General features: G+C 38.0%; 4 protein-coding genes and 1 long non-coding RNA gene across 6 annotated transcripts in view; 2 read left to right on the top strand and 3 right to left on the bottom strand.

Annotated features, from left to right (window-relative positions):
- si:ch73-60h1.1 overlaps positions 1 to 19,879 on the bottom strand; it is a 78,233-nt gene extending 58,354 nt beyond the window's left edge. The window contains exon 1 of the mRNA XM_021479767.2: positions 19,216 to 19,879. Within this exon, the coding sequence (XP_021335442.1) occupies positions 19,216 to 19,322 (107 nt within the window). The 5' untranslated portion in view covers positions 19,323 to 19,879. The remainder of the gene's footprint in view (positions 1 to 19,215) is intronic.
- Positions 3,129 to 8,181, top strand: LOC141376572 (uncharacterized). The gene is made up of 2 exons (XM_073916571.1): positions 3,129 to 6,657; positions 8,076 to 8,181. The coding sequence occupies exon 1, from the start codon at positions 5,021 to 5,023 to the stop codon at positions 6,287 to 6,289; it is 1,269 nt and encodes a 422-aa protein (XP_073772672.1). The 5' UTR covers positions 3,129 to 5,020; the 3' UTR covers positions 6,290 to 6,657; positions 8,076 to 8,181.
- A 6,802-nt stretch (positions 19,880 to 26,681) lies between the features above and the next one.
- Positions 26,682 to 33,291, top strand: LOC100007535 (adenosine receptor A1-like). Its single transcript, XM_021479766.3, has 2 exons — positions 26,682 to 27,385; positions 28,654 to 33,291. The coding sequence occupies exons 1-2, from the start codon at positions 27,057 to 27,059 to the stop codon at positions 29,261 to 29,263; spliced, it is 939 nt and encodes a 312-aa protein (XP_021335441.1). The 5' UTR covers positions 26,682 to 27,056; the 3' UTR covers positions 29,264 to 33,291.
- A 22,857-nt stretch (positions 33,292 to 56,148) lies between these two features.
- On the bottom strand, positions 56,149 to 266,480 carry efna2b (ephrin-A2b). 2 transcript variants are annotated; one of them, XM_073916575.1, is made up of 5 exons: positions 265,700 to 266,480; positions 257,612 to 257,804; positions 73,481 to 73,773; positions 61,214 to 61,279; positions 56,149 to 57,210 (listed from the first exon to the last, which is right to left on the bottom strand). In XM_073916575.1, exons 3-5 carry the CDS (start codon positions 73,677 to 73,679, stop codon positions 57,092 to 57,094), a joined length of 384 nt encoding a protein of 127 aa, XP_073772676.1. In that variant the 5' UTR covers positions 73,680 to 73,773; positions 257,612 to 257,804; positions 265,700 to 266,480; the 3' UTR covers positions 56,149 to 57,091. The 2 variants fall into 2 exon arrangements, with proteins under 2 accessions (XP_073772676.1, XP_068080404.1); XM_068224303.2 differs by lacking the exon at positions 257,612 to 257,804.
- On the bottom strand, positions 149,671 to 153,575 carry LOC141376576 (uncharacterized). Its single transcript, XR_012387100.1, has 3 exons — positions 152,466 to 153,575; positions 150,378 to 152,329; positions 149,671 to 150,210 (listed from the first exon to the last, which is right to left on the bottom strand). It is a non-coding gene; the product is annotated as an uncharacterized lncRNA (long non-coding RNA).
- Positions 266,481 to 288,358: the final 21,878 nt, after the last annotated feature.

Below are 288,358 nucleotides of genomic sequence, written 5' to 3'. Positions count from 1 at the left end.
AGTTTATTTTCTTAATGAGTTATAGGTGTGTTTTGAGAATAAACCAATTAGAGTCTCACCTCCCATTCCCTTTAAGAGCCAGCTGCGTCGCGCCATAAGCGCATTCGCTATTTACAGTACAAAAAGTAAGTCTAAGTGGAAAAACTGAGCATTTCACTAGCAAACAGTTAACAGTTAACAGTTTTTTTTTTACAGAAAACTGTTAAACAGAGCATCTACTGCGTGAGAATGAGACATAATGGATCACTTTCACTTTCGCTCTTGGATAGGGAAACCTTTACACACAGACATCAATGGGCTATATGCACGCATTACTTCCGCGTTTTGTCTAAGGCCGCGGTCCAGTTTCCGGTCCGGGTGATTTTAAGCAGAGGTAAACAGTATTATGGCAGAGTCGTCAATATTTACCTGATATTTACTCGCTGTTTGCGAGTAAATTATGGTCAACGATGTGCAAATGATTTTCCGGATGTGCACTACAACACCGCAGAGCAAACTTGAGAAAGGTTTCAAGTTTTATGCGTCTTCCTACCTGTGCAATTATGAAGGTAAGTTCAGCTAGCCTGTAGGCTAACGTCAATACTATTCTAACGATCTGTCCATCTGCAGCTTTATCATGTTAGTAACAATGATCATATGTGTACGTAATTCTGTCTCAAAGTGTCAGGTAAAAACAGGGCAGGAATAAGATCTCAGTGAGAGCTCATTACTACCGATCGATCTATGAAGAAATCGGAGTCTCCTCACCAGCTGAGAGTAGGACAGCATACATATGAAGTTCTGTCCTGTTCATACTTTTACTGTTCTAAAGTGACCACCACTGTTCAGTTCGGATAATTACAGAAACACAGATGCTGTCTAAGCTTGTAAGCATGATTATTGAGCAAGATATATTAGGAATAAAATAATACAATGCCTTTCCATCCACAACAGACAAATAGCACTGTGTCAATGCTGAGATTTATTGCTGAAACAGTGGAGATGACAGATGCAGTGTAACAGTGTAGATGACATGTTTTCTATTTAGTCTTTAACATTGCAATTAAATGGGAGGGTGACCCAAAACAATGTGTCATTAGTTAATTTCACATCAACAATTTGTCTATTGAAATATTTATTAGTTTTTTTATGTTAATGAACAAATGCTTATTTATTGTGCTTGTTAACTCACAATGTACTAGCTAATGTTAACAAGCATGACTTTGGATTTTTATTCATTAGTAAATTAGTTTAACAATGCTAACTATTAAATATTAAATAGTTCTTTTAATAGTAAGCAAATACATTAACTAATGAAACCTTATTTTAAAGTGTGACCAAAGGGAGATACTTTTAAATGATTTAAAATGATGATTAACAGTGTAGTTTAATCTGATGATATTGCTGCAGATGCCTTTCAAAAGAAGATATTTTGAAGAAAGCTGAAAACCTGTAACCATCGACTTCCATAGTAGGAAAAAGAACTACTATGACTCAGTGGTTGCAAGTTTCCAGCTTCCTTCAAAGTATTTTTGTTTGTGTTAAACATCAGAAACAAACTCGAACAGGTTTGGAACAAGTGAAGCATGAGGAAATAGAATTTTCAGTTTTGGGTGAACTGCCTTTAATGACTCTCTTTAAAAACCTATTAATATTCTTGTTTCTGTTTTCTAGGTAACATTATGAGATTCAGAGCTAGAAAAGTTTGTGTGTTACTCTATCCTGGAGCGGACATCTGTCAGAAAATCCATGCCATCGTCTGCTAGTTAATAGCTTCTGCTCTTGTGTGGCTGAGAGTGGGATATGCAAACATTTGGTTGCTTTGCTTTTCCAGACAGCCCATTACTCTGAAATGTGTAATTGGTGTTGTCACATGAACAATTGTTTGGCATGGATCAATTATGTGTTAAGTTCCATGAAACAGAGGGGTGATTTATTTATTTATTTAATACATAACAGCCCAAATACCTCTCTATGCACAAGTTAAAGAAGCACCTGATTCAAGAAAACAACTGATTCAATGTTATTGTTTCTGTTCATCTGAATAAAATATTTTTTCACAATTGTACTTTTTTTGACAATTTTTATTTCAAATTATATACAGTGATTTATATTTTATATGTACAGTGAATAAAATAAAGGTCTTTATTCTGAATTAAAAAATAGCACTTAGAAAGTAGCTTAAGAAATGGTAATGTATATTAATGTTCAGTTTTTTTTTTACTTCAAAGGCAATGAAAACAAACTATTATTTGCCATAAAAGCTCCTTTCTTTAAATGTCTGCATCCGGTTGGCACTCGAGCCTCGATCAGTTTGCTAGACTGAAAATGTCAGCTACACTTTTGTCTTTTTCTGTTTCTGTAAAATTCTCACGTTTAATATCAACAACCCACCTCTTCTGTACGACTTTGTCTTTTGGAAACGTGTGGAAACTAAGGTAAGAGTTCAATTTCTGACGCTGTGTGTTGCTGAACACAGCAGTGGTAGCTATATTTGTCATATTTATGTAGCTGACATAAACGTATATAAGTGGGCTATAATGGCATAAAACATTAAGACAACTGTCCAAAACATTACTTGTTTTTATCAGTAGCGCTCCTGTTGTAGCACTGTAATGTACGATCGGCGGAAGTTGGCTCGGGGTCTTAAATTTTACCGGAAATGCGTCACGCGCCGCCGTGCATAGAGCCCAGTAGTCTATAAATAATTTATTGCGTTTGTTAAGCGCAAATATTCGTTTCAAAACTATTTTTAAATTCAGTTCTAATTTCCACCAAACAAATAAATGAACAATAACAAAGTGTGTTCAAAAACCTGAAAACCTATATTCAAAAATATCCCAAAACAAATGCAGTGCCCCATATGGTCTAAAACCTGACAGGTGGGCAAATCTAAGCTTGTTTTTAATAAAACAAATATAAATATGAATATAATAAATAATACTGCTAATAATAATAACATTATACAAACGCTATTGTTATGAATGAACTGAAAAAGCCTCCCGAGATGAAGAAGACATAAAAGCAGTGATTTTTCATATTTATATAGGCTAGAAAATAATATGTTTTGTAATATTTTAATCCTTTATATTTATATCCTATATCTATTCTTATTATATCCTATATATATCCTTAATATTTTTTTTTTTCATATGTAAAGATATTTGCCTATTGCTCTCGTGCGTATTAAGCAGTGTGTAAGCGAGTGTGTAAGCGAGGCGCAACCGGGTTAACCGGGTTTGTTTTGGTCTAATGAAAAATCTATTTTAGTTTCTCAAAATAGCAACGCGCCAGCCGTGCGCCTTCCTTTTTAGACCAGAACGCGAGTACGGTTTGTATAAATACGCAAAGCGCAAACAGGACACAGCAATAAAGGGGCTGGGTCTGCCTCCTTCATGGGCAGCGCTTGCAGGTTCACTACATAGTTTAAATGAGCACCATAGGAACCTAGGGTACCTAGGTGGGCAGGGGTCTCAGGAAAATATTAGAGTGAGCAAAATGCTGGCACATTTCGCTGATTGAAAATGCCTCCAGAGACCCGCCCATTTAACCGATGCAGCAGAGCTGACTACCTTGACAGAACTCATAAAGATACTGAGTTGAATGATCGAGCAGACCTCTTCTAATAGAGATATTCAAATTTTTATGAGAGGGGAACAGGATATAATAATATCCACGTCTCGCACCTCTGGGAGCTGGATGATGAGGCGATGCTCTCCCAGTGCGCCACCATCGCCGCATCCTCAGAGCAGGGATAATCGTAATGCCAACCCCTCAGTGCGGAGGAGAGAGCCTTAGTTCCATTCAACTAAAGTAGGATAGCATGTTTGGGGTTTCCTTCTCAAGAAGCTTGAGGTTCCACAGATCTGGGCGCCGGTGCCAAACGGTGCCTGTCCCAGAGAAGAAGCTTCTTCTAGGGGACGTGCAAGGGAGCAGCCATTATCAGAAGAGAGTTGAAATACAGGTCCAATTAAGCCAGAGAGGCACAACACATAGACCTGTTCCTCATACTCCCTGACTTTACACAGTATCTGTGCTAGCACAGTATCTGTGCTTCTTCGAAGCCTCTCGTCCTCTTCTTCCCGGAGGTGCACAGTAGGCTCACGCAGTCTTGAAGGGCACCTTTTTCTGCCCGCGCTACGTCTGCCTTCGCCCTCACCACCCTTGATGGTGGAGCTGCCAGGGGGTATGAGGCGATCCCGCTGGTGGAGCGCGCCATCACGGTCAATCTTTGTCCGCATGGCACCCCTGCTTGGCGCGGTCCGCCCCGTCTCCCGTCCAAAGCACCGTGACCGACTATGCTCTCCGGACTACTAAGTCTGCCGCGTGTGCGCTGGGGAAGATGATGTCCACACTTGTGGTACAGGAACGCCACCTCTGGCTAAACCTGGCTGATATGCGCGAAGTTGACAAAGTTCGCTTTCTTGACTCGCCCATATCCCAGGCTGGCCTGTTCGGCGACACCGTAAGTGAATTCACCCAGGAATTTAAGGTGGTGAAGGAGCAGTCGGATGCGATAGGCAATGTAATCTATCGGCGGGACCATAAGCCCTCTCCGTCCGCTGAGCCATCCACCTCCGCTGCTCCTTGCCCGTCGAAAGCCGGCAGCCCCTCCTGCCCTGGGCGCCGCTAAGTCCGGTAAACGGACAGCGAAGCATCCCTGAGACAGGCCATCCGGAGAGAGGGAAACTTGCTCTTTCCCCGCTGGAGGGCGGGGCCAATATTTCAACGGTACTTTTCAGTGCCACCAAAAATTCAATGAAAGAGCACTTTTCCCCTTCCCCTGGATGTGACAGCTCAAGCCCTGCCAGTCTGGGACGTGCTGCTTCTCAGCTCGCAGGGTCTACATGCTCCGCCAGCGGCTTACAGGCTCTGGGGGGACGGTCTCCTTTCTCCCAGCCCTCGAGCCCCCTCTCCGGAGTAAGGGTGCGGAGCCAGAGCGAATCGCTCTCCTCCAGCTTTTCCGCAGGACCCTCGCGCTCCCCGAATCAGCACACCCGCTCCGCGCTGCCCCACCACTGCTACGTCAGCGGTTGTAGCGATGACGCCATTAGCGAGGGCTCTGCCTGCCTGGTTAGCACGGGCCAGCCCCTCGCGGTGGCTCATACACACAATCAGACTCGGCTACGCGATTCAGTTCGAGAAACGGCCCCCCAAGTTCACGGGCGTGTATTTCACCAGGGTCAACCCCCTGTCCGCTCCTGTCTTGCGAGAGGAGATTGCTGCCCTCCTGGCGAAGGGTGTAATCGAGCCGGTTCCTCCAGCCGAGATAGAGAGCGGGTTCTACAGCCCGTACTTCATCGTAAGCGCTTTCCACCGCTTTTTTCCGGTGTTGGAGCAGCAACACGTGCTGGTCAGGACGGACAGTATGGCGGCGGCAGCGCATATCAACCGCATGGGGGGTACGCGCTCTCGCCGCATGTCTGCTCCTCTGGAGTCATCCGCGGCTGAAATCGCTGCGCGCCATTCATATCTCAGATATGCTCAACCGTGCAGCCGATGCGCTCTCACGGCAGCAAATTCACTTTGGAGAATGGAGACTCCACCCCAGGTCTGTCCAGCTTATATGGGCGCGATTCAGGGAGGCCCAGATCGATCTGTTTGCTTCCCCCGAGAACGCTTATTGCCAGTTGATCTTTTCCCTGACCGAGGGCACTCTCGGCACGGATACACTGACCCACAGCTGGCCTCGGGGCACACGCAAGTATGTGTTTCTCCCAGTGAGCCTGCTCGCGCAGCTATTGTGCAAGGTCAGGGAGGACGAGGAGCAGGTTCTGCTAGTTGCACCCCTCTGGCCCAACTGGACCTGGATATCAGAGCTCTTCCTTCTCGCGACGGCCCTTCCCTGGCAGATCCCTTTGAGAGAGGACCTACTCTCTCAGGGACAGGGCACCATCTGGCACCCTTGCCCCGATCTCTGGAACCTCCACGTGTGGTCCCTAGACGCGAGGAAGACGTAGGTAACCTACCAACTGCGGAGGTTGACACCATCACTCAGGCTAGAGCCCCCTCCACGAGGTGCGCCTACGCCCTGAAGTGGAGTCTATTCACTGAATGGTGTGTCTCTCGCAGAGAAGACCCCCGAACTTGCCAGATCAGTGTTGTGCTCTCTTTCCTTCAAGAGAAGCTGGAGAGCAGGCTGTCGCCCTCCACTCTCAAGGTTTACATGGCCGCCATCTCTGCTTATCATGACGCGGTAGCTGGCTGCACCGTGGGAAAGCATAACCTCATCATCCGGTTCCTCAGAGGCGCCAGCCTTCCCTATCCGCTAACCACCTTCCTATGTGCACTCCCACCTTCTTTGGGCTAGTCCATATGTATTACCATTTTGTCTGCCCCATTGGATGCGGATGGTCTCCGCAGCATCCTCCCTAACGGGAGTGCACGCTTACCAACGTACTGTTGTATTTCCTGGAATTATCTAGACGCTAGCGACTCCCAAAAATATACCTATTCCGTAAAACTTCCTTTGAAGTGGGGATAAGTTAGGGCCAAGGGCACGTTGGAGGACCGCGCTTTCCATGATTTGGGTACGTCACGCTTGCTTGACTGCCCTCTCATCGGAGGCGTTGGTAAGGTGCAGTCATTATGGCGTTTTCCATAGTCTCCCATACCTGGATTTCTACATCAAATCCACCTAAAGCACTGGAATTCCCCAACCGAAGGGGAACGTTTGAGGTTACAGAAGTAACCCTTCGTTCCCCGAGGAGGGGAACGGAAGTGCTATATTCCATCGCCATGATGACTGTACCTTAGCTGTTTAAAAGTCACTTCAGCTTAAAAGGATGGCGTTTGCTCGCACCAGATGTGCTTATATGCTGGGATAATTGGCAATAAAGCACACCGGCGCAAGCTTACGCTGCCAATTCATTGCTTTCATTGGCCCGTTCAATACTCTTTCAGACAAGCGGCTTCTGAACCGAAACCTCCCATACGTGGATTTCTACATCAAATCCACTCCTCGGGGAACGAAGGGTTACTTCTGTAACCTCGAACGTTATCTGCCTTCCACAAGCAAGTGTTCCTATCATGGTCATTAACATATAAGCATGATTTCTCCCCACATCGCTATTTCATTTGGAATAATAGATACATTTTATACAAATGCAAATCTCTTTTTTTAGTGGTTTGACAACAAAATTAATTTGGTTAGTTAGTTGTATAATGGTATGCTCTTTTCTTACAATGAATTCCTTTCTCATTACAAAATTTCAATAACTCAGCTGGAGTTTTCAACTATTATTGGTTCAGTTCCTTCAGGAGCGAATATGTTATTTAGAGGTATTAATCAAGACCATCCTTCTGATACCTTGTCTCTTACTAAATCTTTTGTTGGCAAAATTTGTTTTACAGTGAATACCAAGAGAAATAATAGAGCTATTCATACTCTTTTCTAAAAAGAAATCATTACTGTTAGAAAGTCATTCCATCATTCCCCGTTCATATTAGTCTAAAAGGTGATGATAAAAATGAAAACAAGGCCGTTTGTTCACGTTTGCCGAAGAAATAACGTGCTCCTTGGCTTTCCATTTTTTTCCACGCTCCACTCTCGCGTTTTCTTTCTGAATGTGCCATTCTCGCATTTGTCAGCTTCTCACAGGTTCGGGTTTCCAAAGCTTGTCAATAATCAAGCGCACGTTATAATTATCAGCTCAAGAAGTTTGTTATTTCAAATTTAGATGCGTGGCGAGCGCAAGTAATCTCTCGCTGTGTATTTCAAACATGGTGGCTCCTTTGTTTACATTCTGGCTTGTTGCTTAAGCGAATGACGTATCTCTGTAAACCAATAGCGTTCAGCTGCGCTTCTAGCTCCGCCTTTTGGTACCCTTTCTTGTGTTTGGGACAATTTCAAAATGGTGCCGAAAAAGTGGTACAGTACGGTTTGGTTCGGTACGCCTTTTGACAGTGAAAACGGCCACAAAAGCGTACCAAACCGAACCATACTGTACCACTCAGTGGAAATGGGCCATTATTGAGTTATTAACGCACAGCAATGCCACAAGAAGAAAGGACAGACTTTGAAGAAATAAACAGGGTGTGGAGAGATCCATTAAAGTGCACTGAACATGTTCTTCCCACGCGTGCGCGACAGGCAGGTCTGTACAATTACGTAATTTATCGGCTTAAAGATATCGGCCTAATTTAGACATCAGATCGATAACGATAATCTTAAAAATAGCATTTATTGGCCGATAATGATATGAGCGCCGATATATCGTGCATCCCTAAAATATACTTTTTGGCTTTGCTGGCTATCCTAATTAAGAGGAAAATTTGTTTTTATTTAATTATTTACTTGTATTGTCAACAAAAAATTTTACAACCATAAATGTAAATTTACTAATAAGAAACCACATTTTAAGATATTGGTGACTGAAATATTCTTGTATATTACCAGTATCAGACTCTCTAAACAAAAACATTGAGGGAAGTTTTCCAACACTAAACAAGAAAGCCCTATGCACTTTAAAACTGTAACTAAATATATATAAAGTATTTATTTATTTATTACTTATGTACAGTTTGTATATTTGTATTTTATTTATAATTACCCCCTGGTAGGTATATATTTTGTATTGTAAAATGGTATTTGCTGTTCTTTAAAAAAAATAATAATAAAATAAAACTTCAAAGCGGAGGATAAGAACATGAACTAACTTAAACCTGAAGATTCAGAAATGCACTCTATTCGCTACAGATTGACTGTTTTGTAGATATTTGCAACTTTAAAATCTGAAAATTAAGTGGTTAGTGGAAAACTAAAATGCGATAAAAGTAATTTATAGGGAGAAGGAGGCACACCCAGCCCTGTCATTGCTGTGTCTGTGCACTGCGATTAATGTGACCGCACTTAGAGCATACGCCTCCAATCAGCTCTTTTTCTGTTTAATCGGAAGAAGGGAAGTGCCGTATTAAAGCAGAGGTAGAGCTAGAGCTGCACAATTAATAGTAAAAAGATTGTGATCTCGATTCGACCCCCTACATGATCTTATTACAGCATTTCTACGATTCTGTCAATCATATTTTCAAGTTCAGGAGAGAAGCAAAGGCTGCACGAGTATTTTCGTTGTTTCACACACGTTGCTCAGCGACATGGACACCTCCAAATGATGTTAAAAGAGTCACATACTGTATTTATAAGGTATAATTCACCAAAAAATGTCATTTTTGTCTTCATATAATGCTGTAATCGCGACCAGGAAATCACACGAGACGTGAGCTGCTGAATGATCAGGCGTGCACCCTAATGATAGACGTGCGTGCGTCTCCTTTAGTGAACAGAACCTGCATATCTTGTGAGTAACAGGTTAAAGAGTTGTAAATAATATTCAGTTTGTATGCAGAGAGTGATCGTTTGAGAGCCGCACACGAAGTATGAAAAGCACTTAGATGTAAAAATGAAACCGAAAGCGTGCACATCATTTGAATAATCATATTGCATTTTAGAGTTATGACTGCGACAAGCATTTTATGTTTTTTCTTTCATAGCGAATACAAAGTTGTGCATGAGAATAAATGTTTACAGTGTCAGTATAACTACTCTAGTCTATATAATGTTTATTTTACTAGTTAATCAAATGGTCTAATAATGTTCTCAATGACAGATTGCAAGCATAGGCCTATATCTCAAACATAACTTAACATCAGAATTATCATAAGTAGAATAGAATTATTTATAGAAATCAGAAGACCTACACATAATATTATTTTGTTGTTTTACCATGTTTGAGAAAAAAAAAAAATTGCTAACTCATATTAAGCTTTATTTTACATCTACAGAATCGTGAGAAAATCATGATCTTTATTTTAAGCAAAAAAATCGCAATTCTCATTTTAGCCAGAATCGTGCAGCTCTAGGTTGGCCCACTGCATAGCTGATGCCATCGCCTTTGCTTATCAGTACCAGGGTAAGCCGGTTCCCCTTGGAGTGAGAGCTCAATTAACTAGTGGTGCCTCCTTTTGGGCGCAAGTACGAGACACCTCTGTAACAAATTTAGTAGAGCTGAGGGTTGGGTGATTCCTAACACATGCGTGAGATTCTATATCTTAGGGTGGATTCAGTTTCCTCCTATTTAGGGATAATTCTGTTTAATCGGGAGAAAGTGAGCTCTGTGTAAAAAATACATTTGCTACAATTTTTTTTCCTTCAGGAGATACATGCGCTTATTCTGCTTAGCGAGCTCCCCATCTGGCAAACCCTAGTTTAACCAAAGCCCACAGCAGGCCAGCACCTGACTCAGTGGAGGAGCCAGGTGCCTGGCTCAGTACAATGTAGGTATCCCTGCTCAGTCTGCCTGTGTGCTGAGAATTGGTGCCATCTATGCATGATCCTCATTGGCTATCCATTATGTGTCATTCAGCCACAGAGCGTTCTTCTTTCTCAGACAAAGATAGGATTAGGGTTAGCCCATTTGCCCAATTTGTCACCGGGTCTCCTTTCAGGTAACCTGAGGCCTCCACAGCTTCCTTCCCCTTTGCAACTGGCCTCCTTTCCCAACATATACTGTCATATTTTTTTTTAAATCCCTAGCATTCATTTAGCTAGGTAAAAAGGTATTATACAACACCGAATTATAAATTATTCCCATACTCTGGTAATTTAAAAGGCCTGGGGAAGTTGGATGGTTGCACGTTTGGTGTCCTCACGCTTTGTGCTTACCTACTGCAACACTGCGTTGCCATCGCTGGGATAATTAGGTAAAAATAAATGCATATTATAAGACAATAAAAGTTTTTTTTTACCTTGCATGCATATCAGCCGGTTGTTGGAGAGCCTTAACCAAAATATGATCCTTTTTTAATGTATAATAGGGGCTCTTTAATATTAAGCTAAAAAATATTTTAAAAACCTGAGAAAATTACAGATTTATGCCAAACTTCCTTCTGTCAGCAAGTGGCGCTATGACTGTAACTCAATAGTGGCATGAAGATGTATTTAGGAGTGGAATGTCATTGAACGATGCAGTGGCACAGTGCTGTCGCCTCACAGCAAGAAGGTCACTGGTTCAAGCCTCATCTGGGTCAGTTGGCATTTCTGTGTGGAGTTTGCATGTTCTCCCTGCGTTCGCCTGGGTTTCCTCCGGGTGCTCTGGTTTCCCCCACAGTCCAAAGACATGGTATAGGTGAATTGGGTAAGCTAAATTGTCCGTAGTGTATGAGTGTGTGTGAATGAGTGTGTTTGGATGTTTCCCATAGATTGGTTTGTGGCTGAACAGGCATCCGCTGTGTAAAAACCTGCTGGATAAGTTAGTGGTTCATTCCACTGTGGCGACCTCAGATAAATAAAGGGACTGAGCCGAAAAGAAAATGAATGAATGAATGAATGTCATTAAACGTGAATTTTCAAGCAGATTGGACATGGCAAATTAAACATTCCTCTTCAATGGCGAAAAACAGAACTTTGTCAGTCTGCCATGGACACATCCTTAAACGAAAAATCTAGATCTTCACAATTTAACATCACACAGGCCTTTAGATCAGACTGATGGAACTTAGATTCAATCTGATAAATTTTCTAGGAGGAGTTTGTTAGTGTAAAACATTTCATTTCTTGTTGCCTGTAGGTGGCTATATGACTGTAACTGGATTTTGGCATGTAAACGTGTTAAGGTAAAGATCCTTATTAAAGGTGTGGATTTTGAGGCAGATCAAACAAATCATGTCTGAATTATAACAACTCCCTGTTTTGTGAAGAAACATCAAAGTTTGTGAGGCTGCCAAGGGCACACCCTTTGACGAAAAATGTAGATCTTCACAATTTAACATCGCCAAGGCCTTTAGATAACAATACCCAATTTTGGTGATATGAAAAATTCCTTAGGAAGAGTTTTTTTCAACTGCTTACACACGTTTTCAAAACAGTGTCACCTTTATTCAAAACAACACAATTCTCAAAACTGCACACACAAAGTGCAAAATACCTAATTTTCCTTCAAAATGTAACACTGCATTCAAAATACCATAAACACGTGTCCGAATGAAGCATTTGCATCAGATGGCAAACACGTCATTCATAATACTAAATGTGTGGATAGAGCATGTCAACACTGTTGTTCTAAATTTAAAGCTCTTTGCTCTTTCGTAGGCTTATATCTACAGTCCCATAACATGTTCTACAGTGAAAATAATCTGCTAAGTGGAGTAATAGGTAAACTGTGACATAAAGAAACAGAAAATATTCATTAGGCCAAACATTACTGTTGTATACAGTAGCATAAAACAAAACTATAAACACACAGCCAGGCCGAGGAGAACTCTATTCTTTTCTAGAGGAATTTAGGATTAGGGTGAATATGCAGTAGGTACAAAACTACAAATTGTGGACCAGTTTTTAGTTTTTCTTTTTGGCCCAGAATGATTGGTTGTGTTTGGAAATGGAAAGCAGTGGCTTCCTGTTACATTTTTGTGTTTTAAGAGGAGAATTGGGTGTAGTGTTTTGAAAAAAGTTTTATGCAATTTAAAACTGAGCTCAAGGCTGAGAAATAGCATCTGGTTTTGGAGATTTGCTGTATAGTTTTGCATTTTGAGTGAGAGGTTTCAAAAATTGTGTGACAAGAATATTTTGTTAAAACAGTTGGAAAAAACTGTAAAATACACCTGGAATTTGCAAAAACTGCACCTTTTTTTGGCAGAGGAACTAAAAACTTTCAGATTTCCTTTTGGGTTTTGGATTTTACTCCAAGATACTTTTTGTCAAGAGCTACTTTGTCAAAAGTGTATATGTGGCACTGTCCAGCCATTTTGCCACACCATTTTGCTATCTCTCTACACGGCTACCAGTGTGCAGCATCTACTTGGATGATGCAACAGCAGCCACTGGACAATGACACAAGTGCTCTCACCACACCCTACTGTGTAGCTATTGGTGGAGTGTACAGTATATAGCCAATTCAGTGGATGAGGATGATTAGGAGCCCATAATGGGTAATGGCTGATTTATACTTTGTGTGATTGGCATGACCCACGGAGCCTGCCTTGCACATAGTTGTGCACTTATACTTTTGCGTGCTGTTTGTGTTGCTCTGCAATAACACTTTAGAAATGCTAACTGCCAGTAGGTTTTTATGTTCCGAGTTTTCTCATGGGTGTTATGTTTTTTTCTGAATGCTTCCTTAATGTACAAGAAGCTAAAACTCATGAACCGGCGGTCGTGCAACAACTTTAATCATAAGGTTAACACAAAACACCAGTTTCCATCTGGAGCTCCTTCACATGACTCGACACTTGTACACACTTGCTCCAACGGGTTCGTGCTGCTCTCACCTCCGCCCGCCCACACTTGTCAGCGCTACCAAGCTGACCAATCACAGGGCTTGCGCTATGCGTTGTTGCGACATGTAGTTAAGCACAAGTGTAAATCATGGAGAGGTTGAATAATCATTGTACACAGATAATGGCAATTGTACTGATGGGTAGAAAACAAGCGCCAACCTCCCGCTCTCCCTCGTGTTGCCAATACGAAAGTAACTAAAACTACAATTCATCGACTCGCCCTTGGGGTTGGCTCCATAAACTCCAGGTGTTCACTGACTGCAATGCTAAATTGGCCAATTTTACAGCTGATAAAAACATGTTTACAGCCTGGTTCAAAATATGGTTTTGGTGCATTTAACTAATTTTACCGTTCATGACAACTGTGAGGAAGGTGGATTTTTTTTTTATAACTCATCTGTTTCATTTTTATTAAGTTATATTAAGGCCGTGCCCACTTGAGTGACAGCTAGGTCTCACTGGTCGCCATCTCATCACTTCAGTTGATTCCAGCTGATTAGCCACTGAACTTGGCATATTTTTGTTTTGTTTTATGTACTGTAGCTTTACACATCAATTGCCTTTTGAAATTATTTCCTACAATTATCAAAATTTCTTATAATATTAAACAAAAAGAACATTTTTACACTTTTATCACCAGCAGGGTGAATTTCTGTAAAGGATTTCTCACCATTCTTTCCTATAGACAAACAGTTGCAGCTCACCCAGCTGACCAGAGCCAAAAACCAGAGCACAACACATCTGTCCTCAACTCTTTACACTTGCTCCCAGTTACATTTAGAATAGATTTAAGGCCCATTTACACTAATACGTTTTAATTTGAAAACGCATATGTTTTGCTACGGCTACGCCATCCGTTCACACTACGCTGGAGTTATAATAAAAATTTTTAATTGTGTTTTGAACTGAACCTAATGGCACACTCGGAAGAACCATAATATTAATAATAAATCTTAAAAAAGGGGTAAGCTAGGTGCCCTTTAAAACTAGAGATGTAACGATTCACCATGAGTCGTCGAAAAATCGTGGAAATCAAAAACTGAATCGTGGAAATCGATTTAAACCAGTGCAAATGTTAAAGGAATTGCAATACATGTTTTAAACAGAGGGGCACTGTGTTTACAAGCCCAAACTCGCTTTGTCTGCACATCAGCAGCATGCAAGAGCTGGAGCGGCAGACTAACCATACGTTCACATCGAAAGCGGCGAGGGCTTCAAAGTAGCCAGAAGTCATTCATTTCAATGAGAGCCAGCGGCGATAAGCGGCGAGGAGCTACTTGAGAGTTACTGATGTGCATTAATGATATATTTATCTTTAAAAAAAAAGGAATCTCATGCGACAGTACAGAACACTATTGCTACTTCAGGATATTTCAGACATATGGACACATTGGATAATTAAGTGGAGCAAAGCCACACCACATGCAACTTGATCTTTCATTTTTAAATGAATTTGATTGTGTGCAACATTTTCATGCTACCGTGTGCCCTTCCAGCTGCAACCCATCACTGGGAAACATCCATACACTCTCATTCACACACATACTTTATGGACAATTTAGCCTACCCAATGCACCTTTACCACATGTCTTTGGAATTGTGGAGGAAAGCGGAGCACCCGAATGAAAACCCACGCGAACACGGGGAGACCATGCAAACTCCACACTGAAACGCCAACTGACCCAGCAGAGGCTCGAACTAGCAACCTTCTTGCTGTGAGACAACAGCATAAAACATAAAACTGTGCGCAAATATTGCAAAAAGATGTTTACTTACACTAACAGAACAACGAATATGATGCAGCATAGTAAAAAACTACTGTCCCAGATGAAACGTCTTTATGCAAAAAGCTATTAATAGAGGACTAAGAGGACTAAACTAAGAGGACTGGAGAATTGGCAGCTCCACTTGATCTGATGAATGCTAACATTATGGAGATCACACGTGCATCAGTGTTTTTATAGAGAAAATGTGAAGATGTTTTTTTCAGACTGAAAGAGAAAGTTGTGCTGTTACAAAACCAGGTGTTACATTTTTCCCTTTTTACCCTCTCTTTTCAATTAAGTTTATGCATATTTTAACAATTTGTTTATTTTATCATATATTATATACAGTATTTTATGCCATTGGCCTGGCCCCTCTGTACACACTGCTCTCTGGTTTAGGAAAACATAGATATTTTGATATTTCTTTAAAAAAAAAAATCAAATTCCAGCAGAGTCCAAGTTTTAGTTTTTTTGTATTAAAGACCCTTCTTTCATTTGTATTTTTGGGGGTAGCACGGTGGCGCAGTGAGTAGTGTCACATCCATCAGTGACCACCTGAGGGCGCTGTAGTGCATCAGGACTCAGCACTACAGCGTCCCAGAAGAACTACATTCTTATACATGCCCCGCGCACACACCGGAACACCTACACTGACCTGTCATCACATCTGTTTTGTGTTACTGTTGATTATCTGGACTATTTATACTACCATTTCACCACAGTTTGTTATCGCGTCGTTTGTCTTCCTTGTCGTTCGTGTCCCCAGTTCTAGTAAGTCTTGTTACCGAGTTTCTTGATCTTGTTCTTGTATTTTTTGCTGAAGTCTAGTTTGTAAAGTTATTGTTTCTGAGCCTTGTCTCTGTTTTAGTTTCTAGTTTGGTCATTTGTTTGTTACTTTATATTTTGATCACCTTGTTTGTTGCACTGTAAATAAATAATCTGCACTTGGATCCGCACCTTTTTGTTTCTTGTTTTGATCACGCTAAAACGTGACAGAACGACGCGATCACACAATGGATCCAGCGGATGATATTATAGTGCGCCTTAAACAAGGTGATCGCTCTATTGAGCGATATATAAAGGAGTTTTTGCAATTAGATGCGAAGAGCTCTCACAGTGACCTCTTGCTAATGATGTTTTTTCGGGGAGGACTTTTGGAACCAGTCCGGTCACGCATGCCGCCATACGAGGATGACTGGAACCTGTATCGGTTTGTGGAGGAGGCTTTGCTAATCGCTGGCACCCCCCTCTCTGTTGCCTTGAAGGAGGAGAACCCTCAGGAGGGAGGCCTGAGTAGATGGCAACAGAGAGGGATATTTCCGGGGCCAGCTGATTTAACTAGAGCCCCTGGAGAGTCTTCTGGAGCTGTGTGAAACTTCAGCCTCTGCTCTATGCCCACAATGCCCGCCAGTGTCAGCTCCAGTTCCAGAGCAAGCTCCTTCTCCAGATGTCACTGCTCTCACGTCTCAAACCTCCAGCCCCAGAGCGCCCGCCAGTGTCGGCTCCAGCCCCAGAGCGCCCGCCAGTGTCGGCTCCAGCCCCAGAGCGCCCGCCAGTGTCGGCTCCAGCCCCAGAGCGCCCGCCAGTGTCGGCTCCAGCCCCAGAGCGCCCGCCAGTGTCGGCTCCAGCCCCAGAGCGCCCGCCAGTGTCGGCTCCAGCCCCAGAGCGCCCGCCAGTGTCGGCTCCAGCCCCAGAGCGCAGTACAATGCCAGTTCCAGTCCGGCTCCTGGCCTTACCGGCGCCACTCAAGCTCCTCGCCCTGCCGGCCCCAGCCCGGCTCCTCGCCCTGCCGGTCCCAGCCCGGCTCCTGACATTACCAACGCCATTCAGACGTCTTGCCCTGCCGGCACCTTCCAGACATCTTGCCCTGCCGGCCCCAGTCAGGCTCCATGCCCTGCCGGTTCCAGCTCAGCTCCTTGATCTGCCGACCTCGTTCGGGCTCCTTGCTCTGCCGACTCCAGTCCAGCTGCCTCCAGTCCCGCCGGCTCCAGCCCAGCTGCCTCGAGTCCCGCCGGCTCCAGCCCAGCTGCCTCCAGTCCCGCCGGCTCCAGCCCAGCTGCCTCCAGTCCCGCCGGCTCCAGCCCAGCTGCCTCCAGTCCCGCCGGCTCCAGCCCAGCTGCCTCCAGTCCCGCCGGCTCCAGCCCAGCTGCCTCCATTCCCGCCGGCTCCAGCCCAGCTGCCTCCAGTCCCGCCGGTTCCTGTCCAGCTGCCTCCAGTTCCGCGGGCTCCTGTCCAGTTGCCTCTCCAGCTGGCTTTCTTGGGGTTCCCTTCCTTTTGTTTTCTGCAGGATCATCCTTGGGTCATCCCTCCCGCCCCTCCCTGGTGGTCCTTTCCATTATTTGGGATGGATTCCCCGGCTGCACCCTGGCTTCCTGCCGGGGTGCCTGACCCACAGACTGACCCTGATCTGGCCCTCCCATCCCTCCCTTTGTTCCTGCTCCGCTCCCCCCCCCCCCCCCTCTTGGAACCAGTCTGGGAGCGTCTGGAAGCCGCTCTTTAGAGGGGGGGGGGTAATGTCACATCCATCAGTGACCACCTGAGGGCGCTGTAGTGCATCAGGACTCAGTTAGCACTACAGCGTCCCAGAAGAACTACAGCTTTTTGTTTCTTGTTTTGATCACGCTAAAACGTGACAGAGTAGTACAATCGCCTCACAGCAATAAAGTCGCTGGTTCAAGCCCCAGATGGGTCAGTTGGCATTTCTGTGAGGAGTTTGCATGTTTTTCCCCGTGTTGAATTGGTGAATTGAAAAAGATAAATTGGATGTAATGTATGTGCGTGTGTGCAAGAGTGTGTGGGTGTTTCCCAGTGTTGGTTTGTGGCTGGAAGGACATCTGCAGCATAAAACATATGCTGGGTTAGTTGGCGGTTCATTCTGCTGTGGCAACCCCTGATTAATAAAGGGACTAAGCTGAAAAGAAAAGTAATTTAGCTGCACAGTCAATTCAATTCAATTCAGCTTTGTTTGTATAGCGCTTTTACAATGTAGATTGTGTCAAAGCAGCTTCACATAAATGGTCATAGTAACTGGAACAGGGTAGTTCAGTTTTTAGGGTTTTAGTTCAGTTCAGGTAGTTATGTTCAGTATGGCTTAAAATCATTACTGAGAGTCCAAACACTGAAGAGCAAATTTATCGATGCGTAGCTCTACCGATCCTGAACCATGCAAGCCAGTGGCGACAGCGGAGAGGGAAAAAAAAAACTTCACCGATAGGAGAGTGAAGAAAAAAAACCTTGAGAGAAACCAGACTCAGTTCGGCACAACCATTTAAATTTCTCCGCTGGCCAAAGTTTTAGTTTGTTCATATTAAAAAGTATTCTTTAGTTTGTATTATCCACTTTTTTATTGGAATTTGGTTTAAAATTTCAATTTAGTTATTGCAGAAAAAATTGTAAGACAATTGTGCAGCATTTGAGAAAAATGACAGGGTTCACCTTAAATTTGTCTCAAATAATTTTGTTAAAAAACTTGACTAAATTGTGAATTATGTGATTATCTTAAATCATATCGTGAATCGGGTAAATCATTATATCCCTACTTAAACACATCTGTTTAGCTGTCCATTTACTGAATGAAGCAGAGAAAAGCTGTTCCTATTAAACATACTTCACTGAGTCAGTTTAACAATGAAGGGATTGATTGAATAAGTCTTATGAAGGAAGGTTTTGCAGAACAATTTCATGCTCCCTTGTAAAAGTATTTTGTAGTATTTTTAAAAGAAAAAATACAGTATTTTATTTTGATACATGTTGTGGCTGCTTTATTTTGTAGTTTATTTTGATGCACTTAAAATTGAGGCTTTTATGTTTAAAATTGGGTTTTCATGTTCGAAATACATTTCAACGCTGTACATGCAAACGTTTAACCAATTTTCAAAGTTATAACTTTTTTTCTGGCTACACTAGTGGCACAAACATAGATGTAATTTGAAACATTTATTTACTTTATAATAAAACCATACATGTAAACTTAAATTACTTTAAATTATATGAATGCATCTACACTAAACCTACCTTTAATCTCACTAAACCTACTAGCCTCTTGAACACACTTAGTCTATATATACACACATCATAAATCATAAGTCGTAAAATCAATGATTTCGAGCTGTAATAAAACATTACGTGCATGCATGGTTTGAACACATAGCCCACAAATAGCTCAAAATCCGTGTACACTGAAACCGCTATTTCTTACCTGCCTAATTCTGGGCCCATGTTATAGAAATCCTCCACCGTCGCATCTCGGCGCGAGCCATCGACCCAATATTCCACTGGGCGCGCGTCGGATCGAGAGGTGGGCATGATGGACCCTCGGATGACAGTTCCAATAGCCTACAAATCCCTTTGATCAGGGATGCCAGGAAACCGTATTATTTTTAACATCTGGGTGTCAGTTTAAACGATACGGTTTTGTTTTAGTCCTCAAATCTTTTCCTGATCTAAAATATCCAGGTTTACATGTATGTATTCGTGCGCGTAGCTACTCACAAATCCCAGAATATTTTCTAAACCCAGAAAAATGTATTTATCTTTTCTACGTCATCAATATGCTATATTACGATTTGTACGCGGTTTTCGGAAATAATCTTGACCATGGGTCTTTAGATGTTAAAGGCCCTCGCACATCGCACATCGCACGTCAAACCTCCCCATGACATAAAATTAAGGAAACATCATAATCCTGCGTTTCCCGATGCCAAGCGACAGAATGATCCTTGCATTTGTCTCCGCTGGAAGAAAAAAATATATACCGTCTTATTTGATGCTTCTCAAAAACCCAATGATTACTGTAAAAAGCGTTAAGATGAGGGAAACGTCGTTACAGGTAAATATCACACTGATGTTTGTGCTGGTAGCCTAAGGGGCGGGGACAGAGAGGTTATCTGTCTCACACACACACACACAGAGAGAGAGAGAGAGAGAGAGAGAGAGAGAGAGAGAGAGAGAGAGAGAGAGAGAGAGAGAGAGAGAGAGACGTCTCGTCTCATAATCCATGGCGCGTTGCATTGGTTGCAACCCTTAAGCTGAATACTCAGTCTAAATGAATAGACACACACTTTTTTATTTCATATTTGACGAATGAGAATTTTACCTAAGCTTAGGTAAATTAATTAAGCTATTGTAGCCTAGATTCAAATAAGGACTATACAGAGCGTTTTTTTTTTTTGTCACTTGCGAGGTTAGGTTACGATTACGACATTGCCGTCGAACCATGTTTGCTGAGATAGTGAACAATGTAGTGGTGGTTTTTAAATATGTTTTCAGGAGGGAAAAATCTGTACCACTGGCCCAGGATTAAATGCAAATATTAATTATTTAATGGGTCATTCTACAGAAACGAAACGTGCGTTTTTTTCTCCCTGCCTTTGCCGCAATATTTCTAGGTTTCTGTGCAATATTGCCAAAAAAGTGCCAGGAGTAAAAATGTTAATATTTACCCCACCTATGGGGCAAGTTGTAACAGACAGGGGGTTATAACACATGTATTTAAAGGCAGATTTCCCACAATTAATTTAAATTCAATTTAGCCATATTTCCTCAGTAACTGGTTCATTTCTTTTTTATTCTACATAGCACAGTATGCTAATGTATTTATTTGTTTATTGGATAAACACATTTGAATCTATTTGCATTATTATCCATTTATCCATTATTATACAATGCATTTATTTGCATTATTAGCAATAAAATATTTTTATCTATTAAAACAATATTTTCTATAAAAAAAAAAAAAACATTCAAAACAGTCCAACAGTTTGTTGCTTAATTGTAACACCCTGTTACAACTAACCCTGCTGTGTCATGATTTCCTCAAAACTGGCAAGCAAAGTCACTGTGTGTTTCTTATATCTTTCAAAATGGTTTCATTTTTTAGCCTAGAAGACGGTAATCACTACAATAAAAGACTTTAAGTTCATACCTTCACAGATTTTTTAAAAACAAAAAATATTGAGTACAATAAAAAATACTTTTATGCTGCAAAAGCGGTTTATCCTGTGTTTTTCTTCCAAATTTTGCGCAAAATATTTCGATAATTGGCAGGAAGACGTCAGCTGACACTGTGGTGAAAACCTCGGAAGCATGCCATGATTAACTCTGAGCAAATACTTTAAAACTCCGTGTTACATTAAACTTTGCATTACTTTGAGCTCTGCACTCCCCTACACTTGAATATAAAAAAATAAAACTAATTAAACAAAATGTTATTTAAACAGTTACACAATTTTGAGTCAACAAAGTGGCAATAATTGTTTATTTAAATTTTAAATACTTCTGTAAAATTACAATCATCATAAAACTGCATGTTTTGTACAGAAGTAAGGGGATTCATTTTTTTAAGGTCAAAAACATATAAAAAATTTAAAATACCAAAAACAATATGTATAACATCACATATAATGTAAATGACTTAACCCTTCGATGCACTTCTTATATCTTATATTGTTTTTAACTTAAGGAAATCCTTATGTTTGTTTTTCCGGCCTTATTTTACAAACAAACACAGTTTTTGTATTTTATTAAAATTACCCATATAGGAACCTTTGCTGTTGCAAAAGCATTAATTGCTGAACACTTTGTTACCTGGCACACGTTTTACAACTCAACATGTCTGATTTCATCTATTTAATGCTTGCAAGTGTAAAAAAATTATGTCACACACACACACACACACACACACACACACACACACACACACACACACACACACACACACACATATATATATATATATATATATATATATATATATATATATATATATATATATATATATATATATATATATATATATAATGTAATATATATATAAGGGGGTATGGGAGTTAGATTGTTTACTGTGGTTTTCCGTTTTGTATTTTCTTTTCTTTTTTTCTCTTTTTCTTTCTTACTTTTATTGATTTATTATTATTATGTTTACACTGCTCTATTACTCCGATTCACACACTAAAATGTGGATACATATGATTTCTAATGGCTATTACGTTTTTTTTTTTTCAAATGTTTTGCCACAAATTTCAGAATCCCAATGTCAATTTTCAAAACTCTAGACACAAAACTCTAAACACTTTTAACACAAGCTCTCCAGTGTTCAAAACTCTGCATGCTGTGTTCATTTCCTTAAAGAAGTCTTGCATTTGCAGGATCATTGGTTCACATAATATTTTTTATCACACACATACTACAGGAACATTACTTTAAATCACTAGCACACAAGATGCACATCGTTTCAATAAACAATCTTTAACAATCATTACATATTGTTCTTTAAAATATATAAGGTTTCATTATATAGGTTTATACATAAGTGTAGAGGAAACAGTACAGAAAAACTTATTCAATTATACTATAGTGTCAGTTTACTGTAATTTTTTCCTAACGTCCCCATATAGAAAGCTGATACATGGCATAATATATGGCAACATATGTAAATTACAATTGGATTTCACAAACAGTATATAAAATGTCATAGTCAATAAATTGTCAAAACAGTGCAAAAACACTGTTTACATTTTTTCAATCATATATTTATTTATACAACAGTTCTGTCTGGTTCTCGAATCTGATTGGCTGATAGCCGTGATATATTTAAGTAATATCAGCACTCCGCCCACATACAGCCAGCAAAAAGCAGACACTACAGATCTAAAGTTTAAAAGATGCTTGCTCAGCTGTTTAACTGTCAGCTTATGATTTGAATCCAATGCGGAAGAAAGTAGTTCCTCATACAAAAGGGTTTTTAAGACTTTCCTTGTTTGATTTTGTTTTTTATATACACGATTATGCCGTCAAACTGTTGTATAAACGCAATATTAAACTCGTAGCAGTGCAATATGGCTGTATATCGGCACTGTTGGAAGCACTAATGCACGCCTCCCACCAGTGCTAATGTACACTTAAAAATTGTCCCGTTAAAAAAACAGTAAAATACTGGCAGCTGCAGTTGCCAGCAATGTACTGTTATTTTACAGTATGTTGCTGTAAAAATACATGGACTACATTGATTTACACAATACTCAAGTGAACTCATTTTGCTCACTGAAAGCAACTGCCTCAACTTGGTCAACTGCTGAATGAGTTTATGAAGTAATGTGCTATATATGCTTAGAAGCATACTTATAATGATAACTTATTTTAGTTAATTAGAAAAGTTCGGTTTAACTCTAATGTCTTAATTTTCACAACAGCACACATACATGTAAATCTGGAACTACCAGAGAGATTCTGACTGCATCAGCCACTAAATTATCTTTAAATAGAGAAACATGCAGAATAACATCAGCAGTTCACTGTTCATCTTTAACTCATACACTGGCTCTACTCTCCTCCACAACGGTGACATACAGAAGAAATTAGCTTCAGGTTTTACAGTAAAATACTGTTTTTTCCTTGATTTAACGGTAATCTACTGGCAGCTGTGGTTGCCAGCAATCTACTGTTTTTTTACATTCTATTTCCGTAGTGTAAATTAACAGTATATTACTGTTAAAATACATTTTTACACTGTGTTTTTACCTCTCACACCTTTAACCCTTTAAACCCCAGAGCATATACTTCAGTTTTTATTGAAGTGTCCACACTACTGAGTGTTCAAGAAACATGTAGCAAAGCTGAAGTAAATTCATTAATTAACTAACTAATTAAATGATAATTGAGGATTAACAATGAACAAATGAAGAAATAGTGAAGGGAAAAAACAAGAACAGAACATACAAAACTTTAGTCACAGCTTTATAATGAAATAACCTGTAGAACAACAAATGATTAAATCATTTAAATGATCAGCGGATGATTAAACAACTCTACAAACATCATCACCAGCTACGCTTATTACTTAATACATGTATTTTTGTATAACATCTACTAAAGTTCTTCTTGAGAAAAAGTCAAAGTTTTACGTCACCATCATGGAGAACAGAGTTTGCTTTAGTTGGGCTCTTAGCCCTGTCATTTTTAACATTATTATATATATTGGCTGCTGCAATTGTTAAGAACTTTGTTTAAAAAGCTCCTTTGTTGTGGCAAGCCAGCCAAAAACCTAAGTCTGTTCTCATTTAGTATAATAAAAATTACTGCTCCTATTCAATGTTAAATCTATTGTTTTACATTATATGTCTATATATGGCAATGGTTTCTGGTAATTTTTAAGAATATCTTGGACAATAACACTGCTCTACGGTGTATATCGCACTCAAAGAGACACCAATAATCAGCATATGAACCTCAATAATGGTGGCAACTAACAAAATTAACAGTTTAACTCACAAACAGGCAACTGAAAGTCTAAACATAAACAACAGCAGAATAAAACACAAATAAAGAAAACTGTAAGACCATTATACAACATTTATTTATACCGCAATGCATGCTGGGATATTTGTACCGTGCCACTCCCAGCATGCATTGCAGCATGAAACATTTGAGATGTTACCATTGTTGAGATACAAGGTCAGATTCATGAGGTCTGAGTGTGTATTTGTCATAACTGAACTGTTTTTGTATGTTATTTCTTAACTGTTAAGTAATTACAGAGGTATCTTTTCTGTTTCCACTTCTCATTAATTAAATTAATACCTGCAACTAAGCATAAAATCTATTGCATGAGGCCCTTCTTCCAGATTTATAACAAAACATATACCAGAACTAATTTCAGACAAATAGATTTCTCTATTTAGTGACTTTCCAACTTGATTGCTATAATACAAGCATTTTAATAATTCTTTAATATAGTAATTGGAGAGTCTGAATTAATAAGTTCAAGGGTGAAGAGTCCAACTAAACCAGCCCTTCACTCCATTACGGTGACACAAAAAACAACTTAATTTCTGTTGGATCTCAATGAGAATAGTATGGAAGTCAAATCAGTCAGTAATAAGTGTGTGTCTGCTGTTGTTTGTGGAGTTGTTTAATGATCCTCTGCTGAGAGTGAAGCTGTTTTATTTTATTAGATTTTATTTAATGTTGTAACTCAAGTCACTGTTTGTGTTTCTTGTTTATTTTCTTCAGTAATTGTAATTATTAACAGCAGGTGTTCATCAGTGTCTGAATTCACCCATTAGGGTTCATTAACACTGTCAGGTGAACTATATTAGTTAACTAGTGTATGAAATAGTGAACAAGGACACAAAGCATGATTTCAAACACAGACTTCAAAACATCGAATCTGAACTCTGTTAGCTCACAGTTTTCTGCTGTTGGTTACTTTCTCGAAAACAAAAATATTACCCAGAAAGCACTGTTTTTAATAAAATATTACTGTTTTAGTGAAAAAACACTATTTTACCGTAGAATCTGACCGTTTTTTAACAGCAATTTTTTACAGTGTACAGCCATATCGCACTGCTACTGGTTATTATCAGGTTTCTATTTTGGGATCTGTGTTTCCATCAGTCTGGGTCTGTGGATTTAGTCACAAGTTTTCTGTACATCACAGTGGTGTTTTCATTAGTCAAAATCTTGGACAGAACCTTTTGTCAATGTGAATCCAGCCTGACATTGGTCTGCTGTGATTGGGCTTTCTTACATACCGTACAGTAATGTCAAATATGAAAACATTGTCTGTAAAAGTGGTACATGGAACAAAAAAAAAAAAAAAACATAAATATGGAATAAGGATGAATAAGGATGAAATCTATAAATAATGTAGTCCAGTTGGGTTATTTGTCATTTTGAGCGCTTGTATCAGTTGATAATAGACATCATGTTAAGTAAATGAATATGCTTTTTTTTTTTTCAAACGTAATGTTTGAGTTGCATTTTGAAATGGGATCAATTTGATGTTTAATTGTATTATATTGAAAAGGTTATCTTAGTTCAGTGAACAAATTATCTTTGACTTGTGTGTATTGTATCCAATCATTTGAAAAAGAAGTTAAGAGTTTAGCAAAACCGTACAATTTTGGCAATGGTTGTTATCTTTGTTTCTAGAGTTTTGAAAATTGACAACAGAGTTCTAAAATTTGTGTCAAAATGATTGTAAATTTTTTTTTATTTAATTAATATAATGTTGTTTAATATAAGATTAAATGTAAAAGAATCCTTACATTTTTAAAAAGAGAAAAGCTGATGTTGCTCTATAACAGGAAACACAAATGTTCAGTGAAGAGCACACAAAACTTAAAAGAGACTGGGTAAGACAGATATATTCACTAGACGTTTGCTGAAACGAAGCTGAAACATCATCAGCTCTTTTAATTTATGCTTGATGTTAAAAAAATTTCTCAATTAGAAGTTTAAAAAAATAAAACAAAAAAGCAGATTTTGGATAATGTATGCTGAAGCATACTTACTGTTCAAAACATATATCTCTTGCAGATGTCCTTTTCTTTGTTTTGTGTGAACAAAAAATATTTTTCCAGATTTCTAAAACAAAGTTTTGTGTTCTGAGTGAACCCTTAGAAATGTAGCAGCCTAATAATGCACAGGATTGTATCATAGTCAAAGTCTCAAGAACAATACCTGTTTAATTTTAAATCAAAAATTTTTTCTTTGCAGTTCATACATGTTTTATTATTATTATTATTATATACTACATGGTTCAGACCCTAAAAAACGATTTATTTTGGAGAAGAAGAAGAAGAATTAATATTACTAATAAATAATTCACGCACAGCCTGCACGGATCCTTATAACAACTTAAGTGGCGGACCCCACGTCTCCTGCGCCCCTGGCGCTCCCGAAGCACAGTGTGATTGGATAAAAGTCGGTCGTGCGGAGCCGTTGTCTCCAATAGTATCTGGATGCATTGTATGCCTTGTTAAAAATTAAGGGTTCCCATCAAATTTCACGTATAGGCTATTGCTCACAGAATGTGCTGGTGGAGGGTCAAAGTGACTTGTATTGCTTCACTGTGCAGTCTGATCTGTACCGGACGCGATGAACATGGTGCCTTGGACGCATTTCAGAGTTGGAACCCAACTTGTTTTCATCCCGCGCCATGTAACTGGCACCAACGTGTCGTAACAAGCTAGAGTAAAACGTCAGATTTAATTCAAGGAAAAAGTTTTTTAAACAGGAGCACTTATCTACCTCGCAAGGATGCCGGATGTTCTGGATCTGTACATTGGAATGGAGCTGCTCATTGCCCTTTTCTCTGTCATTGGGAATGTTATGGTGGTCTGGGCTGTGAGAATCAACCGAACTCTCCGTGACACGACCATTTATTTCATCGTCAGTTTAGCTCTGGCGGACATCGCAGTTGGGGCACTTGTCATTCCTCTGGCCATTACCATAAGCATCGGGCTTAAGACAAACTTTTACAGCTGTCTGCTGGTTGCATGTACTGTACTGGTACTAACGCAAAGTTCAATTCTTGCCCTTCTGGCTATTGCTATTGACCGCTATCTGAGAGTCAAGATACCAATGAGGTAATAAGATTTTAATTTCAAATAGGCAGTTTAATAGTCAACTTTTAAGGCTTAACAACTGTGATAACCTGTCAGTTTAGGCAATCAATTAATTGCCTAAAAGTGTAAAAACAAAATCTTGATCCGTAATTAATTTCAAACCCATATTGATGTATTAATGAAACGGAACTGAAAAAAAGAGGCTAAAATATTTTCAGGGAAAACGAATTTTATGCTACGTTTTTTTTAACAAAACAAAAACAAATGTAAAGTAGATAGAGTGAAAAGGATGACAGCATTTTAAATTTTGGATTTATTTTTTTGCAAAAAAAAAAAAAAAAAAGGCACCTAAAAGCAAACTAAGAAGGGTTATAAATTACGAATAATTTTACGCTGACAATCGTTAATGGAATGATTACTTAACTAAAATTATTATTGTGTAAGGGTTTAATGCTACAATAATTATTTAGGAAATGCAAAGCTGAAGCCAAAATGCAACAGCTTTGAGTCTTCATGAACACATAATTTACACCAGTTCTGCAAATGTAGTGTGTGCAAATTGTAATCTTAAAATCATGAATCCTTTATTCCTCCTGTTTCTGTCATTGAATGCTTCTGATTGTTTAGACATTGTCAAACTTTATTCTAATAGTTAAATAGTATTGTGCTCTGGTCTAAGTTTTGGTAAGGTAATTACACTGGACAAGTTCATAGTTTAACAAAGCAACTAGAGCCTATTTGCCAGCTGAGTGGATGGCATGCTTCACTAGCCTCATTTGCGTTGTCTGAAAAGAGCTCCTCTTCACAGAGAAGGGATTGTGTAAAAATTAAAAAAAAAAAAAAAATGTAATGCTTGCTTCCCAACAGAAATTCTGTAGTTAATCACCAATTTTAAATTCTGATATCCACAGCATCTAACACATATATTTCAGCAATTTATTGCAGATGTACACCACATGATGTTCTAAAACAGATTATGAAGTTGCTTCAATAACTTTAACATAAAAAATAAGATACAGATTTATAGATGGTTTTCACTTAAGAGTCACAGCACATCACTGAAACAGAGTTTTAATATTACACAGAACAAAATTGAACTGATATTGACATGAGCTGATTGTAATTATTTTTTGCAGTTTCAATGCTTTTTGGATTATAAAGTTTTCCCTTTCTGAAGCTGTTATTTGACTTTGTATTTTGGTCTAATTTTACAACTTTGACATTCCCTCATAGCTGGTGGGCTTTATGATTCCTATGAATTTTTATTTTTATTTTTTTCCTCATCACAGCTATAAAAGAGTGGTGACTCCAAATCGTGCCGGTGCTGCAGTGGTGGTGTGTTGGATGGTGGCCATCGTAGTTGGCCTGATGCCTATGTTGGGCTGGAACAATCTGGACAAGCTACAACAGACAAACGGCACAGTGGGTGTTGACCTTCTCATAACCTGTGAGTTTGAAAATGTCATCAGCATGGAGTACATGGTCTATTTCAATTTCTTTGGCTGGGTGTTGCCACCACTCATCCTCATGTTGCTTATCTACATTGAAATTTTCTTCATAATCCACAAGCAGCTCAACAAGAAGGTCATCACCAACCAAACAGACCCCACTCGATATTATGGGAAGGAGCTGAAGCTGGCGAAATCTCTTGCACTGGTGCTACTTTTGTTTGCTGTTAGCTGGCTACCCCTACATATCCTAAATTGCATAACTCTCTTCTGTCCTAATTGTGACAACTCCATGTGCCTTCTTTATGTGGCTATCTTGCTCAGTCATGGTAATTCTGTTGTCAATCCCATTGTTTATGCATTCCGCATTAAGAAATTCCAGAATGCTTTTCTTAGGATTTGGAAACAATATGTGTGCTGCACAGACAGTCCATGTCTTTCACATAGATAGCACAGATGATATCTGTTGGTATTCTAAACAGGTCACTGTGAGAATCACTTTTTAAAAATGTACCTACACATGTTTGTATATTTAAATATCCCTGAAAACAACCCAATCCGAACCAGCCATAGAAAAAAAGGCAAATCATCATATTCTTAATCATCTTGATAAATTACATAATATTAAAATGTATGTATTTGGTGTTTTCATGGATTTATACTATTTGCCAATATTAGACAATATTGTATTGTCTGAAGGAACAGTGGACTCAAAAATATATATGTGGAGGCCTGAAGTGTAAAGATAGGGCAATTGCTGGATCCACTTATTCCATACTCACTATCTTTCAGCTTAGTCCCTGTTTTATTAAGGGGTTGCCACAGCAGAATGAACTGCCGATTACTCTTGTATTAGCTGTATCCAGCAGAAGCCCATCCAACCACAACGCAGCATTGGAAAACACCCATACACTGTCATTCACACACACTCATACAATACTGCCAATTAAGTTTATTCACCTATACTGCATTTGTTCGGAATTTAAAGGAAAGCAGTGCACACAGAGGAAACCCACGTGAACAAATGGGAAATATTTCAACTCTGCATAGAAATGTCTCCTGGTCCATCCAGGACGCGAACAAGCGACCTTCTTGCCGTGAGGTAACAGCACTAACCACTGAGCCCTGTCGGCCCTGTCTTTTGTCATGGTCATCAAAACGTATAACGTGGAAAAAAAGCTTAGAATCTCTTTATTGACATGGTGGCTGGAAATATTGACATTTTTTTTTGAGGAACTACCAGTGGTAATCGCAATATTATTGTAATGGTTATTCATTCATTCATTCATTTTCTTTTCGGCTTAGTCCCTTTTTTAATCTGGGGTCACCACAGCAGAATAAACCGCCAACTAATCCAATATATGTCAGGATCAGTTGCACAGAGAGCTGTGTAGACCCAGAGCCTGGAGCTTTGGTGTTGAATGCTGAGCTGTAGTCTACAAACAGCATTCTCACATATGTGTTTTTGCTTTCCAGGTGAGACAGCAGTGTTGAAGGTGAAAGCAATTGCATCATCAGTGGAGTGATTATTCCTTTATGCAAATTGCAGAGGGTCAGCGTGAGCGGGCAGTACAGAGCATATGTGCTTTTTAATCAGCTTCTCATAGCACTTGCTGACCAGTCATTCAAGCATGTGGTTTTAGCTAATTTCGGAATGGGCACAATAGTAGCTGTCTTAAAGCATGTGGGAACCACTGACAGAGAGAGCGAGAGGTTAAAGATGTCCATGAAACTCCCTCTAGCTGGTGTGCGCATGCTTTAAGTACACGTCCAGGGATGCCATCTGGGCCCATAGCTTTCCAGATGCTCACGTGACGGAAAGATCTTGTTACGTCCGCTACATAAACAGAGAGTGTGCTGGCGGTTTCGGTATCTCTGTCTCTGTATTGACATTTTGCTGCTTTGATGGTTTTCCTGAGGTAGTAATTTGCTTGTTTTTGTTCCTCAGCATTTCTGGATACATAGGCGGAAGCTCGCACTGATAGGGTTGTTCGAATTTTGCCATTAATCCATGGTTTTTGGCTGGGGTAGATACAGACAGTTTTTTTGGGGACCACATCTTCTATAGACTTTCTGATGAAGCATGTAACTGTGTCTGAGTACACTTCAATGTCTTCATCAGAAGCTGCCCGGAACATATCCCAGTCCACGTGATCAAAACAGTCTTAAAGTATGGAATCTGATTGGTCCGTCCAGCTCTGAAACGCATAGATATATACACTAGATGTCGCCTGGCCTATTGTTGTCTATTGGACGGAATGCGTCAATAGCGCCGCCATCTTGCTACAGGGTAGCGCTCCTTTGAAATGAATGCGGGACCAAGGTACAGTGGAGGACTGTGGCCATGCAAAGCCAGAGATATACGCATATACACATATATCTGTGATCGGGAGTTTTCCTGGAAGTTAGTATGTAATTTTTTTTTCTAATTACGAAAATTATAATTTTACATAACTTTTCTACATTGATGGATCAGTGACCGCACGGGCATTCCTGACAAAAAGCTTGTGTTTGTGTGTACAGAAATGTACTATTTACCCTCCCTGTTAAATTTGATCTAATCATGTCCTGAAACACAGCTCCTCTCCTGCTTTCACTTCTCATACTGACTGAGGGAGTGATTCGTTTGTGAATGAATCCCCCGAACGACTCTTTCACTAACGTTAGCCGACAATAATACAAGTTTCTGGCAGCGCAGAATCTCGTTGTCATATTCCTTTTGCATTGTTTGCTGATTTTATTTAACAAAACTAGCATAAGCCGAGTGTTTAGTGCGAGTTGGAGCTGCTTTGCCATATGGTGAATGCAGTAAGTGACTGTTATCATCAATAACGTTACCTGTTTAGCACAAAAGTTCAGAACTTACAAAAACAGAAAAAACATAATATTACCTATGAAATGTTCTGCCTTTGTCCTTTATTTTTTTTGTTTGCTCGTTACTACACCCGTAGACAGCGCTAAAGTCCCGCATCTTCATGTAATAACACTGTCTTGACTAGTGCGGTTGAATGACGTTTGTCCTGGGAGCACTGTACCAATGTGGCGGCGCTATTGACACATGCCCAGGGTCCCTATGCGATATCTAGTGTATATATCTATGTCTGAAACGTCCTGAGGGTGGGTGGTTTCCGTTTAAGTTTCTGCCTGTAAGCAGGCAGGAGCAGAACAGAAGAGTGATTTGATTTGCCAAACGGTGGGCGGGGGAGGGATTTGTAGGCATCCCAGATTGGGGAATAGCAGTGGTCCAGAATACAATCACCACGCGCAGACACCACAGTATGGACAATTTAGCTTACCCGATTCACCTGTACCGCATGTCTTTGGACTTGTGGGGAAAACCGGAGCACTCGGAGGAAACCCAAGCGAACACAGGGAGAACATACAAACTCCACACAGAAATGCCAACTGACCCAGCCAAGGCTCGAACCAGCGATCTTTTTGCTGTGTGGCGAACGTGCTACCCACTGTGCCTACGTGCAGCCCGTAATGGTTATTATTATTATTATACTAAATATCAAATATATAAACATTATAGTGAATGTTATAAAATATAGCATGTTTTAGTGACCTCAATATAACCCCAAACGAATGTGTGAAAAGGTTTTAAGCTCCTATGCCATGATTTATACAGCTAAAATAGCTTGGGGTGAAATCAAGCCCTAGGATCACTCTGGTTACAAAATGAGTACAGGACATTGATATTTCTATTTATTTATTTATTTTTGCCATGTTAGTTTTTTTTTACAGAGTTGATCACAACAAATAAGGAAAAGTCATTCAATTTGAAGCAAAAAATATCTTAAGCGTGTATTTACTGATGTTAAACATGGAATCAAATTGACCCCTAAGGTTATAGGAGGGCTAATTCTCTCCATGCCATTGATTAGATGACATGTCAATTAAGACACTACGCTTCTTACAGAAATCTGTGTTTTATGAATATTATGGTAGAAAAAGCCCTGAATGAGATACATGTCACATGTTCTAGTGAAATTTGAGAAAAAGGAAGTAAGATTGCTGGGTGAAAATGAATTATACAACCTTGCTTTGGCTTAATCCCTAGTAGGGCTCGCCACAATAAAATGTTCTCCCCTTGCCAATCTGCATGAGGTTAGAGAGCAAAACTACAGACAATAGGCACAGTCACACTGCAGTTTTTGCCCCTTCGATTTCCATTCATATGCAATCTGAATGCTCCAAAAACGCAAGCTCATGTGACAAGTTTCGTATATCACAGCATTCCAGGGTTCAAGCTTGGTGAATTCTAACCTGCAAATTTGTATCACGTGAATACATGAGATCACAACATGACCTCTTTGTACAGAAATATAAAAAAGGAGAAATTTTTCATCTCTTTATTATTTTTGTCTCATTATTTTTGTTTTAGTTGACTTAAGTTCATTAAGTTGTTATTTTTAGTTGTACAATTGTTAATGTGCTCATGTGTTGAATGAGTGAATAAATTGATTTGTAACACTTACAGTGCTTGCCCATCCTTTTAGTTACATAAACTCGACTACTAACATTTGCTCATCTAAAATGACTGGCATTTGTGGTATTTATTATTTAAAGCCCAAAAAGCTACATTTATTTCGAATGCTGCTTTTAACAGGATGTTCTTTTACAGTTTTTTTTTCCAACTGCTTAACCACAAAATCATTTCTTGTCATATGATTTCTGAAACATCTCACTCAAACTGACAACTACACCCCAAATCCAGAAGTTATTTCATGGTCTTGGATTTGAATAAAACACTTTTTTTCAAAACACTACACACAACTCTCTAACCCTAACCTAACAAACTGTAGGGATAGTTTACAGTTTAACCCAAAGAATGACCAGTCTGGTAGATGAAGAAGAGCCGGAGTAATTAAAATCAATTCACAGTTAAATACTGAGAAACAGGATAATGAAAAGGATAAACGTTGGTCCATGATGAGATGGATTGGAAAGCCGAAATCAGAATCCTTCAACACACTCACACACACTCCTCACATGTGGAAACACTAATTTCCTAACTGATCACTAACCAATCACTGCTTTACTCTAGTATAGGCCAAAGGTGATGAGACACCGGGCTGTTCTGGTCCAAAAAACAAATGGTTTGCCACCCATCCACAATTTGTAGTTTTGTGCTTATCCCATGTTCACTGTTTCTCAATCTAAAATTCTAAATTCCACGGAAAAAAAAATAGAGGAATTCTTAAGAGTCTGGTGCTGTAAAGTGTTTGGCCAACCCTATGCCATCATGATGCTTCTCCAGGCAATGGACATTATGTTTTTTATGCTTTATACAACAGTAATGTTTGGCCTATATAAAAATTTTTTTCATTTTTTTCATTGCATTGGTGTTTACAGTGTATCTATACTCCTCTTAGCAGATTATTGTCACTGTAGACATTTTATTGAACTGTAGATTATGAAAAAGCAAAGAGATTTAGAACAACAATGAAAGAAAGGCGGAAGAAAGTCCAGTGCACACAGGATGCACAGCAATATGCACATATCTTTACAAATTAAAAATAATTAAAGGATTGAAACATTACAAAAATTATTACTTTCTACATATATATAAAAACCACTGCCTCCATGTCTTTTTCTCGGGGGGCTTTTTCAGTTCATTCATGATAATTTGTTTTTTTTACAATGTTATTAGTGGTAGTATTTAGTATATGTATATTTATATTTGTTTCATTAAAAGCAAGCTTAGATTTGTCCACCTGTCAGGTTTTGGACCATATGGGGCATAGGACATGTACTTGGATAAAACTGAATTTAGAAATAGTTTTAAAACAAATCTTTGCGCTTAAATGAAATTAAATATGTAGGCTAATGGATGTCTTCAGCTGAGTGCGTACAATACAGTTTCCTTATCTACGAAAAACAAAGAGGCCGAATTAGGAGGTTCATTCTTTTATCCTGGAGCTGCAGATGGTCTGTTTAACTGTTTTCTCACTAGTGAAGTGTTCGGTTTTTTCCACTTACAAAGACCGCCATGTAAATAGCAAATGCAACGCAACTTACTCTCAAACGAAATGTGAGATGAGACTCTGATTAGTTTATGCTCAAAACACACCCATAACTCATTACACGAATAAGCACAACCCTGTTAGACCATGCGCCGCAGTGTAAACTGTATTTTTCCATCCCTAAAATAGCAAAAGTAGATTAGGACACCCTTAATGCTTTTGCGCCATGCACTTTAGACTTTGCACCTATATCCTTAAAACAGAGCCCTTTGTGTTTGAATGAGTTCTCTTATGCTGCTAAGTCTTTTCTCAGCAACTAACTTTGTGGACTTCAGTGCGTCAGCAAGTAAGTGATTGTCTGTGAAGCAAATTATTGGTATTGCATTTTCAATGTTACCAGTAGTCGGCTAAGAGAGCAGCGAGCCAGAAATATTGCATTTTTAATTCCGTCTGGGAGTTACTCATTTTGATTACCCGGAACAGAGAGAGAACTTTCCATTTTTCCCATGAGAAAAATTAGATCCTTAGTCCTCCTTGACTTCCTCCATCTAAATGATTTCCAAATGAGGCATCACTATATAAAATCATCTTGAGTTCACTGTCTTTTCGCTGAGGTATTGGAAGTTCAGCAGTACCCTTTTGGACGTTCAGACGCAATTCTATTTGCTTCATGAATAGTTTGTACAGAGAAATGTTTTATTTCGGAATCTACACTGAAAAAAAGATTTAAAGATGATTGCTTGGAATTACTTTTTTTTAAGTTAAGTGGTTGTAAACAATTTATTTGGGCTGAATTTAAACAAACAAACTAAGTTGAACATTACTCAATTTAATTTTTTAAATTAAACACAAATAAATTGTTTGCAACAATTTTGCTGACATTTTTTTCCTCAGTGTAGGCTGCTGGCATCAAACATGACATAAGGCCTCCTTTGTCTTGTGGCCCAAATTATTTAGCTGATCCTTTTCCTTCTCATTAAGTAGGGAGTCCTGTTCCACTGCACGTGCAGGACCCAATTTTATAGTCTTTATATTTTTGATGTAGTTTACATGATTAACCTGCACTTTATTGTCAATAGTTATTTTCCTCACGCCCAACTTGAAACATCGATCTTAGGTGAGGTATTACCGTTGGGGAGAAACTTTGTATGCCTCCCCATAAGTCATCCACATGACAAGCGAATACACCAGTCACAGTGCAGTCCTGATCCAACCAGTAGAACACAGCTGGATCGAGTTTTGACACTGTTCGTCCTGACATCGTAGATTCAAACACACAGCATCTCTTCTCTTCGGTGGATACTGTGAATGGATGTTTGGGCCCCTTTAACCAATGCCTCCACTTTTTGTGGGCAAGCTTGATAGCTAGAAACTCACAGTTAGCCATTTCATAATTGTACTCCGCCAGGCTGAACTTTCGGGAAAAGAAGGCACATGGAGTCAGGAAGGTACCCCCTGCCAATGGGATAGGATGGTCCCCAATCCGGGGTGGATGTGTCCATCTCAGCTGTAAAGGGGAGTTCAGGACTGTGGTGAACAAGGAGGTGGGCCTGGGTAAATGCCTTCTTGAAGGTTTCGTGACAGCTAAATAAGGGGTTGCGTGACAGCTAAATAACCTACACATATTATTTTAATATCTCAAAAACTGAAACTACTCAAACAAATATCTTTGCAGCACAAACAGAGGAAAAATGGATGAGACTATTTTGCAGACATTTTGCTTTGGGTGGGGGCCATGTTCACACAGGTAAAGTTGACTGCTGTATTTTTGTCAACTCGTTCAACTTTTGATTGATTTTTCTTTGATTTCTATCAGGTCATTTCTGATGTCATCCATTATTTTTTGATAAAATTCAGCAATGCGGTCTTTGAGATCAGAGTGTTTTTTTTTCAAAATTGCCATTCACTGTAGTTTCTTATGTTTGCCCCCCTCTGCCATATTGTTTATAGTGATTTTGTCATCTTTTTTTATTAAGCTAAAGCAAAAAGACAGATTAGCAGAATTCATGCTCTCAGTAGCAATAGAGCAAAAGAAAGAACAAATAAAATTAACCTAAGCAAAGAGATGGAAGAGAAAACACAAGTGGTACATATACATGTATGGATATGGTACTTTGAAGTGGGTACAGGTAAGTCAAGAGACAATAATAATAATAATAATAATAATAATAATAATAATAATATAGGGCAGTGTTTTGTTTTTCCACAAGATGTCGCTATGACACTTCTATTATGGCATTTAGAAGTTACTAACGACGTTTGAGACTTGTGACATACCATAGTGCTGATATATGGTTTTGTGCGCCATATACTCCTCATTTGTGTTATCAACAATGAGGTATATTTGTTGTTCAAAGTTCTGTTTACTGAGATATTCTGTCCTAAACTGCTAAAGACCCAAATGTAGAATAATATGACAAATTTAAATGTTGTTCTTGTTCTTTTTTTTTTTTTTTTTTGTAAAGTGATTCAAGAGGAGTATGATTCATGCAAAGCCATTGTGTTATAATATAAGTAACAGCTAATTAATAAAATTGAATGTTTTTGAGATCTCATTTATTGTGTTGAAACCTAAATGAGTTTGTGTTATCAACACAGATAGATGCCCTGCTGACAAATAATGGTGGAGTCATGATCACAAACTTCTCTCTGCCTGCATCTCCTGCTTACCACCTCACAAACACATACAATACAATGTGGCAGCGAGCATGCAGAGAGTGATTGGGGTACAACAATAATAATGTAGGAGAGAGCAGGAGTAATATACTACTGCTAACAATTATAAAAATTCTAATATTAGTAATGGTAATAATACTTAGTGGGTTACGAAATGGAATTATATATCCCTCCAGATTCCACCATTTTTACATACAGACATCTCCAACATCTTTCTGCACAGATAACCAACAAGAAACAGATTCATCACTTCTATCCCTCCCCTCGTCAGGTCATACTTGTGCACTAGTGTCATAGTGTCATCACCTCACCACTCACCTGTATTTCCCCACTGGAATTCTGGCCATAGTAGCAGGCACCTCCAGACCATACTGCAGTCTGGATGTGACCCACTAGACTAGGCAATCCAATGGATTGCTTTATTTAGGGCCTGGAAGTGTTACACACCAGCTAGCTTAACAGTTAGAGATCCTGCACTAGCCTAGATCACCTACTTGTTGCATTTGACTGAGCAGGAGAGGGGAGTTCAGTCGGTGGTAGAAAAATAAAAATAAAATAAATTCAAATAAATAAAAAAAATCATTTGTCCACTAGGGGCAGTTCAAAGCAAGTGGAGCAGCACCAAAAGTAAAATTGTTACAATTTAAGTGTGTTACTTTTGGAACTTAAAAGCAAAATAGCATTAGGCACAAAAGTAGCTCTCTTCTTTGAGTACAACAAAGCCGTCAGGGAGCCACTCAAATGCTTAATGGAAAATATGTGAGTGCTTCTAAATAATCTTGCTTGCTAACCTGAGAGTGTTGATCATGAAAGAGTTTTAATTAGGCTATACAATAATAGTAAACACTGTAACAGCACTTTGTAGCTGGTTTATATTCTGTAAAATTATAGAATGAAACCAACAAGAAAATGTGAAATGTGGGAAATGTGACAATACTCATGTGACAACAGAATGAACTGAGAACAGAACTGAGTTTCCTAAGGAGATACTGCAGCAGCTGGCACCTCAAAGGCCCCATTTACACTAATACATTTTAGTTTTAAAACAGCGTTTTAGAATGAAATCGATCCACACTGGCGTTTTACCCAGCATTTCTGAACAACTCTCCGTTCACACTATATTGCTGAAAACGCACATCACGTGACCCCACACTGCAGCGATGAGAGCTGTGCACTTCGGACTGCTCATCTAGGATCTACTGCTGGATCTAATCTCACTATATTTGTTAAATGTGATATTTAATTCATCATGTTGTTTTTATCTAACAACATATTCGCTGACTTTGTTCTTTTGAATCTAATATTGTTCTCAGGTAACATGTTTTGGCTGAGCTTAAAGATAAGTATAATTAATGTAACCATGTACACTGATTCTGCACATTTGACTGATTGCTTGCATTTATTTCCTAAAATGAATAAACTTATTGTACGTTATACTTTTATAATGGCCATTATTGATTATTAAAACTAATATTCAGCAAAAGAAAGGGTATATTTAATATTTTTTATGAAAATGAAAGGAGGCAATTTTGTTATCCTTCATTTTGTTAGAAATATGCATGCAGTAAAGATGACAATGATATAAATGTGTAGATACAAGATGCCTCAACATTTTTGGTGTCTGTTAAGTTGCTAACATCAAAATAAAAATAGGCAGTTCCTTACATCATGTTTTAATTTAATTGTTAAGAAAGTGAAACAATGTATCCAGGATGATGTCAATGAGGTTATAAGGTACACTGTTCCCTTTAAAGATTTACCCGATGTGTCCTCGGGAGTTTTTTTTCCATATCAAACTTAAGAAGTCTGAAATTACAAGGAGAGGAAGACTGAACTTCGTGTAGACTACTTAATATTGAGGAAAAAGCCAATCACATAGGCTTATGTTTGCAGCCCTTTTTCAGATGTCTCAGTTTTCCCCCCATCCACACTAACACGGAGCAGCAGCTTTTTCCAAATGAAAACGGCCTCTTCAGCGTTTTTAAAACGCTCCGTTTTCACTCTCGAAAACTCCGGCATAGTGTGGACGGAAGGCGTAAGCGTAGCAAAACTTATGCATTTTAAAACTAATACGTTTTAGTGTAAACAGGGCCAAAGATAGTCCCCAAATATGTATACTCCTCAATTAGCTCCACAGGGGTCCCACTGTGTGTAGGTGGTAACTGCTGTAGCCAGGTCCCTCCGCTTACTAAAAAAAGTCACCACCATCTCTTTGATTTTAACTATGTCCAATACAAGCTGTCAGCAAACACACCATGCCACAAACTCCTGTAAATTTGGTCCATGACTTTTAAGGTGCACTCATTTTAGGTACAGTTACCTTGAACCGTGCCAAAGCATGATTGTCCTCCATTCCCTCTCCCGATCTGCCTGGACTCACATTGCATTTTTAACGTACCGGACCTGAGCACGCTTTTATCATCGATGATGCGACTGTTTAGTTTAATAGGAAAAGAAGTGCTCTCACTCAACACAGTGGAGACTGCTTTAGTTTTTGTATCATTATATAATTTTGTATCATGTTTAGTCATTTGGCATGCAGTGACACACAGTCCAACCCGAACAGATCCACCACTTTTGACGCTCATAAATTATCATAAAATTCCTCGTACTGCAGGAATTATAAGGTATGCTAAAGGTGCAGCTGACATGCAGTGAGGGGTTTGCGTCTTTAATAAACTATGACTGTCTTCATTAAACAGTAAGAATAATTAATAAATCCATATGAAACAGTCCCCTAAAAGTGATGTCGCGTCTTCAGTTTCGAGCTCAGGCATGCTTTGCACTCACACTACAGTCTACAAGTCTACAGTATCCACATAAATGGCTGGTTGTGTAAATGAAAATGAGAGGATAGTTTAGTGGCCAAAACATGAGGCTGGTATTCAATTCTGAAGAAACGTGTTCAAATAGATGTCTGACTAAAGTGCCAGAGTGCTCCAAGTGTTTGTGAATACTGTTTATAATAAATTTTTTTGCATCATCATCACCTCCACCTGCACGATTAGCAAACTGAAGTGGATCCATCAAAGAGTCAGTTGCTTTGATAATATGATGTTTAACAATCTTTTTCAATGTTTTCATCACTAAGAACAGTCACAGGCTGTAAATCAACCAGTTTTTTGATCTTACTTTTTTAGGCATCTGAATAAATGTTGAATGTTTTCATAGTTAGGGCATTGTGCTGCTCTGGAACAAAATTTAAAAACATCCCAAGCGGCTCAGCACAATATCTCAACACGACCGCTAATATTGTCTGGGCCGGGTGAACTCCTCTTTCTGGTTCTCCTGAAGGCTCCCACTATCCTGTAAGCTAAAAGTAAATGCAGAGTTATCAGTCTTGAATCTGGATCTTATCAAGTTGAGAGGAATCATCTGACTTGAATCTGAACTGAAGTAAAAGGAATTAAGATCATCAGAAAGAGAAGAACTTCTACCCTCCACCTGGATGGTTATAGGGTAGTGTAGCGAGTACACCGGTGCCACGTCGCCATGGTCAAGGATTCACCCCAGCTGGATCCACATCAGCACCGGATCGTTCACAGCTGGACGTCATCAAGCGGAGAGGCATATAAGCCAAGCCCACGCAAGAGGAAGATGAGCTTCATTCAACTAATGACTCCCTGCGCTAATGCTTGTCTCTCTGTCTCTCCTCCACAGCAGACTCCAGCTCGTGACGATCCTACACCCGACTACTCACTGTCCTTCACCTACTTCCCGGAGCACCAGAGCACCTCACCTCGAAGAAGAGCACCGTTTGCACTTATTTAAAGAGTGCTATTACGGGATCATTGTTTGCTGATTGTTGCCTGAGTGTCAGCATGGGAAATTAAGGATCTTAGAGGGATGCACGGTTGCCGTTTACTTTAGACTTACAATAATATTTTTGTTATTGAACCTTTGTTGTTGACTTTTGTTGTATGCGAATTTGGGTTGTTTATGATTTTGCTAGGTTGACAACAATTTGTATTTTTCCTTTGTTAAACTTTTCTTTCTTTTGTAGGTTCTGTTTTGGATTTGCTTTACCATCAGTGGCCACTGGGTTCCCTGCACTGTGTGGATGGCGGTGGAGAAAAGGTGGTTGGGATTGTGTGGTGATTTAGTCACTGTTGATTTTTGTGTTTTTTAGGTTGCAGTGTGATTGCTGTGAGCTGAGTGTGGTGAAAACACTGCTGCTTGGGTACCTCATCTGTCCTCACTTTCTGGGTAACCGGTGGCCATTAGTGGTTTGTTTTTTTCTTTTCTTTTATTTAGTTTATTTACTTTTTTTCCTCCTTATTTGCAATAAAGATGGAGACAATTTGTATATTACAACTTGTGGAATAAAATATAATTGTCCTCCTAATTGTAAGTCACTTCATTTACCCTCTGCTAAATCATTAACACTGACAAAAGTCATCTGGTCACAATTGGCGTAGTCGGCAGGACATTTAAAATTGATTTAATTTAGCAGAGGCTGTTGTGAAGTGTCTTACTCTATTGATTGTGCAACTTTAAATGTTTTTGCATAAGTTCAGTGTAAGTAAACGGTGACTGTGCATAAAGGATTTCGCAGACTCTGCTTTGTGGACCCTGGATGTCATTGTGCTGATTGAACTGTCTTCCAGAATTCACCAACAGATATGGAGCAAGAACTAATGGACTTGAGGGAGCGGGTTCAAAGCTTACAAGCACAGAATGAGGAGTTGATGAGACTGCGTTCCCCATCTAGCAGTGATGCCCCTAGCCAACCTCACCCTTCTGTTTCTAATGACCCATCTTCAGTGTCTTTTAACAGAATGCTTTATGTGCCCCGAGAGAGGAAGTGCCCACGTTTTTATGGGAAGTTGGACTCTAACTTGAGTATTGAGGACTGGACTGACGAGTCTAAGGTGTGTATTGAGGGTAGAGGTTGGGCTGATAAAGAAAAGGTGGTCTTTCTGTTGGATCATCTTGGGGAAGAAACTAGAATGGAGGTAAAACTTCATCCACCTGTTACTAGACAAACTCCAGAGTCTGTTTTTGAAGTTTTAAAAGATTTGTATGGGGGAAAACAGACATTTGTACAATTACAGCAGAGGTTTTATGAGCGAAAACAGAAAGAAGGTGAATCAATGACTGAATTTTCTCATGCTTTAATGTCATTGATGGACTTGATTCTTAATAGTAATCCAGGTAGTGTTCCCAATTCCAATAGAGTGCTTCGCGATCAGTTTGTTGAATATGTCCAAGATGTAACGCTAAAACGTGAGTTGAAATGACTTGTGAGGGAGAAGCCTTCTCTTACGTTGCTCGAGGTTCGACGTGAGGCTCTTAGATGGGTAGAATAGGGGAGCAGGGAAGCAACTCTTTCATATTCCCAGCCATGGTGTAATGCCACTCAAACCAGGGTAGTTGACCAGGAACCTAAGGTTAGATTCCAGGAATCAACAGAGTTAAAAGAAATGAAAGAAATGTTGAGACAGCAACAAGCACAATTAAATGATCTTACCCAGCGTCTTGATAGACTTATGCCTACAAAGAATGATCCCCCTGCTGTTGCTTTACCAAGGCAAAATACATCGCGGTGATGCCTACGTTGTAACAAAATGGGGCAGATTTTGTCGTTCACCTTGGCCTACAGAGTCAAACTCCGGATCACCTCAGGCAAATGTAAATGAGATTTCAGTTGGGGAATCCGATACTGTAGCCCCTACTGCAATTTTAAGCCAGATTGTTGAAGGGACTAGGGAAGCTTCAAAGTCACCTGTTTGCCCTACTATTTTACAGCGACTCGTGGGCAAATGCCCTGTTGTAAATGCACAGATTGGGATGGGAGTAGATATTTCTTGTTTGTTGGATACAGGATCCATGGTAAACACGATAACAGAGTCATTTTTTGAGAAACATTTCCATCAATTAGGGGTGAATGGTCTTAAGAAATGTAACTGGCTTCAATTAAAAGCAGCTAATGGCCTTGAGATCCCCTATGTGGGTTATTTTGAAACCGACATGAAAGTGTTGGGACAAACCCTTCGAGGACAGGGCATTTTGGTTGTGAAAGATCCAGTTGATGTTTTTTTTCATCAAAAGAAAGAATTTACTCCTGGCCTCTTGGGCATGAACATTATAGGACAATGTTATAATGATTTGTTTGAAAAACATGGCCCAGCACTATTTTCAGTTCCACAGGTTAGGCAGGCAGAACAAGGTTGGAAAGACGCCCTATCCCAGTGTCACGGGGTGGAGGATGCCCCTGTTCCTGGCTTTGTTGGGTATGCCAGAGTGCAGTCCTGCCAACCTGTTCAGATTCCAGCTGGAACTATGAGGTTAGTGCCTGCTTTGTGCCCAAAGAATATACACAGTGGGACAGTAGTGGTTTTAGAACCCCAAAACCCAGAGAACGGGGGGTTACCTGCTGGAGTGCTAATCTCATCTGCTATGCTGCAGTGTGTACAAGGTATAGTTCATGTACCTATAGTTAATGTCGGCACAGAACCTTTATATTTGCCCCCCAGAATTAGATTGGGTAGTTTGCTTAATGTTGAAATCATAAGTTCATCTCAGGGCATTTACTTTCAGGGTGATAGGTCACAGGACCCTAATGTAGTGGTTGTTCAGTGCCATGCTGTTAAATCGGAGTCAAGCATTGATATGCAAGGCGTAGAACTGTCTGGGCTTTCAGAGATTGAGGAGGAGGAAGTTAAGAGATTGTTAATGAAATATTCAGACGTCTTTTCAAAACATGATGGCGATTTGGGATGTACAAATTTAATAGACCATCAAATCCCCTTAGTAGATGATACACCAGTACGCCAACGCTATCGTAGAATTCCCCCCAGTCAGTTTGAAGATGTGAAGGCTCACATTAGACAGTTGTTGGACAGCCACATTATTAGGGGGAGCAGTAGCCCATATGCCTCCCCAATTGTATTGGTGAAAAAGAAAGATGGTTCTTTGAGGATGTGTATTGACTACCGCCAGCTGAATGGCAGAACCCGTAAGGATGCCTACCCTTTGCCAAGGATAGAAGAGTCGCTGGATGCATTGACTGGAGCAAAGTGGTTTTCAACTTTGGATCTGGCAAGTGGATATAATCAGGTACCGGTAGCGGAATCTGATCGATTCAAGACTGCTTTTTGTACCCCATTTGGGCTGTTTGAATTTAACAGGATGCCATTTGGACTGTGCAATGCCCCAAGCACTTTTCAAAGATTAATGGAGAGAATTTTTGGGGACCAGAGTTTTCAGTCGCTGCTGCTCTACTTGGATGATGTGATTGTTTTCTCAACAACTATTAAGCAACATATTCAACAACTGGGGCTGGTGCTGGATAGGCTGAGACAACAAAACCTTAAGATAAAACTCAGTAAATGTTACTTTTTCCGGTCAGAAGTACGTTATTTGGGGCATGTGGTCTCTTCCACTGGGGTTAGCACAGATCCAGAGAAGATATCGGCCGTAGCTAAGTAGAATCAGCCACAAAGTCTTCAAGAACTCAGATCTTTCCTTGGCTTTGCTAGCTACTATCGACGGTTTGTAAAGGACTTTTCAAAAATGGCTGGACCCTTGAATGCATTGGTAGCGGAGCTGATTAGGGGGCAAAAGAGTAAACGACCTAAGATTAACCTGGGGTCCAATTGGACTGGTTCTTGTGAACGTGCTTTCCAAGCCCTTAAAATGGCTCTGACTAACGCTCCTGTTCTGGCTTATGCTGATTTTAGTAAGCCCTTTATTCTGGACATTGATGCAAGTCACCAAGGTCTGGGCGCTGTGTTGTCTCAAGAACATGGAGGTAAACATCGACCAGTGGCTTTTGCAAGCCGTGGATTGCGACCACCTGAACGTAACATGCAAAATTACAGCTATATGAAATTGGAGTTTTTGGCCCTGAAATGTGCTGTTACAGAAAAGTTCAGGGAGTACTTGTTGGGCCAGAAGTGCTTTGTGTATACTGATAATAATCCACTTAGCCACTTGCAGACTGCAAAGTTGGGAGCATTGGAACAGCGTTGGGCTAATCAACTGGCAGATTTCGATCTGGAAATAAAATACAAGCCTGGACGTTCAAATGTTAATGCTGATGCTCTTTCTAGAAAAACTCCATCTGTGGTTGAACTTGCTTTAACGACTCCAGTGCCAAAGGAGTTACATCAGTATGGTCCCAACAGTTGTCACACAGTTGCCAGTGAAACCATGTCTGTCTTTCCAGAACAGCCTAGGGAAGATCTTGGTGCGTTACAGGAAGCGGATCCTGCGATTGGGCGTTTTCTTGTTTATTGGAATCGCCAAAAGACCCCTGATGCACAAGAGAGAGCAATGGAGTCATCAGAGGTGCTGGAACTCGTGCGGCAGTGGGGGAAGCTGGTGAAGATGGAGGGAGTGTTGTACCGAAAGTTTCATCCTCAAGAGGAACATTGAGAAATCCGCCAGGTTGTATTACCATCTGTACTCAGGGAAAGAGTCTTGGCCAGTCTACATGATGATCATGGGCATCAAGGCATTGAGCGGACCGCAAGTTTAGTGAGAACTCGTTGTTATTGGCCAGGTATGTTTAAGTTTATTGAGGAATGGTGCAAGAGATGTCAGCGTTGCACTCTGGCTAAAGTGGTACGACCAAGAGTGCGAAGTTTCATGGGGCACCTGATGGCAGAGAGACCATTGGACATCCTGGCTATTGACTTCACATTACTGGAACCTGCATCAAATGGGCTTGAAAATGTACTAGTTATGACTGATGTGTTTTCAAAGTTCTCACAAGCTATCCCAACTAAAGATCAAACTGCAGTAACAGTGGCACGTGTTTTAGTGGAGCGTTGGTTCTACTTGTTTGGAGTACCACGACAAATCCATTCCGATCAAGGAAGGTGCTTTGAAAGCAAGTTGATCTACGAGTTATGCAAACTATATGGCATTTCAAAGACTCGCACCACACCTTAACGACCACAAGGAAATGGGCAATGCGAAAGGTTTAATAGAACCATGCATGATTTGCTTCGTACATTGCCACCAAAGGAAAAGTGTTGCTGGCCAGACCATCTTGCTCAGGTAGTCTTTGCGTACAATACTACAGAGCATCAATCTACTGGGTACTCTCCTCATGTCCTTATGTTTGGGCAGGAGCCACACTTGCCAGTCGATTTTCTGTTGGGATTGGATGATGGTTTCCAGAGTGACGTAGACTGGATAGTGTACCATAAGGACAACTTGGAAAGAATATTCAACAATGCCCGAGCTCGTCTTCAGTGTGCCACAGAACATCGTGCTCGAACAAATGACCAGCTTGTGCGACATGAGAAGCTAAAAGAAGGCCAGCTTGTGTATCGAAGAGCTCACAACATAAAAGGCAGGAACAAGATTCAAGATGCTTGGGATTCAACCCCTTACAAAGTAGTGCGGTACCTTGATGAACTTGGAGCTGTGTATGCTATTGTTCCTGTAGAAGGTGGCAATATTAGAAACCTCCATCGTTCTGAACTGCGTTCAGCCTATACCCCCCCAAATGATTTTGGCCTTTTAGATCAGGCAGACTATCAAAAAACTTCACTGATGAAGAGGGAGATATTGTAATGATGTCCCTGAGGCCTGGGGGTGTGTTATCTCAAGAAAAAGTTAATCCGCAACCTAGAACACAAATAATAGAAGATATTAGTCCATCTTTACCTGTAGTGGTTGATGTGGAGGACCAGTCTGCTCCACGGCCGGAAGGAGCGGTTGTAAGGCGTACGAGAAGAGCAAGAGCTGGACAGCATTCAAACCCATACCATCTTCCTCGGCCTGTACATGTCAGTGAAGCTGAGTTGCATAGCCATGTTGCTCTTCCAGTAACGGGGCTGTCCAGCAATGTCCTAAATGGTTTGTTTCGCCCATGGTTGTAGTGGTTTAAGTTAATCGACGAGACGTCGATTTAAATTTTGGGGGGTAGATTGTAATGAGACCATGTCTGGGCACTACAAGTCCCAGCAGGCTTAGCGCCATGCAAGGAAGTGTTGTTGTTTATGTGCGGACACTTTATTTCCTGATTGCGGCGTAAATTAACAACAGGTTGTAGGTTGCTCAGCGCTATATAAGTGAGTCAAAGTTTGTTTGCCATTTTGCTGTCGTTGTTGCATTCTGGTCGCGGCACGTAAAGGCCGAGTCAACACTTCACGTGAGGGGTAGCTGATGAGCAAACAACATTTAAAGCTGCCAGATCTTCATTGCGAACTTATTTAAAGAGTGCTATTACGGGATCATTGCTTGCTGATTGTTGCCTGAGTGTCAGCATGGGAAATTAAGGATCTTAGAGGGATGCACGGTTGCCGTTTACTTTAGACTTACAATAATATTTTTGTTATTGAATCTTTGTTGTTGACTTTTGTTGTATGCGAATTTGGGTTGTTTATGATGTTGCTAGGTTGACAACAATTTGTATTTTTCCTTTGTTAAACTTTTCTTTCTTTTGTAGGTTCTGTTTTGGATTTGTTTTACCATCAGTGGCCACTGGGTTCCCTGCACTGTGTGGAGAAAAGGTGGTTGGGATTGTGTGGTGATTTGGTCACTGTTGATTTTTGTGTTTTTTAGGTTGCAGTGTGATTGCTGTGAGCTGAGTGTGGTGAAAACACTGCTGCTTGGGTACCTCATCTGTCCTCACTTTCTGGGTAACCGGTGGCCATTAGTGGTTTGTTTTTTTCTTTTCTTTTATTTAGTTTATTTACTTTTTTTCCTCCTTATTTGCAATAAAGATGGAGACAATTTGTATATTACAACTTGTGGAATAAAATATAATTGTCCTCCTAATTGTAAGTCACTTCATTTACCCTCTGCTAAATCATTAACACTGACAAAAGTCATCTGGTCAAAGTAGGTTAAAGCAGTGTAAATAGAAGTTATGTTTTAAGACCCTGCCAGGCTAAACGAAGATTTTCACCAGTGAATTTCTGCTCCACTTTATCCTTACACCTTAGTCTGGCCATTTTATGGCCTGCTTAATCTCTGCATAGACATTTCACCAAATCCTCTTCTTCTTATTCTAAATTTCCTTGAGCTCTTTGAGGTTTGTTGTTGGGAAGATAGTTATTGTTTTCGATAAAACAATATTATCAACACAAATAATAAATAACTGATGAAACTTTGTCTACCTGCCTTGATGTTTTCAGGTGTAGAAAGAAGGCTGTCCCAATTGGTGGATTCAAAGCATCCCTGTAAAGATTGGATACTCTCAAGTGTCCACTGCTCGATTTTTGTGTCTACTAGCATAGAAGCAGTTCTGTATTCATGCATATGATAAACATTGAATGCAACTCGACTGTTTTATTACGGAGAGAACGTACGTTAGCCATAATGATAGATGGGAGCGCACGTTGTTTCCTTGTCTCCCATTTTAATCTGGCTTTAACACCTCCCTTTTCCTTCCCCTTCTGTTTACCTTGGCTCTGATGCAAGTGGTGTTATCTTGGTTAGATAAATCCATGTGAAGTATTTCCTCAGGAAAACTATTCTAAAATACCAAGTCATGTGGTTGAAGCTGAAGCTGAAGCTACATTAGGTGGGTCTCTGGTGTATATGAGCCATGAATTAACTGGCAGATCCCTAGTCACTGCAAACGCAGACTCAAAGAAAAGTATCCACTGCAGGAACATCACCAACCAAATAAAACCACAGATATCTATAGTGCTAGGAAACACCCATACACATTCATACACTACGGACAATGTAGTCTACCCAATTGACCAATAGTGCATGTCTTTGGACTGTTTGGGAAACCAGAGCACCCAGGGAACACAGGGTTTGCCAACTCAAACCAGCGACCTTCTTGTTGTGAGGCGACTGTGCTAACTGCTGAGCCACCATGTCAACCTAAAATAACAATAATAAAAAGTACGGCTCAACAAGCCAACTGGTTGACCACATGAGCAGTGACCCAGAATTTTTTTTTGCCAATTTAAAATAGTTCACTTGGTGATAACTAATTATAAGAGTCAAAGAAAGTCAAATTGATCAGAGAAGTGTTACCCAGGAGAGAGATTGCAAAGGTGAGCTGGAATTTTGACTTAACATTTCTGCTAATTTATTTGTGACCTCAAAATAATGAACTGTTGGCAATAATTTAAATAGTGAAGGTATGAGTCGTTTGTATTTTATTCGCAGCTGGAGCGCATGCCTGCTAGTCCTAGAGTTAAGATTAAGAATTAGATACTTGTTATAAAATCAAAATTTCAAGTCCATATAAGTTGTGTTCATTATTTTTTTTAGGGAAATGAGGAAACTGAGAAAATAAGGAGACTTTGAAAATAAGGAAGCTGAGAAATTAAGGGAACTCAGCCTGCGGCCTCGTGTCAATGCACGCCTCCCACCAGAGCTTATATACAGCAATAGCATACTGCTACTCATGTGATATATACAGCCTGATCTCACGTGGCTAATTATAGAGTTCAGTCATGTTCAGTCAGAGTTCACTGCAATGCACCTAATGCGAAGCAAAAGATCTAAGCAGCACCTGGAAAACACGGTTAGAGGAAGGAGGACACAAACGCAGAATGAGGGCAGGGTGCATTTATTGACAATAGTAAGTGTATAAGGGGTTAAGTGGAGCACAGTTCAATGGTGATGGACAATGTGGTGCAGGAGAGTCCTGGATGTAGCTAACAGAGGAAAGGGGAAGTGCTGGAGCATCCTGGATGGCGCAGTCAAAAACCCCAGAATGCCAGGAGGACAGGTGGTGAAGGTGTAGGGAGAGGCACTGCTGACCAGAAATCCTGGAGAGTTGTCTTACTAATAGCAGCCTGACAGAGTTCACCAGAAGCCAGGGACTTACAGCAGGGAGGGTTGAACAGAGAGACTAGACACATACAGAGACAGACAGGGGAACTAAACAGTAAACTAAAATAATGAAAAGAAAAACTAAAAAGGTAGAAAATAAATGCAAAGAGAAGTTAATTTGGATTTAACTTACTGAAATAAAACAAGAAATTAATACAATAAAAATTAACTAACCACTTGAAGCTACCAATTAAACAAACAAGATATAGAATAACCTAATCAAACTTGATAACGGATACACCAGACAGGGAAGATAATTGAAGCCTAATGAATAAGACAACCAAACAAACGTTAGACAATAAACAGTAACACAGTCAGAAGCATGAGCACAGTCAAGAAACATGTAACGTGCAACAATTAATGGACAAAGGGGAAGAGAGCACAATATAAAGTGAGGAAAGAGCATGAGGACCAGGTATAAAAACTGAGACTAAAGCTGCGGTCACACTGCACTTTGCTCCCCATAAACCTCCATGGACATGAATGCGTCAGACCAGAAATGCAAGCTCGTGCGACAAGTTTTCACAGTTGGCAGCATTGGAAATTTCAAGCTTGTTGAACTCTGGCTTGCGAAATTGCATCACATGATTGTGTGAAACCAATTGGAGATTGGACTGAAATTTAAATCATGGAGCAATCGCTCGCTTTTTTAAATGTCTAATCATCTTGTTTAATCCCACCCCTTTTGCAGCACTGTACAACAGAATGTCGCATGCTCAAACTTTAGTGTGACCGCAGCATAAGGAGAGCTAGATGAGGTGTAGGCATGGCAACTGGAAACGAGGGAGAGCAGAGGAGCACATGGTGAACACAAACAGGTTGAGGCATGTGCTCAGACACAAGATAAACATAGAAAAATTTTATGTTGACAAAATAACTGACAAAAAAGAGCTCTTACAGGTTTGCATGATTGCTTCTCAGCTAGGTTTATATAATAATAATAATAATAATTATTATTATTATTATTTAGTTAGTGTTTTTTAATTTCAATAGTTGTTAGCAGGCCTAGAATAAGAACACATATACCCCTGCAGCTACAACAAAGGGCACCATTTGTTTTTATTGGCCTATCTTATTTATTTCTTTATTATAATTATTATTTTGTTGTTGTTGTTGTTGTTGTTGTTGCTATTATTATTATTATTATAGGCTACATTATCTATTTATTATTTCATTTTCATATAACTTTTAATTTTAAATGATTGGGTAATTATATAAAATACAAGAGCAGTGGCTGTCCAATGAATAGTGCATCATTTCCAGGTAGCTTAATCATTTGAGAGCCGAATCAAAAGAAGTCAAAAGAAGAAGGTCAAAAGTCAAAAGTGCAATTTACAAAAGGATGGGCCGCAATGCCTATTTCTTATGCATTCTCTCTCACTTAACAAGCCAACTTTTCGAGACATTCTAAAATGCTGGATTATTGCAAATAAACAAATTTTCAAATAACTAAACACATCAAAATTATGTCAATTAATTAAACGCATACTTATAATTCATAACAAATTTTGGCTAGTAGTTCTGACTAACAGATGAGCCCACTGTCAGTGTGTTGCATTAATAGTGACATTTGCTCTTCATGTGCAAATTATGTTAGTGTCACAGTGGTATTTCACAAATATAGGCTACTATTCAGTTCCTGCATTGTATTTTCATGGATTTACTGGGCATTTACATATGGGAAGTGCATTTGGTAATGGCGTGCGCACAGAAATCAGCGCACTACCCGATCTATGCTAGATTGAGTTCACTTTAATCTAATGCTGCTTAAATTATATAAAATCATTAAAATGACAGGACTTTAATCAAGATAGGTCTTTAAATAAACTTGACTTGCTAAAACATGTTTTCTAAAGATATGTTTTTTTTTTCTTTCTCAGTTATAGCCAAGTCACACTGCAAAATGTTTGTTGTTATCTGTTGTAGGGCCAAGATGATTTAGTTCCTGATTGGAGCCGAGCCTGCAATAAAGAGGCCTATATTATTAGTTTTATTATAAGGTTACCTATATTATGCTATTAAATTAGTACAATTGTACAATAAAATATTTCTCCTTCCATAGCCGTGAGAAAGTTTTTTTTTGCAGGTGAGAGCTGAGAGAGGGTGTGGGTTGGGGTGTCGAATATTCTCAGGAGCTCTGTAAGTGTGCAATACACCGACATGGTTCTATAAAAAAAGTGTTACAAGGCCTTTTTATAGAAATAAAATCAATTTAGTTTCCACTGGACATGTTACTACAGATATGAGGGAGGTGCCATGCGGAATCAATTACATGTTAATCATTAATTAAATTTGGCCTATTAAACACTCTCTTACCTGAACTTACTGCAAATAAGAAAATGATAGCACATCAGTACTGAGTAAAAATCAGATGCTCAAGTCAAAATCTGTAAAATGATGACAAAAATTAAAAATGTAAATTTATGACAGAGGTTTGTGATACAACAATTAAAGTGGAGCATTAGCCCTATAATTAAATCCTTATTTTACATGGAGTGAAACTAATCCACTCCCACAGTTGTGTAGCAGACTGGCACAAACAAAATATATACACTTCACATAGGTGATTTTTGTTGGAAAGATTATGGAATGAATTTTCTCTCTAATATCTTACAAAATAAACAAAAAGAACGAATAACATCTGAAGTGAAGTACTTCAAAACAAGGTCCGCTATACAGGCCTAGGCTATGTTTCAGTGCCAAAACACAAACTGCATTGTTAAATAAAATAATAATGCAAATAAAAATAAAATGAAATATTCACAGTTTCAGAGTATCTTATTTTAAATAGTTTTTGTTGTTAAAGAAAAAATCATCAATTGCGCTGATCAGTTTCAATTTAATTTGTTTAATAAAGTGAATTGAATTAGCCAAGACAGCCTTACAAATTCTTCACAGCATTGAAAAAATTTCCAGATTACCTTGGAAAAAGATATTGGTCTGAAGGATTGGAGAACACAGAAACTCGTTGTGGATTGGATGGATGGATTTCACTCTGATTTAAATGTGCCCTGTAATAAAAGAAGAACTCTGGACGCTAAAGAAAAAGGCACAGGATAGACATTATTTCCCTCTTTTCTGAACTTTTCTTCCTCTCTGATATTGATAAATACTCAATATTTTTGATAGCTTTTGATTAAATCCCAACATGTGAGTAAATATTTAACAAAATAACCATTCATTGCTCTCATAGGGTATTTAAAGAGACGGACAAAATTTCTCTGGGTCGCAAGTCTGTATCTAGACCGGCCTGTAGTGAAAAGCTCTTAGGCTCAACACTATATATAATCTGGACTTCCATCTATACTCTTAGATTTATCTTTACGTAATTGAAATTGTGGATTTACTTCAAAATTGGCTTTAATTGTTTGAATCTGTAACTGCCATAATGTGGAATAGTTTTAGTACTCTGAAAGATATCGAATTTTAATAGAAAACATTTTTTGAAATATAAAATTGTAACAAATTTAATGCAGCTTTGCTCAAATAAAATAAAAAAATAAACAGTATAAATTCATAAAACTCATGTTTCCCGAAACATGAAAAATAGAAATAGTATACTGTATGTACTGGATATGTAAGAAAACATTATTTAAACAATAATAATATATATTTTTTCTTTATACCAGAGCATTTTACTTTACCAGAGCATTTTAACATTTTGTAGAAACTTAAAATATGCTTCATTCACATAATCAACAAATAATAAAAATAATTTCATGGTGATGAAAATTAATAATAACAATGACTAAAAGGACAAGAATGCATTGTTATTGTGACAAACATGAAACAACCACCACCACAACAACAACAATATTAACAACAACACCAAGATCAGACTTGTCTGATCATTAACCTGTATACCTGGTACCATTGTTGGTCTATATTCATGGGTGTACATTTTAATTTCATATCACATTTGAATACTTCTTGTTGCTCTTTTAAAAAAATTAAAAACAACAAAAATACATATAAAAATGTAACAAACTTAAAAAAAGAGTTTTATTTTCCTGTTCTTTTACCAATCCATGCCGACCTGCCTTGAAATCTTTATGACACATTTTTTTACAATCACAAAACAATTCCAATGCACAAATATTTTAACATATAGTTTATCATTTTCATTCTTTTTTCTTGAAACTGTCACAAAAGCAGAAGTCCTATGTAATCCCTCATTTGGAGTCTTGTTAATTAGAGTTTTTATTTGCAATGCAAGGCCTTGGTCCTTCAGTCTTTATTCCAAAGTCAGATGTCTCAGTGACTGTGCACTAATGGTCCAGAGGACTCTTGTTCAGTGACCAAGTATGGGAGATCTATATATGATGGGGCAGCACATAGAAAAACCACGCTAAAAAGTAATTGCAAGAGAAAGAGTCAGATATAAAGAGAACTAGAGCGACACAAACTAGGAAAGAGTTAGAAAGCCAACCTGACAACAAACACATCTTTAACACAAACATTCCTCTTCTACTTGGCATTGTAGAAGTTCTGTATTTTTTATTTATGTAAAGCTATTTAAGATATTATCATGTTTCTTGTATTTCTTGAAAAATGTATAACTGTTGTGTCTATATGACAGCATATCATTTTTTTTTTCTGGTTCTTAAATCTTGACCCGTGTATCGCCCTGCCTGCAACGAGTAAGAATGTAGTTCCTTAGTTTTCAAATTTGCAGTTTATTATAAGGATAGTGTCTGTTTGAAAATGTGTTTAGATGATTCCTTAGATAAGACTTCCAGCACATCAGCTGCCATCAGTGCTCTCATTTCCCACCAAGAGCACCCTTTTGATGGAAACGTATTTCAGAGTCTGATGGATTTCTCTCTAGTTTTTAAATGTGAAATAAAATGGTTTCTTCAATGGACATTATCAGTACAAGATTCATGGCAGGGTAAACAGATAAAACTCTTTATTTAGTGATTTTTATTTTATGTTGTTTTGCATTTTAATCCAGATCTGTGCACAAGGTCTTTTTTGTTATTATATATGTATGTATATTATATATGTATGTATGTATTGTTATATATGTATAACAATACACACACACACACACACACACACATAAATATATATATATATATATCCCAAATAATTTTTAACAGAGCAAGGAACTTTTCACAGTATGTCTGAAGTATTTTAAGTCTTATTTGTTTAATTATAACTAAAGAAAAAGCATTTTTAAATAAAAAAAAATCATTTTAAGGTCAAAAGTATTAGCTCCTTTAAGCTTTATTTTTTCGATAGTCTACAGAACAGACCACTATTATACAATAACTTGCCCAATTACCCTAACCTGCCTACTTAATCTAATTAACCTAGTTAAGTCTTTAAATGTCATTTTAAGTTGGAAAGAAGTGTCTTGAAAGATATATAGTAAAATATTATTTACTGTCATCATGGCAAGAATAAAATAAATAATTTATTAGATACGAGTTATTAAAACTACTATGTTTAGAAATGTGTTGAAAAAAAATCTCCTCTCCATTAAACAGAAATTGGGGGGAAAATAAACAGGGGGGTGGTAATAATTTTGACTTCAATTATATATATATATATATATATATATATATATATATATATATATATATATATATATATATATATATATATATATATATCTCTGTCGCATCAGGGTATTCATCATTAAACCTATAAAATTACTGTAACAGCGTAGGGCCCTTCAAGTAACAGAGGGAATCCTATAAATACTGTGACTGAATGTTATTTTTAGTTATACCCAAATTAAATTATATTTCACAATAAACTACCAAACAGGCATCTATCAGACTCCTGAAAAAGTAGCCATCAGAAGAGTGATGTTAGCGGGCAATGAGAGGCTGACACATTTTGTCAAACAAAAGAGAGATCATACAAAATGCAGTTTGTGAACCCTGTGTCTCTGTGTGTCAATAAATTAATCTTTAGTTTTTTTGCGCTTTAATTGTTATAGTCACAAATACTAAACAAACATTGCTTTTTTTTTTTTTTTTGCAGTTTGAAACATACAAACTTGTTCCAGATTCAGCACCACTGAAAAACTTACTTTGATTTTTACTGCAGTAATTAGTTTAATTAACACCGCTTTATTATCTTTTATTCTTTGTTTTCAGTTGTATTATTTTTTATATGATGGAATTATAATTATAATAACTTACTCATGAATTAAATGAATCTAAAAGCTTTAAATGTTCTATGACTGAAAGCAAATAATTCTCCACTCCCCCTTTAAAAATGAGTAGTGTCTTTGGCAGATTCACAGACTGAACTGTATGCTTTTTCGATTGCGCAATGGAACACGATTACAATCACTTTGTAAGGAACTGTAACTGCTTTCAACATCTGTTCATATGTAAACATGGTTATGCACAAAAGTACAAAAAAAAAAAACATACAAACGTTAGAAGAGACACTCATATACTTTTTTTGTACCATTTCACAAAAGTGAAAACTGAACTCATATGACAGTAAAGTCTCTGGAAGTTGCTTAAGGTAGACAAACAGTATTATTAACATGGTAGTCATTTACATCTGTCTCCTAACACATGAATGATGGTGGAATAGAGGTGGACAATAGAACACGTTAAAAAATGCTGCCCGCTTCATGTACCTTGTGTCATTTAAGAAAGATTGCTATGTAAGAATGCCCGTATTTGGACATTTAGATGGGATATAATGGCTTTAAAATTAGGGCTAGTTAACAGATGTCCTGCAGGGTTGCAATCTGGGTAAAAATCCACATAGATATGCAAGGATCTGGTGAGAAGTTGGCTGTCTGTTGGCTGGACTCCATAACTCATAGTGCAGGACATATCATAGTGTTGTATGATGTATGGGGCAGGCTGGTTGGGCACAGTCAGGTTGAGAGGATTATAATGCTATGAGGAACACAGATGTAAAAGCAGTGGAAGCATGAGCCACAGACTGGGCATTAATATCCAACCACCACTGGAGTCATCTGTCAGAAACGGCTCTGGAGACTCGTATAAAGAGTCATCTAAAAGAAACAGAAAGATAGATTAAGGCACATTAATAATCAAATCCAATGTTGTTTTATTGTTGCCTTTTCCTGTCTTTTTCACCTTACTTGCAAATATCATAAAACAATCTAATCACATAATTTTTAGGAATTTTCATTGGTGACAGGAAATGACTGTAGGAAATATTCATTGCAGGCATAGTTTCCACTTTAGGTGGTGGAATCTGTTAAATCCTCATTTAGGGCATTTTTACACCCATATTCATTCATTCATTCATTTTCTTGTCGGCTTAGTCCCTTTATTAATACGGGGTCGCCACAGCAGAATGAACTGCCAACTTATCCAGCACGTTTTTACGCAGCGGATGTCCTTCCAGCCGCAACCCATCTCTTAGAAACATCCACACTGTAAAAAATTGCTGTTAAAAAACGGTCAGATTCTACGGTAAAATAATGTTTTTTCACTAAAACAGTAATATTCTGTTAAAAACAATGCTTTCTGGGTAACATTTTTGTTTTCGAGAAAGTAACCAACTGCAGAAAACTGTGAGCTAACAGAGTTCAGATTCGATGTTTTGAAGTCTGTGTTTGAAATCACGCTTTGTGTCCTTGTTCACTATTTCATACACTAGTTAACTAATATAGTTCACCTGACAGTTTTAATGAACACTAATGAGTGAATTCAGACACTGATGAACACCTGCACCTGTTAATAATCACAATTACTGAAGAAAATAAACAAGAAACACAAACAGTGACTTGAGTTACAACATTAAATAAAATCAAATAAAATAAAACAGCTTCAGTCTCAGCAGAGGATCATTAAACAACTCCACAAACAACAGCAGACACACTTATTACTGCTTGATTTGACGTCCATACAATTCACATTGAGATCCAACAGAAATTAAGGTGTTTTTTGTGTCACCGTAATGGAGTGAGGGGCTGGTTTAGTTGGGCTCTTCACCCTTGAACTCATTTAAGAAGACTTTGCAACTGCTGTAATACAGCATTTACAAAACGTTTGTACCATAGCACTAAAGTTGGGAAGTCAATAAATAGAGAAATCTCTTTATCTGAAATTATTTCTGATAAATGTTTTGGTATAAATCTGGATGAAGGGCCTCATGCAATAGATTTTATGCTTAGTTGCAGGTATTTAATTAATGAGAAGTGGAAACAGAAAACATACCTCCATAATTACTTAACAGTTAAGAAATAATATACAAAAACAGTTCAGCTATGACATATACACACTCAGACCTCATGAATCTGACCTTGTATCTCAACAATGGTAACATCTCAAATGTTTCATGCTGCAATGCATGCTGGGAGTGGCACTGTACAAATATCCCAGCATGCATTGCGGTATAAATAAATGTTGTATAACGGTTTTCTTTATTTGTGTTTGATTCTGCTTTTGTTTATGTTTCGACTTTCAGTTGCCTGTTTTGTGAGTTAAACTGTTAATTTTGTTAAATTTTGTTAAATTTGTTGTCACCATTATTGAGGTTCATGTGCTGATTATTGATGTCTCTTTGAGTGTGATTTATACCATAGAGCAGTGTTATTGTCCAAGATATTCTTAAAAACTTCCAGAAATCATTGCCATATATATATATATATATACACATATAATGTAAAACAATAGATTTAACATTGAACAGGAGCAGTAAATTTTATTATACTAAATGAGAACAAACTCTGCCATTTAATAGCAACTTGAACATCACCAGATCTTATTTTTTCAGATTTAGGTTTTTGGCTGGCTTGCCACATCAAAAGAGCTTTTTAAACAAAGTTCTTAACAATTGCAGCAGCCAAGATATATAAATGTTAAAAATGGCAGGGCTAAGAGCCCAACTAAAGCAAACTCTGTTCTCCATGATGGTGACGTAAAACGTTAACCTTTCTCTCAAGAAGAACTTTAGTAGATGTTATACAAAAATACATGTATTAAGTAATAAGTGTAGCTGGTGATGATGTTTGTAGAGTTGTTTAATCATCCGCTGATCATTTAAATGATTTAATCATTTGTTGTTCTTCAGGTTATTTCATTATAAAGCTGTGACTAAAGTTTTGTATGTTCTGTTCTTGTTTTTTCCCTTCAGTATTTCTTCATTTGTTCATTGTTAATCCTCAATTATCATTTAATTAGTCAGTTAATTAATGAATTTACTTCAGCTTTGCTACATGTTTCTTGAACACTCAGTAGTGTGGACACTTCAATTAAAACTGAAGTATATGCTCTGGGGTTTAAAGGGTTAAAGGTGTGAGAGGTAAAAACACAGTGTAAAAATGTATTTTAACAGTAAAATACTGTTAATTTACACAACGGAAATAGACTGTTAAAAAACAGTATATTGCTGGCAACCACAGCTGCCAGTAGATTACTGTTAAATCAAGGAAAAAACAGTATTTTACTGTAAAACCTGAAGCTAATTTCTTCTGTCTGTCACCGTTGTGGAGGAGAGTAGAGCCAGTGAATGAGTTAAAGATGAACAATGAACTGCTGATGTTATTCTGCATGTTTCTCTATTTAAAGATAGCGGCTGTTTAGTTGCTGATGCAGTCAGAATCTCTCTGGTGATTCCAGATTTACATGTATGTGTGCTGTTGTGAAAAATAAGACATTAGAGTTAAACCGAACTTTTCTAATTAACTAAAATAAGTTATCATTATAAGTATGCTTCTAAGCATATATAGCACATTACTTCATAAACTCATTCAGCAGTTGACCAAGTTGAGGCAGTTGCTTTCAGTGAGCAAAATGAGTTCACTTGAGTATTGTGTAAATCAATGTAGTCCATGTATTTTTACAGCAACATACTGTAAAATAACAGTACATTGCTGGCAACTGCAGCTGCCAGTATTTTACTGTTATTTAACGGGACAATTTTTAACAGTGCACACACACACTCATACACTGGACAATTTAGCCTACCCAATTCACCTGAACCGCATATCTTTGGACTGTGGGAGAAACCGGAGCACCCGGGGGAAACCCACGCAAATGCAGTGAAAACATGCAAACTCCACACAGAAACGCCGACTGAGCCGAGGCTTGGACCAGCGACCTTCTTGCTGTGAGGCAACAGCACTACGTACTGCGCCACTGCTTTGCCCTTTACACCCATATATTGTATATATTGCACATTCAAATTGAGTCAGCTCACTTTCATGAAGCAATATTTCTAAACAGATGGAAATGTTTTTCTCATCTCATTGCTCAGATTTCCCTCTTTTATGTTTAAGAATTCTGCTCATTTGGTCACCCATCAGAATGGATAGACAGCAGTTCTATGTGCTTATTGTTGCTCTCCTTGTAGCTAACATTTTAGTATTTTTAACATGAGGAAGAGTCAAAGCTTTTTCATGATGCTACTCCAAAAAAACAAAAATAAAATAAAATTAAATTAAAAATCCACTATTGAGCCAAATGATTCTCTACACTCAAATCCGGGGAACGTTACGAAGCTCTTTAGAATTTATTACAAATGTGTTAGCAATTGCCTTGCTTTTGCAAGTGTAATGCAGGGACTATTTGCTTTTTACTTTGTTGAATAACGAAAAAAAAAAAAAAAAAAAAAACTAAACTGTGCCTTTACTTTGCCAGCTATGGAAAAACTGGCAGTAAGGCAACAAACTGGTGACATTGCACATTTGCAGTCTAGCAGCACAGCTCAGTACAATTGTCTAAAGTTCCAGGCCAAGAATGGTATGTAAGCATGCCACATAGTACCAGGATTGTGGAAATACAATTGAAACCACACGTGACTGTTACACCATAGTGGAAAAGTGTCTTTAGTCACCAGTAAAGGTCCAGAGTTATGGATCCTGTACATAAATTACACAAACTTAAAATTACACACTTATAATCTAATGAGAATTAGTTGGTAATTCAACAAACAGACCATCAAAATTATGTGACTGATTTCTGACAGGGGATTGATTTGAAAGTATCACCATGAATAACATCAACAAAACCCTAAATACATGGCAGAAACTCAGACATACTCACTTGTAGGCTTGACATACACCTTTAATTTCAAACATGGCTTTCCACCAAGGTTGGGGTGTGGAGAGGCTGTGAAGAGAGAGAGGAATATAAATAATTAAAGTATTTTATTAAGTATAAATAATAAAGTAATTTTCTCACTGACTTAAAAAGAAAATCACATGACTTGATTTACATAGAAAAACTTAAAAGTACATCTATACAATTTGACTGCTGATTCAATAACGCAGAGTGGACAATTCACTCAAATCACTGTAGTTAACCAATACAATGCAATGCTGCCCACTTTTTCATCTGCACTGATTGTGGGTTAGGGTTTTTACATTAGGTTAAATTTACTAATCAACACACATTGCCAGGTAGAAAAATAAATAAGAACAAGAAAGGCTAATTAAAGGCTAATTATTCGTGCTGACACCATGATAGCAGGGAGCCACAGTAGATCAGGAAACTTGTTTGGAGAGCAGTGAATTATATTCTCTGTCTAAGAACCAGAACGGGTGAGGTTATTTATTTACTTATTTTGCAGTCTTACTTTAATGAACAGAATAATATTATACTATAAAATAGAATAAAACAGAATTAAGGAGGCTATAATACAATACAATACAATACAATACAATACAATACAATACAGCCTAATAAAGTTCAATACTATTATAAAATTATAATACTGCAAAGGCAGTGTACTGTTTTGTTATACTGTTATGTTATATTATGTCCATCATCCCATTTTTAAAGTCATGTTTTTAATTAAACTAAATATGGAAGATATGAACTCTAAGTCTGTAAAATAAACTATTAAAAGCATTTGATATTCAGTAGTTTAACGATTGTAAGTTCTGTATTGTTATCATTCAGGCTGCATTTCATGTTTAAAAAAAACAAACCGTCTGCTTGCCATTGCCACTGCAATAAGCTCCAGTGGACAGCCAATCACTTTCACTCCAAAATGGCAGACGTGCAAAGCTGTTTACTTGGTGCTACTGTTGCAATGGACTGTTCTATTCAGTTTCACTTATTGTTAGTGTAGGTTATTTGATAATATAGGTTCTTAGTTTATATTGAAAAACAATAAAAATGCAGTGCATAGGAAACAATTAAAATTCTACCCCTTAGCCCTTCTCCTTATGCCTACTGAACAAAGATTTTCCAGGACCACACTCGAAACCAAGGGATAAGAAAATTTCCTAGAATACACCAGCCACAGCTGCACCCAGAAGTAAGGAGATCCACAAATTAGTATTTTTTTTTTTCATTTTTGGTAAATTTTGAAGGGGTAGGGATACTAAAATAGAATTGGGATTGGGTCTAATATTCTGATTTGAACACAATTAAGACAATACCCTGATTTAGAGATTTTTGTGACATTATTTCAATTAGAGTCATTCATTCATTCATTCATTCATTTTCTTGTCGGCTTAGTTCCTTTATTAATCCGGGGTCGCCACAGTGGAATGAACTGCCAACTTATCCAGCAAGTTTTTATGCAGCAGATGCCCTTCCAGCTGCAACCAATCTCAGGGAAACATCCACACACACATTCACACACACACTACGGAGTATTTAGCCTACCCAATTCACCTGTACCACGTGTCTTTGGACTGTGGGGGATGTAAAATAGGAACATCTGATAGGAAAATTCAAGGTAAATAACTTGATTACTGAGGTCCATAAATGTAATAACTCATTCACTTTTCTTTGTCTTCATTCCTGATAATCAGGGGTCGCCAAAAAAGAATGAACTGCCAATTACTCTTGCATGTATTATGTGGTGGATGCCCTTCCAGCCGTGACACTCTTAATCACACACTCATACACTATGGCCACTTTCCAACTCACCTATTCTGCATGTTTGTGGTTTGTGAGAAACACAGAAATGGCAATTACCAGGAAGCAAACCAGTGACCTTCTTGCTGTGAGGTGATAGTGCTAACCACTGATCCACACTGTTAAAAATGGTCCCATTAAAAAAACAGTAATTTACTGGCAGCACAGTTGCCAGCATGTTACTGTTAAATTAAAAGCATCTCGCTGTTGCTCTTTAAATTAACAGTAAAATGCTGGCAGCTGCAGTTGCCAGCAATGTACTGTTATTTTACAGTATGTTGCTGTAAAAATACATTGACTACATTGATATTCACAATACTCAAGTGAACTCATTTTGTTCACTAAAAGCAACTGCCTCAAATTGGCCAACTGCTGTATGGGTTTATGAAGTAATATGCTATATATGCTTAGAAACATACTTATAATGATAACTTATTTTAGTTAATTAGAAAAGTTCAGTTTAAACCAAATGTAGCACATCAAAAACCAAAAAAAATCTAGTGATGCTCGTATTGTTTTAATGATGCATTGATATAATTCATTGATCCTATCTAATGTTTAATTTATTAATAAACATAAAAAATATGCCTGTATGTAACATTGAGTTCTGGAAGATTTTAAGAATATCTTGGATAAAAACAATTTGCTCTATAGTGTTCCCTGCACTCAAAGAGACATCAAGAGTCAGTGTATGAACTTGAACAACGGTGACAATTAACAAAATTAACAGTTTAACTCACAAACAGGCTTCTGAAAGTCTAAACATGAACAACAGCAGAATCAAACGCAAATAAAGAAAACTGTAAGACATTTACACTACATAATTTATTCATGCCCCAATGCATGCTGGAATTTATGTACTGTGCCACACCCAGCATGCATTGCAGCATAATACATTTTAAATGTTACCAGTCTTGTGGTACAAGGTCTGATTCATGAGTGGGTCAAGACTGGACTGTTTTTGTATGTTATTTCTTAACTCTGTAAAGGAATTAAGTATCGTTCCTGTTTCCACTTCTCATTAACAAATTAATGTCTGTATTAAGCATGTAAACTATTGCATGAGGCCTGTCATCCAGACTTTTTTCAAAGCATTCATCAGAACAAATTTCAAACCAATAAATTTATAAATTTACTGACTTTCCAGCTTTATTGCTATAATAAAGGTGTTATAAAAACTTTGTATTATAGCAGCTGGAGTGTCTTAATTAATGAGTTCAAGGGTGAAGAGCCCAACCAAATCAACCCATCATCTCCATTATGGCAAACTATATTAGTTAACTAGTCTATTGAATAGTGAACGAGGGCACAAAGTGTGATTTTAAACACAGACCTGAACGATCAAATATGAACTGTTAACATCACAGTTTTCCTGCTGTTGGTTACTTTCTCAAAAACAAAAATGTTATCCAGAATGCACTGTTTTTAACAGAAAATTACTGTTTTAGTGAAAAAAAACAGTGCACCATGCAACCACCAACTGTACATAGTAGCCATAAACAAACTACTGTAATTTGGGTGTGTAAGAGTCTATATTATATGCATTATTTATATGGCAAAACATGTCCATCACCAAAGAAGGTCCATACAGATTCCAAAGGCAGATAAGATCAAGGCCTAGTGTGGGCTTTGGGGGTTTTACGAGGTGGTCATATGTTGGTTGGTCAGTTTGAATGTCTGAGTATTTGGGCTTTGGTCACATGGTCAAGAAAGTGGCAAAATAGTTGGTAAAGATTGCTCTGTCTATTTTCCTACTCTGCACTTTCCTGCTCTGCTCCTCTCATGCTCTGGAGTATGAAATTACTTACTTACTCTCTTTGTCTCTCCCTCCCCCTGTCACTCTCTTTCAGGTATACTTTATATTTTTACACTATATTTTTACATTTAAACTGGACACAATTATTGTCATATGTTTTGATCATTTCATATTTTATCAATTTATACAGTTATTTTGTAACTAGTTCAGTTGTAACCATAGATAATTATTGTCAATAAATCATCTAATTTTCAAGTATTTATGAATAGCTTTTGATTTAACATCAACATTTAATTGCTTAATTTTTAAAAGTCTAGTATTGTATACTCCCCGCTCGTCTTCACATGTATAAACATAGAAAGACATGGCTTACTACTTTAATAATGTTGTATTAATTAAAAACTTTACACAATGAGAAAGAAAATTATCAGGTCACTGTGCATTCTATATATTTTATCATGAAGAATGTAATCTGCATGTATGCAAAGCGAAAAAAAATAAATAAAAAAAGAAAGAAAATGAACATCTTACACAACTAAATGACAGTGCACAACAAATTCAAAAACACAGGACAAATAATACACACTAACTGTACTAGAAGGCCAGGTGTATTTGCACTGTATAATGCCAAGCTATTGTAAAATATAATTTAGAATTTAAATGGTCTTTAAATGGCTTTGTCATAAGTCATTATAATGGTGTATACATGTAGACTTGTAGTTCAATCAACATTTCATTGCTTCCCTCTAGTGACGTCTACAAATCATGACAGTTTTAAAAATCAAAACTGTTTTTGTACTGATGTAAATTGTAAATACTTGATTGAATTAAGAAAAAGAAGTAGAGGGAGCGACAGCAGCAGCCATAGCAGCTCACTTTCTTCATGGATCAGACCCGTTTGTAGCAGGGAATAAGAACAGGAAGGAAGTAGTAATTCAGATTTAGAAAGAGAAATTATAGATGATGTGCAATAATTTTCTGGTGAACAAGATCAAGGAGGTACTGCAGGAGAGTTGCAAGAAGGAGATGCAAGAGAAGAAAGCCAGTAAATAACTGCTAGTATAGATCAGGAAAATGTGGAGACTGGAGCCATTAAAGGAGAGTTTCAGCCGGAAGAATCAGGAGAAAGCCAGCTTAAAAGTGCTAGTATAGATCAGGAAAATGTAGAAATTGGAGCCACTGCAGGAGAGTTACCACCTAAAGAATTAAGTGAAGAAAGCCAGTTTGGAAGACAAAATCCAAGCGTCAAGTTGCCATTCTGTGACACCAAACAAATTCACTGCTCAAAGTATCATGGGTGAAACTGCTTGTCATCAAGTGCAATTTATGAAAAACAAAACAGCAGGGTTTTTTTTTTTTTTATTATTCAAGGTCAGTAGTGTTAAGCACACTGCCCACAAGGCTATATATAAAAAAAAAAAAAAAAAGATAATAAAAATAAAAAATTCTAAAATTCCTAAATTAATAAAAAGTTGATTGTGCCACAAGTCAGAATTACTTAGAGGTTTGTTTCCCAAAAGCATCTTAAACCCAATTAGTTAATAAAAATATTGTATGACTTATCAGTAACAGTAAAGTTACTGTTTGTTCTCCAAAAGCCTCACAACTAAAGTAGCACTTGAAAATCGACATCAACCTATGTGTGCTCTGAAGTAATTGCTTAAGCCCTATAAGCATTGTACACTCTCAGAAATAAAGGTACGTGAGCTGTCACTGGGGTGGTACCTTTTCAAAGGGTACAAATGTGTACCTTAAAGGTTCATATTAATACATCAAGGTAGTAGAACCAAAAAAGTACAAAAGTGTTCCTCTTAAAATATTTAGGTACCAAAATATGCTTTTGAGGTACCAATATGGACCTTTTAAGTACAAATGTGTACCTTTTCAAAAAGAACCACCCCAGTGACAGCTTGCGTACCAGCTCGAGTGTAGAAAGACAGGGTTATGAGGCCACCTGCAGGACGATTGACAGATTACAGCTTGAACTTAATTCAAGTGCAGTGTGATTATAGTAATAACTCTTGATTGTAGTCTATTATACACTTTATTTATTACGTTTATTAATTAAAATATGAAAAAGGAAGAAAGAAAACAAAAAAAATACACATGTACTAAAAACATTAAAATAAGTAATGTAGGACATACGTTGCAGTGTGGTATGCTACAAATTGAAATAAAAATCATGTTTTGGACATTTCTAATGTATAATCTTATGCTTTTAACCAGATTTTTCTTTTTCACTCCCCCATCCATTTGACAGGGTATCATCCAACATTTACTTATAACACATGAACTGTTTTGAATTGTACATATTTTAGTAGCACTATCATATTTTACAGTACAATAAGAATTAAGATTAATAAATAAAAACCCTCAAACACTCTGAACTTGGAATGGATTGGATAAAATGTGATATAATAAGCCAAAGGGGGAAAATTGGACATTCATAAACTTCTTACTCATATCTCACCTAATTCTTTTGTTTCCATTGTCCATCAAAAGCCTTCTCTGGAGCCATTTATAACCCCAAATCAGAAAAAGTCGGGACAGCAGGGAAAACGCAAATAAATAAAGTACAAATTTCTAAATTTACTTTGAATTGTATTTCATTGCAGACAATACAACAAACATTACTTAATGTGTTCATCATGAATTTTATTTATTTATTATTTTTTTAAATATATTTTTTTAAATAAACACATTCTTTTATTGCATTTTGGTTCTGGCAACAGATTTCAAAACAAGGTGGGACAGAAGCAGTTTATAACAGCTGCAATGTTTGATGTGCATTGAATGTAAATGTACTTCCATAGTTGTTTTAACTTTTGCATGTGAGCACACGTGCAAAAGCTCTGTTATCATCTGGCAAGGTCTGAGTAGAAGTGTGTGATGGTCGCTCTACCACTAAATCATTTTGTGATAGTGTCTTTTTCTTTTCCTTTTGGACACTCATCACTATTGACTGGCATTTGTGTAGTTGACAGCACTTAGGAGAAATGCATAAAGGCTAAAAGGAAGAGCGAAATATATATATATTTATATATATATATTTTTCTTCCTAAAAGTCAACACTGACATAAAAGGTAAACACTGACACATCTGGCACCCACCACAAGGTGGGCTAGTATTCAGGTAAACTGTTTAAATGATGTGATTTGAAATAGGTGATGTAATTACGATTTGGAATAAAAGAAGTATCCAAGAATGGTCTAGTCCTTTAGGAGCCAATGTGGGCTAAGGATTGCCAGTTTGCAAACAACTATGTGAGAAAATTATTGAAATGTTGAAAAACAATGTTCCTCAAAGAAAGATGGTAAGACATTTGGATATTTAACCTTCAACAAATAACAGAATTTCAGTGCGCAAAGGACAAGGACGCAAGTTGAACTATCGTGATCTCCGATCCCTCAGGTGACACTGAATCAAGAATATGCCCAAATATGATTAAATATACACTGCACAATATGCTGCCTTCTTTTCCAGAGATACCCATGCATATTTCAACAAGAGAATGCAAAACCACATTCTGCACACATAACAAAGTCCTAGCTGCAGAGGAAGAGGATACAGGTACTTGACTGGCCAACCTTCAGTCCCAACCTGTCCCCAATATAGAATGTGCGGCAAATTTTTGTTTGCAGGAAGAATGGGAAAAAATTACACCTGAAACTTGACGTTTTCAGTACCTAAACGTGTTTCAAATGTTGTGAAAAGGAATGGCAACATTACAAAGTGAAAAATGCTTTACTGTTCCAACTTATTTTAAAATGTGTTGCAAGAACCAAATCTGGAATACTCCTGGAGAGCCACAGCACTGCAGAGTTTAGCACCAATCACCTTCTTAAGTCTCTAGTCTCTAGTAGTCTTAAGCACTTTGCTTGTTTGGATCAGCTGTGTTTGATTAAAGTTGGAGCAAAACTGTGCAGACCCTCCAGAAATTGAGTTTAAAATCTACCATTAAAAATACTTTTCAGCCTTTTTGTAAAATTCGCAAATGACTTTGAAATGTAATGTCATTTTTTTTTTGCTGCTGCTGCAGGAGATCATGATAATATATATACAGTTGAAGTCAGAATTATTAGCCCCCTTAGATTTTTTTTCTTCTTTTTTAAATAATTTCCAAATGGTGTTCAACAGAGCAAGGACATTTTTACAGTATGTCTGATAATATTTTTTCTTCTGGAGAAAGTCTTATTTGTTTTATTTTGGCTAGAATAAAAGCAGTTTTGAATTTTTTATGAACCATTTTAGGGACAAAATTATTAGCCTCTTTAAGCTATATTTTTTCTTCATAGTCTACAAAACAAACCACTGTTATACAATAACTTGCCTAATTCCCCTAACCTGCCTAGATAACTTAATTAACCTAGTTAAGCATTTAAATGTCACTTTAAGCTGTATAGAAGTGTCTTAAAAATATCATTTAAAATATTATTTACAGTCATCACGGCAAAGATAAAATAAATCAGTTGTTAGAAATGAGTTATTAAAATTATTATGTTTAGAAATGTTGAAAAAATCTTCTCTCCCTTAAACAGAAATTAGGGAAAAAATAAACAAGCGGTCTAATAATTTAACGGGGCTAATAATTCTGACTTCAACTGTATATATATATCAACTGTATATATATATATATATATATATATATATATATATATATATATATATATATATATATATATATATATATATATATATATATATTACTTTTAGCCTTTAAAAATGAACCAAAAAAAAAAAAAACATGAAAAAAGTGTTTGTGTGTGTGTGTGAGTCTGCGCATGTGTGCATGCGTATGTGTCTGTGTATGTGTGTGCGTTTGTCTTGGTGAATGTCTTGCTTGTCATTCACTCAGTCACCCTCTCCAGTAGGTCGAGGAGGGGTTGACCAAAGTGATGGACATCCTTTATTTATTTTATTTATTTTTTGGGATAACCAAACTAAGCTTTGGTCACCCCTCAGTAACCCTGTGGCAGACCCCTTTGTCTTTTAACCCAAGGGGCTATGACAGCAACAATACTGATAGTAGGCAAACACTTTTCTAGAGGAATGTGGTGAATAGCCAGACTAAGTACTTCTCAGCCCAGGCCGCTGTCTAGAACAAAAGGTGCATAATAGTGGGTCCCACACCAAGCGACAGGGCGGACTGCATTAAAAACAGCTCGGGACCAAGATTTGAGTGCGAACTTTGATCCCATAATTCTTCTTTTCTTTTTTTACTTTGAAAAATCATATAACTTTTAGCCCTTGCAACTTGTGTCACAATATGCCATCATTGAAGGAAGGTCTGGAATGCCCTGCTGGTTGGGCAACATTTCAATGGCACCTACTACCTCAATTTCACTTCAATTATTTATGAAGCAATAGCCACTTGAGACTACCTACAGGATACTTTATGAATGTTTCATGCATAAAGTCAATGACAACTTTTTATTCATTTATTTTCTTTTCTGCTTAGTTCATTTATTAATCCGGGGTTGTCACAGCAGAATGAACCACCAACTTATCCAGCACGTTTTTCTGCAGCGGATGTCCTTTCCCATCTCTGGGAAACATTTATACACACTCATTCATACTCATACACTACAGAAAATTTAGCCTATTCAATTCACCTGTACCGCATGTCTTTGGACTGTAGGGAAAACTGGAGCCCCTGAAGGAAACCCATGCAAACGCAGGGAGAACATGCAAATCCACACAGAAATGCCAACTGACCCAGCCGAGGTTCAAACCATCGACTTTCTTGCTGTGAGGCGACAGCACTACCTACTGCGCCACTGCGCCACCTTTACAAATTTTGTTTGTTTGTATTTTATAAGGTAGAGCTTACTATGCTATTTATACATTCTCCCCTTTACAGTACTCCAACTGGGTATATCTTTAGCCTTGGCCCAACAGAGTGTGTAGGGATAGTGCAAGATTTGGATCTTTCTTAGTTTCTTTTTCTACACAAATACATCACTCAAAGTGTATGAAATTGCCACAAAATGCAGTGCTAGTTCACCAAAATAGTTAAAATTCACCAAAATGTACATTTTTACTTTAAGACAACAGTATGTTGTACTTGTTGTGTGTATTAAAAATGAGCGTTATCACTTTTATTCTGTTTTTTTTTTTTTGAGGCACAACGTATTACTATTGTCTACTCAGTCTTTTTGACCATAAAACATTTAGCTACAAACAAAAGATGTTATGAACAATTAGAAATAAATATTTAATTAATAATATTAAGACAAATGTGCTGGGGGCTTGGGCAAAAAAGAGAATAAACTGCCTCATTAATGCATCCTGCATGCTGCCCTGAACTTTTTACTTTTACCTGTAAGTAGATGTTCATATTATATTATAGTCCCTTGTTTGTCTAACAAATTCAAAGAAATGCATACCTCCCAGCTAGTAAAAGTCATGTGGCTCAAATTCGGCCCACACCAGACACTTACATCCAACCCACATACCGCATGGAATGATGGCACTTTGGCGGTCCGCTCCTGTTTGCCAGAACTGACACTATTCTGAGCCAAAATTTGCTTTTATTCTGGCCTACACCTTATACCTTACACCATGCATTGCAGTATAAATACATTCTATAGCTTATCGATGCTCCAGTTTTCATTATTTAATTTTGATTCTACTTTTTATGTTGACGTTGTTGATTTTGTCACTTCTAGTATCCTTTATGTGATGTGAGTTTTGTTCATTTTGTTAATAGTCATCGCGGTTAAGGTTTATACGCTGATAATTAATCTCTCTGTGAACAGAAGTTGAACCATTTTTTTTTTAAAGCTTATAAACCCTCATAATTCTGTGGCATGTGCAAGCATGTTCTTACGTTACTTTTAATAATAGATTAAACATTAGTTAACATCAGTGAATCATATTGTTTCATCACAGGTTGTGCTTCACTTAATTTTCTTGTGTTTTTTTTCCCACCTGGCTTGTTTGCTGTAATGAATAAACTTTTTAAGCAAAGTTTTTTTTTTCACAAAAGAAAGCTTACTTTGCCGAATATTTACCAAAAGTGGCCCACATGCATTTTAAGATAACTGGGCCACATTTTCCATATCTTCTCTGGGCCACTATCGGCTACCAGCTGCATTAGCCAGAGTTTACTGTGCCGGATATTTGCCAAAAGTGGCCCACAAATGTCTTAAGATAACTGGACCACATTTGCACTTACATGTGTGAGCCACTTTTGGTTTAGACCCAGATTACCCTTAAATGACTATGCCACATTTTGGCAACTGGCCCACATTTGTCCTTCATCATTTGGGCCAAATTCATTATTATCCACACACATGGGTCACATTAGGCTCACATTCAGATTACATTTTCCCATAAGTGCCAAATCTTTGCCTTAAATGGCCCATATGTGAAGTTGAATCGTTGGTCCCCCTTTGCCATTGTATATGTGAGCCACTTCAGGCTCACATTCATTTTGTCTGGACCTAAGGAATACCACCAGTGCTGCATAGCTGCCTAAAGTGGCCCACATTCATTTGTTATCTGGGCTGGGTCACCCCATAGAAACTGTGTCTGTTCACTGTAAATAAATTATTAACAGATAGTGATTTTAATACACTCTGTCTTACTGAAAACTGGCTTAAACCTAATGACTATATTAGTTTAAATGAAGCCACTGGTTCAGGATATGTTTATACAAATGAATCCCATGAGAATGGTAATGGAGTTGCATAGTAAAAATGTTATTCAGTCTTTATTGTTAATCAGAGAAACTGATATGCTTAATTCTTTTGAAGAGCTTAATGTTTTGCTTTCAGGTACTCAGAAAAAAACTTTACTGAAAAATCAGTGTTTGATTTTAACATCCACATGAATGAAACTAATGGTAGGTTATGACTAGTGTACCTAGTGTGCCACACTTAATTTTATTGTGTTTTTTTTACTTGGTTAAGAATTCAGCGCTCCTAATTGGTTTGCAAACACAGATACAGGGACACTGTTCGTACTCTTTTATTGTATGTATTAACATGCCACTAAAGCAGGTTGTAAAATAATGAAAACTGTTAGATGAACTTTACTTCTGAATAATGAGGAGACCCAAAATTCTTCCATCATCATACATCATTAAATATTGTTTCACAAACAAAGTAACCAAAAAATAACTTACATTTTGAGGAATAAAAAATATTCCTGTGATGTAATATAAGATAAATATGAATAATTTATCTGTTTAAGCTGGGACACTCTGCTACAACATATTAGACATATGACAGTTACTAGCCATTTACAAACAACATCATGCTGTATACACAACAATGAACATACCAAATTGATTTTATGTAAAAATGTATGGTGTGAAAACTGTAATGTTAGGTTACAATTACACTTTGCTTTTGGATTCATAAACTATATGGTTATTGCAATATTAAAGACTAATTGTATTGTCTCTTTCAGCCATTTGTGTCTAGAAACCAGATGATGTGTTTTAGCAGACCAGACCATATGGTGCATGTTTTTGATAAGATGTTTTTAATTAAGACAATTAAGTCTCCACATTCTTACCATGTCAACACCCCAATTTCTCGTAACTCAATAACTTAAGAAAATGACTGAACACTAAAGTAATACTAACAGCTGGTCAAATGAAAGCAGACAAATTATTTTAAGCTTTTAAGCTTTTTTAAGCTGCAATATTAGGAGTTAGAAAGGAGGAGGCTACTTACAGATGTAGTAGTATTCATGGCCTGGACGGAACTCAAAGCCCAAAGAGAAGGGTGTGAACAGCTGGAACTTCTCTGAGAACTTGAGGGGCCCATTTGGACTTATTGGGCGGTTGCATTCCCAGCGTTTAAATCCTTTCATGTGGTGGTTGCAGGTGGTATAGCCATCATAGTTGACCATGAAAAGGATGTAGCGTTCCATGCGCTCTTGAGGAAGATGTTCCTCATAGTGTGGACAGTATATATCCAGATAGTCATTAATGGCCACCTCCACAGTGTATTCACCATTCAAGAATCTAAGGGAATAAACAAAAATTTAAAACTTACAAAGCTGCAAAGTGTGTACCTTCTGTCACTCATGGTGGGTGTATATAACAGCATGGGATTGGTCAAGAGGATCTTAATGCAGAAATGACTGAAATGACCATGTTAAGTGGATGAACAGAGATAGACAGGAGTTGAAATAGAGAAAGCCACATCATTAAGGATTTTTCACAACAAAGGTGTTGGCTGGCTAGTGCAATTTAGATTACCTGAGTAATCTTAATTGCCAGGTAACAGAGTACCTGCATGAAGACTCAACTTAACATGCAAAAACTGTAGAACTTTGACTTCATGTGCAGATAAACATTTGGATACTTGGAGTTTATCTAAAAATATCAATTTTGTAAATGGCTTGTAACCTTTATCTTAGATTCAAGATATATGGTTTTCTAGATTCAGTAGAATATAGCAAGCCCTACATTTCCTTCTAGTATCTACTGTAGCTTTTACAAATCGAAGTGGTTTTCCTCCTTGCAGATTTCTATTTTTTTGTGTGTATTCACTTCTGTTATATACAGGGTGAAGATAACATGATTAAGATCTAACAGCTCCAAGATATACTAATGGTTTGTCTTCAGTGTAATTGGTACACCTGCTCCATTCCCTTTTTCTCCTCAGCATCAAAGCAGCCTCTTCAATACAGTACATACAGTAAAACAGCAAACTCCAATCAAATGTTCCAATCACCCCAAAACATGGGTTTGTTGCGTGGTTGAAAATCATGGTTATGCCAGATCGGGTATGTTTACATATGATTAATGGTGAATTTGTGATTTTATTAAATTTCCTGTAGGCTGATATTTATGTGGATGGTATTTAAATGTAATTTTAAATATAAAATATATTGACTAATTTAGGCGGTTCATTCCGCTGTGGCGACCCCGGATTAATAAAGGCACTAAGCCGACAAGAAAATGAATGAATGAATTGACTAATTCAGAAATAAAACAACAAAATGTTTATAAAATTAGTTATAAAATGAATTACAAAAATGTTTATAGGCAAAAATATTCATTCATTCATTTTTTTTCCTTTGTTAATCTGTGGTCGCCACATCGAAATGGACCGCCAACTTATCCAGCATATGTTTTACGCAACAGATACCCTTCCAGCTGCAACTATCACTGGGAAACATCCATACACACTCATTCAAACATATACACTACGGACAATTTAGCCTACAAATCTACCTATACCTCGTATCTTTGGAAATGGGGGAACCGGAACACCCCGGAACACCCGGAGGAAACCCATGCAAACACGTGGAGAACATGCAAACTCCACACAGAAACGCCAACTGACCCAGCCGAGGCTCAAATTAGCAACCTTCTTGCTGTGAGGCGAACGTGCTACCCACTGTGCCACCATGTCGCCGGCATACTTTACAGTACAAGTTAAAACCACAATTTATTTTTTCAATACATCTGCTAAACTGCAAGTTCTAGGCAAGCTTTTAATTTAACAATTTCCGTCACTTACTGTAATCTACTTCAAATCATTGGTACATGTGAAAATGTTGACATTGATTTTATTGTACTTACAAAATTACCTACTCCTTTCACTATATTTATCACTCCATCACTATCTATTAATCTTTTTTCCATTGGGTTCACTATGTTTTGACAGAGTTCGTAAATGTAGAAAAAAAGAATCCTGCATTTCGAAATGCAATGTTGGTATTTATTTAACAATATGTGGTTTTGGTGAAAAAATGTATTGTTTAGCTAATTGTGTTGTTGTGTTGCTCCATTAAGAATTTTGAAAAAGCACTTTAAGTATTGCTGAACGCTTGTTAGCAATTGAAAACAACGTAAATGGAATGAAATTCACTCTGTGTAAACATTTCATCCTCTAGGAGGCTGCTGGGGTCTGTGCTGTGCTTTCCTCCACAGCGTGATAACATGCTGCTTTTTTATCATGGGGTGAGTAAACACCTGTCTTAAAAAAATGAACCACTGCAAACAAACAAACAAGAGCGCATTAGTACCTTGTGCAAATGGAGCACACTCATTCGAGCTGACACATTTACACATGCAGGTGAAACCAAATACACTTGCCTATGTAACCCTGCTGGTCCTACACCACCCAACCCGCTCCGAGCTGGGATCAAATCTGCTTGGGAGTTGGTTGCTCTAACAAGGAGGTTAAAGACTGTGGCCATTTAGAGGTCAAAGGAGTGAGGTTTACCTGCACAGAATGTCACTAGCTGGCCTCCGTTACACCTATGCAGGAAAACCTGTAAATATCTCTCGCCTCAGATATACATACATTGTGATACCCTTCCAAATGTCATTCATCCATTTTTCCTTTCAGCTTAGCCCCGTTTCTCCCAAATGTCACCAAAACATAAGAAAAACATACAAAGGAACGGTGAGTTTGTCAGAGGGCATCAAACATAAAGGATTATGGCAATGCCATTACTGTTAAGCTAAGCATACTGTATCAGCTGCCCCACTATTCCTGACCTGCCCTTTATGTCTTTTATTTAACACCATTAGCAAAGTGCATTGTAATAATGTTATAAGCCGAGCTCAGACCACTAAGGTAGGATTGGGTGATAGACTCTTATCCAATTGGTCCCTCTTATCTTGCTCTGGTACTTTTAAAAGAGCTTGATGTATTCTTTTCATTCTCACCATGAGTACCACCAATTCCTCAACATCATCCCACTTACTCAAACATTTTGCTTGCAGACCTTAACCTTTAAAACAGGGTTGCTCAAACTTTTGCTTATGAAGGGCGAAAAAACAAACTTGATTAAGGGTGGTGGGCCAAAGGTATATACCATTAAAGCTGCAATGGTAATTTCCTGTTGTATTAAGTGAAGTTTATTCATAAACTAATTTCGAGAGGATCACGTGCTTATGATTTATCACGGCCGATCTCGCATTTGCTAATCACTGTCTTCCAATCATATGAGCCCTAAGCTACTATAAATAGCCCCAGTTTTCAGTTCACTTTATCTTCGTTTGGAAGAAACCCCCTCCCCCTTATTCTCCTCCTTTACCTCTGATTGGGCCGCACGGCGGCCCAGTGGTTAGCACTGTGAGCCCCACAGCAAGAACACTGCCAGCCCTGGTTCCACAGAACCGGTGGGGGTTTTGTGAGGAGTTTGTATGTTCTCCCCGTGTCCACGTGGGTTTTCCCCGAGTTCTCCGGTTTCCTCCCATCATCCAAAGACATTCAACATACATAACAATCAAGCTTTTGTCTAACCCCTTGTGTTCCCTTAGCTATCGCAGCAGGGGAGTCCTGAGATCTACCGAGCTCAGGCTCCCCTCTTGCTCTGCCAACGGAAGGAAGCCCCGGGCTCGAGGAGCCCTTGAGCTCGGGGCTCTCTCCCGGGACAGCATGCCAAACAAGCTTTTATAAGTCATCAGCTAAGTGTGAACTCTTGAATATTTCAAAATACTTAGAGAAAATACTTTAACCATTTAACCAACTAATCATTTTGCTTTGAAATTTTCTTAAAGAAAGTTTTTAAAAAATAACCTTAACATAAAGTGCTGACCCAAAGATGAACCTGTGCTTGACCACTTTTGTTCCGATAAAGCATAAGTAATGCACTTTTACCTTTTGGTTACTCTAATTAAAGAGAATAAAAATTAAACTGCAGAAAACATTAAATACAATTTGTTATATTTATGTTTTTGTGTGTGTGTGTGTATGTGTGTGTTAAAGGTTATTTTTGAAAAAGATTTAGCCCAAATTAGAAAATGCAGATAATGTTAAGTATAGCTTGATTTTTTTAAGAATGAAGAAATTTGTTAAAAATGTTTTTCATTGTAAAAAAAAATATATTTTAAAAATTATGAGTTTATTCATTCATTTATTTTCCTTTAGCTTAGTCTCTATTTTAGAGGTCGCCACAGCGGAATGAACCGCCAAGTATTCCAGCATATGCATTTGTTTTAGTCACTTTCAGATGCAACCCAGTACTGGTAAACACCCATACACACTCATTCACACACATGCATACACTACGGCCGATTTAGTTTATTAAATTTACCTATAGTGCAAGTTTTTGGACTGTGGGGGAAACTGGAGCACCCAGAGGAAATCCACGTGAACATGGGGAGAACATGCAAACTCCACACAGAAATGCTAACTGACCCAGCTGAGACTTGAACCAGCCACGTTCTTGCTATGAGGTGACGGTGCTAACCACTGAGCCCCACACAGCACTCACATGTGAGTGCTAACTGCCTCACATGTTTAAATAATAATAAATAAATAAATAAATAACCAATGGACAGACAACAATAAAGCATACAGTAAGACTTGGCACACTGACACCATTTTTTCTCTTACAGTACATCAGCTATGGTTAGGTTATAAATCAGATTAATACGATATACTGTCACTTGCTTCCATTTTACGACTCCAATTAGGACCTGAACATAAAAAATCGAATGAATGTGCAAACAATGAATGTATTCCACATCGGCATGTAGTCACAGCCAGCTGGAAGGTGTTTAGTGAAATCCATCCAAACCTTTAGCCAGCATTCTTTCATTGTAGTTACAGAGGGATCATTTCTAAGAGAACTATTAAACCTTCACAGTAATCAAGGTCTGTGTAATCCCTCCAACACACTTGAACCTGCACCAGGTAAAGTAGGCCACCCCATACTACTTCCACACACACATACAGACAAAACAAAACATCTGAGCATGTTTGTGAGTGTGCACGATGGGTTGGAGATCATGTGGAGGTCCACCAGCTCCGCCCGCAACTTGAGCCTTGTAATGACAAGGGCCAAGACAAAGGAGACAGTGTAGTCACCATCCAGCTCCCAGGCAAAACTCCCAGATGTGAGATAAAAGATACAAGCACAGAGACAAAGTTATCTGTAGCTTGCATCAGCCAGCGGGGAAATAAGAAACCTGAGTCTATTGAAGCAACTGGATCAGCGTGTCTGAAACAACCACAGGAGCAGGGGATGGTGGCAGTGCGGTGCAGCCCCCTGGGTGGAGAGGGCCAAAATACAAGTAACCCAAGCCACGACTACCACCCATTTCCCAGGAACCCCTTCCTCCACACCCCACCACCATCCAACAGAACTTGCTTAGGTTTCCTTTTCAAACACTCCTCTACAGTGATGAGTTGACAGAATTGCTGGGAGGTATATCTGTTGTCACCATGCTCATTCTCCTATTTTGCCCTTTCATGTATTAGTTATGCATTAGCTGTGTTTTTCTTTGTGAAAGGTGGCAAAGTGGGAATGGATCCCCTACTTCTTTGTTTGCAGTCAGATAAAAGGCCACAATCTTGTCATTAACAGTAACAAATTGAGATCAGAGACCTATCATGTCACAATAAAATGGTGAGCTGGAAAATATTTGAAAATAATATTTAAACTTAGGATATCTAAAAGAATATCTAAAAATTCCAACATATGCTCATTCTGAAAATGTAGCCCTATATACATTTCTGGAATCACAATATATGTAGCCAGAAGTTTGTATGGCTGAATTTTGTTTTTAAAATGAACGCTAGGGGTTGATATGATGCAATTCATTTTTGTGCTTGCAGCTGACCACTTACCTGTAATCAGTTTGTCTAGTTAGCTTGCCATCTACGTCAGCAGACTTGAGACACAGAGAGGAGTTGTTTGCGACAACAGAGTTCAAATAGTTCCCAAAAGCAGGTAAGACAAAAACAAAAGCCAAAAATAAAATAAACAAATAATAGGGTGAGAATGTGTTAAAATCTGAAAATGTGGTAAAAATTAGGGGGCTTTTCTTTTACTGCATTGCTTCTCAAAACACTGTTGGTTGGGTTTTGGGAAGTTGGTGGCCACTGGTAATCCTGTGTTTTTTAAGACACTATCAGTTGGGTATAGGGGAAAGGGTGGGTGGGACAATAATCGGTAGGTCAGTCAGTTAGTCAGTCAGTCTACAACAACCTTTGGTGGATTTATGTTAGAAGAGGAGTCGCGAATGGGACTCTCGAGAGAAATTTGAGATATCAAAAGCTTACACAGTGGCTTCTAGTGGATTTGTGAAAACAAAAACTGTAGCTCCTGGGGAAGTACAGTTGAGGTCAGAATTATTAAACCCCTGAATTATTAGCCCTCTTTTTATTTTCCCCCCAATTTCTGTTTAACTGAGAGAAGATTTTTTTAAACACATTTCTAAACATATTAATAACTTATCTCTAATAACTGATTTATTTTATTTTTTGCCATGATGACAGTAAATAATATTTTACTAGATATTTTTCAAGACACTTCTATACAGCTTAAAGTGACATTTAAATGCTTAACTAGGTTTATAGGTTAACTAGGCAGGTTATGGTAATTAGGCAAGATATTGTATAATGATGGTTTGTTCTGGTTTTGGTTAATGGTTTGAAAACAATTTACCTTAAAGTGGCTAATAATTTGTCCCTAAAATGTTTTTTTTTTATTATTTTTATTTTTTTTAAATATAAAAACTGCTTTTATTCTAGCTGAAATAAAACAAATAAGACTTTCTCCAGATGAAAAAATATTATCAGACATACTGAGAAAATTTCCTTGCTCTGTTAAACATCATTTGGGAAATATAAAAAAAAGCAAAAAAAAAAATAATTAAAAATTAATGTGGGGTTAATAATTCTGACTTAAACTGTTTGTCACAATCTACAGAAATGTATATAGGGCTACGTTTTCAGAATGAGCCTGGGCGCAGTAGGTAGTGCTGTCGCCTCACAGCAAGAAGGTTGCTGGGTCGCTGGTTCTATCCTCGGCTCAGTTGGTGTTTCTGTGTGGAGTGTGTGTGAATGAGTGTTTGTGGATGTTTACCAGAGAAGGGCATCCGCTGCGTAAAAACATGCTGGATAAGTTGGCGGTTCATTCCGCTGTGGTGACCCCAAATTAATAAAGGAACTAAGCCGACAAGAAAATGAATGAATGAATGAATAAATAAAATAAAACACATTAGTAAAAAAACATATAAGTGTAAACGGGGCCTTAATAATATCCTGGAGTGTTTTTTTTAAACACAAATAGTTTTGTTTTAAATGATCACAACTTGTTGTGAAATTAATTGAATGCTTTTATTATAGATCTGTGGATTCTTAAATCTTTTCTCTTAAATTATTATCAGTAATATAAAAAGCAGTACCACAACATTATAAATATAATCTAAATTGACCAATAACATACATTATTGAAAAACTGGGTAATACCATCATTTTTCATCTTTATATTTATTTTATGTTGTGGTATCTCAATTGCTGGGAGCCATGAATGAGTTTTGAATGACTCTCCCAGCATCTACTCCAGCATGAAATGTGTCACCATCAACCACTCATACTATGAATCTTTATGTCTGTGTCTCTTAATTGGTTCTGTATGTTTTCTTTAGAAGTCCTAAATAAAGTATAGTTAAATAAATCATCTACTTTAATCAACATTTCACATCCAATACCAAATCACTAACTTAATTATAAATGAATTCAAAACATAATATTAACTCTGCTTTTTGACTATTTAATCTGATAACATTCTTTCTCATTTCTTCTATCATAACACGTAATTACAACATTCAAAGTAACATGAAACATAAAGCCAAAGAGCCCTAGTAAAGCAATAGCTATTCTCATCAATGGTGACTTCTAACAAGATTTTTTCTAGTGAATCTTGCAAGGGGCTTTTATAGACATCTTACAGAAACAATGTCAAGCAGGTTAGTAATAGGTGAAGCTGTTGATACTGTTTTTGGAGTTGATAAATGATCCTCTGCTAAGTTTTTAAGGCTGTGACTGAGGTCAGCTGTAGTTTCGTGCTTCTCTTCAGTAAAGCTACAGTCACACAGGACTTTTCTCCCCATAGACTTCCATTAATATTCTAATGCGTCAGACCGGATGCTCATGTAACAAGTTTTGCAGTTTGATGCATGGCAAAGTTCAAGCTTGGTGAACTGTGGCCTGCAAATCGCATTATGTAACTGTGTGAGACCAATATTAGATCAAAACATGCCCTCTCGGGACAGAAAGGTAAAATATGGACCAATTGCTTGCATTTTAAAATGTCAAATCATCTTGTTTAATCTCGCCCCTTTTCGCAGCAGTACGACAGAATTTTGCAAACTCAAACTCGACTATGACTGCAGTTTAATTCTGCTTGTTACAGCAGGTGTACATTATGGATGCTCAATCAACACGTACTTAATCACTTAATTAACTCATTAACTCCAACTATGAGTTTACAACTCTTTTCAAATTAGTAGAATTAACTTCCAGTGAATTTTGAGTAAACTAATTTCATTTAATAAATTTGACTGTTGAGTTTTTCAGTGCACATGTACACGTACGTTGAGTTTTCCCCACTTTCGTTATATAAAAAAAAAAACAGAATCTAAATGAAAATGCCAAAATGCACTGTAATGCACGTTAAGCACACCCTGAACAAACAGGTGGTGATAATTATGCTTTTATGCTGGGTTCAATGGGGGTAATTCAAATGGCTAAGTCCCACTTTCCTTTGTCGCAAGTCAATGTAAACATGTGAACAGCGATGTAATATTATCTAGTGATTGACAATCGTGAAATATGCGATTCGCTTACAGAAAACATGCAAAAGTTGCATCCTCCGCGTTTGGTGTGAACCTAGCTATGTTGACCAATCACAGAAGAAAACAGCGCATACACTGACATCATGAAGAAAAAACTGTAGTAGTGTAGTACTGAAGTACTGTTGTAGTGTCCGCACAACCATGCTGTACCTGGAGTTTTGGAAAATCTTTACCCTGGCCAGAGTTTACAGAAAGTTTCATTTTATTCACCCAATATATTCAATTTTTGTGTGGACAAAAAGTGAAACCGTGTAGAAAAAGGGAGACTGAATATTTTTCAAATTTTTTACACATACATTACTTTCATGAGAACAAGCAAATAATGGTGTTTGAGGCACACAGTATGTCATTTCTATGAATTCTTAATATTTAGCTAAGCCTACGTATATCTAGATTTTCGTTCTATGGCACCTATACCTAAAATGACACATTACAGATATGGCTACTAAGAACGCGTAATTTGTCAACCGCAGTCACGCGCAATACTGCGGTTGTAAAAGCTGCCTTTTTTGAGGCAGGTGGTGCAAGGAACAACCACTTTTTCATTGACTTACAGGTAGTTGTCATACAGTAAGTGTTATTAAATATAAAATATTTCCTAAAAATTGCAATAAAAAAATTAAAACAAGACTAAATTTAGATAACACACACAGCTGCCTAAAGAATGCAGTTTTCACATCGTTTACAAAGGAAGCTCACATGCTCAGTATACTGGATCAATTCAGTATGCTCTACGTATTTTGCGTGTTGCATGTCTAGTTGTTTCCCCCTTATTACCCAAGCATTACAGTTTGTGCCCATAAACCTACACGTAGGTTCATTATACTTATGCCATACGTACAGAAAAGTACACCGTTATTTCACTGTACTTACGTGGTACTTTGTGGGTTGTATAAGAAAGCGTTACCCCATGTTACATAACTACCTGCTGGCCATGTATTTCTTGTGTTAGACCATGTTGCGGGTTCACGCACTTTACTGCGGAGGTGTGCGATTTCTCTTCAAAACACTTGTGTGTTACCAGTAGCCATATCTGTACATTACTTTTACATGTATTTTACCTACAATCCAACTTTACACTTTTCAGAATTATTTTAGCCTTGATGTACAGCAGCTGTCAGCTGTTACTGTTTAAGCTGAGTGAAAGAGTATTGGATGTCAAAGAAATATATACAGCCAGATCAGCTCCAGTTAACAGACTAGAGCTCAGTGCCACATGCTATATGAAACCCAACCACAAATTCACACAATGTCTAGATCCAGTCCTACATTTTGAACTCTCTCTGAACCTTTCTGGGCGGAGCACCAACATTGCTCAACCATTCACTTTACAGCTTAAACATGATACTGAATCTGACACACCTTTAGCAGAGTAATTGTTTGAAAAAACAAACAAACAAACATAAAATATATGCTATTTTACTGATTAAACAGTATAAATATATTAAAGCAGAATGGAACATCTAAAATATGATTTGACAGAAGTTGCCTATAGCTATAACACAAGCTGGTAAAGTTGCTTGCTAGGTACAAATCTCAATTTCAGAAGTACATATTAGTTGTCCAAGCTGGGGGATGGAATCCATAAGTTAGCCAGATGGTAAAAATGATGATAGACCAATGAGAGCCAAGACCTCCCGCTCTGCTTCCATTGAAACTGGTTGAAAGACTGAGTGTTTTGGGATGATCCTCTGATTTGGGAAGACAGAAGTCTTAAACATATAGTAGAATGTAAGGAAGAAAGTGGTACACATACACTGTAAAAATTGCTGTTAAAAAATGGTCAGATACTACAGTATAATAGTGTTTTTTTTTTTACTAAAACAGTCATATTCTGTTAAAAACTCTGTTCACTCTGGGTAACATTTTTGTTTTCAAGAAAGTAACCAACAGCAGAAAATTGTGAGTTAAAAGAGTTCAGATTCAACGTTTTTTCAAGTCTGTGTTTAAAATCACACTTTATGCCCTCGTTCACTATTCCATAAACTAGTTCACCAATATAGTTCACCTGACAGAGTTAATGAACACTAATGGGTGAATTCATACACTGATAAACACCTGATGTTCATAATTACAATCACTGAAGGAAAGAGAAACAGGAAATACAACCAGGGACGTCAGTTACAACATAAATAAAATCAAGTAAAATAAAACACTTTCCCAGAGATGGGTTGCGGCTGGAAGGGCATCCGCTGCGTAAAAACTTGCTGGATAAGTTGGTGGTTCATTCCACTCTGGCGACCTCGGATTAATAAAGGGACTAAGCCGACAAGAAAATAAATGAATGAATGAATGAAAGAATAAAATAAAACACCTTCAGTCTCAGCAGAGGATCATTAAACAACTCTACAGACAACTGCAGTTACTCTTATTACTGACCGCTTTGACTTCCATACCAATCTTATTGAGAACCAACAGAAATTTAGGTGTTTTTTTGTGTCACCGTAATGGAGTGAGGGACTGGTTTAGTTGGCCTCTTGACCCTTGAATTAGTTAATTTAGACTCTTCAGCTGCTGCAATATGGAGTTTATAAAATATTTCAATTATAGCAATAAAACTGGAAAGTTGATAGATAAATCTGTTTGACTAAAATTTGTGCTGATAAATGTTACTATATTGGTTTGGGTGACTGCCCTTAAGCAAAAGCTTTTATGCTTAGTTCCAGATGTAATTTATTGATAGATTAATAAATAATTTGTATTGAATTACACCATAGAGCAAAGTGTTTTTGTCCAATATTTACTTAAAAACTTCCAGAATTCAATGCCATACAGGGATGCTATATTACATTTACCAATAAATTAAACATTGGATAGGGGAAGAAAATTATATTGTATCAGAACAGTTTCTGCCTTATTAAAAACAACATAAACATCAGTAGATCTTATTTAGTTTTTTGGCTTGCTTGCCACAACAAAAGAGCTTTTTAAACAAAGTTGTATCAATCAAGATAAATTAATGTTAAAAATGACATTGCTAAGAGCCCAACTAAAGCAAACTCTGTTCTCCATGATGGTGACTTAAAATGTTAACCTTTATCTCCAGAAGAACTTTAGTAGATGTTATACAAAAATGAATGTTTTAATAATAAGTATAGCTGGTGATGGCATTTTTACAGTTGTTTAATCATCTGCTCATATTTTTAATAATTTAATAATTTGTTGAACTTCAGGTTATCTAATTATAAAGCTGCGGTCACATTAGAGTTTGAGCATGCGAAATTCTGTCGTGCGGTGCTCACACATTTAACCCTTTAAACCCCAGAGCAAATACCAGAGTTTTAATTGAACACTACCGAGGGTCCACACTACTGAGTGTTTAAGAAACAGAGCAAAGCTGAAGTTAATAAATTAAATAAATTAAGTGATAATTGAGGATTAGCAATGAACAAATGAAGAAATACTGAAGGGAAAAAACAAGATCTTCAGCCACAGGAGCCATGGTCTCCATGGTAGTGTCAACACATCACCTAGATAGACTAACCACGTCCAACAGGAGCAATTGCTGACACAAGAGGAAGCTGTCTGAAAGAGATATCTGGGTGCTATCCTGGACTATATCCAAAAAATAAAACAACAGCCGCATAACTCACTGCAGAATTAAATGTGCACTTCAACTCTCTTGTACCCACCAAAACTGCTCGTTGAGAGCTCCATAAGGCTCATATACATGGTCAGGCTGCTATAGCCAAACCCTTGGTAACTTTTGCCAATGCCAAATGTTGGTTTTAATAGTATCAGCAGCAAAAATTTTGGGCTGTGGACAATGTGAAACATGTATTGTTCTCTGATGAGTGCACCTTCTGTGTCTTTCTCACATCTGGGAGAGTTACAGTCTGGAAAAGCCCCAAAGAAGTGTATCACCCAGACTGTTGCATGCTCAGTTATGCATGAGGCTGGATCAGTGATGGTTTGGACTGAAATATCATGTCATTCCCTAGGCCCAATACTTGTGATAGATGGGCGAGTCACTGCCAAGAACGTGATTGAAATGGCAGAGGTATAAACATGAACATTGGTGTGTAAAATGCCGAATGAAACTAGCACTAATGTTAATGACATTAATTGAACTATGCACTAACATGTAAAATTGGAACATGAAAGGACCATTTAAAAAGCAACTCATCAACTCTGTAAACACCTTCAATCATATTATTGTCTTATTCGGATTAAGGCAAATACTTAGATTACTGATGTCCAATAACTAGATAACTCTTCAGTTAAAATAAAAAGCTTCACCAAGTTTTTACAGCAATCTGTCTTTTAGGTATATTACAGAAGGCCTATTGTAAGCCCAAACGTAGGTCCTAAATCAGGTATGTGACATCACATACTCTAGGGAGTAAAATCTGAGATAGAAAATGCAAGATTGCAGATAAAACTAAAAGTCATACAACCTTCCCTTTGACTTAATCCCTACCGATACTATACCAGGGCTCCCTACAGCACAATTTTATCTGCATGAGGATAGAAAATCTCACTCAAAAATTTTGTGTTGGTTTACAGCTCTTTGGAATGTACACCAAAAACAATAGAATGCAACCACATTCTCTTGGCAAATAGAAAGGTCTTAAAATTAAACCAAGAATTTTCGCATTTGGATCACAGAATGCACATTTCACATGGTACAATCAGCACCAAGTGACACAAATCTTGCCCCCAGTTTTTATTCTGTCCACTCACACAAAGGTGAATAGAGCTACGCATTGTAGACTTTAACCAGCTTTCTGTAAATCAAAACATAGATGCCTTACAAGATTCATTACAGTACCTTGTGTAAGATCATAAGATGTCCACTTTGTAATTCAATGATAACAGGTTAATGAAGATAATGGATGGCAATAGTAAATCTCCAATGGAAACAATTCTGAACATGCCTCTCTTCCATAATTTCTTATGCTTTGTCAGAGCCATTGTTTTGGTTTATTATCTACCCTCAGACCTTAAAAGTGACATGCTAATGTCTCTTCAGAAATATTTAAGTGTATATATACATTAAGTATTTTAGTATTTAACTTCCATGTGCGATCACCACTTGCGTCTCCAAGTACAGCTTAGGCAGGTCAGTAGTCTAAAAAACAAACCCCAGGGTTGGGAGCAGAGCTTTCCATGAAATAATTTTTTTACACTAAAGTAAACCAGTAGATGAACATTCAACAATATACAGTGAAAGAAACAAATGAGAACATCACCCTGAAACGCAGTGCACAGCTGAGCAGCACAGAGGAAGTATATTGGCATCTCAAAGGGAGGTACTCATCACAATCTGGGAGCAGAGTTGTTGTTCTCAAGACAATAAGCAAAGGGTCACCCCATTCTAAATGATTTACAGTATGAATAATTCTGTCAAAAATGCATGAAGCGCAGTGATCTCTCAGGCTGGCCCTTGTTTGGCTGGAATCCCATAATCATAAAAGGTTGGGACTGGCTGTCTGCATCAGAGAGCTGCAGCAGAAATGAAATGTGCCCTAATTGAGCCAAGAGCATCCAAACCCTCCATCTGTCCATTTTCTCATCTCTAAGGAAACATCATTCTGAGCTCACTGCAAGCTGCTCCTGGCCATGAAAATACAAAAATAAATAAATAAATAAAATAAATAAATAAATAAAATAATAATAAATACATGTGGAAGTATAACAGTCCATCATCACAAAGAAGAACACAAAACACTGCACTTGTACAGCACAACTAACAGTTTTTTTTCTTTCTTAAAAATGTGAATTATCTAATATTTTAAGATAATTAATTATTGACCTTGGCACAAAACAAGAAATCATATTCGCTTCAGATACAGTACTTATGACTGTATTTACAGGTGTCACGATCACCAGTGATCTAGGCCTTGCAGATCGCTGGAAAACATGCACCTCCCACCAGTTTCAGTTTTCTCACTGATTGCACACACACTGCCGGATGCTCATCATAGATTGATTACAAGGACTATATAAACACCTCATTCACATGCACACACTCTTTGCTGAGTCTTGTACACTATGAGCAAACAAAGCGTTACCTTTTGCCTTGATGTATTTTAGTTCTGTTATTTTCTGTTAATTTGGATGATCTGCATGTTTCTGACTGTCTCTGTTTTGACAATTGCCTGCCTGACATTTCCTAATAAACTCAATTTGGATCCTCAGCTCTGTTGTACCCAGACAGCAGGGAATACAATTTTCTGTTTTCTGCGTTTTGGTCACATGTCCTGAACCAGGTATTATTTTTCTTCCCAATAATAATGAAAAACAAAAAACTAAAATATTATCAGGTTACATCATATATTACACCAAACTAAGATTATTGAAGTTGATATATCAATGACCATCATGCCTTTGACTCTTATATAAATTGCTATACAGTTATTTGACCATTGATATGTCACTAATGCGAAACTAAGTGCACTGAGATAGCATGCTGCCTACTGTGGGGTGCTCAATAATAAGTCTCAATCTATCCACAAAAAAGAATACAGATAAAATATGTCTTTGGAATGGTCACTATCACAAATCAGCAATAACAATATTCATATTATAATCAGAGCTTAAGCTGTTAGCTTAATTGAGTTTTATGATTTATTGCTTGGAAACATCTAGTTACCTCAACTATGTAAATGCAATATTTTAATGCTAGGTTAAAAAAAATAGCTTAGGCTCATTGGTGAAAAAATGTACCAGTGACATTTTTGTGAAAACTTTTATGCAACCATGCCGATTTATCTATTCGTCTCGAGTTTTTTCCATCTCTTGTTTAACAGGATCCATATCCAAAAGATACGCATTGCAATTGCATTGCTACTGATGGGCTACTGGGTGGAATTTACATTGTCACACTGTGTATGTGATGCAAAAATCTAGAAGTATTAGTTAAGTACTTTAAGTAATTTGAAGAAAAATTATTTTGCACAAAAATATTGCTAAACACATCCAGAAACATACCTCCAATTTGCCTATTATTACATACTACATTAAACCAATAATAATAATAAATGCATTAAACTTTTTTTTTGAAAATTACAATTTAATGGCAACAGAAACAGAATTAATTGAGCATTGTGTGTCTGTGTTTTTTATTTTTATTTTTTAAGTTCTATTAGCAGCCAGACAACTGTATGTGTGACTTAAATCTGCAGGTTCCTAAAATTAGACATTGTGTCTAAGAATTATGCAACCATGTGTTAGCTCTAAGTTGGTCGGGCACACTGGTGTAGTCTTAAAGAAAAGGTGGCATACTATTATCCACCTTAGCACAATCCAAATTTTAAATAAAAGTGGGCAAAGAAATTATAAAAAATAATGTTTCTTTGATTCCTTAGTAATATATCAATTTATTTAACATCAGTTACAATTGCAATTGTCAGTTGTGCATGTTAAAACTCCAGGGGTGCACAAACTTGGTCCTAGAGGGCTGGTGTCTTGCAGAGATTAGCTCCAACCCCTATTAGACACACCTGAACCAGCTAATGACGCTCTTGGTATACTTTTGGTGGTACTGAAACAGGAGGGCAGAATGTGCCCCATTTTCACTCTATTTAGCTACTAAAGTTCTGCAAGTGTTTTGTAATCTGTGAAGGGACAAGGCAAGGTAATATGCATCTCTAAATCCATTTAGACAGGGATGTTAGACCTTTTAAGGGACAGGAGATCCAGTGCAAAAAGGGAACTTTTTTTTTTTAATAATAAAATTTCACTTTTTAATAGATAAAACATATCAAGGATACTTCACCCTAAATTCACCATATACTTACTGTTAAAAGGATAGTTCCAAACCTGTTTAACTTTTTTTCTTCTGTTGAACACACAAAGTAACATATTGAAGAAAGCAGAAAAACGAGAACCATTGACTTTCATAATGCTTGTAATGTTTCAGTAAATGATTTAAGATTTTTAGATTTGAAAGCACTTAAGGCGAGTAACAAAATCAAAATGCAAAATGGTGGCAAATATCAAAAGTAAAAATGAACTCTGCTGTGGTAGAAGCTGCATGAATCTTTTTTATATTTTAAATAACTTGTGCGTCAGAAGACAAATGCCAACATTCAACGAACTTGTGGTGCCATTTGAAGGCGTTAGATGTCATGAACAGATGCTCTAGGGACATTCTATCAGAAACATACATTTTCACATACATTTTCAAAAATGTGACAGGGCCTGACCTTTAAGCTTGTCTTCCTTAAAAAAATCATACAAAACAAGTATAAAATCATATGATTCAAGGATAGAACGCATCCTTGATCACTGCCAGCTACTCCAAACGATGTTTATGTACATCCTTTAAGTCATAGCCTTAAAGGTGTATTGCACACATTTTATGTTAAAATTAATGCAAATGTGACAGGATTGTCATGAGGCAATTTTAAATGTATTTGTATTATATATTTGTAGTATTTATTTGTAGAATTTATTTATAATTTCATGTTTTTAATCAATTGATGTGAGTGAAACCGCCTACTTATCTAAACACAAACATTTGCATTATGCATATGTTTTGCATATGCATAATTCCTAAGAGATTTTGGTCCATAGTGACATGATATCATCATTCAATTGCTGCAGATTTGTTGGCTGAACATCCATGATGCGAATCTCCCATTCCACCACATCCTTTATGACATGGTGGGTTATACTGCTGTAAAGTGATGGACATGGTCAGCAACAATATTCAGGTAGGCTGTGGTGTTGATACAATGCTCAATTGGTACGAATAGGCCCAAAATGTGCCAAGAAAATATCCCCCATACAATTAAACCACCACCACCAGCTTAAATTGTTGATACAAGACAGAATAGAGCCATGCTTTCAAGTTGTTGATTCCAAATTCCAACAGTTCGAACCTTTCACCTGGGCATTCTCCTCTGACCTCTGCAGTCCCTAGGCCAGATGACCATCAAGCCACCAGGAAATGTCACACTGCTCCCTATGGCTAGTCAGCCCCTGCTCCCCATGTTCGTGTGGGTTTCCTCCAGGTGCTTCGGTTTCCCTCACAGTCCAAAGACATGTGGTATAGGTGAATTAGGTAAGCTAAATTGACCGTAGTGATGTGTGAATAATTCTATATGGATGTTTCCCAGTGATGGGTTGCAGCTGGAAGGGCATCCACTGCGTAAAACACATGCTGAATAAGTTGGTTGTTCATTCCGCTGTGGCGACCCCAGATTAATAAAGGGAGTAAGCCGAAAAGAAAATGAATGAATGAATGATACAGTGAAGATTTATCCTCCTATTATTCCTTTTTGGTCCATCATTTCCCATTGGAGGCAGATTGTCAAATTAGCATGAATCAATGAGCCCCATGTGTCTGGTTTCACTCTGAAGATGCTCTTTTGTGGCATATGGTCAGCAGTTTATCACTTCAATTAGCTCTTGTGCACAGAATGGGCATTGGAGGCATCAGAATCATTCATTCAAAACTGGGTTTGACCAGTCCAGAGTCACCACAAGACCCTTTAAAAGTTTCTCTTCTATTTAAATTACTACGCCTGCCAGCTGAATAAAGATTTAGGCTTTAATCAAATCATAAGAAAAAAATGTCCAGAATTTTTGCTTTAATAATTCTTCTAGTTGACAGAATAGATAGCCTAACACTAAACAGATTACAGTTTCATGTAAATAGTTTATTTTATTAAGGTATTTAATTGGTAAAAGATTGCATTGATCAATGCTATTGTTTATTGACCAGAGTGGCAACAGCTTTTCTGTTTTCCTTATTGGTTGAACTGTCAGGATGTTTTTTTTTTTTTTTACCTGCAACTGATGACTGGTTTACCCATCACCTCTCATTTGACAAATGTGACACACCAGTCTGTCAGGTATTCCAACCTTTCACTCTTTTGGAGAGCTGCCAAGCATTTGTAATTTAAGACAAAATTAAATGTGTCCTGTCCTATGACAGAAAAAGAGATATGGGAGTGATAGTCTCTGAAAATGCTGCATGTGAGGTTTTCTTTGATAAGTGCTTACTGAAATAATTCTTAAAACATTACAAAATATATTGTTTTATAAATATACATAGCAAATCTCTCCCAAAATAAATGTAACTATCAATAAAAAAGTAAACTTTGTGCCATGACAAGTATTGCCAAGTATTTTGGTGGTCAATTTAAGTTTAAAAGTGAAGTCATCTTTCGTAGTTTTAGCCTAATGAGTCTTGACATTATCAGCATGGGATATGGTTATAGTATGTCTTTGAACGTGGTTGTTTAATAAAATGTTACTCACATAATAGTGATTAAAATAATGGCAAACATTATAACAGATTTAAAATGCCATTAAATCTGTTATCTGTTATCAACAGCTATGTATTTTTTATGTCATGTACTGTATATGGATGTATTTTAAGTATGAAAAATGACTTAAGGTTGCATACTTTCCTTCACCTCTCTATTAAATTGATAATGTATTCCTGGACTGAATCTTCTGTAGTGTCTGAGTGCCAGTGGGTAAATGTGGATCAAGCATAGACATCTATCAAGGTCTCTACCTGTGGCAATAGCCAACTGCCACTGTCACTGGCCACCAAGAGCACCCGCTACACCTCGTCAAGGAATTAAAAATAAATTCATTCATTTCCACATCAAAGCCAGCACTGTCATCTGTCCTCAATTGCAGAACTTGACAGGTTGAACTTGCCTCTTGGCAAGGTTCTCAAGGTTCATTTTTTTTTTCCAGGGGGCTTTCACACAAGGACTCATGTTTGTTTGAAAAATAATTTTTGATTGAGGTTTTTGAATGTGTGATGGGAAATCTCAGTAAATAAGAGTTCACCCTTTAGTTACAACTAGAGGTGTGAACCTACTGTACACTGGTCTCACGGTTTGGTTTGGTTACAAGTATCATGCCATTGATTCGGTTGAATTTGATGTCTCGGTACATCACGGTGCATTGATGATGCTTTCCATACAGTTCTATATTTTCTTCACAGCACAGCAATTCTTGTATTACAGTTTTTCTCAGTGGCTTTGGTGCATTTCTCACAACACTATTTAGATTTGCACAACAGCTAATGCATTTCTCAAAACAATTAGTCATTTGTCCACATCATAGTAGCAGTTTCTTATTCCTTTCAACAAACTGCAGATGCTTTTGGATATGCATCAATTGCTTTCATACAATTCTCTGCTATTTATAACATTATCATTTTCTTATGTCATGTCAGTCAAAATTAACTGAACTTGTAAATGCTTAATAGTCATTCTGTATAAAACTAATAGGCCTCATTTCATTACTTGAGTCATTGCATACTAAAATGTTGAACTAGTTGTCGAAATCTGTCAGGCTAATTATATAAAAAAATTTAAATCTTTATTTTCCTAAAAATGTCTTAAAAATTAAACATTTTCATGAATGATTTACAGACGTGTATGTTGTAGGTTCAGTTTCGATATGTACTGCAATATTGTTTACAGTTGTGCACAGCTCTACTTTAAGGAAGTTTGTTTGTTGTAAATAAGGATGTATTTATTCTTTTGCACAATGCTGTGAATAAATTAGAATTGCAACAAGCAGTAAAAATGTGAAACATTCAGTGTATTGTACTCAGATACCTCACTAAATGCAGTGATGTCTAACTTTCATAATCTGACTTTTTTTGCAGTGAAAAACTGTACAGAGTAAACTGTCATAATGAAAATATGACAAAGCCATTTGACTATCTTGTTCATAAACAATGGTGTCAGGACTTTTCATTTTGATGACACTGACACTTTGATTAACATCAATACTTGCTTTTGAGGAATGAGCTCTCCATTTTGAGCATGTGACACGATTTTGCAGGTTATCATCAAGGTTTTGCAGTTTATACTTGCATGTTAATGCATTAACTGTTGTGCAGAAATGCACTAGTGTTGTGAGAAACGCACCAAAGCGTTATATTTATATTTATACACTATTTATAATACAATTTTGTCCTTTAATACAAACAGTCAGATACATAAACTGTATGTATCTTTAAACAACACAAGCATTTATAGCAAATAAACCAATGTAAATATCCCCTTCGCTTTTCTTGTCTAGAAATTTTTCCTTACACCCCTTTGATTGGTCACACGCTCAAAAGAAAGTGCTGCGATTGGCTCTTACGCGCTGTAGTTCACTGTACTCAGATGGTATGCACGCTCTCCAGATCTCAATCCAATAGAGCACTTTTTTTGATTTTGTGGTAGAATGGGAGATTCACATCAATAATGTGCAGTCGATAAATCTGCAGCAATTGCATTATGCTATCATATGTCAATATGGACCAAAATCTTGGAGGAACATTTCCAGTACCTCCAGTAGTCTTATTTGTTTTATTTTAGCAAGAATAAAAGCTGTTCTTATTTTTTTAAACACCATTTTAGGGACAAAATTATTAGCCCTTTTAAGCTATTTTTTTCTCGATAGTCTACAGAACAAACCATCGTAATACAATAACTTGCTTAATTACCCTAACCTGCCTAGTTACCCTAATTAACCTAGTTAAGTCTTTAAATGTCAATTTAAGATGTATAGAAGTGTCTTGAAAAATATCTAGTAAAATATTATTTACTATCAATATGGCAAAGATAAAATAAATCCATTATTAGAAATGAGTTATTAAAACTATTATGTTTAGAAATGTGTTGAAGAAATCTGCTCTCCATTAGAAATTTTACTCTCCATTAGAAATTGGGGAAAAAATAAACAAGCGGTCAAGTATATCAGGGGGCTATTAATTCTGACTTTAACTGTATATATATATATATATATATATATATATATATATATATATATATTTAACTGTATATATATATATAGAATAGAATATATATATATATATATATATATATATATATATATATATATATATATATATATATATATATATATTATATATATATATATATATATATATATATATATATATATATATATATATATTAATAGAGAAGAGATAGATAGATAGATAGATAGATAGATAGATAGATAGATAGATAGATAGATAGATAGATAGATAGATAGATAGATAGATAGATAGATAGATAGATAGATAGATAGATAGATAGATAGATCGATCCATATGATCAAACTTAGTGATGCCCTGCTGTGACTTATAGCAGCCAATGACACAAGGGTATGGATAATATTTACAAATAAACATCTATCATGCAACATAGTAAAATATCTCTTTGAACCACATAAGCTGTAACCATTTAGGATAAACAAGAACTCAGATTTTTAGAGACTGAGAATGTGTACTGTATATGGAAGAATGCTCCATAACATGGGCTCCCCTGCTATGTGACAGCAGGGAATGTGGTTAACCATGTGCAGAGAGGCGCTGATGGCAAAATGGGGTGGTGCAGCCATGACTGACCCACCCTCAGCATGATGGACTGTCAGCAGGAAGGTGATGCTGGTTGTGTCAGTGTGAATCACACCAGGATGGACTCCACCAATTGAGACTGACTGATGTGGCGGGGGGTGACGAAGCATTGGTGGCTGCCAGCTTTGGTGGGTATCCAAGAGTGACACACCTATCAAGGCAGGTAGGGGGTGGCCACATCAAACAGAACTGGATTTCAATTGTCTTTCAAAGCAAGGAAGGTGTAGATGTCACACTGGCTAACTGAGGCTGGACAGCAATCTCAGCATGGACAGGCTGAAGGGAGTGTGTGTATGCAGAAAGGCAAGAAGTCAGAAAACAGCATGGCTCACTCACTCTCTTTCCAGCTGTCACCTCAAATCTGGATCTGTCATCCCTGTTTACAGACTTGACACCTTATTACTGGGCAGCAATCGAAGCCCATGAGTCCAGCTCCAATGGTTTAAAATCGTTCGTCCTTGTTCAAGGTATTGACTAAACATTCAGACTGGTACTGGTACTCTACTAGATTTGGTCAATCGCGTGGTTGTAGAAGAGGCACACATGCTGCATAACCAAACAACTTGAAAAAGAAATAGAAAGTAAACAAATCTGACTCACTCATAGACCTTATGAGATACATGTAAAATAAACAGTTAAAGTGGAACTAGTGGAAAAAAAACGCAAGTCCAGAAACATAAAATACAAACATTCATACAAAAGTTATTATAACGGAATCGAATGTTTTTTTCAAATGTATTTTCTCAGCTCTTTATAGGAGTTCTAAAGAAAGAGCCCTTCACAATGCATTGTGGGATTTTATTTGCTACAAAGGAAGCATGTGATGATGCCAAAACAATTTCCCTCTGAAAATAGCATTAACAAGGGTCTTTTGGAACTGTCTTTGTGTCGAGGGCACATCAATGATGCTGTCTAAGAAGACAGCAAGGCACTGTAATGAAGCTAATGTGCATAATGGCAATGTCATTATCATTATATTTAAATATTTATGAGCAGATGTGGCATACAACATCAAGCTTTACACTTGTGATTTAGTTTTTAATCTAATATGCTACTAAAGCCTGCAGGTGAGTGTGTCGAGATATCCAAAGAGAAAGTGTTGATCACTCTGGAGTGTTTGTGGACAAAACGTGCAAGCCCATGACAGGAAGCACCTTGCGGGCAGATATGACTGACAGTACAGGTCACCCTACGTCTGGATCAATCAGAGTAGCTGAGAAGAGAGGGAGGGGTAGGACTCATGGGAAAAAGTGGGGTGCTTTGCTACCAAATCTGAGGGTCTGTTTGTTGGACTGTCAGCTCTGGATGAGCTCCCTGCCTGCTGCTCATCAGCTCCTGGGCAACACATGGTCGAGTCAGCAGCCATTAATGCCAGTCAGCTTGCATTAACAACCCTTCTCCATCCTAAATGGCTGCAAATATGGTATGCAGCAAAGTTTTTATGCCACATGCTAGATTAAACACTATCAACATTTTGCCACAGCTGCCAATAGCTGGTGAACAAATATTAATAATACATTTAATTAATTGATTGGTTGCTATGAATAACATTTAAGTAATTTAATTATGCATCATTGTCCTTTGATTATTTCTCTTCCTTTTCCACTGCATATTACTGACAAACTGGGAGGATTTTGTGTATCTTTCAGCATCATTTTAAGCTACACAGAGTGGAAATAATTATTATTGTTGCAACTCGGAAAGATAAGAGAAATATTGTACATATAACGTACATTTAATCCACACACTGGCTGCTACTTTATTACTTTTATTATTAAAACACTGAATCTGTGCTATTCATCCAGCACAGGATGGGTATATCATCATAAAAGGAAACAATAATTTTATCATTTGGTGCATCTGAACCCTAAAAATGTGCCAAAAAAATATCCTCCACACCGTTAAACCAACATAGTTTATGAGGAGAGTGAATGATAGAAAAATATAATGTGGTAGTATGAGTTACATTTGCCTTCATATCAAATGTATGCTGACAATATACTGTTGACATGCTGTTTGTTTATCACAGAGAGGACGTGCTTGCCAGCTAATTAAATCTACTTTAGTGAAAATAACCTGTATAGGCTGTGAATTACAGGTAACAAAGTTGTAAATAATGTTCAGTTTGTTACAAAGAGCGATCATTTCGCTCCTTAGTCAGGAACCGCATGGGTAGTAATTATGATTTGCATGTAGAGCCTATGTTTTTTTTTCCTTATAGTGATGGCATCCATGACATGAGCCACACTCTGCAGTGAAACTAAAAGCATGCACATTATTTAAATGTCATATTGCATTTTAAGAGTTTTGATTACTACAAGCAATGTTTTTTGTTTTTATGATCTTTCATATTGAATACAGAGTGTACAGTAAATATTTAACAGTGTCAGCAGAAGTACTCTAGCATACAGTATATAGACAAATTACCGGTTTGTATACATTCAACATGCCTCCGCAGCGAGGTTGCAGAAAAAAAAAAAAAAAAACGGGAGCGTGAGTATTTACAGCAAGGGAATGACATCCGATGCGGTACAGAGTTTGTTGTTGTCTTAGAAATAAATTATATTGATTACATATTATATATTATTTACATAACGCTTACAGCATATTGTAACAGCTTGTCACTCAGTGAAAATTAAGGTTAAAGTGAGCAGCGTATGTCTGATAGGTCTATTTGCAATAGCACCCTCCCATGGTTATTGGATAAGATGAAATGGCTTGAATGAAAATAAGATGAAAAGCATTCAGCCTGAAATATACAACTATCTCATTGAAACTACAAAGTGATTTTACAAGAGAGAAGTTACAGGCCTACAAGTCTTTGGATGCCTGCAGTTTTGTTCTGTGTGGTCATGTGCAAGAAATAATGTTCAATGATTACCAGATTCAAAACTTTGTAGTGCTAAAAACCAAGTTTCTGTCTGGCCAAAGACAAGGAAAGAAGACAAAGCCTGGGTACATTACGTTTTCTTTTTTTGGACTTTGGAATTTGGCATCCTACCGCACTGGGCTTTACATTAACACCCGCCAATCCAACAAAGAGCAATGATCATGCACCCATAGTCCTGCTGCTTTCGATAGCTCAAGATTAAAAAAAAAAAAAACACATATTGTTTTGTAAGCAGCAGCGGTCACTGCTTTCATTTTAATTAATCTTTGAACAGATTAACAGGCCTATATTAACCGTGTGCATGTGATCATTTTTCATTATTACACACGGCATGTTTCACCTGCTTTTTTTTGCTTAGTTATTTTTGTTAATATGGTTTAATTATATTTGTTTACAATAACATTGCTTTAATGGGAGATTAACTCAATGTTTGTGTGTAGTTAACTGCTGGTCTGGGACTTTTAGCCAGGACAGATTACTTTTTTTAATTAAAAAAATAAAAAATAAAAAATTAAATGTAATGTTTTTTTAAAGGAAAGTTTTGTTGAATTAAAAAATGCATCTATACAGCTATAGTTTTCTTGTTTTGACACTTTAAAATTATGGCTAAGAAATACTTATTTGATGTGGTCAGAGATAAATTTGGTAAATCCTTAATTTTGAGCCGTAAAAAGTCCTGTGAAATAAAAATGAATTGCATTGCGACACAACCCATTTGCTCATGCACACTGAGCAAGCTAATTAACAATACACACAAGAACTTAAATGAATGAGGAGGCATGTTGTGGACAATACAAAGCATCTAAATCAAGTTATCTTAGCATGTCAAAGTCAAATTTATGCATATAAAAAGTATATTTCCCAACAAAAAAAGTGTGGCCAGTGAAAATGGTGAGTGGCTAGTAATGTTGGAAATCTACTAGCCACAGTGGCTGTTGATCAAAAAAGTTAATTTCAAGCCCTGCTACTGCACAACTTGACATGTTTGCTATTGCAACCAGTCTTTATTTGAAACCGGGAACCTGTGTGACGTAGGTTGGTAATTCCTCTATAACGTTAAATATAATGCAAGAGGTAATATGATAATGACAAATGTTTGACTTTAGTCAAAAAAAGTCTAATAATGTTGTCAGTGATTGTAAGCATATGTGTCAAACATAATAATTTAACTTCAGAATTATGAATAGCTGTATTCTGATGTCCCTACTTTCCCGTGATTTAACCAGCACAATTACAGTCTTTTCGAGCTCACCATTCCCAAGTCTATACAAAATCTAGCATTATAACCAACAGCCTAATATATATATATATATATATATATATATATATATATATATATATATATATATATATATATATATATATATATATATATATATATATATATATATATATATATATACACTTGAAGTCACTTCAAGTTTTAACCCATCTCTAATAACAGATTTCTTTTATCTTTGCCAGTGACAGTAAATTAAATAAATAAAAAACAAATAAGATTTTTTCCAAAAGAAAAAAAAATATATAGGAACTTCTTTTTAACCATTTGTTTGAGAAATAACAATAATAAAATAATAAAAAGCTAATAATACAAACTTTAGATTAGCATACAGGGTTGAGCACTGAATTTCAATATTATTTTATATTACATTTCTCAGTTGTCATTTCAGTACATTTCCATTCATTACATTCAATTTGAGTGAATTAATAAGTTGTCTTATTCAGTCAACTTGTTCAGGGGTAAATCTTTCAAATAAAGTTCTACATAATTGTGAGAGAATTATGATCTTTATCTAAGAAAAAGTAAAAAATGTGGTTGTCATTGTATCTAGAATCATGGAGCCCTAAATGCAACCCTGCCAAATGACGCACTCCCTCACTGAATTCACTAGCTGATTCCCTTAAGCCAACCATACCTCCTAATCCTAGGCCTACCAAATATCAAATCCTAAGCCTATTCATATAATGGCAAATGAAAGGAGGCATAATCTGGCAGGTGTGCATTTATCGGCAGTACAATGACAGAGCTCGTTTTTGAACATACTGTACAGTGAGAGGGCCTTTGAAGTTGTTGCAGGAATCAGAGTTGTCAGAGGGAAAACCAGAATGTCACCTGCTAGATTATGTCAGTGCATTTCTAGAGCATCTGCATAATGCCTGTAAGTGGACTTAGATGATTTTGCTGAATTCACAATATAAAAATGAAAGAACATTTTGATAAGAACATTGGGTCTCATTCACTAACCATACTGTATGTATGCACAAATTTATACATATGAATATTGCATGTAATTATTAGTGAATGAGACCCAATAGGTTTTTTTGCTTTGGTATTGTGTCCAGTTCAATGTGCTGTATTGAAGGCAAAATTTCTGGGCTGTTTGTTATTTAAAAATACAACAAAACAAATTAAGTAAGTATTTCAAACAGACTATTTGGTTTGAACTCCTAACAGATGGAGGAATTGTTGTAAATATATAAATATGACACAAAATGTTGAAGCTCTATGCTTGTCTTGACTGATGATTCAGAGACAAAAACCTCTGTCGCACTCCTGTAGCATCTGTCATGGTCACTTTTTACAGTGGAACTGATGGCTTAAGTATGCAGAATTATCTAATTTTACGTGGCAAACTGAATAATTTCAAAGCTTTCAATTATTTAAATTCAGATCTGATTATCAGGGATGGTTGAATTAATTAAACCATTTTGGACCCTGTATCTATATCAATGGACATCACATGTAACCAATTTATTATTATTTATTTATTTATTATTCTAGGGCATTTTCTCTGAATTTAAAGCCTATTCCCCATGATATTGGCTTTTGTCATTCAATTTATTGCAGTAAAGCTCTGTTTTTTCTAACTTGAGAATTTTTTACTTGGGTGAAAAGAGGCATACACTTTGTTTCAAACACAGAAATAAGCAACATTTTCAATAATTGTATTCGCATTTATTGACATGTTTGCCAATATTTCATATATTGCATATAAAAAATTACTATGAAATCGCAAGCTTTAAGTTAGATTTTATTTAAAAATATGTATTAAATCTTAACCAGCTCCACTCAAAATCTGTAAATCTTGCAAATGTTTTAAATGCTGCCCAATCTGCAGATTTACAAATGTGTGAGCCCCTGTTTACACTTCCATTTAAATGTGACGCAATTCAGATTTTTTGCTCATATGTGACACAGACCAGATCTATTTTATGACCGTGTAAACACGAAAAAAAATGTATGCATTCAGATATTCAGAGATCGGTTTCAGGCCTCATTTATATGTGGAAATAAATCAGATGTAAATCGGATATGTGATAATGCGAGTATCATGTAAACAGGCAGATAGGATTTATTGAGGCATGTTTTGTTTGTCATTAAATTTGCGACAATGTGGTACTTCTCCGCGGTTTAATGACGTGGAAGGAAGAGCGTGTGCAGAGACGCAAATGCGGTAAACAATAACAACAACAGAGGAAACATGGAGGTGGAAAGTGGTCAGTCACCACAATTTGCTCTCATCAGAACTGAGATCTCTCTCGTACCCACAAAAATGACCCTTTCCCTCCTTATCTCAAAGTTGGGCTAACTTTGCATATTTCCCACAGCTAAAAACAAGACAATTTCTTACATTGTGGCTATTGTGGTGCAGATGCTAGTCTTTACATATGCATGATGTCATAAATTGTATGGCAAGTGTAAACACATAAATCAGAAAATGGGTCACAATTAAAAGAATGTGTAAACGGACAGGCAAAAAAAAAAAAAAAAAACGATAAAAATTGGAATTGGGTGTCAAGACCTGACAGTGTAAACAAGGCCTTAAAGAGGCACCATGCATTGACACAGGAGAAAGGAACACTCTTTGTTGAGTGTGCTCTCACCCCAGGCGGGCACAGCTCACCTTGAGTTTGGTACCCGAAAGTGATCGCATTCACAATTCAGTGAGACAACCACTGTTTCGAAATGTCATTTCCCTTCTGCTGACCTCCAAAACAGACAAACAGCTGCTCAGAATTTCTTATGTTCTGTGTGCCGCACTGCATCAACATGCTGGATCCCCAGATACATGACGGACACCCAGAAACTGTTGGGGAATAACACTGCTGGAAATTTTCTTCTTCCAACTTCTCACAATGAGATGTTGCTGGCTCCTAAGCAATAATCTAAAGTGCCATCTCTCATGTGCCCTTATATACCCCTAATTGGAGGAGTGGTTGCACCTGTACATTGTATTTGCCAATTTCAAGCCCTTTTTCAAACAACTTATTTTAAGTAGATCCCACAATCTCTTAATATATAAAATACACAGTAAACACACTAAATAGTAGTAGTAAAAGATAATAAATAAATAAATAAATAAATAAATAAATAAATAAATAAATAAAGTCGTTAATGTATTGTGAAGGATAAATTCTGTTTTTTGTTCCCCTAGTAAAATATTGAAGTGGAGTTTAATTTTTTAACTTTGTGAATTGAGGGTAAATGTTCTGGTGTTCGGTGTAGAATGTTTCTCTCGTGTACTGATAGTTTGTGCAGCGGGTGAGGAAACGTTCCTTTATCTCCACCTGTGCCTGGGCACAGTGTGGGCAGATGCGGTTCTCTCTAGGTTGCCAGTTCTGTTTGTATCAGCCACAGCCTCTAAAGTCAGACTGTGAGCATTCAGTGTGTATTTCATCATTGTTGTTCTTAATTAACTGTCCTTTACTGAACTTAGGTATGGTGCTGTCATATGATCTCTTTTAAGGTCTAAATAACATTTAAGTTTACTTTGTTTTTTCCTTAATTTTTTTTTTTTTTACTTTGCATTTATAATTTGATTGGGCTTAATTATGTTAATGCACTTGTTAGTGTCCTGATGCTGTCTGCTGTTAGTCATGTTCGTGCTTTGCTTTGTGTTTGTAGCTTCAGGACCGGATCAGGAGACTTTTTTATTGTCCATTTCTTGATTTTTGAGTGCTTTAAAATAATAAGTTGAAACAAGAGTTGGAGTCACTCATTTTTGATGCTTATGAAGCATTCGTTTTTTCCACTTGCAAAGTCTGTAAATAGCAAATGCGCCATGGCGCGATGCAACTGATTCTTAAAGGGAATGGGAGATGAGACTCCCAGATGAGAATTGGTTTAATGCATGTCATGCTCAAAACACACCTCATAACACATAAGCACAACCCTGTTAGACCATGTGCCAAAGTGTATTTGGACACGCCCTAAATGCTTTTGTTACATGCACTTTAGACTTTGTGCCTAGATTGTTAAAATAGAGCCCATACTCTGAATAACCAAGCTGAGACTCCACACAGTTCATTGAGGCTTGAAAATGCAAAAGTGTTGAGCATTTGGATTATTACTGATAGTTTGGATTATTACTGATAGTTCAGGCAAAAAGACAGAGCAAGCATAACCTACAAAACACAAACAGGTAGTGAACCAAAGACTCGACGGCTTGCCCCTGCCGATAACAAATATCAAAATATAACAAATAAACTAAATCAACCATTCATCTCTTTTTCAAAATTCTAAAAACTTTATAGATAAAAATTTAAACAGATATAAATTGAATCATGACAGTCAATATAGATTCAGATCAAACAGTTTAACTTCAATGGAATTAATTGATTTGATTGAGAATATTACAAATGCTAGAGACTACGAGGAGTTTTCAATTGGTGTTTTCATTGATCTTAAAGGGTCACGAAACACCAAAACACATTTTTTGAGCTGTTGACAGTCGTATATGTGTCCCACACTGCTAAAAACACTATTAGGACACCTATATTTCACTAAAAAGTGTAAATTGGTTGTTTTTGCGTTATTTCAAGCTAATTCGTACTTCCTGTTTGAAACGAATTTTTGAAGTTGCGTCACGGTCATGACATAATAGCCTGTATTCCAGCATGCAGACTGGGCGTCTGTGCCAGAGTGAGTCTTATTACGTCTTACAGTGTGTTGCATTAATGCATGAGTAAGGCTTGGTTCAAACCAATCAGCGCGCTCTATTGTGCAACTTCATTAATATTCATTACTGTCACAGTGTAGACGGCAAAGACGCCACGTTGTGTTGGCAAAACAAGCGTGAAGTGTTGCTTTTATAGTTTGCTGCAGTTAAGTTTCGTTTTCATTTTCTCTCTGTGAGAGCGCAGACTCACGCGTGGATTAACAGTGTACGCAACGCGCGACAACAATAACTTACTTGTCTAAGGAGGATTATTGTTTACCTGAGAGCTGTTCTCATCTGCAAACGCTGAGATCCAGATTCGCTTGTAGTCTCCTCTAAATAAAGACACGGCTCGTTGCTGGTGATTGTCCTGTCTCTACAGATTTGGTAAGTGAGCGACCAGTGCTCTTTGTTTATTCAGTTCGTATTTTATTCGTATCAAACAAACTATTGCACCGAGTGCAATAGTTAGCACTAACAGTTACAACCAAACTATAACCTCGTGTTGGATTTTGTGACCGGAATAACACACGCGGCTTTCTGACGCTACCTCCCGTGTGTATCTAAGTTTCCGGGAAATGCTGAGTTTTTTTTTTTCTCATTCGCTGTGCGGTATCAAACATTGTATGAAAAATACACGCTTAGAGCAGTTCCTTGAATCAAATATCACGTTTGTCGGGAGGGACATTAATGAATTCCTTGAATGAAAGAGCCAAACTGCAGTTGAAGTCCACCATTTAATAATTAGGCTGCATAAAACTTATGCTGGAATAGTTGGCGGTTCATTATTGTGACCCCTGATTAAAAAGGCACTAAGCCATAGGAAAATGAATAAATTAATGAATATGGATTAGGAGGGGTAGTATTGCATTTGATGAAAACATATAAGTGAAAAAAACAGTTTGTGAAGTTGGGGAAACATTCATCTACATGCCTGAGCATTATTTGTGGTATTTCACAGGGGTCAATACTTGGTTCAAAGTTATTTATGTTACATATAAATGATATTTGTAATGTGTCAAAAAATAGTAAAGTTAGTTTTATTTGCAGACGATACAGATATTATTTGTTATGGGGCAAATTTAAAATATTAATTAGAGAAAATTACTATTGAAATAAGTAAATTAAAAACAATGGCTTGATTGAAATACGTTATCATTAAGTGTAAATAAAACTACAGCAGAAATATAAAGAGTGCTCAAATTCAAATAATAATAGATGATAGGGACATAAGGAATAAATGAAAATATTTTTTGGGATGACAATAAATGGCAAATTAAGCTGGAAATCTCACTTATATCATGTACATAAAAATGAACTCTCTCTGTATTGAATAAGGCAAAGCATGTTCTAGATCACTCCACACAATTTATAGTGCAAAATGTTTTTTTTTTTTTTTTGGAGAAGGGAGATATATTTTCAGGAGAGAGTGTAACTTTAAACATCCTTTTGTTCATTCAACATTAAGAGGTTTTTGTGTTTTGGTGTGTGGAGTGAAATTTTGGAACGGATTAGATCTGGAGCTCAAGCAGTGTTCAAGTGTAACCTGTTTCAAAAAGCAGTATAAGCAAACACTATGTTTTTTAATATATACATGAAAAAATGTGATTGCTGTTTTTACTATTTATTTAGTTAGAAAAAGATACTAGAAAAGTATATATATAGTGCTCAGCATTATTGAGTACATCCCATTTTCATTCATTTATTTTCTTTTCGGCTTAGTCCCTTTGTTAATCTAGGGGCGCCACAGCAGAATGTACCACCAACTTATCCAGCATATGTTTTTACAACATTTTTTACAACCCATCTCTGGGAAACATCCATACACACTCATTCACACTTATACACTACGAACAGTTTAGCCTACCCAATTCACCTGTACCGCATTTCTTAGGACTGTGGGGGAAACTCGACCACATGGAGGAAACCCACACGAATGCAGGGAGAACATGCAAACTCCACACAGAAACGCCAACTGACCCAGCTGAGGCTCAAACCAGCAACCTTCTTGCTGTAAGGCAACAGCACTACCTACTGTGCCGCTGCCTCGCCACACCCCATTTTAAAAATGAATTATTTTATCCATTTCTCAGTGAATATAGGCAATGTATTTTAGTGCATTTAAACAAAACAGATTTATTTAACAGATATTTTTATTAAAATGATATTTTAGGCAGCAAACATATTTAGAAATTAAAAGGTAATACAATTAAATCCAAGCAAAATATTGCAAAAAATAAAATCCAAGCTATAACATTTCAACTAATCTTTTAAAATGTTTTGCTTCTCTTCATTTTTCCTCTTTTTAAATTTGTATTTAATGTTTTTCTATAACATATACATTTGGGTGTACTAGTTTTTGGACTGTTATTGTAAGTTATTTTGTTACATAATTTGTTTGTTACAAACAAGATTTGGCTTTAGTACTGACTAATGTAATGTGTATACACAAATATAATTTTGTATAGCTTCCTATTAAAATATAAATTTAATATATAGATTTGTGAGGGCTGTACTTATATATGCTGAGCACTACTTGTATATATATATGTGTGTGTGTGTGTGTGTGTGTGTGTGTGTGTGTGTGTGTGTGTGTGTGTGTGTGTGTGTGTGTGTGTGCGTGTGTGTGTGTGTGTGTGTAATCAAATTAAGTTAAAGTTACAATCAAATAAATAATATATTGTAATGCTGCTTTAAAACAATAAATATTATATACAAATAAATTTTAATTGAATTGAATTGTAATGGACTGTTATTTATTGTTGATGTAGAGTAGAAAAGATGTGGGGTTATTTAAGCATATGCTTCTTCCACTTCCATTTCGGACACGTGTGAGTTAAATTTGTTTTTTTTTATTGAGTAGTATTTGTTTTGCTTAACAATTGTATTCATTCATTCATTCATTCATTTTTATTCGGCTTAGTCCCTGATTTATCAAGGGATATTGCATTTATTTATCTTATTTTTACATGTTTGAAATAAAGTCTGAAGTCTTAGGACTGGTGATTGTCTTTGAACAAGAGCTTAGGTATGCCAGGTGTCGATGATCAGAGCTCTGAGAGCAGGAACAAAGCCTATTGAAGGCAAGCCTGAAACCTTTAGCCTAAAAAACATAAATAACAAAATAACAAAATAACATTACAGGTTTTCCAATTGCAATACTAACACATTTATCCACCCTATAGTATGAAAATCTTTGGCAGGAATGTGAGAGCAGGGGTGAGGTCAGTGGCTGCAGTGATTGCCTGACACTCAGAGGGCCATGACTGTTTTCCTGGAAATTTGCAGAAATGCTGTGAGAAATGGTGCATAAGTGACAACAGATTAACATGTGAGAATGAAGTTGTCACGGTTGTGGATCTATCTGCTCTTCTATGATGTGTCTGCGTGGTGTGAATTGTTTATTTGGGTTTGCGGGGTGTGTGCGCTTGTCTCTGTGTTTGTGTGAGAGTCGCGTGGCTGTCAGTGTTGTTGTGTTCATGTCATCAGCTGGGCGGTCACATGATCATGGTCATCGGTCGCCTAGCACCGCTCAGCTGATTATTGCGCTCCAGGTGTAGCGCATTACTGTGGCTATAAATGTTCAGCGTTCCTGTCTCACCTTGTCAGTTCGTTATCCTCACTTGTCTCTGTGTCTTTGTCAGGCTCTCCTCGTTGAGTTCGCTGGTTGTTCGCTGGTTGAAGTTTTCTCCGATGAACTTTAGATTCGCTCTGTTGACGGAGATTGAAGTTCTCCCCGATGAACTGTTGATTCGCTCTGTTGACGGAGATTGAGATCTCCCCGATGAACATTGTTCGCCCTGCAGACGGAGAACTATTTACCCCTTCATCTTCTTCTTGTGAACACCCGACTTCCAGCCAGCCAGCTTCTCTTTGTTCTGTGTCCCTCCTTGTTTAATAAATATTGTCGCTTGCATTTGGGTCTCCACGTCATCTTTGAACAGTGTGACAGAACGAACTGACCAATATGGACCCAGCAAGCACTTCGGAGATCCAAGAGATTTTGTCCCGCAGCGCCGCTCGCTTAGATCATCAGGATCAGCAAATGCAAGTCACCGGCCAAGCCATTCAAGCTCTGGTGAATCAAGTCTCCGAGCTCACCACCCAAGTTCAACGTCTCAGCTCGGGTCTCGCCGCCGGATCCGCTCTGCCGCCTCCTCCCGTTGATCCACCAGCCAGTCCAGTTGTCAGTCAAAGCCGCTCCAGTGAACCACGATTACCTCCGCCGCAGAGTTACGCGGGCGAACCCCATCTATGCCGAGCCTTCCTAGCTAAATGCTCACTGTACATCGCTCTCCAGCCTTCTTCTTTTCCCAGCGAGCAGAGCAAGGTGGCATTTTTGATTAATCTGCTCACAGGTAAGGCGGCTTTATGGGGAACTACGGTATGGGAGAACAAGAGCCCTTGTTGTAACACTTTCAAAGCATTTTCGGACGAACTCAAGGTGGTTTTCGATCAAGCAGCTTCAGGCAGAGAGGCGTCCAGAAAGCTGGCAGAGCTCCGTCAGGGAGATCAGAGCGTCGCGGACTACTCCATCGAGTTTCGCACGCTGGCGGCAGAGTGTGGCTGGAACAGCGAGGCGCAATGGGACATGTTTTTTCACGGTCTAGCGGAGCACATTAAAGATGAGATCTACGCGTTGGAGTTGCCTAAGACGCTTGAGGGGCTCATCAATCTGGCGGTAAGAGTGGACAATCGTCTTCAACGTCGGGGACATTACAAGGAGTCCCGCCTTCAGCGTCTGGCTTCGCAGCCCTGTGTTCAAGAGGTAACGCCCACTGAGCCGGAGCCCGAACCCATGCAGATGGGAAGATTTCGTCTGTCTTCGGAGGAGAGACGTCGTCGACGTGCTGGGGGGTTGTGTATGTACTGTGGAGTTGGGGGTCATTTTGTGGCTTTATGTCCAGCCAAGATTAATAAGCCATCTATGGGTAAGAGTTTATTGGTGGGTGAAATTATGCCTAGAAGAAACTCTCCTAATATGACTTCCTTATCCATCAAACTGTGTTTTAATTCCATTTCTCACACATGCCACGCCCTCATCGATTCCGGAGCCGAGGGGAACTTTATTGATGCTAAATTAGCTAACAGTCTGAACATCCCTGTTTCTCCTCTTTCTTCACCTATAGCGGTGCATGCTCTTAGTGGACTGTCCCTTCCTACCATCACACACATTACTGCTCCCATAAAACTCATTACTTCAGGGAATCACACAGAACTCATTACATTTTTTCTCACAGACACCATTGATACTTCTGTCATTCTGGGACATCCATGGTTAGTGTTACATAAACCTCACATTAATTGGGGGCATAATGCAGTCTTTTCTTGGAGTGAGAGCTGTCATGAATCTTGTTTATTGTCTGCTTGTTCTAATGTTCCTTGTTCTGTGTTTCAGGAGGAGCAGGTGGATCTATCAAACGTGCCCCGTGAGTACCATGACCTGAAGAGAGTGTTCAGTAAGTCTCGGGCTGCTTCTCTACCTCCTCACCGTCCCTATGACTGTGCTATAGACTTATTGCCAGGTACGTCTCCGCCTAAAGGCAAGTTGTATTCGCTGTCTGTTCCAGAGAGGGAGGCTATGGAGAAATATATTTCTGATTCTCTAGCAGCCAAGATCATCCGCCCGTCTTCTTCACCGGCGGGGGCGGGATTTTTTTTTGTGAAAAAGAAGGATGGTTCTCTTCGTCCATGCATTGACTATCGAGGGCTGAACAGTATCACGGTTAAGAATACGTATCCTTTGCCGTTGATGTCTTCAGCCTTCGAGCGCCTGCAGGGGGCGAACTTTTTCACAAAATTAGATCTCCGCAATGCTTATCATTTGGTTCGCATAAGACCCGGGGATGAGTGGAAGACCGCGTTTAACACCCCTAGAGGGCATTTTGAGTACTGCGTTCTGCCCTTCGGCCTTTCTAACGCTCCGGCGGTCTTCCAGGCACTCGTCAATGATGTGTTGAGAGATATGATAGATCAGTTTATCTATGTCTACCTGGATGACATTCTGATTTTTTCTCACTCTCTCCAGGAACACGTTCAGCACGTCAGGCGAGTGTTGCAGAGGCTGTTAGAGAATGGGCTTTATGTCAAGGCGGAGAAATGCGTTTTTCATGCACAGTCGGTTCAGTTTTTGGGGCATATCGTGTCGGTCGAGGGGATGCGCATGGATCCAGAGAAGATTCAGGCTGTGGTAAATTGGCCAACTCCAGATTCCCGTAAGGCCCTGCAGAGGTTCCTGGGCTTTGCCAATTTTTACCGGCGGTTTATTCGCAATTTCAGCCAGCTCGCCGCACCTCTGACTAATTTGACCTCCTCCAAAACACCGTTCAGGTGGTCTAACGCAGCCGAAGCTGCATTTTCCAAACTGAAGGGTTGCTTTGTTTCAGCCCCGATTCTCATAGCCCCTGATCCTTCTCGGCAGTTTGTGGTGGAGGTCGATGCGTCCGAGGTCGGGGTCGGAGCCATCCTGTCCCAGCGCTCTGCCTTGGACGGCAAGATTCATCCCTGCGCGTATTTCTCACATCGTTTATCTGCTGCTGAAAGAAATTACGACATTGGTAATCGAGAGTTGCTGGCCGTCAAGCTTGCGTTGGAGGAGTGGCGACATTGGTTAGAAGGTTCTGGGGTGCCTTTTATCGTTTGGACCGATCATAAAAATCTTGAGTACATCAAATCTGCCAAAAGACTAAACTCTAGGCAGGCTCGGTGGGCATTATTTTTCGGACGATTTAATTTTTCAATATCGTACAGACCAGGTTCTAAGAACATCAAACCTGATGCGTTATCTCGTCTTTTTGATCGCTCGGATCGTACGTCATCTCCAGATCCGGTGCTTCCGCAGAGGGTTTTTGTGGCGAATATTTCTTGGGAGATCGAATCACGGGTTCGCACAGCCCTGGATGGGGTAACGCCCCCGATCGGATGCCCGCCGAGTCGATTATTTGTGCCAGAGGATCTACGGTCCGACGTTATCCGGTGGGGTCATTCCTCCAAAGTAGCCTGTCATCCGGGGGTGAGTCGCACATTATTCGTTATTAAACAAAGATTCTGGTGGCCAGTAATGGCTCGTGATGTGCGCGATTTTGTTTTGGCTTGCTCTGTCTGTGCCGCTTCTAAGTCTTCCAATCGCCCACCTGCTGGACTCCTTCAACCGCTGTCAGTGCCTTCGAGACCCTGGTCACACATCTCGCTAGATTTTGTTACGGGTCTTCCATCCTCTAACGGCAACACGGTGGTTTTAACCGTGGTGGACAGGTTCTCGAAGGCTGCTCATTTTGTCCCTCTGCCCAAATTACCTTCAGCCAGAGAGACAGCGGTTACTGTCATTGATCACGTCTTTCGCATTCATGGCCTCCCGACAGACGTGGTTTCTGACAGGGGGCCTCAGTTTGTCTCTAAATTCTGGAGAGAATTCTGTCGTTTATTGGGGGCTACTGTTAGTCTTTCTTCTGGTTTCCATCCCCAGAGTAACGGTCAGACCGAGAGAGCCAATCAGGATCTTGAGCGCACATTGCGATGTTTGGTCTCGCAGAATCCATCCTCTTGGAGTCAGCAGCTTTCGTGGGTGGAGTACGCACATAATTCGTTACCAGTGTCGGCTACGGGCCTCTCTCCGTTTCAGTGTAGTCTAGGTTACCAGCCACCAGTTTTTCCCAGTCTGGAATCCGAAGTCGCGGTCCCCTCCGTTCACGCCTTTGTCCAGAGGTGCCGCCGCACCTGGAACAGGGCCAGACAGACCCTCCTCCAGGTGGGGGAGCGCACTAAGGCTAAAGCCGATCGCCACCGGTCTAAGCCTCCCGTTTACGTTGTCGGTCAAAAAGTGTGGCTTTCATCTAAAAACATTCCTCTCCGCACCGTTTGTAATAAGTTAGCTCCTAAATTTATTGGCCCTTTTACTGTCACTAAAATCATTAATCCTGTGGCAGTCCGCCTCAAATTACCTCCAGCGTACAGGAGAATTCATCCCGTGTTTCATGTATCTAAAGTAAAGCCCGTTTTTCATACGGCAATTAATCCGCATGCACCAGTTCCCCCCCCGCCGCGTCTCGTAGATGGGGAGACTGCTTATTCGGTTAAGCGCATTCTGGACTCTAGATGGAGGGGACGAGGATTTCAGTACTTGGTGGACTGGGAAGGTTACGGTCCTGAGGAGAGAAGTTGGGTTCCGGCTGGGGACATACTGGATCACTCTCTTATCGATGATTACAATCGCCAGGTAGGCTCGTCTGGGGACGCCAGGAGGCGTCCCTAGGGGAGAGGGTAATGTCACGGTTGTGGATCTATCTGCTCTTCTATGATGTGTCTGCGTGGTGTGAATTGTTTATTTGGGTTTGCGGGGTGTGTGCGCTTGTCTCTGTGTTTGTGTGAGAGTCGCGTGGCTGTCAGTGTTGTTGTGTTCATGTCATCAGCTGGGCGGTCACATGATCATGGTCATCGGTCGCCTAGCACCGCTCAGCTGATTATTGCGCTCCAGGTGTAGCGCATTACTGTGGCTATAAATGTTCAGCGTTCCTGTCTCACCTTGTCAGTTCGTTATCCTCACTTGTCTCTGTGTCTTTGTCAGGCTCTCCTCGTTGAGTTCGCTGGTTGTTCGCTGGTTGAAGTTTTCTCCGATGAACTTTAGATTCGCTCTGTTGACGGAGATTGAAGTTCTCCCCGATGAACTGTTGATTCGCTCTGTTGACGGAGATTGAGATCTCCCCGATGAACATTGTTCGCCCTGCAGACGGAGAACTATTTACCCCTTCATCTTCTTCTTGTGAACACCCGACTTCCAGCCAGCCAGCTTCTCTTTGTTCTGTGTCCCTCCTTGTTTAATAAATATTGTCGCTTGCATTTGGGTCTCCACGTCATCTTTGAACAGTGTGACAGAAGTACTCACCCTGACAAATTTGGAACAAGATCAAAGAAGATAGGATTCTGTACTTCTTGGTTAGCAATTTCTATTTCATAAAAAGCACTAATCAGTATATCACCTAATACTGCAAGAGCACACAAAACCCCTGAGATTCACAGCATTTTTTTGTCTTTAAGCAGGTGGGTAGGTGGAACAGCTTTTTTGTAAACAGCCTCGAAATCCCTGAGTGGGGTAATGGATGCTTTTACACAGGTAAGAGTTTCCATTAAGCACAGAAAATAATTTAATCAAATGGTACATTTGCCTTCCACGCAAAATCCACTTTCAGTTATAAGACGGAATGTGTTCTACTTAATATCTGCTTGTCTATGCCTCAAAGCCCTGCCAACAGAGTCACACCCGTGGCCAATTAGTGGAACATCAGGTGTCCATGGAGGCCTGGACCCCATCCGTGTTCAGTTTCCTCTGGAGATGAATGTGAGCTCTCAACATGGCACATGCCAGCTGTTCAAGCATCTTAGCTCTTCACTGCTTCACTTCCAAAATGCAACATTTGACCGTCAGCCTGTACGGAGAAGATGTTTACCCAAAGGCCCCATGAAATGAGATGTTTGAAAAAGAAAAGATCCAATGTTCTGCTGCCACTCTAAACGTTGCAGTTACATTTACACAAATTGATACACTACAATTATTAGCATTGTATCATCCCTATTGTCTCTGAAAGTGACACAAGTGTGTGTCTGCTGTAGGTGTACTTTTTATGTATGTTTATGCATGTGTGTCTAGGGGTGTGGGTGTATTTAAATGAAACTAAAAAGCAAAATCAAATTAGTTATTGCATGTTTCGTGAGAAAATTTAAATAAAGGTTAATGTGGAAAGGCCATAATGCAGGGAGGTTAAAGTTGGATACAGAAAGCAAGGAGCCCAGAATATTGAACTAAACGTAAACAGCTAAATTAACCTGAGCAACAATTTGGCCACCAAGCTTTAAACATCTGGTTTCTGATGACTTGTGCAGATTCACTCATGTGGAAGACAAACAGGTTTGTATTACTATTATTGTAAAATACACTTGATGAAATTACACTGGCTATGGAGTATATCTTCTCTGGTCATGATATAATAAAAATATACAAACTGTGGGAAAAGATGCTGGTAAAAAAAAAACTGCCCTTTTGTTTACTCAATAACACAACTGGTCTATTAAAGAAAGGTGAAATTATTTCTTGTTTTTATTTCATGCATTACAACCATTACAAACATTGAAAAAGATGTGGAATTTCAATTTGGCACAAGATGTGTATCTTATTTGTGCCATGAGCTTAAATAGTAGGATGGCTGGGAAGTGCAAAACAACATTACATAGTGTAAAACACTTTTACGAAGCTCAAGACAAATTTACGTACATTTTGACATTTTTTTTACCTATCATAAGTTACAAGATATAAAGAAAAAAACATTTTACCAAGGACAAAACAAATTTACATTTAATAAAAGATGTATAAGATGCAAAACACTTTTACTAGTCCTGAAACAAATTTACAATGACAGATTCTTTACGGAAAGGGAATGTGCCACACACCGGAAGTGCCGCAAGAAAAAGTGTTGTTGTCTTTGGTGGAGGAAATTCAAGTTGATGGTGACTGAACATGGACTGCGGTCGAGAGTTGTTTTGTCTGTTTTTATGCAAACACATGAGCAGCTTAACGTGGGTTTGCTTTACGTGTGGTCTGTGTTTCTAAATGACAAAGACCGGACAGAAACACCAGACATACTGCATCAATGTGTTCAATATTTTTTGTTAATCAATGTTCAACAACGTCTGTTGTTTTGGCCTTTTCCCCTTGTGAATCCTATTTTTGTTTACCAGTTTTGTTTTTATCAATGTACTTATTTTGTGTTACTAAATTCTTAAACTGAATTTGGTGTGTTTGTCATAAAAGCAGGTGGCTGATCCACACTCACCCCAACCAATGTTAAAAGTTTTACTGTTCTCACTCCTAGACACATAAAATCAGGGATGTAACATTATACCGTATGCATCTAATCTGTGCCACACGTATCTGCTTGCATTATCCATCCTTTGTTGGAACTAGCTCAACCGAACACACACAATGTTTACTATATATTTTCTTATACTTATATATTTTCTTATTTATACCATTCAATTATATACTATACTGGTTTTTAATAAATTCTGCTAAACCAAATCTGTTCTATTCAATTTAACATAGATGAACATGCTACAGTAATACATTCTATTTATTCTTAATTTATTTTTTTTCAGTTTGTTGTATTCAGTTTTAACCAGACTGATTAATTTGTTGTGCATCGTAAAATTGCATAGATTTTTTTTTATTATTTATTTTTTTAATACTGTTCTGTCCTATTCAGTTATTGACTCATACTGTATGTTACTCTCTTTTTTATTTTGTACAAGTCGATCTTAAAACAACTAACTTCCATTGTATTTGCTTTCCTATATGGAAGTCAATGGTTTCTAACTTAATTTTGTATTCATCATAAAAAAAAAAAAACAACTATGAAAAAGAATGAGTACATGCTATTTTTTTTGAGTGAACTATGACTTTAATATTTTTGACTGTAAGACCTCTCTTTTTTTCTTTTTCTTTCTCAAATAAAATAATAATAATAATAAATAATAATAATAATAATAATAATAATAATAATAATAATAATAATTGGGAGCTCCGCTACTTAACAATTTTCACTTAACCAAAGAGCTTATCATGAAGATATTCATTTTAGTTGTTTTAGCTTATTTTTATAGTTTTGTGTTGACTGTAGTATACAGTATGAGTGTGTCTATGAATGAGAAGGCATAGGACGGATCAGAGACTAAGCCAAAGGATAGAGAGTGAGCAAGGGTTATGCTTAAAGTCATTCGGAGGCCCTGCTGGAAGTTGATAACCACTGATCTATTAACCTGTGATCTATTCTCATTTATTTAGGGTTTACTCACACTAGTCACTGTTGACTTAAACCGAGCCTGGGCATGATTATCCCACTTCTCTCTTCTCCGTCAGCCAGCTTTTGACATTCATAAATTTTCATAAAATTCATCGTGCTGCACTTATTAGGAGGTTTGCTGAAGGTGACAGCAGAGGGGTTTGCATCGGTGATGAACTATGACAGTTTGCATTAATTGAAAAGTAAGAATAAGTAATAAATCCATATGAAACAGTGTCTTAAGAGTGATGTGGCATCTTCGGTTTTATGCCCCAGCTCAATTGAATTGCACTCTGCCCCAACTCTTCCAACCGGGTCAGGGTCAGCCAATCAACAGGGGTCAAACATGCACAAGCACAGCTTGGATAGCCAAGTGGGATTACACCCTTAGTCCATTTTAGCTTATAGTTTAAATCTGCTCTATATGTCATGGTCCTGGGATCCGTTCTTCCAATAATCTTACTCAATTAGCTGGATTTGGTTATTGACGATTTGACATGATCCAGGATTGTTTCGTTCTTCAAAACTTATTTAAGAGTTGTTTTCATAGCAACACTTCTGGTAGCCCAAACCTGCTGGAAAGCAGGTTCATTTCATATAAACAGAACTAGATTGGGTCATTTTAAGCAAGAGTGATGTTGAAAGTTTGTTCTGAATGCTGATATTTTTTTTACAATAGTAGTTGTATACACTTCAGAAAATAATAAATAGATAAAAAACATTCTTTATATTATTTATATTTGTGCATAAAAATAGAAATGCCCAGTATTCTCATTCTTTTTTAAAGGAATAAAAATTTATGCAGTCATGCATGGTTTGACGGCTAATATGACAATGATTTGCTGTTTCACAAAAGTTGCAGACGCCTTTACCAATATCATAATGCTTTTTTGATGCAAAAATCAATTAAGCCATAAATGGTTATTCATTATGCCGATTAAAAAACGTAATCCTTAATACTTAATACTTAAGCCTACTTTAATAAAGAAAATCGCTCTAAATGTAAAAGTAAATAAATTAATAAATTATAGTGTAAAACCTGCAGCCCGTTGAAAAGGTAGAAAGTTATTGTGTTTCATATTTAACAAACAACTTCCTATTTTTATACAAATTTCATGTCATTTTGCTTACATGGACATTTAAATAATAATCAGATGATGTCATTATGTTGCTGCTCCGTTAGCCAATCATTGCATTGCTGATCATAATTTCGAGGATCGATAGATCTGTCCTTCACAACACACAAAGCGATCTCAGATCAGTTAATCCAGACATTTTAATCTGATTAGCGAACTTGTTTGAAGAACCAAATTAGCCAGATATCAGTTTTCAAGATTTAAAAATCTAGGATCTGCCAAATCATCTTAGATCATTTAAGCGAAGTACAAAGAACGGACCCCTGATCTGACAGTCTGACTGTCTCATGTTTCACTGTTTGTGCTTGTTTACATTGTTTTGCCTTAATTTGTTTTGGCCATGTACTATCACAGTATGCTATCCGAACCGTACCCAGGCCCATTTCCCAGATCGTTTGAGAAGTGTGAGTGTGCTGAATCAGGCTCAGGCACAGTTCACTTGGCCGGCCCTGGCCCGGTTGGAAGAGGTGGGCCTGAGTGCGGTTCACTTGGCCTTTGGCATGGTACGCTTGTAGTGTGAGTACAAAACACGCCAAAGCCCAAAACTGAAAGTGAGACGTGACTTTTAAGGGACTGTTTCATATGGATTTATTAATCAATCTTACTGTTCAATGAACGCAAACTGACATAGTTTATTAAATACGCAAACACTTCACTGCATGACAGTGAAGTTTGCATGACACCTTCAGCAAACCTCCTCATTCCTGCAGCATGAGGGCCTTATGATTGTTTATGAGAGAAAAAAGTGGCGGATCTGTTCGGCGAAATATCTGACTGCGTGTTATTGCATCCCTAAGGACTATTTGGCGAAATATTTGACTGCATGTCTCTGCATATCAAACGACTAAAACGATATAACTAAAGAAATCTCTACTGTGCTGAGCGAGAGCGCTCACTAAACAGCGCAGCATCGATGACATAAGCATGACCAGGCCCGATTGTAACGTAAATGAGGGCCGACGTGGGAGACGGGCGCGGGACAAGTGTGCTTTGGACCGGTTTGAGGCAACTGTACATAGTATGAGTACGGCCTTATTTAGACCTTGTTATCCTGATTACTTTTACCTGTCTCTTGTGTGCTTTGTGGTACAGCATATATTGTGCTATGTGTTCTTTGTTCGTTCTATGTGAGTTTCTCTTCTATCCTAGCCTTGTATCCTTTTTTGCTCTTGCCTGTTCTAGTTTTCTCGTCTACTTATTGCTTGTTTGTTTGTAGCTACTACTTTTTTTGTTTGTTTTTAGTGTTTACTTTTAGATTTAAAACATTCTAGAAGTCTTTATTTCACTTTCTGTTTTATTCGATCGCTTAAGTCAGTCAGCTCTCTTTCTACTAGGATTTAGTACTGAGAATGCACAAGTGAATAAACGTGACCACACGCAGTGCTGCAGTACTGTGTGGCACAGCACAACATGGTCTAACACAAGAAAACATAACCAGCAGGGGGCAGTTATGTAACATAGTGAACATACTGAACTGGTACTGTATTTGATTACATACTTTCTTTTGGATTAAGTTATTTTTCCTAATTTATTGTATAATATTGCTGTCCTGACTTGTGTCTTATACTTTTCCAGTCCTATTATTTACAAACCAATTTGGAAATTGCACCAGGATCTAGCTTTGGTTTTGACCACTGTTGCTCCTACTACTGTCTGGCTGTTATTTTAGTACCATCTTGTCTTAACCACTGCCTTTCCTGTGTTATTACCCCTACTGATTGAACCTTTCCATCCCCTTTTCTGTCTTCTTGGCCTAATTCCATCAATAAACACCTTTGTATTGTTCATTGCTGCAACTGGGTCTGCTTTCTTGCAACTAACTGTGACACTATATTGATAGTCTACTGTTTTGTGGAAGACTGATACAATCTTGACATTTGATTTTTAAAGGTTTTAGTACATGAAGTAAATAAATATCAATATATCACCAAGACATCATCATCCTAAACAATTGGTACTGTAAATACCAAGATAATGAATAGTTATGCTGTTCAAATCTCCATCCACAGAAAGCTGTTGTGGTTGCATTGCATCAGTAACTAGATCATACAAAAGATGATAAAAGCATTATTTTGGCCTTATCTTTCTGCCTTATAAAAAGACCTTTGCAATGAATTATACTAAAGACATCTGTACACCCCTGTGTACAGGAAGATCTCTGGCAGTTGGAATGAATCAGTGGTTCCCTGGGAAAAAAATTAGGCCACAGTGTTTTTCTGAACTTCATTCTCTTCCGTACATGCGATGAAGATGAAAACATGAAGAAAAGAAAACCTGGAGCCCATTGTAATCATAGAGTAAAAAAAAAAAACATGCAGCCATCCCAAAAACACACACATACACTCAACCACACTTCATGAGGATGACAGGCTCCTTTGCTTTCTTTACGAGCCGTAGATGAAAGAGCAGGATGCTACAGTATGAGCCTCCCACGGGCCCCTGAAAACGTCAATACACTCTCCTGCAACACATATAAAGCAAGATACACACATGCTTGCAAACACATAGAACAGCGAGAGATTTCTAGCAACCACATATTACAAATATTTTCATATGCTTATTTCTTTTTTTTTTTTATAATAAAATATCCTGACAAGTACAAATTACAACAAGGAGAGTATTTTATTAAAGATTTTTTAATTAGCTTCAGATTTTTTTTGGTAATGATAATAATAATATTTGTTTTTCATTCATTCATTCATTCATTCATTCATTAAATCATTTTCTTTTCAGCTTAATTTTCTTTTCAGCTTAGCATTAATTAAGGATCACCACAGCAGAATGAACCGCCAACTTATCCTTTATGCCCTTCCAGCTGCAACTCAACACAGGGAAACATCCATACACTCTTAAGCAGGTCGCACACGAGAAGCGCCGCTCGGCGCCGCGACACGGCGCGCACATGACAGTTTAAAGTATCGCACACCAGACGCATACATTCGAATAATATTTAAGATGAAACTAATCAGATGGCGCTCTGTGGCGTGGCTGAAAAATTAACTGCGCCCTGAGCGGTGGCTGGGCGCCGCATACAGCTGCCGACTTGCTGTGCCGGTGTGTGTATCCTGATAGAAACCTATGTTTAGAATTCTAAAATGCATGGCGCTGAGCGGCGCGCCGCCGAGCGGCGTTTCTGGTGTGCGACCTGCTTCACATTCACACACTTACACTACAACCAATTTAGCTTAATTCACCTAGAGGAATGAAAGCACCCAGAGGAAATCCACATGAACACAGGGAGAACCGGCAAACTCCACACAGAAATGCCAACTGACCCAGCCAGGGTTGGAACCAGGCGATTCTGCTACCCACTGCGCTACTTGTTTTCATTTACTCTTCTATTTATTTAGCAGAGATTTGTATCCAAAGTGACAATTAAAGTGCAATCTAAGCGCAGATTCCGGGTTGGGCCTATTGGTCATTTTTTATGTATTGCACTGGAACATCATAGTGACGTATCAAAGGTTGATATCATACCAAACACAAATTGCTGGTATTGCTCAAATTCAACCGCCTGCAGATTTGAAGGTTGCATCTGTCTGCACTGAAGCTCGGGTTTGGTAATTTAGAGCAGATCTAGTGATCTGGTGCTACTGGGTTAATGAGCTTGGCTAATGAGATGATGCTGTCTGCTTGGCTCTCTCTGAAGAGAACTCCCATCTGCCCATTGGAGGCCAGGGCTCCCACAGCTCTTGTATTTGGCATTTCCTCAAGTGAATGGTGACACATTGTCTCTTGCCATGTGTCCTATGTGCCACAATTTCTCTTCCCCACACCTTCACACTAATGTGTGAGTCTGTATGTGGGCTTAATTTCTCTGTGTGTGAGTTAGTAAAGACTTGGAAATGGCACAAGACAAAAACTTGTCACTCTCCGCAAATGTAAAATGTTAATAATAGTTATTCATTCATTCAATCATTCACTCATCAGCTTAGTCCCTATATTAATCAGGGGTCACCACAGCTGACTGAACTGCTAACATATCCAGCATTTATTTTACACAGCGGATGCCCTTCCAGATGCAGTCCATCACTGGGAAACATTAATATACACTCATTCATACACATACACTGTGGACAATTTAGTTTACCCAATTCACCTATAGCTATACACCTATAGTTTTTGGACTTGTGGGGGAAACCAGAACACCTGAGGAAACCCACGTGAACACGGGGTGAACATGCAAACTCCACACAGAAATGTCAACCAACACAGCCGGGGCTTGAACCAGCGACCTTCTTGCTATGAGGCTATAATAGTTAGTTAATAATTAGAATATAGCAAGTAAATTAATAAATAAACAAATCTTTTTTTTTTCAATACACTTTTTAAAATGCATTATTATTATTAATAGAAGATTAGAATCGATTACAATTCTATAATTAAATTTTAACTGAATTCAAATAAACTAAATCTAATTAAAAAAATGTCAATGATTTTTTTTTTTTATGTAATATTGTAAAATTATCATGATGGAGTGTAATTGTATAGGACTTGTACTTGCACTATTTTATTGACATACTGTATAGTTAATATATATATATAATGGTTTTAAAATATTATCGAAAGTTTTTTGTTAATTTTATAGTTTTGTATTGTATACGTTGTATAATTGTATATGACTTGTACTTGCACTATTTAATTGTAATATACAGTATATTATATATATATATATATATATATATATATATATATATATATATATATATATATATATATATATATATATATATATATGTATAATGGTTTTAAAATATCAAAATTATTGTCATTTTTCGCTGATTAAAAAAAATTTCCAAAAAGTTCACACCATTTCCCATTTTTTGCAAATTCTTTTCCCTTCATATGCAAACACTAGGAGTGTTGCAATATACCAGTATTTAAGATAATAATGATATTCAAAGCATAAAATACTGATATCATTAAGTTAGAGTGTGACAATATATCAGTACTGGCAGTAATCGCGATATTAAGACTGTTTAAAGCTGCGGTCACATATGCAATATTCTGTCGTGCTGCGCTGCGAAATAGGGCAGGATTAAACAAGCTTATTAGACATTTAAAAAATCAAGCGATTGCTCCATGTTTTAAATTTCTGTCCAGAGAGGCCATGTTTTGATCCTCGATTGGTCTCACGCAGTCAAGTGATGCGATTTCGCAGATTAGAGTTCACCAAGCTTGAACTTCTCACCGCAGCAACCTGCGAAACTTGACGCATGACCCTGCGTTTACGGTCTCACGCATTCAGGTGCGTATGAATGGAAGTCTATTGGACGAAAAGCCCAGTGTGACCGCAGCTTTAGACAGGGGTTTCCAAACTCTGTCCTGGGGGGGCGGTGTCCTGCATATTTTGGTTCCAACCCCAATTAAACACACCTGAAGCAGCTAATCAATCTTTTTCTAGGTATACTAGAAACTTCCAGGGAGGTGTGTTGAAGGAAGTTAGAGCTAAACTTTGCAGGACACAGGCCCTCCAGATGTGAGTTTGGACACCCCTGGTTTAAGATAACACAACATATAAATACTCCAGCACCAGTAGCTACTGTATTTTACCTCCAAGGAGGCATTACTGCACCTTAAAAGTGACACATGGTAAGCTCGCATAAACAGCACATGATGAAGAATACGTTTGAAGCAGCTGATTTTTTTTATAAATGTGTGATCGGTCATTGGACTTTTTTTTTTTTTTTTTTTAGTTCAGCCGATTTATGTGCAGATTCGCAAACAAACTGGACTGTAACATTTTTATACTACAAAGTGTATGAAGAATGATTAGAGACATAACAGAAGCTGAAGGGAGATATGCCTTTATGAGAGGGAGATTTGCTGAATCCTGACAGGTTTCATTCAGTATAATTGTGCATCTTTAAATTTCATTTTATGTGTGGATTTTAGGCTGTTTGAAAACTCACAGGCAAACATACTGCTCATAATGAATGAAATACAGATGAAAAACCTGAACATTGTGTGGGGTTTTTATTAAGGCATTTGTGATAATGTTTAAACTGTAATTTTTATATTATCTCTGTATGTCCAGAGCATCTGCTTTGCTTACAGTTGAACTAGAGAAACACATATTACTCCTGCAGTTCTATACTGCTCCCTGCTGTAAGAAAATTCATTTGCATTTATAACCAGCATCTTTCTTCAAATTGAAATCTGGGCCAGCATGTTTTATGTAGAATCATTTTATAAAGTTAGATTGTAAGTTTCCTGAAATTATACAGCCTAATTTAAATCACCAACAACTTAACATGACGAATAATGCTCCTTCGTGTTGTTGCCTCTAATATTAAATGACAACATATTCAGTCCATGATAGAGCAAAGAAACATTTTGCTCAAATACTTTTGTTTTCTAGTTTTTAATAAAAAAAAGATTAAAAAAGAGAGAAATTGACTAAATAAACTAAATAAAGTTGAAAAAAAAATAACTTCAATACATATCATGATACTAATATGTGCATTACTCAAACCACAATATTCGTGGTGTGAAACATCTAATATTGTGACAGCCATATTACACAAAGGGAAAAGACTTGTTTCAGAGACATAGCTTAGACTAAGTCAGGATTAGGCCAAAGTTGAACTTGAGTGTTTTTTTTTTTTTTGTAAGTAGTCTGGAATAAGGCTTAAGAATCATCTTGGGGGTAGGAGAGTTGCAATATTTTTTAGTTGACAATGTGAGCCACGCTACAATCTAATTCTGAGGTGTCCACACTTTCAAGACCTTTAGTGTGGTTCAGGTCAATTGTTAATCAATTCATGTGTGACAGTAAAAAATGTTCACAATTTAAGATAATCAAAATAAATCTTTTCAAAATAATCTTGGCTAGGGTTGTAACGGTATGAATTTTTCACGGTATGATAATCGTCTAAAACAATACCACGGTTTGACGGTTTCGCGGTATACGGTATGTTACAAATGTTACAAAATAATAGAACAGTGAAGCAAATTTGACTTTTTCCAAATAATATATTTTTAGTTACTATAAACAACACCACTTACAATGAACAAATAAAAATAAGAAAATAATAAATAATGTGTCAAAGTCCAAATAAAGTCCAAATAAACATGGTGCAAATCCTCAGTAAAAAATAGATATAAATGTTTACTATACTATAAATAGTTACATAACGAAACTAGATTCAATATGGAACATCCTTAGGTTTTATGTGCCAGCATGGATATGGTTGTCTATCGATATGGATTTGGATATGGTTGTCTGCAATGCAGACAAACAGCTGCATCTTCATTTGCGTCTTTTGAAAACAGCAAGAGCAGCAGTTCGTCTTTGCTGTGTCACTGTTTTGTCATGTTTCTGTGCTGCTGTGCATGCAAAAGTACTTAGTATGAGAATTATTTCATGAAAAACTTTTTTTTTTTGCGTTTTATTTAGCCGCGCATAAATGTATGCCTATCTCTCATTCCGTGTTGTTCAAAAAGCTTGGTCCACAAACAAAAGCGAAACCTATGCTTATTGGTTGTGATATAGCGAGTTTGAACCAATCTGGGCATGGAGGAGGGATAATGCATCAATGTATCATGTCTGATTTGTCCGGAGACACAGTGACGAGCGTTTCTTTGTCAAATCAGCGTTGTCAAATGTTGATGACGTAACCGCACTGATTCCGGAGCCTCTGAAAATCCGCGAATGTAAAAAAAAAAAAAAAAAAAAAAAAAAAAAAAAAAAAAAAGAAAATCCGCGAATGTTATGTGATACAGCACTGGAAAGCTGAGATTCTATTCTTTATGCCAATCTTTGAATTGTATGAATCGGATCAGCGGATCAAAAGTTATTAAACATTTAAGAGCAATACTTATTTTTAGCCGCGGGCGGCTGTCTCGGTCTTTAAGGGTTAAAACCGTTGATATGCAATTGTTCATGGTATGATAATCGTGCACGTTCAAATCGTGGTAAACCGTCATACCGGTATATTGTTACAACCCTAATCTTGGCATTGTTGTCCTGGAATATGAACATGGGAAAAGTTGTTCTACATAGTTGTTCAACCATACAATACTCAATAAAATTTTTATAGTTGACAAACATTAATCACTGAAATAAATCCTAACAGATCTGCACTCTGCTTTTTGCAGGTTGTGAACATGGTTTAATTACGTTTATCTAGAAAACTGTAGCCACATTATTCACGTTCTCGCTCAAGGCCACTGTGACATTCGGGGCTTTCTTGTTTAAAGAGAAATAGTGCATCTTATGTGATTTTGAGAGACTCACGGCAGCAAGCAACAGAATTCTAAAATATATTAGCTGCTGCTAAAAGAGGCTTTTCTTCACATGAATCAAGCTTTAGTGTTGCACTGGAGACCATATGAAGAAAGGGCCGCCAGGCTGACCCTAGCAGCCTGTGTGATTTACAAGCTTCTAGTAGACAAAAGGTCCTTCAGGGGTCCTAAAAGGGCCAGGACCTGTCTTTTGTGTGTCAGACAATTAATTATTCTATTGCTAATAATGTCCTCTTACCTGCTGGTAAAAGCACATTTGGCAGGCAGTGAGGTCTAAAAGAGGTCAGAACGGCAAACAGGTGTCATAACAAGTAACCTTAACCACTATTTTCTATATTATTATTTATATTTTTTGAGTTCTAATTTTACGCAGTGAATGCCTGTCCAGCCCTAACCCACTACAGGTAAACACTCACATTCCCACACACTCATACTGTCATGCTTCCACTCTTTTAAGAGATGCACTGGATGACAGGAGTTATCAAAAACATACAAGTTTTTATTTACAAAATTCTCAGGAACAAGAATTATAATCTCAGGAACAAGTAATACAGGCACAATGGAGACCACTTACTGACAAAGGAGGACAATTCAATACCAGACCAATAATTTGACAAAACACAGGAGTGTAAATACACAAGACCTATTGAACTGAATACAAACAGGTGTGACACACAGGTGGAACTAATGATCATCAAGAAACAGTGGGGAAAACCAAACAATGGTATCACATGATACAAATAAAAAAAGCTCAAGGAACATGGAACAACAACAACAACAGAGACTGTGGCTGTTTCTCAATTTCAAGAATACAGAGAACGAACTCGCATTCCTGTGGAGACCGTTCTTGCCAAGTTACCTCAGAAGAACGAACTCGAGAGAAAGAGAGAACAGAGAACGCGTCCTCTGAGGAATGAGCTGCTGCGTTCTTCCCTGGTTCTTTCTAATGGTGCATGTTTTTAATCGAAAACCATTTAAATAATACAGCATTTATACTTGGAAGTGGTGTTGGTAAGGCCAGCAGGGGACGATCAACCTGTGGTATGTGTGAGTCCTAATGCCCCAGTAAAAGTGAAGGGGACACTGTACTGTCAGTGGGCACCATCTTTCGGATAAGACATTAAACCGAGGTCCTTGACTTTCTGTGGTCATTAAAAATCCCATGGCACTTCTCGTAAGGAGTAGGGATGTAACCCCAGTTTCCTGGCCAAATTCGCCTCCCAATCATCCCTATCCATTGAATTGGCTCTATCACTGTCTCTCCACTCCACCTATAGTTGGTGTGTGGTGAGCGCACTGGCCGTTGGATCATCAAAGTGGATACTGCATACTGGTTGTGGTTTGGAGAGACTCCCCTGTCATGATTGTGAAGCTCTTTGCGTGTATGTTTAAACACAATATATGCGCTTTATAAATACACACATTACATTTAAATTACATACTTTCACTATTTCATTTAGGGGAAACTCCTGAGATAAATGAGGTATGTCTCTAAACTTCATTTATAAATCTATATAAAATGCTGTGCTTCCCACCTCCTTTATTCAGCCTCAATGACTTCTGGGACTTCTCAAGTGAGTTTTGCGCTCAAGTCTGCATCGATGAGTCCTTGATATTAAGAACACATCCGGGAACTTCCACAAGAAACCTTCCACAGAAATGACAACTTGCCCAGCCATCACACTGTTACTTTAGAATTCACAGCTATTTTTTTTAAATGTATTTGAAGTAATATTTTTTTAATTTTTGACTAGGTTACATGAACAATTTTCTTTTATTTTTTTATACCCAGACATTCTCTCACCAAAGCCTCATGTTTCATGGAACTTGCACTCTGCACAGTGCATACCACAATTGCTGGAAATTACATGCCTATTTGATTTGGATGATTTGGAAGCTCTGAGGGGCCAGTAGAGATGTTGGGTGTTGATGAGGAGGTGATGTCAGGGGGAAACCGGAGCCATTAAACACAATCAGATTTTTTCCAATTACCAGTCTCCATCAAAGACATTGTTTTGTGTCAGTGGAGTATAAGCTAAATGGATGATTTGCACTTTTCTTTCTAGCTTTACACTCACTCACTTTTAAACCTTGTCTGAGACCATGCTTTACAAAGATTCACATCAACTTAGAATTCAAGTTTTACATTTTTACTCTAAATATAAAACAGGATAGGCCCTTGCTTAAATGAACCCTCAGCTGACTTAAATTAAAAAGTTAAATTTAACAGCAGCACGTATGAATAAATAAATAATTAATATATACATATACATAAATAAATAGTTGAAGTCATAGTAATTAGCCACTCTTTGCATTCTTTTCTTTCCTAAATATTTCCTAAATGATGTTGAACAGAGTAAGGGAATTTTCACATTAAGCCTGATAATATTTTTTTCTTCTGGAGAAAGTCTTATTTGTTTTACTTTGACTAGAATAAAAGCAGTTTTTATTAAAAAAAAAAAAAAAAAAAAAAAACATTTTAAGGTCAAAAGTATTATCTCCTTTAAGCTATATATTTTTGATAGTCTACAGAACAAACCATTGTTATACAATAACTTGCCTAATTGCCCTAATCTGCCTAGTTAACCTAATTAACCAAGTTAAGCCTTTAAATGTCACTTTAAGCTTACTTAAGGCTTTGAAAATATCTAATAAAATACTATTTACTGTCTTCATGGCAAAGATAAAATAAATCAGTTATTAAAAAATAGTATAATTAAAACTATTTTTGGGAAAAACAGAGGGGCTAATAATTCAGATTTCAACTATATATGTGTGTGTATATCTCGCTATTAGTTTTACTCGATCTTAGTGCGGCATTTGATACCATTGACCACAATATCCTCATAAATCGTTTAAAGTCTACAGGTGTCCAGGGACAGGCTCTACAATGGTTTAAGTCATACTTAACTGACCGCTACCAGTTTGTGAATCTTAATGGACAGCCTTCACAAATCTGCCCAGTAAAGTATGGGGTGCCTCAAGGATCAGTTTTAGGCCCTTTACTGTTTACAATTTACATGCTACCTATGGGAGACATTATTAGAAGACATGGGATCAGCTTTCACTGCTATGCAGATTATACTCAATTATATATTTCCACTAAACCTGACGAGACGTCTGAACTTTCTAAACTAACTGAGTGTATCAAAGACATCAAAGACTGGATGACCAACAATTTTCTTCTCTTAAACTCAGACAAAACAGAATTATTACTTATTGGGCCTAAATCTTGCACACAGCAGATCTCACAACTCAATTTACAATTAGAGGGATACAAAGTTAGCTTTAGCTCTACTATAAAAGATCTGGGTGTCATATTAGACAGCAATCTAACTTTTAAAAACCATATATCCCATGTCACAAAAACTGCCTTCTTTCATCTGAGAAATATCGCTAAATTACGAAATATGCTATCCATCTCAGATGCAGAAAAGCTAGTCCATGCTTTTATGACTTCGAGACTGGATTACTGTAATGCTCTATTTGCTGGCTGCCCAGCATCCTCTATTAACAAACTTCAATTAGTACAAAATGCAGCAGCCAGAGTTCTGACCAGGTCTAGAAAATATGATCACATAACCCCAATTTTATCCTCCTTACACTGGCTGCCTGTTAAGTTTCGTATTGAATTTAAAATATTACTTCTCACCTATAAAGCTCTAAATAATCTAGCTCCTGTTTATCTAACCAACCTTCTGTCTCGCTACGAACCAACTCGCTCCTTAAGATCTCAAAATTCAGGGCTTCTGGTAGTACCTAGAATAGCAAAATCAAGTAAAGGAGGTCGAGCCTTCTCTTTCATGGCTCCTACACTCTGGAATAGCCTACCTGGTAATGTCCGAGGCTCAGACACAGTCTCCCAGTTCAAAACTAGATTAAAGACCTATCTGTTTAGTAAAGCATACACTCAGTGCATCACCTAGCGGGTTCCACACTGGCTTCTACATCTTGCTTATATACACTATGAACAGCAGCTACGCTAATTATTCTCTTTATTCTCTATTTTCACCTGGGGATACTCATCCCGAGGTCCTCAGATTAGGCGGAGTCACTGATTGGATCCAAGACCAGCGACGTGATGATCCCAAGGATTCCATATCCGGGACCAGGCCATATCCTGAGCTGCTGCTGTGCTGATGGTCGTGGGGAGTGGAGAACATGTGTCTGATTCCAGCGACGCTCCAGGGACAGACGAGTCTTCATTGAGGCCATCTTCCAGCATAAACCACGGCGAATGAAGTTCTGCACAAGACTTTTGGCCAGCGGAGAAATTAAAATGGTCGTGCCCAACTGAGTCTGGTTCTCTCAAGGTTTTTTTCTTCACTCTCATCAGGTGAAGTTTTTTTTCCCTCTCCGCTGTCGCCACTGCCTCGCATGGTTCAGGATTGGTAGAGCTACGCATCGATGAATTTGCTCTTCAGTGTTTGAACTCTCAGTAATGATTATATCACACTGAACAGAGCTAAACTGAACTGAACTGAACTTAAACACTAAAACCTGAACCACACTGTTCCAGTTACTGAACCACACTGTTCCAGTTACTATGACCATTTATGTGAAGCTGCTTTGACACAATCTACATTGTAAAAGCGCTATACAAATAAAGCTGAATTGAATTGAATTGAATTGAATTGAATTATATATATATATTACTCTGTACACTTAAATATATGTTTGCTGTTTGTGCAAACTACTTATTTTAAACAAGCTAAAACAATAAATTATTGAATATTTTTTGAGGGGGAAGGGGGGTAACTTAATTGTTTTATGTTCAATACACTTAAATTTGTAAAACAAATAAGAAATAACCCTTTACAGCTTTCTGTCTCAGCAATGCCTGACAAAGGCACACAAACTTGGTATGTCATTACAACAGTGTATTAGTTGACCTGCACCTTTCCTGTCAGTCTTTGTATAATGGCATTCTCTGTTCATGTTCAACACAGACAGCAGAAATTATGCAGGCGAGATTCTTTATAAAGGAAGCCAGAAACTCAATTAGCGCAAAAAGAGAGAGCAACCTAGTAACCACAACCCAGGAGAACTCGTGACCCCACCTTGGCTCCTAGCCAATCTAAGGCCCCACAAGACTTTAACCCACAGAAATTAGTCTAAGCTAGGCCGTCGCTAACTTATCACAACCATGCATCTGTCCCTTAGCAGCAACTTCCATTCCCAAGATTCCCAGACATCTTCCAAGAAGGAAACAAACACTATATCAGCCCTAAAACACCAGCCTACAGCCATGTCCAATTGATTGCATGAAGCAGGCCTGAAGACCTCCTCCTCTTCCACATGAGGGTGGGGTTCAGAAAGGGGGAAGCAAAAGCCTTTGAGGATGTCAGCATGCAGCCAGGAGGGCCTGTCGAAAACCCCCTCCCGCTCTCATTTTGGCTTCGACGTTGCGGTTTGCTTCTGAACTGCTTTCTTTTCAGTTCCCCCCCAGGCCTGTCCCCCTTTTCCAATCCATTTGTTTAAGTAAATAAATGGACGACTAACCAGTGACACAATCCATCTCATATTCTCTCCTATATTTCATTTTTAGTGGTGAATGCAAGGCATTTCTGAAAGGGTAAGAAGGCCATCAAAAGATTTTCACAGAATGCCATGGGTTGAGTCAAAGTTTGACTCTAAATAAAGGTACTCTCCCATTGAGCTCTTTAACAAACACCCCGCATACAGACATCATCTGTCAATTCTGAAGCGGGTAAAATTGATCCAAGCAACAAAAAGGAGCATGTTAAGAAAATGTCACTTGGTTCTGATTTAGGAGTAGACTAAACACATTTAAACAAGTGCTTTTCCTTTTTATCAGAGTTAAGTTGAATTTTAAACATAGTGACAACTGTAAGGTACAAAGTCGTAATTTGGAAAAATAGAGTATGAATTGTGACAGGTGCAAATATGAGGAAAAAACAAGAATCACAAATATGATTCACAAAGATGTAATTTAAATTCACAATTATCTATTAATTTATATATTAATTCAACTGAAAACAGGCCTCCATTGGAAGCTACTACTAAAGTGCATCCGGAAACAATTCATAGCTCCTTACTGTACATTTTCCACATTTTTTATGTTACAGCCTTATTTCAAAAATGGATTCAATTAATTTGTTTCCTCAAAATTCTACACACAATACCCCATAATCTCAATGTGAAAATGTTTTTTTTTTATTGTAGCAAATGTATTAAAAATAAAAAACCTGAAAAATCACATTTACATAAGTATTCACTGCTTTTGCCATGGAGCTCTAAATTGAGCTCAAGTACATTCTGTTTCCACTGATCATTCTTGAGATGTTTCAGCAGCTTAACTGGAGTTCATCCTTGGTGAATTCATTTAATTGGACATGATTTGAAAAGCCATACACCTGTCTATATAGGGTCCCAGGGTTCAAGGTCCCAGCACAAACCAAGCATGAAGACAAAGGAATTGTCTGTAGCATTGTCTCAAGGCACAAGGTTGGAGAAGGTTACAAAAAAAATTCTCCTGCTCTAAAAGTTCCAATGAGCACAGTGGCCTCTATCATTTGTAAGTGGAAGATGATTAACCACCAGGACTCTTCCTAGAGCTGGCCGGCCACCTAAGCTGAGTGATCAGTGGAGAAGGGCCTTAGTCAGGGGGTGATTAATAACTTGATGGTCACTCTATCTGAGCTCCAGCATTCTTCTTTGGAGAGAGGAGAACCTTACACAAGGACAACCATCTGTGCAGCAATCCACGAATCAGGCCTGTAAGGTAGAGTGGCCAAACGGAAGCCACTCACCACCTGAAATTTGCCAAAAGGGATCTGAAGGACTCTCAGACCATGAAAAAACTAAATTCTCTTGTCTGATGAGACTAAAATTGAACTCTTTGGAGTGAATGCCAGGTTACGCTCATCACCAGGCTAATACCATCCCTACAGTGAAGCATGATGGTGGCAGCATCATGCTGTGAAGATGTTTTTCAGCAGCAGGAACTGGAAGACTAGGCAGGATAGAGGGAAATATGAATGTAGCAATGTACAGAGACATTCTAAATGAAAGCCTGCTCAAGTGCTCTTGATCTCAGACTGGGGCAACGGTTCATCTTCCAGGAGGACATTGACTCAAAAGTACAACATGAAAATATCAATGGAGTGGCTTCCCAACGACTCAGGGAATGTCCTTGAGTGGCCAAGCCAGAACCCAGATTGAAATCCTATTGAACCTCTCTGGAAAGATCTGAAAATGGCTGTACACTGTCACTTCCCATGCAACCTGATAGAGCTTGAGAGGTACTGCAAAGAGGAATGGGCAAAAATTCCCAAAGACAGGTGTGCCAAGCTTGTGGCATCATATTCAAAAAGACTTGAGGCTTTAATTGCTGCAAAAGGTGCATCAACAAAGTACTGAGCAAAGGCTGTGAATACTGATGTACATGTGATTTTTCAGTTTTTTTATTTTTAATAAATTAGCAACAATTTAAAAAAATCTTTTTTTCACATTGTCATTATGGCGCACAATATATGGGGTAAGCGCTATGAATAATTTCCGGTTGCACTGTACAATGAATAAACCATTCTTTCAGTTTTGCAAAGAAGAAAAAAAAAACAGTAAGTTTAAACCACAAAAGAGAGAATGGGTGAACAACTCACAAAATGGTTTAAGAAAGACAGAATGGAAGTGGAGACCGGTGCCCTGCAACAATTGATCAAACGAGACATCCAGTAAACGCTTGTCTGTCAGTTCAGCTCAACAGGCAATAAAGTCACAGGTCAATGCCATTGATTTGTAGCCTTTTAGACACTGAAATTCAATGCCCATAACACCTCTCAAGTGAATGACATGCAGGAGTGTATTTAACAGACACACAGCAGATAAAGCTCTTGTTTTGGCCAATCGTGCTAAAAGTAGTGGGCCATATATACATTACCTAGTGGGCCATATATACATTACCTACCTAATCCCATTCTTTTAGCGGTTTCAAGTTCAAGACAAATTTCTAATAACATAACTTCTATAAAAGCATGACACGCAGTATTTATTTTCTTGAAATCTGGGCTCATCCAGTAAATACTTCTAGGCACAACACAATATTTGGTAACACACAGAGTCTTAGTAGACTGTCTGCGTAATATCTGATACTGCTCCTTCAACAGACATTCAACTGACTATAAGAAACTTTGCTAGTACATGTAAACTAACACTAACCTTAACCTTAATCCCAACCTAACAGTGTACTTATAATCTAATGAGAAATAGTTGGCATGTAGATTTAATGTTACTTATATTCAACAATCGGACCATCAAAATAAAGTGTGACCTGATTTTATTTTATTTTTTTAATCCATAAAGATATGTTTGGCTACAAATCAAAATGTTTAATACAAAGTTATCAGAGTTGGTTGTTTTATTTATTTCTTGTTTGTTTATTTATTTACTTTTTTGAAATACAGATTGAAATTTGGTGATGTAGCTCTTAAAATCCAACTGGTTAATCTGATATAGTCTTTTACCATTTTGCCATTGGAGTAGAGAATTTTACGCTGGCTCAGTGAATCAGCGCTTATATTTCGGTCACTCATTTGGAATGCATGAATATTATATCCTGAAATGTACACCGCTGAGCAAAGGCACTTAATGTTCTTAAAAACACATTCTTTAAATAATCTGTATGTTCACTTTGTCTTAAAAAACAACAAACTACATGCAGTCTGAGAAATTCATTCATATTCCATCCAACTTGACAGACAATGTTTAGTCTAAATCTTTGCCATATTTCACAAGTCTGTAGGACACTTGTGAAAATGTGAAGCAAAATGCCAATGCTAACCTGTTCCCAGGCCCCATTTTTATATGTTTATAGCAGAATTTCACAGTAGGGAGCCTTTATAACTAGAAAGAGAAAGGAGGAAAAAACTGAAACCAAAAGAGCTGGAAAAAAATAGCATATCTGAGCCAAATTTCCATGGATAATTCAATCTCATCAAAGTTTTTAAAGCAGAAACAAGAGGAACATAGAGAAATGTCCTTTACAGTTTTACAGTGCTGAACACATGCCGTGAACTTTATTACATTCAGGTGCTGGATGGAATTATTTTACATCGTTGGACTTTGAAAATAAAAAAGTTATGTATTATTTTTCTATCTGCAGGTCATTCTGGTTCTTGCAACAAGACAGAACAAAGACGGCTGTTACCACGGAACTAGGAAACATTAGTTTGCATGCAAAATTATATTTTTTGAGTTCTGCTGAGTTAACAGTATTTCTGTAGTCACTTAGCGATTTAGTTCCAAGATGAACTCTGTTTCAAACCCATAGAAAATTCAAATAAAGTGTCCATGTTCAATGTGAGAGCCATTGTGTAACCACCTTTCTTTCCTTTTTATGTACTTTTTTCACTATATTGTGTATGTGTGTAGTAGTCAGGTTACTTTTGAAGTGTTCTGAGGTACAGTACTATAAGGGGGCAGAGGGAGGGAAGATTTGTTCTGCTTGGGTGCATGTCTGCTGTATTCACACAAACCCTGAGGTGACTGCTTGTCAGTCCTGGATATGGAAGGAAAATCAAAGAAGCTGGACAACAATACACCTTCTCTAAGATTCCTTATTGTGAAAAGGGCAAGGATTTTCCTCAAGTCGCATTTGCATACTATAGTAGGCACCTGGTGTTGGGAGAAATTAGATTAAAAGGAAAATAAGGTGACTGAGTGTCTAAACTGCTAATCAACGATTTTTAAAAGTGATTTTCTTCTTATAGTATATAGACCGACAATTATATTAAAAATAATACAAAATAAATGATTTTACAGTTTAATAATTAATTTGTTTATAAAATGCAAATCATATCTTTATCATAGAGTATAATGGGTCCTCAATAAACTGTATGAAGTAAAATGTGAATTTGTTACTTTGTTCTACTCCATGCAGAAAACAAATAACATCGTATACATATAATTCAGGTGTGAATGGTGCTCTACCACTGAGTTACTACCACTGAGCCACTCAAGTGATTTTCAAACGGTTTTTAGCAAGCCAATGAAAAAGCTGCAAACTCTAAGCATGGCCAATCAGAGAAGGATTTGTGCAACCTTGTATCTGGGTGTCTGCTTTCGGCCGTTCTGGGATTTTGCTCACACTGGGCCAGTATGTGCCCTTATCGCTAGCTTGCCACAGTAGGGATTACATGCTACAGGCTGCTGGGAGCATGGCCCTAGCCATTTTAATCCAATCATTCATTAAAATTTCATGCAAATCCCACAGACAAACTGTGTCATGGCTAGTGATTGGGGCAATTAACCCACCCATTGAGATACTGGCTGTGAAAGGTCATCTGTGATGATTCAACAAAAAAATCAGGTAGTTCCATGATCTACACTTCACCATCCTTTACGACATTCACAAGCATGTGGATACCTAATGCAGGAGTCAGCATAAATCTCTTTTGCTGTTTCATGTGCACTGACTAGCCACACATCTTCGCAGTACTGTAACACTGACAGAATGATCCACATGGACACAATCACATTCTGTTCCAAATCTAAGTGAGTTTCCTCTACAGGCAGCATTTACAGACCTCAAAGAGAGTTCGAAAATGCTAGATTCCTGATTTTGGCAGACAGAATTGCATGAATTAATTCAGTGAAGGCAATCCCAGAATGTACTGCAGAGTACAAAAAAAGAAAAAAAGAAAAAAAAAAGAATGTGTTAGTTATATACTATATGCTACATATAGTTGAAATCAGAATTATTAGCCCCCCTTTATTTTTTTCCCCAATTTCTGTTTAACAAAGAGATACTTTTTTTTAAACACATTTCTAAACATAACAGTTTTAATAACTTATTTCTAATAAACTGATTTATTTTATCTTTGCGATGATGACAGTAAATAATATTTTACTATATATTTTCAAGACACTTTTAGGCTTAACTTTGTTAATTAGGTTAACTGAACAGGATAGGGTAATTAGGCAAGTTACTGTATAATCATGGTTTGCTCTGTGAATCAAAAAAATAATTGCTTAAAGGAACTACAAGTTGGCCAAAATTTTGGCCAAAATAAAACAAATGAAACTTTCTCCAGAAGAAAAAAATATTATCAGACATACAGTGAAAATTCCCTTGCTCTGATAAACATCATTTGGGAAATATTTAAAAAAGAAAAAAAACATTCAAAGGGAAATTTTATACATTCATAGTGAAATTATATATATATATATGTATTTCTGTATTAAGCAGTTATTGCAGTTAATGTATTTATGTGATGTGGGCTCAATATGATTTTGCTTAGTGTTTTTGAAAATGGCTTTTAGAGTGTTTCCCAAAAAAAAAAAAAGAATATTATTACGTTTTTGAAATAACTTTTTTTATATGTGTAAAAAATGTAGAAAATACATTGTCCCATCTCAGAATCTTATATAAGAGTCCCTAATATATATATATATATATATATATACACACACATATGTTTATAACTGGGGCAATTCTACAACTCTCAGTTTGAGGGAACTATAATTAATTAATTAATTAATTAATATGTAAAAAAAAAAGTTTAATGTAAAAAAAGGTTGACTAATAGGGTAGGGTTGTTTAGGTCCTGTTTAAACTTAAGCCAGGTTTATACTTTTGTATTAAGTGATTTCTGTTGCTCTGCAATAATACTTCTGAAACCCTAACTGGCAGTAAGTGTTTATGTTCCTTTTTGTTGGGTTTCTTCACTGGTGTTTTGTTTTTTCTGAACCCTTAATGTATAAGTGGCTCAAACTCGCTCAATTTGAGGCCGGAATCAGTGGACGTGCAACAACTTTAATCATAAGGTAAACACAAAACAATTGTCTCCATCTGGAGCTCCTTCACAGGACTCAACACTTGTAAACACTCGCTGCATCGGGCTCGCACGGCTCTCACCTCCGCCCACATTTGTCAGCGCTACCTAGCCGACCAATCACAGAGCTTGCGCTACGCGTCATTGTGACATGTAGTTACATTTTTTGAGAAGTGTGCGTTAGCATTGCAGATGGCCTTATTAAATGTTAGATTTAAAATGGTGTTTTAGAATGAAAACTATCCATGTCCACACTAGCGTTTCACTCATTGTTTTTGAACAGCTCTCCATCCACACTCGACTACTGAAAACACACATCACGTGACACACACTCTGGCATGCGCTGCAGCATATGCCCATGTCTGAGCCCCAGGCCGTCAGTGGGTGCTTTGTGCACAGAACCTCAGGTGAGAGCTGTGAACGTTGGACGGTTCATCAAGGATCTACCGCTGGGTTTCATCTCAGTATATTTGTTAAACGTGATATTTAATTCATCTTGTTGTCTATATATAACACATATATATAGCATATTCTTCGACTTTGTTTTTTTAAATCTATTGTTCCCCTTTGGTTGGGGAACTTCAGTGCTATTAAGTGGATTTGATCTTTGTGAAAATCCCAGAAAATGGGAGGATTCGGTTCAGAAGCCGCTTGTCTGAAAGATTTTTGAACGGGCCAATGAATGCAATGAATTGGCAGCGTAAGCTTGCACAGGTGTGCTTCATTGCCAATTATCCCAGCATATAAGCACACCTGGAGCGAGCAAACGCCATCTTTTTTGCTTCAGAGACTTTCTGATCGAGTCACTGAGGGTTCCTCCTGCTGTGACCAGCGATTCTGAGCGAACGAGAGCATTCTCCCGGTCCAGATTGTGTACAAGCAGCGGCAGATGGTCGAGCTGGGTTTCTCCCTTGCCTGGCGTTCTTTGGACTGACTAGAGGGGCGTTCCCTTCTTCCCGGAGGTGCACAGTAGGCTCACGCGGTCTTGAAGAGCACTTTTTTTCTGCTCGTGCTGCGTGTCCCTCCACCCTCACCACTCTTGACGGTGGAACAGCCAGGGGGTATGTGGCGATTCCTCAGGTTGAGTGCGCGATGGCGGTCAATCCGTGCGGCGCCTCTTCTTGGCGGGGTCCACCTCGTCTCCCATCCAAAGCCTGTAAGTTATCTGCCTCCCTCGGAGCTAGAGCTTACATAGCTGCGGGCCAGGCCGCTTCCGCCTTGCATGCGATAGCCACCTACCAGCGCTACCAAGCGCAGGCGCTGGCCAAGCTGCACGAGGGTGGGTCCAACCCAGGCTTACGAGCTCCGCACCGCTGCCGACTTAGCTCTTCGGACTACTGAGTCCGCTGCGTGCGCGTTGGGGTGGACGATGTCCACACTAGTGATCCAGGAGCGCCACCCCTGGCTGATATGCGCGAAGTCGACAAAGTCCGCTTTCTTGACTTTCCCATATCCTAAGCCATGTTCGGCAACACCGTCTGTGAATTCACCCAGGAATTCAAGGTGGTGAGAGAGCAGTTGATGGGTGATGTCTTATCGGCCGTCCGTAGCCAGTTTCTGCGGTTTGCGTTTGAAGGTCGAGTTTGACCATACAAAGCCCTCCCCTTCGGGCTCTCTCTGTCTCCGCGGGTCCTCACCAAGCCCGCTGAGGGTGCCTTAGCGCCCCTTCGGCTCACGGGGATCTGCATACTCAATTTTCCTGACGACTGGCTGATTTTTGCCCTCTCTCTGAGCAATTGATTATGCACAGAGACAAAGTGCTCCGGCACTTCCACCTGTTGGGGTTTCAGGTCAACCGAGAAAAGAACAAACTCGCCCCAGTGCAGAGGATCTCTTCTCTCGGGCTGGAGCTGGACTCGTTCACCATGGCAGCGCGTCTCTCCAGAGAGCGCGCTCAGCTGATGCTGTACTGTCTGAGAGAGCTCGACAGTAAGCTCTCAGTGGTCCCACTGAAACTATTTCAGAGGCTCCTGGGGCATATGGGATGCGGCTGCGGACCTGTGGAAAGGTACCAAGTTGCATTTGGCATATCGCCTGCAGCTGTTGGCAGTGTTCCTCGCTCTCCACCGTTTTTTTCCGGTGCTGGAGTGGCAACACGTGCTGGTCAGGACGGATAGTACGGCAGTGGCGGCGTATATCAGCCGTATAGAGGGTATGCTCTCGCCGCATGTCTCAGCTCGCCCGCCGTCTGCTCCTCTGGAGTCATCCGCGGCTGAAATCGCTGCACGCCATTCATATTCAGGCAAGCTCAACCGTGCAGCCGATGCGCTCTCACGGCAGCCTTACGTCCTGGAGAATGGAGACTCCACCCCGAGTCTGTTCAGCTGATATGGGCGCGATTCGGGGAAGCCCAGATCAATCTGTTGCTTCCCCCGAGATCGCTCATTGCCAGTTGTTCTTTCCCTGACCAAGTGCTCTCGGCACGGATGCACTGGCTTACAGCTGGACTCGGGGCATGCGCAAATACCCGTTTACCCCAGTGAGCCTGCTCGCGCAGTTACTGTGCAAGGTCAGGGAGGACGAGGAACAGGTTGCTGGTTGCGCCCCTCTGGCTCAACCGGACCTGGATGTCAAAGCTCTCCCTCGCGATAGCCCCCCCTGGCAGTTCCCTTCGAGAGAGCACCTACTCTCTCAGGGACAGGGCACCATCTGGCACCCTCGCCGATCTTTGGAGGTCCTTAGACGTGAGGAAGACTGAGGTAACCTCCGATTGCGGTCGCTATCACCGTCACTCGGGCTAGAGCCCCCTCCCCGAGCGCGCCTATGCCCTGAAGTGGAGTCTATTCACTGAATGGTGCGTCTCTCGCTGAGAAGACCCCCGTAATTTGCCAGATCAGCGTTGTGCTTTCTTTACGCCGAGAGAAGCTGGAGAGCAGGCTGTCGCCCTCCACACTCAAGGTTACGTGGCTGCCATCTCCGCTCTCATGACGCGGTGGCTGGTAGCACCGTGGGAATGCATAACCTCATCATCCGGTTCCTCAGCGGCGCTAAGCGAATTACTCCACCCCGCCCCCTCCCATGCCCTCTTAGGATCTCGACCTCGCTACACAAGCCTCGTCAGATCCCTTCGATCCTCGACTCAGTATCTTTCTGTCCCTGAAGACAGCTCTGCTGGTCGCGTTGATATCGATTAGAGGGTCGGGGACCCGGAGGCCTTTTTCGGTCAGTGACTCGTGCCTGTAATTGGGCTGGCTTTCTCTCACATCCTGAGACCCCGCCCGCGATATGTACCCAAGGTTCCTACCACTCCATTTTAATACTAGGTAGTGAGCCTGCAAGCGCTGCCCTCGGAGGAGGCAGACCCAGCCCTTTCTTTATTGTCCAGTTCGCGTCTTGCGTATTATCCGGACCGCACTCAGAGTTTAGATCATCTGAGCAGCTCTTCGTCTGTTATGGCGGTCGGCAGCAGGGAACTGCAGTACCAAAATAAGTTTCCCACTGGATTGTGGATGCCATTCTCTCGCTTATCAGAGCCGAGGTGAGCCGCGTCCCTCGAGAGTGCGTGCGCACTCCACTCGGAGCTTCGCATCCTCTCAAGCGCGCGCACGCAGCGCCTCTCTAACAGACTTCTGTAGAGCTGCGGGCTGGGTGACACCCAACACATTTGCAAGGTTTTACAATCTGCGAGTGGAGCTGGTTTCCTCAAGGGTATTAGGTAACCCTTGGTGATTGAGGAAACAATTCGGTAGGGTGTTGAAACACGCTTGCTGCACCATTTTCCCTAACACGGATGTACGTGCGCCTTTTTATCTGTCAGTAAAGTTCCCCGTCAGGTGAGCCCTGCAGATTCCTCCGTGGCCCCCAGCACTGACTCAGCGGAGGAGTCACTTGCTGGCCCACTACGTTGTAGGTCTGCCCGCTGGTCAGCCCACGTTTTGGGTATAGGTGCCTGCTATGCGTGATCCGCACTAGGCGTCACGCTTGCTTGACTATCCCCTCATCGGGGGCGTTGGTAAGGTGCAGTCATTATGGCGCTTTCCATAGTTCTCCCATTTCGTGGATTTTCACAAAGATCAAATCCACTTAATAGCACTGAAGTTACCCAACCGAAGGGGAACGTTCGAGGTTACAGAAGTAACCCTTCGTTCCCTGAGGGGGGGAACGGAAGTGCTATACTCCGTCGCCATAATGACTGTCCCTTAGCTGTTTGAAAGTCTCTTTAGCTTAAAAGGATGGCGTTTGCTCGCTCCGGTTGTGCTTATATGCTGGGATAATTGGCAATGAAGCACACCTGTGCAAGCTTACACTGCCAATTCATTGCATTCATTGGCCCGTTCAATACTGTTTTAGACAAACGGCTTCTGAACCGAATCCTCCCATTTCGTGGATTTTCACAAAGATCAAATCAACTTAATAGCACTTCCGTTCCCCTCCTCTGGGAAAGAAGGGTTACTTCTGTAACCTCGAATGTTATCAGGTAACGTGTTTTGGCTGAGTACAAAGATTCATTCATTCATTCATTTTCTTGTTGGCTTAGTCCCTTTATTAATTCGGGGTCGCCACAGCAGAATGAACCGCCAACTTATCCAGCAAGTTTTTACGCAGCGGATGCCCTTCCAGCCGCAACCCATCTCTGGGAAACAATCACACACACATTCACACACACATTCATACACTACGGACAATTTAGCCTACCCAATTCACCTGTACCGCATGCCTTTGGACTGTGGGGGAAACCGGAGCACCCTGAGGAAACCCATGAGAATGCAGGGAGAACATGCAAACACCAACTGAGCCAAGGTTCGAACCAGCGACCCAGCGACCTTCTTACTGTGAGGCGACAGCACTACCTACTGCGCCACTGCCTCGCGTGCAAAGATAAGTTAATATATTAATTTATGTAACCACGTACACTGATTCTGCACATTTGACTGATGCTTGCTTTTATTTGCTTTATTGTATAAACTTTTTGTATGTTATACACTTTTATAATGGCCATTATTGATTATTGATTGTAAAAGGGGCCTTAGCATAGTAAATTATTGTAATGTTCCAAAGCATTTTATCGCTAGTTATAAGATTTGAGTATTCATAAGCCAAACACGTCTTCCTGGTTACACACAATTGTTTACTAGAGCTGCACAATTAATCGTTAAAAGATCGCGATCTCAATTTGACCCCCTAGACGATCTTAATCCAGCATTTATACGATTCTGCCAATCATATTTTCAAGTTCAGGAGAGAAGAAAAGGCGGCAGCACGAGTCTTTTCATTGTTTCACACACGTTGCTCAGTGACATTGACATCTCCAAATGATGTTGAATGAGTGGCATACTGTTTTTATAAGGTATAATTCACCAAAAAATGTCATTTTCATCTTAATTTAATGATGTTTTCGCAGCCGGGAAATCATATGTGACATGAGCTGCTGACCGTGAGCTGTACCGTGTATCATGCGTGTACTTAATGATAGACGTGCGCGCATCTACTTTCGTGAACAGAACCTGCATGTGTTGCGAATAATAGGTAAATCATATGTAAATAATATTCAGTTTGTGACACAGAGTGATCGTTTGGGAGCCGCTCGCGAAGTATGAACAAGCACTAGTAGTCAAAATGAAACCGAAAGTGTGCACTTCATTTAAATCATACCGCATTTTAGAGTTATGATTGCGACAAGCGTTTGATAGGTTTTTTTCTTACATAGCAAACCCACAGTTATGCATGAAAATAAATGTTTACAATGTCAGTATAACAACTCTAGCCTATATATTGTTGATAATATTGTTATAATATGATAATGGCAAATGTCTAATTTTACTGGTGAATAAATTTGTCTAATATGACAAATTGCAAGCATATATCTCAAACATAATAATTCAACATCAGAATTATTATAAGTAGAATAGAATTATTTATAGAAACCAGTAGACCTACACATAATATTATTATCGATGTTGTGCCATATGTTTGTTTTTACCATACCTTTATTTTACATCCACAGAATTGTGAGAAAATCGTGATCTTTATTTTAAGCAAATAAAATTGTCATTCTCATTTTACCCAGAATTGTGCAGCTCTATTGTTTCCTATAAAAACACAAAAAAATCTATGCAAAAATGCAATTATTAAATGCGTTAAAAAAAAAAAAAAACAACTTCACCACTAATTCAAAGGGACAAAATAGCCTACACTCAAAAAAATGACATGTTGGCTTTAATTAACTTTTTTATGTCAACAGGTTCCACTTAACCGAGTTAAGTTACCTTAAAGAAAGAATATTTATTTGATTGAACTTAAGTTAGTTACATAAAGGTAAGGTAATGTTGTTTAGTTCAGTCAACACAACATTTATAATTTAGCTTTAATTTATTTACACTGCTAAAAAAATCCGTTAATTTCACTGAAAAAACCCGGCAGTGGTTGCCGGGAATTTTCTGTAAAAACACAGAAGTTTTATAGGACTGTTTAAATTTACAGAAAATAACCATATTTCATCAACTGATACAATGATCAGTAAACAAAAACCTAGTTTAACTCACAAAAACGTAAAGTCATTCAATGCACTAATGTGTTCATGTATGTATAATTAGCAAACAGATTTTCACTGCATTTGTAACTACACAGTTACTTTTAAACAAAAGAAGATGCAGCACAAAATCAGCTATCCTTAGTTTATATTGGACTTGCACACAGATGCTACTCTCCTCTACAATTCTAGCACTAAAAAATATATTGCATGATCAGGGTCAGTATTTACTATAAACCTATATTATAAACCTTTATTAATCTGGGGTTGCAACAGCGGAATGAACCGCCAACTTATCCAGCAAGTTTTTAAGCAGCGGATGCCCTTCCAGCCGCAACCCATCTCTGGTAAACATCCACACACACACTCATTCATTCATTCACTACAGACAATTTAGCCTACCCAATTTATCTGTACCGCATGTCTTTGGACTGTGGGGGAAACCGGAGCACCCAGAGGAAACCCATGCGAACACAGGGAGAACATGCAAACTCTACACAGAAACGCCAACTGAGCCGAGGCTCGAACCAGCGACCCAGCGACCTTCTTGATGTGAGGCAACAGCACTACCTACTGCGCCACTGCTTCGCCCTGAATTCAATATAACACATTATTTCTCGTTTATGTTATTCACTCTGACATGCTGTTAAAACAAATGCTTTCTTTTACTATATTTCTATGTGAAGGTATATTGAAGATAATGCCACTTGAACTGTAATGTCTTACACTGAAAGTTATTTTCCACAGAAACATGATAGGTTTACAAAGTATGTTTTAAGGAATAGTACATTTTGATGGAAGAAAAAGCTGTGTTTATAAGGGTTGAATGCAGCAAAAACTTTGCATCATGAAGAATCGAACGCTTCCCATGATAATTTGCTAAATGTAAAGAACTGCATACATTATAACAGTAAATCCATAAACACACACATTTCTCTCTTCTGAGACTACTCACTTTGTGTGCTGCGGCCTGGAGCTCAAGGAATTTGCTGAAATGACATGGCTAACTTAAAGGCCTAGTTTAATGATGTAATCACAAATTTTTAGGGGGGCTGAGTAGCTAAACTCCAATCCACCTCCCCCCTAAAACAGCCTATAGTGACACCCATGAATGCATCCAACACATTGTGTTTAAACCACACACATATACTTGAAACTAAACGCTAACTCTGAGTTTCTCTACGTTTTAACTGTCAACAATCTTTTTCAAAGATTGAAAAAGACTAGGTTTACTACAAAACCATCTCTAAGGAGTCTACATCAGTTGGAGAATCTTGTTAAACAATTAATTAAGCTCAGACTGAGCTATAAACAGAAGGGAGGGATCTAAAGACCTCTCCAACAGCTGGGTGCCTCTTAAAAAAGCTATGAATGGCCTTCAATACATTGCTGCTCTGTGTATTTGATAGAGAAGAAGAAACCATGGTTTCAACAAAAGGAATCTGGTCATGGCTGCTGGTTCCAGATGAGTAGCCACACGGATTAACCTTTGACCTCTTAGATAACAAAGGGGCAGCTGGAACAGAGGGTCTTCTCCGGACAGCAGGGTGTCTCCTAAGGCCTCGTTTACACTAATAGGTTTTGGTTTTGAAATGAAAACTATCCACGTCCACACTGGCGTTTCACCTAGCATTTCTGAACAGATCTCTGTCCACACTTCACTGCTAAAAACACGTATCATGTGACCACACACACATTGGCATGCATTACAGCATATGTGCACATCTGAGCTTCAGGCAGTCAATGGGTGCTTTGAGCACACCTTCTCGGGTGAAAGCAGCACATGTCGGACAGTTCATCAAGGTTCTGCTGGATTTCCTCTCACTATATTTGTTATATGTAATATTTAATTTATCTTGTCTTTTTCTAATGACTCTTTGGTCTTTTGTATAGATTACTTGTTCTCAGGTAACGAGCGCAACAATAAGGTAATATATTAATTTATGTAACGTTGTACATTGATTCTGCACATTTGACTGATTGCTTGTCTTTATTTCCTATATCGTATAAACTTATTATACATTACTTTGATAATGGCCCGTATTGATTATTAAAACTGATATTCAGCAAAAGACACAGGGTACGTTTAATTTTTTTTAAGTAATTGAAAGGAGGCAGTTATGTTATAGGCTGCGTTTTGTTATAAATATGCATACAGTGAAGATCACGGTCATATAAATATGTAGCTATGACACCTTAACATTTTAGTATCGCTTAAGTTAATATCAAAATGAAAATAGGCAGTTCCTTAAATCATGTTTTCATTTTATTAAGATGAAAAAACACAGACAGAGTGATGCAAATGACCTCTTCAGAGTTTCAAAAATCTCGAAAGTTTTAAGGTCTCGAAAATTCCGGGGTATTGTGTATGGAAGATGTAACCATAGCAAATCTTACACCATTTAAAATTTATTAGTGTAAACGGGGCCTAAATATGCATGTGCTCAATTAAACTTTACTAGTGCAAAATACATTTCCTTTGATCAATAAATATAAACAAATCAATATTTACCAAATAATAAATAGCAATAATAACAGAACAACAACAACAACAACAGTAATAATAATAATAATAATAATAATAATAATAATAAAAATATTAATAATTTTAGAATTGACAAAAGTTAATATATATATATATATATATATATATATATATATATATATATATATATATATGTATATATATATATATATATATATATATATATATATATATATATATATATATATATATATATATGTATATATATATATATATATATATATATATATATATATATATATATATATATATTTTTTTTTTTTTTTTTTTTTTTTTTTTTTAATAAGACAAAATATATGAAAGTTTAACAATGTGCAAAAATGTCACACTCCTAAACTTAAAGCAGGCCCATTATATACATTTATGCATATATGCACTACGCACTTATGCACTATACACACTCAACAGTATAATATATGAATTTTTATTGTTGTTCCAAATAGAACCAACCCAGGCTCATTCTGAAAGCGTACCTCTATATACATTTCTTGAGACCATGAAATACGTCCCAGGAGGTATGTATTTTTGCAATTTTTATTTTTGCAAATCCACAAGAGGCCGCTGTGTATACTTTTTGAGATCTTAAATTTCTCTTGCCATTTAATCCTTCTGTTCTCGCGTAAACCCACCAGAGGCCGCTGTTGACTGACTGAATGATTGAATGACTGACTAACTGACCGACTAATCAACTGACCCGCTGTCCTCCTTCCCTAAACCTATACAATTTTATCAATTGACCCGCCCACCAACTTCGCTAAACCCAACCAACAATTTTCAAAAGCAATCCAGAAAACAAAAAACCCTCGTCTGATTTTTACCACATTTTCAGATCTTACCACATTCTTAATTTTTTATTTTACTTTTGGATTTAGTTTTTGTCTTTTGTCCTTCTGGAACCGTTCTTCACCGTACATGACAAGCTAACTGGACAAACTGGTTACAGCGGGAACGTAGTGCACACGAAGGAAAGTGCTCAGCTGGTTTGCTAAAAAATGAAATGCAGCCATACGTCATACCAGTCAAACCTCCTGTTTTTCCTGGGATTCTCCTGTATTTTACAGTTCTATCCCGCTATCATCCCATAAAGGTATTTTTCATTCTTTCTCTGAAGGGTGGCAAATAAACATTTGAGTCGAGCCTCACTATACGCAACCCATACAGCTGAACCACCAGGGGCCGCCTCTTGCTCTTAAATACAAGTCTGTTCTGTGCTTTCGCTTTGATTAGACATAAAAACACTTTGAAATAAACATAAAACGGCGCAATTCCCTTCATTTTCATTACAGATGCCGTCGCCCCTTCATATGCAATCCTCTAATCACATGACTGTCAGCTGACACGCTCCATAGTAATAAGTAGATGCTGTTTCCCAAACGGATTCTGCACTCGTGATTTAAAGTGAAGCAAAAGTCTTAGATGTGTGCATTTTTGAAGTGACACCTCTTATTAAATGTAATCAAACAAAAAAATCCTAACAAATCATTCATTTGTTGCTCTTTATTCAGAATGTGTCAGTTATACAGTGAAGAAACGGCTAATGAGATTTGATAGCTGGATTCTATTTCATTATGATAGCTAATAATATTAATCAGCTGAACTGTTTGCTAATGTCATTCATTCATTTTCTTGTCAGCTTAGTCCCTTTATTAATCTGGGGTCGCCACAGCAGAATGAACCGCCAACTTATCCAGCTAGTTTTATGCAGCAGATGCCCTTCCAGCCGCTTCGCTGGGAAACATCCACACACACACATTCACACATATTCATTCAATACAGACAATTTTGCCTACCCAATTCACCTGTACCGCATGTCTTTGGACTGTGGGGGAAACCGGAGCACTTGGAGGAAACCCACACAAACGCAGGGAGAACATGCAAACTCCACACAGAAACGCCAACTGAGCCGAGGTTCGAACCAATGACCCAGCGACCTTCTTACTGTGAGGTGACTGCACTACCTACTGCACCACTGCCTCGCCTGTTTGCTAATGTATTTGCTGCTAATGTATACTTTTTTTTTTACTTTGTAAATAATAATAAAACGCATTACTAAACATTTAACTGTTTTTTTATTTTATTGAATGGTGCGCATTTCCCTTATTTTCACATTCCAATGTTTACAGGTATGCCATACACACTTCTGGCAACATAATTTGCGGTCTAACAACAATCCAAACAAAAACTATTTTCCAGCAAATTATTTCTCGCAAATTTATTAAGCTTATAATCTCTTGATTCTTCCTTCTGAGCACTTTTTCCGTAACATTATATGCACCATGACAATTAAAGAGCTGGAAAGGTCCTTGAGATCAGACCAGCCAGCCGATACCCCATAGCATGCAGTGTCAACCAGCGCACACTACAGACAAAGAGCAATGAGAGAGCCATCATCAATTGTAGCTTCCAAACAGATCAGGAGGAGGAGCTCTGCAGTCAGTCTGACAGCTGTTCAAAGGATTAATCGAAGGCGACGCCCACTTTTCTGCCAATGGGACTGAGATTATTATGGACTCTAGGGACTTGTTTAATATACTGGACTTTGAAGAGGAGATTTATGGGCTTCTCCCTTCTCTGTTCTCTCCCAGTCTGAGCAATGACCCATCAGCCTTGGCTTACGCCATCTCAAACAAGGCCCGTCACCCCACAAGCTCCACTGGGCCCCCATCGTCCCTCTGGCTCCGCATTTGTTAGTCATCACTCTGCCTCTATCTCAGGACTCCACTCCTCTGGCTGCACCTCATCTTTCTGTCCCTCCAGCTACATTGAGCTCCTCCTTCATCCCCAACTCTGCCTTGGAACTTCTGTCCCTCTGGCACCACAGTGGGTTTTTGGATCTCCTGATTCAAGCTGTCAGGTTTGAACTGCCAGCTCACCTTGGCCTTTTGGCTCCTCGTCTTCTCCTTGAGCTTGACAACCCTGAGCTTGAGTCTACGTCAGTTGGTCTTAACCTTGGACCATCATCCTGGCTGTCTTCTGGGTCTCCTCACTCATCATCTTTACCCTGGTCCTCTGTCCTCCTCTAGATCCCCCTCCATCCACAGTGGTCTTCTTATTTTGTGAGGCATGTCTTTACAGAGGGCACTGTACTGTCACTGTTGAATACTTTCTTTTGTTTTTTTTTTTGTGATCTTGTTTTCCTTTAGTTCTGTTTCCCAACACTTATAAGTTTCATGGACTTTAAATTCTACCATGTGTTTGACATTGAGTTCATCAATTGTCAGTGTACTTAAGAACTTCATTGTCTGTTATTATCTTTAATGTTGATTATGTTTGGTTTGGCCTTCCTTATGGACTAATGAATTTTTTTTCTAATTCCTTCCTCAGAGCACTTTAATTATATCCCAGCCGATTAACCCTGAGCCTTGGCTGGGTCATTTGGCATTTCTGTGTGGAGATTGCATGTTTTGACCTCATTCGCGTGGGTTTTCTTCCAGGTGCTCCAGTTTACCCCACAAGTCCAAAGCCGTGTGCTATGGGTGAATTGGGTAAGCTAAAAAATGTCTGCAGTGTATGTGTGTGAATGAGAAAGTATGGGTGTTTTCCCAGTTGCAGGTGAAAGGTCATTCGCTGCATAAAACGTATGCTGGATAAGTTGGCGGTTCATTCTGCTGTGGCGACCCCTGATTAATAAAGAGACTAAGCTAGGCATGTCAAACTCAATTCCTGGAGGGCCGCAGCCCTGCAGAGTTTAGTTCCAACCCTAATTAAACACACCTGATCAAACTAATTGAGTCCTTCAGGCTTGTTTGAAACTTACAGGTAAGTGTGTTGGAGCAGGTTTGGAACTAAACTGTGCAGGGCTGCGGCCCTCCAGGAATTGAGTTTGACACCCCTGGACTAAGCCATAAAGAAAATTAATGAATGACTGGATGAACAATAAAAATAATAATGGGTGACGCAGTGGTGCAGTAGATAGTGCTGTCGCCTCACAGCAATAAGATCGCTGATTCAAGCTTCGGCTGGGTCAGTTGGCGTTTCTGTGTGGAGTTTGCATGTTCTCCCTGCGTTTGCGTGGGTTTCCTCCAGGTGCTCCGGTTTCCCCCACAGTCCAAAGACATGCGGGAAAGGTGAATTGGGTATGCTAAAATTGTCCTTAGTGTATAAGTGTGAATGAGGATGTTTCCCAGAGATGGGTTGCGGCTGGAAGGACATTCGCTGTGTGAAACAAATGCTGGATAAGTTGGCATGTAGAAAATTTACAGTAGGGCATACTCACACTAAGTTATCCGAAGTGTGCCCAGATGCGTTTCCCGGTTCGTTTGATAAGTGTAAGTGCTTCATATCGGTTCCAGGCAGGGTGCCAGAGTGTGGTTTAGTTGGGCTTTGGCGTGGTATGCTTGTAGTGTGAGTGCAAAGTGCGTCTAAGCCCAAAACTGAAGACTCATCGTCACTTTTAAGGGACTGTTTAATATGGATTTATTAAGCATTCTTACTTTTCAATGAACGTGAACTGTCATAGTTTATTAAAGATGCAAACCCCTTGCTGCACAACAGCTGCACCTTCAGCAAACCTCTTGTGTAGCATTAGAACTTTATGATAATTTATGAGCATCAAAAGTTGTGTATCTGTTCAGCAGAAGATTTGACTATGTCTTAAATGACTAAAAATAGTACAGAAGAATAGAATTGTCCACTGTGATGAGCGAGAGTGTTTTTCTTCCTGTTAAATTAAACAGTCGCATCATCTATGACGGAAGCGTGCTCAACTTTGGAAGGTAAAGATGCCTAGTGGCTAGGGGCCATCATAGAATGTATAAAAACATCCAATCTGATGTTCATCATAATTACATTTATTCATATAACAATATGTAAACCTTGTAACATCCTGGTCACACACATAGACATTGTAGTTTGCAGTCTACTACTTTGCCTAACCAGTCCTAAAAGAAATGATCATAAAATGTGTATAAATAACAACCTAGAAACTCTTACTCTGATAATGTTCCGTACACATGACCTTAAACGTGTACTGTTAACTGCTTGTGTCTTAACCTTTGTAACGTGTATTGTACACTCTCAGAAAAAAATGGTACAATCTTGTACCAAAGAAGGTCAAACCCTTGTCACTGGGGCAGTACCTTTTAATGAAACAGAACTGTACCTTAAAACAAAGTAACAAATTTGTACAATTGCAATTTGTACCTTTAAGGACATGATTTGTACCATGAGAAACCAAAATGTCCCTTTGGTTTTTAAAACCTGCAGATACAATTTTGTACATTCATCAAAAGTACAAATCTGATCCCAGAAGGAACCACTACAGTGACAAGATACTTTGTACCTTAACAGTGTCAAATGTGTTCCTTCAAGAACTATTTAAAAGCATTTTTGTTACGGATCGGGAAGGATGAAAGAGGGAGGACGCAATTGCAGACAAAATAATTTATTTTAAAATAAAACAAGAAGGCAAAGCAAACTACCCCGAGGGGGAAAACATGAATCAAAAGGCAAAAAACAAACTTGATTGGTCAGGCAAGACAAAGCAGGGCTGGACACAACAGGACAGGGAAAGATCTACGACGAACTGGCATAGGACAGCAGTAGGGCTGTAACGATACACCAAACCCACGATTCAATTCGTATCACGATTTTTGACCCACGATTCGATTCGTATCACGATTTTTTTTCGTGTGGGGTGGGGAAAACAGATTTTTAAAACTATTTTTTATTAAATGGAATTATATCATTTTTGTTTTCTTTGTAACAAAATACTTTTGAAAAACCAAACCGAACTAAACTCCATTGTGTAGATGGTTCAAGCATGTTAAAAATTAAATGGCTACTAGGGATGCTCATTTCGGTTAATTTTGCTAACAGACAACCGCCGCTCATTAATTGGTTATTATAATAACGGTTAACTGGTCATATTACTATTAATTTTATATTAAACAAATTGACGTGTCCATTTTGTGTCTGACACATTAAATATTGCATTTTAAAATAGGCTACTGATTTATTTTTATATGTTAGCATATTAATAACAGACGTTAGCATATTAATATCTTCACGCACCTGCAGTGTTTAGCACAGAAGAGCAGAATAATTTAAATAAAATGAATAAAATAAATAGGACTGCCCTAAATTATTTTCATTTAAATAATTAACTTATATTACAAAACGAAAATACTGACTGATTCTTTTTAACAACCGGCATAGGCTGTTTTTTTTCCAATCATGTTTTTTCTTCCGTCAAATAAAAATCGCAGACTTCCTCAAATTGCCCGCTTCACGGAAAAAATATGCATTTATTTAATGCCCCGCTGTTATTATTATTATAACAAAACCTTTTACATTTTAATAGAAATCATTATTTTAAAGAATATGTCCTGATGGTTTCCTCTCTCTCCCTCGCGGTTCAAGTGCGCGTGCTGCATGATGAAAAGACAACAACAACGCGCGCATATGTAGACTTTTTGTAAACAGTTTTGTTGTTTAAATATGCTATTGCATTAATGTGCATACATGCTTTATAAGCCGAAAATAAGGCGCACCTCACTGCCTTTATGTTGACAAGGAAAAAAGAAGAGAAGAAGCGCGGTCCTCTTATGAAACGACTGAATCAGCTGGGTATCGATTGTGCATAAGTGTTGCTTTCTGTGTTGTTACAATTGTAATATTTAATGCTATTGTTATATTCAAGATTTGTACATACATACAGCTCTGGATAACTTAAAACAGCGATTAGACCTTCAGAGCAGCATGCGTCCTGAAGTAAAGCGAAACGGCTATAAATTTCCAGCAAGATAGAGTGATTATAACCAGAGTCATATACCTTTATCTCTAAATAAAGTATAACTATAGAAACTGTGTTCAACTTAACTGAAAGCTTCGTCCTGTTTCCTGGCCTCACGCATCGCGCTGTCAATCAGCACGTAACGTTAACTCTCAAAGGTTCAAACAGAAAGCGCACAGCACGGTTACAGAAAAGTTTCCTCTGCAGAGGAGTCGGGGCATCTGGTGAACGCCCATCCCTCTCTGCGCAGCCACATTAACAACAATGCTTTGACAGCACTGGCAATGTTTCTGCCGTTGTCGGTTGTCAAGAGGGGTTAAGTTGGTTTTGTTTTTGATATTCCTGACACAGTCAGACGGTCCCTTTACTAAGAGCTCCGTGCGAGCTCTCCCGGTTAAACGCTAATTGCGAGGGCTTAAACGGAGCAGTGCTCGTAATGTCAAGCGGAAAAAAAGTGTTTCCTCACATTCTTCTTCAACTAGCTCAACTTTTGCAGGCACGCGTGACGTTATTGGAAAGGTAGTCACGGGGTGTGTCACGATTCTCCCTTATCACACCGCGACACAGGATCGTATATATGAGTGTCGCGATTTCGATTTTATATCGTGTATCGTTACAGCCCTAGACAGCAGACATGAGGAGAATATAAGCAGAATTAAATTAATACACAGCTGAACAAACAGGTGCGAAACATGTGAATCAAATAAACTAATAATAGGTTAACAAGGAGGGTGGGACTAGACAATAGACAGGAGAGCACATGACACAGAGACAACATAAGCCATGGGCTCACATAAAACGGGACAAGAACACGTAGCCAATGAGAGAACTCATTAACCACGCGTTCACAATAACAGGACAAAACCACAATGTAAACACAAAGCCACGTGCTTGGACAACACAAATTGACACAAGAAACGAATACACGATAGAAGTTTATGAGTTTCTTTACACATATGCTTTTAAATGATTATTCATGTTTTAATATGGAAATTATTTATAAAATCCCTTTGCCTTTTCAGTAAATTTTTTTTTTCAAAGACATTGTAATAAAGACGGAGTTGTCCAACACTTATGTACCTTTTTATGTGAACAATCGTATACCTTCATTTCAATTGTACCATAACAGGTAGAGAACACTATCATAAGAAGTATTTTCCTACCATATAAAGAACAACTTTTATAAAGGTACAAAACTTTTTCTTAAGGAACATTATTTGTACCAACATGTACCTTTTTTTTGAGAGTGTATATGGTACCATGACAGTTTAAAGGAATAGTCATTTACTTGGCCCTTACTTGTAACAAGCCAATCTTATGTTGAACATAAAAAAGGATGTTTTAAAGAAAGCTGTGAACATGTAACTATTTTCCATGTTTCCTACTATGTAAGTCAATGGAACCACATGAGGGAGAATAAACAGAGATTTCTGGTGTTGTAAAAACAAATGAATATATATTATCTGTTGAAATTTGTTGAAACATTTAAAACAAAAGCTGTTCTATGATCACACTTTTGAGTAAAGCACTGGCTGTTTACAGACTCATTGTGCAAACAAAAATCTCACTGAATAATTACAACTAATGATGAACATAAATGTTTGGTAAGTGTACCCATACTTCTGTGGTTATTTTGGTAAATGTAACCTAAAAGTAATACAGAAATAGTGTAACACATCACATTTTAGAGACAGTAATATTGCAATATAACTAATTACAATAAAATGACAGTAACTGGTATATAATTTAATAAATTTTATTACGCATATAGAGCCTAGTTCATTAATAGTCGTCTAGTTGACTATTATTACTCTCATTTTAACATTATAACAATTAGATATATTGCTCCTGAAAAGACTGCTTAGGTGACTGAGAAAAACCCTTTATATCCTCCATGAATAACCTTTTTTTTTTTGTTCATTAAATTGTTTGAGACAATTTAGTACAATTTCTATGTATTGTCTGATGTAATGTCAGTGAGTGTACTGACTATTTTCTTGTCAAAATTGTGTTTGTACATGTGACCAGATCTCCAAACAGCATTGCAATGTCAACAGTGATTTCTCATCCCTCGAAGTAGAACAGCTCTGCTCTCAATTTATGAGGAGTGAAGCGAAAACCATATTCCCGGACAGACTTAACTAAATCAATTTTAATTGAATCATGGAATATCGCTGTCAAGAGCCTCTTACTAAAGTTATATTAACAGGAGAACCTACCCTCTTCCCAGCCAGGGAAGGCAATTATTTAACAAGAATGACACAGCGAATGCTAAATGAGAAGTGCTGGCTGAGCTAGAAAATTCCAATGCTGACCCCCGGAATGATTTCTTCTCTCATGACACAAGGCCATTAGAGATTGTTTTACACTGGGCGCTTTAACAGAAATTCATCATTAGGCCAGTAAAGAGCCATTAGATTGGAAAAGATCTTATGCTGTCAACTCCGCTAGAAAATATATCTCAGAGATCATTTGGGCTTTTTTTCCCTGTTGTTGAGTGATACTGAGCAGAACTGTACACGACAAGAGGATAGCTACCCAAATAAGGGAGCAACGAGAGAGCGAGGAAAGCCATTCATCTTAATTTGCAACTCAGGAGAGAAATTTTAGGCCAAAATTGCTCTTAAATTATGAGGTCACTGTATAGTTGAAAATATGGAGCATGAAGCTTTGAAAAGAATGTTGTGTTCTCATGCTTCAATAAACAAACACATAAAAAAGCAGAGCTGGGGACAATTAAATGAATATTATAGACTTCTCATGGGAAAGACTGGAGCATCATCTTTGCTTTTAGACAAAACATGATTTTATATTGCACTGTAAATACAGACCCAATCCTTCTCTGGATTTAGGCACACACACACACACACACACACCCACTCATACGCACACACGCACACACATACACACTAACTCATCTGCATGACTGCACACGCTCATAAATTCAAATTCTGCTCACCGACTTGGCTTTTCCACTAACCCGCAAAGCCCAGGTCCATGTTTTAGACCTCAGGAGTGATCTTCAAAAGCTCAAGCCAGCTGGAATTGTTGGGTTTCTGCTCTGGGTTAACTAAACCCCCAAAAGATCTGTGATGTGGTTTAAAAAGCACACTGCTTCTACTTTCTAATTTGTATATTGATGTAACAGTGAAACATTTTACATTTAAGTGCATTGTTTCACTCCATCTAGTTCTAAAAAGCATCTCAAAATCCCTTGAAAAATCATTACTAAGCAGGACAGCACCTCTCCTGCATTACACATAATGTGGCTTCTGAAGAAAAGGGCTGAATTCTGGAGCGCCACGTCCTGTGGGGATTCACCGACTTTTCACAGAGCAGATCCCCACTCAAAGGCTTTGGCTTTAGAGTGGGTTTCAGTTTTTCTTTATTTTCACAAGTACCATAAGTATGGTGGAAAAAAAAAGTATACAATATATTATTTCATTTAAAACCAACAGATCAAAACAAAATTTGCCCCATAAAGCTGAAAAATAAATACATAAATATAATAAATAAATAAATATTATATACTGTATATACAGTTGAAGTTAGAATTATTATACCCCCTGAATTATTAGCCCCCCTGTTCCCCCAACCCCTCCCCCCAATTTCAGCTTAATGGAGAGAAGATTTTTTAACACATTTCTAAACATAATAGTTTTAATAGCTCATTTCTAATAACTGATTTATTTTATCTTTGCCATGATGACAGTAGATAATATTTCACTAGATGTTTTTCAAGACACTTCTATTCAGCTTAAAATGACATTTAAGGGCTTACTGGGTTAATTAGGTTAAATAGGCAGGTTAGGGTACACTGTTATAAATTGTCCCATTAAAAAACGGTAAAATGCTGCAGTTGCCAGCAATGTACTGTTATTTTACAGTATGTTGCTGTAAAAATACATGGACTACACTGATATACACAATACTCAAGTGAACTCATTTTGTTCACTGAAAGCAACTGCCCCAAATTGGCCAACTGCTGAATGAGTTTATGAAGTAAAGTGCTATAAATGCTTAGAAGCATACTTATAATGATAACTTATTTTAGTTAATTAGAAAAGCTTCATTTAACCCAAATGTCTTATATTTCACAGCAGCACACATACATGTAAAGCTGGAATTATCAGATAAATTCTTACTGCATCAGCAACTAAACAACCACTGTCTTTAAATAAAGAAACATACAGAATAACATCAGCAGTTCATTGTTCATCTTAAACTCATACACTGGCTCTACTCTCCTCCACAACGGTGACACACAGAAGAAATTTGCTTCAGGTTTTACAGTAAATTACTGTTTTTTCCTTTATTTAACGGTAAACTACTGGCAGCTGTGGTTGCCAGCAACTTACTGTTTTTTTACAGTCTACCCCCGTAATTTAAATTAACAGTATATTACTGTTAAAATACATTTTTACACTGTGTTTTTACCTCTTACACCTTTAACCCTTTAAACCCCAGAGCATATACATCAGTTTTAATTGAAGTGTCCACACTACTGAGTCTTCAAGAAACATGTAGCAAAGCTCAAGTAAATTAATTAATTAAATGACTAATTAAATGATAATTGATGATTAGCGATGAACAAATGAAGAAATACTGAAGGTAAAAAACAAGAGCAGAGCATACAAAACTACAACTTTTCTCACAGCTTTATAATGAAATAACCTAAAGGTCAACAAATGATTAAATCATTTAAATTATCAGTGGATGATTAAACAACTCTACAAACATCAACACCAGCTACAATTATTACTGAAACGTTTATTTTTGTATAACATCTACTAAAGTTCTTCTAGAGAGAAAGATTAACATTTTACGTTACCATCATGGAGAACAGAGTTTGCTTTAGTTGGGCTCTTAGCCCTGACATTTTAACGCAAATAAAGAAAACTGTGAGACCATTATACTACATTTATTCACGCCGCATTGCAGCATGAAACATTTGAATTGTTACCATTGTTGAGGTACAAGGTCTGATTCATAAGGTCTGACTGTGTCTTTGTCTTAACTGAACTGTTTTTGTATGTTATTTCTTAACTGTAAAGTAATTACATAGGTATCTTTTCTGTTTCCACTTATTAATTAAATTAATATCTGCAACTAAGTATTTATCAAAAGCAATTTCAGACAACTGGATTTATCTATCTGTTGACTTTCCCCACTTTATTGCTATAATAAAAATGTTTTGTAAACTCTGTATTACAGCAGTTGGAAATGAGTAAAGAGCCCAACTAAATCAGCCCCTCACTCCATTATGGTGACACATAAACACCTACATTTCTGTTAGATCTTGATTAGAATGGTATGGAAGACAAAGCAGTCAGTAATAAGTGTGTCTGCTGTTGTTTGTGGAGTTGTTTAATGATCCTCTGCTGAGACTGAAGGTGTTTTATTTTACTTGATTTTATTTAATGTTGTAACTCAAGTCACTCTTTATGTTTCTTGTTTCTTTCCTTCAGTGGTTGTGATTATTAACAGCAGGTGTTCATCAGTGTCTGAATTCACTCATTAGTGTTCATTAACCCTGTCAGGTGAACTATATTGGTGAACTAGTGTATGGAATAGTGAACAAGGCCACAAAATGTGATTTCAAACACAGACTTCAATACGTCGAATCTAAAGTCTGTTACCTCACAGTTTTCTGCTGTTGTTTACTTACTCGAAATCAAAAATGTTACCCAGAATGCACTGTTTTTAACAGAATATTACTGTTTTAGTGGAAAAACATTATTGTACCGTAGAATCTGACCGTTTTTTAACAGCAATTTTTTTAGAGTGTAGGCAAGTTATTGTATAGCAATGATTTGCTCTGTAGACTATCGAAAAAATACATAGCTCAAAAGGGCTAATAATTTTGACCTTAAAATGTTTAAAAAAAATAAAAACTGATTTTATTCTAGCTGAAATAAAACAAATAAGACTTTCTCCAGAGGAAAAAAAATATTATCAGACATACTGTGAAAATTTCCTAATTTCCTTGCTCTGTTAAAAATCATTTATCAATTTTTTAAAAAAGAAAAAAAATCACAGGGGGTTAAATAATTCTGATTTTCAACTGTATATATATATATATACATATATATGAGATGTCAAAGAGATGTGTACACCCAAACTATTACTGAAAAAAAATATACAATTATGTGTATACCAGTTTCTAAAAAAATACACGAAATAAATAAAATGTCACTGCATATTATATTTCATTCATGAATACATCATGTTGTAAAGTGGACGGTAAAGAAATCTGAAGGATCTTATGACAAGATAGGGTTTTTCATGAGTCATGGGCTTTGGGTAAAATAAAAAAAATAAAAAAACTGAAGCAAAAAAGTATATTACCTTTTCCATGAAAGTAGCAAACCAGGATAAGCCCAACCAGAATCAGAGAGAGAAAGAAAGAGAGGGAAAAAACAAATTAGAATCTTGCATTTTAAGTTAAACATTTTCTTTAAAATATCATCAAAACAAAATGTTCATTTTCAAAATCAAAGAATAGCAGTTGGATCAAAGCCATTCAAATATTCTGAACAATAACCAACAGATAAATGGGTTTTAACAAGTATGTTTCTAAAAGCTTTTCCCTTTTTGAATATTTGCAGAGAGAAGGCATTTGCAGTGCCAACGGATTTTGCAGTTGTACAAGCTTGTATGCAATGTTTTCCTATTAAGGGAAATTGTGTGAAAATTGTTGATGCTCAAATGGTCATGGCTTATACCATGTGTCACGTATTCACGTATTCACGAGCACGTCACAAGCACCTGATCACTTTTATACATTCTATTTGGGCACTTTTTTTGTGAGGTGTGTGTGATTGAACAAGCCAATCTGTAAATATATGTAAATCTATGACCATTTATGAAGATAAACTCCTCTGTGTTATACAGGAGAGGGACATCAGAAACACTACACACAGTATAACCAGGCATCCGGGTTATGTATAATGAACATTCACAGCTATATATATATATATATATATATATATATATATATATATATATATATATATATATATATATATATATATATATATATATATACATACAATAGTATTAAAAGCAATAATAACTGGAGTAATAATTTTATTTGAAACTACATACAATAAGACAGCAGTTGTTTAAAATGTGAATAAGTATTTAACGTTTTAACATTTAAAAAAAATAACAAATGCTATATATATATATATAGGTCAGTTTTATTTTATTTTTTTCATTTTTTTATGAAAAAATGAATGGTCACTGAGTGGTCACATTTGAATCTTTGATGATGCGACATCCATGGTGAGTTATGCTGTTGGTCGAAAAGAGCAAGGAGGCAGAAAAGGCAGTCAGCGGCGTCATTATCGCAAATTATTGAACATATGTTCATAAAGACTGCCAAACAGGTAAGTGACTTCGTAACAGATGAAAATCTGCCCCTGAGGTAGGCTAACTGGCCGCATTAGCCTGGACGTCCTGTATTGTCTTGTCCAGTACATGACCTCCCTTTCCCTATTTCAGACATTTTTTAAAAAAACTGCCCGATGAAGGCTTTAACGGCATGCGGAGTCCTCAGCCATCAGATGTCACTTCACAGCAAAAGGCGCTAATCCCGTCACGTCTGTGTTTTTGAGGCTGTTTGCTCACTTATTCTGATCGGATATAAACCTGATCGCTCAAACTACTTCAGAAGGTGATTTGGGATGCATTCCAGATGAAGCTGGATAGGTAGTATTATCATTTTTGGACAAAATTAATATAAACTAAATAAATTATGACCTGGAGAAAATCTGACCTGCGTCTAAAACACCTGTAGGTGCGCATTTACAGCCAAAATTATATTAAAACATGTTTACTATCAGCATAAAACATGTTCTAACTTTTCAGACCTGTAGCCAGGGGGGTTCGGGGGGTTCGGAAGACCCACCCCTCACTGACAAGGTCCAGAATTTGACCCAAATTAGCTAATTTGTCTTATTTTCATCCTATTTTGACTGCTATGCCATCATAAATAATGAAAATAATCCATCGAAAAAGGTTTTATTTTTTTTAACCAAACAGGCTAGAAAAAATCTGAAGAATTAATTATTATTGTATTATTATTATTATTATTATTATTATGTTTTAATTATTATTTTTTATTGAACTGGCCAAATTGTGACTGAGGACAGTTGAATGTGCTGGCCAGTTTGTTTTTTGTCTGATAAATGATTTTTTTTTACTCTTAAACTTTCACAGATTGCTATTTTTTCCTAATGACATATGATGTAATAAATTTGTATTTTAAAAATTTGTCTTGTTTAATTTTTTTTAACTGCAATTTTTAGCAAATATTTTTAGTACATCAAAAAGTGTGGTTATGATGACATCTGACTAGCTAATCCAGCAAAACAGTCACTAAAATGCAGTATTTAAATCTTATAGTTAAATAGAAACTGAGACATATAACTGCGAAAAGGTCCACTTTTTGAGAAAAAAAGACCCCCCCCCCCTCCCCCCCTACACCAGGGTGGCTACGGGCCTGTACTAAGACTCTGGCTAGACATTAAATTGTCTTATGATGTCGTGTGCCTGCTGGATAAAGACTCAACTTCGAAGAGGAATTTAAAATTATGCTCACCCAGATTTTAAGGGCATCTGAAAAGTACACGGATCTACACAAAACAACTCACGTAGGCGCTTACTTAGACCAATACGCTTTACTGAGCAACATCCAAAAAAAATCTGTAAAGTTTTATAAGCAACTAAAATGAAGTGATGCAAGCTCATATCAGGCTGAGGCGCTGCACAGTCAGGAACAACAGATACACTTGAGCACACTCTCACTCACAACTACTGCTGAAACTCAACCAGCACAACACAAGCAGGCCCAAACACATCATAGAGGCACAGATACATCACATATTGGAAAAATGCCATCATCACACAAGAAAACTGAAACATACTCACTATAGATCAGTATAATACTTGAGCTGTGTTAAAGAGGCTAAAATAAGACAGACCATTAGCAAATACAGACTGAGTGCTCACTGTCTGGAGGTTGTGCGAGACAGACACTAACAGAGATTAAAAGAGAGAGAGAGAGAGAGAGAGAGAGAGAGAGAGAGAGAGCGGAGACTGTGAACACTGTACTCTCAGAAATCAGTGGAAACTGAGGAGCATTTCCTTCTTCATTGTAGACACTACCACAACATTAGATCCACATACTTCTCCAATTTCCAGATAATTACACCAAAATTTGCATTTAAAAAATTGAAGCTTTTTTGGGAGGAAAATCCAGCCTGATATCAACGGCAGCAAAATGTTTATTAGCCTGTCTTAAACACAGAGTCAGCCAGTAGACAAACTAGTAAGAAACTTTATTACAAACCATCTGAATGACTCTACGGTAATGTATTGTTTGTTATATTTTAATAATATTATTTCTCCTTCTGAGATATTAGTCATATTAGTCTTTTGTTCCTTTCTTATTTGTGTACGTATTTAGAAAAATTCTAATTGTGTGTATTGTTTGTAGTTGTATGTACCTGTGTATATGCAATATACTGGGTATGGAAAGTTTTTCCCTCATTAATGTACACACAGCACCCCATATTAACAGAAAAACACAGAATTGTTGACATTTTTTGATATAATATAGATAATGTGAGAGACACATATCAAATTGAATATTTGATTGTAATAAAATTATTTCTATAATAGAACAATAAAACATAATAGATTGTTTAGAACTTTTAATATTTAATGCACAGACCACAACTGGCCACCAAACAAGTCCATAAATAAATGCTGCTCCTTAAAAACACAGTATCATATTACAGCTTTATTTTTAGAGGATTTATGTAATCTTTTTTTTATAAAATATACGGTTGAAACACTGATTTAGCTCAACAATGTGATGGTCAAAATATATTGACTTGTTTTGCTGCTTTGATTATTTTCATGTCTTTCCAATGTAGTGGCTTTGTCTCCCCTTTTTTGAAAGCGAAGTTCATGTCATCTGCATATTTAGCCAATCATTATGTGGTTGAAAATACAAATTTCGTAAAACTTGGTCTCCTAAACATCAGGTCACTTGCACCTAAAGCACTTATCATTAATGAAATAATAACAGAAAACAATCTTAATGCACTCTGTCTCACTGAAACCTGGCTGAAACAAAATGACTATATTAGCTTAAATGAAGCAACTCCTCCAGGATTCTTATATAAACATGAGGCTCGTCAAACTGGTCGTGGTGGTGGAGTTGCATCAATCTTTAGTGATTTCCTTAATATTAAACAGAGAAACGGACTTATGTTTAGCTCCTTTGAAGTATTATCGCTTAATGTTCAGCTTCCAGATACTATACAAAAACCTATGTTATCTCTCGCTTTAATCACCATATATAGACCCCCAGGACCCTATGTCAAATTTCTAAAAGAATTTTCTGATTTTATTTCTGACTTACTAGTCAAAACTGATAAAATGCTAATTGTTGGTGACTTTAACATCCACATAGATGACGCTAATGATACATTAGGGCTCGCGTTTATGGATTTAATACACTCACTTGGGATAAAGCAAAACGTTGTGGGTCCAACCCATCGCTTAAAGCATACATTAGATCTAATTCTGTCTTATGAAATCCAGGTTATTGACGTAGACATTATACCACAAAGTGATGGTATTACAGATCACTACCTCTTACTATATAAGCTGTGTTTACCTGAAATCAGCAAACCCGCTCCAATACTCCGCCCTAGTAGAACTATTGTTCCGTCAACTAAAGATGAATTTATAAATAACTTACCTGATCTCTCTCTATTTCGTAATGCACCCGCAAACTCAAGTGATCTTGATGTAGTAACCAGCAGTATGGATGCCATCTTTACTAGCACACTAAATACTGTGGCACCCATCAAATTAAAAAAGGCTAGAGAGATTAAAACTGTACCATGGTATAATAGTCATACTCGTGCGCTCAAAACAGCAACCCGCGCCCTGGAACGTAAATGGAAAAAAACTAATTTAGAGGTCTTTAGAATTGCGTACAAAGACAGTATGTCCAGCTATAGGAGGGCTCTAAAATCTGCCAGGGCCGAGCACCTGCGCAAACTGATAGAAAATAATCATAACAATCCTAGATTTTTATTTAACACCATCTCTAAATTAGCAAATAATCGGTCATCCTTGGAACAAACTACTCCACCGCAAATTAGTAGTGATGATTTCATGAATTTTTTCAGTAATAAAATAGAAGGCTTTAGACAGAAAATAGGAGATGCCAAACTTTCTGCACCGGCTTATACTCCAAATCCTGTAAATATTTCATTAAATCATAATAATAACCTACACTGCTTCAAAATCATAGAACATGAAGAGTTAGTAAAAATTATAAATAGCTCTAAACCAGCTACGTGTATGCTGGACTCAATTCCAACAAAATTACTGAAAGAGCTGCTACCTGCTATAGGAGAACCTCTTCTTAACATTATCAACTCTTCTTTATCTATAGGCCATGTTCCAAACTCTTACAAGCTAGCTGTTATTAAGCCTATTATTAAGAAACCGCAACTAGACACCAACAACTTAGCTAACTATAGGCCCATTTCTAATCTTCCATTTATGTCTAAAATACTAGAAAAAGTTGTTTCCACTCAATTATGCTCTTATCTGCAGACGAACAATATTTTTGAAGTGTTTCAGTCAGGTTTCAGGGCTCACCACAGTACAGAAACCGCCTTAGTGAAAATAACCAACGATTTACTCTTAGCTGCTGACCGAGGGTGCGTCTCGCTATTAGTTTTACTCGATCTTAGTGCGGCATTTGATACCATTGACCACAATATCCTCATAAATCGCTTAAAGTCTACAGGTGTCCAGGGACAGGCTCTACAATGGTTTAAGTCATACTTAACTGACCGCTACCAGTTTGTGAATCTTAATGGACAGCCTTCACAAGTCAGCCCAGTAAAGTATGGGGTGCCTCAAGGATCAGTTTTAGGCCCTTTACTGTTTACAATTTACATGCTACCTCTGGGAGACATTATTAGAAGACATGGGATCAGCTTTCACTGCTATGCAGATGATACTCAATTATATATTTCAACTAAACCTGACGAGACGTCTGAACTTTCTAAACTAACTGAGTGTATCAAAGACATCAAAGACTGGATGACCAACAATTTTCTTCTCTTAAACTCAGACAAAACAGAATTATTACGTATTGGGCCTAAATCTTGCACACAGCAGATCTCGCAACTCAATTTACAATTAGAGGGATACAAAGTTAGCTTTAGCTCTACTATAAAAGATTTGGGTGTCATATTAGACAGCAATCTAACTTTTAAAAACCATATATCCCATGTCACAAAAACTGCCTTCTTTCATCTGAGAAATATCGCTAAATTACGAAATATGCTATCCATCTCAGATGCAGAAAAACTAGTCCATGCTTTTATGACTTCGAGACTGGATTACTGTAATGCTCTATTTGCTGGCTGCCCAGCATCCTCTATTAACAAACTTCAATTAGTACAAAATGCAGCAGCCAGAGTTCTGACCAGGTCTAGAAAATATGATCATATCACCCCAATTTTATCCTCCTTACACTGGCTGCCTGTTAAATTTCGTATTGAATTTAAAATATTACTTCTCACCTATAAAGCTCTAAATAATCTAGCTCCTGTTTATCTAACCAACCTTCTGTCTCGCTACGAACCAACTCGCTCCTTAAGATCTCAAAATTCAGGGCTTCTGGTAGTACCTAGAATAGCAAAATCAAGTAAAGGAGGTCGAGCCTTCTCTTTCATGGCTCCTACACTCTGGAATAGCCTTCCTGGTAATGTCCGAGGCTCAGACACACTCTCCCAGTTCAAAACTAGATTAAAGACCTATCTGTTTAGTAAAGCATACACTCAATGCATCACCTAGCGGGTTCCACACTGGCTTCTACATCTTGCTTATATACACTATGAACAGCAGCTACGCTAATTATTCTCTTTATTCTCTATTTTCACCTGGGAATACTCATCCCGAGGTCCTCAGATTAGGCGGAGTCACTGATTGGATCCAAGACCAGCGACGTGATGATCCCAAGGATTCCATATCCGGGACCAGGCCATATCCTGAGCTGCTGCTGCGCTGATGGTCGTGGGGAGTGGAGAACATGAGTCTGATTCCAGCGACGCTCCAGGGACAGACGAGTCTTCATTGAGGCCATCTTCCAGCATAAACCACGGCGAATGAAGTTCTGCACAAGACTTTTGGCCAGCGGAGAAATTAAAATGGTCGTGCACAACTAAGTCTGGTTCTCTCAAGGTTTTTTTTCTTCACTCCCATCAGGTGAAGTTTTTTTTCCCTCTCCGCTGTCGCCACTGCCTCGCATGGTTCAGGATTGGTAGAGCTACGCATCGATGAATTTGCTCTTCAGTGTTTGAACTCTCAGTAATGATTAAATCACACTGAACTGAGCTAAACTGAACTGAACTGAACTTAAACACTAAAACCTGAACCACACTGTTCCAGTTACTGAACCACACTGTTCCAGTTACTATGACCATTTATGTGAAGCTGCTTTGACACAATCTACATTGTAAAAGCGCTATACAAATAAAGCTGAATTGAATTGAATTGAATTGTCCCACACCCAACACACACACACACACACACCCACACACGCACACACGCACGCACACACGCACACACACACACACACACACACACACACACACACACACACACACACACCAGAGCAGATCTGATAGAACCTAATAAGATGATGTCTAAAACTGCTTCAGGGAGTTCAGTTGCAAATTATATATCAATTTAACATGCCATATTTTATGTCAGAAAGTTATTTATTTGATCACTTGTTACAAAAAAGTAATGAAGTTTATTTATAACGCCAGTATTTTCATCACTGCGGACACACAGTGTATCTTTCCTGAAAAGGAAAAAAAGAGCCTCAAGAGAGGTTTTTTTTTTTAAGGAGAAGGATACGACAGAGCCTCTTGCTCTCTGCTAACCAATAAAATATTAATTGGTCACAGAACCCATCTCTATCTAGACAAAGAAGCAGGACACCCCCACCCATCCCAAGTCTAAAAAGTCTCCATTTTTCATTGCAGGAAGCCCCGTAACTTCAAGAGCAGCTTGAATGTGAAGCTTCACAAAGAGTTTGTTTTTAAAGATGTGATAGGGGAATGTAGGTCTTGGGTTAACAATTACATGCAGCTCCACACATGTTTTCTGCAGTGGAGGAGAGGTGCTCCCTCTGTAAAACATTTGATTTTTAAGGAGGTATTGAAGGAAGAACAGCATACTTTTTTCTCCCTTTTTCTTAAAAAGTTTTCTTTTTTTTTGTAATCCAACTGAGCAGATGAAAGAATTTAAGGTTTCTTTTTGGAACCAACTGAATGTGTGATATATTATACGGAGATGATTTGAAGAAAAGTATCTTGCACGAAAGAAATGGCCTTCAACTTTTTTTGCAAAGTGAGTGACAAGAAGCCTTACATATGCCAGGCTATTTTTTTTTCAAACAAATTGCTTGGAATCTGGGAAACGGTACATTCACTGGCATCTCTTCAGGGGTTTTATAGTTTCAAAACTCTTGATTTTTACTATAAATTATAGTAATTTTAATAAAAACACATCATCCAATGTGTATGATGTTATGACAATTACTACGTCCATTATGCACTAGAAGGGAAAATCAAGACGGATATTAAACACAGATGTGGATATGGATCTGGAAAATCCAGCAAATTAAATGACAGATAGTTCTCCTTAGCTTTTCTCTGTAAATTAAATAATAAAAAAAAAATACATACAATAAAAATACATGCAATTAGATGTTAAAATATTTCAAGCAATGGAAAAAAGGTTGCGGATTCAGTAGTTTCAAGTAACATGAAAAGTGAAAGTGATGAATAATTACTTTGCAACCAAGTCCTATAAAATAACAATCTGGGCTAAAGTCACAGCTGTCTTGTATCTTTTATCTTTCATGCGTTCAAAATTTCACTCATCTCTATTCTTTCTAGGTTCGTCTTTCTCTCCTTTCAAGTCTGTTTGAACATCAGTGCCATCGTACACCATGTGACCCTGGTGTTTTTCTTGCAAGGGAAGTGGGGTAAGTGAACAAAGGGCTCAGAGCTTCCTACCCTCTCGTTTTTCCACTATTGGAGTGATTGCAGACCAAATGCCCATGTCATGAATTTACTGTAATGTTGGCCCCAAGCCCAGTTTAGCCCCATGGAAACAGGGAATTGGCCCCTTTTGCTGGACAAAGCTTGGATAATGCAGGAGCAAGCAAGAATCTCACCACATTCCTTCAGAATAACCATAGATCATCCACCTTTAATGATTCCTTTAAAGTGTAAAATGAGGTAATTTATTTAATTGTATTAATCAGAACATTATTGTGAATAATGTGGTTGCTCTTTTTTTCATGAAGTTACAATGAACTGCTTTCATACTTCAAAAGAGAAACAACAACAAAACTATAACAAAACTATTAACTATAATAACTATAATCAAGTGTTCTCTGTTCTGTTGTTTACTGTGATGAACAGACCAAAAGTTATTATTTTTTGGTGATCTTCCCTCTTGGAGCTAAATGTATATTAATCTAGTATTACCTTAAATAGGGACAAATCATTAGTACCGAAACAACTGTCTCCATTGAAAAGTTCCAATTCATATGCACTGTTCGTTCAACAATTGTGAATAAGTTGTTCTTTTGAGTCAAAGCTTTGTCACTAGCTGTGCATTTTTACTGTTTTCATTTTTTTAAAACAGTTTTAAAACTGTTACAGGAAGAACACCATGTGCTCTATTTTAACAATCTAAGTGCAAAGTTTTAAAAAAAGTAAAACACACCATCTGCAGCGCGAGAATAAAGAAAAAGCCTTCTCCATTTGGCCTCTTTACTTTCTTTTTCTCTTTACTTTTACTCTTTACTCCTTTACTTTTGTGGAAAAGAAAACAGTGCACTCCACTGAATACATCCATTAGCCTACATATTTAACTTAGTTTGTTAATTGCAAATATTTGTTTCAAAACTATTTATAAATTCAGTTCTAATTTCTAGCAAACGAATAAATCAACAATAATAACAAAGTGTGGTCAGAAAACAAAAAAAAATTTAAAAAGTTATATCCAAACACATCCTATTATTATGCCCCATATGGTCATGCAATACATCTTCAAATCCCGACAGGTGGACAAATCTAAACTTGGTTTTATTAAAGCAAATATAAATATGCATATAATAAATAATACTACTACTAACAATATTATACAAATGCAAGTTTTCATGAATAAACTAAAAAAGCCCCCCAAGATGAGGCATGGAAGTAGTGGTTTTTAGATTTTTGTAGCAAATAATATATTTTTTTTTACTTTTAATCCTTCAATTTTTTTCATATGTAAAGATATGTGTGTATTGCTGTACATAATGCCTATATTAAGCAATATGTAATCATTTGAAACCCACATACATGTAGGTAACTAACATACTCTACATTGGACTTTAGACCTGCTTTTAAATGGTGAATGGCACTGTCTAATTCAGTTCTTCAAAATAGCAATGCACCAACATCTTAAAGCACCTCTATTTTAGACCAGCACACCCATGAGTCCACAAAGTGGTGCAAATGGATTTGCTATTTAAATAACATGGTGCAAAATGTAATAATTAGGGCTTTGCAGTCTGAAATAACAACAAATTGTGCTAAACTCATCTTGCGCCTTATTGCGCCGTGTGAATGATAGGGCCCTATGTGTTTGTTTTTTTTTTTTTTTACTTTTTGTCTTGTTGTTAATGTGAATTTGTGAACCCAAGCTGGTGAACCCATTACAGTTTTATTTGATATCAAGTGTGTATAGCAGCTTGAATGCACCGAATATCAGATACAATAGAATAGCAGATAAACATACATACATACATACATACATACATACATACATACATACATACATACATACATACATACATACATACAAACACACATACATTCACACATACATTCACGCTGAGGCCATCTTCCAGCCTAAACCACGGCGAATGAAGCTCTGCACAAGACTTTTGGCCAGCGGAGAAATTAAAATGGTCGTGCCCAACTGAGTCTGGTTCCCTCAAGGTTTTTTTTTCTTCACTCCCATCAGGTGAAGTTTTTTTTCCCTCTCCGCTGTCGCCACTGCCTCGCATGGTTCAGGATTGGTAGAGCTACGCATCGATGAATTTGCTCTTCAGTGTTTGAACTCTCAGTAATGATTAAATCACACTGAACTGAGCTAAACTGAACTGAACTGAACTTAAACACTAAAACCTAAACCACACTGTTCCAGTTACTATGACCATTTATGTGAAGCTGCTTTGACACAATCTACATTGTAAAAGCGCTATACAAGTAAAGCTGAATTGAATCGAATTGAATAGAAAAAGGCACACATTACAGTATTTTATGGCTCAATTTTGAGAATCTTCCAGTGGGTGCAGTAACTGACACCTGGTGCTTTTCCTGCCACCATGTCAGCTAAGGCCATACCATTATCAAAATGTGATGTGTAAGCACTGCATATCATTAAATAGCCAGAGAAAATTGTCACAATCTGTGCCACTGAATTTTCTACATAAGATAAAGGCCCATAATAAATAATAACAATATATTTTTTTAAATTGTTCTATTACAAACAATGTCACAGGTATGGAATAACATGAGAGTGACGGAACTAATCTTTCATTACCTATGAACAGAAACACACGCATTGAGGCTGTTAGCTCCCCCTGGACGTCAGCTTTTAAAAGTGTAATTTGCTGTGAAATACTGAGTCTTTCTGTTGTAGATGAACAAAAACTGAAAGATGAGATATCTTAGCCCTCTCACTGCCTTCTTGTGTCCCTCCTTTTTTGTCGAACACATCTCAAAGGCTAATCAGGTTTGGGGGGAAAAAAAATTTCCAAAGTACATGCAAGCCTATAATCTCCTACCCAGTACCCCCCCCTCCCCCCACCCCACCCTCTACACACACAACCCCCCACTTGTCCAGTTGGAAAAAAAAAAAACTGTTGTTGTGATGCAATCCTTACAACCCTAATGACCTCATCACTCTTGGCTTTGTCATGGTCACCGCAGGCAACGTTGGTCTTATTTTTATAGGCAGCAGTTAACTGCATTGAGAGGCGACCCAGCTTTTGACAGGAACATGCAATAATATTCTAAAGCGGTATTTCCCTGCCAATAAAATTGTGTGCTCTTCAGCAGAAAATGTATTTGTCCCTGTTAAAAACCAATTAAAAATGCATAGCTTTCTGGTCGTAATGTGGCAAACTATTTCAAACTATTCACAAAAGTTTTTGAGGGTTGATGGTGCTTCCAGCGGTAGTTTCTGTACCCCTCTTACTTTGTTAATAACATGCTGGCAGCGGAAGGTGAACTCACTATGTTTTTCCACATTAATCACATTAAACATTGGCATTTCCTTTATTCTATGAGTCTATAGCATCATCTAAACAACATAACCATGAAAGCAGTTTCATGAAAACAGTTATCAACTAATCTAGAATGTGTGAATTTCAATAAGGTCAATTATTTTCAAGTCTGCAAGCTTTTAATTTCTGAAAGATTCATAAAATTGTATAAGGTTCCAAAGCAAAAGCTTCAACCCAGGCTCATTCTGATTACGCACCCCTATACACATTTCTGGAGAGAGTAAAATACATCCCAGTAGCTATGTTTTTTGCCATTTTTGCGAAACAGAGGCCACTGTGAACCCTTTTTCAGAACTAAAATATCTCTCGCAAATGCCATTCGCACCTGCTGTAATACAGAGGTATCCATACAGAGGTAAGCTGTCAGCTGGTATGCAAGAAAAAAAATGTAATTTGTTGGTTTAAATGTATCAAATTTTAAAAGTTTGTTAAAAATAAATAGCCTACTGTGAATTAGGCCTAAAACCATTAGCGATTTATGTAATTTATACATGAAATTAGAATCCATGTTAGCTTACTAATTTATTATGGAATATTCTCAAAAATATTTGTAAAGGAAACATATATAGGTCCTATATGTGCTATCATATATTTCAATTATTATGGAAAGCGAGTGCATGTTTTTACCAAAACTAATATTGGAGTTTATTAAAATGGGTGTGTGTGTAAATAATATAATTTGCACAAAAATTTATCGGGTTTTCACTAAAGAGGTTGTTACTCCACCCTGTTTGGAACGTCATTATGGACATTTTACGTTATAAATAACATTGTTCAAATGATGGATCTGCGACAGAGAAACTATGGTTTTGGGAAACACTCGTCACTATATCGTTCTTTTCCCAGATTATTCATCATTCTATGATAGTTCAGCTGTAAGTTATGTCATTTCTTGGGAAACACACCACTGGTTGATTGAGAATACAGACCAGCAACAATGAATCAAACAATGACATGATTTAGAGGTTGAGACAACTGTTGACATAAAAAATAAATAAATAAAAATTAAAAATCACCCTGAAATGTTACTTCTTAATACTTTTGCTGATCCAGTTGGTGATGGTAGTGAGATAGAAATAATACAGTTCTACTTTAATATGTTATATATATATATATATATATATATATATATATATATATATATATATATATATATATATATATATATATATATATATATATATATATATATATATATATATATATATATATAATTTTACTAGCTGTTTTCCAAAAAACAGCTGTTTTATATATATATATATATATATATATATATATATATATATAATTTTACTAGCTGTTTTCTTCATTTGTTCTCATGATTAATGACCAAATGCATTGAATCTAAATAAAGAATACAATATAATGCATATTGATATTAAATATCTTAATGTCTTTGACACTCATTTTATATATAATAATCAAATAAAAATGTGGAAAAATCCGCTTTTTTGCTTTTGTGAATTGCACACAAGCCAAAAAAGTGCCTGAAATGTAAAATTAATTTATATAAATGTGAAAATGTGAACTTAAACACATGTGGCTGAAATAGTTTTAATTTACTTGTTCATCACCAAAAGCTATTGTACAACAAGTACAAGATTTTATTAATATCAGTAATAACAGCAGATAGGTCTGCAACAGCTTATGGATGACTAGATGATAATATAATTGTGATTTAGGGTGAATTATTCCTTTACCACCTTGACCCAAACTCCGTCTTGTAAATCATTAACCAACTGTGTATTCTTGATAAAGCTGAAATGAAACTATCAGTCGAGTTGAAAGAGTGAACTAATCCTGAGTTCATCTTATTTGTCAATACCCGCAAATGAAGTCTTTTTCTACATATTGACTGCAGATTGCCAATGAGGGGTGGGGTGCGCTGTGTGATTGCAGTTCTCTAATTCGTAGAAAGAGGTGCTGCTTAACTGCACATTACCAATGTGTAGAGTGCTGTGCTCTTTGACTATGCCTCGGCTGAGACAAACAAAGCAGTTGAGTGAGCAGCAGAAAAGGATGTTGTCCACAGGAGTTCATCATCCCACTTCATCAGAGTGTTCTTATCTTCGTTAAAGGATTATTGATTGAAGTTGCTCATTAAAGCCTCTTTTTTGACACTTCTCTGAGAATCAGCAGCAGTAACATAGCTTAATAATTCGTTACTAGTCTCTCCTTTCTGCTCCAATGAAATGCATCAAGTTAGAGATCAGTCAAAAGGATTCTTCAAAGGAAGTCACACCTTTAACAAATGGTACAAATTGTCTAGTTTTTATGCATTTTATGTATTTATACTTTAATTATTAACAGATTTATTCAGGTAAATTGAACATTCTCATTTATTCACATTCCTGATATTTTAAACATGTTTGATTTCATTCTGAACATCTTTAGAATATCTGTTTTTTAATTTTTCTGAGTTACATCTTTTTACTGAATCTAAAAGATTTGCTCACTAACAAGGCTAATCCTATTCTCAAATACAACTGACTGACTTTTGATCTGATTTTCATGTTTTATGACTTCAGAAGACAGATCACAATAAGACAAGACTTGCTGTCTTGGTCACAGATGTTCCAGTGAGACACACAACAACATTTTGTCATCTGATACAACATTTTCCAACTCTGATATCTCACCCATAATGCTGAGTGGATTGCAATATAACTTATTAAATCTTTAAACTCTGCTCTTACTGGTTGAATGTACAATCATTGAAGACTGGTTAAAATTAGCCATGAAATCTTCAGCACTAAACTGGCCAGTGGTTTAGTGTGTGGTCTCACTCCTCACTCCAAATATGTGTACACCTGGACAGGTCAAATCTAAAGGACCGATTTTAATGCCAGGACACACCAAGCTGGTGGTTAGCCATTGGTTTCGTTGGTCTGTCGATCAGCATCGGTCCGGCTAGTTGGCTTGATGTGTTCCACATGTCGCCTCTTGTCAGGTAAATGTCGGAGCTCATTGGCTTGATTCAGCATGTTTAATCACTGTCGGCCATCAGTTGAATAAAGCACTCTGACTGGTTATTCAGCAACGAATTAGAGCATGCACGAATTAAGTGTGACATAGTAAAGTGACGTAGCAAGTAGCGAGTCAAAAAGGAGTATATATATATATATATATATTTATTTATTTATTTATACACTACTAGTCAAAAGTTTGGGGTCGTTTTTTTTTTTTTTTTATCAACATTTATTAAATAAAAAAAGTTAAATTGTTAAATACTTATTTGTTAAATATTTATTTATTACTTATTGTATGTATTTACAAATTAAATTATTAGTCCAGTCATTAAAGCTTTCATTACTATTACCATTAATAATAATATTGATAATATTAATGGTGGTACATTCTGCTGTGGCAACCCCTGAATAATAATGGGACTAAGCTGAAAAAAAAATTAATAATAATAATAACAATAATTATTATTATCAGACTGATTTCTGAAGGATCATGTGACTCTGAAGACTGGAGTAATGAAAATGAAAATACATCTTTAAAATCACTTGAATAAACGATTAACCTGTATTGGGTGTGACAGACAAAGGAGATGTCCAAGATGTGCGGTGTTGGTGGTCCTCTAGGAGCATGGTTGAGAAACACGGATTCAGACTGCTCATTTAATATATTTTAAGTACAGATCAGAATAAACAATAAAATGTTTTATTTAAAAAAAAAAAAATATATATATATATATATATATATATATATATATATATATATATATATATATATATATAAACGACTATAACCTTTTAAACAGTTATTGTATAGTGCAACAATATTTTACAGTTTTACAAATTTATACTGTATTTTTGATTAAATAAATCCAGCCTTGGTGAGCAGGATTAGCTTATTTTAAAACATTTTTAAAAAATTCTAGCCCCAAAGTTATGACCGGGTTTTGTATATGTATGTATATATATATATATATATATATATATATATATATATATATATATATATATATATATATATATATATATATTAAGGGTGTCGATTGAAATTTATGCTCAATTTCGATTATTGAATCAAAAAATAGAATCGTCGATGCTGCCACGCCCCCATGTCACGTCAGCTTGGCTTGCCAAGCGGGAAAAAAACATGCATGTTGAAGTGCTTGTTAAACTGCAGACGCAGGAGACCCGTCGACAGAGCTTAAACCCTCTCCTCTTTCAATGAAGTCGCCGGTGTGGAAGTATTTTGGATATCCAGTGAGTTATGTTGACAACGTTCGTGTTGTCGACAAAAAAAAAACAAAAAAAAAAACAGTTTGCAAGCTCTGCTATGTACGTATTAGGGTTCGTCCGATCCGCCCTGGCATCCTCCGCCCCGCCCCCGTTGCAAATCCGCTCGCGAAAAGTGCACACTCAGGCCGTGTTTACACTAATATGTCTTTGTTTTTAAATGGCATTTTAGAAGGACAGTGATTTGACATCCACAGTGGCGTGAATCATTTCTGAGCAGCCCTCCTTCCTCACTACCGCTGAAAACGCACATCACGTGACCACACACACACATTCACACACAGACGCACACACAGCCAGGCGCTCGAGACAGCAGGTCCAGGCAGTCAGAGGATCAGTAGACTGCTTCAATCTTTCACTCACTTGTACTTAGTCATGTTAGCGAACACCTCAGATACTGTTGGCTGGTTCCTGTTGGTTGTGCACCTTTTTTACTGACATCATTATAACGACACAGATCACTGCCTATTCACGAGTCAGTGATTGACAGGAGGTAATTATGTGTGTAACTTGCCTTTATTCATTTACTGTATGATTTGTTTATGGGTAAAACAAAGACCATGCAGGTCAGGTAGTTTAAACGGTAGGCTACAAATAATTAATTCGGTATTAATTAATTAATTATTCATAATCGAAAATCAAATCAAACCGTGACTTTAGAATGGAAAATGTATCGAATCGAGGTTTGAAGGATCGTGACACCCTTTATATATATTATAATTATATAGATTTTCTTTACAGGTTTCACTTTACACTTTTCTGGGAAGATATATTTTAAATTATATATCTATAAAAACGTTATTTAAACATAATCTTAAATTTTGAGATTATGTTAAATTGTATGTTTAATAATGGAACAACAAGTAAGCAGCCTTTTAAAATACAAAATAGGGTTGGAAAGTGTGGTTATGACGAGGCCACTGACAGTCATCCATACCTGCAAGTAGCTATAAACCATGTTCAAGCTTTGCTTGAGACTGAAGGGGCCCCTTTTATTAGAGCAATTTAGTAGGCCTGGAAAATCTGCCCAGGTTAAAGTACACCATTTTTCTTGCCATTTTCTTCCTGAGGGAGAAAAAAAATCAGCAGCCAACGTTAATCTAAAGAGACACCCACTGAATCCAAGAACAACCCTTTAGATTTGTCTCTAGAGTGACTGCAGTGAGCACTGAGGAGAAACAGCCATGTGAAGAGACAGTTATGACGACCCTTGAAAACACAGAGGTGAGAGAGTCTTCAGGTGACAGAAAATATAGACTCCATGTAACCATGCTTTAGTCTAACACAGCTGAGAATTTAAGTTTATTGTGAGACAATAGCAAAAGTTGTATAGCAAGAATCTTTCTGAAAATGTCTGTTTTTACTATGTGTTTATATCAGTTCTGTCATGATAACTCTCTGAGAGATTCAATATAGTAACGAATATGTATAACAGTGATGATCTGTTTGGTCTTGGCGGCATAAATCTACAACACTGCTGCTGCTTTTATTATTGGAACAAAGCAAGTACCGACACTTGCTACTGCCAGTATATTCACAATCATTCTTTCTGAGAATATAACTCACTTCTGCTACAAACATAACATACCCCACAAACATAACAAACCTCACCAACAAAGCAGAAGAACATGAAGACAAAACAACAAAACTTAATTTAGTATATAAACTAACTGTTTCCTTAGCAAACATGCATATCCACATATGAGATGATTGGGTAACCCAGACTCATTCTGAATATACATTCTCTATTTGCATTTATATTCTCTAAATAACGCATTCTCCATACACATTTTAGGAGACCGCCAAATACGTCCCAGAATGTCTTTTGCTATTTTTTAGCGGTTCGACCAAAAGCCGCTGTGTGCTCTTTTTGAGATCTCGCAAGTGCCATTCGTGCCTTCTTGCATAAATCCACCAGAGGGCGCTGTTGACTGATTGTTTGACTGACTGACTGAATGACTGACTGATCGACAGACCCATCCTCCTCCTTCCCTAAATTCGACCAATAGTATTTTCAAAAGCACCATTTGATCCACCCACTTTCCTTAACTCTACTGACAATTTTAAAAAACAATCGAAAAAAATAAAAGCCCTTGCCGTACATATGGAGGTAAGCAGTCAGCTAGTAAGCTCGAAAAAGAAAAGTGTCAAATTGCCTCGTTGCATTCGTTTTAAAAGTAAAATGCAGCCATACATTCCATATATACGTGCTAGACTATAGAAGCATCTTAATAAGCACCCTTGTTTAGTAGTCAGTGCAATGATCAAGCTGTCAGCCATTTTAAGTGTCTCAATTGCAAAATTCTTTTAGTTCACTAAATAGTTCACACCCTGGAAGTCCCACAATATAGCATAGCTAGGTTAGAAAAAAATCTAGCAAATGTAGTGAAGACACACTGAAGTGACGTAACCAGTAAACAATTAAAATCAAGAAAGAACACAAAGGGGCCGGCTGTAATTTGCTACATTTCTTAAATATTTGCATACAGTATGAATTATCAGATTATCCAACATATTTGCAGGAGCAAATCCCTTCATGGTGATTGACAATGACCATGATAATGGTACAAACGCTGTGTCGGCGTGATGTTGACATATAACTCAAGCCCTGCCCATTTGTTGCATGCACAGACCTGGGAAAATTGAAACCCCAGGCCCCGCCCACAAGCACTGAAAAAGAGGAAGACAAACACTGTAGCAGATCTCGGTTGATTAAAGTCACATAGATGCTGTGCTCTGAAGTCTAAGGGAAAGTTAATGTTATTTTTCCTACCCAAAGATGAGGCTATGAAAAGTCAGTGTTAAAGGTTATTTTTGCAAAAATAACTCAGCCTTATAGCCCAAGCCTTGTGCTGTGTTCCCGTAATTTTTCTGACGAGCACTTCAGCAATCTACACGCTACAAAGTTCATGGATCAGTTTCTTCCTCCATTTCACAAGTGTAAGTGCGATTTAAATAGTTGCCTCCTTGTTTTATTTAGCTTGCAAATTATGTATTTATTTGCGTTTTGTTACTTGTAACCGCTTGTACCTGGTTGTAATCTGGTTAACTTTTTATATTCTCATATCGCGTCTAAAGCCACGTTGAAAACATGATGCATGCCGCTTTGTTTACTGTTTAGTTGACGACCTGGAAGTTTCACAGACTGTACCAAAATCCTAAGGAACGGGGAGTGGGAGGGGGTTGGGTGAAATTACGGGAGTTTATTAGAAGAAATAACAAAAACGGGAAGGTGGTAGAAAATGGGTCTGAAATATGGGAGACTCCCGGGAAAAACTGGAGTGCTGGCAGGTACCCACATAGCAAAATTTCTCTGGCCCAGATCTGGCCCACACAATCAGGTTTTGCTTGGCCCACATGCCGCAGTGAATTATGGTACATGACTGGACCAAATCTGGCTTCCAGACAAGAGCCAAACACGGACCATATCAGGCCCAAGTCTCAGCCAAGTTAATAACTCATAACTGGGCCTTGGTAGGTTGGTGTGTCACAATTGCAATGAAATTGATAAACCCATGGAGTGATGCGCTTTAGGCACACTATGGGCACACTTTTTCTCAAAGTGACCTGATTGGTAGAATTTTTTTTCTTTACTCAAAAATGATTTTAGTGTATTTTAAATGTGGGTCAAGACTGGCCAAACTCACATGGCCCACTTATCAAATTTTTAAATCTGGGCCAAAAACTACGTTTTTCATTTGGCCCAAATCTTGTGTGCCGCCTTAAAGACGATGCCACCTCTGCCAAACCCGGGCCATGTTTGGCCACATGCTGTATGCCAGTGCCGGATGAATGCCTGCTGTGCCAGCTTTATGCCAAATCTGGGCCAGAATTCTTTGCTACTAGGGTATGCTCACACATGCACTCTGCACTCTGACTACTTCAAAATTGTTGACAAGCCGTGGTGGACACTTCTCTCTGTCTCACGCTTAACGCATTCGACCAATCACAACATACTGGGTCATCGGACAAATCAGCAAAGATTAGCATGATGCTAAGAGGGATTTGGGAACAAATGAATCACTAAACGAATCATATGTGAGCCGTTGGGATAATTAGGTAAAAATAAATGCATATTATGAGACAATCAAAGTGTTTTTTTTTAACCTTGAATGCATATCAGACTGTTGTTAGAGACCCGTAAAACCAAAATATGACCCTTTTAATACATAATAGGGGCACTTTATTATCAACCAGCCAATTGTTAATCATGCCTAAGGCCTGCCAAGGTTTTGTGCAAACTTTATGTTAAGATTACATCTAAACAAGTCTCAACTGGTCAAGTTCAACCCCTTGAGCTTATTTCTGTCAAATAGTTCTACTTAACACAAAACATAAAATACTCTCTGTGGGTAATGTATACAAACATTGACCAGACAATGTCCCTGTCGGGCTGAAGGATGTTTTTTGGGGGGCTTGTGTGGCCATGTTTCTCTTGTCCAGATTAACTCCTCAGGCTCCAGAACTGAGAACCAGAAGGAGACAGTCCAGTGCTGGCTAATCCGCCGTAGGCTGTCAGCCCCTCACATCCACACATGAGTTGACGGAGACGTTTTGATCTCGGTTACAGACACAAGTTCATTAATCACCTACAGATTCTCACACCATCACATCTGACAGATCGAGCAAGCATGTTTGCCAGAGAGCCTGACGTCCAACTCATGCAACTTAACACAGCAGGTTTAGAAAAGAAAAGCAATATTGAAAGTAAAGGGGGGTCTCATTTGGCGACACAGATCCATGCATCAGAATTCATCAGAAACCGAACATGTGCCTGATTATTAATAAGAGCTCATCAAGGACAGTGGGAGCATAATTCATAATTGGGATTCTAAAATCAGGACCTTGTTTTCTTTCTAAAGCTCCACCCCACTTATTTACATTTCACCATAGAGATTTCCCAATCACTACGTCTGATGTGAGGTCATGCAGCCTTCTGAGCAATGCCCTTTCCTTTCTATTTTCCCCTCCAGCAGAGAAAAAGGTGCTAATGTCATTAGTGAATTCACTTTAGGGGATTATGTCTGAATAAGAGGACAGTAATCCCCATAGTTTGCACAGAACATTTTTGAGCCTTTCTATAGGATTAGCACTATGCATGGCTCTTCCCTGTGTAGTCAGATGTGGCAAACACCTCTGACAAGAAACTGACTCATGGGATTTCTGAAGGGTGGATAAAGCTGTCAGGAGCATAAATCATTGGCTGGCAACAAAAATCGAAAAAGACATTTATCATATCTGAGATGCTGTTACTTTAGCCCACCTCCTCCAGTCCAATGCATCCTATAGAGCAAAAAAAAATGCCAATTCCCCAACAGCAATGGAGGAAATCAAATACACTTGCAATAGGATGAATTACAAATATAATTACGAACAATTACAAATATATACATATATTTTATATTTATATAAGGGCAAAGCAAAGGCGCAGTAGGTAGTGCTGTCGCCTCACAGCAGGAAGGTTGCTGTTTCAAACCTCGGCTCAGTTGGCATTTATGTGAGGAGTTTGCATGTTCTCCTTGTGTTCACGTGGGTTTCCTTCAGGTGCTCTGGTTTCCCCCACAGTCCAAAGAGATGCTGCAGGTGAATTGGGTAGGCTAAATTGTCTGTAGTGTATGAGTGTTTGAGGGTGACAGGCCCAGATGACAGGCCAAACTCAAAAAAGTTATATTGTGTAAGACTCATGTAAGCTTGCTGGATCCATACGTCTCTGCAATGACTCAAATAACTTATTAATAAAGTCATCTGCAATGGTAAAGAAAGCACTATTGCAGGACTCTGAGAGGTTATCTAGATTCTTTGGATTCATGTTCAATGCCTCCTATTTCATCTTACCCCAGGCATGCTCAATAATGTTCATGTCTGGTGACTGGGCTTGCCAATACCGGAGAACCTTGAAATTCTTTATTTTCAGAAACTTTGATGTGACCGTTCTGAATGTAACCCGAAAGCATTTTTCCTTCACCAAACTTGACTGATTTCTGTGAGAATCTTGGGTCCATGCGGGTTCCAATAGGTCTTCTACAGTATTTGTGATGATTGGGGTGTAATTCAACAGATGTTTCATTAGAAAAATTTACCTTCTGCCACTGTTCCAAAAGATCAACTAGAAATCAGGTTATCATTTGTAGCTCTTACAACTGGGATCGACAACAAGACTTTTGTAAGGTGTGAGGTAACTGCAAAAGCATATTTATTCACTCGTATGTTATTGCTAACAGGTTTGTGATCAGAATAAACACTGAAGAGGAGAATGCCTGGTGGAGAGTGAAGTGTACTGCCAGACAAAGAATCAGCAAGAAGACTAGGTTGGCAGAAGGTAATGACCATCAACCTACATGTAAACAGCTTCTTGATGGAGTTCAAATAGAAAACCTCTAACTTAAGTCTTTTTGCCAGCAGAGATGTTAGTGGAAGACTTGTTGTTGCTGCTTCTTTTGGGAGACTGCGCTAAAACTAATCCTTCATTTGTTTGCATACAATTAAGAGTTGTTCATATTTCTTAATTGCTAATGCACATAACAAACAAACTCACCTAATAATCAACAATACATCTTTTAAAATGCTTGAATACTTACATTAAATGTTTACAAGAAAAAAAGTTTGAATTTACTTTTAATCAGCAATATTATTCTGAAGTCAACATAGATTAATTCTGAAAACGTAGCCCAATATACATTTCTGGAGATCGCAAATTATATAGCCAGAGCTACGTATGACTGCATTTCATCTTTAAAACAAATGCTACAGGGTGGTATGACGTCGTTCCTTTTCTCCTCAACCAGCTGACCGCTTACCTGCATGTTGACGGCTAACTCTACATGTACGTTGGCGAACTTGTAATGCAGAGTGGAGTTGACTGCAACAATGAAGCTTTGAGTCTGGTGAAAAACGGTTCCAGAAAGCAGGTAAGACAAAAACAGAAGGCAACAAATAAAATAAACAAGTAAGTAACAGGGTGAGAATGTGGTAAAAACGTGGTAAAAATCAGGTGAGTGCTTTTCTGTTTCTGGATTGCTTTTCAAAACACTGCAGTTGGGTTTAGGGAAGAGGGTGGGTGGGTCAATAGGTGCTTTTCAAAATACTATTGATTGAGTTTAGTGAAGGGGGAGGGTGGGGGGTTTTGGTCGGTTGGTTAGTCATTCATTGAGTTAGTTGACAGCAACGCCTGGTGGATTTACGTTAGAATACCGAATGGCTGTCGCAAGAGAAATTTGAAATCTGAAAAAGCATACACAGCAGCCTCTGTGGGATTAGCAAAAACAAAAACATAGCTCCTGGGACGTATTTTGCTCTTTCTAGAAATGAATACAGGAAAACAAAATCAGAATGAGCCAGAAGTATTGCTTTATTTGCTATATAACCTTGTCTTTTATAATTGCAAGCTCCTATTGCTATTATTCGTAATCATTAAACTTAGTCATATTTTGCAGTATTGCATAATACTTTGCAAATGTACCAAATGCAAAAATACATTAAAACTTTTATTGCATTGTAAAATGAATTACAATAAGTGCAGTGCAATCCATTTTTACAGTAACTTGTTGGCAACTGTGTGTCAGTAACCTACTGTAAAAATAGAAAAAAATTGTTAAGTCTTCATCTTATGTTTATGAATGAGGTCAGAAAGCAGAGAGCAGGCAGTGTTTAAAGGCCTGGCACACCAAGCCAAAGGTCAGCCATAGGGTTGTGTCGGGCCGCTGGTCAGCCTCAGTGGTGTGTTCCACATGTTGCCTCTTGTTGAGTTAGCTCAGGTTGTAGCTTGTTGGCCCAATTTAACATGTACAATTAGCATCAGATCATTGGTAGAAGAGGGTGCTCTGGCTTATTATTCACCAATTAATCAGAGCACAAGAACAAAAACTGAAGTGACTTACCCAAGTAAACAATGGGCTATGTGCACACAGACTTTTAATTTTCAGCCAGGTAGCCCAAGGGTTTCCAGTGAACTGTCTTTCCATTAAAAAATTGTCACATTTAGGATCATATTTCTTTAAAAATCAGTCCTCTTCACTGCCTGTTAGATATACAAAACTTATCCAGCATATGTTTTACACAGCGGATGCCCTTCCTGCCGCAACCCATCACTGGGAAACACCCATACACACTTATTCACACACACACTCACACTATGGTCAATTTTAGCATACCCAATTCACCTGTGTGTCTTTGGACTGTGGGGGAAACCAGAGCACCCAGAAGAAACCCATGCGAACATGGGGAGACCATTCAAACTTCACACAGAAATGCCAACTGACCCAGAAGAGGCTCGAACTAGCGACCTTCTTGCCTTGAGGCTTCTTACTGTGCCACTGGATCACCCTTTTCACAAAAATATTACATTTCCATATTTACTTTGACTTGTATTTTGTTGCAGACAATATGAACACAAAATATTTATATGTTTTGTCTGGTAAACTTCATTTCATTTGTAAATACATCCTTTTTTGTCATTCAGACCTGCAGTTGGGACAGGAGCAATTTAGGGCTAGCAATCACGTAAATTGGTTAAATAATGATGTGATTTGTAACAGGTGATTGTAATTATGATTTGGTACAAAAGCAGTATCCAAGAAAGGTCAAGTCTTTTAAGAGCAAATATGGGCAGAGGATCGACAGTTTGCCCCTAAATACAAGGAAAAATTGTTGAAATGTTGAAAAACAATGTTCCTCAAAGAAAGATAGGAAGACATTTGAATATTTCGCCTTTGACAGTGCATTACATAATTATAAGATTTAAGGAGTCTGGAGGAATTTCAGTGCATAAAGGACAAGAGTGCCTGAACAACCATGATGTCCGATTCCTCACGTAGCACTGCATCAAGAATCGTCATTCACCTATAAGCGATATTACCACATAGTCTCAAGACTAATAGACTAAGTTTGCAAACCTTTGTCAAGTACCACAATAAGTAGTTACATCTACAAATTGTATTTAAAACTGCACTGTGCCAATAGGAGGTAAATAGTGTCCACAAGCGCCATCGATTTCTCTGGGCTTAGAGGCATCTGTGATAGACCATCACACAGTGTACTGTGATCAGATGAATCTTTATCCAACATAGGCTCATTCTGAAAACGTAGTCCTATATACGTTCCTGGTGACCGCAAATTATGTAGTCAGAGATACATATAGCTGCTTTTCATTTTTTAAATGAATGCTACGGGGAGGTATGATGCCATTCTTTTTCGCGCTTACCAACTGACTGCTTAACTCCTTGTGGACGACTTTCCTGCTGCAACCAGTTTGTCCAGTTAACTCGTCATGTATGTCAGCAGACTTAAAACGCAGAGAGAAGTTGACAATGATGATGGGGTTTGAGTCCAGTGAAGAACGGTTCCAGAAAGCAGTTAAGACAAAAACAGAATCCAAAAAATAAAATAAACAAGTTAATAACAGGGTGAGAATGTAGTAAAGTCTGAAAATGTGGTAAAAATCAGATTAGGGCTTTTCTTTTTCTGGATTGTTTTTGAAAATTGTTGGTTGGGTTTAGGAAAGTAGGTGGGCAGGTCAATCGATAAAAATGGTTGTGTTTAGAAAAGGAGGAGGGTAAGTCAGTTGATTGGTCGGTCAGTCATTCAGTGAGTCAGTCAAACAGTCAGTCAACAGCGGCCTCTGGTGGGTTTTTGCGAGAACAGCAGGACGCGATTGGCACTCGCAAGATAAATTTGAGATATGAAAAAGCGTACACAGCGGCCTCTCGTACCTCCTAGGACGTATTCCTCCAGAAATGTATACAGAGGTACGTTTTCAGAATGAGCCTGGGTTGTCATTATCTCAGGTATTTTTGGAAGAAATGAACACTGTGTGCTCCGGACCAAAGTAGAAACATCCAGGGGCTACCAGCAATAAGTTAAAAAGCCAGGGACTGACATGGTATGGGGTTATGTAACTTGCACTTCTGATATGGCACCATTTATGATGAAAAAAAGCAAATCGATTTTGGAGCACAATATGCTGCCATCATTTCCATGGACACCTATGCATGTTTCAACAAGACAACGCAAAACCATATTCTGTAATACAAAGTCTTGGCTGCGGAGAAAAAGGAAACAGGTACTTGACTGACCTGCCTGAAATCCCAACTTGTTTCCAATAGAAAATGTGTGACACATTTTTAATCACAGATTGGTCCAAAACTGGAATCTAAAATTCAAAATTGAAATACGTTTTTATAAAAAACAAAAAATAAAATCACAAGGAAAACATTAAAAAATGTTTATTGTATTGAAATACAAGTCAAAGTACCTTTAGAAATCACTATATACTATATGTTAATAAAGTGAACCCTATGTAACCCTTTTATACAAATAGACTTTAATTTAACTGAATTGAAAAAAAAGTATACATAGTTAATCTGCAGTCATACAGTATAATGTGTTTTTTTTTTATGAAAAAGACTGAACAAATAGTCATGAGAGTCTGAAGAAGCCTTGCTTTTTTATTCATGTTTTTGCATGTTGGTTGGACCACAAGACTTTGATTTAGCAGACAAAACTTGTTCAAATATTAATATGTTGTAAATAATTAATAAGCTGTCTCACATGTCACCTCAATATCTCAACAATGTCTCTCTCGCTCTGCTCACAGTTCCAAAGATATCTGCAGTCAGAAAACATTGATGTCTAGAAACTCATATGCGCATTTCATCCATTTTCCATTATCCATTCACATTAATTATACAATTTTACAAACTCAACTATTGCATAATTTTATGTTTTAACAGACAAAGTCTATAATAAACATAGATACATTTAGTAAAATAATGAAACCTAATGAGAATCAAATTAATAAATCAAGCTATGAAACCACTGATTTCTTTCATGTCTCCTGAAGTATTGGGCCCTTAATTGGGCTCATAAATTCTTGACCTGGCATTTTTTTCTGTGAACCCTGCCTCTCAATATTTATTTCAAATAAAACAAATTGTTCTTTTAAAACAATCCTGTCATAGTAGGGGGAAAAATTGTCAAATTGGGCTTGACCACCTCAGTCTTTACCATTTTTAGCCACAATCAAACCACTGTAATTTTCCACTCTAACACATTGTTAGAGTACACCATAACTGACAAAGCCCTGAGCCACACTTACAGGAAGTGTCAAAACACTCTAATTCTGTCTTATTTAGACTGTAGCAAGGTAATTATGTAGAGTACAGGGAACAATGTCCCCTGTGACACAAGAACACATACTGACAATTTCCCTTGTAAGAAGAACATTTACAGAAGATTCCAAAATAAGCACTAATTATTTGCCTCCATGTCCTCCATGGTTTGTGCTCCTCTCTGGGCACATGGGAACAAGTTATTAGTGTCATATAAGGTGAAAGAACATAAAATGCCAATTGCTCCATACACATAAATTAATCCAGACATAAAAATAAATACAGGTCCATGCACACTTTTGAAGCAATCTTTGTAGGGATCACCATACCCCCAGCCACTTGTTATCATTTGCACCACAGAAATGACTAATTTAAGGTTTAAGGTTTTTAATTTTAGTTAAGTGCATATTTATATATAGAGTGTGTGTGTGTGTGTGTGTGTGTGTGTGTGTGTGTGTGTGTGTGTGTGTGTGTGTGTGTGTGTGTGTGTGTGTGTGTGTGTGTGTGTGTGTGTGTGTGTGTGTGTGTGTGTGTGTGTGTGTGTGTGATTGAGCGTTGTTTCAGCCTTAATGTTTACAGCAAATTTTCATTTCGTTTTTACTAAAATGCTACTTAGATTTAGTCATATCTTAGTTTTCTGAATTGAGTTTTATGTCTAGTCTTAGTTGAAATAATTTTAAGTCGACTAAATCTACTCTGGTTAACTCATAATATATCAATTATGTATATCTCTAACATTTCTAAGCTCATTATATACTGGCAAACACACGTATTATAAGCATGAATTATATGGAAAATATAGACCTAGGTGTAACACTTGTGGTGTAACATTAGATCTAAATACAACAGCACATTAAAATGATTCTTTATAATAAGCCTGCTATATGTAGCATTATTCATTCCTTCATGCATACATATTTAATTTCATGAATTAAATATAATTCATTATACTGTACTGATGACATTGAAGTTTGTTATGCTGCTGTCAGTTTAAAAATGAATGAACAGAAAATAAGCTTTACTAATACTAGTTGTACGGCATATTTCAGCTAAATTTTAATTGTCCCCAAATGTCACAATCAAGCACTGGCATCGCATCCTGTTTATCCACAAACAACTTACATTGTGTGCAATTGTCAAATTGAAAGTGAAAGTAACAACTTGTTGTGGTAAATTTAATGTATAGGACAAATTATTTTATTTTAGAAGTGTGTGTTGTCCAATTTAAACTTGATTAAATCACCAGGAATTTAAGTAAAAACAAATGGTCTGTGAGGGCTAAGATCAGCCAACATTACTACTAAAAATAAGTATTTTATGCTGTCTAAGAAGCGTGCTTCAGATTTATTTATACCTGCTTACAGATTTGCTTCTTCCACATGTTGACATTTTTGGACAATTCATGGAATTCTCAGTCATGTCCTGCTAAGAACATCAGTACAGGCTGCAGGTCAGATGTAAACACTTCGCCTTGCTGAAACACAGGTGATTCATTCTAATTAGATTTTTTTTTTTTTTTTTAATTGGGCTTTCCTAAAAAAATTTTTGTATTTTTTGATGAAAATGTCAGTACATTTTTGTCATTTAAATGTGTGTTTTTTTTTTTTTAGTTTTTGTTTAAAGTCAAATGTCCATCCGTGGAAAAAATAATTAGTTAATGAAATTAACACTGATGTAAGTATATGAATGTGTTTGCACTACATATGTACATGTATGTATGTATGTATGTGTGTATGTATGTATGTATTTATGTATGTATGTATGCATGTTTGTGTTTGTGCGTATGTGCATGTATAGTATGTTTAAAATACTGCTAAACTAATTTAGACTTGCCATGGCAGCTATTTATAGCTTCTCTCTGGTTATTTGAAAAGTCATGCATACAATTTCAACAAGGCCCATTCACTTGGACATTTCTCCCCTTATCACTGGCATTTACAGTATGTCCAGTTAGCTGGTGGGCAGAGAAAAGCATGACTGACCGACTTCATCCACAATTATAGAGACAGACTGCGCATAGATGAGTGTGCCTAAATATAAATGACTCTAAACTTTCCAAAAAAATCACCAGAAAGCAAATTCACACCAACCACAAGAAACAGCAATGTAAATTAAACCAAATGTATCAAATAGGAATCCATTCATTCTCTTTCACTGCAGCCTTCCAGCCACAATCATTGTATGGAACACTGCAAATGAGAATCTTTTTAGCATGTTCGTAGCTCAAAGTTATGCGCATTTTCTGCAACAGCAGAGTGTTTAGTTCAGTGCATAGGCAGTGCCGGTTACATTTAAATGGCTGTAATTAATAATTCTCCAGAGAGTGACATATTCACTTCTACTGTAAATGGTAAAAGTCTGCACAGCATTCCAGCAAAAATGTGCTTTTCTAGAGTGCCATCTTCAATCTAACTCTCCATTTTGCAACTTAACTGTGATGACATACTATCCAAAATAGTATTCTGAGAAAGCTCCACACTAAGTATCTGCAAGCTCTGCAACATTTTTATAGGTCAGCTCACTTACTGATCCGCCGACTTACTGAACACCTACTGGTAGATGCCATAAATCGCATCATTAATCAGCAAAATTGCATGCATTTCCATTGACTGACATACATATTTACAGTGCAATTGTTTTTTTTTTTTCTTAAAGTAGTACTAAAAAGAAAAATACAGCATCTCCAGAATAATGCGAACATATTAATAGTTTGTGTGTGTATGTGTGTGTGTGTGTGTGTGTGTGTGTGTACTCTAGCTGTATGTAGAAGTTGTTGACAGTCATAGCACATGTTAAAGTCAGCAAAGGCCTGTAATACTGCTGTTCTTTGATCTTACATCACTGCAGGAAAAAAAAAAAAAACATTAAAACATTCATAAATGATTCAGCAGTTATTTTTTCCCCTGAAGTATAGCACTGCTGTTTGAGTGCATCTACCACAATTCAGAGTTTTTAAGCGTCTTTACTATCTATGAATATGAACAAATATTGAGCCTTGATAAAGATTAATACATCAAAAAAAAAAAAAAAGTTTAAAAATTAAACTGGAAGGAAGTTTGTCATCCACACTTATTAAAAATAATCAAGTTTGTGATCTAACTTTTAGATATTGATAAAAATAAAGAAAGAGTATATCCAATTGTGCACACATCAAACCCAAAAACATGGTTTTCATCTATGACATTTAGTTACAGAACATTTACAGTTGACAGTTACAGTTGACATTTAGTTTTTAGTAAAATTGCTTAAAGTTTGTGGCTAACACAAACTTATAATACTTTCATGTTTTATTCTACGATATAAAACACATCGTTTACATGACACTCAGTTAAGTCAGTTATGCTTCTTTAAAAAGACGGTTGCTATCAAGTTGCTAAATGGGACTACAGGCAGTGTCGGAGACATTATATGTCAGAGCTGATTTGGTCTGGACCGCAGCTTGCTTGTGTTGGGAATTTGGATTTGTCGGTTATTTAAGTAGTTTCATGAATAATATTTTATAGTTTGTAGAATTTTTCTAATTGGGAATTCATATTGTGTGTAGATAATTCCTTCACTTGTAAAGGCTGTCGAGACAGATTAATTTGTTGATCATTTATTTTAATTAAACGACATTATGAAGATACTGCTTAAAAGTGCAGCCTGTCTCTTTCCAGTTCTCAGTAATGCAAACGTGTAAATAAATGTGTAAAAATACATATTAACTGTCATTTTAATGTGATCAAGTGATTTTTCGTCATTTTTTTCTTAACCTGAACACACTTAACTGTCATAACTGCAATATTTACACTCCTCCATAAAATGTATAGCATATGTGACTGTATGGGCTGCATTTCGCTGTACGTCATTACATTAAAAGAATATTAAATGTTGTTCTCAATCTATGATGGAACTTTCAGGCATTTGATAGACTTGTTCCTCACACCTCATTTTTGTCATCTGTTAAGGTAAGCAGGCTGTGTGAATGCGAGCGATACACTTATTTAAATATGTCCTATGATATGTAGGCACATTTATATATACAGTTTTAAAACTTTCACAACAACCATAAAGCAAAACAGATGTATTTCCCACGTAAAAACGATCAAAAAGGCACGTATGACTGTGTGTTTTTGCGTATTTTGTTTAAAATATAGCGTGGATTATATTATAATAAACAGAGAGAATAACTCTTTGTCATGGAGCATATTTCTAAAAAATTGCTATAAAAGTTGTCTGTAGCTGGGTGGTTCTGAAGTCACAGACGAGCGCCCGAAGCAGGCACTGTAGTCCATTTATAGCCTAATGTTAGCTTTTCAGTTCTTGTGTTTGCATTTAAGATCCAAAACTCCTCAAAGTTATATTTTTGTGTGAGGATTATCTGGCTGGACAAAACGTGTAAGTGTAATAAACTGTGTTTAAGCTTATTAAAAGCCTATGTCGAAGCAGTGGCGCAGTAGATAGTGCTGTCGCCTCACAGCAGAAGGTCGCTGGGTCACTGGTTCGATCCTCAGTTTAGTTAGCATTTCTGTGTGGAGTTTGCATGTTCTCCCTGCATTCGCATGGGTTTCCTCTGGGTGCTCCGGTTTCCCCACAGTCCAAAGACATGCGGTACAGGTGAATTGGGTAGGCTAAATTGTCCGTAGTGTATGAGTGTAAGTGAATGAGTGTGTGTGGATGTTTCCCAGAGATGGGTTGCTTCTGGAAGGGCATCCGTTGTGTAAAAAAATATGCTGAATAAGTTGGCGGTTCATTCCGCTTTGGCGACCCCGGATTAATAAAGGGACTAAGCCAACAAGAAAATGAATGAATGTAAAGGCTATGTGAAAATCCTATTGGGATTTTATCGAGGGAAACAGTTTTATGCTAGCAGCCGATTAGCGTACAAGGTGATGTCATAGTTCCTCCACTCTATTGAGCCGTAAAATTAAACCAAAGAAAAAAACATTCCTCCAAATGATTTCTTATTGTACATAGCAGATGGTAGTTGATTAACAAATGTGGTTATTTTGGCAAACGAACCATTCCTATGGAGCTATAAAGTGTCCTGGTACTCTGAATCTGTGACATTCAGTATCTTTAAGCTGTATCCACAAAGCTAAACTGGAGGCCCACTTAAATATAAATAAGTACATCTATTGTGCACACATCAAACCCAAGAACATGGTTTCCATCTGAGACATTTAGTAAGAACTTCATCTTTTTGCTTTCATTTAGTTTCATAAGAACACAATTCTATTGAGGTGTCAAATTAAACTGAAGAAAAAACATTCCTCCAAATTATCTCTCACTGTACATAGCAGAAGCCTGGTAACTGAAAAACAATAGTGTTTATTTTGGCAAAGGAACCATTCCTATGAAGCTATAAAGTATCCTGGTACTGTGTATCTGTGACATTTAGTATCCTGAAGCTGTATCCACAAAGCTAAACCGGAAGGCCCCAGTATTCATTTGCTTTTGTGGCTATTCTTTCCACCCCCTCATAACATACGTCAGTAATACTCCAGCACAGAAAGAATGCTGGCGAAGGAAACATGAATAATTTATAGAGGCCTGTCTTTAAGAATTAAAGCATGTGAGCTGAAAGGCCCAAATTGCATCACCTTAAACAGAGACGAGACACAAGGGGAGAGGGGTAAAGGTGGCCCACGAGGATTGGTAGTACTTCTTGGGGAGGTTAGGTGGGGAAGGGTATCTCTCTCCTGAGGGTCTTGAGCACCAGGCCTGCCAGTAGTGTGACAACATGCATACTGAATGACAGACAAACTGAATCTCCAAAAGTAGAATGACTTTCTTTTTTTAGTTTGTCCTCATCCAAACCCACAGTCTCTTGTTCTGTATCTGGCAGCTTCAGGGAGCACAGTTTTTTGACTTCTCTGTGGACTGTGTTCATCATATCATTTCTTCAAGACCATTTCATTTGGGAGCTACAAACGGCCTATAAAAAACAAACGAAACAACAATTGACCTAAATCACAGTTGTATCCTGAACACTGAGCTCCCAAGATTCAGAGCCTCTCTTTTAAAAATAGATGCATGGAGTATAGAAGTAAGAAAAACAACGAAAGTCCGAAAACATCAACCTTTAAGGTAAATTTGGACAGTTATCATTTTTGAATCTGAAATAAATCTCTAGTTCAGGGATCCTTAATTGCCAGCCCATGGGCCATTTACTGCCCGCCCTCGTTTTTCCTCCGGTCCGCAACTGACGTCAAAATTATAACGAGATTCGATCCGCCAAAACATTTTTTTAAATTTTTTTTACCACTATTATTGTTGTGCAGTCGTGTCTAGCCACTTGTGGTTTGTCCCACCACCTTTTTGAAATTTAAAGTACTGCATTCAGATTAGATTACTTTCATTTTCTTTCAAGAGTAACACACATGCGTTTTAATTCTGTGGCTGATTGAAATATTGAAATACATGTCTGTCAGTGTTCTATTTTTACTGGTTCTCTATTTTTGTAAATATTCAAGGGCCGTTTGATTATTATCAGTTTTATAACACTTGTATATTTTGTGGTTCATACACTTCTTAATGCCTTACACAGTATGCTGGTGGTTTAACAAATGTGATATCTTTGCTGGTATTGGATTTAAATGGTCTTATTTGATATATTTGTCTCATATGCTTATTAAGATTCACATAAAAAACTATGTATATTAGTAAAATTGTACTGCTAGTTGAATTAAAGGTGTTAAAGCAAATGTGAATATGTACAAACTTTTCCTATCTTTGTTGTAGTTTTACAAAAAAAGAAAGATATTGAGAAGAGCATATGCCAGTAAAGTAACTATTTTAGGAGTCGCTAACTGAAAAGTTTGGGGACCCAAGTTACGCAAACTGCTTTCTACTGTTCTTGTGCTATTGGGACTATATAACTGGTTGGGACAGAATAATAATTCATTCATTCATTCATTTTCTTGTCGGCTTAGTCCCTTTATTAATCCGGGGTCGCCACAGAATAATAATTTGTATGCCTATTATTTGTAGTATTTTCATAGCAATTTAAACTACCCCTTCAATATGTACAACAAGAAACAAAAAGCTAGAGTTTTGGTTGCATATACTATGTGAAAGAATGACTGAGCGTATGTCTAATGCTCAACCATACACACAACAACCATAGATATAATTCAGCAGCTGATTTGCATTATCACTGGTGACAGGTAATGCTTAAAATATAAGCCTTATGTCTGTTGTCCTAAGATAAATTACGTCAGGTTTTCACTTTTTTTCTTGTACTTGAATGTTAAAACGGCCCTCCTATGAATTGTCAGTGACTGATATGGCCCACTGCCAATTTGAGTTTGAGATCTCTGCTCTCATCAAACTAGTTACTTGGTCAGCTAGAGATTTTCTTTTTAGAGTAAAATATGTTGGGGTTACAAGATGTCATGAAAATTTATGTCTGAAATAAGAAAAAAGGTCATTAAACTGTGAAAACAGGCATGCCTAAATCCTAAATGATTTATGTGCTTTTGAAAAACATGATGCATTTTTATTTTCAACAACTCATGTATACAATCAAATCCCCACTCATTTCTTATAATCCCTTTGACCGGATAAAAAAATCACTATATAGAAGAAAAGACCTGTTGCAGCTTCTGTTTCATAACATCTGGTTTAATTATTAAGCAAAAAAGAATAGGTTTTCTATTAAAATGTCTCACTTCTGAGCATATACATTTAACATATACAGTACAATAATTACTTTTCTGCAACACATTTTTTTCCATTATGGCTGGTTTACCCTGAGAAGTGAGGTTTAGTACAGTACAGTGAGTCACACAATCATTTCTGTTTCCACTGTCAAAAGTTGTGAACAGTTCCAAAATTTTTGAGATCCTTTCTGAAAGTATTTCATAACTAAAGTTAACCAGGGGGGGTTGAATTTTTTAAATGGTATGATTTATAAATGAACGATAAAGTATTGTGCATTCCTATTTCATGTTCAAAGTTTAGGTCACAGTAAATTATCATACAGTAAATAAAATCTTGTAAATTTTCTTATTCACTTATTTAAAAAAAAAAAATATTGTAAAGTGTGACAACCTAAAAAAAAATATAAGAAATAAATAAACATATTTAGCAAATACTATTTCTTATGAATGTTATTTGATTTATTTTATACATTCACTAACTGGCCACTTTATTAGGTACACCTGTCCAACTGCTTGTTATAGCAAATTTCTAACATGGCAGCAACTCAATACGTTTGGGCATGTAGACATGGTCACTAGGATCTGCTGCAGTTCAAACCGAGCATCAGAATGGGGAAAAAAAAGGATTTAAGTGACTTTGAACGTGGCATGGTTGTTGGTTCTGGGTATTTCAGAAACTGCTGATCTACTGGGGTTTTCATGCAAAACCATTACTAGGGTTTACAGAGAATGGTCTGAAAAAGAGAAAACATCCGGTGAGTGGCAGATCTGTGGGCTCAAATGCCTTGTTGATGCCAGAGGTCAGGGGAGAATGGCCAGACTGGTTCAAGCAAATAGAAAGGCAACAGTAACTCAAATAACTTGTTACAACCGAGGTATGCAGAAGAGCATCTCCGAATGCACAAAATGTCAAACCTTGAGGTGGATGAGCTACAGCAGTAGAAGACCACACTGGGTGCCACTCCTTTCAGCTAAAAATAGAAAGCTGAGGCTTGGATCCATCCTGCCATGTATCAATGGGCCAGGCTACTGGTGGTGGTTTAAAAGTGTTGGGGGTATTTTCTTGGCACACTTTGGACCCATTAGTATCAACTGAGCCACAGCCTACCTGAGTATTGTTGCTGACCATGTCCATCCCTTTATAACCACAGTGTAACCATCTTGTATGCCATGTCACAAAGCATAAATCATCTCAGACTGGTTTCTTGAACAAGACAATGAGTTCACTGTACTCAAATGACCTCCACAGTTACCAGATGTCAATCCAATAGAGCACCTTTGGGATGTGGTGGAACGGGAGATTTGCATCATGGATGTGCAGCCGACAAATCTGCAGCAACTGCGTGATGCTGTCATGTCAATATGGACCAAATTCTCTGAGGAATATTTCCAGTACCTTGTTGAATCTATGCTATGAAGAATTAAGACAGTTCTAAAGGCAAATCAGTAGTAGTAAGGCGTACCTAATAAAGTGCCCAGTGAGTGTATTATGACGTTTTTCACAAAATGACATTTTACAACCTAAAATAACCTTGTCATAAATTTTTTTTTTTTCATTATTAAAAACTGACATTTTAGCAGTCTTGATATTCACACTATGGTATCGGTTGCTGTTTTATGTTTTTACTTCTGCATGTTTAAACATTTAATTTTTAAATATTCTAAATCAATAACGCAGTTTTGTTTCATGTTTTAATTTTACATATTGATTTATATCATATTTTAATACTAAAATATCATGCTACATAATGTGTTATAATATTACATCTAAAATGCACAAGTTTACTCATACACTACACTGTCTGTCAAGTCACTGACTGTCTAGACTGCAAGTCAGCGGTCATTATCTGTTTAAGAGAATATTCTGGAAAAACACATATCATTTTGGGAATTTAGCCCATTATATAATCAGAGGTCAGCTACTTAAGACTTGTTTTTGTGGGCATGCATGATATCTGTAGCACCACTAATATGTTTTCAAACAGCTATATGGAACATAGACATAAAAGGAACAAGATGCAAAGCTCTATATTTGTCCAACCATGTACAGCGGGTCTGTGCTGAGTATTGTGTTAGTGTAAGTGAGTGAATAATGTGTGTCGGAGCAGAACTGTTTGCCGGTAATGTGTGTGTATGAGCGAGAAAGAAAGGTGACTGCTCAGACAGGGTGCCTGATTATGTATGCATTGAATAAAAACTATTTCCCTGGCCAGCAGGCCTTCCAACTCCGCCCAAAACCTATGGCTCCCTCCCAATGAGAGGAAGGAGGAGACCTGAGGAGCCATTTGAAATTGTCCTCAGGATACACATCATCCTGTGCCGTGAATGACAGAGGAGGCCACTCCAACCGCTTCCCCGATCGCTATCCCTAAAAAAGTAAAACACTTTTCTGCACAGTAAGACAGTCCTGCCTGACCTCGGGGGTGAACGGAGACATGCAGGTTTGACAGCACTTCAGCAGAGGGCAGGACATCTCAGCTGTACATCACGCTCACATTAATGTTTCTTAGAAAGAGAAATTTCTTGTAGCATACAGAGTGAAGCAGAAAAACAAAGGGAAAGGATGGCGAAAAACTGATTAAGGTGTCAAGCTGACACAAAATTAAAAGAACAAATTTACTGTAGTTCATCAGGTTGGATAGTACACTTCTTTAAGTGCAGTTAAAACATAAAAATGCTGATGCAATGCGTTACAATTTAATCACGTCTACTGATAATTTTTGTCAAGTCCACTTCAGTTGTATTTGTGTATTCATGTTGGAGTATGTATTGTTATTGTACCTATTTGCCAGTATTTATATATTTACTGTGGTTCCTGGTGTTTGGCCCAAATAAAAATAAAATAAAAATATAATTGTGAAAGTATTTTACCTCTGTGTTTCCTTAAAAACATTTGTTTTTAAATTATTGTCAGAGAAATACACAGCTAAAGTACTCCCATTGCAGGTTCAAGGGAGGTGCCGCAAAAGATACTCAACAACAATCAAACAATTGGAGAAAAATGGCAAAGCATTTCTTTTTACTCCCAGGAAATAATCATAAAATGCCATTATCTATGGAAAGCCCACAGTCACTGTTGCCTCCTCCACATGTACACACCTTGCACAGACACACAAATATATTCACACAAGAAGTTGTGGTCAAAACTGAAGTAGCATTTTATTAAGAAAACCTCACAAATGTCTTGAAATAATTGATCTGGATTGCAATTCCCATAACCCTCATTAGCCAATTAAGGTTGCAATAAACAATTTAATGACTCTGCCTTTCCCTCTTTCCCATCGATCTCATTTTAAATACAAAGACAATTTTGTCTTGCACAAATTTTGTTATTTGCCAGTTTCTTTTTACTACAGTTTAGTTTTAACCATCTTTATAATTCAGAATGATTCAGATCATGCAGTCATAATGCACTCTAAAAAATGACGTTAGCAGTTTGTTCAACCTACTTATTTAGATTAAGCTGAAACAACAGAACTCTTGAGGGTTTTTTGGGACAATTTACTTGTTATATATTCAATCAACTTAAATTTGTAAAAAAAAAAAAAACTATGAAGTTAACTTAATTCCTTCAAATCGATTGTGTGGAACCCTGCATTGTTTACAGTGTGTGATATACAAACAAAAATGTCTTACACTTCCAACGCTTGTGAAAACAAAAAATACCTTAATTAAAATAAAAATAATGCAACATTTCTGCAGTGGTTTGAGTATGGCTTCAAAATGTTCAATGTAAAATGCTAGATGAGCTGGACGTGCATGTGTTGCAAAAAACATTTGCTGGAATAGTTGGTGGCTCATTACGCTGTGGCAACCCCTTTAATATTTTTCAATTGATGTTTAACAGAGCAAGAACATTTTCACAGCATGTCTAATAATAGTTTTTCTTCTGGATAAAGTATTTATTTTCTTTATGTTGGTTAAAAGAAAAGCCGTTTAGTTGGTACAATCGCCTTGTGGTTAGCGCACTGATGTATGGTGCAGTAGCACTTCAGGGTGTCCCAAGTTGGAATCCCAGCTCGAGGACAATTCTCCCACTTTGCTTCCTGTCTCATTAGTGTCCTATCTAATAAAGGCCAAAAATAAAAGCAGTTTTAAATTTTGTTTTAAACCATTTTAAGGTCAAACTTATTAGCCCCTTTAAGCATTTTTTTTTTTTGATAATAAACAGAACAAACCATTGATATGCAGTAACTTGCCTAATTACCCTATCCTGCTAGTTAACCTAATTAATCAACTTGAGCTTTTAAATGTCACTTTAAGCTGTATAGAAATGTTATAAAAAATATCTAGCCAAATATTATGACTGACTTCAACTGTGTATATATATATATATATATATATATATATATATATATATATAGATAGATAGATAGATAGATAGATAGATAGATAGATAGATAGATAGATAGATAGATAGATAGATAGATAGATAGATAGATAGATAGATAGATAGATAGATAGATAGATAGATAGATAGATAGATATAATGAAATATATGGTTTATATTTGTATTGTATTTGACTTAGGACTTCAAAGGACACCCATGAGAACATGAGGAGAACACATTCAAACCAGCCTAAACTTTTAAAACAATTTGAGGGTTTAATTTGTTGTATAAATAAAGTGCAAAAATATGTAGGAAAATCATAAAACAGCAGATGATATCCAAAAACTCCTAAAGACACCAATAACTGTATAAATAAATATTTGCAATTTGAATGACATGGCAAGATTTGTTTATGCTGTAAAAGATAAAAATAGGAAACTTTTAGGATTTAAGAAAACTTTGCTTTAAATAGTTCCATCACTGTTTATATATATCCTACCTTAGCTTACCTTACCAACCTATCCAATTTAAACTGCTCCTTTAATCAAGGACAATAAAAGCACAAATTTAGATATAGGTCATCCAAGTGGACACAAACTACAGTTTAATGCAAAAAGGCATCACCTTGAACAGCAATGGATTAAAGGGGTATTCAATTTCCTGAAACATTAGCTGGCATGATGTGTCAAATTGCTTGAGCATTCATGTAAGGCACATTTATTAGTAATAAATGCATGATGGATGGATGTTTCAGCTGAGATGAAAATAAAACTTTTGCACCATCACTCAATTTGCATCCACGACCATCACTGTGTAACTAGAGACCTCTGCGAGTGAGCACTTTAGGCCAATTTGAAGGCGATTTATGCACAATTCGATCCTGTTGAGTGACGCAACTTCACAGATGGACACAAATTGTTGATTTATAGCCATGCTTTAAGTGGTACAGTTTAGCTTAGAGCTCATAAAAAAGAGAGAGGAAATAGTAGAGGGCAAAAGAGGGGGCTTCAGCTGTCTGCAGCAAACCTGCTCCCCGTTCCGCCCCAATCCCGTCTCCAAGGCAGCCATGGGGAAATCGCCATGGCAACTCCCACCTGGGAGCGCTTGTTAACATGAAAGTTGGAGCAGAGAGGAGAAGGACAGGCTGCTGTTTAAATGGAACGGCTGCAGGCTCTGTGTGTCTCAACAGGTTGGTGGGAAGAAACAGATGCCAAACAGGAAAGGACCGGAGTGTCCATCCTCCACCCAAGTGCTTTGCTTTTGCAGCAGCATCCACACTCTCAAAGGAAATCAGCCAAGAGGACGAGGTGCAAAGGAAGCCTGCGGGGGTAGCAACAGTTTTGCATCAATCATCGCAAAACAAGAGCTGTCCAAGTCCAAACCCTGAATATAAATGGCCCAGATCTCTGTTGAAAATCATCTTAAGGCACATAATTTGAGAAAAGCCTGATGGTTCAGTGCAAAACTGAATGGTTTAAGTGGTGATGAAGATGAGAAAGATTTTCAATTTCAGACGGTAACGTGGAGGTCATTATTTTTCTTTGATGACACCATAATAGAGTTGGTCAGGGTATATATTCAGAGCATTCTGGAATAGAACCACATTAGTGCTAAGATACCTTTCCATCTCCCAAATCTTACTCATTTGTCCAGATCACAGTCCGGGAGGGGCTGCAGACCCCACGTCCCAGAGGGCGATTCATCCATCTCATCACTCGATATCAATTTCAGAGAATGAAAGTTAAGTAACAGGACTAGAAATGAAGCTCTCTGATGTGGACCCCAGATCGGTATAACCAAGACAAAGCCACAGAGAGAAGCCTGAGGAGCTGACAGCGAGCCTGGTGCAAGTGGTTATTCCAAAGGCAACTTGCATCTTTTTTAACTACCATCATTTACCCTGGAAAAGACTAACAGGGGATACAGCATTGTTATTCCAGTATTCTATTTACTCTATTATTAAACCCTATTAATCTGGTGACATCAGACAAAGAACAAAAGTAGGGAATGACCGCAGCCTTTGAAATGGCAAGTAAAAGGTTGGGATTTTCTCAAAGTTAATTTGATTCATTCTTCCTGCCTTCAAACCACCAATGACTTTGAAGTGCTGCTGACAGAATAAAACGTCCAAGGCTGTTTTAAATTTTGAACACAGCTCCTCTTTGAGCTTGAACTGTTGGGCCAACTGCCGTCCCTAATTTTGTTGGACCCCTGTTTTGAAATATCCCCCAACTGCGAGAGTTAATTCTCTGACTATTACACAGGATGTGGACAGGCTAGGGAGTACAGGGCATGATGCTGGATGACAGATTCCTGTTATTTTAAAAGCACATGCTATTTCTTATACTACTACACATCAAAGATGATGTAACATATTAGAAATCCATTACTGGTGTTGGCATAAAAAAGAAAAGGGAAGGATGGGTCAATAACAATACAGATTGTAAACTGTAAAAAAAAAAAAATCTTATTATAAAATCTTGCTTGATTAAATAAAAAAAATGAAAAACACAACAAATTAATACATGCACACATGCATCAGTAACTTTCTTATTCTTCTTGGCCATATATCCATGAAATTTATTGCACTTCAACATAGGCTCTCGAATGAAACTGAATGCTATACTCCACCTCTCTTTATCTTGAACAATAGTCATTAGAACTTTTGAACAACATCATAACAACATCATATCTAGAACTGATAACATCCATGTTGTTCTTGGACATCCCCTTTTTGCAGTCCCTTCTACCTTTCCATGCAATACAATGGCAATCCAATTTTATGACCAGACCACTGGTGTTGTCTTGTATTTTTGCATGTTCATTACTGTCTGGTTAACAATAACTTTCTGATATTATTGTTTCTATTTATTGTTATTATTATTATTATTATTATTATTATTATTATTATTATTACTATTATTATTATTATTATTATTGTTGTTTACAGTGTTGGGGAAAGTTACTTTCGAAAGTAGTGCATTACAATATTGAGTTACTCCCCCCAAAAAAGTAATTAAGTGCATTACATAGTTACTTTTTTATGGAAAGCAATGAGTTATGTTACTTTTGAGTTACTTTTGTGTTACTTTTCCTCACCTGGTTGAAGTTTAATCTCTTTTAAAACTTGCAGGTGTTTTTTCACCTTTTTTATCAAGAGGCTTTGCATTTAACAGCCACCTACAGTATATAACCTACACCTTGTAATGTAAGATAAAAATGTAAGATAAAATAATATTTTGAAAACTTTCTAAACCCAGAGCTATACATGCTGTTTATACAGATTAATTAAAGCAGGTAATGTGAATGCTACTAAAAGATTTGTGTAATTAGTTAAGTCCATTTTAGTTCAATAAACTGTCCACTGGGATAAAGCCTAAGAGTACTAACATGAAATAATTTCTATTGAGGCAAAAACTGATTTTAAACCTTAAAAATGTTTACAAATAACAAAATGAACAGCAAGACGATAAAAAAAAATCCTTAAATCAAAATAAATATTTGAGCTTTATACATTGAATAGGTTGCTTCACTTGACCTTAACAAATGTGCAAAACGCTTTCCAAAAGAGAACCAAATCTTACAATATTACAAAATGTAGTCACTTCTATAGTAATGGTTTGCGTCTTCAGTAAGTACTAACATACTGGATTTTTCTCTCTGACTTGAAATAAACACATATCATTAGCCATACATTTACTAGAACCGTAGACTGACTCATCTGCTGTAAAAAAGGAGACCTGATGATGATGATGAGTAAAAGTCGACAGTCTGTTCCCTTGCAGCACGCTCTCTCATTGACTGTGCGATTTAACCTGATTAAGGTAATTTTTAATACCTTTAATGCCAATTAAGCAAGGTAAAAATGTAACTTGCGTTACATTTTTGTTAGAAGTCAAATAAAACTACTTATTATAATGCTTTATATTACTTGTTACTTTGGAAAAGTAATATTATTACATAATGCGTGTTACTTATAGCATGTTACCCCCAACACTGATTGTTTAGTATTTATAATGTTGTTATTATGCTTTTTATGCATGATATGAATCTCCAAATATTTGTCTAATGCAAATAGTTTACATACAAGTAAGTTGTAACTTTACAACTATTTATTAGCTTAACATGCCTTATTAACTTAACTTAACTTGCATAACCACATACAATACAGCAAATATTCTGCAGCATGGTAGAAAATTGACTGGATAATGCAACCTCTTAAATAATGAACATATTTCAGCCTGTCATGGTAAGGATACATGAACTACTCTCTAATGAACTTTTTATATTTACCTGAGTCCTTCTAAACATCTGAACCTGTGCAGTGCCAAGTCATTGCTCTGAAAGATTACTAAATGTGTGCACAACTAAACACCATTATAAACATTAATATAGGTATCAGAAATGCTGTAACACATATTAAAATGGTTGATAGCCTTTCCGGAAATCGAAGCACCCGGAGGAAACCCACGCAAACATGGGGAGAACATGCAAACTTATACACAGAAATGCCAACTGACCCAACCGGACCAAATAGTGTATTAGCACAATGAATTGCTAATCTTTATAAAAATATTTGCATGGTAACGTGATGCCATTAACTTGTTGGGGGAAAAAATCTGCCCAAGAATAATCTAATCCACAAACAAGCAAAAGCTTGGCCATTAAAGTACCCAATACATATAAAATTTCTGCAATTAAGTAGCACTAGTACTCACTTCTGTTAATAAAAAAAATTAAAAAGGTGATTCTGCTCTGCTAATATACAGTTATTGAATGCAATTGAAGTGAGGTATTAACAGAACAAAAGAGATACAGTGTAAATTGAACATGAATATTAATTTACTGCTAAACGAAGAGCTAGCTGCTCTATTCTGCTTTTAGATCCTTAATAATTTATGTGAAAACTATAAATAATGGTCTTAACATAAAAAATATTAAAATAGAAAGTATCCTGAGTAATCCTGAGCTCAAGCAACCGAGCAATGGAATGTGTGAGACCCCCTTTAATTTAAGGCCAGAAAAATTATAACTGCTTCTGTTCACTTAATTCACTGAGCAACGGACTAAGATCAGTTGGTTTGCTCTAAGGGCTGAGTCTGTGTAAAATGCTCTGCAGAAAATACAAGCATACACTGAGTCAGCTTTCTAACATGAAAACATTTTAGCCACAGCTTTTATTTTAGTTGTAAAATTGCAGAGTGACAGCTTTATCAGCAAGCCCAATTCTTGCATATCTATATGGGAATAAAACATTGAGGAACTTTTCACATTTACTTTATTAAGCAATAAGTATATGGGGTATACACATTAGTTGATCATGTTTCAAACATTAGCTCCAAGGCCATTCACCACTGTCAATTCTCAATGACCCTGCATGTGTGAAACACATTTTTATATTGCACACAAAACGTTCGAGGTTACTAAAGTAACCCTTCGTTCCCCGAGGAGGGGAACGGAAGCACTATAAGTGGATTTGATTGTAAAATCCACGCATTGGGAGGTTCGGTTCAGAAGCTACTCGTCTGAAAGAGTATTGAACGGGCCAATTAAGAATAGATTGGCAGCGCAAGCCTGCGCAGGTGAGCGGCATAAGCAATCAACTGAGTATATAAGCTCACCTGGCGCCAGCAGACGCTATCCTTTTTAAGCTGAAGAGACTTTCAACAGCTAAGGGACAGTCATTATGGCGACGGAGTATAGTGCTTCCGTTCCCCTCCTCGGGGAACGAAGGGTTACTTTAGTAACCTCGAACGTTCCCCTTCGGGGGGAACTTCAGCACTATAAGTGGATTTGATTGTAAAATCCACGCATTGGGAGCCCATTGAAAGCGCCATAATGACTGCACCTTACCAACACCCCCGATGAGGAGATAGTCAAGCAAGCGTGACGCACCCACATCATGGGGGGCGCGGTCCTCCAACGTGTCCCTGGCCCTAATTTATCCTACTTCAACAGAAGTTTTACGGATTTAGATATATTCTTTGGGAAGTCGTGAGCATCTAGATAATTCTAGGAAAATACGACAGTACGTTGGGAAGCCTGCAATCCCGATAGGGAGGACGCTGCGGAGGCCATCCGTTACCCAAGGGGGGATAGATGGCAGAATTTACATATGGACTAGCCCTAAAAAGGGGGAGTACGCATAGCAAAAGAGTGGTTAGCGGGGAGGGAAGACACGGGTCCGCCCAGGGGGGGGGACTTAACCGTGGCTGAATAAGCATATGGGATCGCCTAGTGGGGACCACGCATAGCAGGCACCTTTACCCAAAACGCGGGCTGACCAGCGGGCAGACCTACAACGTAGTGGGCCAGCAAGTGACTCCTCCGCTGAGTCAGTGCTGGGGGCCACGGAGGAATCTGCAGGGCTCACCTGACGGGGAACTTTACTGACAGATAAAAAGGCGCACGTATCTCCGTGTTAGGGAAAATGGCGCAGCAAGCGTGTTTCAACACCCTACCGAATTGTTTCCTCAATCACCAAGGGTTACCTAATACCCTTGAGGAAACCGGCTCCACTCGCAGATTGTAAAACCTTGCAAATGTGTTGGGTGTCACCCAGCCCGCAGCTCTACAGATGTCTGTTAGAGGGGCGCCGCGTGCGCGCGCTCGAGAGGATGCGAAGCTCCGAGTGGAGTGCGCACGCGCTCTCGGGGGACGCGGCTCATCTCGGCTCTGATAGTGAAAGAAAGACATCCACAATCTAGTGGGAACTTATTTCGGTACGGCACTTCCCTGCTGCCGACCGCTATAACAGACGAAGAGCTGCTCAGATGATCTAAACTCTGAGTGCGGTCCGGATAATACGCAAAACGCGAACTGGACAATAAAGAAGGGCTGGGTCTGCCTCCTCCAGGGCAGCGCTTGCAGGCTCACTACCTCGTATTAAAACGGAGTGGTAGGAACCTTGGGCACATATCGCGGGCGGGGTCTCAGGACGTGAGAGAAGCCAGCCCAATTACAGGCACGAGTCACTGACCGAAAAATGCCTCCGGGTCCCCGACCCTCTAATCGATATCAACGCGACCAGCAGAGCTGTCTTCAGGGACAGAAATATACTGAGTCGAGGATCGAAGGGATCTGACGCGGCTTGTGTAGCGAGGGCGAGATCCTAAGAGGGCATGAGAGGGGGCGGGGTGGATTAATTCGCTTAACGCCCCTGAGGAACCGGATGATGAGGTTATGCGTTCCCACGGTGCTGCCAGCCACCGCGTTATGAGAGCGGAGATGGCAGCCACGTAACCTTGAGTGTGGAGGGCGACAGCCTGCTCTCCAACTTCTCTCGGCGTAAAGAAAGCACAACGCTGATCTGGCAAATTACGGGGGTCTTCTCAGCGAGAGACACACCATTCAGTGAATAGACTTCACGTCAGGGCATAGGCGCGCTCGGGGAGGGGGCTCTAGCCCGAGTGACGGTATTAGCCACCGCAATCGGAGGTTACCTAAGTCTTCCTCGCGTCTAAAAATCTCCAAAGATCGGCGAGGGTGCCAGGTGGTGCCCTGTCCCTGAGAGAGTAGGTGCTCTCTCGAAGGGACTGCCAGGGGAGGGCTATCGCGAGGGAGAGCTCTGACATCCAGGTCCGGTTGAGCCAGAGGGGCGCAACCAGTAACCTGTTCCTCGTCCTCCCTGACCTTGCACAGTAACTGCGCGGCTCACTGGGGGAAACGCGTATTGCGCGTGCCCCGAGGCCAGCTGTAAGCCAATGCATCCGTGCCGAGAGCACTCGGTCAGGGAAAGAACAACTGGCAATGAGCGATCTCGGGGGAAGCAACAGATCGATCTGGGCTTCCCCGAATCGCGCCCATATCAGCTGAACAGACTCGGGGTGGAGTCTCCATTCTCCAGGACGCAAGGCTGCTGTGAGAGTGCATCGGCTGCACGGTTGAGCTTGCCTGAATATGAATGGCGTGCAGCGATTTCAGCCGCGGATGACTCCAGAGGAGCAGACGGCGGGCGAGCTGAGACATGCGGCGAGAGCGCATACCCCCTATACGGCTGATATACGCCACCGCCGCCGTACTGTCCGTCCTGACCAGCACGTGTTGCCGCTCCAACACCGGAAAAAAACGGTGGAGAGCGAGGAACACTGCCAACAGCTCCAGGCGATATGCCAATGCAACTGGGTACCTTCCACAGGTCCGCAGCCGCATGCCCGCAACGCACAGCCCCCCAGCCCGTGTTGGAAGCGTCTGCTGAAACGACAACAAGACTGGACGCCTGTTCTAGAGACACCCAGGCCTGTAGGAACGAGGGGTCGCTCCAAGGGCTGAGGGCGCGGCGACACAGCGCAGTAACAGAGACTCGGTGTGCGCGCGCGTGCCATGCGCGTCTGGGGACTCGATCGTGAAGCCAGTGCTGAAGTGGTCTCATATAGAATAATCCGAGCGGCATGAAGCGGCTGCGGATGCCATATGCCCCAGGAGCCTCTGAAATAGTTTCAGTGGGACCACTATTTTACTGTCGAGCTCTCTCAGACAGTACAGCATCAGCTGAGCGCGCTCTCCGGAGAGGCGCGCTGCCATGGTGACCGAGTCCAGCTCCAGCCCGAGAGAAGAGATCCTCTGCACGGGGGCGAGTTTGCTCTTTTCTCGGTTGACCTGAAACCCCCACAGGTGGAAGTGCCAGAGCACTTTGTCTCTGTTCATAATCAACTCTGTGCATAATCAAAAGAGAGGGCAAAATTCAGCCAGTCGTAAAGAAATTGAGTATGCAGATGCCCGCGAGCCGAAGGGGCGCTGAGGCACCCTCCGCGGGCTTGGTGAGGACCCGCGGAGACAGAGAGAGCCCGAAGGGGAGGGCTTTGTATTGCCAAGCTCGACCTTCAAACGCAACCCGCAGAAACTGTCGGTGGCGAGGAAGAGTGGAGACATGGAAATACGCGTCCATCAGGTCTAATGCTGCAGACCAACCCAGAGGACGAACGCACCGGAGGATGCGCTTCTGCGTGAGCATTCTGAACGGCAGCTTGTGCAGGCAGCGGTTCAAAACGCGCAGATCTAGGATTGGCCGTGACCCACTGCTCTTTTTGGGCACGATGAAGTGTGGGCTGTAAAACCCGCTCTCCATCTCGGCTGGAGGGAGCGGCTCGATTGCATCCTTCGCCAGGAGGACAGCAATCTCCTCTCGCAAGACAGGGGCGGACAGGGGGCTGACCCTGGTGAATACACACCCGTGACTTGGGGGGCCATTTCGCGAACTGAATCGCATAGCCGAGTCTGATTGTGCGTATGAGCCACCGCGAAGAGCTGGCCCGCGCTAACCAGGCAGGCAGAGCTCTTGCTAATGGACTTCTCCAGCGGGGAAAGAGCAAGTTCCCTCTTCTCCAGATGGCCTGTCCCAGGGGCGCTTCGCGGTCCGTTGCCGGACTTAGCGGCGTTCTGGGCAGGGGGGCTGCCTGCTTCCGAGGTGCCCGACGCGCTCGCTTCGCCGGAGGCGTGTGCGGGGGCGGAGCAGCTCTCGTAGGCGGGCGCCTTCGGCGAGGAGCAGGTATGAATGGCACGGCGGGCGGAGTGGGCTACGGACCGCCGATAAAACATCACCCACCAACTGCTCTCTCACCGCCTTGAATTCCTGGGTGAATTCACAGACAGTGTCGCCGAACCTGGCTGGGGATATGGGGAAGTCAAGAAAGCGGACTTTGTCGACTTTGCGCATATCAGCCAGGGGTGGCGCTCCTGGACCACTAATGTGGACATCGTCCTCCCCAACGCACACGCAGCGGACTCAGTAGTCCGAAGAGCTAAGTCGGCGGCGGTGCGAAGCTCGTAAGCCTGGGTTGGACCCACCCTCGTGCAGCTCGGCCAGCGCCTGCGCTTGGTAGCGCTGGTAGGTGGCTATCGCATGCAAGGCGGAAGCAGCCTGGCCCGCAGCTATGTAAGCTCTAGCTCCGAGGGAGGTAGATAACTTACAGGCTTTGGATGGGAGACGAGGCGGACCCCGCCAAGAAGAGGCGCCGCGCGGATTTACCGCCATCGCGCACTCAACCTGAGGAATCGCCACATACCCCCTGGCTGTTTCACCGTCAAGAGTGGTTAGGGTGGAGGAACACGCAGCACGAGCAGAAAAAAGTGCTTTACAAGACCGCGTGAGCCTACTGTGCACCTCCGGGAAGAAGGGAACGCCCCTCTAGTCGGTCCGGCCGCGGTGCTGGGGGATAAACCATCTCCAACCCACGGCCGAAGCAGCCCGGGAAAGCACGGCTAACATGTCCGTTTCAGGATCCGTAGTGACAGCGCTCACCAGCCCGAAGGGGGTGAGCGGGTCTGGATCATCATCGGACAATGAAAGCCCACCCTCCGATGCCGCGGTGGACATCTGGTCTCCGGTGTCATCGGGCGTAAGGGCTACCATCTGTTAGACGGATCGCTTCCCCCGCCCGAAGCTTGGATGGAGCGCTTAGAGGAGCGGGAGGTCCGTGGGCCCGTGGGCGACGGATTATCTCTCGCTGAAACCCTCAGATCTGCCCGAGTGCCCGCTGCAGAGCAGGGGACAACTGGGGTGGTTCGCCCTTTTGCAAAGGCTAACCGCGATCTTGCGCAACAGTCATGGCATCGCAATGACGACATGAACTGCCCGCGAGCAGCGCATTAACATGCTGGACCCCCAGACATGTAACGCAGTGCCCGCGCCCATCATCCGAGGACAGGAAACCACCGCATCCAGAAACGCATAGTCGGAGCGCCGTCCTGATAAGGACGTGCTGCACGACTGTGTTGCTCTTTCTGTGAAGTTTGCAACTTTATACGCACCGCTCTGGAGGACCGGACCCAAAGAACGCCAGGCAAGGGAGAAACCCAGCTCGACCGTCTGCCACTGCGTGTACACACTCTGGACCGGGAGAATGCTCTCGTTCGCTCAGAATCGCTGGTCACAGCAGGAGGAACCCTCATCGACTCGATCAGAAAGTCTCTGAAGCGAAAAGGATAGCGTCTGCTGGCGCCAGGTGAGCTTATATACTCAGTTGATTGCTTATGCCGCTCACCTGCGCAGGCTTGCGCTGCCAATTCATTCTTAATTGGCCCGTTCAATACTCTTTCAGACGAGTAGCTTCTGAACCGAACCTCCCAATGCGTGGATTTTACAATCAAATCCACTTATAGTGCTGAAGTTCCCCCCGAAGGGGAACTCAAAGTCACTTGTCATCAAATCTGGTTCTTTAACATGTAGGATAAGACATAACGTCGTTAGCAATCCAAATGCAGCTTTTAATAAAAGTTATCATAACATCTAAAATCATCCAATAGAGTAATGCACAAGACAGGAATAGTTTAGCACAGGCAGAAAACAATCAAAGAAACCAGAAACCGCTAAGATCAAAACATAGGCAAGACATAACAGAAACTATAAGAATCTAAAGATTAAGTAATGCCCAATACGGCAAATCATGGCTTCACAATGTAATTGTGCAGATTCCCGCGCTCTCCTGTTAGTTAGCTGTTGTCCTTTGGGTCTGTTCACATATAGCTATTTGATCCAGATGGGACCAGCCACAGACGACACAGCTTGGTATGTCCTGTGCTTTAAAGAGATAATTCACCCAAACCTGAAAATTCAGTCATTGTTTACTCACCCTTTAACTGTTTCAAATCTGTTAATTGAAAAAAAAAAAGTAAACAAAGCTGGAAACTTGTATTTACTGTATTTGTTTTACCTATGGTGAAAGTTAATTGTTACAGGCTTTAGCTTTCTTCAAAATATGTTCTTTAGGGTTCAACAGAATACAGAAACTGATATAGGTTTGGAACCGGTTGAGGGTAAGTAAATAATGATTAAATTTTTATTTATGGACAAACTATTCCTTTAAGCTTTTGCTTAAGATTTAAAAAGAAAAGGAAATAATAGAGTATTTTCTAGTTGCCAGTCATCAGTCTGCAAGCTAGTGATGGGAGAAACAAAGCATTTCAAAGCTTTAAAACAGTTGAATCACTGTTTTAAAGTGTTTGGAATACCACATGCTATAGGGACACCTGGGGCCTCATGTATCAACGCTGAATACTTTACTAAGTACGCAAGATTTCATACTCACGTTTGGGTTTACTAATGATGAAATGAACGTAAGAATGTGCGTTGGTACGTGCATTTCTTGTGTTTGTTTGTTTTATTTTCATTGGCGACTCCTAGAGGCAATTATGTTAAATTGCATACTACAAAGTATCTCTGAGTCATGCAATGGCAGCTGTATGGGACAGGATCATCCGCATGTCTAGTGGATTTATAAGGTTTCCATACCATGCAGTTGACCAGCCAAGCATTAAAGCGCAATTTGCAGCAATCGCCACTTGTCCCAGTGTAATCAGAGCAATCGACTGCACGCACATTGCTTAAAGGTGCCGTCAGAAAACAAATTTACATATGTGAATCAGAAACATTTCCATTCAATAAATGTGCAAATAAAATATGATGCTCAAATGCACTTAACATTATACAAACACTTATTAATGATTCCTACTTGTTTTCCTCGTGATGAAGAGTAGGCAAAATCTGATATTTAGTGGGGAAAAAAGAAGGAGTTTATCAGACGCTGGATTCGAACCGAGTTCATGCTTGAACGTGTCAAAAGATGTTGCAATGCGCTTGCGCCACGTGCTACGCCACTCATGCTGCTACTGACACAATATAAAATTTTCCAATCCGACCATTACATTTACATCAGACCATTTCTTTTTTAATTCACTCATAGTGCGATGTTCAGACCCAGCTGCGTTAACCACGTCAGCTAAACCCACTCTACTTTCCCACTCCCACTCTATTTTTTTCTTTTGTTAGTAATTCCGGTAGACAAACTTGCAAATAACACTGTTTTTCTCCGGTCTACCTCTGAAAGGAGCACCTCCAATTCACTTTCTGTTTAAAGTTTCTCTTCTTGCTCATTAGCAAGCATTAGTCATTAGCATATTCATAGGAGGGAGGTGTTTTGCGCTTCTGCGCGTGCGCTCAGTTTCACGTTAATTCGATGTACAAAAAGAGTTTGCAAGGGATTTGGCGTACGCAGTGTTTCATACGTCTGAATTTTATTACGGCGTACACACATTTACAGCTTTGTGCGTATGCAATGTTTTAGTATAATTTCAACGCAAGTCTTCGTACATGAGGCCCCTGGTGGTTAGAACCTTGTACATGAAACAAAATCAAAACCAAAATCCATCCATTCCTTATCCAAATCCATTAGAATTGACTTTTTCAATATACAACTTTTATACTGAATATTTTTAGGGGTTTTCAACTTGGAAGAGGACTCAAAGATTAGAGACAGTAAAGCATAGAGAGGGAAAGGATCACCACTGGGAGGTGATCAACTTATCACACAGGTTGCTCCAATGGAGAACCATTGCATGGGCACTTCAAAGTCCACACTGGCCTCAGGCAGGACCCAGTTTGAAGTTTGAAGATTGAAGATATGGTCCCTTTAATGCGGGGGTGTCCAAACACTGTAATGAAGGGGCGCTGTTCTGCATATTTTAGTTCCAACCCCAAATCAACACATGTGAACAAGCTAATAAAACTCTTTCTAGGTATACTAGAAACTTTCAGTCAGGTGTGATAAAAAAAAATAAAAAATCGAAGCTAAACTATGCAGGACACCAGTCCTCCAGGACCAAGTTAGGACACCCCTACTTTAAGGATTTTTGTGCATAAAAACACTTGAATATAAGTGACATATGAGAGTCATTATTTTCAACACATACAAACCTCTCACACAGCTAAAACCTGACCTATCCTAAAATTTGTTGTTGACTGATGAGGTTGAACCCCAAATAACATTGAATCAACAGTCAATACGTTAAAACTACAACATTGAATTAATTATATTTGCACCCTCAAATAATGTTTTTTTCAATTACGAAAATGTATTCATAGATGCACTGATAAAGTTAATAAGATAAGTATGTGATTAACTTTGATAATACACAACTGATTTTAACCAGCAGAATCACTCTGTGGGCCCAGTGAGGGCTTCATGTGGGCTAAATATGAGCTGCCAATGTAGGTCCAGCACTAAGGGGCCAAAGTTCCCTCAGCGAGCAAACTCTCAAATGGCCTTGTTGCATGCTTGTTTGCTGGGCTTGCTATAGAGCCTGACCAGGAGAATTCTCCCTGAAATCTGACAAGACTCATGGAATTAGATGGGTAAGCCTCACCAGGTAGGGAAAGAAAAATGAAATCCTGACTGGGAGCACTCTTGCTGACAAAAGAGAGATAAGGACTTCAGATGGGTAAGGCTCCCCACTGGAGGAAAACATGGAATTTTGGCTAAAGTTATACAAAGACAGACTAGTATTTCAAGATTGGTTGACAATTTGCTGTAAAGGTGCCCTATTAACCCTCTGGGGTCTGAGGGTGTTTTGGGGCTCTGGAGAAGTTTTGACATGCACTGACATTTGTGTTGTTTTCAGTATCGTAAAAACATTTTAATGGCTAATGTGTGATAACACTGTAAACAGCACAAGTTGGGCTACAATAATACCTAAGCAGCATGTTTGTATGTGTTTGTGTTTTTGTGAAAGAAACGTTTATGCGTGGTTAGTGAAAAACTAAAATTTTGAAATCACTGAAACAAGGCCGTGAAACACACAGAAAACATTTGTGCACAAGACTTTTGAGAACTGGATCTGGTAGTCTAGTGTTTTTGCTTCAAAATGATGTGAGAATCATCTTGTTCACTTGCTCACAGAAAACAATACAATGAATTAAAATTTCTAAGTCACTTTCTTTGTGAAAATAGTTTATGCGAGAAGGCGTGAACTATCATTACTATGCAGTGAGTAACACCAGAGAAGACAAAGACCTACATAATGAGCTCCATAATGAGCCATCAGACAGGTATGTGACTAAGAGTTTCAAGAAAGAATCTGAGAAAAAAATAAGTTTATTTATATATTTTTTTTGTTTGCAGTTTATTAAAAAATATATTTACCTATCACACAAAACAACTCAATACTAGTAAACCTAACATTTTTCATTATATAGGCCTTTGTTTATCATTACACGCTATACGTTATAGGATACACTTTGTATAGCAATGAAACTATAAGTGGCCTGTAAGGACATATTTAATATCATAAAGGTTAGATTAAAAGACTTATCGGCAGGAATTCTGTCCTTTGCTGGGTCTAGACGTTCTTCTAAATGCATGCGCTCGTCATCAGAATCGCGCTCTTCCTCTGAGAAGGTAAATTCTTTGTCGCTGTTTAGTACTGTCCTTCTTCACCCGTGTAGCGTGCCAGCGTTCAAACAAAATAAGTAACTATAATAAAGCTTGTCGTTTGATGCCATGTCTCGGGGAGCGTGTACATTATCACCTGGCTGGCTGGCTGGCTCACCTCAGTTCATTTCCATTTGAACTGCGCCTTCACTGCGGGCAGGATCACGTTCGCTGTATTGAGGCTACAGGAGAATCAGTACCAGCCCTTACTTTTATACGAATTACATGAAAGGAGATTATTTGTTTTCGACTTGAATTGGTTAATGCAAAAGTAGACATATCAAGCTTTCTTTAGAAACATCTCACATGTTTCTTTGTCGAGTATTTGCTGAGTTTCAGTTAATTTTAATGACGTGTTTTTCCTGACACAGTCTGCTGTTGCGTGCTCCTCATGCAGGCTGTTTGTAATGTCAAAGCTTCGTGGGCGTGGTCGCATTAACTCTAATGAGCTCAGACTGAGAAGCTAGACATAGCGTTGGTTTCATACTGAATACTTTATAAAACAATATTTGTTTTCAACATGCATAGCTGCGTTTAAAAGTAGACACTTCAAGCTTTATAAAGATATGTGTCTCGTGTCTGGGTGTATTGTTTTCGCGGAGTTTCAGTGCATTTTACTGATGCGTTTCTAAAAACAGTTCACGGAGAGAGAAAAGACAGAATGCCTACACTGTTTATTATCCTTGTTTTGCAAAAGCACACACATTTGTTTTTGTTGTGAGTGTACACATTTAAAAGTAGACACCTAACAGATTCGATTGATGTATTGATCTTATCTGTACGGTCAAAACTGAAAGTGTAATTTAGGTTCATTTCAGCTCAATGAGGTAAAAACTTGTCAGAACGCGTATACGCGGTCTAAGACCCCAGGGGGTTAAGAAACTCTAGGCATGCCCGCAAAATGTGCATGTACTTTAGGTTTCTTTCTTGCCTGGCGATCTTTGGGTCCAGGGTCAGGGAGGACGAGGAACAGGTTCTGCTAGTTGCGTCCCTAGGGCCCAACCGGACCTGGATATCAGAGCTCTCCCTCCTTGCGACGGCCCTCCCCTGGCGGATCCCTTTGAGAGAGGACCTACTCTCTCAGGGACAGGGCACCATCTGGCGCCCTCGCCCTGATCTTTGGAACCTCCACGTGTGGTCCTTAGACGCAAGGAAGACTTAGGTAACCTACCGAGTGCGGTGGTTAATACCATCACTCAGGCTAGAGCCCCCTCCACGAGGCGCGCCTACGCCCTGAAGTGGAGTCTATTCACTGAATGGTGCGTCTCTCACAGAGAAGACCCCCGAAACTATCATTGTGCTCTCTTTCCTTCAAGAGAAGCTGGAGAGCAGGCTGTCGCCCTCCTCCACAAGGTTACGTGGCTGCCATCTCTGCTTATCATAACGTGGTAGCTGGCGGCACCGTGGGAAAGCATAACCTCATCATCCGGTTCCTCAGAGGTGCTAGGCGAATTAATCCATCCCGCCCCCCTCTCATGCCCTCTTGGGATCTTGCCCTCGTTCTCACGAGTTTGCGCACAGATCCCTTTGATCCACTCGAATCAGTATCTTTAAGATTTCTGTCCCTGAAAACAGCTCTGCTGGTCGTGTTGGCCTCCATCAAAAGGGTCGGGGACCTGGAGGCATTTTCGGTCAGTGACTCGTGCCTGGAATTCGGGCCGGATTACTCTCACGTTATCCTGAGACCCCGCCCGGGTTATGTGCCCAAGGTTCCTACCACCCCCTTTAGAGATCAGGTAGTGAACCTGCAAGCGGAGGAGAAGGTAGACCCAGCCCTTTCCTTACTTTGTCCAGTTCGCGCTCTGCGCATTTATGTGGACCGTACTCAGTACTTTAGATCTTCTGAGCAGCTCTTTGTCTGTTATGGCGGTCGGCAGCAGGGAAGGGCCGTATCGAACAAAGATTATCCCACTGGATTGTGGATGCCATTTCAATCGCTTATTCGAGCAGAGGTGAGCCGTGTCCCCCGGGAGTGCGAGCACACTCCACTCGGAGCGTTGCATCCTCTTGGGCGCGTGCACACGGCGCCTCTCTAACAGACATTTGTAGAGCTGCGGCCTAGGCGACACCCAACACATTTGCAAGGTTTTACAATTTGCGAGTAGAGCCGGTTTCCTCAAGGATATTAGGTAACCCTTTGGTGATTGAGGAAGCAACTCGGTAGGGTGTTGAAACACGCTTGCTGCGCCATTCTCCCTAACACGGAGATACGTGCACCTTTTTATCTGTCAATAAAGTTCCCCGTCAGGTGAGCCCTGCAGATTCCTCCGTGGCCCCCAGCACTGACTCAGCGGAGGAGTCACTTGCTAGCTCAATACGTTGTCGGTCTGCCCGCTGGTCAGCCCACGTTTTGGGTATAGGTGCCTGCTATGCGTGATCCCCACTAGGCGATCCCATATGCTTATTCCGCCATGGTTAAGTCCCCCCTCTGGGTGGACCCATGTCTTCCCTCCCCGCTAACCTCATTCTCTATGCGCACTCCCCCTTCTTAGGGCTAGTCCATATGTAAATCTTGCCATCTTATCTCCCCTATTGGGTAGCGGATGGCCTCCGCAGCGTCCTCCCTATCGGCATTGCACGCTTCCCAAAACACTGTCATATTTTCCTAGAATTATCTAGATGCTCACGACTTCCCAAAAAATATATCTAAATCCGAAAAAAATTCTGTCGAAGTGGGGTAAGTTAGGGCCAGGGACATGTTGGAGGACCGCGCCTCCCATGATGTGGGTGCGTCACGCTTGCTTGACTATCCCCTTATCGGGTGCTTTGGTAAGGTGCAGTCATTATGGCGTTTTCCATAGTTCTCCCATACGTGGATTTTCTAAGATCAAATCCACCTATAGCATTGGAGTTCCCCACCCGAAGGGGAACGTTATCTGGCTAGCTGTTAGAAAGTCTCTTCAGCTTAAAAGGATGGCGTTTGCTCGTTCCACATGTGCTTATATGCTGGTATAATTGGCAATGAAGCACACCTGCGCAAGCTTACGCTGCCAATTCATTGGCTTTTATTGGCCCATTCGATACTCTTTCAGACAAGCGGCTTTTGAACTGAATCCTCCCATACGTGGATTTTCCAAGATCAAATCCACCTATAGCATTTCTGTTCCCCTCCTCGGGGAACGACGGGTTACTTCTGTAACCTCGAACGTTCTGCCTAGCCATATACAAGGAAAAATACAGAACTGTACAATTCCTGGGTAATCCTTAACAAGCAGAACAACTGCATTCTGAGAGTGAACAGCACCTGTATGGCAGGGTACACATATGGTAAAGTCAGATTTTTATTCGCACTCTCTGACTTTCTCCTTAAAATAATATAATTTAATAAAAGTATTATTTGTAAACTTTAAATAGCCAAATCATACTTGCAGCCAATGACTATAAACTGTCAAATAAACAGTGTTTATGTTGTTTTCAAGTCACACTTGAAGATTATTTTAAACTGAATATTCAAAGTGCCGTGGTAAACAATATAGGAAGTGTGTGACAAGTTGTCACTGAATGAATGTGTGAATATAAAACCAACTTTACCTTAATAACTTACACTGTCACGTTTCATTCTTAGCATTCAGTGTCCACAGTTTAATTAACCATATGTAACTGTTTTTGCTAAAATCATTGCTGCAATCAAAAACAAGTAATCCGTATGATTCAGCATAGCGTGAACTTACCTGATATAACTGCAGAGTCGAGCATTTCTAATTAGGTCATCACTTCATTCAGCTCCCTTTTAACCAAAAACGTCTGCAGTTGGCATTAAAGCAGTGTGGTGTATGGTAAAAGTAAAGTGTTCTATTTTTGGAGTTTTCGAATTTGGCATCCTACCGCACAACATAATGTGTTTGCTATTGTCTTTTTTTGCAACCGTGAACCCATGTGATATCATGTGTGACATAGGTAGGTAATTTATCTATTGTGTTGTATTTTGGAACTATAATGTAAATGTAAATACAGTCAAAAATAAACATAAACCTCTGTTTAAATAGATGCCATTTTTTAAAAGTCTATGGTTTTTCTTTAGCTCCAGAGAAATTACAATATCAGTTGAGTTTTAAGACATGACACTTAAACAGAATACTCAGCAGTCCACTTGTGTTTGTTACCTCAAATTACAAACATATCCTCAAAATTTCTTAATAAGCATAATAAATTAACAAAAGATAACCAAATAAACATACCTTATGCCTCTTTGGGGTGGCGCTAACTTAATTTATGATCCGTATATCCTGCATTTTGTGTTATAACATGCACTAAAGCATGGCTGGTGTTACTTAGTATAATGTGTAAAAAACAAACGTATGGCTGGCTTTGACTTTGCAGTATCTCATGTTTTCATCTAGACTGAGTTTGTGTGTGTACATTTGTTTGCATGTGTTTGAGAGAGTGCACTGAGATCTGTATCAGAGCTGAGCTCCTTAATATTCACAACCATTCCAAATATGGTCAATAGGAACCTTCTGATTTTATTGGCATTTTATGAAGTAACAAATAAGAATATAAATAACTTCCTGGATAATTCTGAAACCTACCTAAGCCACATACCTAACACGTAGATATCAGAGAACAATTTAACTTACTGAATCAATGTATTATATGGCACCTTAAATTAAATGGCCCTTGTTAGCCTGTACTGGTTTGCTTCTCTTGTTTTTTTTTTTTTTTTAATGTTTCATTGTCCAGTACAGTGAATTCAGATGGGGTTGATGTTTGGGTCAAAGTCTGATGAACTAGAGAATTTGGAGCACCTAAGACACCCAAAGAAAGCTAGAATGAAAATGGCATTGAGAGAGTGGGTGGTATGGAGAGGTTGGTAGCCTGAGTAGATAGTATTTTAAATGTTTGTCTAACAATGTATTGTCTAAAGTGTTATTAAGTAGTCTTTGATGGACCCAACATGAAGTCTTAAAGTGCTGTCAAATAATGAGATCAATCAAGTGCTTGGAAGGCACTGGAGTTAGGAACAGATCAGCCTCTTGAGCCAGTGTCATAAATTTCTGAAAAAATAAAGCGAAACAGAAAGTGAGTGATTTGATTTTGTGAACTGGGAACGTGTTTAGCGACTACAATACATTGGTTGCTCCATATTAATTGTTTTAGAATTGGAATAGCCTTTATTGTTGCAGTGGATGCTTGCTTCATTGTTGCAGTGAATTTGAATAATGTTAGAAGTCCATGATGGGGTAAAGCTTCAAAAGTGCTGAGGACTGTGATGTGTCCTGCAGCTGTGTGGAGGCCAGAGGGATGCCAACCAATTACAGCTGTAAAAGCCTCTGAAGCAGGTTGAGGGAGTTGCGTCAGTAAATAATCGAATGTCATTGTAAGACAAAACAAGGTTGTTAAAAAAAATGGAAAGGCCATTCCATTGTCTAAAGAATATTATCTATAATATAAGTTAGAGATGAAAAAAATGGGGTCCTCAAGTGTGTGTACTGAACAGATTAGAGAAAGGAATTGCAAGATAAAAGGACAGCCCTGAGGGATGGTGTGCACTGTGATGTTTAAATGACCAAGCAGGGAAAGGAGATCATGTTTAGAGAAACTTGAACTAGTAAGGATAGTCATTCTATTAATCTTCTCTTTAGGAAGGGAGACCTAGTATTAAGTTAATGGAGGAAAGCCAATGGATGTAGAGAGGCCTGTTTTTTATTTTATTTTTTTTCCTGAGTGATGGAACAAACTTTTTTGGAATGTGGGGTGTTTGACGGCCGGGATTGTCTATGAGGTGAATATGGTATATGTGTGTGTGTGTCTGTGTGTGTGTGTGTGTGTGTGTGTGGGGGGGGGGGTGGGGGGGGGTCTTCTGTTAACATGTCAAATTTTAGGGCTACTTTTGGGGGGGGGGGGGGTCTTCTGTTAACATGTCAAATTTTAGGGCTACTTTTGGCTACCTTAAGGCAAGACTGAATTTTTCATGACACTGTATCCTGAAAAAATGCCATGTAACTGGATGCATCAAAATCAGTTTGAAAGCAAAAGTGATGTCAGTCTTTACAACCCAAGTTCCACAGATTTTAATCAAACTGGCCTTGTTTATGTTGTAATACTAGAGCATGAATCTTGAGGCATCTCAAATTGTTAAAAGAGATGCATGGATTCTTGTTGTTTGCCACAAATGGAGATGTTTGCTCCATTTGGATTTGCAGAGGTTGTGGGTCTTGAAACATAAGTAATAAATGTAATGGAGGATGAGAGTAAGAGGGGGTAGAGTAATTGGTTTGGAAACAAGTCATGATGGAGTGGGCGTTGGTGGCAAACTGTGCAATGAATATACCTGCAGAACACCCTGCTGTGGAGGTCTAGGTCAAATACATCCCAATATGAAAATTGTTTTCACTGGGCAACACAAACTGCGCATTTGGAGAAAAAAAGTTTTTGATATGCATAGAAGTGCACTTCCCATTGGACATTGCAAACTTGAATACTAATTAGATTTTTTGACTCTTGAGAAAGTTCCAAGGTGTTCCAAGCAATTGGTGGTGTGAGTAGTGCTGTTGCAGTGAAGAACTATTTATGAAATTTAGCTAAATATATAAAAGTGGTGGCAGCCCCTGATGAATAAGGGACTAAGCCAAAGGAAAATGTATGAAAGAAATATAGAGATGGCATTGTGTATGGCAGCTCATAGAGCCAAGCTTTTGCATGAGCTGCGATTGCTCAGGTATAAAAAACAGGAAGTGGGAATGTAGCCTTAAGTAAATTATTGATTGTTTGTGTTTCTGCCACCTGGAGAGGTAGTTTCACAGAGAAGTACACAACATCATCAGCACTTTGGTGACTGGTTCCAACTTCAGAATGTGCAAAAGTAATGCATTCCAATGGTAAGTTACTCCCTAAAAAAGTAACTAGTTGTGTTACTTAGTTACTTTATATTGTAAGTAATGTGTCACGTTACTTTTAAGTTCTCTCAGAACTTACAGGGTGTTTTTTTCTTCTTCATTTTTTAAATAGAGGAGCTCTGCAATTAAACGGACGGGTGTCGCGTACAAAGGAAGTAAAGAGCGGGGGGTTGTATGGATGAAAGTAAAGAGGGTTGGGAAGCCGCGGAAGAAAGTAAAAGTGAACAGCAGATGGGGATTAGGGCGGTTGAGGAGGGGAATTGGTAAAATGGGGTGCCAAAGGTGCCAGATCTAGGTCCGGCATGCGCCTGGCACAAATTAAGCCCTGGCTACATCTACATTTACCTTAAAAAAAAAACACATTAACAATATAATTTAGGATAATAGGATCTTTTGAGAACTTCCTGACCCCAGTGCTACACAACACATATACAGATTAATAAACGTTTAAAGCAATGTGTTTGCTACTTTTGTACCTTTTATTTTAATAGTTAAGTAAATTCACTGTACACTAAGACAATCAATCTTTCCATTTCTCCAATGCATTTAAAATAATGAGAATACTTCCATTGCAGAAATGTAAGCCAGAGCCATCTTCATTTATGGCATATAAAAATAAATTTATTAAACTTAGAAAGTAGCTCACATGACATTTGTTTTTTAAGTAACCCACACAGTCATTCATCATTCATTCATTTTTTTGTCAGCTTAGTCCCTTTATTAATCCGGGGTCGCCACAGCGGAATGAACCACCAACTTATCCAGCAAGTTTTTACGCAGCGGATGCCCTTCCAGCCGCAACCCATCTCTGGGAAACATCCACACACACATTAACACACACTATACACTACGGACAATTTAGCCAACCCAATTCACCTGTACCACATGTCTTTGGACTGTAGGGGAAACCGGAGCACTCGGAGGAAACCCACGCGAAGGCAGGGAAACATGCAAACTCCACACAGAAACACCAACTGAGCCGAGGTTTGAACCAGCAACCCAGCGACCTTCTTGCTGTGAGGCGACAGCACTACCTACTGCGCCACTGCCTCACTTGTAACCCAAACATTACTACTCAATTCTTTTACTTCCAAAGTAACTAGTTACAAAAACTCAAATTACTGTAAATAAGTAGTTTTCCTCAGAAATGATAATTTATTAAGTAGTTTTATAAATGTGTACTTTTACTCTACCTTGAGTAAATTTTTAGTTCAGTAATTGTTACTTTTACTCCACTACTTTCCTTTAACCTGCAGTCACTACTGTATTTTTCTTGTCTATGGGGATTAGAAAAATCAGTCCTGTAATTGCTGTCCAATCAAATCGCACACAGAGGGCAAATCATCTCATAATGAGCTACCTCAAGACATGGGCGCTTTATAATTAGCAAACTGTTTGAAATCATTAAAAGGGTCCAAGAAAATGTCCAAAATCTGTACACCCATTGACCTGTTTAGATGATGTCACTGATGAGAAGATGATGGATGTTTACTGTATGATGACCGAAATGACTTTAAACACCCAGCAGGTGCAAGAAGTCACCATGACATTAGAATGACGTTGTACCCCAGTATCGTGGAGACATTACATTTTGTTCGGAAATAAAAATCATGTTGACGTCAAAACTCAAGGTCAGGCCAACTTCCAACCTAAAACCCACCAAATATCAATGTCTAACAATGTTACAGCTTAACGTTGTGAGGACGTTACCAGGATGACGTCTATCAAACATTGAATTTTGATTGCCATACCTGATGAATAAATGTCAGTATTTGACTTCAATATGACTTCAATGAGATTTTGGCTGGATGTTGGATTTTGGTTGCTTTCCAACACAACCTAAAGTCAACTAAATATCAACGTCATTGGACATTGTTCTAATCTAAAATTAAATCTAATCTAAAATTAATGTCTTATGTCATTGTGTATCTGCTGGACAATAACTAATTGCACTACAGAATGTTATGTTTACATCCACAAATTACATGTAAATGCATCAACTTTTAACAGCATAATACCCATTACTCACTAACTTTTACTCACTAAACTTTTTAACTCACTACACAAACTTTTGGGGAGAATGATCTGTGAGTGCATATTTCAATTTTCATGAGTTCATAACATAAACATTAAAACAATCTGTAACACTTAAGTTTAATAGAGAATACTCACTATTAATTAGTCACACAAAAATATTGCTGGGGAAAAAGTTAATGAGATTATTGAGGCAAAACCATTTATCAATAGCAAGAATAAAGCGTGACCCAAAAACTCTGAGAGCAAACTGTACCTCTGCCCCAAACTGCAAAAGAGCATAATAACCTTTGAGCAGAGCAACAACCTCTTTCTTTCCACTTCACTTCCTGGTTGGAACATCCCTCAGTCCACCTTGCCTTCTCTTCCAACAAAACTGACATGCAGTCCCATTGAATTTATTTATTTATTTATTTGTGTCCCTTCCTTACTAAACCTCCTCCCAAAACCTTTCCAGCACCTTTCATTTCCACTCCAAATGCCGAAGCCAGTGAACCATTTCCATAATCTCCATTAAACACATCAAATGGGGCCTTTTAAGGGCGCTCTCATTTGCATAATCCCATTAACTCTCCTGTTATTGCTCTGCCTTTACCACCGTCTTCTTCCCCACTCGTACGGACACCCCCCAAAAATTGAAGAAAAGAAAGGAAGAACTAGGTGCTTTTAAGACTGTGGTTCAGAAATCAGAGGAGATTGTTGGAGAGTAAATAATTTTATAAACAGGGGCAAGCCTTTTTTGCATTGTTGATCAATAAAGCTTTGTGTTCAAACTGAACAAATAAATTACTTAAAGGTGCAGTAGGCGATCTGGGAAAATGCTAATTTTAACCCGATAGCATTGAAAATGCAAGTCTATCCCTACATGCAAACTGCAATCCAAATCAACACCTCCTGAAATCATAAACAAACACTAAACACAAGACCATAGTTATCATTATAACACCACATCATTCACCTGTGAGAAGACTTTATTGTACTTTATAGTACTAAATTCCAAGCTTAAAAACCATTTAAAAAATGAATTATGGTCAGTATACGTTTTTGGTTGTATAGCATGCAAAGCCTGTCCATGTTTAATAATGATAATATTATGCATGCAAGGGATTCTATGATGACAGTATACTTGGCTCTGATGTCTACTGTATGTCCATGCACTTTGTCCAACATGAGCACAGGCCACCAAAGCACTCGAATAATACTGATTGTTTCTTCATACCTGTCTAGGTGGAAGATAGCTCACATATTTATTTATGTTTTGATAGTCAGCTAAGTAAATATCCGAAAAAAGAGTCCTAAAAACAGAACTGTCTATATCGCTGTTTACATCACACTTATGTTACCAAGGCAAAGACTGACACATTTGTATTACATTCCAAAGAGATTCTTTATCAGCACCAGAGTACAAAAAAATCAACTGTTTCTGTGCTGACTGGACCACATCAACATGGAATGGAACAGCTAAACAATAGAACCACTCAGAGGTTTCCGAAAACCATTGTTAGCCAAATAAAGCTGTGGTCACACTGCACTTTTTACCCCGTAAACTTACATTCATTTGCATGTGAATGCAGCAGAATGGAAATGCAAGCTTTTAGGACAGGTTTCACTGTTCGCAGCATTGGAAAGTTCAAACTTGGTGAACTCCTGTGAAATTACATCACTTGATTGCGTAAGACCATTTGAAGATCAAAACATGACCCATCTGTACAGAAATGTAAAATATGGAGCAATCGCTCACTTTAATGTCTAATTATCTTGTTTAATCCCGCCCCTTTTCGCAGCGCCTTATGACAGAATTTTGCAAGCTCAAACTCTAGTGTGACCCCGGCTTTAAATCACAAGTTCTGTCATTACAAACATACAGTAGTTCATTGATTTGGGTTTTCCCAAATGAAGATTCGCAAACTGCATCGCAAACTTGTATATTTGCAACTACAGCTTGAAAGTTGTAAATAGAATCATAGTTCCTGGCTGTGTTCTATTCTCAATTATCCTAAGCCCTGTTCATTTAGAACGTTCCAACATTAAAATTCAGAATGATTTAAAAAAAACTGTAATGTCTTCCCCTCCCTTTGTACTGCACTTTGAAATCATTTATGACATTTTGAACATAGCCATTGCTCATGTCAAAAGCTATAGGTGACCTATGGAAAGCACAATTTACATTACGTCTCCAAAGCTCCTGAAAACAAAGATATACTATAGGTTACATTAATGGTTTAAATTTATAGTAGCCTACGCTACTTATTAAGAAATGTATATTTACTGTAATTGACTTATATGCTAGAACATTTCTGCAGTGGTTTGAATGGTGTTTACATGAGTTTCCTCCGGGTGCTTTGGTTCCCCACAGTAAAAAGACATACACTAGGTGAAATAAATAAACTAAGCTGACCGTAGTGTATGTTTGTAAATGAGTGCACAACAGCACAACAAAATGTTTTAAAGACAATCCCCTATTGCACCTTTAAGTTGTTGAATGTTAAAAAGACAGAAACCAATATTTTGTTAGCAAACTCAGGGCTTTTTAATGCAAAAATGTTTTATTGATTAAAAAAACTGCCTATATTTTCAACATGAATATATATATATATATATATATATATATATATATATATATATATATATATATATATATATATATAAATTCTTCTTAAAAAGAACTTTTTTTGTAATTTATTATAATTGTTTTGTTATATAATTGAGGTTTTATTAAATCATATATTTCAAATAAATATTAAAAACTTTTATTTTGTATGTGTGTGTGTGTGTGTGTGTGTGTGTGTGTGTGTGTGTGTGTGTGTGTGTGTGTGTGTGTGTGTGTGTGTGTGTGTGTGTTTTGTGTGTGTGTGTATATATATATATATATATATATATATATATATATATATATATATATAAACATACACACACACACAAATATTTGGCATGAAAATATTTGTGGGAAACAAAGTAAAAGTTTTTATTATTCATTTGAAACATATGATTTAATAAAACCTCAATTATATAACAAAACAATTAGAATAAATTACAAAAATGAAAAAAAAAATAAGATAATAAGTTCATGTTATTCAATAGAGGACAACTTAAAAAAAAAAAAAAAAAACTAATATTGAAAAAAATGGCCATAATGCATTGTCTTTCATATGAACATGAGATTTTAATTTTCCTTAAAAAAAAACCATACCAGGCTATGAGTACATTTTCTGCAAATATAACGTCACTCTGTAAAAATTATTGGGTTCCACATAATTTCTTCATGTTCTCCCAACACAAATTAGTTTTGTGCTGAAATTAAAACAATTAAGTTGTCTTAAAAAACATAAAAATTGTGTAGTTTCAACTCATTTTATAAGTAAAAAAAATTGAGAAACTGGTACCACAGTAAACAGACCAAAATTGCCATATGTTTGTTCCGCCTAGTGTAGGAAAAACAGGGCAAACTATTACTTAGATTTTTCTTACTTTTTTGCTATTGTGTGAACAAAATGCTCAACAGAGGAAACATGGTCCTGGCTGATGGTTACCTGAGTAATATATGTCAAAGAATTCTTCACTAGACTGTGGTTACAGTGGTGGGAATTCAAACCAGCAAAATCCTGAATGATTTCTGGCCAAGGCTTAAAGCAGTGATGGAATACTTAAAGCTGTAATATTATGTTTCAGATTCCCAACCCCCTCCAAACTTCAAAAAGAGCTTTATGGACGTGGGGCCCCATTTGAAAGATATATTGAACCTACTCGTGTTTACTGTAAGCAACACTTCCATTATTGACATGTTGTTTGACAATGTAAGGATTTTACTGTTATGTACCACGAGGCCGGAACCAACTCTTTTTGATTAGCATGACTTTAAAATAGACCTTTCATACATTTAGAATATAAAACATTCCATTTCTTTCTACTCAGATCCAAATAGCTTCTTGTATAACTAGGTATCATTGCCCATTATACATATAGAAGGGGTAGATATGAACAAGTTTCTTCTTTGGTTTAAAAAGATTTATGTAAAAGCTACATCTAGCGATCTGAAGTCATCTATAAGGAGCAGTATTAAAACTGCTTCAATTTCATGAGTATATGCTGTTTTATACAGAAATTAAAATTAAACAATGGATATCAAATCAAAGACTCACAAAAGACAACAAAGATTATGTTGTTTGTTTTTCATTAAAGGAAAGTCTTTTCTGCAGTGTGGTAGAAACATAACATGGAGTTTGCTGAAAGGTCACCATGTTCCCAGATATGAGCTTTTCCCTAAGTAACCAATAATCAAAACATTTTGTTGTTGTTGTTCATCCAGATCCAAACTGTGGTCAAAGCATGCTGTAGAGTAAAGTATTAGAGCACACAAAATAGCCTATAGAACATAAAGGAAAACCACACAAGATCATTAGTTTTTAAGTCATTTTAAATGATTTTAAGTTATCCCAATAATTAATTTTTTTTATCTATGTAGAATTCAATGCACCAAAACTGCCTGTTCTCACTGCCATGTACAAAGGGAAAGTGCAAAAATTAAAAGCTAGTTCATTCAAAATACAGTAATGTATCCATAATGATCATGTATAAGATGTAAATTACATACAACACAAAATGCTGAATAAATATTGTATATAATGAAAGTAGTGGTGGCCTGAAGTTGTGTTAATGGTTTTTAACAAAAATGCATCTTTTTGAAATAAAAATCAACACATATTATGAATAAGAGCCTATTGTAAGAGAAGGGGCTCACTGCAGAACCACTTGGGTGGAACTCACCTCCAATGAGAGTGAGCTTGAGCTCCTGCTCCTGCTCCTCCTCCTTTAAGCTGTTTTAAAGCATACACATACCAGTACCCCACCCCTAACCCTAACCCCGTGACATCACTTGTCAAAGAAATGCAGCAAGGAGGAGCTAGAGCTCATGATCTGCCTTGCTGGAACTCTGCTCTGCCCATGAGGCTCTGTAGAGTACCACTTTCATTGTAACGCCACTGACTCATTTTAGTTATCAGAAACTAGTCATACTTATCTCATGATTTCATATGAAGCTTTTAGTTGGCATCACTGGTGTGACTTCATTTATTGTTAGGGACTTGTAAAAACTATAATATAAGTAGATTAAACAATGTAATTTAGTGAGTATACCACAATTGCCAAAAAAAAAAAAAAAATGAAATACTATTTAATAAAGCCTTTATTATTGACAAAAAATGTGTGTAACAAAAACACCAGTGACAAAAATAAAATATGATCTTTAAATAAATGTAAAAAAAAAATTATATATATATATATATATAACTACCGTTCGAGGTTACAGAAGTAACCCTTCGTTCCCCGAGGAGGGGAGCGGAAGTGCCATAGAGTGGATTGATTGAAATCCACGAAATGGGAGGATTCGGTTCAGAAGCCGCTTGTCTGAAAGAGTATTGAACGGGCCAATGAATGCAATGAATTGGCAGCGTAAGCTTGCACAGGTGTACTTCATTGCCAATTATCCCAGCATATAAGCACACCTGGAGCGAGCAGACGCCATCCTTTTAAGCTGAAGAGACTTTCAAACAGCTAAGGGACAGTCATTATGGCGACGGAGTATGGCACTTCCGTTCCCCTCCTCGGGGAACGAAGGGTTACTTCTGTAACCTTGAACGTTCCCCTTCGGTTGGGGAGATCAGTGCCATAGAGTGGATTGATTGACATTCCACGAAATGGGAGAAGTATGGAAAGCGCCATAATGACTGCACCTTACTAACGCCCCCGATGAGGGGATAGTCAAGCAAGCGTGACGCACCCACATCATGGGAGGCGCGGTCCTCCAACGTGTCCCTGGCCCTAATTTATCCTACTTCAACAGAAGTTTTACGGATTTAGATATATTTTTTGGGAAGTCGTGAGCATCTAGATAATTCTAGGAAATACGACAGTACGTTGGGAAGCGTGCAATCCCGATAGGGAGGACGCTGCGGAGGCCATCCGTTACCCAAGGGGGGATAGATGGCAGAATTTACATATGGACTAGCCCTAAAAAAGGGGGAGTACGCATAGCAAAAGAGTGGTTAGCGGAGAGGGAAGACACAGGTCCGCCCAGGGGGGGACTTAACCGTGGTGAAATAAGCATATGGGATCGCCTAGTGGGGATCACGCATAGCAGGCACCTATACCCAAAACGCGGGCTGACCAGCGGGCAGACCTACAACGTAGTGGGCCAGCAAGTGACTCCTTCGCTGAGTCAGTGCTGGGGGCCACGGAGTAATCTGCAGGGCTCACCTGACGGGGAACTTTACTGACAGATAAAAAGGCGCACGTACCTCCGTGTTAGGGAGAATGGCGCAGCAAGCGTGTTTCAACACCCTACCGAATTGTTTCCTAAATCACCAAGGGTTACCTAATACCCTTGAGGAAACCGGCTCCACTCGCAGATTGTAAAACCTTGCAAATGTGTTGGGTGTCACCCAGCCCGCAGCTCTACAGATGTCTGTTAGAGGGGCGCACGCGCTCTCGGGGGACGCGGCTCATCTCGGCTCTGATAGTGAAAGAAAGGCATCCACAATATAGTGGGAACTTATTTCGGTACGGCACTTCCCTGCTGCCGACCGCTATAACAGACGAAGAGCTGCTCAGATGATCTAAACTCTGAGTGCCGTCCGGATAATACGCAAAACGCGAACTGGACAATAAAGAAGGGTTGGGTCTGCCTCCTCCGAGGGCAGCGCTTGCAGGCTCACTACCTCGTATTAAAACGGAGTGGTAGGAACCTTGGGCACATATCGCGGGCGGGGTCTCAGGACGTGAGAGAAAGCCAGCCCAATTACAGGCACGAGTCACTGACCGAAAAATGCCTCCGTGTCCCCGACCCTCTAATCGATATCAACGCGACCAGCAGAGCTGTCTTCAGGGACAGAAAGATACTGAGTCGAGGATCGAAGGGATCTGACGTGGCTTGTGTAGCGAGGGCGAGATCCTAAGAGGGCATGAGAGGGGGCGGGGTGGATTAATTCGCTTAGCGCCCCTGAGGAACCGGATGATGAGGTTATGCGTTCCCACAGTGCCGCCAGCCACCGTGTTATGAGAGTGGAGATGGCAGCCACGTAACCTTGAGTGTGGAGGGCGACAGCCTGCTCTCCAGCTTCTCTCGCCGTAAAGAAAGCACAACGCTGATCTGGCAAATTACGGGGGTCTTCTCTGCGAGAGACACTACATTCAGTGAATAGACTCCACTTCAGGGCAGAGGCGCGCTCGGGGAGGGGGCTCTAGCCCGAGTGACGGTATTAGCCACCACAATCGGAGGCTACCTAAGTCTTCCTCGCGTCTAATGACCTCCAAAGATCGGCGAGGGTGCCCCTGAGAGAGTAGGTGCTCTCTCGAAGGGACTGCCAGGGGAGGGCTATCACGAGGGAGAGCTCTGACATCCAGGTCCGGTTGAGCCAGAGGGGCGCAACCAGCAACCTGTTCCTCGTCCTCCCTGACCTTGCACAGTAACTGCGCGAGCAGGCTCACTGGGGGAAACGCGTATTTGCGCATGCCCTGAGACCAGCTGTAAGCCAGTGCATCCGTGCCGAGAGCACTCGGTCAGGGAAAGAACAACTGGCAATGAGCGATCTCGGGGGAAGCAACAGATTGATCTGGGCTTCCCCGAATCGCGCCCATATCAGCTGAACAGACTCGGGGTGGAGTCTCCATTCTCAAGGACGTAAGGCTGCAGTGAGAGCGCATCGGCTGCACGGTTGTGATTGCCTGAATATGAATGGCGTGCAGCGATTTCAGCCGCGGAAGACTCTAGAGGAGCAGACGGCGGGCGAGCTGAGACATGCGGCGGGAGCGCATACCCCCCATACGGCTGATATACGCCACCGCCGCCGTACTGTCCGTCCTGACCAGCACGTGTTGCCGCTCCAGCACCGGAAAAAAACGGTGGAGAGCGAGGAACACTGCCAACAGCTCCAGGCGATATGCCAATGCAACTGGGTACCTTTCCACAGGTCCGCAGCCGCATGCCCGCAACGCACAGCCCCCCAGCCCGTGTTGGAAGCGTCTGCTGAAACGACAACAAGACTGGACGCCTGTTCTAGGCCTGTAGGAACGAGGGGTCGCTCCAAGGGCTGAGGGCGCGGCGACACAGCGCAGTAACAGAGACTCGGTGTGTGCGCGCGTGCCATGCGCGTCTGGGGACTCGATCGTGAAGCCAGTGCTGAAGTGGTCTCATATAGAATAATCCGAGCGGCATGAAGCGGCTGCGGATGCCATATGCCCCAGGAGCCTCTGAAATAGTTTCAGTGGGACCACTATTTTACTGTCGAGCTCTCTCAGACAGTACAGCATCAGCTGAGCGCGCTCTCCGGAGAGGCGCGCTGCCATGGTGACCGAGTCCAGCTCCAGCCCGAGAGAAGAGATCCTCTGCACGGGGGCGAGTTTGCTCTTTTCTCGGTTGACCTGAAACCCCCACAGGTGGAAGTGCCAGAGCACTTTGTCTCTGTGCATAATCAATTGTTCCGAGAGAGGGCAAAAATCAGCCAGTCGTAAAGAAATCGAGTATGCAGATGCCCGCGAACCGAAGGGGCGCTGAGGCACCCTCCGCGGGCTTGGTAAGGACCCGCGGAGACAGAGAGAGCCCGAAGGGGAGGGCTTTGTATTGCCAAGCTCGACCTTCAAACGCAAACCGCAGAAACTGACGGTGGCGAGGAAGAGTGGAGACATGGAAATACGCGTCCATCAGGTCTAATGCTGCAGACCAACCCAGAGGACGAACGCACCGGAGGATGCGCTTCTGCGTGAGCATCCTGAACGGCAGCTTGTGCAGGCAGCAGTTCAAAACGCGCAGATCTAGAATTGGCCGTGACCCACCGCTCTTTTTGGGCACGATAAAGTGTGGGCTGTAAAACCCGCTCTCCATCTCGGCTGGAGGGAGCGGCTCGATTGCATCCTTCGCCAGGAGGACAGCAATCTCCTCTCGCAAGACAAGGGCAGACAGGGGGCTGACCCTGGTGAATACACACCCGCGACTTGGGGGGCCGTTTCGCGAACTGAATCGCATAGCCGAGTCTGATTGTGCGTATGAGCCACCGCGAAGAGCTGGCCCACGCTAACCAGGCAGGCAGAGCTCCCGCTAATGGACTCATCGCTACAATCGCTGACGTACCAGCAGTGGGGCAGCGCGGAGTGGGTGTGCTGATCCGGGAAGCGCGCGGGTCCCACGGAAAAGCTGGAGGTGAGATATTTGCTCTCACTCCGCACCCGAGCTCTGGAGGGGAGGCTCGAGGGGTGGGAGAAAGGAGACCGTCCTCCCAACGCTCGTGAGCCACTGGCGAAACACACCGAATCTGCAAGCTAGAAAGCTGACTGACCCAGACTGGCAGATTTCGGGCTGTCACATCCGGGGAAGTGAAAAGTGCCCTTTCATAATGTTTTCATGGCAGTAAAAAGTGCCGTTGGAAATGGGGCCCCGCCCTCCAGCGGGGAAAGAGCAAGTTCCCTCTTCTCCAGATGGCCTGTCCCAGGGACGCTTCGCGGTCCGTTGCCAGACTTAGCGGCGTTCTGGGCAGGGGGGCTGCCTGCTTCCGAGGTGCCCGACGCGCTCGCTTCGCCAGAGGCGTGTGGGGGGGCGGAGCAGCTCTCGTAGGTGGGCGCCTTCGGCGAGGAGCAGGTATGAATGGCACGGCGGGCGGAGCAGGCTACGGACCGCCGATAAGACATCACCCATCAACTGCTCTCTCACCGCCTTGAATTCCTGGGTGAATTCACAGACGGTGTCGCCGAACATGGCTTGGGATATGGGGAAAGTCAAGAAAGCGGACTTTGTCGACTTCGCGCATATCAGCCAGGGGTGGCGCTCCTGGATCACTAATGTGGACATCGTCCTCCCCCACGCATACGCAGCGGACTCAGTAGTCCAAAGAGCTAAGTCGGCGGCGGTGCGAAGCTCGTAAGCCTGGGTTGGACCCACCCTCGTGCAGCTCGGCCAGCGCCTGCGCTAGGTAGCGCTGGTAGGTGGCTATCGCATGCAAGGCAGAAGCAGCCTGGCCCGTAGCTATGTAAGCTCTAGCTCCGAGGGAGGTAGATAACTTACAGGCTTTGGATGGGAGACGAGGCGGACCCCGCCAAGAAGAGGCGCCGCGCGGATTTACCACCATCTCGCACTCAACCTGAGGAATCGCCACATACCCCCTGGCTGTTCCACCGTCAAGAGTGGTTAGGGTGGAGGGACACGCAGCACGAGCAGAAAAAAGTGCTTTTCAAGACCGCGTGAGCCTACTGTGCACCTCCGGGAAGAAGGGAACGCCCCTCTAGTCGGTCCGGCCGCGGAGCTGGGGGATAAACCATCTCCAACCCACGGCCGAAGCAGCCCGGGAAAGCACGGCTAACATGTCCGTTTCAGGATCCGTAGTGACAGCGCTCACCAGCCCGAAGGGGGCGAGCGGTTCTGGATCATCATCGGACAATGAAAGCCCACCCTCCGATGCCGGGGTGGACGTCTGGTCTCCGGTGTCATCGGGCGTAAGGGCTACCATCTGTTAGACGGATCGCTTCCCCCGCCCGAAGCTTGAATGGAGCGCTTAGAGGAGCGGGAGGTCCGCGGGCCCGTGGGCGACGGATTATCTCTCGCTGAAACCCTCAGATCTGCCCGAGTGCCCGCTGCAGAGCAGGGGACAACTGGGGTGGTTCGCCCTTTTGCAAAGGCTAGCCACGATCTTTACTTGCCAACAGTCATGGCATCGCAATGACGACATGAACTGCCCGCGAGCAGCGCATTAACATGCTGGACCCCCCTAGACATGCAACGCAGTGCTCGTGCCCATCATCCGAGGACAGAAAACCACCGCATCCAGAAACGCACAGTCGGAGCGCCGTCCTGAAAAGGACGTGCTGCACAACTGTGTTGCTCTTTCTGTGAAGTTTGCAACTTTATACGCACCGCTCTGGAGGACCGGACCCAAAGAACACCAGGCAAGGGAGAAACCCAGCTCGACCGTCTGCCGCTGCGTGTACACACTCTAGACTAGGAGAATGCTCTCGTTCGCTCAGAATCGCTGGTCACAGCGGGAGGAACCCTCATCGATTCGATCAGAAAGTCTCTGAAGCGAAAAGGATGGCGTCTGCTCGCTCCAGGTGTGCTTATATGCTGGGATAATTGGCAATGAAGTACACCTGTGCAAGCTTACGCTGCCAATTCATTGCATTCATTGGCCCGTTCAATACTCTTTCAGACAAGCGGCTTCTGAACCGAATCCTCCCATTTCGTGGATTTCAATCAATCCACTCTATGGCACTGAAGTTCCCCAACCGAAGGGGAACCTATGTTTTCATTGATATATTTAAAAAGTATAATAGAAATATAAAGTTTATACATAAAAAAAAGTTTTAAACATCTGTCCATACCAAAAGTGTACATTTGTACAGAATAACCCAAAAACACAATGATATGACTTCAGCTTTGTGAATTCATTCTATATAACACATACCTGAACAAAACAAAAACAGTAGACATGCTGAATAAAAAGGCAAATTCACTATTTGCCAATAGGTGGCCCTATAGACCATCAATAATGCCATAATGAATACCGAGCTGTCTGTCACAGTATAACTTCTGACTGTTTTAAACATATGCAATTGTCTTTTTTCTTACATTCTGAGGTGAGTATAACTGTGTCTGATCAGACAATTAACAAAAGTGTGAATTGTAAAAAAAAAAAAAAAAACTGTCACTTAATTAAATTATCCATAATATTTAATACCTCAACAGGAGCATGATATTGAATTAGACAGGCGTTCAAATTGTTTTGTGAAGCTTTTGTTTCAAATTAAATTTTTCCAATAAACAGGCCATCAGTCACCCTGATCTCCAATTCTCTGGCCATTAGAAACTCTGCCAACCACAAAATTATACCAGTTAAACTCAAGAGAGTTTTATAAATCTCACGAGTGTCTCAAGTTTTCTGTCAGATATCAGACAAGTAAAAGTCAGTGTTTAACCGATGAGCCATAACTCACTGTGGCGTTGTGATTGAGACTAGAATGATACCCTGAGGCTATTCCACATTGATTGTGCTGCCCACTGGCCAGGGCTCTTGAGCTGAGGAGAGTGGGTGTTGGGTAAAGGGCCCCCTGAGAGCCAGGTATTAAGGGTATGGCATTAACAAGCATGGTGCTCAATGGCCCTGCAACCATGTCAGCACTGCAGAGAGCAGCATTTTACATAGCATAAACACTGGCAATGCCAGAAATTATTTTTAAAAGGCTAAAGAGGCAATATATTGTAACACAAAACTAGTCGTTTGTAAAAAAGCAATAATCGCTCTGCTTTTTTCCCCTGTGTGCCCCAGGATTTAATAAAGTTTGTCTAATAGATAAAATTTTTCTTTCTTGGTTTCCGACAGATATTGAAAAACAGCCTGCAGTACACCAATACTACCATCCCGAGTGGTAAATATGCATTTCAGGTGACATGATGTCTTAAAGGGTTAGTTCACTCAGAAATGAAAATTATGTTATTAATTACTCACCCTCATGTCATTAAAATCCATTGAAACTTTAGTTAGTTTACCATACCGTCAACCCTCCCATTTTTCCCTGGATGCTCCTGTATTTTACAGTTCTATCCCGCTATCATTCCATAATTATATTTTCATGTAGTTCTTTGAAGGGTGGCAATAAACATTAAAGAGCCGATCCTCAATATACACAACCCATACAGCTGAACTACCAGGGGACGCCCCTTGCTCTTAAATGTGAATCTGTTCTGAGCTTTAATTTTAATTAGGCATGAAAACACGCTGGAAAAATATTTAGAAATGGCGGGATTCCCTTCCTTTCCATTACAGGCACCATCGCCCCTCCTACTGTATGTAATCCTCAAAACAGTCAGTTCATGTACTGTGCGTGACTGTCAGACGTGCTCCAAAGTGATAAATAGATGCTGTTTCCCAAATAATATTCTGTACACATGATTTAAATCGGAGCAAAAGTGGACACTGGGTTTCAGGTGTGCTTTTGAACAGACATATACACATATATGATATTAATAACAACATCTAAACATATCGATCATGGTGGGTTTTCTTTTAAACACAACTAATTTTGTTTTAAATGAGCATAAAAAGTTAGAAAAACAATCAAATGTTTTCATTATAGATCTGTGTATTTTTAAAGTGTCACCTTTGTCATTAAATATAATCAAATGGAAATTCTAAATGAGAATGTTTGAATTATACAGTGATGAAAAAATTTATGAGATTTGAGAACATGATTCAATCTCTTTATAATAGCTATTAATTTGAATAGGTTAAACTGTTTGCTAATTATTTGCTGCTTTTTCTAATGTATACTATTTATTCTATCCTTTGTAAATACTACTACTACTACTACTACTAATAATAATAATAATAATAATAATAATAATAAAACATATTACTGACTGTTTCAACTGTTTATTTGCAATGAAACAGCTCCACATGAACATCATTTAGCAATTTGGGAAATTTCTTTTTTTTCTCTTCTTTTTGGTGGATGGGGGGTTGTATTCCTTATTTTCACATGCCAATGTTGACAGGTATGTAGTCGACAGAACACAAATTAACATATTTTAGATAAAATTTGACAGCTCCCTCCTTCTCCATCCTCAACAGCCATCCTGGCTCGCTCAAAGTCCTCAATGCTCAAAAATATCATCAAAACAGATCAAATGCCTTCAGTGGTTCATCTGGAATAGTAAAAACTACAATAATCCTTTTGTGAGCACATAAAACAAAAATAACTTTATTCAACTGTTTTTTTTTTGTTGTTGTTCTTTTCTCAGTGTCAGTATAGGGCACATTCAGATTTAGCCACTGATTAGTATCCCAGATGCCTAACTTCCTCTTTTTTTTTAAACAAACCATAGGTCCATCCGGGGTATGGGTCACACAATTACAACAAAATAGGTCTAAATACAATTTTAATTTGAGAAAATGCGTTTTAAATTACCACCAACCATTAGGAATCTTAAGCATGTCATTTTTAAAGGGTCACAAAACACCAAAACACATTTTTGAGATGTTGACAGTCATATATGTGTCCCACACTGCTAAAAACACTATTAGGACATATATTTCACAAAATAGTGAAAATTTGTTTTGCATTATTTCGAGCAAATTTGTTCTTTTGGTTTGAAAAAAAAAAAAAAAAAAAAAAAACTTAGAAGCTACGTCATGGCATTTAGATTCTTGTGTAAATTCCACTGTGGAGACTGGAAGTCTGTACCAGTGGGTACGTGACGTCTTTGATTTTTCATCATTATTCATGAGAAAGACTTGGTTCAAACCAATCAGTGCACTCTGTTGTGTATGAGGTGCAACATATGCATGATAGCTTCGAAGACTGTTTTTACCTGTTACAATGTTCAAGTGGCAGAGAGATGCCAAGTTATGTGGCCAACTATAATTAAAACAAGTGGAAGAAGAATTGTTCGGAGACATGGGTCGTCAGTGTTGCATTTATAAATGTGCTGCAACAAAGGTTTTGTTTTCAAATCCCCACTAGGAGAGCACAACTGGACTCACATGTGGATTACAGTAGTCTGCTAACATGCAACAAAAATAGGTTTGTAAGGAATATTTTTCACCTAAGAGCTTTTTGCATCTGGAAATGGTAAAATCCAGATTTGCCGCTTATCTCCTTTTAAAAAAAGACGCAGTTCCAGTTGGTGTTAATTGTCCTGTTTCTTCAAATTTAGTAAGTGTTTGATCAGTGTTCTTTGTTTATGTTTATTCAGTATCGTATTATTATGTTAGTTAGTATTGTCAGCAGTCCACATTCAGTTTTTAAAGACATACCTTAGTCAAAATGTTAATATCACTACAATATTATGGGCTGAAAGATCCGCTGTAAATGCTGCTTTCCAAATGTAAACATGTAAACACCTTAATCAAACTTTTACCTTAGTGTAGGATTTTCACCAAATGTTTTGACAGGACAATTGAAGACAAGTGCAGAGTTTTTTTGTCTCCCACACAGCATGTGGTTTCCAACAATTCATTAAAACTACACTCTTCCAGCAGTTCCTCCCATCCAATATATTGTTTGTTATGGGGGCATGCATGAAGTGTTCCTGAATGAAAGTGAAAGTGCCAAACTGCAGTTAAAGTCGACAAATTAGTAATTATGCAAATAATTAAAGGCAAGGCAAGGCAAGGCAAGGCAAGTTTATTTACATAGCACATTTCATATACAGTGGCAATTCAAAGTGCTTTACATAAACAAGAATAAAAGAAACAAGTAAAAAAATAAAAAAAATAATAAAACTGATTAAAAAACATAAAAACAGGTAAAATGTGATATAAAAGAATCAAGAAGAAGAGAATAACATGATAGTGCAATCTGTCGGACGCAGCACAGTGCTCATTCAGTAAAGGCACAGCTAAACAGATGTGTTTTCAGTCTTGATTTGAATGTGCCTAATGTTGGAGCACATCTGATCATTTCTGGAAGCTGATTCCAGCAGCGAGGGGCATAGTGGCTGAAAGCTGATTCACCCTGCTTTGACTAAACTCTTGGAACTTCTAGTTTATATGATCCTAAAGATCTGAGTGATCTGTTGGGTTTGTATTCAGTGAGCATATCTGTAATGTATTGAGGTCCTAGGCCATTTAGTGATTTATAGACCAGTAATAATACTTTAAAATCTATTCTGAATGTAACTGGGAGCCAGTGTAGAGACCTGAGTACAGGTGTGATGTGCTCTGATTTTCTGGTTCTGGTCAGAATTCTGGCTGCAGCATTCTGGATGAGCTGCAACTGTCTGACTGTCTTTTTGGGAAGGCCAGTGAGGAGGCCGTTACAGTAATCCACCCTGCTGCTGATAAAAGCATGAACAAGTTTCTCTAAATCTTCACTGGAAACAAAGCATCTGATTCTTGCTATGTTTTTGAAATGATAGTATGCTGATTTACTGACGGCTTTGACATGACTATTGAAACTCAGATCTGACTCCAGAGTCACACCAAGATTCTTGACCTTATTTTTTGTTGTTTGACCTTTAGTAACAAGGTATGCATTTACCTTGAGAACCTCATCTCTGTTCCCAAACGCAATGACTTCAGTTTTCTCTTTGTTTAACTGAAGAAAGTTTTGGCACATCCAACTGTTAATTTCATCAATGCATTGGCAGAGGGTGTCAATGGGGCTGTAGTCATTAGGCAGTAAGGCTAAGTAGATCTGAGTGTCATCAGCATAGCTGTGGTAGGAGATTTGGTTCTTTCTCATTATTTGGCTCAGAGGGAGCATGTAAAGGTTGAACAGGAGAGGTGCCAGAATCAAACCTTGTGGGACTCCACATGTCATGGGTGTCCACCTCGACCTATGGTCACCTATACTGACATGGTAACCTCTACCTTCAAGGTAAGATCTAAACCATTTGAGGACCGTGCCAGACAGCCCAACCCAGTTTTCCAGCCTATCCAAAAGTATGCTGTGATCGACAGTGTCAAATGCAGCACTGAGATCGAGCAATACCAGAACTGTTAGCTTGCCTGAACCTGTATTTAGGCGTATATCATTGATTATCTTTATAAGAGCGCTCTCTGTACTCTCTGTAATTAAGCACTCTCTGTAATTAATCAAGTTGCCATGATGGCATAGTGAGTAGCATGTTCACCTCACAGCAAGAAGGTTGCTGGTTCGAGCCTTGGCTGGGTTATTTTGCGTTTCTGTGTGGAGTTTGCATGTTCTCTCCGTATTGGTGTGGGTTTCCTCTAGGTGCTCCGGTTTCCCCCACAAGTCCAAAGACATGTGCTATAGGTGAGTTGGGTAGGCTAAATTGTCCTTAGAGTATAATGTGAATGTTTAACGTGTATAATGTGTGAGTAAGTGTTTATGGATGTTTCCCAGTGATGGGTTGCAGCTGGAAGGGCATCCATTTCGTATATGCTGGATTAATTGGCGGTTCATATGCTGGATAAGTTTGTGGTTCATTCCGCTGTGGTGACCCCAGATTAATAAAGGGACTAAGCTGAAAAGAAAATTAATGAATCAATAATTTGATTACTGATGTCCATGTAAACGTAGTCACTGTGTTGTTTTTACAGTGAAAGTAAGCGTATGCATGTACTGAAACCTCCCTTTTTATGCAAACCTCTCCCTCTTTCACCACCTGAACAAAGCTAGACTCACCCACTTTCCTGACTTTTTTCAAACTAGAGGTGTGAAAACACCCTGATGAGAAGGTTAGGGTGGGGTCTTCATGACCCTTTAAGAAAATCATGAAACTAAAAGGGACAATTAATTAATTGACAATGTAAGTCTTTGACTACCAGCAACTGTTTTTATTGACTACATATAAATTTACCTTTTTATTTACAACACTTTGTTTACCTTATGTGGCCAAACTACATGAGCTTTTTTTTATATGAACTGAAATAATATTAGGAAGAATTTCTTACAATCAGAATAAATCATCAAAACTCCTGTTGACAGAAAAAGATGGCAAAGAAAAAAAGTTAGCATTTAGATAAATTCACTGTTTATTTATAAATTGACTGTTTAACAAGGCATAGGAGGTGGCATGCAATTAAATTAATAATAAAAATGCCATGAGGTTTGAAACTAAAACTGCCAGTAGATGAAGTCAAGTCTCCATCTTTGTCACTGAATGATTCATTTAACTGAGTTGTTTAATCAGCTGATTCATTCATAAATGTCTTGAATGTATGAAAAGACGACTGAATCGTTGTCTCATATCAAAGCTCAAGATTCACTCATAAACAAAACATGGTATAGAGATGTACAGCTGGTATTTGGAAGCATTTTTGAGAAAACAGAGCAACATTTGGACAACAGTGATTTAAAACTGCATCCCATCATTTGCTTTCTGATTTTAGGGAAAATAATAACGGTTAATTTTAGAAACAGGGAACCTAGAATCTGCTGTATCTTAGATATTAACATTGAAACTAGGGTCGCAAAAGTAAACGTTAACAAGCCCTGTTAACTGTGTTTTACAGCCTAAGTTAAACTCGCGTCAAGCTCCCTAAATTGTTCTGAAATGCAGTTCTGAACAGCAGGTAGAGCATACATACAGTATATGATAATAAACAACTAAATATCATACCTTCTGCAATCTTCTTTTTAATGAATGCAAAAAGTTGAGTCTGAACTGCTCTCTTAGACATTTTTAAAATCGCATGAAATGATCCAATAAACTGTACTGCGCTTGTGTGTGTCGCCTTATTACAATACTGGGTTCTGATTGGTCATTCATTGTTGTTTTTAAGTCATAAATTACCATAAATAAAAAATTTGAATAGTTCATTTGGATGATGAGTTTTACATTGCACACACTTTTGTTAATCTAAAGGGGATGGTAAGGGGGGATGGCGGTTTTCCAAAGGGGATGCTTTTGGTCATTTTTTCCACCAACCCAGCTGAGCCATTTCTGTGTGGAGTTAGCATGTTCTCCTCATGTACTCGTGGATTTCCCCCACAGTCCAAAGACATGCGGTAAAGGTAACTGGATGAACTAAATTGGCCATGAGTGTGTGTAAATGAGTGTGGGTGTTTCCCTGTACTGAGTTGTGGCTGAAAGAGCATCCGCTGCATAAAACATATGCTGGAATCGTTGGCAGTTCATTACGCTGTAGGCGACCCCTGATATATTAAAGGACTAAGTCAAAGTAAAATGAATGATTGGCTATTAATTTTTGCGTGAACTAAACATTTAAAGGAGATTTGCCTTTTTCAAGCCAAGCAGACTCCATCCACATTTCATTTAAATAGCAGTCAAACGTCTTTTCTTCTATATCCATTAGCTTAAATACTAGCTAGTTTGAGCCACTCACTTTTGAAGTCAACAGAGTAGTGCTCAATACATTTTATTGACGCCACCCCCTCTTCAGCACAAAGGGCCATCCAGGAGCAGTAGTCTGTAGAAGCTGATCATTCATGCACACTGGTTAAACTGACCAAGCTTGATTTCCTTCAAAAAGGCCTCAAACGATGCTCCTTTAGCCTCATATCATCTCTTGGTCCCTTCTTGTATCAACTTTAATTATAGCATAGAGCAAAAATTTAAGAAAAAAAATACAGGGAAGCAGGGGCCCTTGCACTAACTACCCTTACCGATGCGTCATTATATGGTAACCCGGGTTAATTGCAACTTCCAAACTCTGATGCTGGGGAGCGCAAAGGAGGGGGTTGCTGTTCCTAGACCTTCAAAATCCCTTTTGTAAAAGCTAATATGGCAGAAAAGACCCTTGCAGCGGAGTCTCTCTCTGCCGATTTAATCCCTGTGTGTGGAGTGAGCTTCTCAATAAAGGGCTCAGTGGCCCAGTGCTTCCGAGGATTTCCTAATTGCCCATTCTGCAGACAGATTAAAACAGTCTCAGCCAGTACCTACTTGCACTTAGAAAGGCAGACTTAAGGGCATCGGACCAGGATGAGCTTGCTGCTCTTCTGAAGGCATTAAACGTGTCCACTCTCTGGGCACAAAGTTGAGGCTTGAAGCCGATCTCAAAATGTCACTGAGAGATTACAAAAAAATCAGCTCATGATCTCTTCCTGGTTTAAAAGGACATTCACCTTCACAGTCCTCTGTCTGGGCTGTATTTACGCTGCAGGTAAATGTTGCTCAAGCTGTGAGTAATGTGCTGTTTTAAGGTTTAATCTGTGCCAATTTCATGTGTGGTATTGAATTTAACAGTAATCAAATGTTTAGCAATGCAACCAGCAAGCATGCTCTGCCTTTTCAATGATTGCCCATTAACCCTTTGACAAGTACCATCACACAGGCCCCGTTTACTTTAGTGCATTTTAGTTTTAAAATGGCATTTTTGATCAAAAACGATCCACGTCTACACTAGCGTTTCACCTAGCGTCTCTGAACATATCTTCGTCCACACTACGCCACCAAAAACGTATATCACGTGACCATTTGCGCACTCTGGGCATGTGCATTCTAGTATAAACAGAAAGCATGTGTCTCGCTCGGCATTTGGTTATTGTTCATAAACAAACGCCGGTTAAACATTAAACGCGTTGGCAAAGAAAGCAAGAGAGGTATTTTTGTGGACAGACGACGAGGTCGAGTTGTTACTAAACGTAACAAATGAATAACTGCACAATGACGCCTTGTGTGTGGGCGGGTTAATGGCCGTATGAAAAACGGGCTTTAATTTGGAAACATGAAACACGGGATGTATTCTCCTGTACGCTGGAGGGAGTTTGAGGCGGACTGCCACCGGACTAATGATCTTGATGACATTAAATGGGCCGATAAATTTACATGCAAGTTTATTACATACGGAACGCAAAGGAATATTCTTAGTTAAAAGCCACACTTTTTGACCGATGACGTAAACGGGAGGCTTCGACCGGTGGCGATCGGCTTTGGCCTTGGTGCGCGCACCCACTTGGAGGAGGGTCTGTCTGGCTCTGCTCCAAGTGCGTCGACACCTCTGGACAAAGGTGTGGGCAGAGGGGACCGCGATTTTGGATTCCAGACTGGGAAAAGCTGGTGGCTGGTAACCTAAGCTACACTGAAACGGCCCGTAGAGGCCCGTAGCCGACACTGGTAATGAATTGTGTGCGTACTCCACCCATGGGAGCTGCTGACTTCAAGAGGAGGGATTTTGGGAAACCAAACAACGTAACATGCGCTCGAGATCTTGGTTGGCCCTCTCTGTTTATCCGTTACTCTGAGGATGGAAGCCAGAAGAAAGACTTACAGTCGCTCCCAATAAATGACAGAATTCTCTCCAAAATTTAGAGACAAACTGGGGTCCCCTGTCAGAAACCACATCCGTCGGGGGCCATGAATGCGAAAGACGTGATTAATGACAGCATCCGCTGTCTCTCTGGCTGAGGGTAATTAAGGCAGAGTAATAAAATGAGTAGCATTCGAGAACCGATCCACAGCAGTCAAAACAGCCGTATTGCCACCAGATAGCCGGAGACCGGTGACGAAATCTAGCGAAATGTGCGACCAGGGTCTCGAAGGCACTGACAGCGGCTGAAGGAGTCCAGCAGGAGGGCGATTAGAAGTCTTAGAAACAGCACAAACAGAACAGGCCAAAACAAACTCGCGTATGTCCCGTGCCATAGCTGGCCACCAAAATCGCTGTTTAACCAAAAATAAGGTTTGACTCACCCCAGGAAGACAAGCCACTTTGGAGGCATGTCCCCACCGAATGACGTCAGACCGAATCTCCTCCAGCACAAACAAACGACTGGGTGGGCATCCGACCGGGGGCGTTACCCCATCCAGGGCTGTGCGGACCCTGCTCTCGATTTCCCATGTTACTGCAGAAATACAAATCCTCTGGGGAACGATGGGCTCAAGAGGCATATTACGCTCTGAAGAATCAAAAAGACGGGATAACGCGTCGGGTTTGATGTTTTTAGAACCCGGTCGATATGAGATAGTAAAGTCAAAACGTCCGAAAAATAATGCCCACCGAGCCTGCCTGGAGTTAAGTCGTTTGACGGACCTGATGTATTCGAGGTTCTTATGATCGGTCCAAACGATAAAGGTGACCCCCGAACCCTCCAACCAATGACGCCACTCCACCAAAGCGAGTTTGACAGCCAACAACTCCCTATTACCAATGTCGAAATTTTGTTCTGCTGGAGATAATCGGTGAGAGAAAAACACGCACAGATGAATTCTGTCATCCGAGGCTGCGCGCTGGGACAGGATTGCGCCCACACCCACTTCTGACGCGTCAACAACCACCAAAAACTGCCGGGAGGGATCAGGTGTCACCAGAATTGGAGCTGAAACAAAGCGGCTTTTTAGTTTAGTGAATGCAACCTGTGCTGCACTCGACCACCTGAAGGGAGTCTTGGCGGAGGTTAAGGACGTCAGAGGGGTGGCGAGCTGGCTTAAATTGCGAATAAAACGCCGGTAAAAATTAGCGAAGCCCAGAAATCTCTGCAGGGCCTTACGAGACTCGGGGATTGGCCAATTTACCACAACCTGAACTTTCTCTGGATCCATGCGCACCCCCTCGACTGACACAATGTGTCCTAGAAAGGGAACAGACTGTGCATGGAACACGCATTTCTCCGCCTTGACAAAAAGCCCATTCTCTAGCAGCTGCTGAAGCACTCGCCTGACGTGCTGCACATGTTCCTGGAGAGAACAAGAAAAAATCTGAATGTCATCCAGGTAGACATAAATAAACTGATCTATCATGTCTCGCAACACGTCATTTACAAGTGCTTGGAAAACCGCAGGAGCATTAGAAAGCCCAAAAGGAAGAACACAATATTCAAAATGCCCCCTGGGGGTCAACTAAGCGGTTTTCCACTCATGGCCCTGCTTCATGCGAACCAAATGATATGCGTTGCGGAGATCTAATTTCGTGAAAAACAAAGCCCCTTGCAGACGCTCGAACGCTGAAGACATCAGCGGCAAAGGATAGGCATTCTTCACCGTGATGCTGTTCAGCCCTCGATAGTCTATGCAAGGTCTAAGAGACCCATCCTTCTTTTTTCACGAAAAAGAACCCCGCCCCCACCGGAGAAGAAGAGGGCCATATGATCTTGGCCGCTAGAGAATCAGAAATATATTTCTCCATGGCCTCCCTCTCAGGAATGGAAAGAGAGTATAACTTGCCTTTAGGCGGAGATGTACCTGGCAATAAATCTATTGCACAGTCATAGGGACGATGAGGAGGCAGAGAAGCAGCTCGAGACTTACTGAACACTCTCTTCAGGTCGAGGTACTCACTGGGCACGTTTGACAGGTCCATGCGCTCCTCCTGAAACACAGAACAAAAAACAGCAGAACGAGCAGACGAAAGACAAGACTCATGACATTTCTCACTCCACGAAAATATGGAATTAAGACCCCAGTTAATGTGAGGTTCATGAAGAATTATCCATGGATGTCCTAAAACCACCGGTGTGTTGGAACAGTCTGTTAAAAAAAATGAAATGTGTTCAACATGATTTCCTGAAGTGATAAGTTTTATGGGTTTGGTGGAGTGAGTGATAGTGGGAAGGGAAAGCCCACTGAGGGTGCGTACTGCAATGGGTTGTGACAGACTTTTCTTGCATGGACAAGCGGGATCTCCCCAGCTGCATGGGTTCCGGGTCAGCGCTTACCACTTCCGGTGTCGCAGCCAATGCCGGAAAGTCAGGGATGAAATCCGAAAAAAAAAGCAGTCTGGTGTCCACACGGATGGCCAAATCCACCAGCTCGTCCAGAGTCTTTGGAAGATCTAAGGAATAGATCGCATCTTGAAGACGATCAGATAATCCGTGCAGAAACATGTCCCATTGCGCCTCCGCGTTCCAGCCGCATTCAGCGGCTAGTGTTCGGAACTCAATCGAGTACTCCGCCACGCTCCGGTTCCCCTGGCGGAGTTCAGCGAGGACTCGGGCGGCCTCTCTCCCGGAAGCGGCCCGATCAAAGACCTTCTTAAGTTCTTTGGAGAACAGGTCAAACGTAGAGCAGCATGGTAGCTTTTGTTCCCAAGCTGTTGTTCCCCACTGGGCCGCCTTGCCCGAAAGGAGGGTGATGACAAACGCCACCTTAGATTGCTCGGAGGAAAATAATGACGGCTGCAGCGAGATGTAAAGGGAACACTTAGACAAGAAGGATCGGCACAAGAGAGGCTCTCCAGAGTAGCTGGTCGGAGGTGGAAGATGTGGCTCAACAGAGCGACCAAGAACCGCAGGCGCTGGTGACACTTCCGGGGTCGGTGCAGTCTCGGGGGCCGGTGCAGTATCAGCCTGTGCAGCACGGGTAACCAGTTGTTGGACCTGGGAAGTGAGTAATGAAACTTGGCCAACCAGGGCCTGGATCGCCTGAGCCGTGGTGGCCAGGGCCTCATCCTGTCGATCAATCCGGGCGTTGCTCTGAGAGACGAATTCAGAGATCTGGGAGACACTCGCTGGATCCATGTAAAGGTCAGTTCGTTCTGTTACGTTCAAATAAGGGTCAGAGAGGATCCAAGTGCAAGTGAACAATGTTTATTTGTATCAGACAATTAAACCAAAAAGTGCCAGGCTAGAGGGACGCAGAACACAGGGCAGGAACAGAACGGGGAAACCGGATCCAGATAATCTCCTCAGGGCCTGAGCACAGACAGCACAAACATGAGCGATAGTAACAAACTGACACAGACACACAAAAGCATCGCCCAGATATAGGCACCATGATGAGCCTCAGCTGGCGAACTAATCAGACCAACTGAGTTTCGTCATAACACGTGAGCATAACAAATCCACATGGACAACCAAAACAAAACAAACCCACGTGATCAAACATACACTCTGGAGAAGCGCACAAACCTGCAACCGTGACATAGGCCCAAGTAAAAGTACCATTATTTGCCTAAAAGTGAAAATCAAGTAGAGTAAAAGTATCTATTGTAAATATTAAGTAAGTACAAGTAAAAAGTAGTCATTTTAAAAGTACTCAAGAGAAGTGAGTAGTGAGTATTTTGCTGTAAAAAGCTGATGCATTTACATGTAATTTGTGGATGTGTATAAACGTAACATTCTGTAGTGCATTTAGTTATTGCCCAGCAGTCACACAACATTATAAGATGTTATTATTAGGATCGATTTAGGTTGTGATGTCAGGTGACCAAAAGTGAATGTTTAACCAGCGTCTAAGGACAATGTCATTTTGATGTCTATTAACAACGTTACATGACGTTGATATTTGGTTGATTTTAGGTTGTCTTAAAAAATTTACCAAAATGCAACATCGAGCCATAACGTCCATGGTAACGTCCACACAATGTCAAGCTGTAACATAATTAGACATTGATATTTGGTTGATTTTAGGTTAACGTCGGCCTGGCGTTGAGTTGAATAAAAGAATGAATTTATTTATTTAATAAGGACAATGCACAAAAATGACATTAACCTCAAAAAGAAAAGATGCATTGTGCCAGGATATAGCAAGATTACTATGTTCCACCTGCAGTCCCTGGACATATAAAAATGAAAACAATAATATCATTTATAATATCAATTATGATCGCATAGAAAATAAAACACTGACAAATCAATAACATCTCACTCAGTGTGTACAAATTTGATTTGACAAAATCCACCTCCTAGTCAGGCGTAAAAAACATCTTATAATTTGTAAATGTGATTATTTCTGTTGGGAGAGAATTCCATAGATTAATGTCTTTATACATCAAACAAGATTGACCAAAAGAGAACTTAAGTCTAGGGACAATACCTTCCCCTCTTATCATAAAATGTGTCGTTTGCGATGTTTTCTCTAATTTGTAATTTAAAAAAATTTTCACGATGGAGCAGAAAAGTTGTGAATTATTTAAAAAAACAAAACAAATATTGTAATATTTAATAATATTATCGAAACTTAAGAGACTACTGTATGTTTTTTTTTTAAGATATTGCAGTGATGGTACAACCAAGGCTTTTTAGCATGAATTTTAAGTGCTCTCTTGTATAATGATTCAAACGGTGTTAAAGATGATTTACATGCCCGAGACCAGCTTGTTATACAGTACAATGTACGTGGAACAATAATAGTATTTAAATACATACCAGAGGCCTCATAAGTCAGAGAATCTGATATGTTTAAAATTTCTAAGATTGAATCTGTGTGGTATTGGTAAGTTTTTTTTAATATGAGTTTTAAAAATACATTTTGAGCCCAGCATGATTCCTAAATATTTGAATCCAGTGACAATACTTTGCCCATTTATAAAAAATTCTAAAACATTTTCAACGTTATACCTAATTGAGAAACACATGGATACAGTTTAAGGTGAGGTTTGATTTTTGCAACCATTTAAAAACATTTTGCATTTCATTTGTTAATTTAGTAGCAACTTCTGTTGAATTTTTTTCATAAGTGTAAAGCACAGCATCAGTGTACTTTAATAAATCAGCATCAGTGCATATAGCAGGTAAATCATTTATATAAATACTAAAAAGTAAAGGTCCTGAAATAGATCTCTGAGGCACTCCTAAATAAATTGGTTTAAAGTTTGATTTGAAATTGTTAACCTGAACACAATAAAATCGTCAACCCGCTTTTCATTTCATGCAACGTCCCCATGTGTAACGAGGAGACTGACACGGAGGGATCCATTATGCAGTATTTATTAATCACACTCTCACTCAAACATTCAATACGCACAAAGGTGCGAACACACAACAACAGTAGCAGTAAAGGTCTCAAGGCTGGCGGCTGACAGACACAGAGTGATTTACCAGGCATGGGTTAGAGGCAGGCGGCGTGATTCAGAGTCTGTGTATCAGGCTTGGGTCGTGGACAGGCAGCGAGTATCAGAGTCCGTGTAACATGCTTGGGTCGTGGGCAGGCAGAAGGCAAAGCACAAGGTTTGAGTGCGGCTTATAAAGGGTACGTGGGTCATTAACTGAATGGAGAGCAGGTGTGCGCGATCAGTGTAAGTGGATGATGTAATGCTAGAAGTCCAGAGATGGTGGCCTCTGCTGGCCAGCGAGGGTAATGACTGGGACCGAGTCGGTGACACCATGATGTTAGGGTACAACTTCAAACTAATGTCATGTTGGCATCTTGTGCCTGCTGGGTGTTTAAGGCCATTTCAGTCTTCATACAGTAAACATCCATAATTTTTTCATCAGTGATATGCATCTAAACAGGCTCTGGGTCAATGTAAAGATTTTGGACATCTTTTTGGACACTTTTAATGCTTTCAAAGAGTTTGCTGCAATTATAAAGCGCCAGTGTCTTAATTTAGTTCATTATGATGCAATTTACCTTTTTACTTCATGTGATTTGATTGGACAGGAATCACAAGACTGAGTTTTCTAATCCCCATAGACGAGAAAAAATAAATTTCATTGAAAAATCATTGCTAGATTATACATGCTGATGTATGCGGAAACGGCAGTAATAATCATTTTAAGCATATTTTGATGATGTAGAAAAAATCTGACCACTGAGCCTTGCAGTCTGAACACAGACGCTCATCGCTTACACCTTGAGCCACCGTTTGACTCCTGGTCTCCCTCTAGTCAGGCAGTTCAGTGCCCTGAAATTTCCCCCAACATCTAGGAGAGGCCCCAAATGCTCTCTCTTTTTAGACCATCAAATTCAGGTCCACCGAGATCACATCTTGAAAAGTCCTTAGTGATAGGCGTGGATATGAACCATGCTAATGACCCATGAAATTCCCTCTTCCCTCAACTCGAGCAGCAGCAACATAAGGCAGTGGTTTTTCAAAAGCAATAAGTGCTCTGCTGCCTAGTGAGCAAACGTTTAATTTTACCACTGGCAACAGGTTTCAGACAGTCATGTGACCATTACATGAGGTAAAACACATTTTTCCTAAATGCTTTTTAGGATTTTTTTTTTATTAAAAATTATTTGTTTTTTGTTTTTTATCAAATTATATATTTATTTGTATTTTTTTATTTTATTTATTTATTTATTTTTGAGTGGTGGCTATCATGAATTGATTTATACAGAGTTCTGGAATAACAAATGTCACAAACTTGGTATGTCTGAATGGGAGGCCCTCTTTCAGAAAGCTGCCAGTCAATCTTGCTGACCATGATTTGTTGACAAGTAGAGTCCCTGAAGACCGACAGCCAGACATGTGGAAAAGATCGAAGACAAAAAAAGGAGCTAACGATGAAGCAGAGGACATCAATGTACATCCCATATTTAAAAAAAATATATAGTAAATTATAGTATATTATATATAGTATAATATATAATACAGCTTTAGTAATATAAACAAATGACCAAATACTGTATTATTTTCTTCAATTACATATTATATTATATTAAAATACACCACAGTTTACAATAGTTAAAACTAAATTATACCATATTATATATTACAGTTTATCATTCATTCCTTTTCCTTTGGCGTAGTCCCTTAACTATCAGAAGTCACAACACTGAAACGATTCACCAACTATGCCAGCATATGTTTTACGCAGCAGATACCCTTCCAACTGCAACCCAGTACTGGGAAACACACATGCACTCATATACACAGACTCATACACTATAGCCAAATTTGTTTACCCAATTCTCATAGTGCATGCTATTGGACTGTGGAGGAAACTGGAGCACCCGGAGGAAAGCCAAGCAAACACAAGGAGAACATACAAACTCCACACAGAAATGCCAACTGGCCCAACCAGGACTTGAACCAGTGACTTTCTTTACAGTTTACTATAATTATTACTACAATATGCCATAGCAGTCACTAGCAAAGAGTTGTAAATTCTACAATATACACAGTTTAATACACTTTGCTATAGAATGATTCAAAACCCTATATTATTTATCAAATATTACTATAGTATTTTTTACGTGGGATTGCTTATTCAAAATCTATAGTTGCATTTAAAGGCATCCCAGGTTGTATCTTAAATGCCTGTTTGTGAGGGACAAAAATACATGATTGCATATGTTTTCTTTGCACAATTGCATTGATTTAAGCTCAGTTGACAATTTTCTAACACATAAAAAATATTAAAACTTATCTAAGACTGCACCTAGATAGCTAAATAAATAATTATATACATTAATTTAAAAAAAATAGTTTTAAAATAGTAACCAATCCTTTCTTTAAATTTAGTACTGTTATAGTCTGTCTGTCTATTAGACATATGCCAACATTCATTAATTCAATATTGTGATAATGAACATGCAAAATATTGATATCATGGAAACTTCAAAACACTGTGAATAATTATTTTTATTCAAACATTTAGGGTGTATTTGAATAAAATTCAGATTTTGTGTTTTAGTGCTTGTTCATCACAGCACCCAACAACAAGACTGATTTATTTTAAAACGTTAACATTTTCACCTGGTTATTTAGCCTACGACACTGAAAACTCTGTGACCATTATATGCCTTTTATTTGTTACTCTGTACATTAAGGCTCAGTTTGTTAACATCAACTAATTTAATGAAAGCTGATGTAACAATACCTATAAAAGCATTTATTATTATGTTAGGTGATATTACTTTCTAAGTTACATTATAATCAAAAGTCATAACTAACTTTAAAAATACATCTTTAATATGTCTCTATAATTAAATTTTTTTTTACGTAATAAAATGACTGAATCTAACACTTACTTAATTTTTGAAATAACACTATTGCTTTAATAATGATGTCAAATGGTAATATATTAAATTGTAAAAAATAATAATAATCATTTTAATAGCCATAATGTGAGTATAATTATTGCACTGAATATAATGTTAATACTGGTGCAACTGATTTATAGACCATTTCACTATGGTCATCTCATTGGCCCATGAACGTTTCATAACTGTAACAAGAGGCAATTCAATCAAAACTTAATGTTAAAACAGCAATTATAACATTATTTATCAATATGTGGCTCTTTTTGGATTCTCGGAAGCTCTAGAAATTAAACATGTAAAACAGTAAATACGTTGGGACCATTGATTTTGTTTACATCCCTCAAAATGGTCTATACAATGACTGGATTGCTTACCCCTTTGTAAACTGCAATAGGAAGTGAAGCCACTGAAAGTGTTCAAGCAGCCATATTGGTATTCTCTACTGACAGAGGCTCTAATATTTGTATTCCAGGGCTCAGAATTTCCACTTCAAAAATGACCCACTGTTCAGCTTCAGTTGTAACATACTATAATGTACACTTTTTAACAAAGCAAGAGTGGTGCCTATTGAAAAAGGGTTACAACAGTGATGCAACCTGACAGTTTTAGATTTGTCTTTTCAAAGAGTTCATTATATTAATTATTTTACTGTTAATTTACTATTAGATTCATTAACTTATTGCTATCATATGAAAATACTGAACATGTACTTGGCTTTTGGCTAAACAAACACCTTCTTTAAACAAAATAAAATCAGAAAGAGCTATATTTACATAAACAAGAAATATCTATCTATTGAGAAATGCTCATTTTAGTTTACTCCTAAAATGTCTGTAAAGAAATCAGCCTTTTAAATTTTTATTTGAACTGATGTAATCAAGTTATATTAAATAACTAACTCAAGCAAAGTGCTTAAAATTGTGTGAATAAACAATCATTTCGTGTTTACTACATTTATAGTTCTCTAACACTATTTACAAATTAAAGTAATTATTACAAGTACAGCAATTAGTGTTTGAGAGTATTTCACATTACCCATTTTAACAATCGGAAAAGACTTGCAAATCTGCCACATAGAAGGTAGCATGTTCAATAAGATACAGCATCAGAAACAAGCAAGAGTGGTGCCTATTGAAAAAAAGGGTTGTAATACAATGCAAAACATATATACCAATAGCGATACAACCTTACAGTTGTATATGTAGGTAATTTGTCTTTTTACACAATTATATGAAATGTTTTACTGTTAATTTATCATTAAGTTCATTAACTTATTGCCATCATATAAAAATATTGAACATGTACTTGGTTGTTGGCTGAACAAACACCTTCTTTAAACAATCCACTAAAAAATAAGATCAGAAAGAGCTATATTTATGTACACATGTAATTAGTGTTTGAGAGTATTTCACGTGACACATTTTAACTAAAAACACTTGTAAATCGGCCACATACGAGGTAGCATGTTCATTAAGATACAGTCTAAGAAACAGTTGCCCACAAGCAGCAAGCAGCACTTTATGTTTAAGAATAAAGCTATTAGTATCAATATTCCACACACCCAAAAATCGCAACTGTATCTTCATCACACAAACATATGACATTAGGAACTGACAGCAATTTAGATAGATTATGCGTCTCTTAATTCATTTGACCTTGAAACTGCCCTTGTGGTTGGGAGCAATCTTCATCATAATTAAATATCTAGGTCAAACTAGAAAAGGTTCCATACACTCTTCAAGATTGAAAGTTTAACAGAGCTCTGAATAAACTCTAACAATAATTAGCCAACATGACGCAATTGCATAATACACACAAAAAATAATAACATCAATAACAAACAACAATAACAAAATTTCACACATTTCTTATCTGAAAAAAAAACTGCTGTTATTCTACATATTTGGCTGTCCAAGCAGTGTCACAATGTATGAAAACAGATGCATAACAATGTAAAAAGTAAATGTTTAAATCATTTGAATATGTTAAATAACGAATATGATAACGATTTTATTATTATTACAATTACTTCTTTTACTTAATATTTTAAAGAAGACATCTCAGATTATTTACATTACTATTGAACGTAAAAAAAGGAAAAGTTTACATATTTAAAAATTTCATAAAAGTCTAATATGTGTGTCAATCTTGTGTTAATATTTATTCAGTGTGTATATTTAAGTAAGTTTAATTTATTAAATTACCCATTAATCCCTGTTATTTTCATGTTCTGTCATTTTGGGATTTTTTTTATCATTTCAATTAATTTCAATCATATAAATATCACATTAATAAATTGTAGTTTAGTCTTAGAGCCTACTTGACCTCCATTTAAAATGTACACCCCATATCAATTCATATTTCCATCATGCGCAAACTGTTACATTTAATCACTATGAAAAAACAAGTAAGTAAGTAAGTATGTAAGTACGTAAGTAACTTACTTACTAAAAACAATGAATTTCAGCTTGCCCTTATAAATGCCCTTTACCTGTCAAACACATATGCACAGTCTGTCAATCAGATTTTTGACAACGGTTATTCAGAAGAAATAATACGCTCTATATTTTAATAATCATAAAGAACCACTGCAATATTTATCCGGTACTGTTAAATTTTTCATCAATGCATTTCAATTAATACATTCAAATAACACAATAATACATTTCCTTTTTTTCTTATTCTGCCCCTATGAAATATAGCCAAGGAATTTTACCATAAGCCTTTGTCACACAGAAAATAATTTCTTTGAAAATGTTAATCAGAACATCAAGTGAACAGAGAACGGGGCTGAGAACCTGTCACATAGCATTTCAAATGCATTTCAAATATGCAATGGTAAACACGTCAATCCTGTTTAAACTCACAATATAACCAAAGGTAATCTTCCCATATCAGCAGGTTCATTTACAGCACTAAAGATGGAGGCTTTCAATGCTCTTTTGTGACACTATTTTCAGCAAACATCTAAACTGAACAGACTGATTTACTAAATCCACTATATAAGATAAAAATAAAACTGAAATGTGACAGTCAACTGAAATACACTTGGTAGAATATAAATAAATTAATTTAAATTATTTGTTTTATATACATTTATTTAACATATTTTATATTTATTTATTTATTTTTTTTTTTCTGCCTGTCAAAGTAATCTAGAGAAAGATATTTCTGGGGCTGTTTCGGGTCTATGCAATGCCGCGTGCACACAGCTCAATTAGCATACCCATCATACTTCATACACCATAAACAATACCTTTCTACAATTAACTATCTACTTTTTAATAAACAAGAACACTAATTAATCGTTAAACATAAAGGTGTTAAGTTTATAATATTTTTACAATGTTTTACATAGCATTACATACACAGTTAGTAGAGTATGTGGCAGATGTCGAGTGGGGCATAAAAGTAAAACATTTCTACTCGATTATAATTAATGAACAATTGTTTTATTTATTTATATTTTTTTGCTCTCATAATTCACTGACAAGTTTTGTACAGTAAATGTGCTCACAAATTACAAGTGAGAGATTTTTGAACGAAGGGTGCAATACTTGATTTTAAAATAATTGAAGGAAACATACTACACAAACCACAACTATCTATGATTATTTATTGAACATCAACGTTGAACAACGGAAATGAAAGTGCACATTGCCTAAATAACTTGCACTTTTAGAAACAAAATACATTTTTTTCAGTGTTTTTCATATTAAAAGTAGAAAATAAGCATTTTCTCTTCTAAATAAAATAACTCTTCGATACCCTGATAAATATTTTAAACAGTGCATTTCTTGCATATTCTGTAAACAAAAACTTTGTTATGTAAATAATAATTTTAATGAAATAGAAATAGTCTCAGGGCATGTACGGTGCAGTTTACAATTATCGTCAATGAAGTGCAAATTACGGCTCAAGAATGAGTTCATCGTCTTACATGACCAGAGATCAAATGTGGGTGCAAAAGGGCCATAGACATATAAATCAGCCACATACTAACAGAGTGGGACACATGACTACACATGCGGTAGGGAAAGTAATTGAAAAAATTGTCCAGGAAAAATTTGATCGATTATAGGTTCTAAATGTCGATTTTAATTACTTTTCGATTAATCACCCAGCCATATTGTTAACTAATTTTTAACTTGCAATTTATTACTCCATTTTTGATTGGCAAAATATATACTGTATATATGGCAGAAATGGTAATCAAAACAACAGTACATGTATAGCAACATCAAAATCGGCTAAGATAAAAGTTCTTTTTAACCTAAAGCCAAAACTTTAATGGTCAGAAAATCTACTCAAAAAAGGAGTAAAACTGTAACAGCTAATTACAGTTTATGACTAAAAGCTGCATTTGAAATTATTCTATTACACAACCACCACACCTTTTCTGTACAAAACAAAATAATGCGCAACAAATAATCACTATCATATACAGTAGTGTTAGAATAAAATCTCTGTAGAAATGTCTTTATTCTGACTTGTTCTGTAATAAAAAAAACAATCTTATGTTACTCTGACAAAAAAAAAAAAAAAAAAATATATATATATATATATATATATATATATATATATATATATATATATATATATATATATATATATATATATATATATATATATTTAGAAAATGATTTGTGTTAAAAAAATGTGACAATGTGATATGTACATACTCATATATCACTGTAATTTCTGAACATTATTTATTTTGACATTAACCCTTTAACCTTTTTCAACACATCCCACAATTTCTAAAATATCAACCTCTACCAAATTGTTGATATGTCAGTTTATAGTAAAAGTACTGTAATTAATACATATACTATGAAAAATATTCAAATGTAAAGTGTAAAAACAATTTATTTAAAAACATAAACAAAATAAAACATTTTTAATACTAAATCAACTTTTTTTTTTTTTTTTAAATATGCCATAAAATATTTCAGGTTCTCATTTAACAAGGTTTTTTTTTTTTTTTTTTTAATAAAATCAAAATCAAGTGTAGTAGTCCAATAGGATTATGTTTGTTTGATTGTTTTGATTGTTTATTTAAAACAGTCTTTCTTTAAATTACAAATTAACTAAATTAGTTATTATTTAAAAGGCAGTTAAAGGGTTAACTTATTATGCATGTTATGCTTTACATACAGTATATACATATATTGTGCTCATAACCATATAATTAACATCTTACTTTTGATGGAAATAATAACTGCACCTACCCAAGGAAATGCTGACCAGGATATGTGATAAGCACAGCTACAGCATACCTGAGCCTGCTGATATTTGTTACACCGCACAGTTTGCAGTGCATGAACCGCAAGCATGAGATGCAACTATGCATTTAAAACTGTACCACTAACCCTGGCAGTGGCTGTGCATCAGGTATTTAGGCTATAATTTACCTTTATGAACACGCTCCAAACTCAATCCCTGCTCTGCCGACACTTTCCTGCATAATAGGCCTTTTCTCTGGTTCTGCGAGAATGACAGGTTTGACGGATCTGCAGTTCAAGAGAGGAAACTCCCAGATGACTAAGGAGGCGATGTTCCACTTGTCACAAGCTTTCCTATTCCTCCTCTGTATTGTTGAGTTATCTGAAGGTCAGGGAAATGTTTGAGAAGCTCCTCCCTCAAATTTGAAGGCAACAACATGTATTCAGTAGGTAATTTTGAAGTAAAACAAAAAACTGGTAAATCAACTAAAAACATCAGCACTTATTAATGGGAGATGCAGGCTAAAAAAAACTAATCAATATGTTTTTCAGATCAAATAAAATTTTATTCAGCATCAGAAATGTAATTCTCTTAATTAATCTTAACTAATAACTTAATTTAATTTCTCATTATTAATTTTTTTGTTAAACTGTCCTCCCTGAAATGATTTTACTGTGCATGAAATATAAATTATGTGAAAGTTAATTTCATATAAAAAAATCTTTAAGAAGCATCAAATCTTTCACAATGATTGTAAATATTTCAATGAGGCTTTGGTATACCTCAGCAAAAAAGTATTTATTAAAAGTAATTATTTTTAAACAAAACTTTAAAGTACATGAAATTATTGCAGCATATGTTTTTCTATAAATTTTTACAGTGATGAGCATAACTGCAGTAATTTTACTAGTGCAAAAAAAAAAGATTAAAATTATTAATTAAGTCATTCATTTTCATTCAGCTTAGTCCCTATATTCATCAGGGGTCGCCACAGCGGAATGAACCACCAACTTATCCAGGATCTGTTTTACACAGTCCTTCCTGCTGCAACCCAGTTCTGGAAAACATCCATACACACTAATTCACACATTTACTACATCCAATTTAGCTTATTCAATTCACCTATAGCCTACCGCATGTCTTTGGACTGTGAGGGAAACCAGAGTTCCTGGAGAAAACCCACACCATTACGGGGAGAACATGCAAACTCCACACAGAAATGCCAACTGGCCCAGTTGGGACTCGAACCAGCGACATTCTTGCTGGGAGGTGACCGTGCTAACCACTGAGCCACCGCGTCACCAGATTAAAAATATTTTTAAAATATATACATCTGTTAAAAAGACACGGTACAGTACAAAAAAAACTATTATCTCAAGACTCAACCCCACTGCTTTCTGCAAACATCTGACAACATATCCTCTCAACAAAAAAAAAAAAAAACACACTTAAATGCTTACAATGATCTTATACTTCAGAAAGATTACGAAATGGAAAAATTCAAAAGAATATATAAGTATATTTGTTGTATAATACTTTCAGAACAATCTAAATAATGACACCTGAAAACGTACTTCCTTTTAGCTGATTTGAGAATAATAATAACTTAAAAGTATTGTGAATTTAATTTTGTTCCACATGGTACTGTTTTATAATAAGTCTTACTGGTACTGTTTAATGCTAATAGCACTACTTTAATTGTACTTTATAGCAATTATGTGTAACAGCAATAGTTTAAAAACATAATAAAACCTCTTGTACAAAAGGTCTTTGAACAAACTATTACCACATATTATGACTAAGACAAAAAAATGTCCTCACTTTCTAAGCAAAGAGCAGAGTGTATTTTCGAATAAAACTCACATGAGGAACGAAATTATGAATTTGTGGATGGACATAATGAGCCGCCAATATGTGCGTCGACAGAACTAAATTAGTTCAAGCTTAAGTAAGGCAAAAATTAATTAATTCATTCATTCATTCATTCATTCATTCATTCATTTATTCATTTATTTTCTTTTTGGCTTAGTTTCTTTTTTTTAAACTGGCGTCGCCACAGCGTAATGAACTGCTAACTTTTTCAGCATTTGTTTTATGCAGCGGATGCCCTTTCAGCTGCAACCCATCTCTGCAAAACATCCGTACACATTGATTCATACTCATACACTACGGACAATTTAGCCTACCCATTTCACCTGTACTGCATGTCTTTGGACTGGGGGAAGCCAGAGCAGCCAGAGGAAACTGACATGAATGCATGAAGAACATGCAAACTCCACAAAAAATTGCAACAGACCCAGTAGAGGGCTCGAACTAGCAACCTTCTTGCTGTGAGGCGACAGCACTACCTACTGCGCCACTGCATCGCATTAATACATTGCAAAAATTTGCCCAAATATAAAATCAATGTGAGTAACAGTATTATTTATATTATATATTATTCATTATATTATTTTTTATTTTATTTATAATATAAGCATTTATTATTAAATTATATTATATTATATTATATTATATTATATTATATTATATTATATTATATTATATTATATTATATTATATTTATTCCGAAGCTTACTCAGTTCATATCCACAATAGTAGAAAGATAAAAGTTTGGAGATGATGAGAGCATCACATTTTAAAACAAGCTCATCCGATGTTGGGCTTTATGGCACGGTGTGTTTCATAAATACTGTAGAATAAATGAGAAAGGCCTTGGTCCTGAGAGAGACAAAAGTTCCAAGCTATCTTGACCCAGAACCCAAAAGCACATGGATAAAACCACAAAAACACAACATGTGAACCTATGCCTCCTCAAATTTGATATATAAACCGAACCGAACTTGCAATGCAACTTTGAAATGATACATATTCTCTTCTTTTTTGGGTAACATCCACCCATGAACGCGCACCTACCTCAAATCAAGTTTGAGCTGCCTGTGTGCACGTGACTGTCAATGTGCTACATAAATGTGGGTCAGGCATTAAAATTTATGAGTAATACAGAAGGCACGGTGACGTTGTGATTGGGGCTGTTGCTGGGTATAAAAAAAACAGACAAGAATAAAACACCACACAAAAAAGTGAGGACACAAGGGTGATAAGGTGTCCTGTAAGGTCCTGGAAATGAATTCTGGTTTGTGTCTGCCACAAAAAAAAAAAAAACAATGATTGCATGAACACTAAGTATAGCGTAGCCAGCACAAAAGCATTTAGGTTGTTGCTTTCTTAAAAAAATATTATAAAAATAATCCATAAGCTCGGGTGATTTAAAATTTTCTAAAGCAGATAAAAAAAAAAAAATTGAATTAAAAAATGCAAGATAATTAAGTCACTGTTTAAAAACATTTATTAGTCTTTTTCAAGAAATCTGGTGTAAACAAGTAAACCATTCAAACCACTCAAGACTAAACTATTTAGCTTTAAACACAAGCAAACATGCATTCATAAATGTCAACCTTGAATATTGCTTTAATGATGATGCGGGAGAGAGTTATATTACTTGTGCAATTAAAATCAATGAAAAACACAACTCTTCATGTTATTCAGTGACTTAAGTTTTATTCTAACCTGTGGTATTTTACTTTGATTGCAAATGAAAAAAAGAAACACAGATTAAGCCCGTTCTGACACATTTTATTTAACTTTGAACCTAGACTACTACTTAAAAAATTATGAACTGATTAATTCATTTTAAAGGAATCGGTTTAAATATATGTTGTTGTTTTTTTGTCACAACTACTATCATTTTTAATTTTATATTAGAGCCTTGCAAGACTTCTTGCTATTTGTACCAATTCTTGCTATTAACTAGTGCCGTATTACCTGCCTACGGTATTGGATGTTTATTAGTATTTATAAAGTAAACAATTAGATTGTATTCTACATCGCTAATTCTACTCGATATCTAAACCTGACTGCTACCTTAATAACTATTAATAAGCAGTGAAGTATAAGTCTATAGAGGTTAAAAGTCATAATCAATAGTATATTAATAGCGAGAATTGTACCTTAAAATAAAAGTGTGACCTAGAGCTTTTTGATGGAATTTGTTGCAGTGATCCCATGCATTTAGCATAATGAACCCTTTCTTTTACTGATAGATAATCATTAGCAGATGAATCTGAAGTCTAGCCGTAAACAGCACTAACAGAATGAAAGCATTACAAGCGCTGACCTATAGACCTCAGTAACTGAATTTCTCCCTACAGTTCCCCAACAGAGGTAACCCATAATCTTGTATGGAAAGCCCCAGTGAGGCTGTATGACTCAACACACACGTCTTAAAAGATGCACTGTTGTTTTAGCAAGTGGACACAGCTGACCACCATTCCCAGTGTAATATGATTTCCAAACTAACGAATTCACTGCGCCCAGAGCGCTGTCAGTTTAAGTGCTCTCCCTCACTGTAGTTAGTGCGCATTAATGGACGAGGGTCACTGGAAAAAAAACAATGATTATATTTATACAGTTTAATGGATGAGTAAATTTGATTAAACCGCTGAACAAAATGACGATCTCAGGTTAAAGTTGCAATAATTCACGAGATGGACAGCAATTAGGTTGTTTGAATGGCTTTTCTCTTAAAGTGTTTTCCTACAAAAAGGCAAAATTGTTCCCTCAACTCTCGGGATGGAAGGTCACAATAGCTGAAGAACTCTGTCATGCATTGTGAAATTTGAGATATTTTATTCTGGATGAACGTAGATTGTAAATTTCCAGCCGCTCATTGCCTGAAATAAATTTTAAACACAAACAAAGTGAATGCACGAAAAAGTAATGTAAGCTTGCAGAATCCTAAGCGTTGCTTAAAAAAAGGAAAATCAAATAATGTGAGGCACAATAAACTGGGTGCAAATTTAGCATGACATAGATCAATTAAAAAGTAATAAAATAGATACAATTTATTCATCACCATATTTTCTTGCATAACCATGACTGTTTTTTGCACGAACAAATTCAAAATTATATTCAATTACTTCATTATACAATGAAGACGATCCTTTGTTATAACAATAATTTGTCACTAAAATTAAATATTAAAGTACATTCAGCAGACAGCTTTTCTAACCACAATATTTCAACAAAAAATGTTAAAATGTTTTATAAATAAATCATAATTGTCAAAAATATTATATACTATAAACATCCTGCTCCAGACCTAAAAATTTACATCTGAAAAAAAAAAAAAAATGAGGGGACGGAGGGTGTATTGGGGGGAGGGGGGATTCCTGGTTAATTCTCATCATTCAACTGAATTAACCCCATACTCCATTTTTTGTTTTCAGCTTCACCATATTCCAGAGGCAAGTGTGAGAGTTCACAAAATGGCGGACTAATCCACAAACTGGGGCAGGACATGGTGCAATGCCACCTACAGGAGCTGAACACTGACACAAGTATCCAAGGTCAGGTCATTAATTTAAAGCATTATTTTCACAAAAGAGGTTAATGACCCCACAAGAATAAAATCCATGTGGATTCAGATTTCAGACCACCTTCAAATCTGGGTCTTGCCCTCATACAGGAATCCTCTGACACCAAGCATCTTTCATAACCTTGAAGAGCCAATTACACTGTCAAAAAATAGCGTAAAACAAAACCATAAAAAGTAAGAAATGTACCACGCTAAAATAAAATAAATAATAAATAAAATAACTATTATCATAACATAGACATATTTATAGAAAGCCGTTCAAAAAGCAACGCAAAAAAAACTTGATTCTTGAAAAAAGCTATTCATTGCATATTTTTCGAGAACAAGAAAAAAATGATATTAAGAATGTATATTAATTAATCAACAACAATAATAGTAATAATAATAATAATAATAATAATAATAATAATAATAAGTAACTAAAAGTAACTACCAATCGGTGTTGGTTAAATGGATAAAATTACAATATGGCAATATTTGTTAAATGGCTTAAAATTAAATGTAATGCAAGCATTCATGGTAACTCTCTATTCTCTCGTTTTGAAAGCTAAATTCTTGACCTCTTTCATTCTGAAAATGTCCGAAAGTGCTGCATGACGGTGTATCTCATGTGAAAACTCACTTTTCAGCCAAACTGCTTTTTACCTCACCATAAGGCCGCAAGGGTTAAATTGGCACCTCTGGATTTAATTAATTTAGAACAGAAATGTATTTCATTGTGTTTATTTATATTCTGATTGGGGAGATTTAGAAAAGTGATTTCAGACTCTCACTCCAAATTGAGCCACATAACAGGCTCAAACTCTCAAGGCCTGATTTCAACCACAGAAGACGGAATCGCTTCCCTTTATGGTGGTGTGCTGTAAAACCACAAATCTCAGTGAAACCCACAAACTCTAATTTGAGATTTTCATAGAGCAAAAATGCACATATGCCCATTTATGACAATCTTAACCTTGATATTTTTCATAGATCTATGGGCAGAGTGGTGAAATCAATAGCATGGATTAGGAAACTCTGAAGCCTAATAATAGAATTCGCACATTCACAGGGGGAAGACCCATCTCAGTTTAGCAGTTTTTTTTTTCCCTGGCATACAGCAGACATAGAGGTGGAATAACGGAGAGCATATTATCTAGACACTGCAGTAATCAGTGTTGTAAATACTGTACATGGAATATGAGATATGCTGTTTCCTTTTTGATATAGGGGTCTAAAATGTTTCTAGAATAGCTAAGAATATTATATTACTTAAATTATTCTCTATAATAAATGTAATGCTTAAAACAAAAGCCATATAATTTTATTTGCAAACTACCATTCACATTATAAAGAATGAATCTACTTGAAGCACATTTCTTGGGGGAAAGAAAATAATAAATAATAAAAAATAAACATTTATAAACTCAAGAGGAAAGACTCTCGAGCATTTTAAGCATTTTAAGATAGACAGGGGGAATTAAGTTAGTTAAGATTTTCTCCTCTAAATCTTTGATAACTTCCCTTCAAAAATGGGTCCATATAGTGTCCTTAAAATAGAAAAAAGCAACAAACTTCAAACTCAAAGCTCAAAAAATCTTTTTAAATTCTGCATAAAACTATTTATGTGAACAAATATGTGTATACTTTTGCATAATTACTCATATTGGATAAAACTGTGGCATGTATTATAAAAGTTTGACTGCGTGGTTACACAAAGCTACATCCTCTGCCAAAAACGGCCTCTGAGAGCGGTCTGATGAAGGGTGTTCAGAGAGGGGGGCTTCATCATAGACTATTTAAACCATATGGTGATATGAAACAAAAGGTCTACAGTACTGTACCCACCTACAGAAACTCCATAGAGATACCAAAACAAATCTTCAAAAGCTGACAGAATATCAGACCATGCTCTTTTGTAGAAAATTTTGGTTATCAATCTAACAATGAAACACCACAAAATAAAGCACAGAATACAGCCCTCAGTAACTCGTAGCAGACACTTTGTGTCAAACAGTAAGCATGCAATAAATGAGGCTATAAACTTACAATGTGCTCATAGAGAGGCTGACTTTGTGAGAAGCCCAATAAGTACTTTCACATGGAACACACAAGATGTTAAAATAGCGCCTAGTTGAGTCATTTGAGTGTGTATTTCATGGTTTAAAGTAAATCTGCATTTGAAGCAGTCAAATTGAAGACTTTCAGTGTCTCTTAATGTTTTGAACTAATTTAAATGTGTTCTTGTAACTTAAACAAAAATGCATGTTCTATATTATAAAATGTGTCCTTGAATGAAGATATGGGCCTGACCTGATCAACCTTCAAGCTGATTTTAGAATAAAATATGTTATTTTATTTGAAATTTGTTATTTATTTATTTTAAAACAATTAAAGTTGGACATTAGTTTACCATTTACTATATATTTTGTATATATATTTTTTTATTTTACTTGTTTTTGTGTTTTCTAAAATACTGTGAATGTAATTCAAAATTTTAAACACTTAAGTACTATTTAAAATGAAGTCAATTAAATAAAAAAACAATTCAATTATAATATATTTTAATCTATTAAAAAATGGAATAACGTTTTTTTTCTTTATAAAAATATTTTCTCTTGAAAGAATATTTGAGGAATTGTTGTTTTCTGTCTTCTAAATAAATAAATAAATAAATAAATAAATAAATAAATAAAGATATGTTATAATACATTTAAACCGTCAAAAGCAAATGCTAAAAGGGACAGTGAAACTCGACTTAAGTGTAGTTTTGGAAAAACTCGGTTAAGACCTAGCTGCCAGCCATAACTTTGCGATAGCTTCTCACACAGTAGTTATACGCTTAGGTAGTGGTTCTTACCTGGAATTGGTGCTATTCCAGTAAACAGCATATCGGTCTGAAATGATCTTACTGTCATCAGCACACACTGTGATCCAAAATAAGAGGACGGCCACGAGAAGTGTCAACTCCATCTGTTTAGCTATAGTAAAGTTCTTGTCCATAATATCAGCGCAAACGGGAATGATATACAAGTTCAGTTGGTAATTTGCTTTTTAAGAACGACCATGTGTGGGAGCGTTTATTGAAAAGCATCACATTCTTCTGCAAAAAAAAATATACAAGCAGTCAAAATTCACTGATAGAACTTCTCACGGTGGATCCATCTAGCATCTCGACTTCCATAGCTTGAGATGTTTCCATGACAATCGACGAAAGAGAGCTGCATGTTAAACTGTAACATCGCTTACTTCTCGCGTCCATTATTTCTTCCCGTGGCTTTCAAAAACTTTTCTTAGACTCGTAAAAAGTGACCAAAGAGTTACCACCCATTCATGCGAAGATGTACGCGCTAAAATCCTTCTTCTCCACACTTGCGCGTGGTCCTTTTTTCTGAAGCCACTTGAAGAGAGTCGGTATTCTATATTACCAGTCAATAAAAGAGGAAAAAGGTCTGCCACACTTCTGTGTAGAACTGCCGTATGAAAGTTATCTTGGTTGCGGGTTCATTACGTGCTCTCCGACGCGATGCTGAACCAACACACGGTGCATCACGCGCAAAGTTGACGGTGTGGCGCTTTGAACGTCTCTTCTGCACGTAAACAACTTGCTGCTTCTCACAGACCGTCGCTTTCATAAGTGTGAAATGTCATTTTCTCCTTTTGCAACCTAAAGACAAGCATCTCTTTCTCTCTTTCACGCACTCTCTCTCTCTCTCTCTCTCTCTCTCTCTCTCTCTCTCTCTCTCTCAGCAGATGTCTCAGCCTCTTCGCCTGTCTGTCCTCGACTGCGGGGCGGAGCTGCTTGGAAGAGGGACTGCCTAGACCCACACACTGAAACTTTGGATATATTGGCCATTAGGAAGGTCATTAAATGAAATTAAACTTAATTACAACTCGCATTAGATAACAAATGATAATTGCATCGCTGTGTAGGTGTTTGACATTTTAAACTTTCGTTGTTTCTATAGGCTATTGAGCACAAGGTCTACTGATTAAACTGTTTGCAAATGAAATATGCCAGCTGTACTTACCAAAACTTTAGCTATTACAAGTATTACGTTGTGACTTTTGTGACCCTGGCCTGGACCACAAAACCTGATATTCTTGTGGGAACGCCATGTGATTCAAACTTAATGGTTTTTATTTTATGCCAAAATATTTATAATATTAAGTAGTGATCATTTTCCATGCTGACATTTTGTTAATTTTAAGTATATATATATATATATATATATATATATATATATATATATATATATATATATATATATATATATATATATATATATATATATATATATATATACACAAACATTTTTGTTTAGTAAAATGCATTGCTAAGAAGTTAGACTGAACAACTTTAAGTGTGATTCGCAATGTTTCTTTTTTTAAACCCTTAGATTTTTTAAAATAGCTACATCTTGGCTAAATATTGACCTATAACAAACTATACATTAATACTTATCTATAAAATTCAATCCCCAAAAATATGACTGATGGGTTTTTGTGGTCCATAATCCCAAATAGGGCCTATATTTTACAGTTGTTCAGTCATTAAATGTTAACATTAACTTTTAATTGAATGTTTTAAATTAATTTTGATTTCTAAATTGAAATCTAATTCTTTGTAAATATTATTTGAAAGTATATTGAATTTGAGCTGAAGAAATGTTTGTGTCAGTTTGTATAAAAAGTAGTGGAAAATAAAAATGACATACTGTATGTGAACTGATTCACTACATGCTGAAAATAATCACCATAAGTTCTCACTCAGTTGTGAGCATTGTCACTGCTGACGAGATTGAGGCAATGGTTCATAAATCATCATCTGTTTGAGTCACTGGAGAATTCATACATCTTCTGAATCAAGAAAGCATCACTGATTATATAGATAAAAAATCTTTTCTTTGTGCAATATCTCTTGAATATGCAATATTAACCAACAATTTCAGAGTTTGTACAGACAAATAATGTCATTGTCATTGACTGTAGCCCTATGTTCAATACTAAAAATATTTGCAATTACATCATTATAGGATATTGATTTATTTAGATTTTTGGTTTACTTATTTGATTAGTCTACATTCATACATGCTTACATCCAAATAGCAGGCCTATGTCATGGAATTTATGTCATTAACATCATTCATGCAAGTGTGTTTTTTTATTATTCTAAATTTGTATATCGAAATTGAGTTGATTTCTTGAACTTGATCACTATCACAAGATTTGAGTAAGGTCCAGTGTGTATGGTGCTTTGCACAACGGCATAGCACAAACTGCATAGGCCCCGCAAGAGTGAAGGCGGGGCCTCTCACTGCATAATCAAAACAGCGAGTTCGATGTCATATGGTCTTCTATAGTTTATTACATGTTGACATTTTATGTGACATTTATATTTTATAAATATAAATACAATAAATTCATGCTTTTTTATTTTTTATTTTTTACATTTATAGTACCCATAAAAAGCTTGTGAAAAAAACAAATAAGCAGTTCAGCTTTGAAAATGTCCTTTAAGCATTTTTCTGCATCTAAAATGTTTGAAATGCCCATCTGAAATGCATGATGGCTTTCAGTGCTGAGAATAGCAAGTTTGGAAAGCCTGACCTGGCTCACTGTGGTCAGATGACTTGATTACACAAAGTAAAACTGAAACATACGAGCAGTGAATAATTGTGTAACAGTGAAAACAGTTAAAAACAGTATAATTTTTGGTAATTGAAATAAGAATAAGACATTATTTGAAACTGAATATTTACCTTTTATTTAACAAAACAGTTTGTTTTTTGTCCATTTGCTTTGGCCACAGAAGGTAGCAGGCTTTAACTTCAACGAATTTAATTTCAATCCAACCCAAGTAACAAATGGCGTATTGCACCACAGTGTGTGCCATGTGCGCCTGTCCGCTATGCCATTGGCTGTGCATTATTATATTTGTTGTTCAGTAATCCTGATTTGACTTCAGCATGCTTGGGCTATTGCTTTTAAAAGCGTGGTATGTGGTGTATTTCAAACTGAAGGCTGTAAGAAACATAGAATGGTTAAGGCTAAATAAAACAAAATGATAGCTTTAAAAATTAAATATACCTAGTTATCAAATTCAGAATTGACCCAAATAATTTATTCTGTAATGATATTTTAGAATTTAATAACTTTTTTATTTGAATCGACTTCTTAAAGGGTACAATTCTCTTGTTGTTGTCTTTGTCCAAATATGTAACACATAATGTAGGATAAAACAGTCCAACCCAAGTTCTTTGCTTAAAACATAAAAACCTAAATAATAATAAACCAAACCAAAAACAAAATAAATAAACAAACCCAGAACTGGTTTGCAGCTGGAAGGTCATCTGCTGTGTAAAACATATGCTGAATAAGTTGGTGGTTTATTCCGCTGTGGCAACCCCTGATGAATAAAGGGACTAAGCTGAAGAAAAACAAATGAATTAATTAAAGAATAAATAAATAAATAAATAAATAAATAAATAAATAAATAAATAAATAAATAAATAAATAAATAAATAAATAAATAAAAATACATTGGTTGCTAAAATGCAGACTTCTGTTCAAGTCATTAAAAGAGAGGAGGGGGTTGGGGATGGATGGTGCGTGTGTGGTGTGTTTGGTGCAAAACTGCTACAGACAGATTTGGACAGGGAGAGAGAAAGAGCAAGGGAGCAGGAGGGAATGAGACTTACTCCACTATGCGTGATTCAGCAAAGATAAATATTTAAGCAGTCGAGTAGACTGGGAGTTCAACAGACACATATAAAAGAAAATACAAATAAAAGTTTAATTTTGCTCTTAAAGATGGTACGGAGATTAATAGTGTTCATGTACAAAAGATTCAAGGTGTTTTGTGCGTATATGTACTGAGGATGGAGTGCTTAATGACGTGTGGAATGGATTGGGAAATGATTATACCCAAACAGGATTTAGATGCTATAGCAAGATGGTACATTACACAAAGAGGTAAAAATAAGTAAATAAATAAGGCATGGTGGTTCAGTGGTTAGCACTGTCGCCTCGCAGCAAGAAGGTCGCTGGTTTGAGTCCCGGCTAGGTCAGTTGGCGTTTCTGTGTGGAGTTTGCATGTTCTTCCCGTGTTGGCATTGGTTTCCTCCGGATGCTCCAGTTTTTTCTCACAGTCCAAAGACATGCGGTACAGGTCAATTGAATAAGCTAAATTGGTCTAAGTGTATGTGTGTAAATAAGAGTGTGCATGGGTGTTTCCCAGTGCTGGAAGGGCATACGGTGCATAAAACATATGCTGGAGTTGGCAGTTCATGTTGCTGTGCCCTAATAAAGTGAAAGGACTAAGCCGAAGGAAAATGAATGAATGTTCCCTGTTATCTTGGTTATAGATCATCATTTCCTGATTGTGAACAGTTGTGGCAGTAATGAGGCCTGGATGTGGCTAGAGAAATTGAACTCAGTGGTAAGTCATGAGTCGTGTTATGTTTTAACATGGGGGCAAACACTTTTTTCACACAAGGCTATGTAGTTTTGAATTTTCATTCATTTATTCATTTTCTTTTCGGCTCAGTCCCTTTATTAATCCGGGGTCGTCACAGTGGAATGAACCGCCAACTTATCCAGCACATTTTACGCAGCGGATGCCCTTCCAGCTGCAACCCATCTCTGGGAAACATCCACACACACTCTTACACTACGGACAATTTAGCCCACCCAAATAACCTGAACCCTTGTCTTTGGACTGTAGGGGAAACCGGAGCACACCCACGCGAACGCAAGGAGAACATACAAACTCCACACAGAATCGCCAACTGACTCAGCCGAGGCTCGAACCAGTGACCTTCTTGCTGTGAGGCGACAGCACTACCTACTGCGCCACTGTGTCGTCGTTTTGGATTTGTTTTCTCTTAATAATAAAAACATTCATTTAAAAACTGCATAATAACTTGTGTTATATTTGACAAATATTTAAATTAGTTTGATGACCTGAAACATTAAATTGTGAAAAATAATAATAATAAATAAATAAGAAAAGGGCGAGGCAGTGGCGCAGTAGGTAGTGCTGTCGCCTCACAGCAAGAAGGTCGCTGGTTCGAACCTCGGCTCAGTTGGCGTTTCTGTGTGGAGTTTGCATGTTCTTCCTGCCTTCGCGCGGGTTTCCTCCGGGTGCTCCGGTTTCCCCCACAGTCCAAAGACATGCGGTACAGGTGAATTGGGTAGGCTAAATTGTCTATGTGTCTAATGTGTGTGTGGAGATGGATTGCAGCTAGAAGGGCATCCGCTGTGTAAAAACTTGCTGGATGGGTTGTCGGTTTGTTCCGTTGTGGCGACCCCGGATTGATAAAGGGACTAAGCCGACAAGAAAATTAATGAATAAATAAAAAAAAAACTTTTTTACAATATATAAATTTAAATATCTATCTCTTTACTATTTAAGGGGTTAAACAGTTAGTATTTATAATTTTTGGAGGTTGTGAGGGTGATTTTATTTGTTAAAAAAGCCAATGAAACAGTAATATTATGAATTAAAAGAGTAAAGTTAAAAACACTTTTCACCTTCATCGTGTAAAGCAGTGGTCACCAAACTTGTTCCTGGAGGGCCGGTGCCCTGCAGATTTTAGCTCCAACCCCAATCAAACACACCTGAACAAGCTAATCAAGGTCTTAGGTATACTTGAAACATCCAAGCAGGTGTGTTGAGGCAAGATGGAGCTAAACCCTGCAGGGACACCGGCCCTCCAGGACCAGGATTGGTGACCCCTGATGTAAAGCAATAAACAAGATTTAATTCCCGTAGAACAACTTTGACAATCTTTATTGTACAAAGCAGTTTCAAAATTAATTTGACTTGACTTGACACCAAATGCTGATTTAACTATAATAGAAATTAAATGTATTCAAGGCGACGCAGTGGCGCAATAGGTAGTGCTGTCACTTTGCAGCAAAAAGGCCGCTGGTTCGAGCCTCGGCTGTGTCGGTTGGTGTTTCTGTGTGGAGTTTTCATGTTCTCCCTGCGTTCACGTGGGTTTCCTCCGAGTGCTCCACATTCCCCCAAAGACATGTGGTACAGGTGAATTGGGTAGGCTAAATTCTCCATGGTGTGTATGGATGTTTTCCAGAGATGGTTTGCAGCTGGAAGGGCATCCGTTGTGTAAAACATGTGCTGGATAAGTTGGCAGTTTATTCTGCTTTGGCGACCCCAGATTAATAAAAGCACTGTGCCGAAAAGAAAATGAATGAATGTATGAAATGTATTATTTTTAAAGCATCCTTACTTAACAGCAAGTGCTTTTTTGCGCAAGTGCCTAAAGTGTTTTTGTAATATACAACTGTAACATTTTTTTAACAAACGTTTACAATTTTAAAGCTTTGCAGGTATGGGTTTATTGAAGTGTCTTTGACATGATGCCACAAGATCTTCTGTATTTAGTCTGTTTCTTCATGTCTTCAGCCAATGCAAACTAGATAATTATTAGAATAAATATAGAAAAACAAAATACAATGAGAAAGATTAACATTTTCTGTTGGTTTTGTTTAGCAGTTTAAAAATTTTCTCGGAGTAAAGAGTTTCTCCCTTAAAGACTGTAGAACTGATAATTCTATGGCCTCATTTGTCATATGATGGTGATATTTACTACAATATCAAATGCCATGCATTGAACAGTAACATTAATAAAACAACATTTCGGTGCTGAGAAAGTCAGTCAAAAGAATAATGACCAAGTTTTCATTCAAAATACCTGGCGGCATAGTGACTCAGTGGGTAGCACTGTCATCTCACAGCAAGAAGGTCACTGGTTTGAGTACAGGCTAGATCAGTTGCCATTTCTTTGTTTACGAGGGTGGGTTTCCTCCGAGTGTTCCGATTTCCCTCACAGTCCAAAGACATGTGGTGAATTGGGTGAACTAAATTGGAATTAGTTTCCCAGTACCAGGTTGCAGCTGATAGGCTCATTCTGAAAGCATAGCCCTATTTACATTTCTGGAGATCACAAATTATTTAGCCAGAAGTACGTATGGCTGCATTTTATCTTTAAAACGAATGCTACAGGCTGGTATAACGCCTTTTCTTTTCACACTAGCACCTGACCTCTTAAATCCGTATTGGATGGCTTGTTACCAGTTTGTCCGGTGGCTCGTAGCATATGTCGGCAGACTTGAGATACAGATAGGAGTTGCCCGCAAAGACAGTGTTTGAGTCAAATGAAGAATGGTTTTAAAATCAGGTAAGGCAAAAACAAAAGCCAAAAAATATAAATAAACAAGTAAATAAAAGGGTAAGAATGTGGTAAAATCTGAAAATGTTGTAAAGGGGGCTTTTTCTCTAACTTGCTTTTCAAAACACTGCCGGTTGGGTTTAGGGAAGTGTGTGGGCGCTGGTAAATTGGTGCTTTTGGAAACACTAAAACTCTGTTGAGTTTTAAGAGGGAAGTAGGTGGGGTTATGGGTCAATCAGTCAGTCAATCAGTCAGTCAACAGCAGCCTCTGGTGTATTTATGTGAGATGAGCATGCCTGAATGGCGCTTGTGAGAGAAATTTGAGATCTCAAATAGCATACACAGCGGCCCCTGGTGGATTCGCAAAAACAAAAACCAGGGACATTTGGTGCTTTCCAGAAATGTACATAGGGCTACGTTTTCAGAATGAGCATGGGTTGGGTAAATTGGGTGGTTCATTCTGCTGTAATATTGCAGTAAAATCTATTTACTCTAGAGCAAATAACAGATGATTGCAACCAAATGTTGCTTTTAACCATACAGGCAGAAATGAACAAGAGGCTGAGGTGGAGGTCCCATCTCTAAGACCATTGAAACACATTTTTAGCACTTCTCTTATTAATAAACAGCATGTTTGCAATCTACTACAATATTACATGCTCTTCTAAAAAAAGTAAAAAAAAATACATTATGTGATTCAACAGTGTCAGTATTTATTTTTTTTTTTTTTACAAATTATAGTGAATTATTATTCTGCCTGACAGTATCTAAAGAAACAAACACATAGGAAAATAGGCTGGAACACTGCTAATATTAGTAAAATATAGCAGCAATCAGTCAGTCATATTCAAACAATTGTTGTATGAATTTATATAAAATAATATTTATTCCAATAAATTTTAGTGGTCAGCAGCAGTTAGTGCCCCATTATTTTTCACATATTCAGAGTATGTAAGTATGGAGCAGGTTATGTTAAATATAATTTAGTTTGTGTTTCTAAATATTTTTTTAAAATATATGTTGTACTCTTATTTACAGTTTATTTTTTACCTCACATAATTAATTTGCATTTCTTTTTTTTTTCAATAACAAAATAACTGTAGAGTTTATCATTTATTTTAGAAATGCATCTATTGATAACAAATATGCAACTAAAACCAATCAGCCATTCTTTTAAAATATAGCCTATATAAACCTATACATTAAGCAGATTTTTTTTTTGTTTTGTTTTTGTTTGTTTATCTTCCATTTAATGTGCAATTAGCAAATAACAAACATTGTTTTGGTGTTTTTAATTCTCAATTATTTTTCATTCTTAATTCAATTTTGGAACCAGCATACCTTGGGTAAGCAGGTTTAGGTTTACTCAACCCAGAGTTTATGGTTTAGCCAGATAGTGAGCTAAACTTACTTTGTGGAATACATCCTAGAAAGGTTTGGAAAATTGAAAATGTTTTTATATTAAACATGCTGACTCAAAGCCTAATAAATAGTGGTAATGGTAGTATTGAGTGTAGTAAGCATTTTTATTTACCCATATGTTGTATTTGTTCCTACCTGGCAAAATATGAAGTGTTTGCCAGCAGAGGGCAGTGTGACTCACAAGAGCTGACCCTATGGCTGGATTTTACTTGCTTTGATAATTCGATTCTGACAGTCTGAAATTCTTTTATCTGCATCCTTAACTGCTGTGTAAGATCCATCAGCGTTCATATTCATACTGAAAGTTCTAATATATGCTCTGAGAGGAAACATTACCACTGCTGCTGATGAACCGTTCACAAACTAATGACTCTCCCTTGTGGAAATACTTTGACAAGTCTAGACAATGCTCAAAATCATATCTTTCAGTAGTATAGGTCACTTTCTTAAAAACAGTTGGAAGGCCTAAAGAGAGATGTGGCTAACTGAGACAAGAGTCCACATCTGTTTTTTTCTTTCCCGAAAGATCTGCTGCACATGCCAGCAACTGCTGTGTGTGAGGGAGCAAGCATGCCTTTCTAATAAACCCTCGAGCGGAGCAGTTTTGCAGGACAGCAGCGAAAGCTGTACTTGAGCATTTTGTAAGCTCAGAAAGAGAAAATATGTATATATAATTTTTTTTTTCACACACACCATATCACTTTTATTGAGGGGTTTCTACTATCTCTTAAAGTCTTATATCTCTTGTCAAACCATCACAGATGTTCTAATGGTTTCAAATACATGCTATTAAAACCATCACAAACAATCACATTCGGACCATAAGACCAGTATATTTAAATGGTTTCTAGTGTGTTTTTGACAACCCAGGCTTATTCTGAAAATGTACCCCATATGTATTTCTGGAGAGCCATCCTCTTAGGATAGAAGTTTTTTGCGTTTTTAGATCTCAAATTTCTCTAGCTAGTACCATTCACACCTGCCATCGCATGTAAATCAAACAGAAGATGCTGTTGACTGACTGATTAACTGACCGATCAACTGACCCACCCTCTTCCTTCCCTAAACCCAACCGAAAGTACCGATTGACCAGCACCCACCCACTTTATTAAACCCCACCGACAGTGTTTCAAAAGTAATTCAGAATAAGAAAAGCCCTTGTGGCAGCCTGAATTTTACCATGTTTTTAAATTTAGATTTACCTGCTTTCTGGAACCATTCTTTGCCAGACTTGAACCTCGTCGTCATGGTTAACTGCTCTCTGTATCTCAAATCCACCAATGTACACAACGAGTCACAGGACAAACTGGTAACTGTTGAAAAGCCGTCCATATGGAGGTAAGGGCTCAGCTGGTTAGCAGGAAAAGAAACAGCGTCATACCACCCCATAGAGTTTCTTTTAAAGATAAAATGCAGCTATATATACCTCTGTATACTTAATTTGCAATCTCCAGAAATAGGTTACATTTTAAGAATGAGCCTATGTTGGTTTTTGGACACAAACCATTGGAATAACATACACCGTTACACTAAAAGTTATTAGTTACTACAATTAAATTACAACAAAATTTAATTTTTGTATGGTTTATTTTTCAAAATAAGATTTTTAAGATAGTTAAGATAAGATTAGGGCCTTAATAAAAACTGCTTAAATATCTTAATTACCTCCAATTAGAGGAACACATAACTAGTGTTCATCTTGAGACAAAACAATGTCATTTATATATTTTAAGATACACTGCAAGATGTTTTCTGTTCAGACAGCCCAAACTGCAATTTAGTCTCTAACTAATGTTAAGCCTTGTGTCTGAAACTGGGGGTAATACTATGTGGAAAAAAATGTATAGGCCAAATTAAATTAAAACCATTTACAAGCCAAGTGTACCAAAAATAAATTATTATACTTGTAATACATGTTAATGAACAATAAGCCATATATAATAAGACTTCTCTGTCAATATAAGTCAAGTATAATTAAGTGCAATTTTAAGTATTTTTTTGAGAAGTACATTTTAGGGTAAGTAGGCTACGTAAAAAGTAGACTGAATTTTTAAGTTTGAAACAATACCAATAGCACTTGAATAAATTTGAATAAACGTCTTTTCATTAGTAAAATGTCTCAGGCACAGAACACGACTGAATATGAAATGACTATGCAGTTAGAGTCAGACCTCCTCTGTTGTAGTTTGTGAAGGCCATCAAATCCCATATGAAGCCCTGCTGTAAACTTTAAATGCCTGCTGGAAAAAAGTTCTAGAAAGCAAGCATAAACTAAATCCATGACCAACCAATATGCTAAAATTAATATCCTAGTGTTTAAATTATCCAAAGTTGTTGAGACTAAATGATTACTGTGCTTTCACACCGAAAGCGGTGAGAGCATCCGAGGTCGCTCTGGCCACCCCGGCGACAATGCTGTCTGCCTTCAGCTCCGGCGGCGAGAGTGTCAAAATTTACTACAATGATCTTATATTTAAAGGGGCCGTTGTAGCATAGCAGTTACATTCCTGCATAAAACATGCTTTCTAGCGTGAAAATGTTGCACACTTTTTATAAAATTCTTTTATAAAATTCTTTATAAAAAACAATGGAAGATCGAGTTGCGTGTGGTGTGGCTTTGCACCACTTAATTATCAAATGTTTCCATATGTCTGAAATATCCTGAAGCAGCAATACTGCGTGAGATTCCCGCTTTTTATACATATATATATATATATATATATATATATATATATATATATATATATATATATATATAACATTAATGCACATCAGTAACTCACCAGTAACTTTTTTTAATGTATGTTCCTGTAAGAAAACATTGTAAATTATTGAAAATCCGGCGACCGCAATAATCAAACCCTTGAGAACAACTGTGGTCGGAACTAAAGTTCACAGGTCTGTGTTCCCTGAACTCCTCTTAAGCTGTGGACTTCTTCCTTTTGATTGCTTGCCGCCAAACCGCGTCATAGCTCATTACCATAAAGTTGACTTGATTTCAACTTTCCTCGACGCCCACACTGGCGAAGACGCGCCGCACTGCTCCTCGCCACTTTTTGCCGCTGGATCTCATTAAAAATTAATAACTTCCGGCTACTTTGACGCTCTCTCCGCTTTCTGTGTGAACGTATGGTTACTAATCCACCTACTTAACAAACGCACAAAGACTGCAGACAAATATTATAATATTTGGATCCTATCCAGTGGGTGATGAGCCTTATGGCACTGGTCAGCTTAGTTCCTCTCTGAAACACATATTTAGTAGATTAAACAGAGAGTCCCCAGCTTCTGTTTAGCATAATAAAATTACTCACTGGCTTTTATTAGGTTTCATTAGTTATTGGATCAAGGGTGTAATGTGAGCTTGAATCTGTGAATTTAACTTCACAGACTCAGTTTATATCAAATGTTTTATTTCACTAATTCCATTCAAGATGTGAAACTTGTATAAAGTATACATTTATTCCACACAGACTAATATATATTTAAAGTGCTTATGTCTTTTAAATTTGATGTTTATTTGCATAAACAGTATGCGAGAAGTACCTGAATGACCTACTACTTCCGGTGAGATTCTGAAAAGCACGTTCGATGGACACTACACTATCCCATGATACACCGCGAGAGAATTCATCAATGGGGGTAAAGCGATGCAACTGACGCGGGTAGGTGACATGATGATGACAAAATGGTGTATGTAGTACGTCTGAGTTCTATTCATACTACTCACATTTATACCAAATAGATAGGTCAAGTAGTACATTTAAATTCAAATGCAGGATCTACTGAGAAGTAGGCGGTTTTGCAGCCTCAATGTAGTACTCTCTCAGTCTAGTTCTGCAGGCTGCACAATCATGGGGTAGATAGTTGATTTAACAGTTGTCTAAAAGATGGCTATTGATACCACGCATGCACAAGGATGGCTAGACAGAAAAGGTAATTGCATAAAAAAGTCTGGCTGTTCACATAGCTCTGTGTCCAAGCACATTAATAGACAGGTAAAGGCAAGAAAAAAAACAGGTAGAAAAAAAGTTTACAAGCAATAGGGACACACCCTGGAAATATTTGTCAAACAAAATCCACAAAAAATGTGGGGGAGATTTACAGTGAGTGGACCGCAGCTGGAGTCAGTGCTTTAAGAACTAATAAGCACAGACATATGCAAGACTTGGGTTTCAGCTATTGCATTGCTTGTGTCAAGCCACTCTTGAACAACAGACAGCATTAGAAGCATCTCACCTGGGCTAAAGACTGGACTGCTGCTGAGTGCTCGAAACGTATGTTCTCTGATGAAAGTAAATTTTGCATTTTCTTTTGAAATATGAGTCTGGAGAAAGAAAGGTGAGGCATAAAATTCACATTGATTGAAGTGTAAACTTTCAACAGTCAGTGATGGTTTGTGGTGCCATGTCATCTGCTGGTGTTGCTCCTCTGTGTTTTCTGAGGTCCACGGTCAATGCAGCTCTACACCATTACATTTTTGAGCATGTTATGCTTCCTGCTGCTAACCAACATTATGGAGATGCAGATTTGATTTTCCAACAGAGCTTGGCACCCGCATACAGTGCCAAACCAATATGTGGTTTAGGCACCATGGTATCCCTGTTCTTAATTGGCCAGCAAACTCACCTGACCTTAACCCCAAAGAAAATCTATGGGGTACTGTGAAGAAGAAGATGCAATATACCAGACACAACAATGCAGAAAAGCTGAAGGCCACTTTCAGAGCAACCTGGGCTCTCATAAAACTGGAGCAGTGCCACAAACTGATTGATTCCATTCCATGACACATTTCTGCAGTAATTAATGCAAAAGGAGCCCCAACTAGGTAATGAGTGCTCTGCATGCTCATACTTTTCATGCTCATGCTTTTCAGTAGACCAAGATGTCTAAAAATCCTTTCTTTGTATTAGTTTTAAGTTAAAGTTAAATTTTTTGATGTAGGTCGGGAATACATTTCCGAATAAAGCAGTCGGTAACTGGTGTAATTTGAACAGGAGCGGGCGGTCTAACAATATTGCTCACGACTATAACAATATTGCGAACAAACACGCGTATGTATGTGTGTGAGTGTGAATGACAGAGCGTGAGGCTGTGTGTAGCTTTTTTGTTGCTGTCTATGTGTGTGTGTATTTGTGTGAATGAGAGAGAGAGTTTGGTGCTGTCTGTGTGTGTGTGTATGTATGTGAATGAGAAAGAGCGTGATGCTTTATGTGTGTGTTTATACAAACAGCTTGTTATAGGCTGTCTGGACTCTGTATCATGTAGCTGGGTGGTTTTTGGTTTTGTTTTGTTAGAAAACGAGGTGGGTCGGGCAACGGGACAACAATGCTGAATAAGCGAGAGCGGTCGGGTTCGGACTAAAACCTGGAGAGAGCAGGCGGAAGTGGGATTAAAAATTTAGTCCCACGCAGATCTCTACACGAAATATATCAGTCTGTGTGAATGAATGTATACATTAGGTTTTACTTCTTGAATGGAATTAGTGAAATAAATCAACGTTTTAAATATATTCTTATTAAATGACCAGCACCTGTTGAGTGCTGCTAATTGCCCCCTGCTGAGTTTTTGTGGTGCTGCAATGCAGAATATCAACTAAAATGTGAAGGAAATCATTATGTTGTTTATTTAGATGACACCCGCAGGAATTATTTGAATGGGCTACATGTATATGCACAGCTAGTGTTTTTCAGGCAATGATGAACTTCATGTGAAAGGTTTATGTGACTATTTTCAATTTTATAAGGTTACTTTTACAGCATTGATGTTGTAATGTAATTTAAATATAATCAGGTAAAATAGACTTTATCATCTATTCAGTTGTTAAAACGTAAAAAGAGATGAAAGGCTGTTTAAACGCAGGCGCCATTAGCCACAGGCTAGCGCTGAAACTCCCTTGAAAATCCTAGGGTAAAATTAATTTCTGTATTTTAAAGACATGGCACAGAAAAATAGAATTTAATGCAGTGCTTCTTGTTCTGAAACCCACTCTACTGTGTATCGAATCTCAGCCAGACAGTGAAGATCACTGTTTTATAAAGAAACCAGATCCTAAATTCAGCAATTTTGTATGGGATGACAAATCACAGGAAGCCGTGTGAAAAATCTGTGGGCATATACCCCATTTTCTCTTTTCAAACTGGCTATCTAAAAAATGTCTTACATTCCATACCTTGTGATGACATGCCATGTCATGTATTTATAAATATATATGTATAAAAAAATAAAATAATGCAGGGGTAGGGACAGTCATTTTAATCAATGTTAATAGGTGCGTTCGACTTGAACCATGGCTGCAGCCGATGATCAACGAGAGAGAGAGGCTCAAATTTGCGGCAATCATGATGACCAATCACATGGCATCATACAGCCTGATCTCACGAGGAAACGTAAGTATTTTAGGTTTTGACAGTTTAGTGGCTACGAATATGTAGTGGATATAAATTCGTACGAGTTCAGTCGTATGAAAATGTACGTTTTTAAAATGGAGGCGTGGCACCCAACCCCACCCCTAACCCTAACCATCATCGGGTGATGAGCAAATCACACTAAACTGTAAGAATTAGATCAAACAAATTCATATGAATAAGCCACTAAATCAAAAACTTAGGAATTGCCATGAGATTGTGTTACATCATAATTTTTTTATTTAAATTTTTTTTATTCATAACAACAAAAGATTTACAGAACAAATAAAACAGAATACAGTCTCTACAAACTAGTTCAGTTTTAAACAATAAGAGAATTATGAATTAAATATATAACAAACATATGACAGAAATAAGGAGAAACGAGAGGGTAATGTAATATAAAATTGAATAGGCCTAATAAATACAAAGCAATAAGCACAAATTCTAGTAGTTTAAACATCAGTCTTTAGGCTAATACTTCTTGTTTGAATATGCTATGCTGTAAAAATGGGTTTACAGTAACTTACATTTATAGATATAAAACTTTCCAATAGTGTAAATCCCAAAACAATGTGTTTTGATTAAGGGTTTCATCCAAAAAGATTAAACAATGGGACATTCCTAAAATAATTGAGCTACACTTTTAGAAGTTTCCCAGTAAGAGCAGGTACATCAATGTCACTTTTAAAACTTGTGCATAAAAGGATAGACAGGAATATAGTAAATCAGTAAAATGTTTGTAGTCTTTTAATAAGCATGATATGTACAAGATAGAAATGATATAAAAAGTTAATTTTTTGTTTTGAAATTTGTGAGACGAAAGTTGTCCAATAATAAACCCATGTGGTTGTTGTCATGCAGTGAACTCATCTAATCAGATAATATCGGTGTCGTCAGTGCAGCTCGACTTCAGATGTTGCACCAGATGAATCAATGGCTGTTTCTTAATTCCAAGAACGCAGAGAACAGACTTGCGTTCTTTTACTAGGTCACCTTGGAAGAATGATCTCTGGAGACCACGAGAACAGAGAACGCATCCTGGGAGAAATGAGATGCTTTGTTCATCCTGATGGTCAAGTGACCTCCATGCTACTTTAACCGAAAATTATTTAAGCATTACAGCGTTCATTAAACAATTTATTGTTTTTCCCCTTTTCAAAATGTATACTATGCATAAAGACTTTTCAAATATATGTTGCTCAATATAAATAAAACAGATTTTAATACGAATTTCAGCAAAATAAACACCCTTAATGTGTTTATTCCTTTAGTAACATTTTCATGTTAATGCATATATTTACCGTTTCATTTAGGTGAACTCCGGAGGTAAATACATGTAAGTTATATCTCCAAACTTTAATAATTAAAGTTTATCAATTATTTATTTATTTATTAAGTGATTTATTTTTTGTGCTTTCCCATCTTCAGTCGCAATGACTTCTTGGACTTCTAGAGTAAGTTCGGTACTTAAGTCTGCATCCATGCGTCCTCGATATCAAGAACACATCCGGGAAGTTTCACGCGTCCTCCGTTATTGCAAGCTTGAGTATTGATACTGAACTTTGGCTGCTGATGATGACGTTACATGAAATCCTGGAGGAAGCAAGTTTGCTGAAGAATGCATATTGAGAAAGAGCCAATCGTCTGATCTCGGTGAACTGTCGCTTTACTTTGATGCCACATGTGACAGTCGCGTGGCGTCTATGCAGCATCAATCCGGACAAAATACCTAACCAACATGCACTGCTTAAAGACAGATTTCGATCGATCTGCACAGCACTGCATGAAGTCGAACGCACCTAGTATTTCACTGCTTGGACAATTGGCTAACCTCCACCCAAACCTCATCCTATTGGCTGAACTAAAACTACAAGATTTCAGAGTTAAAAAAAAAAAAAGGTTTAAAAAGGGATATATAAACTTTAAAAAATCTCTTAGTATTTTTCCACAGGTTGAGTTGAGAAGTTCAAAGGCAAAATGAAAGTTAATTTGACACATTCCTGTGCAGCAGAAATTCAAGGAAAAGATGAGTCAGTCCTCCGCATACACATCATGAACAGACAAATCTAATTACTGGCTGATTCTAGCGGCTTGAACAGATTACATTAGCCGTCCTCATATGAGCTTGAGAAGAGGGTAAGCGTGGGCCGGCCAGCACAGGCCCTGCTGTTAGATTAAGCAGCACTATGTGATGGTACAGCCCTCTCTCCATCTCTATCAGCCAGAAGAGCTACTGGAAAATCATTTGAAGGTCATTAGAAAGACTTAAGTCATCATAGCTGGGGTCACAAAGGGTCAGAAAGGCTATTTTGCTAAGTTGAGCACTTTCTGTTTTTGACTGGTAGATTAGAAAAAAACTGGGTAACACTTTATAATAACTACACACTATAAATCATTTATTAAGCATTAGCAAATATTGAATTCATTATCTATTAAGCATTAACTCTACATTAATAAACGTTAGTAAACAGTTTATAACTGCAGCTACAAATACTCTATTCTTGACTTATAACCATATTTAAAATGTGCTTAATAATTGTATTTTCATACTTAGTAAATGATTAATTTTTCATTACCAAATTAAGTATTGCATCATTTACAAACCAGTTGTATTTAAGAGTAATTGAGGGTTTTTAGGATCATACAGAATGAGTTAGTAAATGATTAATAAACTATTGAAATCAACGTTTTTATGTCTTATTATTCAGGCATATACTAATAGTTAACTAATATGTTAATAAATGCTTTATAAAGAATTTATAAGGCATGAATAGTCCTCACTTTAGATTAGGTCACAAAACTAGGTGAAGTTGAGTTAATAAAGCATTTATTAACATACATTACCATTAATATGTACCTGAATAATAAGATATATTAGCTTTAATTTCAATAGTTTATTAATCATTTACTAACTCATTCTGAATGATCCTAAAACCCCTCAACTACTCTTAAATACAACTGGTTTGTAAATAATGCGATACTTAATTTAGTAATGAAAAATTAATCATTTACTAAGTATGAAAATACAATTATTAAGCACATTATAAATATGGTTATAAGTCAAGAATAGAGCATTTGTATCTGCAGATTTAAACTGCTTACTAATGTTTATTAATGTAGAGTTAATGCTTAATAATAAAAATTGTGATAATAATAATGATAATGATAATAGTTATTGATAACGGATAATGAGTTCACTATTTGCTAATGCTTAATAAATGATTTATAGTGTGTAGTTATTATAAAGTGTTACCAAAAACTGTTATGGTTGTAGACGTTTCACTTAAAAATGTTTCACAAAGGCTAAAGACGATCAGTGAAATGGAATCAAAAAAATTGTTAATAGTCAAAAACCAAAAGAACCAAAAGGTGAGTTAATGGTTGGGGAAAACCTGAAACACTGAATTATTACTGCATGCATTTATTTTTATTCATGTTTTTTTTTTTTTTTTTTTTTTTTTTTAAATCTGGTAATCTTTTTTGCTTTTCTTGAAGCTGATGTTCTCCTAAGAGCTTTCTGTTGGAATCTTAGATGTTTAAAAATGACTGAACAACCCCAAATCAAAAATGATTTTACTGTGTGGAAAACACAAATAAAAAAGAAAGTTTTCTAAGAAAGAGCTCTAATTTTTCTTTGACTTTTATTTTATTGCAGACAATACAACTAACATTATTTAATGTGTTTTTATTTATTAATTCATATATATATATATATATATATATATATATATATATATATATATATATATATATATATATATATATATATTTATGGATCTTGCAATAAATGTACAAAAAAAAAAGTCGGAACAATAAAGCATTTACACTTTTTATTTTTGCCATTCCTTTTAACAACACAAAAAAAATTTAGGGCTTGGAGACACCGAGTGAAGAAATGTTTCAGCTGTAATATAGTCCCAGTCTTCCTGCAAACAAGTCTTAAGATAGCCAACAGTACGGGTCTTCGTTGTCCCATTTTGCGATTCAAAATGTGCCACACATTCTCCACTGGAGACTGATCAGGACTACATACAGGCCAGTCAAGTACTTTTATCCTCTTCCCCCACAGCCAGAAAATTGTAATGTGTGCAGAATGTGGTTTTGCATTGTCTTGTTGAAATATGCATGGGCTTCCCTCGAAAAGAAGCAGCATATTGTGCTCGTAAACCTTTAATGGTGCCATCATGAGTGCAAGTTACCTGTGCCAAGGCCACTGACACAACCCTATACTATGACACACCCTGGCTTTTGGACATGTTGCTGAAAACAGTCTAGATGCTTTTCTTCTTTGGACCAGTGCACACAGTGTCTGTTTTCACCAAAAATACCTGAAATACTGATTTATCTGACTGCAGTACACGTTTCTACTGTGATATGTTTCATCCCAGATGCCTTCAAGCCCAGAAAAGGTGACGGCACTTCTGGACACTGTTAACATATGGCTTTCTTTTGGCACAGTACTGTTTCAACTGGCATTTGTGGATGTAATTATGTTTTGTGGTACTTGACAAAAGTTTGCCAAAGTAGCCCAGAGCCCATGTGGTGATATCGTTTATAGGCAAATGACGATTCTTGATGCCATGTCGCCTGAGGGATTAAAGATCATGATTGTTCAGCTTAGGTTTGCGCCCCAGTCCTTTACACACTAAAATTCCTCCAGTTTTCTTGAACCTTTTAATTATATTTAGTTATGCACTGTTGAAGGTGAAATATCCAAATGTCCTCCTTTTTACATACTTTGAAGAACATTGTTTTTAAACATTTCAATAATTTTCTCATACCTTCTGCCCATTGCTCCTAAAGGACTAGACCAGGGGTGGCCAACACTGTTTCTGGAGAGCCACCATCCTGCAGATTTCAGTTTCTACCCATATCAAACACACCTGAACCAATTAAGGAGGACCTGAACACCACGTGATAATTACAGGCAGGTGTGTTTGATATGGGCTGCAACTGAAATCTGCAAGACAGTGGCTCTCCAGGAACAGGGTTGGCCACCCCTGGACTAGACCTTTCTTGGATGCTGCTTTACCAAAAGCATTGCAATCGCCTATTGATATCACCTTTTTCCAAAAATTTCAAATCATTTAACTAATTTATCTGATTACTAGCCCTAAATTGGTCCTGTCCCAACTTAATATGTTTTAATAACCAAAACTGGAATATGTGTTTATTTTGAATAAAAAAAAAAAAATTTAAATTAAAATCATGACGAACACACTTAATGATGTTTGTTGTATTGTCTGCATTGAAATAGAAATCAAAGTAAAATTAGAAATCACTACTTTATTTTTTATTTGCATTTTCCATACTGTCCCAACTTTTTCTGGTTTGGGGATGTACTTTAAACATTTATTTGTTCAAAAACTTTAATGATCATAAATTCATGGTCTTGGAAGATAAATCGAAAAATCAAGTTGTCACATACTTTTAACCATAAACTGTACTTAGAATTCAGGTACAAATTTATCTATAAAATCATATTTTCTGCTAATAATATATATATTCTACTGATATTGCAGTGACACAAAAAATTCATGTCTCATATTTTCTTTGTGTGGCTTATGGCCCACCCCATATAGAAATACATTTTTTTTACAAATATTATACAAATATTTATCTATAGAATACCAGCATTCTAACCTCAAGAAAATATCTGGTAAAATATATATGAAATTATATAAAATATTTTTATATAAAACAAAAAAAAAACTTAAAAACACAAACTGCAAAAAACTGATATCATATAAAAAAAACGAGCTCTTACCCTTGCCACAAAACAAACATAAATATAATAGATATTTTAAAAGCATGAATATTTACAAAAACAATGTGCTTTTTAACAGAGCTAATTTATTTATGTACGTATATAAGATCAATAATTAACATTTGATTAAATGTATTTGCTAAAAAAATGTTTAAGCTAAAGCTGAATAAATAGTCAATAGTGAAACAAATTTATAGTAAACATATTTACAACTATAATGAGATAAATCATAATCTACAGTAGTTGAGACAACACTTGGGGAGAATATTGTAAATTGTTGTGCATTATCCAATTTCTTATATGTGACTCAAAAACCCTTGTGTGCTAGATACTTTTCCCCCCTAAAGTTTATTTGCATAAACACAAAAATAACACAACTAAACATTAAGCAAACGTGTTTTCTAAAACCCTCACAAACACAGCAAGTAATCCAGGATCTGCCGTTCTAAGCTGCAGGCCAAACTGAACAGGCTTTTATCCAGCAAAATGGGACCATTAATGTAATTGGAGACCCATCAGTGTCTGTAACAGAAACCCAGAACAGAACTGCATCTTTCTGTGCTGAGCAATAATTGCGTGAGATACAAATGTAGCATAATGGAAATAGCTGCTCTGCTGCAGAGAGATCCATTTGGGACGGTCTATAAGAGATGCACTGCTGAGTTCTGACTGGCATAATCATACCATCAATAGAGCACTTGGTAATGCACATGTACGGACACAGATTAAGTCTATTCGTGGACCGAAGACCACTGACTCGGTTATTAGTCCAGTGGTTTGAGTTTTAATCTATGCCTTGGGCACGTACTTGCACATGGAAACAAAGCTTGCCATGTTTTTAAATGGGGAAACAAAAGAATTTAAGCATTAAAAACGCATTTTTTATATATATAAGCTTACAAAACCAACTTATTTAGCTACCTTTGCTACTGTTCAGGTTACCATTTGCTACCTCTATTAGTATGTTTTTGCATAAATTTATTTATAGGTTTGTTACTCCAGCAGTCTTTATAAATAAATTTTCTAAATCAATAACACTATAACAAATGTCATGTTTACCCTTTTCACTTTAAAATATTCACCATTTACTTTAGGGGTCATTTACATTAAGCATAATAAAGCCTGTGTCTGTGTCAAAAAATAAAGTTTGTGTCAATTACTGCAGACCAGTGGTGTAGTCCTAAAAAAGGTGGTTTACTATTACCCACCCAACCCAAATTTTAATAAAGTTTAAAATAATTAGGTTAATGCTTCTTTGATTCATTAAATACATATGTATTTATTTCATATCAGTTACCTGTAACTATTGGTCCATTAGCAAATTGCTAAACTTTTGGGGGGCCTTAATAGAAATATAAGGGGGCTAAAATGACACCCATGCTGTTATAGTTTTATCTGAGCGATTCCATGAGACATTGTTCAGTTGACTTGTCGTCGTCTTCGAAAAACTCTTACTAAATTTACTCACTGCTGCTGCGGTCATCAGGGGGCAGGAAATGACGCAATTTAAACAAAAATGCACCAACAGCAACAAATTCTAATCCAAAGTCTTAAGTCTAATCAGCAAAACAAGTGAGTAGGGTATACGCAATTATTGATGCTCAGAAGTCATAACTTTTTAATATATTAAGGTTTAACTGTTATGCTCCTCCTCTCATCTTTTACTTGCAGCAAACTAAAGGTTGAAGGGATGTGACTAAGCATATGTTTTCCAAGCCATTGTG

Source organism: Danio rerio, chromosome 11 (genome assembly GCF_049306965.1).
Source record: "Danio rerio strain Tuebingen ecotype United States chromosome 11, GRCz12tu, whole genome shotgun sequence".
NCBI lineage: Eukaryota > Metazoa > Chordata > Actinopteri > Cypriniformes > Danionidae > Danio > Danio rerio.
Note: the sequence above shows the minus strand (reverse complement) of the source record. Positions and strands in the feature narration are given on the sequence as shown.

Bases quoted from the DNA above. Each gene is read 5' to 3' on its own strand.
- LOC141376572 (XM_073916571.1), top strand. From the start codon at position 5,021: ATGACGCCATTAGCGAGGGCTCTGCCTGCCTGGTTAGCACGGGCCAGC.
- LOC100007535 (XM_021479766.3), top strand. From the start codon at position 27,057: ATGCCGGATGTTCTGGATCTGTACATTGGAATGGAGCTGCTCATTGCC. The intron at 27,386-28,653 runs GTAATAAGATTT...TCCTCATCACAG, and splicing joins AGAGTCAAGATACCAATGAG to CTATAAAAGAGTGGTGACTC.
- efna2b (XM_068224303.2), bottom strand. From the start codon at position 265,842: ATGGACAAGAACTTTACTATAGCTAAACAGATGGAGTTGACACTTCTC. The intron at 61,280-73,480 runs GTAAGTAGCCTC...CTCTCTTCACAG, and splicing joins CCATGAATACTACTACATCT to CCTCTCCACACCCCAACCTT. The intron at 57,211-61,213 runs GTGAGTATGTCT...TGTTTCTTTTAG, and splicing joins GGTGTATGTCAAGCCTACAA to ATGACTCTTTATACGAGTCT.